This window comes from Schistocerca americana, chromosome 2 (genome assembly GCF_021461395.2).
Source record: "Schistocerca americana isolate TAMUIC-IGC-003095 chromosome 2, iqSchAmer2.1, whole genome shotgun sequence".
Lineage (NCBI taxonomy): Eukaryota > Metazoa > Arthropoda > Insecta > Orthoptera > Acrididae > Schistocerca > Schistocerca americana.
Window position 1 is genome coordinate 807,397,768 of NC_060120.1, and position 288,358 is coordinate 807,686,125.

At 42.9% G+C, this 288,358-nt stretch overlaps 1 protein-coding gene across 1 annotated transcript; it reads left to right on the plus strand.

Moving 5' to 3' along the window:
* The first annotated feature begins 7,053 nt into the window (after window positions 1-7,053).
* Window positions 7,054-133,871, plus strand: LOC124594451 (enhancer of split mgamma protein-like). Its single transcript, XM_047132827.1, has 4 exons — window positions 7,054-7,164; window positions 71,868-71,957; window positions 103,419-103,541; window positions 133,425-133,871. The coding sequence occupies exons 1-4, from the start codon at window positions 7,078-7,080 to the stop codon at window positions 133,869-133,871; spliced, it is 747 nt and encodes a 248-aa protein (XP_046988783.1). The 5' UTR covers window positions 7,054-7,077.
* The last annotated feature ends 154,487 nt before the right edge of the window (window positions 133,872-288,358 follow it).

Genomic DNA, 288,358 nt, shown 5'->3' on the forward strand with positions numbered 1-288,358 from the left:
GTTCTAGGCACGTCAGTCTGGAACCGCGCGACCGCTACGGTCGCATGTTCGAATCCCGCCTCGGGCATGGATGTGTGTGAAGTCCTTAGGTTAGTTAGGTTTAAGTAGTTCTAAGTTCTAGAGGACTGATGACCTCAGATGTGTAGTCCCATTGTGCTCAGAGCCATTTGAACCAAGTTCCCATTAGATATTACACATTTATGCGAGCACTTCTTCCAGTCCCCGGCACACTTCTGGAACTCGATCTCTGCGATAGCACTTAACTCTTTCAACGATGCGCTTTTAATCTCTTCTAAGCTTGTGAAACGCCGGTCCTTTAAGACTCTGTTTTTGTTTCTGTAACAGAAAAAAGTCATATCTGGCCATATCTGGAAAATATGGATGCCGGGGCTTCATTACAGCCTTGTTTTTCGCCGAAAATTCACGAACAAAGAGTGGAGTATGAACAGGTGCATTATCGTGATGCAAAAGCCATGAACTGTTTCACCACAAATCCGGTTTTTTTCGGATTACTTCCCTCAAAAAGAGATGAATTCCTGGGTAGTACACCATATTGATCGTTTGACCATTTGGCTAGAATTCATTAACTATGCCGTTAAAATCGAAGAAAGCAGTGAGCAGAATCTTCACATTCGACCGCACTTGCCGAGCTTTATTCGGTCTTGGCTGTACGGAATGCCTCCACTGGGACGATTGAGCCTTAGTTTCAACTTCATATCCAAACACCCACATCTCGTCACCTGGTATGACGCTCTTCAGCAGTTGTGAATCATTTTGACTTCATTTAGCGACTCCTGAGCAACTTCCATTACCCGTAGTTTCCGCTCGAAATTCAACACCTATGGCACAAATTTTTATGTCACATGTTTCATACCTAAAACATCCGAAAATACTTCGTGGCATGACCCAGTTGATATGCCAAAACCATCAGCAACTTCACTGATTGTGATTCGTTCAAAGCCATTCCTTTCATTTTTTCCATATTTTCATCGCCTGTTGATGTGCTCGAGAGTCCAGAACGTTCGCCATCTTCAACTTCTTACGGTCATCTTAGAAACGCTAATACAAGTCGTAAACACTTGTTCTACTCGTAGCAGACTCACCAAAAGCAATATTCAACATTTCTAAAACTTTGTTATATTTTATTCCTTATTTACAGGAAAATTTTACGCAAATTCCCTCATCCATTTTGAAAGCAAATAAAAAATGGCCACTCGTAAGCGAGCATACGAAACTTTCTTAGTAACTGACGACAGACTAAACTTCCAGTATGGCTACCTGTAAACAGATATATTTCAGACATGTTTACCGACGTAACAACGAAAAAGTGCGAATACAGCCTGCGAATACAGCCTGCGAAACTGAAAAATTCCCGATCCTTTGTGAACACACTTCGTATATTAATTCCAAAATTTTGCAGATAACTTTCGGAGAAAGAAAGATAACATGAAAGATAAGAGCCTCGGAAATAGTGAGACAGTTCAAAAAACTGAGAGCTCCTTTTAACACGAGATTTCAGTTGCTTTAACCCATGTGATTTGTTGTCCGTCTAGCTGCAGAAAACTTCCAACTACAAAAAGGTGGTCTTTCACAGATTTGTCATACCTGCTGCCAACAGCAAAACTGACGCAGTTTACGACCCAGGGTTTGTAACGGTAAATGTCGGAAGTTGGACGGGACAGAAGAGGGAAAACAATCCACAAAGAAAAAAGATATTCCATAAAGTGTAGGGGTTGCAGCCGGATGACGTCGATGTCTTACAACGATATTTCGGCTGACAATCATTCAGCCATCTTCAGGCGAGTGTTTCACACTTACCCGAACATAGCTGAATGGATGTCAGCCAATAAATCGTGACGAGATGTCGACGTCACCCAGATTCAGCCCCGACATGTCATGGAATACGAGCGCCGGCTAAACTTCAGAAATCACAACAAAAAACAGAATGACTGGCTTTCCCGAACGTAGACGGAAACGACTGAAAGACAAGGCATCGCAGTCATTTACATGGTCGCATAGCCATAGAGTGCAGACTTGTGGTCACATTCTTAGTGCTAAGTGAAATACTACTAACAGTGAATGCACAGTTTGAATTAATATCATACTGCGAAGGTTTTTTTCACTGTGTCATACGTAATTTTTAGATCAAATGACTGACACAGTTATTCCTCAATCTTTCGATAAATGCTATTATATTTCCATGAACTGCATTTTCTTGCATCTTACGCTGAAGCGATGTTCTAGGCATTGAGGTAAACAAATTAAAAGGGTACTTTTCGTTCAGAAACAGCTATCCATACTTCTGAGTCTTGGTCATATTTTAGAGCAAATGAAACTATACGCTTCCAGAGAGCCCACGTTTATTGGATATTTTTTCTCGTTTTTGTCCACACTACCACTACTGCAAGTTACCAACCCTACACTCCTTGCAACACCAGAACCGGTACGTGTATTCAACTGACAGAGGTATCAGAACAGTTTTCGTTTATAACTTTCGACTCGTTCGTTTCCGGTACAGGGATCCTCACTTAAAATTAATACATTTATCGTCCTCCATCATCCTAGAGAGTCTGTAACATCATCACGGATTCACCCCATGTATACGTACATTTACAGGGGCCCGCGCCTATAACTTTGACGCTCTGTAGTCTCGTTGCATAACGTTTCCGGACTTGAGTTCCTCTTCAAAATACGATATACTCACTCCCCTCTACAAGTCCTAGAAGTCTGTAACGGGAATTTCCGACCGCCCTGTATATTTGTCACACACTTCGTAAACAGAATCCTCTTCCTATCAGTGATTTCATAGGTGGGGTCGGAATTAGCGGAACACGAATGGATGCGAGACAACAAATGAATCGTATTCAGTGATACAGACGGTTATTAACAGCAAAGTTCCTCCGTCTCAAAGTAAGCGTTCTATCAAAAGACAGATCTTACCATTATGATAACTTACAAAGAAATTGGAGTTTTAACTAAGGAATCTTTACATTTAACATCAGCATGAGGTCACTGGATGACATGAGTACTTAAGAAAGCGTTATGAGCTCTACGGGAAGAAATTAAACAGTGTTCACATACCAACATGTACTGCTATTACAGGAGGGTTTCAAAGGGAAAAAAATCTAGGTACAATAAATTTGCTAAAAACATTATATACAGTGTACAGAGGAAGTGATATATACAGCAACAATTATCTGCTGATGTCCAAAATACTTTAAGGAATTCATCGTCGATTGGTTACGGCTGCTGCTCAGTAGGTTTTCACACATTCAGACAGTTTGTAGGAAATGTTTATAAATTATGTACAAACACTTCGTCGTACTAACAAGGGAACCTCCCCATCGCACCCCCCTCAGATTTAGTTATAAGTTGGCACAGTGGATAGATCTTGAAAAACTGAACACGGATCAATCGAGAAAACATGAAGAAGTTGTGTGGAACTATGAAAAAAATAAGCAAAATATACAAACTGAGTAGCCCATGTAAAAGATAAGCAACATCAAGGCTAATGTAAGGTTAGGAGCGCCGTGGTCCCGTGGTTAGCGTGAGCAACTGCGGAACGAGAGGTCCTTGGTTCAAACCTTCCCTCGCGTGAAAATTTTACTATTTTTTATTTTCGCAAAGTTATGATCTGTCCGTTCGTTCATTAACGTCTCTGTTCACTGTAATAAGTTTAGTGTCTGTGTTTTGCGACCGCACCGCAAAACCGTGCGATTAGTAGACGAAAGGACATGCCTCTCCAATGGTAACCGAATACATTTGATCGCAAGGTCATAGGTCAACCGATTCCTCCACAGGAAAACACATCTGATGTATTCTATTCGACACTGGTGACGGCATGTGCGCCACATGACATGAATATGTTGTCGACCCACCTACCTTGTACACTTGGCGAATGGGTAAAAAGATTCTTCTGCCTTGCCCGATTTAGGTTTTCTTGTGGATGTGATAACCACTCCCAAAAAAAATTGATCACATCGGACGGACAGATAATAATTGTCTGAAAATAAAAAATTAAGCTTTTCACTTGAGGGAAGACTTGACCCACGGGACCACGGCGCTCCTGTGCTGACATTAGCCTTGATGTTGCCTGTCGTGTGCATGGACTACTCAGGCTGTATATTTTGCTTTTTTTTTCATAGTTCCACACAACTTCTTCCTGTTTTCTCGATTGGTCTGTGTTTAGTTTTTCAAGGCATGTCCACTGTGCCAACTTATAACTAAATCTGAGGGGGGTGCGATGAAGATGTTCCCTTGTAAGTCATCAACCAGTCCATCTATTAATGAATACCAGATCAAAATGCCTACAACAGTTCCTGAGATTAGCCTGCACATGCAAACGGCCGCTAGGAGGCGACTTCAGTTTGCATATGGAGAGAAGGGATTAATAGACCACAGGTATGGAAAGGTAACCCAGAACGTTTTCGATTGAGAAGTAGCACTGGAATGCTGGTTGTTTGTGAGAGGTTCGTGTTATGTTCCACGTAAGAAGGAGTAACGTCTACGAGCACGTATCGGAATTTGACAGCGGCAAAGTCGTGTCCTATCACACATGTGTGGAGGCTGTCAGGAGAACGAACAGTGCCAGATGGCATTCGTCATCGTCATTCGTGGCCACCACCTAACGGGATAGTGTTGGATGTCACTGAATACTTAAGCGATCAATTCTGGTAATTTGGACAGCAAGTGTTTTGTTTCTGATGTTTTGAACCCGGTACCTGCTATCTATCTTTGATGTCTCCGTGCCTTTATCATTCAACAAGATAACGCAAGACTGCTTGTTGATAGTGATGTTCTTCCTGCCTCGGAGGGTTTCCGGCTGCGGTCTTGACTACCAATTCACCACATATCCATTGGTAACATCTGATCAAGTGTTCATCAGAGACAGAGAGCCACTACGATTAAGCATAAGACTGAAGTAGTGTGAGTTGAGGTGTCTGCATCCGAGTTTAGTTCGACTCGATTTCCAGTGGTGTTAGAGCCGCCGCTGCTGCCTGATGTGGCAGCTCTGTGTACTAAATTTCGCACTCTGTATACCCGTAAATAACCTATGAATTTAAACACGTATTCTTCCTACCATGCGTTATAGACAGAACAATTAAAATTTACAATGTACTTGCTGCAGTCATGGACTGTGTGGCTGGTCCCGGCGGAGGTTCGAGTCCTCCCTCGGGCATGGGTGTGTGTGTTTGTCCTCAGGATAGTTTAGGTTAAGTAGTGTGTAAGCTTAGAGACTGATGACCTTAGCAGTTAAGTCCCATAAGATTTCACACATATTTAAACTTTTTTTTTTCCTATCCTTCCTGGTGCTGCAGTTTCATTGACTACCATTGTAGATACAAAGTAGCGTGGACAGCTACATCATACTAAAGACCAGACGTAAGTTACTTTGAATAAAACGTGAAGAATAAACAGACGGAATTAAGTTAAACTGTCTTGATTTTACAGACCATTTTGCAATATTTTCCGTAAATTTGACAGGCACAGTTATTCAGATAAGTATTCTGGAGGAAATAGCAAATACAATGGTTCAAATGGCTCTGAGCACTATGGGACTTAACATCTAAGGTCATCAGTCCCCTAGAAATTAGAACTGCTTGAACCTAACTAACCTAAGGACATCACACACATCGATGCCCGAGGCAAGATTCGAACCTGCGACTGTAGCGGTCGCGCGGTTCCAGATTGAAGCGCCTAGAACCGCTCGGCCACGCCGGCCGGCTAGAAAATAGAACTCGTCTCAAAATTTCAAGTGAATAAACCAAATTCATGTAAATATAAAAGATACACAAAAATTCATAGAAACACAACAGAATGGAGTAGAGACATTTGCAGTAGATGGAAGAGTTGAGACAATGGAGAGATGATATGCTTTGAGAAAGAATATTTACAGCAAGAAACACATATCTAGAAAAACAAAATTAAAACACCATACCACAGTGGTACGACCAGAATCTTTATAAGCACGTGAATGCCTCACAATGAACTATAAGCTGGACAGAATAGAGGCACTTAAAATACAGATAGAAAAACAGTGGATTAAACGAAGATTAATCTTTTTTGTACACCTCTATTGAATGTATGAGAACAGGCCCGCGAAGCAAATATTCCGCTGAAATGAAACTTCCTTTCAGATGAAAACTGTGTGCCGGACCGAGACTCGAACTCGGGACCTTTGCCCTTCGCGGGCAAGTGCTCTACCAACTGAGCTACCCAAGCACGACTCACGCCCTGTCCTCATAGCTTCACTTCTGCCTGTACCTCGTCTCCTACCTTCCAAACTTTACAGAAGCTCTCCTGCGAAACTTGCAGAACTAGCATTCCTGAAAGAAAGGATATTGTGGAGACATGGCTTAACTCAGTTGGTAGAGCACTTGCCCGCGAAAGGCAAAGGTCCCAAGTTCCAGTCTCGGTCCGGCACACAGTTTTAATCTGCCAGGAAGTTTCATATTAGCGCACACTCCGCTGCAGAGTGAAAATCTCTTTCTGGAAATATTCCGCTATTTCCGGAAGTAGAAATCGACAGTAACATTGATTACAAAAATTAAGAAGCATCTAGAAAGAAACGTTCGGAAATACCGGACAGAAATCTTTTTAAGGATAAAATATTAAATTGAGAAGGCTTTCTACGCAGAAGAAATACGAAATTTGGAACCATACGGACAGAAGAAAGGTAAAGACAACACGGGGAAAAGATGAAGGAGTGCTGGAGAAACGGAAAACGGCAAGGAAGGAAGAGGAACTGCAATTCTTATGTGATCCTAAAAATAAGAAAATAAAGAAAAACGGTTCCAACGTAGTGAACGAGTGCGGAGAAGCTGCGTGCGAACCGTTGCCTTCAACGCAAAGCGGGACCAGTGACGCAGTCCGCCGAGTGCAGTAATTGATTACCTGTGGTGGCGCAGGCGGGCTAATTGCAGGTGGGGAGCGCGCGGCGCCCCTCCCTGCCCACGCGACTACCCCCACCCCCCACCCTCAGCCTCTCCCACACCCCCCTCCGGCAGCGGCGTGCGCGCGCAGCAGCCCCGTGCGCGAGCGGCGCCTCAGAAGGCCAGCGGCCGCGCAGGTAGCGTGATGCTGGCGCCGCGCCACCACCAGACGCACGTCGCTGCCGCCGCCGCTGCGGCCGCCGCCGTCTCCAGGACGACGCAGTACAAGAAGGTACCGCTCGCCCGCCCACACCTTCTGAGCTGTCGTCGCGTGCCTCACCTCTTATGCCACATACATCACTATCAACACTACGCCAGAGTCACACTTTGCTAACCTCATGTTGTCACTGATTATTATTATTTTTTTTTTTTTCTTTTTTTGAGTTGACAATATTTATTCACCACGATCACGATTCCTTGCTCCTATGTCATTCTCAGGTGATAGCTTCATATGAAGTGCGTCAATGCATATCATTCATACCGTTGTGTCAACCGTGTTTACATATTCCACGTCCGTAACAAGAAGGAGCCTTCGTCACGTATAGAAAAAAAGCACCACTTCTTGTTATAATAACTGTATCACGTATGGTGGACGCACAGTGTAAATAAGTACTCGTGAATTCGACGCTAATTATTATATGAACTGCTTCGCAATTTTGTGTAAGGCAGGAAGTCTTCTGCCCTATTCTGCACCCATGTAAATGTAAACATCGTGACACAAGGACAGTGTCCTCTTGAAAGGAACAATACGCTTTGATGCATTTGATAGTTAGCGGAAATACTATTAGCCGACCACAACACCGTCACACCTGGGAGTAAGGGTGCATCGGTAGCTTAAAATCATTGTTTATCGTGATATTCCACGACGACACGATAAATCACTTGATACTGTATGCACAACTGTCTTGAAATCATCCACAGTGCGATGCGTTTTCCTTAGTCGCCACCGAACTTGTTTACTGTGACGTCATCACGTGTTTCCGATGACGGCCGCAGCAGGCCAAGTGCAGTAATATCGTGCTTGAGTCGTACGTTGTTTTGTATACATGATGAGGACTCGTGTCTTTTTTTTTCACGTGGAATATACAAACGTGGTTGCTGATAAACATAGTTATTGATAAACATGGTTGTTGACACCAGGACACAGTGTCCTCTTTAAAGAAACAATATACATTGACGCACTTTACAGTGAGCTGTCACTTGACAATGGCGTAACACGCCGAAATCACGACCCTGGATACGCGTAATAATAGTTCATCCGGAATATGTTCTTGTCCTATCCAAACCGTTGCAGGACTATGATCACAAGTCAACAGAAAATACTTTCATTTATCGACGCCGCTAGGCGCGGAGTGTTTACCTCTCATCACAGCAAAAATTTGACGACGGTAACTTCATTAAAGCAAATTAATCATCGATGAGTGAGTGCAGTTAAATACGTTTAACATGAAACTTTAGGAGATAAAGTATTTTTTCATGTTAAACGTTACATGTGACAAAAAAAAAAACTTTATTTTTGATCTTGTCAAAGTTTATTTCAAAGACACAAATTTAATTTTCTCCTAAACTTTACTCTTTTAGGTACGTACTGAAGATTCAGAGTGTAGTACTGTACATTACCCTTTTTTGTGGAAAGAGATTGTACTTCTGCAGTGTCTTTTTTAACATAAAATCTTCAAGAAATAGTCCATAGTTTTCTACATTTCATCAGTCAAATGCGCATCTAAGCAGCTCGAATAGCTTTCAAGGCGTTCTGCCTTGCTGACGTAACACGGACAAGGACTACAATGTCGAAACTATTGTTAAATTCGACATCGTCGTCGTCATCGCCAACGTCGAACGATCTTTCGAGCTACAAAATGTGTCCGTCTATCACAATCGCCACTGTTTACACATCATCATCTCATCATCATCGCCTCAGCAAATTGATGCTCTGATATGTAGGACAATTCAATAACATTGAAGTTTTCACGATTTCCTTAGCATCGCACGTCAATAAATAAATAAATTTACGGTGTATGTATTTAAAAACAAAGTACATGAAACGGTTTTAATGTACCCGAAAATTGATTGAAGACTTTTGACAGTTGCAATACTGAAAGACAAGCTGTAAAATAGTAGTCAGCCTTTCCTTTTTCTGGTGTAACGAAACTTATGCTTTACCGTGACTGTTACTGATACGGAATGAAACAAGTTTACTGTTACCAGTCACTGTTTATTTATTTTTACAAACGAATGTTCAAATCTCCACAATCAGGTGAATTTTCTCGGATTAATGTAGCATGTTACTGATGTCTCACGACTTTTGGGCAACCGGTGTCACTGTCTCCAGTGGTTACAGGCTCATTTCTCTGTCGTGATACACGGCATTTAGCGTTTATTTAGTGTGATGATTTATACATTACATATATACCATCAACTTCGTGTTTACGAAGTGTGATGGTTTACATACGGTATATCACGACAGAGAAAGGAGCGTGTGACAACTGAAGACAGTGCCACAGACTACCACGAAGTCCTAACACAACACCTACACACCACAATACTAAAATTCACCTGATGATAGAGCTTTAATCTTTCGGAACAAATTATCAAAATAAACAGTGACAAATAACTCTAAACTTGTTGTTACATTCGAAAGATAAGCCAATAAATCTTGACGACATCGAGAGTCGTTACAACTGAGAACTAATAAATTTATTCGACCGATAGGTGAAGTCTTCTCGTGTTAATCAGTTGTTATTTCACGTAGAAGAAAAGCACGAAATTACATGGTGATCTGACGGGACTGCAGTATTACTTTGCGTAAACCTATTTTTCGTGTTAAGGGTTTTTAGTGTTAAACATTTTCCACTGTATGTTACTGTTTCGTTTATAACTGGCCAATTTTCGAGGGCTGTCACCGATTACTACAGCATACATATCAGCAACGTTTTGCGCCGGTCGCACATTATTTACATCAGCTACTTGATTCGACGATGATGCCACCACTGACAAGTGGACTTTCTTGTATTTTATATGTGGAACTACTATTGTAGCCAGCAGATGTGTTTTCGTAGCCAGCGATCTGACGAGGAAATGTACATGCTCCAAGTTTACGCCCACTACGACTTTCGGTGGCTATCATCAGCATGGGGATTTCGTTATTTTTGCATTCATGGATCATATATGAAATGTGTTATTGACAGCACCTTCACAACGCTTAGTGTCAAAAATGGTTTTCATTGTCTTCTCACAGTAAAATCAGTATCTGTTCAATTTTAGTCCACGAATGAGGTTCCACAAGTAAAAAGCGATGCCCACCTGAAGATGATAGCATGATCGTCGAAACATCTACTCAAAGAAAATGAATCGAGATGCAGAACAACGTGAAACTTGGGGACCCATGATAGTAAAAATCAAGAAACATGATCTGCAGAACCATTAAATTATTTCTACAAAGTGGCATAAATTTCTCATCTTATAATGAGCAAATCTGTTCGCATATAATATGTGGTGGTGTGCTGGTAGTTTTTTTAAAACTTTTGCTTAATCTTATTTTATATATTTATTTTAAGTGTTTATGTATTTTATGTAGGAGGAAATATTAATGAAGGTCCAGCTTTGCAAAACGAACTTATTTCTGTTTTCATACGACAAACATATTTCAATGCAGCTGAGTTGTTCTCAATACATGCTCTTTATTTAATAACCAGAAATTTTGTCCATAAATGTTTTGTAAGACTTAGCAAAAAGGTCTCTAGTTTGCAACTATTTTTTTAAAAAATTTGTATGTAAGTCGAAATATTTGCAGACGCTGGCCTCACAAAAGAATTATTATCCAAGAATCACGAAACTAGTATATTCCTATGATAGTCGCATATTTAAGATGGAAAACTTACTAATTTCTCATGGAATGATGAGCCTTCAGTCTTCCTGAATGAGTTCTGATAAGGAAACTAGTATCTGTACAAATTAAACATTCACTTTTAGCCAACTCTACCTCTATTTATCTTTCTTGCACTTGTTTAGCATACTTTTAAGATATCACTTTATTTAATAACTAAGTCTCATCCTCTCATCCGTACAATGATCCATGGAGACTCAAACAAGTACAGTACGATACTTATTGTATGTTACAAAACTAGAGTGTCGAGGGTGACTTTCGTTTCCTGCTACTTACATTTATATAAGTGCTCTGTCAAACTTCTGAAAATACTTTTTTGATATTCCTCGCAACTAACAGTACCTATCATCTTCTATAGTTTTGTTTGTAAAATGACTAAGAAATTCATATGAAAGGAACCTGTACATTTTATTAATACTTGTTGCACGAAATTAAATAATTTAAAGTTTCCTTTTTCTGACCAACGTGCAAGTTTCTGTCACTTTTAATTGTAAACTAAGGAGAGGAGAAAGTAATATCAGAAGTGTTGTACGGAGGTGGTGTTGTACAGCTGTAATTAATGTTAAGAACTGCATTATGCAATACACAGCTGTAACGGTATATTATATTACAGACCATCGATTTCGGTCTAGGATCAGACCATCACTACCAAAGAACAACAGAAACACACATATCACAGCGTGAAAGGTAAAAGTATACAGCTGTTACTTGACGCAACAGCAAATATATCACATCACTGTAATAAAATACTTACAAAAGCATTTCAGCTAAGCATTTTCGTAATTATAGTACCAGTTTTCAGATGTACACTGTTCCATCATTACTGTTAGCTATATGTGTAAAGCAATGTGTCCATTTCCCCTCATAGCCGTTAATTGTTATTGATTGTTATTAATAATCGACGTTTCAAGTCGGTGCACTTTCTTTTGCCTTAAATGTTTCTTTGACCTACTCCGGTCAGAGTTTACCGCACAGTTAACGCTATGCGGGCAAATGAACACAATGTTATACATATACAGTTAATAGTAATGATGGAACAGTGTACCTCTGATAATTAGTACTATAATTACGCAGATACATAGCTGAGAAGCTTTCGCAAGTACTTTGCTAGAGTCATATAAGTTTTAATGTAGTTATTGTTGTTTCAAGTAACAGCTGTGTACTTCTATTCACAAACTTTGTCATACGTGTTTCTGTTCTTATTTTTTAGAGTGGACCCGACAACTGTCTTATCCTAAACCGAAATCGATGGCCTGTAATAAAATATACCGTTATAGCCGCGTATTACGTAATGCAATTCTTAACATTAATTTCCAAAACTCAGTAGGAGTGCAAATTGTGAACTTTTGATGTTCGGCATAAGTTTCATCTGCAAGGTCAGTGTAAGAGGGTGTATTGATACGATAACTCAACTGGAATGGAAAATCGAGAAATTCTATTGTCTCACTGTATATGCTGTTATCTAGTCCCCATTACGAGAAGCAGACGTTGTTTCCACAGGAATTCTAAAAAGTAATCTAACTGAAGTAAATAGTCCTCTAGGAGGCACTACTGAACACAGTTGATTGGAAGGCGAGCGTAGCAAAGTTGGTCTAGGCGTCACACGGTGGGTTCATACTTCCGTCCATTCCTTTAACGATCAGCTTGCTTATTTCTGGCTCTTCTTGTTTCTGGCTCTTCAGTAGCCTTAACTTAAAGTTACGGTGTCACCAGTTTCAGCAAACGTACATTAAATGTTATTTAACATCTAACACCATAGTATTGGTTAAATGACGTACAGAAGAGATAATACTGCTTAACAGTATTTTAGTCAAGATTCCATGTATTGAATCTGAGTCAGATATTTTAATCACTTTTTGTTTTGCTACTCTTATGAACATTTACTTTTCTCTTTATACTAAATAAATTAACAAAGGATGGAGCTGATCCTCCTTGGTACACAAAACGAGTTAGAACACTGTTGCAGAAACAACGAAACAAACAGGCCAAATTTAAACAGACGCAAAATCCCTAAGACTGGCGATCTTTTGCACAAGCTCGAAATTTAGCATGGACTTCAAGGCGAAATGCTTGTAACAGTTTCCACAACGAAACTTTGTCTCGAAACCTGGCAGAAAATCCAAGGAGAGTTTTGTCGTATGTGGAGTATGTTAGCGGCAAGAAACAATGCCTTCTCTGTGCGATAGCAATGGGGATACTATCGAAGACAATGCTGCCAAAGCAGAGTTACTAAACACAGCCTTCCGAAATGCATTCACAAAAGAAGACGAAGTAAATATCCCAGAATTCGAATCGAGAACGGCTGCCAACATGAGTAACGTAGTAGTAAATATCCTAGGAGTAATGAAGCAACTTAAATCAATGAAAGCAAGTCTTCTGGTCCAGACTGTATACCAGTTAGGTTCCTTTCGGAGTACGCTGATGCATTAGCTCCATACTTAACAATCATATACAACCGTTCGTTCGACGAAAGATCCGTACCCAAAGACTGGAAAGTTGCACAGGTCACACCAATATTCAAGAAAGGTAGTACGAGTACTCCACTAAATTACAGGCCCATATCGTTAACGTCGATATGCAGCAGGATTTTGGAACATTATTGTGTTCGAACATTATGAATTACCTCGAAGAAAACTGTCTATTCACAAACGGTCCACATGGGTTTAGAAAACATCGTTCCTGCGAAACACAACTAGCTCTTCATTCACATGAAGTGTTGAGTGCTATTGACAAGGGATTTCAGATCGATTCCGTATTTCTGGATTTCCGGAAGGCTTTTGCACTGTACCACACAAGCGACTTGTATCGAAATTGCGTGCTTATGGAATATCGTCTCAGTTATGTGACTGGATTTGTGATTTCCTGTCAGAAAGGTCACAGTTCGTAGCAATTGACGGAAAGTCATCGAGTAAAACAGAAGTGATTTCTGGCGTTCCCCAAGGTAGTGTTATAGGCCCTTTGCTGTTCCCTTTTAGAAAAGATACCTCAATGGAGCGAAAATTGGCAGTCGGCCCTAAATAACGAAAAGTGTGAGGTAATCCACATGACTGCTAAAAATAACTCATTAAACTTCGGTTACACGATAAATCAGTCTAATCTAAAAGCCGTAAGTTCAACTAAATACCTAGGTATTACAATTACGAACAACTTAAATTGGAAGGAACACATAGAAAATGTTGTGGGGAAGTCTAATCAAAGACTGCGTTTATTGGCTGGGCACTTAGAAAATGTAACAGATCTACTAAGGAGACTGCCTACACTACGCTTGTCCGTCCTCTTTTAGAATACTGCTGCGCGGTGTGGGATCCTTGCCAGGTAGGACTGATGGAGTACATCGAAAAAGTTCAAAGAAGGGCACCAAGTTTTGTATTATCGCGAAATGTGGGAGAGAGGATTTGGTCTGGATATCATTATAAGAAAGGCGCTTTTCGTTGCGACGGAAACTTCTCACGACATTTCAGTCACCAACTTTCTCCTCCGAATGCGAAAATATTTTGTTGACACCGACCTACGTAGGGAGAAACGATCACCATGATAAAATAAGGGAAATCAGAGGTCGTACGGAAAGATATAAGTGTTCGTTCTTTCCGAGCGCTATACGAGATTATGAAGGTGATTCGATGAACCCTCTGACAGAAACTTAAATGTGATTTGCAGAGTATCCGTGTAGATGTAGATGTCCTTACGCACCTTAAGGATTTGACAAAATTCTTTGTCCGAGATTACAAGACACAACTTTCATCACAGTTGCAGCTGAAACATGAGTGTGAATTTTACGTCACGGGATCAAACGATGAATGCCTACTTTTTCAAAATGTCCTTATGAAATTTTGGATTTCTCGTTTTAAGTAAAGTCATTAGTGATACTGTTATAGACGTCTTTGAGCATTGAAAGTGCCCATTAAACAGCGGAACGTATACAGTCGTATGTTGTCTTGTTTTCCCTTAAGAGTCAGCATTGCTAGTTTCAAGTTTCACGATAAGGTTCAGATTTCTCACGTACCATTCACCGAGTCGCTGAACATTATGTGGTGTCACCGCCAGACACCACACTTGCTAGCCGGCCGGAGTGGCCGAGCGGTTCTAGGCGCTACAGTCTGGGACCGCGCGACCGCTACGGTCGCAGGTTCGAATCCTGCCTCGGGCATGGATGTGTGTGATGTCCTTGGATTGGTTAGGTTTAATTAGTTCTAAGTTCTAGGGGACTGATGACCACAGCAGTTAAGTCCCATAGTGCTCAGAGCCATTTTTTGAACCACACTTGCTAGGTGGTAGCATTTAAATCGGCCGCGGTCCGTTAGTATACGTCGGACCCTCGTGTCGCCACTATCAGTGATTGTGGACCGAGCGCCGCCACACGGCAGGTCTAGTCTAGAGAGAGACTCCCTAGCACTCGCCCCAGTTGTACAGCCGACTTTGCTAGCGATGGTTCACTGTCTACAAACGCTCTCAATTGCAGAGACGACAGTTTAGCATAGCCTTCAGCTACGTCATTTGCTACGACCTAGCAAGGCGCCATATTCAGTTACTATTGATATTGATATTGTGAATCAAGTGCCGTCAAGAGCGACGTTCATCATTAATAGATTAAAGTTAAGTATCAAACTAATTATGTCCGCTTTCTGAATTCTCATTCCTTGTCATGTTCCAGACCTCACGTCAGTATAGTTATTCCCCCTCACGCCAGCCTGCGTGAGCTAAAACGCGTGCATTACGGCCTCCAATAGTAACACGGTGTTGGCTCTTCTGCCAACACAACACATTATCCTTGCTCCACATATACGTCTCACTAAGTGCCTGAAGATCCGAAAGACGAAAACGTTTTTGTGCTCGTTGTCTTAACAAGGAAAAGGACCTATTCCGATTTCGTTAATCACAGAACCTCGGCGATGTTCCGATGTTCAGATATTCTAGACTGTCGGTTGCTTAACTCTTGTTTCAGCGAGTTTGCAAGTACGAGTAGGTGGCACTGTTGAAGATTCAGTCCCCTCCATAACCTCCTCTCTGGATCCACTGCCAATAATGATTGTGGAATATTAGTTTCAATCATGCACAGTTTCTAAACGTCACGAACATAACTAACGGTCAGCAAAAGATCGAGTAGAACCCCCCCCCCCCCCCAAAACAAAGGCACTTCATATGTTATATTTTTAATGTTTTATTATCAGTTTATTGGTTTGATGCGCCCTCTTACGAATTTCTCTCCTACAGCCTCATGGTCTCAGAGTTGCACTTGCACACAGTGTTCTCGGTTGTTTTTTGGATGTATTACAGTCTCTGTCTTCCCCTGCTGTTTTTATCCTCTACGTCTCCCTCTAGTACCAAGGAAGTTATTCCATGACATCTTAACACATGTCCTGTCATTCTATCCATTCCTCTTGCCAATGCTTTCCTCCCCTCACCTATTCTGAGCACAAACTTTTCAGTCCATCTAATTTTCAATATTCTCCTGTATTACCAAATCTTAAGCGCTTCGATTATTTTCTTTTCAGATTTTCCCACTGCCCAGTGATCCAACCGCACATTCTCAGAAATTTCTGCCTCAAGTCGAGGCCAATGTTTGATACTAGTAGACTTCTTCTGGCCATGAATGCCCTCTTGCCTGTGCTGGTCTGCTTTTTATGTCCTCCTTGTTTCATCGCGCCAATGGCCTTGCCGCAGTGGTAACACCGGTTCCCGTCAGATCACCGACGTTAAGCGCTGTCGGGATGGGCTAGCACTTGGATGCGTGACCATCCGGTCTGCCGAGCGCTGTTGGCAAGCGGGGTGCACTCAGCCGTTGTGAGGCAAACTGAGGAGCTACTTGATTGAGAAGTAGCGGTTCCGGTCTCGGAAACTGACATACGGCCGGAAGAGCGGTGTGCTGACCACATGCCGCACCCCCCCCCCCCCCATATGCGCGTCCAATGACGCCTGTGGTGAGGATGACACGGCGGCCGGTCGGTAATTTTGGACATTCATGACCTGTTCGGGAGGAGTTTTGTTTCATCGCTCTTTGCTCTCAATGTAGCAGAACTTCTTAACTTCGTCTCTTTTGTGGTCTACAGTTTTGATGTTAGGTCCCTAGCTATTCTCATTTCTGCTGTTTCTCATTACTTTCATCTTTTCTCGGTTGACTCTCAATCCATATTGTTTAGTTACTAGACTGTTCATTGCTTTCAGCCAATCTTGCAGTTCTTCGTCACTTTCACTGAGGATAGCAAAGTAATCAGAAAATCTTATCATTGGTATTCTTTTATCATGAATTTTAACCCCACATGTGCTTTTATTACGGCCATTGTTTCTTCGGTGTGTAGACTGATCAGCAGGAGCGAACATTCCCGTCTTACATTCCTTTGAATCACGGCTTTTCGCTCTTGTTCTTCCATTCTTATTTTGTGTGATTGGTTTCTGGGTGTGATTCTTCAATTTCTCCTGGCGTATTTTTTGACGAAATAAATCTCGGGTACATCAGCGCACCTGATGATGGCAGCGTGGTCGATTGCCGAAATATTGTGTCCTATGCGCACTCATACCAGGCTGTTCACCCGAGATATATTTCGTCTGGTTTCTAGGTGTTATACACATTGTGTATTGCACTTTTTACTTATATCTTACATTGTTTTCGAATCTCATTTTTTTGAGAATTTTTACATTTATGGCTTGTAAATTTGTGTCTCTAATGAATCCAGTTGTTGAAAAATGCAGAGTCCTTAGAGATTCATTTCCACTCACTCATTGGCAGTAGGACGATCTGCACCGAATAGGGTCGTCCACCACAGCCTCTGATTTTCATTAAGAGTCTTATAATTGGCTTATGGAATTCAGGACCATAAGCCAAAACTGTTATGAAAATTTGGAAAGTGACATGCGGGCAAAACACAAAGCAACCAATGAGAATAAAAAGAAAATTCTCTTGGAAACGAGTTGGATACCGTTCCAAGTTCCCGCATTCTGCACTGGTGTCTGATTCTCCAAGCCTGTAAGCAGTCATAAAACCATCACTTAAAAACTTCAAAAAGTGAGGAAAAACATATACTTTTTCGGTTAATGCTGTTTGTGACATAAAGAGTGGAAGGTGCTCTGATCCGAAACTCGGCTGTTTCATTCCCCACTGGAAAAAAAACCTGTATGACAGATTTGTTAGACATCACACCCAGTAATACTCTTCAGTCGACTGATATTCCTTATGGGAAAAAAAAACATGGTGTTTCATGAACAGGTTTCACTGTAGCTGCCGAGCTACCGTTCTGATATCACGCGTTAATCAAGCAATAGCCCGTTTCACGCCTGAACGTGTACAAAACGCATAGTCACTCATATAGCAGTTTGGTATAGCGGTCAGGTTTGCGAATCCATTATGTGGGCTTTACGGTTGGCGTTAATATCTCGTACCAAGTCGCTTCAGATTTTAAGCTGTGTGTGCGCGCGATCGCCCGCGAGCGCTTGTGTGTGTCCGTGTGTGTGTGTGTGTGTGTGTGTGTGTGTGTGTGTGTGAGAGAGAGAGAGAGAGAGAAAGAGAGAGAGAGAGAAAGGGAAAGAGAGGAAGATAGAGAGAAGGATGGATGTCACAGAGAAGAAGAGAGTGAGAGAGCGAGGGGAGGGGGGGGGGGGACGATTAGGGGCGGGCATCGAATCAGGCAGATGACTAAACGAGAGTTCCCTAATCTGCAGTAAATTTCTATCTGGAGTGAGAAACGCCCACAGCCTTCTCCCCAAAATATTTATTGCTTGTTCAGGGAAGAATATACAGTGTGCTCGAGAATACAGCGCCCGAACACCGGCGCGGCATCCTGTTGCCTAGGACGAGCAAAAAACTATCGCCGGAGAGGCACAGTTAACGAGTTGTGGGCCGCCGAAGTTCGGTGACGAAGAAAAGTTTTCTCCGTCATGTGCTCACGGATCTGCATGTGTGCTAGTAACTAGACATTTTAGACCACTGGTATTTTCAGAAGCCACAGTTCTCACGTGATTCTACATACAGTGTGACAATTATTGAACTATATGAAATAATATCATCATAACTTCTGAACGGTTTGTGTTAGGACGTTCAAACAGCACGATTGGCATGAAGGGAATTAGTATGCGCATGCGCTTGCGCCTTGATGTTGTCGGCCATTTGCACGTGAAAATGTCACGCTACAGCGTGCCTGAGCATGTAGAGTTGTAAAGGACTACCACGCGACCAAACAGCCCAACTCCGGCTCAAAGGAAGTTGTGACCGAGTTCAAGCCGAAGACAACCGGTTCAAGTGTGCTACCAATGAAGAATTTGATTCGCAAGTTTGGGAGAACGGGTAGTGTTCCCGATGACAGTGTTGGCAATGTCGGTCGTCCAAAGAGGGTGAAAACGCTCGAGAAGATACGAGCCGTGTTTCAAACCAGCTCCAGTGAATTGATCAGACGAACTGCACAACAGGTGGGAATCAATCAGGAGACACTGCGACAAATTATTGTTGCAGACCTGCATTTCTTCCCATACAACATTCAGACCCATCAGCCAGTAAGCCACAGGACCATTGAACCACGGTTGTGTTTCGCTGACACTATTGACCACAGAACTGACGAACAGGACTTTGATGCGAATATGAATTGGTTTAGCGGCGAAGCCCCACTTTCATTTGGATGGGTTCGTCAATAAGCAAAATTGGCGCATTTGGGGGACTGAGAATCTTCTTTTCGTGATCGAGAAGTCTCTTCACCCTTAACGGGTAACTCTGTGGTGTGCAATGTCCAATCACGGAATGATGGCACGGTGACTACCGAACGGTCGAACGGTACGTGAAGATTTTGGCAGATTATTTCATCCCCATTATCGAAAGTGACCCTGATTTCGACAAGATGTGGTTCATGGAAGACGGAGCTCGACCCCATCGAAGCAGGAGAGTGATGTCCTGGAGGAGCTCTTTGGGGACCTCATTCTGGATCTGGGGTACCAAGGGGCCACTGGCGTGGGCTTCGATTAGCCGCCATATACTCCGTATGTGAACACATGCGACTAATTTTTGTGGAGCTATATCAAAGACACCCCTAAAACCATTGCTGAGATGAAAATAGCCATTTAGGAGGTCATCGAAAGCATCCACGTTATAACACTTCAGCAGGTCATGCAGAATTTCGGTATTCGTCTGCGTCTCGTCATCGTCAATGATGGCGAGCATCTCGAACATGTCAGAACCTAAATCAGAATATCTGTAGTGACGTTTACATGTTGACTAAAGTGTGTGATTGGGACAGTAATTCTATTCCTAGGTGTAGCAACTGCATTTATAGGACATCTTTTACGTTGAGGTCAAATATGCACGCCGCAGTTTGTAACTAATTTACGTTTTTTTTTCATGTAATTCAGTAATTGTCACCCTGTATAAATGTGCTCCTCACATCATCGGATCCTACTTTGTGAACTGCACATACTCGGAACGAAATTAGCAGCTCCGCTGCAAGTTAAACTACCGTAAAAGTCAGTCATTCATACTGAACCTGCTGCACATTATTTGGCCATTTATGTATTTCAGGTAAAGTAAAAGTCGGACTGAACGAAGTGTAAGCACTGTAAAAAATGTCAATTAACATACCGGGTGATCAAAAAGTCAGTATAAATTTGAAAACTGAATAAATCAAGAAATAATGTAGATAGAGAGGTACAAATTGACACACATGCTTGGAATGATATGGGGTTTTATTAGAACCGAAAAAAATACAAAAGTTCAAAAAATGTCCGACAGATGGCAGTTCATCAGATCAGAATAGCAATAATTAGCATAACAAAGTAAGACAAAGCAAAGATGATGTTCTTTACAGGAAATGCTCAATATGTCCACCATCATTCCTCAACAATAGCTGTAGTCGAGGAATAATGTTGTGAACAGCACTGTAAAGCATGTCCGGAGTTATGGTGAGGCATTGGCATCGGATGGTGTCTTTCAGCATCCCTAGAGATGTCGGTGGATCACGATACACTTGCCACTTCAGGTAACCCCAAAGCCAATAATCGCATGGACTAAAGTCTGGGGATCTGGGAGGTCAAGCATGACGAAAGTGGCCGCTGAGCACACGATCATCACCAAACGACGCGCGCAAGAGATCTTTCACGCATCTAGCAATACTTTTTTGTTGTTGTTCTAATAAAACCCCATGTCATTCCAAGCATGTGTGTCAATTTTTACCTCTCTATCTACATTATTCTGTGGTTTATTCAGTTTTCAAATTTATACCTACTTTTTGATTACCCGGTATTTAGACCCCTAGGATTTTATTTCTTGGCGACGACAGTAAACCATCATTTAACTAGTAGTTTCGGTGTCTCAATTGTACAATCTTGAGCCATCTGTAAGTCATGTAAGCGTTTTTGCTGTTAGAGGAGCTGCTATATCCAACTAGTTTCCGTAGACATATCTGTTGGCGTGGACCCTTCGCACGTCTAACGACAGTTGTCCAATGAGGCATCGAAACTGGAAGCTAAATAAAATTAAGAAATAAAATTACGACTGTTGGTATCTACAACCAGCCACAGTCCCATTACATTTACACAAGATGGAATTACAGAAGCTTGTGTCCCTGTGGTTGACACTGTCTGGGTCACGAACATTGCCTTCCGTAAAACGTTCGTGGATATGTGACTGCAACTTCATTTCTGCGTGGTCCTCGATAGCTTAGTGGTCAGTGCGGTTGACTGTTATGCAGGAGACGCGGGTTCGATTTCCGGTACTGCGAGTCATGTTTCCTTGATGCAACGACTGGAACGGGGTGTACTCAGGTCTCGTGAGGAGCTGCTTGACGGAGCAGTAGGAGCTCGAGGTTTGCTAACGCGACATCGGCCGGGACACACACCTCTCGGTGTGTGGCATCAGGCGAGGATGACATGGCTGTAGATCGGGTCAGACTGTGCAATCTACGGCCAGAAGGTCGGTTTTGCTTGCCTCTGGGCAGCCCTAATGATGAAAATCCCATAGATCGTACACTGAGCATTTTCAGTTACCGTCGTCGAGGTATTTCTACAGAAAAGTTTGTTTGTATTACATCACTACACAAGCAAAAGAATCATCTCACTACATGCCACTGCAGAGAGGAAGCAGAATGTGGAAAAAAGCGTCTATCGAGAAGTTCACTATTACCAACCTCACATTCAACAGTTCTGGCTAGTGATGAGAAGTGATACAATGTGGATACTAGAAAGTGAACGAAGGAGGGAAGGTTAGACGTCGATCTTGTTGCAGACGGAGCTCTAATTCACTGAGCAAGGGAGGGGAAGGTATTCTCAGCGGCACCTGCGTGGGTGAGACCGTTAGAGGAGCGTCATGTATTTGGAACGGAGAAAGAGTTCTGCAGTATCCTATTTCAAAAGAAGCACCTGGGAACTTCAACATAGGAATCACACAGACAACCGGTTGAAAATAATTCTTTAGTAGATTGACCTAGGTCTCGACACCTATAAGGTTGTCTTCATCAGTATGAAATTTTAAGAATCCCTAAAGCTAAATTGCGAGAAGGCAATGGTCAAAGTTTACAAAAGATATGCTCACGTAAAAAATTAAAGTTAAATACATTCCAGCCTTTTGCATGTATGCCTGATCTCTGATTTTGCCCTGAATCGATTAGGGGACCATGGTAAATCTAAATCTGACCATTTGGACACATCATCTCAAGTGTACTTTGATTAAAAACTATATTACTACTCACACGGCAGATAAGTTGCTACTGCTGAAATGTAAATTTAAATGAATTTTGTTGTTGTTTGACATTAAGGAGATAAGGAATTTGTTATACTAAATACATGGCTTAAAAATCCTAGATCAAGAACGCAAAAGATGTTTTTACTTATAACTACTTTCAGCTTAGTGACGGGCCACCTTCATATCAATACGAAATAATTACTTCGTTCAGTGTGAACGGGTAGGTGATACACACTGAACCGAACGATAATTTCATACTAATCTGAAGATGTCTCATCACTCACCCGAAATTAGATATCAGTAAAGATGTTTTTGCGCTATTGACTTAACACATAGAAATATGCATGGGCAAGTTGAATAGTGTTCACGTTAGGTGCATGTTTAACAGATACATGTTCATCCCATCTGACAGGACAATAATTTTGAATATAACTTAGAACATAATTTTGAATATAACTTCGAACATAATTTTGAGCCGGCTGAAGTGGCCGAGCGGTTCTAGGCGCTACAGTCTGGAACCACGGGACCGCTACGATCGCAGGTTCGAATCCTGCCTCGGGCATGGATGTGTGTGATGTCCTTAGGTTGGTTAGGTTTAAGTAGTTCTAAGTTCTAGGGGACTTATGACCTCAGAAGTTGAGTCCCATAGTGCTCAGAGCCATTTTGAACCATAATTTTGGATCATCCTATACAAAAGACTGTCTTTACTACTGCCCTATTAGTTAAGTAAGAGAGCATACTCGTAGTGAGAAAAAACAATACAGCTAAGTAACTGCAGCCGCGTAACGTCCTCGGAAACCACGGACATTTTGCTCGGTGAACTGCCTGTTATTTTCGAGGGACAGATGAAACGAAATAGTGCTTTGCTTGGCAGTGCAAACTGCGATTCTCTGGGTGGCGCTAACCAAGAAACTAAAAGACATCCTATGCAGAAAGACAACATACTGTAAACAAATAGCGCCACCACACAGCCAAAGTCAGACGTGACAGTGAAATAGCCATTAAGGAGGAGGTAAAGAAAGTAACGTAACATTTTAACTACTCGGTGTAAATGAATGAAAATGCGGAAGCGTGTTGCCAGAGGTTGCTCTGTTGGGTACAGAGCGTTGGTCAAGTGGCGAGAAGCCAGCACGTACAGCGCCAGTTGGGAATGGCCCTGCAACATGAGGCAGTAGAAGAAACGGAAAAATACAAAAAAAATGTTGAAATGTGTGTGAATTCCTAAGGGACCAAACTGCTGAGGTCATCGGTTCCTAGACTTACACACTACTTAAACTAACTTATGCTAAGAACAACACACACACACACACACACCTGCCCGAGGGAGGACTCGAACCTCCGGCGGGAGGGGCCGTGCAATCTGTGACAGGCGTCTCCAGCATTGCGGCTACTCCGCAGAGCCGGAAAAATACAGTGTGTGTTAATCAGAGAGAAGTTACGACGCACTCCGGTGCTATTATTCATTACAACATTATTCTTCATCACAACGTGACCCGAAGACAACATTTGGACGTCATCACACGGGGAAGAATCGTCGAGACACTGGAAGATGGACAATGTGCGAGGAATGTAGCCCAGGTGTTTGGGAAACCTCGCAGCGTTGTTTCACGTGCATGGTGAGCATTTAGAAGCACCTAGAACTGCTGCCTAAATGACGTGGGTGACAATGGTCGACTACAGCGCACTTGACCACTACACTGCGCAACAGGCAAGAAGGGACGTACGTCTAACAGCGGGTGCAATTCCAGCCAGTTTTAACAGGACTGGAAGACACGTAATCTCACCCTCCACAGTTGCATTGTGACTACTTTTGGGTGATCTGTTTCCCCGACTAACAGTGCGTTGTGTTCCCTTGATACCCGCACATCGGCATCACCACTTTAAATGGTGCCAAGAGCACTGGGACTGGACCAACGGGAATGACGTGGCAAGCCCTTCACGGATTAGACCAGGTTCATTCTGAGTAGTGATTCTGGACGTAATGCACCCATGAACAATGTGGAACGTGATGATTTTGGTAGTCCAGGTTTTATGGTACGGGGAAGTACGATGTTGTATGGACGTAGAAATCTCCAAATCTCAAAGATCAACGTTATTGTACTCCTTCCCCATGTGTGTCTTTTCAGGGTTTCATTTGGTCCTGTCTTCTTCATCAGGAATGACAACGCTCGACCGCCTCTAACTGTCCAGTTGGAGGAGCTGGTGGAACGAGAAGATATTCGGCGAACGGATTGGTCTGACAACTTAAATACCATCGAACACGTGTGCGATCCCTTTGGGAGGCGTTTTGCTGCGCGTCCACACGCCCCAACGACCATCCAGCAGGTGTGAACCGCGCTGATCGAGGCATGGAACATCCTACCACAACAACTCCTTACCAATCTTGTGGCCAGCACGGGAGCACATTGCAGAGAGGGCATTGCTGTTTGTGGAGATCACACACCCTATTCCCTCCTTTTTTATAATCTCCAGAGGACCGGCATAAATCACGGTCGGTTCAGTGTAACTATTCTCTGAATAAAAGTGTCGTTTCCGTTCGCTCTCATTGCATATCTCTTTCAGTTGCCTTCTGTACTGGACTGTACTGTACTATACTGCAGAAGTACTTTCAATATATGGACCATATTTCGTCCAGCTATGTTACTCGACAGTGACACATCACGCAAAGCTACTTTTGTCCCTAAGTTCTGCTCACCAGTGTATTAACCAACAATGTTCGAGCAAGAACCTCTATCCCTTTCTTTTTTGGCCAACGAGAGAACAGAACTGAATCAGAATTTAAGCAGAGATGGCGTCCCTATTTATTAGACGACCTGCGTTTTTAATCTCATCAGCTTACTAAATAACACTATACCAGTAAATGGACGTGCACGTCAGAATATCTGTGCTATTATAGCCGTAATCGTGCGTTCTTTACATCGGACCTAGATGGTATTGACAGTATGACCTATGTATGACAGCCATAACTGTAGGGGATGTGGTAGACAACCACCTTACACAAAAAAAGATCAGCTTTTTACCTACAAAGGTAACGCTATCTTCTGGTATCGTTGATGCTGAAGCCCCGTAGCCCTGACCGCATAGGATTTACTTTACCATGCGCAACGATCCCTTATTTCAACAGTTCCTCGAAGCTGCGAGATGTTCATCTGTCAATGTCGACAGTTTCCGCCTCCTCTCACATTTCTTACAAAGTATCATTACTGTCGTTATCAACTAGCTTTGTTTCTGATTCGTCTCTTGAACTACACAGAAACTTACAGAATTATTTTAAGGCTAATATAATTTCAGGAGGCAGCGTAATAATTACATAAGTACGGAACTAAATTCAAGTTTAATCCACCATTATTATGAGCTCTAGGGCTTATTTTCCTATTTGCAATTGGTGGATTAACTTCAGGCTACAGTGACGCATCGAACTTGGTGTCTACCGGTGTTTAATCCGACGTCAGTTTACAAGATATTGTTTTTGACGAGAGTAACTGTTTCACACAAATGATCACTGTTGAACCCAAAGTTATTTCATTTTGGAAGAGAAATATTCTTGCTTTCTCAGCACTTTGCTTATCTCCATGTCGTACTCTTTTATAGTATTTTTAGGGTTCAAAATACTGAAAAACCTCAGCCATTACTTCGACACATTCGTGATGTTTAAGGAAAAAATTAATGTTCCTTCTTCACGGAGCGAGGCAATAGTCATTAAACTCCGTGCCACAAAAAAGACTTCGCACAGAAGTAGCGGCGTCACTGAAATCGAGGAAGAGTTAACTGTGACCAACCGGCAAGTAATTAACACGAGACTGGTTTCAAACTGAGTAAGCAAGGAGGACCTAATTGGCCTGCCAAGCTGCTTTATCTGCTTCCGAATAGCTACGAAACGGGTAATAGTTATGCAATTTAATGGACTCTGATGCTAGATTAGGAGTTAACAGAGTGGCTGTTGGACGAACGGCAACCAATCTGCTACAAGATTTACGGTGCATGATCAACAGTTAATACGAGATTTCTGAGGATGTTTATTAGAAACTTAAGCACAAATCAGGGCTATGATTATCTATCTCTTTTGTTTTATGTGCCACCAATTTCTCCTAAGCTTTCATCTCATGATCCAGTCTTGGATCGCTCAATTTTGGTGATATTCATTCTCAACACTATCACGTTATCCTTTCTGTTCACATAATCTTGTTGTAATCTGCGCTGTTTTCTTCGTCAGTTTTGAAATTTTTTTCTTATTTGTGAAAAAGTTGTTGAGATACTTGCAATCTCAGGTGCAGTCATTAATTTTATGTATTTCTGAGAAGACGATTATTCTGCTCTTAGTATAGTATTCAGTTTGTCAGAGTAGGCCTGTTGTTCCGTATTTTAATTAGACTTTGTAGTATTCATAACTTTCAAATTACAATTATATATAATACATCAAATGAAGGAGCACCTCAATAGATTTTCTTACAAGTGTTCAATGTGAGCACCATTCGTAACACATTGAATCACTAGGCGACTTCTATCCAAACCTGGATCAGTGTGTTTGAAGTAATTGTTGCCACAGCGTTGTTGGTAAAGTCGGATAGATCAGATGCTAGCAGAGGCACATACACATGATGGTTTATGAATCCCCAAAGTTAAAAGTTGTATGACGCCAGTATGACAACGCGGAGGTCATGCAAAACAAGCTTGTCATCCAGCCCCTTGCGGCCTACCCAGCGGTCGCGTACAACACCGTTTAATCAATCCCGTACTGAATAATGCCAGTGAGCAGCACACCATCATGCTGCCACATACAGACCTGTGGTCAACTTCCTCCAGTTGAGGAGAGAGCCGTAGTCCTAGCGCATCAACATTGTAAACATCAGTTATAGTTGTTTCGCCGAAGAAAGAAGAACTATAAACTTTCCGCCTGGATATGGCACAAAAATATTCAATTTAGGGGAGTCTTGTTGCAACTGAACAATTTCGGTGGGGGGGGGGGGGGGATATTTGCTGACCCCCCCCCCCCCTCAGATGCATATATTATATTACTCTCACATTTCCACTTGAGTGAAATGTCGATTTATTACTGAAGATGACACGAGCACTGAAAACGATAGGGTTGTAGCTGTAACCGTATCCTTAGAAGTCTCCTCACAGACATCATTGGAACTGCTAATTCACAGCATTTCTTGGAGCTACTCGTGCGACATGCTCTTCAGTCATTCTTGGTAGTACCGTACTTTTGCATTTGCACACAGCTATACAGGGTGTTACAAAAAGGTACGGCCAAACCTTCAGGAAACACGCCCCACACACAAAGAAAGAAAATACGTTATGTGGACATGTGTCCGGAAACGCTTACTTTCCATGTTAGACCTCATTTGATTACTTCTCTTCAAATCACATTAATCATGGAATGGAAACACACAGCAACAGAACATACTAGCATGACTTCAAACACTTTGTTACAGGAAATGTTCAAAATGCCCTCCGTTAGCCATGATACATGCATCCGCCCTCCGTCGCATGGAAACCCTGATGCGCTGATGGAGCCCTGGAGAATGGCGTATTGTATCACAGCCGTCCACAATACGAGCACGAAGAGTCTCTACATTTGGTACCGGGGTTGCGTAGACAAGAGCTTTCAAATGCCCCCATAAATGAAAGTCAAGAGGGTTGAGGTCAGGGGAGCGTGGAGGCCATGGAATTGGTCCGCCTCTACCAATCCATCGGTCACCGAATCTGTTGTTGAGAAGCGTACGAACACTTCGACTGAAATGTGCAGGAGCTCCATCGTGCATGAACCATATGTTGTGTCGTACTTGTAAAGGCACATATTCTAGCAGCACGGGTAGAGTATCCCGTATGAAATCATGATAACGTGCTCCATTGAGCGTAGGTGGAAGAACATACTGACGAAACTAAAATGAGCTCTAAGATGGAAATTAAGCGTTTCCGGACACATGTCCACATAACATCTTTTCTTTATTTGTGTGTGAGGAATGTGTCCTGAAAGTTTGGCCGTACCTTTTTGTAACACCCTGTATAAACATAATAATTTTAGTTGTTCTTTCATCTGATGTATCGTTTATGACTATAAGTTGAATGTAATAAATGTTACAAAGGCATAAAAACCCGTTTATTCATTTCGAAACATCCTGTGTATCTATTCTAACAACTGTAACTTATAATAAAATCAGTAAATAGAATTTTGAATTGCACTTATCCTTCACACCACAGCATACTTAATAACTTCAATTAAATTGGTTTGAAAAAGTTTTGCTAAACAATGAAGCGCCAAGGTACGTGACACAGGCATGCGTAGTCAAATACAGAAATAAACTGAAGTGCCAAAGGAACTGGTATAGGCATGCGTATTCAAATACAGAGATATCTAAACAGGCAGAATAGGGCGCTGCTGTCGGCAGCGCCTATATAAGACAACAAGTGTCTGGCGCAGTTGTTAGGTCGGTTACTGCTGCTACAATTGAAGATTATCAAGATTTCAGTGAGTCTGAAAGTGGTATTACAGTCGGCGCACGAGCGATGGGACATGACATGTCAGAGATAGCGGTGAAGTGGTTTTTTTTATCCGTACGACCATTTCACGAGTGTACCACAAATATCAGGAATCCGGTAAAAAATCAAATCTCCGACATCGCTGCGACCGGAAAAGGATCCTGCAAGAACGGGACCAACGGCGACTCAAGAGAATAGTTCAACGTGACAGAAGTGCAGCCCTTCCATAAACTGTTTGCTGCAGATTTCATTGCTGGGCCATCAACAAGTGTCAGCGTGCGAACCATTCAACGAAGCATCATCAATATGGGCTTCCGGATCCGAAGGCCCACTCGTGTACCATTGATGACTGCACGACACAAAGCTTTACACCTGGGCCTATCAACACCTACATTGGACTGTTGATGACTGAAAACATGTTGCCTGTTCTGACGAGTCTCGTTTGAAATTGTATCGAGCGGATGGACGTGCATGGCTATGGAGACAACCTCATGAATCCATTGGCCCCGCATGTCAGCAGCGGACTGTTCAAGATGGTAGAGGCTGTAATGGTGTGGGGCATGCGCCGTTGGAGTGATATGGGACCCCTGATAGTCTAGATAAGACTCTAACAGGTGACACGTAAGTAAGTATCGTGTCTGATCACACGCATCCATTCGTGTCCATTATGCATTCCGACGGACTTGGGCAGTTTCAGCAGGACAATGCGACACCCCACACGTCGAGAATTGCTACAGAGTGGCTCCAGGAACTCTCTTCTGAGCTTAAAAAGTTCCGCTGGCGACCAAACTCCCCAGACATGAACATTATTGAGCATGTCTTGGATGCCTTGTAACGTGCTGTTCAGACGAGATCTCCATCCCCTTTTACTCTTACGGATCTGTGGAGAGCCCTGCCGTATTCATTGTGTCAATTCCCTCCAGCACTACTTCAGAACATTAGCCGAGTCCATTCCACGTCGTGTTGCGACATTTCTGCGTACTCGCGGGGCCATACACGATATTAGGCAGGTGTACCAGTCTCTTTGCCTCTTCAGTGTATAACAGCACGAAACTCATAACACGTAGAAATGTAATGAATTGCAATTATTTTACAGCCTTTTTCAGACCATTTACAGCTGTATAAACATCACCTTGGTGTACATATGTTCACACTTAGATTTAAATTCTCCATTTGTGTCGTTAGTTGACTAAAATCGAATTTTGGGGTTTATTCAAAAGAGGTTTGAGGAACTTTTGAGATAGACTGACCTTATGAACATGTTCGTAAATTTCAGTACAGACACCTGTATACAGTGGTGAAGTTTCTCTACCTGAAGATTGTTAGAGAGACCAAAAGTAACTGAAAAATGGAAGCGGTTCATGTATCAGCTGTACTCTTAATTATTTCTGATTGCTTGCGGCCGTCACGTCTTTCTTTGCTTTCATTCTCGAATGTAACTGTAAGGTGCATGCGAAAGAAAACGAGCTGGAGACCATAAAATGAAAATCACCGAAAGCATCATAACGTCATTGCATGTGAGAGAAGGTTCCATCCCTGTGAAGTTCCAAACTCATCACCAGAGAGAGAGACGTGCACGTTCACATGAAGGCAAGCCAAGCACTCGCACGCGTCCGCCGTTGACTGCACTCGGTCACGCTAAATACGACGAATTGGGTTCTTCATAAGAAGAGCACAGGGCTGTTGTGCGTTCCTGACAGAGGGAGGAGTGCAGGAAAGGAAATTCGTCGAAGAACGGACAACTGTATGAAGAGTACTCAATCCGACTTATCCAGCCAATCTCCATCCTTCGGACTGAAAGTTTTTTGCCGGCCGCGGTGGTCTAGCGGTTCTAGGCGCTCAGTCCGGAACCGCGCGGCTGCTACGGTCGCAGGTTCGAATCCTGCCTCGGGCATGGATGTGTGTGATGTCCTTAGGTTAGTTAGGTTTAAGTAGTTCTAAGTTCTAGGGGACTGATGACCACAGATGTTAAGTCCCATAGTGCTCAGAGCCATTTGAACCATTTTTGAAAGTTTTTGGGACTACAGCCAGTTCCTTATGTAACAGAATGAAACAATTGCGCCTTCCATTCGATGTTATTTATTATATAGCAAACAGTTTCTCTGACTCAGTACACCATCTTCAGACCTTAACTGACGCTGCAACCACATCATAGCTGTTACAGTATTCTACGGAAACCAGTTCATAGATGTTGGCCACTGATACCGTTGGAGATCACCCAATCAGCATCAATTAAGGCGTGAAGAGGGTGTACTGTGTCACCTAAACTGGTTGCTATGTAATAAATAACGTCGAAAGCACGGGTGCAGGTGTTTCACTTCCTTACATTTCCAGCCAAAGGCTGCCACAATAAGTTACTAGTCTTCTACATCTGCATCTACGTGATTACCCTGCTATTCACAATTAAGTGCCCAGCAGAGTTTTCAATGAACCACCTTAAAGTTGTCTCTCTACCATTCCCCACTCGAACGGCGTGCGGGAAAAAGGAGCACTTAAAGTTTTCAGTGAGAGCTCTAATTTCTCTTATTTTATCGTGATGATCATTTCTCCCTACATAGGTCGGTGCCAGCAGAATGTTTTCGCAATCGAAGTTTTCGCAATCGGAGCAGAAAACGGGTTATTTAAATTTCATGAGAAGATCCCGTCGCAACGAAAATCGCCTTTGTTTTAATGATTGCCCACTCCAATTCAGGTATCATGTCTGTGGCACTATCTACCATATTTCACGATAATACAAAACGAGTTGCCCTTCTTTGAACTTTTTCGATGTCATCCGTCCTACCTGATGCGGATCCGACACAGCATAGCAATACTCCAGAACAGGGAGGACAAGCGTGGTGTAAGACCTGTTGCACCTTCTAAATGTTCTGCCAATAAATCGCAGTCTTTGGTTTGCTCTACCCACAACATTATCTATGAGATCGTTCCAGTTTAAGTTATTTGTAACTGTAATCGAAGTATTTAGTCCAATTTACGGCCTTCAGATTTGTATGACTTATTGCGTAATCGAAATTTAGCGAATTTCTGTTAGTACTCATGTAGAAACTTTCCTTTATTCCGGGTCAATTGCCACTTTTCGCACCAAATAAATTTGCAATTAGTTTTGGTTATCTGATGACTTGATAGACGGTAAATAGCAGCATCATGTGCAAACAATCTAGGACGACTACTCAGATTGTCTCCTGTGTTACCAATATAGATCAGGAACAATAGAGGGCCTATAACACTTCCTTAGGGAACGCTGGAGGTTACTTCTGTTGTACTCGACGGTGTCGAAAGCCTTATGGAAATCCAAAAATATGGAATCAATTTAACATTCCCTGTCGATGGCACTCATTACTTCGCCGCGTGGGGTAGCCGTGTGGTCTAGGGCGACTTGTCACAATTAGCGCGGCTGTCCCCGTCGAAGGTTCGAGTCCTCCCTCGGGCATTGGTGTGTGTGTTGTCCTTAGCGTAAGTTAATTTAAGTTGGAATAAGTAGTGCGTAAGCCTAGGGACCGATGACCTCATCGGTTTGGCCCCATAGTCCTTACAACAAATTTCCAAAAATATCATTACTTCATGAATATAAAGAGCTAGTTGTTTTTCACATGAACGATATTTTCTGAATCCGTCCTTGAGTAATGAGAGTACCCACCCGCTGAAAAATGTTATCGGTAACACGGTGTGGCGTTCCAGATCGTGCGTCATGGTCCGACGCCATCCGCCCTTCTTTGAATGAGCTGTGTCGCACTTTGAGCCTAGTAAAGGAAATGCAGTAATCGTCACACCTTCCACAGTCACGAAACGCGCTACTGAACCGTGATTTATTTCCAAAGAATATTCTTAAGAATTTATTTTATTTACTAGCGATTCATCAAGAACAGTAACACTTTTTTTTCACACTATGTAACCATGGAAGTAGTTGCCAGGGAGTAACTGATGAAATCATAACCAAATTCCTTTCAACAAATGGAAATTTTATTCATTTTATTAGTGCCTAAAAGCCTTTTTTAAAAGAAACAGATATAAAATTATAATCAGAAAGCACCCTCTAAGTATCAAAGTTACAATTTATTCAGAGGCAGAAAGAAACAAGTTTTGACTGTATGAGCCTGTGGGCGGAGAACCTTGCCGCTCCCTTTTGACACGGCCGTAGTTACGACCGCTCATAACAGCCTCTGAAAGACTACACTGGTGCAAATCTTCAACACACTAGATAACTTTAAACTAAGAGTTTTAATCATTTACACAAGCACACTAACTATGCACCCCCCGTAGGAGGGATGGAAATGGTACAAAACACTAACAATTAAAATATTAACCTTGCCTTTAACCTTGCCACCGAAGGTGCAACTTGATTTTAACTTCTAAGAAAAGTCTTACGGTGAAATGGTGGCAACTTTATATACTAAAATGATCATTTAAATAAAAGCCCATGAAATGCAATCTTAAATAAAATTCTAAAAGGTTGGCCAAACAATAGTTAAGATGCCCTACAGTACACAGATATCGCCTCTCAAGATCATTGGCAATAATATTAAAGTTTCCAAAGATCAAAACATATTTCAGGTATTAGGCCGTTACACTCCAAGCAATAAATTCGTTAACATGTCAAATCCGATAAACGTGACAGAGGCAGCTACTAACGTACGGTAGTTTGATAGGGAGATTACCGAACAACCTGAACCACAGGTTGCTCAACCGCCCCTACTCCACAAGGGAAAAACGGACCACCCAATTTATAAACAACCACCTTCCCGCGGGCGGGCAAACGGAGAGAATGGTGGGACGACCCCAAAGCAAAACGGCTGGTGACCTCACCAAGAAAACAAACAGACTTTAACAAGAGTAAATCAAACAACATATCACCAATTACTTCACTTCTAATAAACTGCGATTTCTCGAGAAGACCTGACGCAGCACCCCCAAATCGCTCTCCCGAACCGTCTGCTGCCAGCCACCTCAACGGACGCAGGAAGGCGCGCCGATCTCTCGTCTCACGGCGTCGCAGCTCGCACTGGCCAGACTGATGTCGTGGGTTGACTCCTGTTGCTCTCGTGCCGACCGCGAAGTGACTACGCCTCGCTATACGCCGCGGCCCACTGGACTCATGCGCCGACGCTCAAGACGGACAAGTCATCTTGTATCTCAGTGCGCGACCGACCAACCGATCGATCCAACCGCCAATGACCATTGCCTGAGCAAACTCGAGCGGATTAGCGGCCTAACACGCAGACTCATATGCAGGAACTAAGCCCCGACCGGGCGACCACTCGCTGAGTTCTCTTACTGGCGGAGTGGGAAGACTCTCATTTTGCCGGCTTTATAGATTGATCCGAACGACAGACAGACACTAACTGCCTAACAAATGCGGACGAGAGACAGACCCAGACTGCCCGACTGGAGAGCTCATAGCGCCCCTTGAATGCACGTGAACAGGCAACCTTTCCCCTTTCCCACCAGAGGGAGACACCAAAGCTGCGATTGCCACAGCGGCCGCCACCACCAGAAACGGAGGGCGACTGCTTCACACTACGCGCTGCGGCGCGCTCTTCAAAACAGTATTTCTTACCACGGTTCAGCTACATCCCTTTGCTCTTCTTTTGAAACCTCCGTTTCACAGTTCTCAGCACGACTGAGTGCAGTGGATGGTCGTCCCTTTCACATGCTCGCTCATGTTGTCATGCGGATGTGCGCCTGTGTCCCTCTAGCAGCGAGATTGGGACCTTTTATAGGGGTCGCACCTTCTCCCGCAGGCAATGACACTACGATACATTCAGCCGGTTTCATTTCACCGTCTCCAGTTCGTTACTTTTTGAATGCAATCTTATATTAACTCTTAACTCACATATAACAGCACTATCGAAATTTTCTGATAACTTAAACTGTATGCTGAACAGAAACTCGTGCACAGACTCTCGCCTCTGGTGGTCAATACTCCCACGAACTATGTGGACACGGTTCATTACACGCCTCCGCAGCTTCAGTTCTGCCGACACCTGTGTCCTACTTCGTAACTTTCGACGAAGCTGTTCTGCGCAACTAGGTGGAATGCACAACTACATGGAGAGTTAGTCCTCCTGGATGAAAAAAGTGTTGTGGAGAAGAGATTGAGCCATTGCCCAGGTGCTGTTTTCGGAACCGATCTTTCACTCTGCAGTGGCCCCATACCAGCAAATTTCGCACCATTTTTAATCTTCCCAGAGTTCCCAGAAGTTCCACTGTCGTCTTGGGAAAGCCGCGACAGATGGGTCAAACTCGTATCTTCTGAAATAGCATTACATCAGAACTGAGAACGTACTTGAACGCGTCCGTGGCCAACATAAGAAACAAGAAACATCCTAGATAGAAGTATCTGGCCAATTCTTCTGGAAACACAGCTGAGGCTCTCGAAAATTCTATCCATACTTCATTAGTTACGTCGCTCTTAACGTGCTCTTGTTTCCAAAGTCTCGCCAGCTACATGACACAACATGAAACATGTGACACCACTTTCTACCAAGTAAGGTGTCACAGTGCCAAATTCTGTCCACTGGAGTGTTAGGCCAACAAAATCTCAAGTTTGTTGGGGGCCATGACCATAAAGTTCCAAACGTTCTCAATTGGGGAGAGACCCAGCGACCTTGCTGGCCAAGGTATGATTTGGCAAGCACGAAAACAAGCGGTAGAAACTCTCGCCGTGTGCGGGCGATTATTATCTTGCTAAAAATATAGTCTCAGAATGGCATGCCATGAAGGGAAAATTTTTGTACAGTGACAGGAGGGGTTGCCATGAACGACATACCAGAAATCCTGGCTGGTGAGTGTTGAATCTGGGGTTGGAGGTGCGTTTGAGGGTCATTTTAGTACGATTGCCTTTAATAAGTCGAAAACTATGACATGCATCGAAAACGTATCCCAGCACCTACATTAAATTTTCTACTGAAATATCATGTTCATTTTTTATGTACGACTAAAAGCTTGCCTGTAGCTAGTAAGAGAATATGAAAATCACGCATATGCTTTTTGAAGGCGTTGTAGGTTGCTTAAAACCCATCGGTAGGAGCAGCTGAATCACACTGTGTGTCTTACCAGGCCTGGTAACAACGATAAACACGAACAACAGTAACGCTCTCTAGTATTCGTTGTTCCTACACTACTGGCCATTAAAATTGCTACACCACGAAGATGACGTGCTACAGACGCGTAATTTAACCGACAGGAAGAAGATGCTGTGATATCCAAATTATTAGCTTTTCAGAGAATTCACACAAGGTTGGCGCCGGTGGCGACACCTACAACGAGGAAAGTTTCCAACCGATTTCTCATACACAAACAGCAGTTGACAGGCGTTGGCTGGTGAAACGTTGTTGTGATGCCTCGTGTAAGGAGGAGAGATGCGTACCATCACGTTTTCGACTTTGATAAAGGGCGGATTGTAGCGTATCGCGATTGCAGCTTATCGTATGGCGACATTGCTGCTCGCTTTGGTCGACATCCTGTGACTGTTAGCAGAATACGGATTCGGTGGGTTCAGGAGGGCAGTACGGTACGCCGTGCTGGACCCCAACGGCCTCGTATCACTAGCAGTCGAGATGACAGGCATCTTATCCACATGGCTGTAACGGATCGTGCAGCCACGTCTCGATCCCTGAGTCAACAGATGGGGACGTTTGCAAGACAACAAACATCTGCACGAACAGTTCGACGACGTTTGTAGCAGCATGGACTATCAGCTCGGAGACCACGGCTGCGGTTACCCTTGACGCTACATCAGAGACAGGAGCGCCTGCGATGGTGTACTCAACGACGAACCTAGGTGCACGAATGGCAAAACGTCATTTTTTCGGATGAACCCAGGTTCTGTATACAGCATCATGATAGTCGCATCCGTGTTTGGCGACATCGCGGTGAACGCACATTGAAAGCGTGTGTTCGTCATCGCCATATTGGCGTATCACCCGGCGTGCTGGCATGGGGTGCCATTTGTTACACGTCTTGGTCACCTCTTGTTCGCATTGACGGCACTTTGAACAGTGGACGTTACATTTCAGATGTGTTACGACCCGTGGCTCTACCCTTCATTCGATCCCTGCGAAACACTACGTTTCAGCAGGATAATGCACGACCGCATGTTGCAGGCCCTGTACGGGTCTTTCTGGATACAGAAAATGTTCGAATGCTGCCCTGGTCAGCACATTCTCCAGATCTCTCACCAACTGAAAACGTCTGGTCAATGGTTGCCGAGCAACTGGCTCGTCACAATACGCCAGTCACTACTCTTGATGAACTGTGGTATCGTGTTGAAGCTGCATGGGCACCTGTACCTGTACACGCCATCCAAGCTCAATGCCCAGGCGTATCAAGGCCGTTATTACGGCCAGAGGTGGTTGATCTGGATACTGATTTCTCAGGATCTATGCACCCAAATTGCGTTAAAATGTAATCTAATGCAATTGTAGTATAATATATTTGTCCAATGAATTCCCGTTTTTCATCTGTATTTCTTCTTGGTGTAGCAATTTTAATGGCTAGTAAAGTATTTTACAGAATTGCAACTCCAATCCTTAACGTACCTACCGAAGCTACATTCTGTGTTTTCTGGTAGCTGATTATGAGGATTAGTCACTCTGGGACTGATACGCGCAACACTTTTAAAACCTGAAATCAGCCTCTTCAGGTCCCACGACTCCTACCGTCGAGTGCCTGTCGACTGACTCCAGATTTCTATGGGCCACCATACTGCTCAAAGAAATTGCTTTAATGTAGCTTTTTCGCCTGTCTGCCTCCACAGCAGAATATAAGCACTTTAATTGAATATTTCTTGCTGCCGCTCTTATTGCTTGCTGGGGATGTTGCTTCCAACCAAGCCTCGGAGAAGTTTCTGTTCCAAAAGATGTTACGAAACACCGGACATTCGATGCCTTTGAACACAGGCCACGCCACATTTCCCGGATTAAATAAAGATCGACCTATTATCTCCAGGCTGGAGAACGGTCTCCGTCTTGTAGAGAATCGATGTTGGTGTTCGCTGTAGAGACCAGTACTAGAAGACGGGCTCGGCCAGGAACCCATACGTTGCAATGGATGACACGAAGACGACGTCCACTAAAGAGATATAAAGTATGCCTTGTCGCTACTAGCTGCCGTGTACAGTGTTATCGTGGCATCAAGAAGGACGCACACGTACAGCATTTCCGAGTCTTCAAGAGCCGTACTAGACTGAAGCAACAGCCACATGTGGCTCGCAGCCGGCGTTGTTGCCATCGCTGAGATACTGGCAGAGAAGAGTCGGCCGTACGTACGTGACCCAACTACTCGATGCGCGCTGTTTCCTTCATAACCATTACCAATCTTGAGAAAATCCGGTTATTAAACTCTAAGGGACGTGTATGACCAGAGTTCTGAGCAGGAACGGAGTCGAGGTGCAACGACATTATAAATCGTAATAAGCGACTATGATGAGAACTTGTTTGCCAAGGACACAGTGCGCTCTCATTAAGAGAGAGGAAAAAGTCAAATACATGCGTGGTTCGCTGCAGGTGTAACACTGCGCTACATTCACAAGCCTCACTATTAAATTTAGTGCTGCCAGCATTTCAAAAATGCCAGGGTGATGTGGAGCGACACGATAGAGGTTATGTCGAGCTGGGCGGCTTTTTGAGACGAAGCTCAACCTGTCCTATGGAGGTTCCACTTTTTCAGTCGGTCGGCAGGTAACTCAGTAATAACAGGCCTGATCTTGCAGCTGGGTCTAATCGCGCATGCTAATGCAGCCAGCCGACTGTGAAAAATATTCTTCTTGCGAACGTGTGACAGTTGCATCACCCAGGCACATAGCTCTTTTTTCTTTATTTCTTACATGTTGCTTTGACTATAATAAGAAACATTTTAGACTTTTTGCGTCAAATGAAAGCACTCTTCGTAAGCAACATACCTGCATTTCACTACTGATGTAGCCGAGTTTAGCTGTAGCGAAACACAGTGCACCCGTAGCACGCAATCCTTCGACCTCTGAACCAAGCCCCTCAACTAGTTGTGGTGGGATCTGCTATTTAAGCCGGTATCCAGACGATGCCTCAAAGCTGTTTTTTCGGACGTAAGAATTGTCCATAAAATAAAATGTTTGACTCATAAACTGGTGCAAGCCCTTTGATTTAAAGCTACTTCGGAACGATGCATATCAGAGTCGTTAATTATGAATTCAAACATTCTGATCTCACTAGGCTGAGTGGACACCATGTCAAGCCTCAGAAAAATCTTCGGTGGTCATTAAGAGATCTAACATGAGGATGACGCGATTGTAAACTTTAGACAATGGAGACGTGTGAGACGAAAGACGCAGTACGTAGAATCAGTCAAGGTTTCAGCTCCGAAGATTTCAAACCCCCGGATCAACAGGTGTGTCGATTAGTGTCAGAGTTTCATACTGTAACAGAGGCGCAACATATTCACTGGAAATTTACATTTTTTGAACACGCATGAATATCTGAACATGTTAACCCCCACAGTACCAACGCATTTTCAATAACGCTTATTACGAAGGGAGAGCTACTTGATGCCGACTCTAAAAAAATTTTAAAAAACTAAATTCGTTAACTGTTATTGACATATTAACAAAATGCTTCATAAAGAGGGTCCGCCGCTACTGGTTTTGCTGTAGCGTTCTCGCATCCCGTGCACGGGGCCCCGGGTTCGATTCCCGGAGGGGTTAGGGATTTTTGCTGCCTCGAGATGACTGGATGTTGCTGTGTCGTCTTCATCATCATCATTCATCCCCATTATGGTCGGAGGAAGGCAATGGCAAACCACCTCCACTAGGACCTTGGCGTGCGGGTCTCCCGCATCGTCCACTCTGCTCCTCGCAGTATGGGACCTCATCATCATCTTAAAGAGGTACTGATCTGAAAGCAGGGGGCCAGAATCTGAATATATACTTTAGCACCCTCTTAGCAATACCAACGCATTTTCAATGACTTGTACCACCAAGAGAGCAGGTACTTTATAACCACCACAAAAAATTAAGAAATACAAATTTCGTTATTTGTTGTTGACTTTTACTCGCAACATACTTTTTAAAGAGATATGAGTATGTAAGAAGGGTCATGATATTCATTGTGAAAAGTTAAATCTACTTAAATCGTTGGGTTAAGTTTAACTGAAAAATATAAAACATTTATGGAATCTATTATAAAACTCCAAAAATAAATATTCCTATCAAAATTTTAAAATATGAAGTACCTGACTACATTACAATATTTTCAAAAGGAGAGAGTAAAATACACCGCCCCACTCCCCCCTCTCCGTATTGCGAAAGTTAAAACAGTGCTGTTCTGTAGCTAATTTGTTCACCAGTTTTACTGCTAACTTCTCTTATGTTGCGATTAGACATGAAAATATGAGCAGCAACCTAATATGATCGGCACTAGCTACTGTGTCCAAAACTGACTGAATTCTCCCGAAGACTTACTTTACTTTTTGTTTGATGCGACCCACCATGACTTCCTCTCCATTGCCAAACTCTTCATCTCAGAGTAGTCCCTGCGCACAACATCCTCAGTTGTTTGATACATATATTCCAGACTCCAGAATGAGATTTTCACCTTGCAGCGGAGTGTGCGCTGATATGAAACTTCCTGGCAGATTAAAACTGTGTGCTCGACCGAGACTCGAACTCGGGACCTTTGCCTTTCGCGGGCAAGTGCTCTTCCTTTCTTTCAGGATTGCTAGTTCTGCAAGGTTCGCAGGAGCGCTTCTGTAAAGTTTGGAAGGTAGGAGACGAGATACTGGCAGAAGTAAAGCTGTGAGTACCGGGCGTGAGTCTAGCTTCGGTAGCTCAGATGGTAGAGCACTTGCACGCGAAAGGCAAAGGTCCCGAGTTTGAGTCTCGGTCGGGCACACAGTTATAATCTGCCAGGAAGTTTCATATTCCAGACTGTTCCCCCTAAAGTTTTTTACCCTCCCCAGCTTGCTCAAGTGTCATGGACGCTATTACCTGATGCTTTCAATATGTCCCACTTCTTGTAAAAGTTTGCCACATGTTCCTCTCATCACTGATTCTGTGGAGAACCTCCATATTTCTCATCATTATACCAAATTTTCAGCGCAAACGCTTCGATTCTCTTCTTTTACGTTTTTCCCAAAGTCTATGATTTACTACCATGCAATTCTGTGCTACAAACGTACATCTACGGAAGTTGCTCCCCTATATTAAGTTGATTGTTGATACTAGTACGCTTCTTTGGGACACAAATGCTCTTTTAATTTGTATTAACCTGCTTTTCATTTCCACCTTGCTTCGCCCGTAATGCGTTATTTTGCTTCCAAGGTAATATAATTTCTAACTTAGCTTAGTTTGTGGTATCCAGTTAAAAGTTGATCACTATACTCACTTCTGCTACTCTTCATTACATTTGTCTTTCTCTGGTTTATTCTCAATTTATTGGGTGTGTTCATTAAACTGTTCATTAAATTCAACTTCGTCCTTCCTCACTGTCACTTAAGACAGCAATGTCATTAGAGAATCTTATATTTGCGATCATTTCACTCTGAATTTTAATCCCACTCTTCATCAGGGGCGATGGACTACAATCTGTCTTATAACGATAACTTCGTTCTTTACCTTCCATTGCTATTGTTCTTTTTAATATTCTATATTGTCCATCTTCGCCTATAGCTTACTCAGAATTTCCAACATCTTCCACACATATTTTCCTGACAGTTCCGCATGATTTTACATTATCTAAGGTTTTTTGTATGTATATGTATCCTATGAAGCTGTCTTAAATTTCTTACCTCCTTTACCAAACGGAAAGTCAGAGTTCCCCCTCTCACGCGTTTACTTTTCCTAACTGATCGTCATTTAACAGACCCTCAATTTTCTTTCCCATTCTTCCAAGGTATGCGTGCACATAATTCATTAATGGTGATTAATGGGATCTTACACAAATACGTGAGAAGTAGCTGGTTCAGTTATTTGAGATATACTGGAAGATTGTAAAATTGTATTTCGAATACTGAAAGCAAGTGACTTGTTCTCATGTTGTAAAACGTGTTACATTGTCAACTTACAACTTGACAATAGTGACCTATAATGAATTTTATGTTAATTGACGCTATATGTTTTACATCGCTGTGTAAACTGTTACAAGTGTTTTAAGATATGTGACGAAGGTGTGAGGAATGAAAGTGATTCTAACTAAGAAGTATTTGTAAGCAGCTACTCTTGGTAATCTATGATTTTTTTTAAAAAATGTTTGCGACGTGTGAGGTACCAGCTTCAAGAAACATGTTGATTAATAATGTTCAAATTAGGCAAATTATAAGGCTAGTGAAGATGTGTTACCTCATCCTAATACCCGTGAAATACAAATTTTCAGCAGTCTGAACGTTATCTTGTGATGTCCCAAACGTGAGTGTTGCTTGCAATTAGGAGGAATGACGAAAAGCTTTTTTATTTTATTTTATTTATTTACTTTTATATTTTTTGAGTCTTCAGACTTCTGACTAGATTGATGCGACCCGCCACGAATTCCTCTCCTTTACCAACCAACCTCTTCCTCTCAGAGTAACACATACAATCTACGTCCTCAATTATTTGCTGGATGTATCCTAAACTCTGTCTTCTTCTACAGTTTTCCCCCTCTACAGATCCCTCTAGTACCACGAAAGTCATTCCCTGATGTCCCAGATGGCGTATCATCCTGCCCCTTCTCCTTCTCAGTGTTTTCCACATATTCCATTTCTCTCTGATTCTGTGCAGATCCTCCTCATTCCTTACCTTACCAGCCCACTTAATCTTCAACATGCGTTTGCAGCACCACATCGCAAATGCTTCTATTCTCTACTGAATTTTTTCAGAGAGTACCCTCAACCTAAATAAGTTGTATCCACGAAAGACCAACCCTTTACACGGAGACGGCGACTAACCGGCGCCGCTCGGTCTATTAAAAGGAACTGTCAGTATTAACACCATCTGCATCCACGGCTGGATGCGCAGGAGACGTCAGCTACCCGGCTAGAGGTCCACCTAAATTCCGAACTACTGCAGGTGTCTCTGCTCAGACCTGATCAGCTAATAACTTCGGCTGTTTCTGTCAATACTGCTCTCTCTCCACTCCCACTTCCACTAGGACCTGCCTGTCCTGTCTACTCCTGTCTGCTCTAAATGCCGTGACACTCTTTTTGGGTATCTGCGTCCGAGTTTTAACCAATTTCCACTTCGCTCTCGCCAGTCCCTGCTGAAGGGCCTTCGCCAACTCATTGGTTGTAATTATGCAATCAGAAGCCGAGCTGAGGAAGGCGTCTGTTGTAAATTGTGGACCTGCTGTAAGCTCTTCATGACAAATGTCTGCCCCTTCCATAGACTCTCCCCCTTATCCCTCTCTTACTCCCGTTCTGAAATGATGTTTATGGCTTACAAGGTTATTTATGTATTTTAAGTGCGACTTCCGTCTCCATGGCGCCACCGGGTGAAAAGATTTCCTTCTACACTCATGCTCATAAAATAAGGATAACTGCCGAATGTGGTGCCACACAACGTGGCACTAGACAAAACTGGCGCTAATAGCATAGGCACATAGGGAACAAACACGACACAGAGCTGTAAGTCCACGGTATTGGTGATAAGTTAAGAAAACCGTCCCGAAACACTTGTGCTACAAACCGTCACTGCTTCCTGTGTATGTACCCCGACATCAATATGGGATATGATCACCATGCACACGTACACAGGCCGCAAAACGCGTTGGCATACTCTGGATAAGGTGGTCGAGCAGCTGCTGGAGTATTCGTGAACCAGTGCCTGTGAGAGCTCCTGAAGTATCGTAGGGGTTTGAAGTCGTGCAGCGATACGTCGACCAAGAGCATCCCAGACTTGCTCGACGGGGTTTAGGCCTGAAGAACAGGTAGGCCACTCCATTCGCCTGATATCTGTTTCAAAGTACTCCTCCACGATGGCAGCTCGGTGGGGCCGTGCGTTATCATCCATCAGGAGGAAGGTGGGACCCACTGTACTCCTGAAAAGGCGGACATACTGGTGCAAAATGACGTCCCGATACACCTGACCTGTTACAGTTCCTCTGTCAAAGACATGCAGAGGTGTACGTGCACCAATCATAATTCCACCCCACATCATCAAACCACGAGCTCCATATAGGTCCCTTTCAAGGACATTAAGAGGTTGGTATCTGGTTCCTGGTTCACGCCAGATGAAAACCCGGCGGAAAAAACTGTTCACACTATACCTGGACTCGTCCGTGAACATAACCTTGGGCTACTGTTTCAATGACCATGTACTGTGTTCATGACACCAGTCTTTACGGGCGCTCCTGTGACGAGGGGTCAGTGGAATGCACCTTGCAGGTCTCCGGGCGAATTAACCATGTCTGTTCTGACGTATGTAGGCTGTTCCAGTGGCTGCGGTAAAGTCCCGAGCAAGGCTACCTGCAGTAGTCCGTGGCCGTCTGCGGGCACTGATGGTGAGGTGTCGATCTTGTGGTGTTGTACACTGTGCACGTCCCGTACTGTAGCGCCTGGACACATTTCCTCTCTGCTGGAATCGTTGCCATAGTCTTTAGATCACACTTTGTTGCACACGGAGGACCAGTGCTATGATCTGGCTTACAAAACACTCGTTCGACCTTTACTTGAGTATTGCTCATCAGTGTGGGATCCGTACCACATCGGTTTGACGGAGGAGATCGAGAAGATCCAAAGAAGAGCGGCGCGTTTCGTCACAGGGTTATTTGGTAACCGTGATAGCGTTACGGAGATGTTTAATAAACTCAAGTGGCAGACTCTGCAAGAGAGGCGCTCTGCATCGCGGTGTAGATTGCTCGACAGGTTTCGAGAGGGTGCGTTTCTGGATAAGGTATCGAATATATTGCTTCCCTCTACTTATATCTCCCGAGGAGATCACGAATGTAAAATTAGAGAGATTAGAGCGCGCACGGAGGCTTTCAGACAGTCGTTCTTCCCGCGAACCATACGCGACTGGAACAGGAAAGGGAGGTAATGACAGTGGCACGTAAAGTGCCCTCCGCCACACACCGTTGGGTGGCTTGCGGAGTATAAATGTAGAATGTAGATGTAGATCTGCTGCGTTTGACCAGCCCCCAGTCGCCCTAGTATTCTACCCCTCATAACGTCATCAATATATGTTCTTTGAGCCATTTTCAACACACAGCCACCATTAGCACGTCTGAAAACATCTGCACACTTACTCGCTACACCGTACTCTGACATGCACCAACATATCTCTGCGTATGTGGACTGCAGCCAGCGCCACCGTGCGACGACCGCAGGTCAAATTCACCGAGGTGCTTTAAACCCGAAAACCGCCCACCAGAGCGTTGTTTCACCATGTATCAGCATTATCCTTATTTTATGAGCATGACTGTAGGTGACTTGAAGCTTCTGACAATTTCTGTAAGCCTGTTGTGATGTTCTGGTGCTCAGTGCCGCCTATGTGCCACGTACTTTTCTCTTGTTACACTCGTGGAGCTTTCTCCTTTTGTTAACTCTTCAGACTTGGCTGTCATTGCCTTGGATACAAGACAATCTTTTATCTTACAGGAAATTGTAGTCTCCTCCTGGGGTCTGCCCCAATGGATGATCACAGTTACGGACATAAGATTTCATAGATATTAACAGAGTGACTCTATCACCAATGATGTGAGTGCCGTAAACCATTACAAAACCTCCAGTACAGAAGGCGAAGACCGAGTGAAACGTCTCATCTCTTCTTCGTCTCTGAATCCAAGTAGTTACTACGCTATGGACATTGTATGACTGGTCTTGTCCGAGGACAATAAAAGAAACCATCGGTTGATAGTCTAAGTTTGTGTGGGTACCATTTCTCAATAGTTCGAAAGGTGAACCATCGAAAGTTCAGCTGCTTGAAGATCGTACATTGCTTCCAGCATTCTCAGCCATGGCAACAGTAGCTTCCCCAACAATCTGGGGCGCAACTGGCCGTTGACCTCTTCCAGGAGTAAACCGGATCATCGCCCGATCGTTCCAAACTATGTAACCAACAAGATCATCGGATTGAACCCTCTCATATGGAAAATTAATATGTGTTTCTTTCGATGATTTATTCTTTATGTCTCTTCCGAATGTCCTTACAAACCTATCCACAAAGATTCGTTGTCCTACAATCACTTATTCTTCATGGAGGTCCCTCTCAGGTGGCGAAAGTTTATAACCATCCTATATAACGAAGAAATAAATTTCCGAGACTCTAAATTGAGACAAAAAAGCTGGAAGTAACACTGACAAAGATCAAAATGATGGAAAAAGGAAACTGAAAGTACTACAGATAAACTGCAGATGGAAGTTTGAACTTAAATGTGCAGGTGAACTACGAAATGGAGAAGCTGTAGAATGAGCGAAGTGGAAATCCATCATTCGGAGGAGGCGTAAAATGGGTGAAGGTAAAAAAAGTAAAACGGCACCCAGTTCCAGTTTTAAGTTGCTTATCAAACGACTTCTTAGGGGAAAAAAGTTATTTTTCGTGCAATGATTGACCGCCTTTAAAAATTTAAAATTATGTCATAATCTACTGATTAAGCGGTATAATCTTACGTTACAGATTTAACATAATAAGCCTAATATTAAAGTTAGAAACCTGAGGCAACGTAATTTACGGCACACAAATTACTCACGCTACAGAATCCAGCATTTGAGAGTGAGAGCATTTGCGATTTACATACTTATTATCTCACTTGTGAAGAAATCAGACACTTGAAGTTGTTTTATAAGCCGGAATTCGATTCTTTAAAGAAGGGACTGGGGTTACTGGCTACTACAGCGTCAGCAGAGCCGATAATATGACTGACAGTGGAGGAAGACGTGGATTTTCAATACATGGGAAATTAGAATGTTTGACACGTCATTTTATGGGTGATGGGTATCCCAAGTCCACCGAGGTGATCACACTGCACAAAACAGAAAGAGAGAGAGAGACGACGAGTTCAAACGAGGTGATATGCTATGCCATTTAAGAACAAAAAAGTACGTAAATATAAGAGTGTCGAACACCTTAATCAATTTTTAGTTTCTTTATGCGTAGCTACCAGCGGCACGTTGACAGAGCTCGGAGCTTCTGAATCACCGCGTTCTTATTTATCCCTTCACTTCCCCTTCTTCTGGTACAGTTAATCTCCTTATTTGGATGTCACTATTTGCATGTATACAGGAATACGCATCATTTAGGAAAAATTATTTGGGAAAATTGTATGCGTCTGTCTTCTTTCTTTCTAGTCATCAGAATTCTGACGAGTTTGATGCGACACACCACGAATGTCTCTCCAGCTCCATACGTTTCATTTCAGGGCAGCAATTGCAACATACGTCCTCGATTATTTGCTGAATGTATTCCTAGCTCTACAGTTTTCATCCTCTATAGTAGTTATTGCCTGATGTATTAACAGATGTCCTACCATCGAGTCCCTTCTTCTTGCCACTGTTTCCACACACAGACACACAGACACACACATACACACACACACACACACACACACACACACGTCTATCAACACCAATCGTGTTCTGCTATTAAGAGAAAGGAAGGCTGGCTCTGAGCACTATGGCACTTAACATCTGACGTCACCAGTGCCCTAGAACTTAGAACTACTTAAACCTAACTAACCTAAGGACATCACACACATCCACGTCCGAGGCAGGATTCGAACCTGCGACCGTAGCAGTGTTGCTGTTCCAGACTGAAGCGCCTAGAACCGCTCGGCCACACCGGCCGGCAACGCCTTCTATTTATTTACTCCTATGTAAAAGAATATTGCACTAAAAATGTCATATATACATAAAAATACAGGGAAATCAAACAGTAACTATAACAAAACACAGTTTAGTCTGGAGTCAATATGTCATTATGATAAGTGTTAAATTATATCATACTGAACAGCCAACGTCCTCTGTTTTTGTTGCCCGTATGTAAAAGAATGGGTTAACATAAAATTTTATAATGGGTACTGTAGTCCCATACTATTTTTCCCAGATAGTAAAACATAAGAGTACTAAGTTCCAGTTACATTTCTTCAGAAATTCCACAGTTGCTTCTCTAACTACTATACGTAAGCGTGCTAGGACATTGCTAGGAATGTCCTATCTTAGCTTATTTCTGCAGATAATAATTTATTGTAATTGATACGTGTCCAATACAGAGATTGGTGGAAATAACTATAGGCGTTTGTATGTTCCCGGAACCTAACTCCTCGCGCTTTTAGATATTATGGTTGTCTCGTCATCACAGTATTTTTTCCTAATATTAATTTATAGGTCTATGTACAGTAAGTTCTACTGGAATTACTTGAGGTGTTCAAGACTAAGGTATAACAAACCACACAGCCTTGCACACACACACACACACACACACACACACACACACACACACACACACACACATATATATATACTTTCCCTTCGTATATTATTAGGAACTGCACGATTAGCTGTATTGTTCAAGACTGGAGCCTGTTTTCTACCATTTTACCTGGTGTTCTGGTTATTTATGACGTCATCCGTTTCATACGGAGTATCAGTTGTTCTCTTACTAAGATCGTCATCACACTACCCTATCCAACTACTATTTTTTGCAGTAACTGCCCTCCGATTAGCCCTGCGTTTCAAGCTTTCAATTACCTTCCTTAACTCTTACCATAACATAATAAGCTCCTTACGGGGAATTTAAATATTCGGCTGTCGGCATATTAAAGCAAAGCTTGTGCTTTATCTTCCTCGAAATCTGCTAGCGATTGGCTTCATTGCGGAAAAAAAAACTTTAGATTGATTGCGCTGCATTCAGAACGCTACTAATGACCACCTCTCTTATTACCTTTTGGCAATTGCCTCCCGTCTCTGTTGTGGGAATACTAATCTCGACAAACATGGTGATGCTGGTGGAGGCGGTAGAGAGTGAGCTATGTTTAAACCCAGACGAAAGTCATAATTCAGACACAATTAGATGGGCTTAGTGCTCCCTGAAGCGATAATTTGATTTTTGTAAGTCTCAATTACATATGAAGTCACATTTGTTCTTTTAGAGTTTTCTCACTGTAAGTGTAGCAGATAACCAATTATAGCAATTCCAAAGCTTCTCCTCAAAGGTGGTCATTTGCAGACGCAGATGTGCCTAACCCCCAATTATCCTGCACCAGTTGAAGAGCATTTATCATCGCTAGAAATCCAGCTCCTGGTTTCGGAATCATAAAACAAAGTGTGGTTGACTAAAGGGAACAGAGGCACGATTTTAGGTCAGATTTTGGAAGGAACCATACAGAGCGCTTCAGCTGCCCTCATCTATGTATGTGTTTTGTGCAACCGCAGTGTCTTCAAAACTACACTTGAGACTTCCATAGTCTCTCTTTCTCTCGCTATGTGTAAACTATTAGTCATAAAAGAAGAAATGACAGGGGACTTTTCGTAAGAAATTTAATATAGTTGAATTTTTTACTGGGATGTGCTTCCGCTGGAGGCCACAGTTTTCGAGTTATTCAAGAAAAACTTGTTTGAATGACACTTTTTTAAGTTTTCCTAGTATTATTCGAAAACTACAGCCTCTAGTGAAAAATATCCCAGTTCAGAATTTAACTACGTTATATGCCCTACAAAAAAGTCCCATTCATTTTTCTGAAGGTCTAATAGTGTGCTTGTAGTGATGGAGAGAATATGAATATGTTGCTCGTGGTATCTGAAGCCGTTGCTGCTTGCATAAAATCCAAGGTAGGTAGGGACAGCTGTATTACCATGTACCATCGAAATGTTCAAGGTGTTGTCACTAATCAACCCGTTATCGACAACACACTGTCTCTAAAACTGATCTCCGACTTTCATGTGGAATTCATGTGTATTTTCGTACTTCTTTTCATAGCAATTTATCAGCAACAGTCTCCACCCTGTAAGAACCACAAATGCTTAATACAAAGTGCAGTATAACAGCTCTTGAACTAACTTTTAAGCGGCTGTGCTATTACAGAAGGAGCTACTTGTAAAATTCTGATACGTCTGTGTGAATGAAATGGAAGAAATTTTAGGGTGTAACGTCTCGTCGAAGAGATAGTTATTAGAGGCAGCGCACAAACCTGGATGGAAAACAAGGAAAGAAGTAGGCCGTATCCTTTCCTAATACCAGCATTTTGCTGATCCAGTCTCTCGCAAATACCGGTTCTCTAAATTTTGCCAATAGTGCTTTGCGAAAAGAACGTCGTCTTCCATCCAGGAATTTCCGTTTGAGCTCACGTAGCGTTTTCGTAATACTCGCGTGTTGATCAAACGTGCAGGAAACAAATGAGGCAACATACTTCTAAATTGTTTTAAAGTCATCCTTTAATCCAACCTCATGAGGGTCCGAAACACCCTAACAGTATTCAAGTATGGGTCGCACAAGACTACTGCACGCAGTTTCCTTTGTTGATGAGCTACCTTTCCTATCATGCTCCCAATAAGCTGAACTCTATCATTCTTCTTCCCCACAGGCGATCTTCTCATTGCACACCACTAACATCTTATAGGACCGTTTTTCTTTCTTATTCGCATTAATTTTCATTTTTTCCTTATTTAGAGCAAGCTGCTAACCATAACACAACTGAGCCAAAAATAGGAACACTAGAGGTAGGACATCTCACGGTTGGTTCTTAAACATTTTTATGCTGCTTCAGAAACCTGACAGTTTGAGGTTTGAAGTTTATTCGGAACTGATATCTTTAGAGAGAAGAGTGTACAGAGAAAAAATTGTAGGACTGTAGAAAGTGGCCTAAGGGAACATCCGTAAATTTAAAACGCATAGACTGAACAAAGGATTTGAACCATGCTACTTCCCAGTAAGACAGCCGCAGTGATTACTGTGCTCTGTAGGGCTGCTAAGTGTAGCAGTTACAAGGCGTGAATGTTGGCATCCGGTGTCACGTGAGCAGTAGCGTCCGGCGCAGGTGTGGAGGGAGGCGTGTCGTATCGCGATGGGCAGGGCCGCCCCCGGGACACCTGTAGCTGCCACAGCACGGCCATCAGCCGGCGCACCGCAACACGCTCGGCCCATCTGCTGCCAATCGGCCGCGCGCACAAAACAAACGCTCGCCCTGGCCGCAGGCGTGCCGCATCGCTTAGCGGGCAGGCGTCCGGCCAACACCTGCTACTCCGACGGCTGCCTTTAGCATTCCGGGCTGCGCGCCGCTCTATGCAAATGCACGCGCTGGCCCGGAACCTCGCCACGTGCAGAGGTCGCCCCGGACGGAGGCCCCTCACCTAAACACCTGGCTATTCTGCCCACCCAGTCCTTCGTAAGGCGTTTAACACCTCTTTATAATGCGTTCTACGGTTTACAGCCCTGTCAGATTGATCAAGACGCAACGAACTTCCGGCAGAGATTTCTTCTGTCATAAGTGGCCGAAGCCACTGTCCCTACATTACCTGACCGCAGTCTGAGAGGGCTATCCATAAGCTTTTAATTATCACCTATAATAAGCCAAAGTTCCGTAATTAACTTTTGTTGCTTTGGAGGTATGTTGATTATATCCATCGTGGATGACGAATTGCATTTGTGATTTGACACGGCTGGTTATGTAAGTCGGGCAAAGTGGCCATTTCATATTTTTTGCTCTGAACAGCACTGCTGCCCACCGAGAAGTGGTCAAACTAGTTCTAATATACAGGGTGTTTCAAAAAGGGCTTAATAACTCTGGAAATTCATATAAATTTATTCTTAGAACCTACAGAGATGATTTTAGTGTCAATTTGTAGGGAAATACATAAAGTTTTGTCTCGCGTAGTTCCAAATTGCACCGTAAGGAGTGCTAGCGGCAGTTGCTTTAAAGATATCTGCCTTCATTGGACCTACGTGTGCTGAACTCGAGATAGTGTACCTGGATATGTTACAACAATTGTTGATACCACAGATCGATGACGATGACCAAATTCGAAATGTTTACTTCATGCAAAATGGTGCACTACCCCACTACCTGGCTGACGTCTGGGATTTTCTTAGGGACCGCTTTCCAGGTCAATGGATTGGTCGTGATGCCCCAGACCTGACACCACTCGATTTTTTTTATGGGTATTCCTGAAGGATGTCGAGTTTGTATCTCCTCTACTGGCTTCTCTACCTTAACTTAGGACAAGAATTCACGCCGCCACTCAGCAAGTTACACCTGCAATGCTACAGCGAGTCTGATGAGACATTGACTTCCGATGGGATGTGCAAAGGATAATCAACGGAAGCCACATACAACATCTTCAGTTTAAGGTAAAAATTTCGATGTGTTTCCCTACAAAATAACACTAAACTCAGGTCTATATCTTCTTTCAATAAATTTATATGAAATTTGAGATTGTAAAGTCCTTTTTGAAACACGCTGTACCCTGTCATTGTTGTCAGTGAGTCTGGCAGAGGAAGCTTGTTCCGTCGTCTGACGTAAAATTAGTCACTTACATTATTATTGTCACCTCACATATACACAGAGTAGTGCTTCCTATAATATCGGTGTTTAAACGAAGTCTTTTGGCTTTCAGAGTTAATGTAGTTTCTTTATTGTTTCTTTCTGTATGGTAGGTACATCTGTCACTCATTAATATTGACATGGCGCCCAATCGGGAAAAATTGCTACACTATTCGTCGCAGAAAGTGTCCAAGGGTGTACTTCCAAATATCGCGCGTAATACTACTGAACAGATTTTCACTTTTATATACAAGGCTATCATCTGTCATTCCGTCCCTTTGTGACGCTTCTGGATTAATTTATATTATTGAAACCGTCTCTTATTCTGTTACATTTCGCCTAATACAAAAATCCGATTACAATCTCTACGCTGCAGCCTCTTGGTATTGTTTCAGATTCCAAGGCAGAAGTATAGAAAATATATCCAAAGACCAAAAAAAGAACGAACAATGGATCCTGTTCTGATGGGACAGACAACATAGGTAGGGAAATGTGGCCACTACGTGAGCATCCAGCAAACTGGATGTAGTTCCTACACATTATTTTCTTTTTTATTTGAAAATACTTAGAGCGAAACCTTATAATATGTAGATTCAAAATGTGTTAGCGGCAAACTTCTATCAATAACCATGGCTTGATGAAAATTCAATTTCTGTTACCCCAACTTCCCCTAGCATTGCGGGCTGCCCGCCGATCTATGCAAATGCAGGTTGTGGCCCGCAACCTCTCCACCTACAGAGATCACCTAAACAACTGAATTTGATACGAGTTAGTGTAGCGTTTCCTACGAGTACCTTTAGAGATGCTGTAGGCTCGTCATCAGATGGAGGCGTTACAGAAACGTTATACTCTGGATCGTTCGCAACAAGATGGCAAGATCGCGTTGCTTGTGGGAACAACGGAAATTTATTTCACGAAATGTTTTCGATCTTCAGGATATTTATATTGCACTGCCTCTTGATATTCATGACAAATTCATTACGAAAATGTCACACACACACACACACACACACACACACACACACACACACACACACACACACACACTGATTTTATTTAACAAATTGTGAAAACTTTTATTATTAATCTTTTTTAACGTATGAAATGCGACAAACTCGAATTAATGCAGTTTTACTTATGACAATCCAAGGGAATCAGAAATAAACATTTAGTATTTTAAATTTGATTAATATTAATTTGACATTTCAAGTCATAACACTGAATAGAGCTTCACCTTACTAAGGCGATTATGTCTCAAAATAAATTCAATAAAATAGTCCTACAGTACAAGTTCAGGAACTACTGGAATAGACAGAAAAACAGTTCACTTTACAAATGTTTCAGAATAACACATCAAGCATCAACAAACAATGAGTTAAAATATCAGTTAATCCTTGTAAGAACAATAGATCACAAGAGGAACGAGAAACTACAAAAAAACCTGAAATATATCTTTTACGTAAATGAGAACATCATTTCGCGGCTCTCATGAATAGGTAGAAGTTTTCTCGTTAAATAGTCCGTTATTAGTAAAATACAGCCAAAGATGGCATTAGGTAGAAAGCAAATTTGAACCAAGAGAGAATATACCTAGGTACTTAACTTGATTTCAAGTTTTGATGTCTTAGGCTAGTTCTATAAAAGGAAGTACAAATAAAATTTAAATAACAACACACATGGATTAAACAAAAACAGCCGGTAGTGAATCCTGAGTACAAAACAAATTACGCCTAACAAAGACGTATATTATGTTGGTGAATAAGTTCGTAGCGTTTTTCTTTCGCATGTTGGTATTCCTGTTGTTAGGAGTTTATTTATCGATTGTCATTTTTCTATTTGTAGTTCACCGTTGCTATTTGAGTTTACGTATTATCATTTTGTCATTTGGAGTTAGTAAGTGGAGCTGTGGATGCTAGAAAATGCGGTGGGGAAAGCGAAACATTTCCGAAATAGCCTTATGTTTAAGTAAAATGGAGAGAGGCGGCGGCAGCTAGAAAATTGCACCGTGTATGATGATAACGGCATTGGGCAGAGCACGGACCGTTTTGACATTAATGACTTTACGCATTCAGGAAGACCTTCGGGGTTGATGAAGATCGTTTAAAGTCATTGATCGACGATGATCCACCCCAGTGTACTAGACAACTGACAAATGTGATGAACTCTGATCATCCCACCATAGCGCGACATTTGCATGCAATGGGGAAGATTCAAAAATCTGATGTATGAATACCGCATGCTTTGACCCAAAATCACAAAAATCAACGGGTGGCCATATGTGCAAGCGTCATCGATTGGTTCGTGAATAACACCTACCAGTCGTGTCCTGTATCGTTACTTGAGACGAGAAATCGTGTCTTTACAGTAACATAAGGAAAAGAAAGGAATGGTTGAACACAAACAGAGCAGCAGCTCCCCGTACAAAGACGAGCGCGCTTCCATAAAAGATAATGTATGACTCCAGTGGAACAGCGACGGTCTCGTGTATTACGAATTGCTTCCCCGAGATGAACCCATCACTGCTGACATTTACTGCCAACAACTGAGACTTCTTGCAGACGCAATCCAAGAACAACGACCTGGAAAACTGCGTGAAGTGACGCTACTCCACGATAACGCTCGATCGCCCTCTGCCTGACTGGCAAAAAACACTATACAGGAGTTGGATTGGGAAGTCGTTCCACACCCACCTCATTCATCTGATCTTGCGACCCCAGATTTTCACCTTTTCTGGATGTAAATGCGCTCCGAACGTGGCTCGACGTGTTCTTTACGCAAAACCACGTGGTTTCTACAGTCGCGGAATCGGCAGTTACCCCAGCGTTGACAGACTGTTGTGAATAGTGAAGGAGAGTGTATCATTTATGACTAGAGTCTCTATTATGTGTGTCTGTTGCATTTATCAAAGTTACAGAGAAACGCTACGAACTCTTACACCAACCTAATATGACATTCCTGCAGTGCTTCGAATACTGGTAAACGGCACAATAAATCGCATCTAATGAAAAAAAAAAAAAAAGACTGGTTGAGTTTTATATCTACGAGTATCGCCAACGGTCTTGCAGTCATTGAAATCCGTGCACCATAGTATCGTAGCTTTCGGGTATATTCCGAGATCCGACCACTGGACAGATTGTCTATAGCGTAAGTTCATACACTCCTTCCGGCTGCCTCTTAGCAATTTCTGCGGCCGGTAATTTCCACAAAAACAAATCAAGAATACAGTTTGAGACTAGGGAAAAAAAAGACACCAAATCGGCACATTCAAATTTGCACGGAAACGAATACAAGTTTTTGGTGTCAGTAGATAGTTCAACAAATCTATCTCACTCACTGAACACCACTATACAGCTAGCGACTTGGCTCCACAATCTAATTTGCGCTGTCTGCCTACTGAAGGTTCACACACTTGCTACACTCCTGGAAATGGAAAAAAGAACACATTGACACCGGTGTGTCAGACCCACCATACTTGCTCCGGACACTGCGAGAGGGCTGTACAACCAATGATCACACGCACGGCACAGCGGACACACCAGGAACCGCGGTGTTGGCCGTCGAATGGCGCTAGCTGCGCAGCATTTGTGCACCGCCGCCGTCAGTGTCAGCCAGTTTGCCGTGGCATACGGAGCTCCATCGCAGTCTTTAACACTGGTAGCATGCCGCGACAGCGTGGACGTGAACCGTATGTGCAGTTGACGGACTTTGAGCGAGGGCGTATAGTGGGCATGCGGGAGGCCGGGTGGACGTACCGCCGAATTGCTCAACACGTGGGGCGTGAGGTCTCCACAGTACATCGATGTTGTCGCCAGTGGTCGGCGGAAGGTGCACGTGCCCGTCGACCTGGGACCGGACCGCAGCGACGCACGGATGCACGCCAAGACCGTAGGATCCTACGCAGTGCCGTAGGGGACCGCACCGCCACTTCCCAGCAAATTAGGGACACTGTTGCTCCTGGGGTATCGGCGAGGACCACTCGCAACCGTCTCCATGAAGCTGGGCTACGGTCCCGCCCACCGTTAGGCCGTCTTCCGCTCACGCCCCAACATCGTGCAGCCCGCCTCCAGTGGTGTCGCGACAGGCGTGAATGGAGGGACGAATGGAGACGTGTCGTCTTCAGCGATGAGAGTCGCTTCTGCCTTGGTGCCAATGATGGTCGTATGCGTGTTTGGCGCCGTGCAGGTGAGCGCCACAATCAGGACTGCATACGACCGAGGCACACAGGGCCAACACCCGGCATCATGGTGTGGGGAGCGATCTCCTACACTGGCCGTACACCACTGGTGATCGTCGAGGGGACACTGAATAGTGCACGGTACATCCAAACCGTCATCGAACCCATCGTTCTACCATTCCTAGACCGGCAAGGGAACTTGCTGTTCCAACAGGACAATGCACGTCCGCATGTATCCCGTGCCACCCAACGTGCTCTAGAAGGTGTAAGTCAACTACCCTGGCCAGCAAGATCTCCGGATCTGTCCCCCATTGAGCATGTTTGGGACTGGATGAAGCGTCGTCTCACGCGGTCTGCACGTCCAGCACGAACGCTGGTCCAACTGAGGCGCCAGGTGGAAACGGCATGGCAAGCCGTTCCACAGGACTACATCCAGCATCTCTACGATCGTCTCCATGGGAGAACAGCAGCCTGCATTGCTGCGAAAGGTGGATATACACTGTACTAGTGCCGACATTGTGCATGCTCTGTTGCCTGTGTCTATGTGCCTGTGGTTCTGTCAGTGTGATCATGTGATGTATCTGACCCCAGAAATGTGTCAATAAAGTTTCCCCTTCCTGGGACAATGAATTCACGGTGTTCTTATTTCAATTTCCAGGAGTGTAAATGGCAACACTTGCAGAGAAATCTGAGATGAGACAACTCGAAATCCTCACCCGCGCACAAGAACGCACTTTCGGGTTATTTCAGTTTTGTGTGACCGAGCAAGGTGGCGCATTGGTTGGCACGCTGCCCTCGCATTCGGGAAGACGAGGGTTCAAACTCGCGTTCGGCCATTCAGATTTAAGTTTTCTATGATTTACCTAAATCGCTCCAGGTACAGGCCGGGATAGTTCCTTTGAAAGGGCATGGACGTTTCCTTCCCCATCCTTCACACGATCCGAGCTTGTGCTCCGTCTCTAATGACCTCGATGTCGACGGGACGTTAAGCCCAGTCTTCCTTCCTTCCTTAAATTTTCTGTAATTCAAGAAATTTTTTTGTGGCCGCAGAGGATAACCTTCTTCCACCTTCTGAAATATACCACGAAAACATCACCTCCGTTCCAGAGGGAACACGACTACTACTTCCCCCGAGGACATATTGCCAGATGGTTTGATTTCCGCGGAATGTCCCAGTTTTGAGGGGTGTCATGACGACGTAAGACTTACGCAGAATGCCAACTGTCCCTACTTTTGAGCACTGTTAACAATTCGAAATATAATGCGTATTTTTTGAAAATGGGCGAGTTCGTCAAAGTTTGATATGAGTTTCTGACCGAGACAGTGGCGGTAACGAAAAAAGTTAGAAGGTGGGAATATGTTGTGCACGATGTTGTGATCAGCGGGCGAACTATTTATTCATTTACAATTTTGAACATGGCTGCTGCTCAGCAACCGTGTACTAGTTTCAACAGAGGATTATACAGCCAACCGGTTGCACATAACTGGTAGGTACATTGACCTAGGTGAACCGTGAATTTAATTTCAAAGAATATTCTTAAAAATTTATTTTATTTATTAGAGATTCATCAAGAACATTAACACATTTAATCACACTATGTGAGCGTGGAAGTAGTTGCCAGTGGGTAACTGATGAAAACAAATTAAATTTCTTTCAACAAATGGAAATTTTATTCCTCAAAGCCCTTTTTTTCTAAAATTATAATCAGAAAGCGCCCTTTAAATATCAAGTTACAATTTATTCAGAGGCAGAAAGAACAAATATTGACAGTATGAGCTTTCGGGCTGAGAACCTTACCGCTCCCTTTTGACACGGTCGTAGACACGACCGCTCACAACAACCTCTGAAAGACTACACTGGTGCAAATCTGCAACACACCAGATTACTTTAGACTAAAAATTTTAACAACTCACGCAAGCACATAAACTATGCACCCCGTAGGAGGGATGGAAATGGTACAAAACACTAAAATTAAAAAATTTACTTGCCACCGAAGGTGCAAACTGACAAAAAAAAAAAAAAAAAAAAAAAAAAAAAAAAAAAAAAAAAAAAAGAAGTCTTGCGGTGGAAGAGTGCCAACTTTATATACTAAAACGACAATTTAAATAAAAAACCATGAAATGCAGTCTTACATAAAATATACAAACCTGCTTTACATTACACATATTCCGCCTACAAGATGATAAGCAAGATAAAAACATATTTCAGGAATTCGGACTTTACACTCCAACCAATAAATTCATTAACACCGAATCCGACAAACATGACAGAGGCAGCTATTAACGTATGGCAGATTGACAGAGAGATTACTGAATAACCCGAACCGCAGGTTGCTCTAACCCGCCCTTACTCCACAAGGAAAAAACGGACCACCCAATTCATAAATAACAGCCTTCCCGCGGGTGGGCAAACGGAGAAGAATGGTGGGACGACCCCAAAACAAAGCGGCTGGTGACCTCACCAAGAAAACAAGTAGAATTTAACAAGTAAGTGAAACAACATATCTCCAATCACTTAACTTCTAATATACTGCGATTTCTCGAGAAGACCTGGCGCAGTACCCCCAAATCGCTCTCCCGAACCGTCCGCTGCCAGCCGCTTCAACGGACGCGGGAAGGCGCGCCGATTTCCCGTCTCACGGCGTCGCAGCTCGCACCGGCCAGCCCGATGTCGTGAGGTGACTCCTGTTGCTCTCGTGTCGACCGCGAAGCCACTACCCCTCGCTATACGGCGCGGCCCACTGGACTCACGTGGCGACTTCACATGCGCCGACGCTCAAGGCGGAAGAGTGATGTGTCTCAGTGCGCGACCGACCAACCGATCGATCCAACCGCCAATGACCGTTGCCCGAGCAACTCGAGTAGACTGGCGACCTAACGCGCAGACTCAGATGCAGGAACTCAGCCACGACCGGGCGACCACTAGCTGAGCTCTGTTACTCGCGGAGTGGCAAGGCTCTCATTTGCCGGCTTCAAAGTTTGATCCAAACGGCAGACATACTAGCACCCCGACGACTGACAGACAGTAACTGCCGCACAAATGCGAACGAGAGACAGACCAGCAACTAGCGACGCGAGACTGACCCAGACTCACTCCGACTGACCAACCACTCGATGCAACCGCCAATGACCACTGCCTGCACAAACTCGAGCAGAGTGGCGGCCTAACACATACTAGCACTCCGGACGACAGACAGACACTGACTGCCCCACACTGACCCGGCTGACCAACTCACCAGACTCGCCGAGATTGACTACTGAACTATTGCCGAGCTCATAGCGCCCCTTAGATGCACGTGAACAGGCAACTTGTTCCCTTTCTCACCAGAGGGAGACACCAAAGCTGCGATTGCCACAGCGGCGCCACCGCCAGAAACGGAGGGCGACTGCTTCACACAACGCGCTGGGGCGCGCTCTTCAAAACAGCAATTTTTACCACGCCTCACTTGGCTTCGACACCTACGGGGGGTTTCTTCGTCAGAATGAAATACTGCTAAATCGTAAAATTACATTGCTAAAAAGCAATGGTCAGAATTTAGAGCAGCTATGCTCAAGTCAGAAGTGAAATAAAACGTTCTAGCCTTTGCCCCATTTGCCCAGCTGGGACCAACATCAGACTGAACTCTACCATTATTTATTCCATTATATCGTTTAGACCTAATCTCACTATTTATGTAGTAGATCGTTTTTTTAACGTTGTTGAGAGAGTAGAGAAAAGTGTGCGCGAGACCTCTATAGCCAGTTGCACTTTCGGTAGATCAGCGTTTTCTCAATTAGAAAGCACCACAGCCTAACCACGAAAAACACCCCCATACCTCCTCCGCATTTCACTGTTGACATTACTCATGATGGCAGACAACCCTTCAAAATGTTCAAATGTGTGTCAATTCCTAAGGGACCAAAGTTCTTAGGTCGTTGGTCCCTAGACTTTTTTTTTTGGTTATCAGTCTAGTGACTGGTTTGATGCGGCCCGCCACGAATTCCTTTCCTGTGCTAACCTCTTCATCTCAGAGTAGCACTTGCAACCTACGTCCTCAATTATTTGCTTGACGTATTCCAATCTCTGTCTTCCTCTACAGTTTTTGCCCTCTACAGCTCCCTCTAGCACCATGGAAGTCATTCCCTCATGTCTTAGCAGATGTCCTATCATCCTGTCCCTTCTCCTTATCAGTGTTTTCCACATATTCCTTTCCTCTCCGATTCTGCGTAGAACCTCCTCATTCCTTACCTTATCAGTCCACCTAATTTTCAACATTCCTTTATAGCACCACATCTCAAATGCTTCGATTCTCTTCTGTTCCATTTTTCACACAGTCCATGTTTCACTACCATACAATGCTGTACTCCAGATGTACATCCTCAGAAATTTCTTCCTCAAATTAAGGCCGGTATTTGATATTAGTAGACTTCTCTTGGACAGAAATGACTTTTTTGCCATAGCGAGTCTGCTTTTGATGTCCTCCTTGCTCCGTCCGTCATTGGTTATTTTACTGCCTATGTAGCAGAATTCCTTAACTTCATTGACTTCGTGACCATCAATCCTGATGTTAAGTTTCTCGCTGCTCTCATTTCTACTACTTCTCATTACCTTCGTCTTTCTCCGATTTACCCTCAAACCAAACTGTGTACTCATTAGACTGTTCATTCCGTTCAGCAGATCATTTAATTCTTCTTCAGTTTCACTCAGAATAGCAATGTCATCAGCGAATCGTATCATTGATATCCTTTCACCTTGAATTTTAATTCCATCCTAAACCTTTCTTTTATTTCCATCATTACTTCCTCGATGTACAGATTGAAGAGTAGGGGCGAAAGGCTACAGCCTTGTCTTACTTACACCCTTTTTAATACGAGCACTTCGTTCTTGATCGTCCACTCTTATTATTCCCTCTTGGTTGTTGTACATATTGTATATGACCCGTCTCTCCCTATAGCTTACCCCTACTTTTTCAGAACCTCGAACAGCTTGCACCATTTTATATTGTCGAACGCTTTTTCCAGGTCGACAAATCCTATGAAAGTATCTTGATTTTTCTTTACCCTTGCTTCCATTATTAGCCGTAACGTCAGAATTGCCTCTCTCGTCCCTTTACTTTTACTAAAGCCAAACTGATCGTCACCTAGCGCCTTCTCAATTTTCTTTTCCATTCTTCTGTATATTATTCCTATAAGCAGCTTCGATGCATGAGCTGTTAAGCTGATTGTGCGATAATTCTCGCACTTGTCAGCTCTTGCCGTCTTCGGAATTGTGTGGATGATGCTTTTCCGAAAGTCAGATGGTATATCGCCAGACTCATATATTCTACATACCAACGTGAAGAGTCGTTATGTTGCCACTTCCCCCAATGATTTTATAAATTCTGATGGAATGTTATCTATCACTTCTGCCTTATTTGACCGTAAGTCCTCCAATGCTCTTTTAAATTCCGATTCTAATACTGGATCCCCTATCTCTTCTAAATCGACTCCTGTTTCTTCTTCTATCACATCAGACAAATCTTCACCCTCATAGAGGCTTTCAATGTATTCTTTCCACCTACCTGCTCTCTCCTCTGCATTTAACAGTGGAATTCCCGTTGCACTCTTAATGTTACCACCGTTGCTTTTAATGTCACCAAAGGTTGTTTTGACTTTCCTGTATGCTGAGTCTGTCCTTCCGACAATCATATCTGGGTACGCCTTACAATCCAGTATCTGATTTCGGAATCTCTGTCTGACCATGATGTAATCTAATTGAAACCTTCCCGTATCTCCCGGCCTTTTCCAAGTATACCTCCTCCTCTTGTGATTCTTGAACAGGGTATTCGCTATTACTAGCTGAAACTTGTTACAGAACTCAATTAGTCTTTTTCCTCTTTTATTCCTTGTCCCAAGCCCATATTCTCCTGTAACCTTTTCTTCTACTCCTTCCCCTGCAACTGCATTCCAGTCGCCCATGACTATTAGATTTTCGTCCCCCTTTACATACTGCATTACCCTTTCAATATCCTCATACACTTTCTCTATCTGTTCATCTTCAGCTTGCGACGTCGGCATGTATACCTGAACTATCGTTGTCGGTGTTGGTCTGCTGACGATTCTGATTAGAACAACACGGTCACTGAACTGTTCTCAGTAACACACCCTCTGCCCTACCTTCCTATTCATAACGAATCCTACACCTGTTATACCATTTTCTGCTGCTGTTGATATTACCCAATACTCATCTGACCAGAAATCCTTGTCTTCCTTCCACTTCACTTCACTGACCCCTACTATATCTAGATTTAGCCTTTGCATATCCCTTTTCAGATTTTCTAGTTTTCCTACCACGTTCAAGCTTCTGACATTCCACGCCCCGACTCGTAGAACGTTATCCTTTCGCTGATTATTCAATCTTCTTCTCACGGTAACCTCCCCCTTGGCAGTTCCCTCCCGGAGATCCGAATGGGGGACTATTCCGGAATCTTTTGCCAATGGAGAGATCATCATGACACTTCTTCAAATACAGGCCACATGTCCTGTGGATGCACGTTACGTGTCTTTAATGCAGTGGTTTCAATTGCCTTCTGCATCCTCATGTCGTTGATCATTGCTGATTCTTCGGCCTTTAGGGGCAATTTCCCACCCCTAGGACAAGAGAGTGCCCTGAACCTCTATCCGCTCCTCCGCCCTCTTTGACAAGGCCGTTGGCAGAATGAGGGTGACTTCTTATGCCGGAAGTCTTCGGCCGCCAATGCTGATTATTTATCAAAATTTAGGCAGTGGTGGGGATCGAACCCGGGACCGAAGACGTTTTTGATTATGAATCAAAGACGCTACCCCTAGACTTACACACTACTTAAACTATCTTATGTTAAGAACAACACATACACCCATGCCCGAGGGAGGACTCGAACCTCCGGCGGGAGCGGCCGCGCAGACCGTCACATGACGCCTCAAACCGAACGGCCATTCCGCGGGGCTACAACCCTTCCTTCAGACAGAGTGATCGTTTGTCTCCAGTCATTTACTGTCCAATGGCTGACCTCGAGTGTCAGCATTGAGTACGTAAATGTGTGGTTCGTATGGAACTGTCTACCATTGTACATTATTCTTTGTAATTCCCTACGTACAGTCACTGTGCTAGCTGAACTCACGAGTGATACCTTACGCTAATTTCCTGCGGTTTTTTACACTCACTGTCCACAATGTTCGACAGTCCCTTTCCGTCAGCACATGTAGTCTGTCTAAACTTAGTTTAGCTGCTGTTGCTCCTTCGCGTTTCCACTTTACTGGGCAGTTTTAGAAGGGTTGAAGTGCCCCTGGTGGGTTTGTCACTCAGGTGACACTCAATGACTAGTCCACGTTCGAGGTCACTTAGCTCTCCTGACCCACCCATTCCGTTATTACTGTGTCTTTTCTCATAACACAACACTCCCCGCTTCCTTTATTGCCGGCGGGGCTCTCCTCCCGTGAACCTAGTGGTGAGTTCCGCATTACATAGGGCTGTCCCTATACTTTTGATCAAAGTTTATAGTCGACCCAGACCGCAACGAATTTATAAATGTTTCGGAAAGACTGGCTAGTCTTCTCCAGCCAGAACAAAAGCGCCTTTCCTCCAGATACCGGAAATTGGCACTAACGTACCCAATATCAAAAGAACGAACACCCAGAGGCGGCGACCAAAATGTTAAGACTAATACACGGACCAGTCAAATTAGTGTGATCACTGTCTACGTCAGCGTGCAATAACCACTCACAAACGGTCGTTGGAACCACTAGCAGTGGGAAGCACATAAAGTGTGTTGGGGGGATGCGGAAAACAGTTCAGTCGTCGTATTGTGGAAATGGAGCGGTTTATTTGATCCCCAATAGGGTCTAGTAATTGCCTTCTGGGCCAAGTTTCGAAGCATTTCCAATGGCTGAGTCTATTTATGTACCGCCAAGAATAAAGTATACCGTCCGTGGCAGAACGGCGCTATCCAAAACCAATCCCAAGGCAAATGTACGCCACTGGCTATAGATAACAGAGGTGAATGACAACTGCAGAGATGTGTACGAACAAATAGACGTGCTACTATTGAACAACTGACCTAATATGGGCCTCCGCAGCAGGTGCCTGGACCATGCAACCATGCTGTCTGTTGTTCATCGGCGACAAAGGTTGGATTTGTTTTTGTATGTCCATCCTTGTGATTGAAGGTCTGGAGGACTACAGACGTTTACTATTGTAAGAAAATGAAACACCTATAGCCGTCCTTATGATGCCGTTAATTGTATGGCTATCAGTTAGTTTCGGCGCTTCAGTGCACCGTCTTCACGCCTTAGCTGCTGCTGATGGGGTTGACACCATCCGTATACACGATCCATCAGTGGCCAACGTAACTGATCTAGCCGGCCGATGTGGCCGAGAGGTTCTAGGCGCTTCATTCTGGAACCGCGCGACCGCTACGGTCGCAGGTTCGAATCCTGCTTCGGGCATGGATGCGTGAGATGTCCTAGGTTAGTTAGGTTTAATTAGTTCTAAGTTCTAGGGGACTGATGACCTCAGACGTTAAGTCCCATAGTGCTCAGAGCCATTTGAACCTTTTAACTGGCGTACACAGATTACCTGTAACTGTGACGTTGTGTCTCTACCATGGCTGGAGTTATGTTAGCCATTAATGCATCCCCACATGCAGTTTGTTTTTCCTCGACGCTGTGGAATCAGCTAAAACCTGAAGATGCTGCACTGAAGCGCTTAAACTGGTGGCCATACAATTAGTGACATCATAAGAAAGGCAGTAGGTGTTCCATTTTCTTACAAATGGTTGGAATTTGCTCGCCAGTAACACAGCTGGATGTCTACAGAGTGGCGACAGGCAGCCTTTTCAAACGAATCACGTTTTGTGCTCCATCGGAGAGACGGCCATAGGCATGTACAGCCCTCCATCAGTCGTTGGAAGGGTCCAGGCCACAGGAAGGAGCGTAATTGTCTGGAAGGCAAAATGGATCAACAGAAGTATGTATCTGTCCTTGGAGACCATGTGCACCCCTACAGTGGCATACCTCCCCCAAGTCCTGAATCGGTAGAAGTCGGTAAACGTCGGGAGGCTTCGGTAGGCACGCAGTTTCGACTGCTGCCAACATTACGTAGCCGACTGTGTTGTACAGGGTAGCCATTGCCGTCTTCTTCGTTATTGTTTTGCGCTGTACTGTTCTGCGTGTTTTTATTGTGCAGTTGTGCTAAATATTATCAAAATGAGTGAAGAGGTAGTTGCTGGCCCATCTCGGGAGTCGCCAACAACCCCTCCCGGTAGGCCTACGGTTAGAAGGAAACCAGTATTACGTAGCGATGCTCGCAAAATTATATTGCGTGTGATTCAATGCTGCGAAAGGGAAAGGGAGCAGAAAAAATTGCTTCACCCCATTTACAAATCTTCAGTGAGAGCTGCTACATACACAGGACAAAGCATGCGTAGCATTGGAAGATTCAAACAGTTTTCCAAGAATCATCCTGGCGTATCACCACAAACGCCTGGCAAGAAAAGGTGAGTTTACATTTCAGATATTTTGCTCGCGATCACTTTGAAGGAGCCCCCTATTTCGTCCGAATTACCTTATATTTCATTTTTCCTTGTTACCGTATTGCTTTGTATGGAAACACCACTGGTTACTGTATTATTTCGAAACACATTCATATTACAGTACATTTCCAAATGGTTTGTGAGCGCATAGTAGACAAACATATATATATATATATATATATATATATATATATATATATATATATATATATACAGGGTGTTACAAAAAGGTACGGCCAAACTTTCAGGAAACATTCCTCACACACAAAGAAAGAAAATATGTTATGTGGACATGTGTCCGGAAACGCTTACTTTCCATGTTAGAGCTCATTTTATTACCTCTCTTCAAATCACATTAATCATGGAATGGAAACACACAGCAACAGAACGTACCAGCGTGACTTCAAACACTTTGTTACAGGAAATGTTCAAAATGTCCTCCGTTAGCGAGGATACATGCATCCACCCTCCGTCGCATGGAATCCCCGATACGCTGATGCAGCGCTGGAGAATGGCGTATTGTATCACAGCCGTCCACAACACGAGCACGAAGAGTCTCTACATTTGGTACCAGGGTTGCGTAGACAAAAGCTTTCAAATGCCCCCATAAATGAAAGTCAAGAGGGTTGAGGTCAGGGGAGCGTGGAGGCCATGGAATTGGTCCGCCTCTACCAATCCATCGGTCACCGAATCTGTTGTTGAGAAGCGTATGAACACTTCGACTGAAATGTGCAGGAGCTCCATCGTGCATGAACCACATGTTGTGTCGTACATGTAAAGGAACATGTTCTAGCAGCACAGGTAGAGTATTCCATATTAAATCATGATAACGTGCTCCATTAAGCGTAGGTGGAAGAATGAAACTAAAATGAGCTCTAACATGGAAATTAAGCGTTTCCGAACACATGTCCACATAACATCTTTTCTTTATTTGTGTGTGAGGTATATATATATATATATATATATATATATATATTTTTTTTTTTTAATGTACATGACGATTTCAGTTAGCGAGTTTTACTTCCAAGCCTTTCGTCTGCTCTCGTGTAAGCATGACGCGCAATTTGTAGTGCCAGCACTGCAACTGATAGGAGTGCCTTCCCTGCCCCCCCCCCCCCCCCGCCCAACGGCTCCTCTCCCCTCTCCAGCCAATGCTTGCTTCCTCCTCTCCCCACACTCCCCTCACAACTCTCCCGTCTTACAGTTAACACACTGTACATGCAGTTTGTTTTTCCTCGACGCTGTGGCATCTACCAGCAGGACAATGCAACGGGTCGCACAGCTTGCAGTGTACGTTTGTGGTGCAGACAGCACCAGGATGAGTTCGCCATACTGTGCTGGCCACCAAACACCCCGAATTATATCCAACTGAGAATCTGTGGGACCATCTCGATAGGGCTGTTTGCACCATGCATCCTCAACCGAGACACCCAACGCTTCCTTCTTATCCGGCACTCAGCTTTCACAGATCTTCATCAGCGGGCCATGAAATCGAGTACCGGCGGAAGTGATGGTATCTTACAGATAAGCAAGTCGCAAGCCGCGGGGGACGGACGGGGAGAACTCGAGCGTTCAGCTTGCACTCGGCACTCGCTCGCTCACGGAGCAAGCGGGTGAGTGCGATCTAATGCGGCCCGTAACTCAGCGGGTAATGAAAGGTGCGCCTCCCGACAGCTGTATTAATGGTTTCAATCGCAGCGGCGGTGCCGCTCGGCCATTACCGCGGGGCCTTCTAGCCGGTAGTCGGCCAGCGCGCCTGCTTTGTTGTTATTACCAGCGCCTTCCCGGCTGCGAGCACCTCCGTAATTTTCCGGTCACGCGATGAATAAATCTCTGCTTTCCGGCGCACCTAAGTGCGGCGCCGTCGCGCTTAAAAAGGAGTAACGAGCGCTGGCTAAATACGTGCGTGCTCTCTGGCGGCGGAGAGCGCAGTTGCACGAGTGCGATGTGATCGTGCTGTTCTTTATGTTGTCCCGTCCTTCACTAGTTCCGACAGGTTTTTTGGCACTTTTAGAGAAATTTACAAGCTACCAGTTCAGGCATACAGACCGTCGCATCTTAACGAATGCATCTAAATCAGTATCAGGTTCTCCAAGTCTTAATTCTACGTATACAACATTACTGTACATATGGCAAGAGCCTTATTACCACACACCTGCTCTATGGCCTCTCCCATTTCTCGTTGACGGTTACTATGTCTATATTTATACAGCGTATCTTCACAATGCAATATCCTTCAAACATGCATACATGTCTAAAGGAACAGATACTGTCACTGACGATTAAACCTGTGGTAAACATTACGAAATTGTGATTCCATTGACGTCAGCAGTTTGCGATACATGAAATTTGTGCTGGACCTGTTCCCTGATTTAGCGCTTATCACGATCGGTCGCCTTACCAACTTCGCTATCTGAGCACATTTCCAAGCCTCCGCATAAGGCTTTATTTATCGATTTATTCGTATGCGCCGGCCGGGGTGGCCGAGCGGTTCTAAGCGCTACATTCTGGAACCGCGCTGCTGCTACGGTCGCAGGTTCGAATCCTGCCTCGGGCATGGATGTGTGTGATGTCCTTAGGTTAGCTAGGTTTAAGTAGTTCTAAGTTCTAGGGAACTGATGACCTTAGAAATTTAGTCCTATAGTGCTCAGAGCCATTTGAACCATATTCGTATGACTCACATGCACTGTAAAAATACGTGTAGAACATTAGTATATGTATATAACATGAATACAGAAAGACAAAACAACATATAAAACTAACAAAATGTTAATATCTAAGATCCTAATCCATGTAAGAACTGTATCGTCAGCTTTCAGGAAGTCGCTTCGACTCCACTGATAGCAGCGCAAGGGCATTCTTCTCTAATGTGCAGATTCAGAGTATCACAGTCACAAGCTGTAGACTCTGTAGCACTCCATCTGTAAAGTGAGTCTGAGCATCGACCATGCTCAGTGGGAGCTCTGTTCAATTTGACCCGCAGTTTCCCGTGGAGTTCCGTGCCAGCAGCATCAAATTATATTTTAGAAACCACTCACGCTCTTCAGGATTTTTAATAAGTTGGCAGTTCTGATCCTACAGGTCTCTAACCTCGATATTACTGGAACGTAGCTGTTCTGCTAACCGTAACGGTGGGTTTCTTGAACGAGTTCTATTTTGTCGCAGACTAGGTATGTCTTTCTGTACGGGTAATTCCAGGCTCTACTACTGCTTGTGGTGTCCTCAAAGGAAGACCTCGCTGCTGTGGATTGAAAGTGGACAGAAGCCAATAAATGGGTGTCGGTAAGATTGTCCCAATTACTAAACGCATAGTGTGGTTTAACTGGACGTCGATAAGGTTGGTGTGGCAGCTTTTTAGCCATATAGCGGCACAATAATGGCCTGCTGAGGAGACCGGCGCAGTGGATGACGCGCGCAAGGTGTCTGCTGAAACTCCCCATGTCATTCCATACAATTTTTGAATAATATTGTTAAAAGTTTTTGTCTTGGAAGCGGTATTTTCAAGAAGTTTTTTATGTGAAAGGGTGCGGTCTGAGGTGACACCAAGGTACTTAGGATACTCGTTATGGCAAATAGTCTTTCCGTTAAGTTTTACTCTGGGCACCGTCTTAGCTTGTTTGTTTTTGTTTGATGGAATATACGTACTTCAGTTTCGCTTGAACTGGGTTTAAGTCTCCACTTCCTAAAGTAGGAGCTCATAACTGCTAGATTTTCTGCAAGAACTGGCTCCGCTTATCCCATTTTGTGGTACAAGCACAATTTAGTGGACCTGGTATTGGGGAAATCGAAGAGATATTGGTTGAATAATAGGGGGGCTATGGAGTCCTGTGGCAGACCATTACTTAATTTCCTCTCCTTGCTCACATTTTCTCCCAAATAGACACGGAAAATACCTGTTGTTTATCATGTTGTTCATGAGAATTACGGTTTTTCGGCGTAGAATTTTTTTAATAATTTGTGTATCTCCCTTCTGTGGTCGCAGCAACTTCTCTGTGGCCTGAAACCTGCTTGCTCAACTGGGATGTGTCCCAGAACGAAGCTGCTAATTATGTTATAAATGAGCCACTCCAAGAGTTTATAAGTACAGCTCAAAAGGGAAACTGGTCTAGAACTTCGAGGCTGTCTGCTGGTTTACCTGGTTTCAAAACCGAGTGTGATTACGTGACGTATGGAAGTTTGCGTTGGTGCTGGAGGCGTCCTCGGGTACTTGAAGTGTTTAAGGAGACCGGTCGTGACAAGAGGGAAATCCGGCTTCGATTCCTGGCCCAGGACAAAATTTTATGTGTCGCAAATAGCTGACGTCAATGTATAGCCACAATACGCGAATCTGTTTCGTAATGTTTTCCATTTAGTTCTGTCGAGTGCATTGTTTGTCTACTTGATGTTGATGTTCATCCAAGCTGCATCCTCCCGAAGTTAGCTCGCCACCTGATTCTGGGGTTTCCTCTCCCTCTTGTTCCACCTATTGTCCCTATTGTAATCTATTCCTTGTCATTCTTGCTACGTAGCCATTCCAGTTCAAACTTCTCTTCTTTGTTACGGTGTCTGTACAGCTTACGCAATTCTTCAGTTTTGCGGTTCCCTACCTCAACCGATAAAAACGGATCCTTATAGGATCACTTTTTTGTCCGTTGGCTAAGACCCTTTTTTTCTGAACTCGGGTAGAGGTATCAAGTTGAAATTTACGGAAAACTGCTCAAGTCTCACTTCGTGGAGAAAAAGTTTAAGCTTCGGAGTCAATGAATCAAAAAGTCGCTGCCATTTAATGCAACATATTTGACACTCGAAAACTCACTCATCAAATCTTTAGATAATCTACATACAGAATTAAATATCTTAGCGCCAGCTTCTTCGCTCGCGTAAACAGTATGGCCTCCACAGGATTTTTTTTTCCATGGAATTTTTGTGTTGTTCTTAAATTGCAAAACTAAAATTTTCTTGCTAATTAAGGCCGTAGAAAAATGTTTTCCGAATGTACTTCTGATTAGAAGCGATTATGGTAGCTGCTGGGGTCCTGGGTTTTTCTTAATCGTGCCTTTTGCATACTTGATAATATTTTTAGATAAACTTTCGTCCCATAAGACGTATTTTCTCATACCTAACAGGGAAGCGAACTACCAGTTTACATATATTGAGTTTAACTTTTCTTTTAAATAATGAAATATTTTCTTAAAAACTCTCATCTCCTATTTCAACTCCCTTAGGGGCTGAATTTCCAAAAAACAGTGAAACAAATATATTTCTTTATTTCTAACCGAGAAGTCAAATTCAAATTTTCTTAAGTTAATCTTTAAAAAGCCTTCTTAATGAGTTATTCCATAAAATTATTCATCCTCTATTTCACAACCATAGCGGTTGAATTTCGAAAAATATTGAAACACAGATGTTTTTATTTCTAACCGAGAAGCAAAATTCAAATTTTCTTAGATTTAACTCTACAAATGTTTTCATGATGAGATATTTTAATAAAAATTTTCATTCCCTGTTTGATCTTCCAAAAACACGGGACCACATTTTTTTTCCAACTGAGAAGACTTGTATGAACCTTTGACATTGCTTCAGTACTACTTATAACGATTTACTGTAAAAAAAACTTTCACACTGTTTTAACCCCTTAGTGATTTAATTTTCAAAAATGCTGAAACCCATATTTTTGACCGAGAAACCAAATACCAATTTTCGTAATTTTGATCATTTTACAAACAACATAAAATGTATAGTGATGCGACGTGATGTATGTATTTGGGAAAGTAATGCTGTGTGTCAGTTGCTGTTAACGATGGTAACGATCATTCTTGCAGGTGACGAAGCCATTGCTGGAACGTAAGAGAAGGGCTAGAATCAACAGGTGCCTGGACGAGTTGAAGGAGCTTATGATGGGTGCTTTGGAGGTAAGTGGCTTTCATGACACAGCACCTAGCTGTAGAATCTCCATTTATTGCAAGTATGTCACACGGTGTGCTGTGTTGATTTTTAAACTGATCCTTAGTTTTCCCACCTGCTACTCCGGTTGTGCCTCTTCCATTTCTTCTCTTTCACTCCTTATCTTCCCCCCGTCTCTCAATAAACGTAGCGCCTCCAGGAAGCTTTCGTCAGAGTTACCCATCTCCACAAGAAAACTGATTTGATATATTAAAATCTGTTCATTTGCTGTGTAATAAACCATATATAAATAATGAGGAGGAAGGCTCTGTAAAGATACCATCGTAACGACACTGGAGTAACAGTACCCGTAATTACTGTGAACGTAAAAACAAGTTAAGATTAGTAGCTAGTAATTAATTCCAAATATGCAATATTTGACTAAAATGTTGTAAGAAAATGATGTTTTTATTTTTATTTTCAGTACGAGCTAACCTCATTCAAAAGCTTTTCTCTTTTACTCGTCAAGAGCTAACTGTCCGCCGCTGTCATGAATGCTGATTGCTAGCTCTGTAACTAAATAAGCGTCTTCTTCTCCTGTGAGATTTTGTCGTAGGTGATTTACAGGCTGTTAAAAATTATAGAGTGCAAAGAATAGCAGAAAAGTAATACGAATATATAAAGAAGGCCATAGATGAATCAGCAAAAGAATCCCTCGAAGAATATGAAAAGAAGGAGAAACCTGTTTGGTGGGATGTTGCAATAACAGAGATAATTGAAAGGAAAAATGAAGTTTTATTTTAGTTCCTGGATGTCAACGAGAATCAAAATAGATAGAGATACGACCATAAATAAAGAAGTAAAAAGTGTTAAAAAGGGAAAACGAGGCATGGGAGAAAAGATGTGATTGCGTACAGAGGGTGATTGGTTGAGCCTGGATAGCTAAGGCATGGAGAACAATCAAATCAATGACACTGATCAGCTGATGACAAGTTAAATCATTATAATATTAGGCATAGTCAATAGGCAAAGTATTTTAAAGATTTATTCCAGGAAAATCGGCCTCAATTTTGACATAGATGTGAGACCAGGAGGCAACAGGAGAAGTTATGGCCGTTAGACATAAAACTTCTTTGAGAGGCTGTGAGGATCTGTAAGATGAAGAAGTCACAAGGATTTGGATTGATATATCCAAAAGGATGGACCACGGGAATTGTTGGATATGTTAAGAAATCTGTCTCAAAGAGTATTAAATGGATGTTTCATCGGAATGAACAACATAACACCTGTGAATAAGAAAGGGTTGGAAGACTGTGTACGAAAGTACTTAAAAATCTGGTGGAAAAAGAAACAACACACAAGCGTCATAAAGAGGAAGTAGGATTCTGAGCAGAAAGGTCAGTAATGGACAACATCTTCATAATGAAATTAATATGTGAAAAACCCACGAAAGTTGGACTGGAGACACATGCTGCATTGATTGACCGAGAAAATGCTTATGATAATTTACCCTCCAACAAAATGTGCGAAAATATGAGAGAGATAGAACTGGATAAAAGATATCCAAAGGCTGTTATGAAATCATATAAAAATGACACAGTGAGAGTCCGGACTGGGAAGAGTTGGACAAAGTAATTCGAGATGAATAAGGATTTGCCTCACCGATCCTCTTTCTGGTGTACCTAGGTGCAATTCTGAAGCCCTGGCACAGAACATGCCATATAAGAACGCTTAAAGAGAAATACTCTATCGTCGAAGGCTCGAATCCTGCCTCGAGCATGGATGTGTGTGATCTCCTTAGGTCAGTTAGGTTTAAGAACTTCTCAGTTCTAGGGGACTGATAACCTCAGATGTTAAGTCCCATAGTGCTCAGAGCCATTTCAACCAAAGAGAAATAAATAAGACTGGCCTGAAGACCTCACTCAATAGTTATTACTTCGTAAAAATATAGAGATTTCTCTGCAAAAGCTCAAGAGTAGGAAGTGCAAATAAATTATCAACTACATACGACCCTACGGTGTTGCTATGGAATTTATTAACGGGACAGCAATAGTCGACAGGAGTCAAGATGTCGCTCTCACATTTGCGAGTGAATTTCCCGCGTATATTTCGCAGTCTTTAAAACAGAGACCAGAAAGTGTTATACCACAGTACCCTTCTTTTCACAAACTAGCGAATGACATTCCAAAAGAATGATCGCCAGTTTGAAAAAAAATCTTCTTAGTCTCAACAACACGTTACATAAAAAACACACGCCTGTAAAACTTTGGTTTTTGCAAAAGTTTAATAACACTTCTTAGTGTCATTCGAAAGTTCTAAATGTACACGGTACTATGCTTGGCAGAGGATAATTCGTATTAATATCAGAGTATTTCTGCCCTATTCTTATCTTATCGCGTACTAAGGACGGACGGAACAATGACTTCATGTTTCTGTTTGTCGGTTAGTGAGTTACGTGTTCAATAGGCCATTTGAACGATTCTTTTATCGTACTGTGTGGAACGAATTAGTAATGAAAAGAATGCATTTTAGTCCTGTTCTTGCAACTACAGTTTTAAAACAGAGAAATGATCTGGGGTTGAAGTTGGATTTAAGACTTGCTTCGATATCTATCAGACAGTTTACAATATTGGGCAAATGTTCGAAAAATTTTTGTCGCTGCATACTGAATTCCTTCCTGAGTCCTGAGCCACTGACAGCGTCACTAGTGGGTAATAAAGATCATTTTTTCCTGTAGTGTGTTAGATATGAACAACATTATTCTTCTCAAATTATGATAGATTATTTATCATGAATTTCGCTGTATATGTTTCTTTAAGATGGCTAAGGGTGAGCACGACATGTTCTTGCTGCTCGCTTTCGTGCAATCAGTACTTTTAAAAGATAAGTTACCCAAAAAGAAATATTTTTTAAAGACACTACTGACTGGTAACATCCAAAATATGTCAGGAGGTTAATTCGTTTGTTTCCAAGATTAGCAATTTTACGAAGAGCATAAGTAGCTGTACTTAGCAATATTCTTGTTTCAGTTCAAGTTTCCATGTGTATGTAAACCCAAAAATTTGGTGAATTCTACCCTATTTAGGGACTCCTGTTCATGTGCTATGGCAGTTTTTTGTACGACTATTTGTTGTAACAAAATGAATAAAGTATGTTTTCCTAAACTTTATGGAGAGTCTGTTTTCAGAGAACCACACTATAATTATTTGTAAAACATCATTAATAATCTGTTGGGTTGTTTTCTCTCTGCCGGCCGCGGTGGTCTCGCGGTTCTAGGCGCGCAGTCCGGAACCGTGCGACTGCTACGGTCGCAGGTTCGAATCCTGCCTCGGGCATGGATGTGTGTGATGTCCTTAGGTTAGTTAGGTTTAAGTAGTTCTAAGTTCTAGGGGACTGATGACCACAGCAGTTGAGTCCCATAGCGCTCAGAGCCATTTGAACCATTTGTTTTCTCTCTAATGACATTTCTTATAACATTAGTATCGTCTGTGAAAAGTACCAATTATGCTTGTTGAATGTTAAATGGAATCTCATTCGCTACTGTAAGAAATAAGAGTGGACCCAAAATTGAATCCTGTGGGGCTCCCTTTGCGATTTCTGCTCAGTCACTAAAATTTTCTATTCTTCCAACATTGTTTGGATCTTTCTGAACAGCTCCTTGCATTCTGCCAAGTATGATACGAACCAATTATGTGCACAGCTCTAATCACAACTATGATCCCTACGACAGATGTTTGATACCGATAACAGAACAGTCGCACAGCCTTCTTGGAATACACGTTCTCTAAATTTACTCAACATTCATTATTCTAGCGGCATGCCTCTGAATTCGCTCATGTCTGTTGTCATGTCGATAAAGAGTCCAGGCACCGGAATAATACTCTGGAACTGGATGCACAAGCATCGCGTACGTGATCATCTTTACACATGTACTGCACTTTCCCAGAGCCTCTCCTATAAGTCTAAGTTTCCCAATCGCCTTCCCCAATAGTCATTTCACGTAATCCTCCCATCTCATGCAGCTTCTTAGTATTCCCTCCATGTACTTATTCAATGTTACATGCTCCATGTTTTCACCATTACTCTTGTAATTGGACAGTATCGTTTCTGTCTGTTGGTTATATGTACTATGTTGAATTTCAGAATTTAGATTGGTCTGTCAATCATCACACCAAGTGGAAACATTCTCTAAGTCTGCCTGCGTTTGCCCATGACCATCCAACAATGATACTTTCTTGTAGACAACAACATGCTATCTGACAAATCTTTTCTGTACATTGAGAACATTAGAGATCTTATTAAGTTTTCTTCACGAGGTCCATCGTTAGGAGTATTCGGTGCACTGTGTGTTCAGACACACTTGTAATCTGCCCAGCATCAAAGTATGATGTTACTGTCAGTTATGAAGAACATTCGTGCCCCAATATAACGTACTGTGCTCTATTAGCCATTCGTCTTCAGTTGAAGTAGTTCGCAACGTACTGTAAAACGAGTGTTCATGTTTCGATAGCTTAAGAGCTAGGAGAACTTGTTCGTCTTAAAATGGCTCTGAGCACTATCAGTCCCCTAGAACTTAGAACTACTTAAACCTAACTAACCTAAGGACATCACACACATCCATGCCCGAGGCAGGATTCGAACCTGCGACCGTAGCGGTCGCGCGGTTCCAGACTGAAGCGCCTAGAACCGCTCGGCCACCAGCGGCCGGCTGTTCGTCTTAGATACTGCGAAACGCATCTCTTCTAATGCAGTCTCCCTGCTTTCATACTTTTGGAAGAGAAAGAATGCACCAAAACAAGAAAAATGTCCAGTAAACATGAGCTATACAATGCGTACCTAAAGACATACGTGCGCTTTTCCACCTGCACTATTATGAAACACATCTCTTCTACTGAAGAAGTGTCCATAGCTTTTGAAGTATGCACTATAGAGCTCATGTTTACTGGACGCTTTTTTCTTGTTTTGGTCTTCATTATCAAACCTCAAAATATAGAAAGTAAAGACTTTTTAATAGAAGATATGTGTCTCACAACAGCGAAGATGAACAATTGCCCATAGCTCTTAAGTAGGCATTTTAGAGCTCATATTTAATGTTTTGTTCCATACCACCACCTCTGAAAGTCTGTCGGAGGAATTCTGGTTCACGCTCTATAAATTGTGAGTAGCAGTGGACCTGTAACAATCCCTTGGGCTACGCCCGAAGTTTTCTATCTGACGATTTCGTCCCATGAAGAGAAACGTGCTATGATCTGGCAGCAAGTGTTGGTTCAAATTGTAAATCTCGTCCGATGTATTGTAAGTTCGTATTCTGTTCCTTTGGTAACAATGGGGACCGTATCGCATGCCTTCAGAAGGCATGTACCTCAAGCCGTTACTTACTGTCTTATGCATCTCATGTCCTTGGTCACAGATCACCAGGTTAATCTCCAAGAGTAAAGTTGCACATCACAGAGACGGATTGTCACTGAGGAAGCCACTATCAGGAGTCAACGCTGAGTACTTTAGATTACACCACGTTCATCATGCGAAGCTTAGTGATCATGAACACTTCTCTACCCATTTAGACAAATAGTGGCAATCGAAATTTCTTCCAGCATCAGGATTTGAAGAGTCTGTCTCTGGGTTAAACAGTGCTATCACGATTGGTAACACGTTTTCTGGTCGTTGTAAACGGCTGGCCACCAAAATTACAACGCCAAGAAGGTGGCATGCAACAACGTCATATTAAGTCATATTAACCTGAAAGGTACTGTTGTGGCCCGCACAGTGCCGGGCATACCATACCCTGTTCTGTGGTGTCTGGTATAAGGTGCACGAAGAATGCATTGGCTTCAAGTAAGCAAAGAACAGAATTTATTGCTAATGATACAGTGAATATTTGCAGTGAGTTCCGAGACAGCTCTTGGCAAGTAACCACAATTCTTTAGTAGGCTGCAAGGAGAAGCAACACTTGGCAAGTAACTTTCCGCTAATCCGTAATCCCTGGCTGACGTCCGGGCTGACGTGGAGCGGCTACCGTAAGCTGAGCGTGTGCTCTTTTGGATGGGCGGTTGGCGCGGCCGGCGCAGAACCCGGAGCTTACGCTGAGCGAATGCTGAGCGAAGAGCGTGTGCTCTGACTGACGAGCCACTGAGAACAGCCGGCACTCGTAAAGCCTGGAGTGTAAGCAAATAGTGTCTGCTGGTCGTTGATGTTTGATGACGTTCGGTTTGTGGGGCACTCAACTGCACGGCCATCGGCGCCCGTACAAAGTCCCAGTTTCTACACAGTCCAATATTTCACATAGTCCAGTCTCAGCCACTGTCAGGAATGATGATGATGATGATAAAATGGTGAGGACAATTCAAAACCCAGCCCCGGGCAGAGAAAAATCCCCGATCCGGACGGCAATCGAAACCGGTACCCCTGACGCAGAAGCAGAAACGCTAGTCATTTTTTTTCTTTTTTTCCTCATTTTGTTCGGTATTTTTCGTTGCGTTTGGTCTGGGATCCGTTCAAGTTGATCGTTGATTCATTTACTCAGTTTTTTATTACAGAGGGCGAGCAGCCCTCTGATCGAACACGCTACCGTGCAGGCGCCGCTAGACCACGAGCTGCGGACCTGCTGGTCGTTGAGCGGCGTCTTAATTAGACAGTGTGAAAGATTTCCCTGCGAACCACGTCACCTGACTGCAGCGCCATATCGTATGAGGTGTGCGGATCTGGCGCCTCATGTGGCGGCTGCAAGAGATACTGGCAACAACACGCCAGCATCTTTTGGTCGCTCTCCGGAATATTTATACAAGTGGTGCCTCCACAGGCCGGTACTAACTTGCCGGCACGTAGGCTAGTTTGGACGAGCGACTGGAGCCTGACAACCCGCCTATTTGATTGTATGGTTGTTATCGACGCGGCGTCTACGAGGAGAGTTCAATAAGTAATGCAAGGTATTTTTTCTCCGCCAATTTCGGCTGAAAAAATACGAAATTTGTTGTGACAAATTTCCCCTTGAGCCCCTACAGTTCAGGTGGCTGCGGTACATGTAGCCTTCAAATTGGCTATTGTAATGGACGTGTGTTCCAAGGGAGAACTGACGGTGATCGTTTTGGCATAAAACGAGAGCTTAGCATAAATTCATCAGCACTTGCAGATTGTCAACGGAGACTTGGCAGTGAACAAAAGCACGGTGAGTCGTTGGGCGAGGCGTCTGTCATCATCGCAACAAAGTCGCGCAAACCTATCCGATCTCCCGCGTGCCGACCGACTGCACACGACCTAGTAGATAGTGTCGTAAGTTCCGTGCGGCTTTTCGCGGATGATGCTGTAGTATACAGAGAAGTTGTAGCATTAGAAAATCGTAGCGAAATGCAGGAAGATCTGGAGCGGATAGGCACTTGGTGCAGGGAGTGGCAACTGACCCTTAACATAGACAAATGTAATGTATTGCGAATACATAGAAAGAAGGATCCTTTATTGTATGATTATATGATAGCGGAACAAACACTGGTAGCAGTTACTTCTGTAAAATATTTGGGAGTATGCGTGCGGAACGATTTGAAGTGGAATGATCATTTAAAATTAATTGTTGGTAAGGCGGGTACCAGGTTGTGATTCATTGGGAGAGTGCTTAGAAAATGTAGTCCATCAACATGGAGGTGGCTTACAAAACACTCGTTCGACCTATACTTGAGTATTGCTGATCAGTGTGGGATCCGTACCAGATCGGTTTGACGGAGGAGATAGAGAAGATCCAAAGAAGAGCGGCGCGTTTCGTCACAGGGTTATTTGGTAACCGTGATACCGTTACGGAGATGTTTAATAAACTCAAGTGGCAGACTCCGCAAGAGAGGCGCTCTGCATCGCGGTGTAGCTTGCTCGCCAGGTTTCGAGAGGGTGCGTTTCTGGATGAAGTATCGAATATATTGCTTCCCCCTACTTATACCTCCCGAGGAGATCACGAATGTAAAATTAGAGAGATTAGAGCGCGCACGGAGGCTTTCAGACAGTCGTTCTTCCCGCGAACCATACGCGACTGGAACAGGAAAGGTAGGTAATGACAGTGGCACGTAAAGTGCCCTCCGCCACACACCGTTAGGTGGCTTGCGGAGTATAAATGTAGATGTAGAACTGTGACCCCTGTAATGTTGGAACGTGCGGACATTCTCTGATCGGCGGATCAGGCCGGTGTGGCCAAGCGGTTCTAGGCGCTCCAGCCTGGAACCGTGCGACCGCTATGGTCGCAAGTTCGAATCCTGCCTCGGCCATGGCTGTATGTGATGCCCTTAGGTTAGCTAGGTTTCAGTAGTTATAGGGGACTGACGACCTCAGATGTTAAGTCCCATAGTGCTCAGAGCCATTTCGAGCCTACAGACAGGATCTCGCACCTTCCATCTCCTTGACCCAAGGAAGGATGCACTCCGCAGGAGGCAGCTCGTGGATGACTGGGAAGTTACTGATGCAGCAAGACGGTGGGTCCGAGGTCGACAGGTCGAGTCGTACCATGCGGGCATACAGGTCATCCCAGTAAGGGTGCCTAAGGCCATCGTGTTGAACAGAGGTTATGTTGAAGAATAGGGTTTCGTGGCCAAAATAGTGGGCAATAATATTGTAATCCTCAATAAAACCAACCAACTTTCAGAAAAGTAATGTACTACATTCTCGGACATGCCAATGGTTAGCATTAGTGTGCAGCTGCACACAGTATGTGAGGAAGATTACGTAGAGGAGTTACATATTCAGAAATGGCTTCTAAACATGATTGTTTATGAGATGATCGTGTAAGAAGGAGAAAATTCTACCTGGAATCCGACGGTGGTAGGATCGAGCTCCATTGTGACAGTGGTTAATCTTTCCGTGACACTTCCGTTCGCGTTATTCTAGATTCAACGACTGTAATGTGAAAATATAGATGGGTTCAGAAGTGACATTTTCAACGATATCCGACGCCACTAACACCCTAGAGACCAGACATATTGTTGGCTCGGCCATGGAGAATCGTAAAGCCATGCCGTATATCGTGATGCAGGAACGGTTTTTTTTTTTTTTTTTTTTTTTTTTTTTTTTTTTTTTTTTTTTTTTTTTTTTTTTTGCGGTGTAACAAGAATCCATGTCTGCAGCGTGCGTGGAGCATCGTGGACTGTCAGCACAGCGACCGTTATTGCGACTTCCCTTCACGCTAAATCAGAGAGAGGCAGAGAGGCGCGCCGACACTGGTGCACATAACGACAATCCTGGACGCCACTTCGTCTTTTCAGACAAATCTCGGTCTTCGTGCAGCTGAAAGATGGACATGTCCCAGAATGCATGTTCCGAGGAGAACGATTGACACTCAATTGCATTCCTCGTTGTCATACAGGCCCAGAATCTGTTCGTGATGATATGGGGTACTCTACACGATCACAGACGGTAATTTGGACAGTAAATGTTACATTTCTTACGCAGACCAGTGACCGGGCAGTATCTTCAAGGTCTCCGTGGCGTTATCTTTCAACAAGACAACACAAGATCACAAATTTCCTTTGCTGTCCTGACCCACCTCGGTACAGATGATGTTAAGACTGTTGTCTAGGCCAGCACGTCCTCCAGGTCTCTTGAAACCTTTCTTTCCATGCCCTGGCACTTCCATAGTACACCGCAAAAGTTACACTCGCGACAGCGGCCATAATCAACATATTCTTCGCCATGTGCAGTAGGCGAGACAAATTACGTGGCATAGTTCACCGCAGATTTGACCGTAAACTTTTTTAGGTGATCCATATTAATGCTTTGTACTGTTACACGATCAAGTAAGTCTAAATAAAAGTCACTGGCTTTGGCCTACGACACGGGGTAACGGCGTTGAGCATTTCACTTCTGAACCCATCCACTCCATTTTCAAATTGCAGTCGTTGAGTCCAGAATAACGGGAAAGGAATACCACGAAAAGGTTAACCACGGTCTCAGTGGAGCACGATCCTACCACTTTCGGGTTCCCACTCTTCCAGACAGACGTTTCTCCTCCTGACACGATCTTGTCATACACAATCACCATTCAAATGCCTTTACGTACCTTCTTTACCTACTATGTGTGGTTGTACACTAATGCTAACCAGTCGTATATTCAAGAGTTTAGTAAGAAGGGCTTTCAATAGCTACAATTCTTTTTCTCAAAGTGGGTTGGATTCATTGTGGAATCGAATACAGCATATTATCCCCCACAGGTTTGTCTACGAAAGCCCATTCTTCAACATAATCTCTGATCATAGCGTCGGCGTAGGGCTTACGCCACCATACTGTTTGGCCTACTCGAAATTTAATATCTAAAACCCCTGCACCTACTTGAGTATCTTCACGTAAGATTCCTGGATTGGAATATGATCACCACTGAAAGTGGAGTGCACCGCCTCCAACTGGTTTCTAGCAACCCCCGCCCATAATCACAACGAGAAAGCAGGAATACAGAGGCAATAGAGAAAGAAGCACATAAAAAATCACACTGAAACTTGCAGAGAAACAACAGGAATGTATTGCCACGAATTAACCCTAGTCAAGTCCGTCACGCTTTATTCTGATGCCTTTTTTTAATTTAATTTTATTTTATTTTACGGAACAAGTCCCCGCTCCCTCTGTCGCACAGTAAGTTACTTGGTTGATCACGAAGGATCACTTATTACCGACCAGAAAATCAGGACGAAAACACCACCTCCGTCCTAGACTGTACACGACTTCTCCATCCCACGTGTGCTTCGGCCAAGTCCTCGATTCCGCCATCTCCAAAATCGCTCCACGAAACAGTTTAAAACGTACGCTTTTGAACCATTCAGAATCAGGACCACAATGTAGGTATTGTGATTGGCTATTTCCTGTTCCTACAGCGCTTCTGTTAGGTGCTGCTTCCTGGCAACAGTTTAAGGTCTTTCTCTGCATTGGATCGGAAAACACCGACCGTCATAGGTGTATCACTCCCTCATAAGATCAATATACTCGGCTTCAACCAGCATAATTTATCAGGCTTAGGGAAATCCCTCTTAAAATTAGCCTTATCAGCTTCGACTACCACCATTTGTCAAGATTACGGAAAGCCCAGTCCATGATTTTCAGCCCAATAGAAACGCCTTTCGTTCTGTAAGGGGAACTGGCGGAGGCAAGCACAAAACGAAACAGGGCTAGCAAACATGGGAGACCAGGAAATGATATTTTGGTGACATCTGGTCGTGAGTTACCTAGAATCTGGAACGTCGCCACTCACCAGACACTGCCATAGAGTTGAAGCAGAACTGAATGACGTACCAGTATCCACTATCCACGCTGAGTAGGATTGTAAGCCATAGGTAGTAGGTCTGCGTACCAAATTTTGCACCCTGTATACAGCCAAATTCAACTACAAATTTAATCACATATTCGTTCTACTGCACTATACCACGCACTGTAAAATTTCGTATTTTGCTATCCTTCCTGTTATTTTTGTTTTGATAGCCAGAGGTGTACCGGGTGATCAAAAAGTCAGTATAAATTTGAAAACTGAATAAGTCACGGAATAATGTAGATAGAGAGGTGAAAATTGACACACATGCTTGGAATGACATGGGGTTATATTAGAACCAAAAAAAAAAAAAAATACAAAAGTTCAAAAATTGTCCGACAGATGGCGCTTCATCTGATCATAATAGCAACAATTAGCATAACAAAGTAAGACAAAGCAAAGATGTTGTTCCTTACAGGATATGCTCAATATGTCCACCATCACTCCTCAACAATAACTGTAGTCGAGGAATAATGTGAACAGCACTGTAAAGCATGTCCGGAGTTATGGTGAGGCATTGGCGTCGGATGTTGTCTTTCAGCATCCCTAGAGATGTTGGTCGATCACGATACACTTGCGACTTCAGGTAACCCCAAAGCCAATAATCGCACGGACTGAGGTCTGGGGGCCTGTGAGGCCAAGCATGACGAAAGTGGCGGCTGAGCACACGATCATCACCAAGCGACGCACGCAAGAGATCTTTCACGCGTCTAGCAATATGGGGTGGAGCGCCATCCTGCATAAACATCGTACGTTCCAGTAGGTGTTTATAAGCCAGACTGGGGATGATGCGATTCTGTAACGTATCGGCGTACCTCTCACCCGTCACGACAGCAGTTACAAAATCAAAATCACGCATTTCCTCGAAGAAAAAAGGCCCGATAACGGTAGATGTGGTAAATCCAACCCATACCGTGACTTTCTCGTTGTGCAATGGAGTTACCACGACAGTTCTAGGATTTTCGGTAGCCCAAATTCTGCAGTTGTGGGCGTTGACAGACCCTCGGAGCGTGAAATGAGGTTCGTCGGTCCACAACACGTTACTCAACCAATCGTCATCTTCCGCCATCTTTTTAAATGCCCACACCGCAAATGCCCTCCGCTTCACTAAATCACCAGGTAACAGTTCATGGTGCCGATGGCTTTTGCGCGGATAGCATAGGAGGGTACGCCTCAGTGCCAACCAAACAGTAGTGTATGGAATGCCGGAGTGACGTGCGACTGCACGAGCGCTGACTTCCCCGTGCATAGACGAACCCGCTACAGTCTCCATTTCTTCCTGAACTGTCTCAGCAGCATTACACCTTGTGCTCGGTCGGCCACTAAGGGGTCTATCGTCTAAACAACTCTTGGCTTCGAGCTTCGAAATCATTCTTGCCACAGCTGCATTTGTCAATGGACCTTTACCTGTTCGAATCCCCTTCCTATGGCGATAGGATCGTAACGCTGAACTAGCACATTCCCCATTCTGATAACACAACTTCACTAGAAGCGCCTTTTCAGGTAACGTCATGCTGCGACTGCTGGCGCATCTGATTCTCTCTCTCATTACAGCTCCTTTTATACACGATTGTCAAGTGCAGTCACTGACGTTTTGCTGTCCAGCGCCAACTGTCGGACATTTTGTGAACTTTTTTTTGTTCTAATAAAACCCCATGTCATTCCAAGCATGTGAGTCAATTTTTACCTCTTTATCTACATTATTCCGTGGTTTATTAAGTTTTCAAATTTATACTGCCCTTTTGATCGCCCGGTACTGTCCAAATGAATTTTTCTGTTTCGTCACACTTCCGTCACTGTGGTCGCCAACCGCGCAGAATTCTTTCGCACGATGCGTTTGTGCCGGGGTGCCAACAGTCCGCGGAGAGCCTTACCGCTAGACTGGCGGGCGTTTCGCGTCGAGTCGGCGGGCCGCCGTTAAGTGCGCCGCATTCCCTGCGCGGCCGAGCGTAGACGTGGGAGCCGAGTGCAGCGGCTGAAGTGGGGAGCGCGCTGCGGCCCAATGTCAACAGGCGGCATCCCGGAGGCCGAGTGGAGAAGCCACGGGGAGGCAAGAAACGGCGAGTGCTGCGGGTAGCCGGGATTCCGGCGCGGCGGACGTTCCCACAGCGAGACGGAGCCGCGCCACTCCGTACTGTGTATACCAGGACGAGTCGAGCAGAGCGGCGAGTGTGCGACGCGGCCGAGCGGAACTGACCGCAGGCGCGTGCAAGCCAGAGGGCAGGTACCTGCAGGAGCTGCTTTGACGCTGAGTGCGTCTGTTCTGCTGGACAACAAGAAGAGCATCACCGTCGGCCTAGCACATCACTTCCGGATGCTCAACTATTCTGTCTTTCGTGTGCTACCAGCTCTTGAAATCCATATAGCGATGGCGTGTGGGATGGGAAAATTGTCATTACTGTAATAATCGATACCAACGTTTATAAAAGCTTACATCCGAGTTATGCGATACTTGCGATCAGATTTTACTACTTATTTCATTCGTCATATATTCTAATAACAGCATTTCTTTTGAGCTACACTGAAGTACAACGCGTATGTTCAACTTATAGGATGTAACTAAATTCAAGTTTAGCACAGGAACTCTTGTCCGGAAACGTACCAATTTCCTGCTGCACGCAAAATATCACAAAGTAGTTGCTCTCTGACCTCTGCCCTTTTCGCATGGGTCCACTTGCAAGCAGGGCTCAATGTGACGACGTCAACACAGATACGGTACCTCCGTGCCATATTGCGGTAAACACAATCACTTACCCGGTTCCTCCAGCATCCGCCAGAGCCATAACCCGCCGCAGTATATCTTCCTCGGATGCCACAGGGGTCCCGTACATCAAGGATTTCATGTGATCCACGGGTAGCAGTCTAGCTGGTTCAGATCAGAAGAACGTGCAGGTCGAGCAATCGGGCACCAACTGTTACCCTTATCGTTGGTCCGGATAATGTCACACTGCACGAAGGGGTGTACCACCTGACGAAACTACATGTTTTGACACACATGAAGTGGCCACCTGTAGTACAGTATGAACAAAGATCACAAGCACAACAGCAGGTACAAACCTCTCTGGGCAGACCAGATACTCAACTGATTGTGTAAACGAATCTTACAATGTGTGTGGGACATCAGACGATCACTGAATGACGTACGTAATTCCGTACCCAGTGACGCTAAAAATGCGGGAGATCTGAACACGTGTTGGGGTATTTTGGATGTAGCAGGGGAAACGGTATGCTACTGGACTTGAGTTTCTTTGCTAAACCCAGTCATCCTTGATGCCACTACAAGTATTCAACGGCTGTAAAGGGAATATTCATTGATAAACCAAAACATTACAACCACTGCCCAACACGACGATGGATGCTGCCTGGTGTGCGGGCACGTGAAGCGGTAATGGAAATACTTGAGGTAGACACGGATAGGGGATCATTCAAGCTAAGATATGGGCTGCAAACGAGGGACTCCCTTGAGATAAGCGAATTATTATTACGCAGAGACTGCGAACAAGTATCTCTAAAACGGCGAATATGGTCCAATGTTCACGTGCTATTGTCGTGAGCATCTACGGAAAGAGGTAGAAGGACAGTAAAACTACCACTAGAAGCTAAATAGACGTCCACGACTCTTCACAGAACGTGAGGTTCTGACGTTTGTGTGTTCTGTAGAGTAGGACAGATGGTGACCTGTGGCATCTCTGGCGAAATAACACAATGCTAGCGCCCACACAAGTGTTTCAGAGCACACCGTTCATCGTACAGTGCTGAACATGGAGCTCCGCAGCAGACCATCTCTGCATCTTCACACGTTGACATGTCATAGTAATAAAAATCACGCTGTCAGCAATTTAATTGTCCGTGTCTCGTGGCCAGAACCGAGCCGCAGTGGTTTGAGGAGCATTATAGTGAACTCACGTTGATGTCTCGGCGACCAGATTCGCCTGCTGTAAATCCTATTGAACGCGTCTGGGTCGTTACCGGGAGTCATCACAGCGTACGCAAATCAGCGAGCCTTTATTTACGCCATTTACGGTACCCCCTACCAACAAAGAGTCGGATCCCTGATACGCAGAATCAATGTTCAAATGTTCAGATGTGTGTGAAATCTTATGGGACTTAACTGGTTGGTTTGTGGGGTTAAAGGGACCAGACTGCGATGGTCATCGGTCCCTGGGACTTAACTGCTAAGGTCATCAGTCCATAAGCTTACACATTACTTAACCTAAATTAGCCTAAGGGCAAACACACACACCCATGCCCGAGGGAAGACTCGAACCTCCGCCGGGACCAGCCGCACAGTCCATGACTGCAGCGCCTGAGACCGCTCGGCTAATCCCGCGCGGCGCAGAATCAGTGATAAATTTCGTTCCAAAGACGGACAAATAAGATATTAAGCAGGTGGTCGCAATGTTTTCGCTCATCAGTCTAGTTACATCCTGTATAGTAATAAAGATTCGTCGTCACATCTATCTTAAAGGACGTAACTAAAAATAAAATGAGGAACTAATAATTCAGGCAGCATGTGCTACTATTTCTTATATATTGTCTATTATATAGGTAGTATATAATCAGTGTGTTCCAGAAATTTTTGAAACTTTATTAAAGGAGTTTCACATTAGATTTTATTATTTAGTTCTTATCAGTCTTCTGATGGTAACAGTATAGTTAGTGTTATTAGAAACGTTTTATTTCAAAAAATATGAAGGAATTGAGGAACGTTCTAAGTATGCATTGCCTAAAATTTGTACGAAGTTGAAAGATATTTTTATCATGCTGGACGTATCTCAATTGGAACCTCCTTCTCGCCACTTTTTAAAGAAAATTTTTCTTGTGACAAAACTAATTTGTTTGGAATGTTGTTGGTGGTAAAATTTTTCTTATTGTAAAATATTCTTTTCTAAAATTGAATAAGACTTGGGTAACCAGTAGTGTGATCCTGTGCCCCTACGTCTCAGGTTTATTTTCTAAAAACTAATATGTTAATTAAAATTTTCTGAAGAGATTCCGTTTTTTTTAAAGAGGTTCTGTTTCGAGAAGATTCTCATGCGAAATTCGAGATTGTAAATGTGGGCGTTGCAAGCCAATTCTAGGAGCCTATGTTTATGTTTTGACTTGTGAAGGTGCTACGTCAGTCAGCCTAGAAAACTTACAACTTAAAATGCACTTTGACACTCATCTGAAAATGTCTGTCGTTTATCTACTTGTCCGTAGTACTTGTGTTGCGAGCAGCTGATTTGATGTTATTAACGACAAAAAAGGCGGAGAAATGTATCTCAGTCGTCACATAGCAAGCCAGGCGTTGCGAGCGGGAAGCAAGAGAGAAAGATATGTAAAACATATTTTCCTTGCAGATATTTCCTCCCAATGATATTCAGTTCAAGAAAGGTGCGTGCAGACACCTAAAATTCACTTAACTGATGTTCAGCATTGTTGTTTATCGAGTGGCGTTGAATATTACACAATCGACGAAGGAACTGCGAGTAAATGCTACTTAACTGGAAAGCTACCTTATTATCCGAGCCAGCAGACTAAATAAGTATTTCAGATTTCCTTTTTCTCTACTACTCGCTTCGTGCAACAGACGTCTGCTCGCCAACAACGGCCTTCAAAAACAGTCTACAAAATGGAACGTGTAACTATAACAACACAGTCGCGGCAACTGTGCAAATACAAAGGCCGGATGCAATGAAAATGCTCATTGATAGGTGGAAGATTATTGATGTGCCGTGTGGGTGGTTAGCGCTTTCTTGTGACCTGTTGCCCAAATAGGTCGTACTCCATCCCCAAAAAAAAAAAAATCAGTGTTTACCGCAGGTACGCTGGACAACGTGGAAGTTTTCAAGTGCCTCAAGCTGCTTGTAATGAACAATATTTTGTTCATATGTGGCTTGTTAAGAGTAGTATCAACTCTCAATGCCCCACCAGTAGGTAGAAACAACAATGCCTATTAATGTTGCAGGTGGCTAGGCTGCAGCAGTATGAACTTCGATAAAATTTCTCTCGGTTACACCACAGTAAACTCATCCTCTTCTTTCACAAAAAGGAGACAGAGAGGGGAAACAGGGAAGGGGAGAATGAGTTTGGATCTGTTTGCAACTCAACCGAATCTCAATACACCCGACAATGCAATTCAGAGGCACAGACAGTAAGGACTATGATGTAAACCTACTGCCCCCAGAATACCGTGGGTTAAGGATTGATTATGCGGTAGGCCTTGATGATTCCTACGCCCATCATAAGCATGTGTTACCATCACAGAAGCCTCCCGATTTCCCTCCACGGGTTATAGAATCCTCAGCTAGTTCGTGAGACTCAAGATTATTTAAATCAAATACCGTTATGTGTGAATCTTATGACGAGACTAAGCAAACTGAGACATACCTTTTATTATCAATTGTGTGGCAATTACACATCACTTTAGAAATACAGTTACAATGTGTACATAATTTACAAAATTATCACATCTACTGTGGTGTCCAAGAAGTCCGACAGGTTCCCCGGCTGCTAATTTTGAGGGCATCCTTCTACAAAGTGTCTGGCGAACTCTTGAAAAGCCACCGATGCGCTCCACAATGGCAGTAATATTATTACTATTCTAGAATCAGAAAATGCAGTAATTAAAAAAAATTGTGAGAGTGTAACCTCAAAATATAAGCTACCAGCTACTGTGTGTTCCATGTATACTGAAAGCATAAGATGGTTTACTAACGTAATAAGCTACTGTCTGGACACCAACAAACGTCAATAAGAAAACGACATAAACGAAGTTGTTTGCTTCTAATGTCAGGGACTAATAGAGAATGATTATTTTCTGGACTTTAAATTTGACCTTACAGTGTGACAAGTACCGCCGTATCAACTCTGGACACACACGTCCTACCACCCTGTTCCTTCTTCCTGCCAATGTTTTCTAAATGTTCCTCTCCTCACCGACTGCGTGGAGTATTTCCTCATTTCCTGTCTTATTACTCCACCCGATTTTAAACATAATACAGTAGCACCACTTCTCAAACGTTTCGATTATCTTCTTTACTAGTTATCCCGCCGTCGACGATTCGCCTCTGTACAGTGATGTGTTCCAAACTCACATTCTCCGAAATCTTCCTCAAATTATGGCCGACGTCTACTACTGGTAGATTTATTTTGAACAGGAATGTCCTCTTTGTGTGTGCTAGTCTGCTGTTTATGTCCTTATTTCGTCCGCTACGTGTTAGTTTGTTTCCAAGCTGACAGAATTTCTTCACTTTATCTACAATGTTCTCTCCAATTTTGATATTATCGCTTATCCCATTTCTGTTGCTTTTACCACTTTCTTTTTTATCTGGTTTACTGTCAGTCAATTATTTATTAATTTCGCGTATTGCCAGCATCACATCACACAAGCAAATATTTTTTTCTTTACATACATACACAGATCTCTAACACATAGAAAAGAAAGTCACGATTATAAGTTGATGAAATTTACAATATTTACAAACCACAGAAAGTCAGAAGCTTATGTCCAACTGCTGAACACACATTCAGTCTTTATTCCATTTTCTTTAGACTGTTCGTTCCATTCAACAGATCCTTTATTTTTCCTCACACTTATTGTGGACATGAATTTCAGTGCAAATCGCAGCACTGATATCCTTTCACTCTGAATTCAACCTCAATCCAATCGTATCATCGATATCTATATCATTAGTGGCATGTAGGAGTACTATAACTTTACGAACAATTTTTACGTGGAACACAGTATCAAGTTTCGTTATCTTTTTTTAAGAAATGAGTATTTATATTTTATATGTGATGGACAGATTTGTGTACCAAAAGCCTCTGAGTATTTTTTGCCTGTGTATGTGAACCTTCCGACATTTTGTCCTCACTTATTGGTAACGCATAACACTAGGGCACATATTGGTGCAACTTTGTTATTACTACGTCACAGATCCATCAGATCCAAAATAGATAAACTACTATAGAATCAGCGATTACTTTTTTTATAGATTCGTATGTTTATTTTCAAATCCTTTCGTTTATTGTTACATAGTCCACTTGCTTGAGAAGCTATAATACTTTTAATGCAAGACTATAGTCCTCTAATGTTTTACTACTGTCTGTCATAGCAGAGAATACAGTGGAGCGGATGCTTTTCGCTGTGATATACCCACCAACAGCTCATACAGCTTGCTCCAATGGTTCGTCTGTAGTTACGTAAGACGACCTCTTAAAGTGCGCTTAAGTACGTAGATCATACTCTGAGTTTAAATCGTAATCATATCGTGCATACTTGATTGCTCGTCTAATTCTGGACCACACAATTATTGTCTACAGTGAATACTTCGGAGACTAAGGACATTGAAGCGCCTGCGTTGCGCGCTACCTGCCTTACAGAGATGTTGTTTCGGCAGCCTTTACTGTCAGGCGCCTCTCTGCTTCTTGTGTGCGACTCAGCTGCAACATAATAAGCGAAGTTATTGAATGGCACAAGATAATTAAGCAGAGAGCCATGAAATAGAAAATATGGACTCTGTGCCTTCCACAGTTTCATATATTGTATGATCACACTTAAGTGGCTATACTGTTTACTGCTTTAAAACAGTCAACTGCGGATGATTGTTCCAGATGTGCAGCTCAAAGCTTTCTAGAGGTCATATGCGATTAAATACGAGGAGTAGTCGCCCGTGCCATTTTCTTGTTCACATTAGTATATTTTTCCTTACAGATATTTCGTAAGTTAGGGAAGTTTATATGCTGTAAATATCAGTGACTTAAAAATTTTAACGTGTCATTTTTCTGTATGCTTGGATCTATCCTCGGATGCACGTCTGCTTCCTGAAGCGAAATGGTAAATTCTGTTTTCTCAAGTAATAGTGACAGTTATCCGAAGCCATGCGATTTTTGAGGTTAGAAAAGTCATGGGAATTTTATCACTCCTACATAAACCTGCATGGTAAAGAACATACGAAGAATATGATAGCATTCTCGGCGTATATAATAAAGAATCAGAATGATATCAAATGACAAAACTAAATATACTTTCCGGAACAACGTGTTATGCTGGTTTCAAAACTGTTGCTATTTTTCTTGTCATGTATAGCTTTTTCATAACAGAATAAATTTTGTTTCTGTTTATGGGAATTTTATTAGAAAAGCATGCTGGTTTTACGAAAATGCCTGTGGGATAACCAGGAAAAGGAAAAGCACCTCAGAACGATCAAATCGGTTTTAGAGCCTGGGACTAAAACCATCTTACGTAAACCGCTTGTAGACCACAAACCAGTACTGATTACACCACTACATATCAAATTGAGGTTGATGAATTTGTAAGGACTCTTCCGCAAGATGAATTCTCCTTTATGTATTGAGCCTACAATAACTGAAAGCTGAAACTATTGTTAGTCCTCGAATTCACAGACTATTGAGGGATCACGAATTTGAGAAAGCAATGAATGTTAGAGACGAAGAGAGACGAAGATGCGTGGACTTTCCGGAATCAGAGTTACCCATTGAGTCTAGAACACCTATTTATAAGAAATTACCAAACAAAAATTTTAAGAAATGCTATCTTGTGAAACCTTCGTAAATGTCTTGTGCTTTTCCGAGAAGACACTCATTACTTTTTGTGTCTGTCTCCTGTATCACAAAGCAGAACAATTACAGCCTTGTTGCAGTTTGGTCCACGCATTTTAAGCGTTCTTTTTAATATTACTTGTTCTCCAGCTTCAGTAATATCTGTTACGTTACCAACAACATCAGTGGCCTTTATTACTTCCGTTAAAATGCGCTGATATCTCGTGGCGTCCTCTTCATCTCTGCGATTGCCAGCAAGGTGACGTATATATGTTGTTTTCACAATCTTGAGGATCCTCTTAACACTTCCATTCTGCGAGACATTTCTTTTGAACGTGACTGTGATTAGGAACTCAGCTATTCATCTATGTCTGTCACAATTGTTGCCATGAAGATTACAACTTTTTTTTTTATTGCAACATATCCTCGCCATGACGTGGGGTTGACTGTCTGGACGCTAGGGACTCCAGTGTCGGGATCTGGCATCCCCAAGAAAGTGACTTTTAACTTTTGCTAATGTGCAGTTGATGCGCTGGTCCATTCCCGTCCATCGAAAAGAGGTTGTTACATATTTTTTCCAGCACTGGTTTCAAATAAACTCGAAAGAATTCATGGCACGAAGCAGAACTTTGCAGAGGGCTACTAATAACTGGATCAGGGAGTCATAAATGGCAATGCTTGCGTTCTACTCCAGAGGTTGACTGACCGAGAAGCCAGCACGTTATGAGTTCGTCTGGAGATGGCAACTTCGAGGAGTCTGCTAGCAGCCATCCTGGCACAGATGGCATCTCTTGTATCCTTTGGAAATGGAATGGTGTTTTGATGTCTTTAATATGGCTCGGGGTAGTAGTTAGTGATCCTAAAGTATCAAAGTTATTTTTACGTTACGAAAAGCCCACAGGAAGTACGTGGGTGAGAAACTCTGATTTGGTATCTCTTAGTTTTCTAGCTGAGCACCTACCAGACCGATGAGCTTACACATTCAACTCACTTCGTGTTGACAATTTTGCCGAACGCAGTCTTAAGCCATTTACGTGTTCCCATGAGAGAAGTGAATATTTACACCTAAAGCTACATACATAATCCGCAACCCACCGTATGGTACGTGGGGGGGAGTTACCCTGTACCACCAAACGTCATTTACCTTCCTATTCCACTCGCAAATGGAGCGAGGTTAAATCGACTGTCTATATGCTTCCGTACGAGCCCCAAGCTCTCTAAATTTTATTTTCTTGGTTCTTAAGCGAAATGTTCTTTGGCAGCAGTAGAATCGTTCTGTGCTGATCTTCAAATGCTGGTTCTCTAATTTTCTCAATAATGCTCCTACAAGAAAACGTCGGCTTCTCTCCAGTGATTCCAGTTTGAATTTCCGGAGGATCTCCATAATACCTGAGTGTTATTAGAACCTACCGATAATTAACCTAGCAGTCTGCCTCTGAACTGCTTCGATGTCTTCCTTTAATCCGACCGGTTGCGGATCACAAACACTCGAGCGGTACTCAACAACTGTTGTTCTTCACTAGTAAAATTCTTAAATGGTTGAAATGGCTCTAAGCACTATTGGACTTAACATCTGAGGTCATCAGTCCCCTAGACTTAGAACTACTTAAACCTAACTAACCTAAGGACATCACACACATCCATGCTTGAGGCAGGGTTGGAACCTGTGACCGTAGCAGCAGCGCGGTTCCGGACTGAAGCGCATAGAACCGCTCGGCCACAGCGGCCGGCTAATTCTTAAATACTCATTCCATTTTGTTGCAACGTTACGTCAAGATATTTAATCGGCGTGGCTGTGTCAAGCAGCACTCTACTAATCCTGTTTTCGAACATTACGGGTTTGTTTTTCCTGCTCATCTGCATTAACTTACATTTCTCTAGATTTAGAGCTAGCTGCGATTCATCACATCAACAAGACATTTTGTCGAAGTCATCTTGTTTCTTCCTACAGTCACTCAACGACTACACCTTCCCGTACACCACAGCCCCATCAGCAATGAGTCGCAGACTGATTCTTACCCTGTCCACCACATCATTTATGTATGCAGAAAATAACAACGGTCCGATGACACTTGCCTGGGATACATCGCAGGGCATCATGTGAGAAAAAAGGAAGCCGAGTTTCGCACGTGAAGCAGCAGCAGCAGCACTTCTTTTTCGGAACCATCTGACCGCCGTGTCATCCTCACTGAGGATGCGGATAGGAGTGGCGTGTGGTCAGCACACCGCTCTCCCCATCGTTATGATGGTTTTCTGTGATCGGAGCACCTACTATTCGGTCGAGTAGGTTAAGTATCACGAGGCTGAGTGCACCCCGAATAATGGCAACAGCGTATGACGGCTGGGATGGTCACCCATCCAAGTGCCGCCCACGCCGACAGCGCTTAACCTTGATGATCTGACGGGAACCGGTGTATCCACTACGGCAAGGCCGTTGCCTTCGCACGTGAGATTCTTTTTAAAATCGTTCTGATTTGTGGACAGAAGCTTTTTCGTCTCAAAGAAACTTGCTATATTCGAACTGAGAATATGTTTAAGGGTTCTGAGGGTATTCGCTTCTGACGAAGAAAATATGAAACACCAAGAAGAGTGAAAGGAAATGAAGTGAAACTTCACAGGTTGTGCGGGTACACGATGTTATTGCATGGCTACAAAATCGAGTCAAATTTATAAATAACTTTGCAGTAGGAGTCCAGTGGGATGTTGCATTTCCACTGGCGTGCGTACGTGCACAGTTTCGGTTGGGGGAGGTGTCATAAAACGGTTCTATCCTCCCCTGTGACAAGTTGGTCCACAACTGTTAATACTGCTCCTTGATATTCTAGATAATGGAACTGGGATAGGTTTGACCTGCCATCTCATCCCACACATGTAATATCGGGGACGAATCTGGAAATCTTGCTTGCCACGGGCGTACCTAAATACCACGTAGACAGTTCACAGGACATGTGCCTTGTGTGACATTGTCCTGTTGGAAAATGGTACCACGATACTGTCGCGTGGCAAGTAATACGGGAGGATACAGTATGTCCCTGACGTACCATTATGCAATCAAGTTCCCTCAGCCATTATCAGCCGTGATCTGAAATACCCGATGGCTTCTCACCATGACCACAAGAGTAACGTCGCTGTGTCTCTCGTAGACATTCGAAGAGCGGTTCCATTCTCTAACGTGGTCGCCGTCATACTCGGCGATGATTGTCATCCGGGGTAGCGCGTCAGCAGTCCACGCTTTCCGGTCATGGTCCACTCCAGACGCAGCCGTTTGTGTTGTGGTATTAACTGCAGCCTCCTCACAGGACGATTGCTGTTAGTCTCCGACCAATGCCTATTAATTGCTCTCGGATGGCAGGAGCAAAGTGAAGGGGTTACCATATGCTTGGTGTACAACACGGTGATCCTCCCTTGTGGTGGTCAGACGTGGAGTACAGAACGCCAACTCTGCCTTCCCCCATGTTACCATGCTGTTCAGTATCGAAACACTGCCGACGTCCGAATGATCTGGATATTGCACGATTCGACCAGTCGATGAGATTGAGTCCTACAATAAGGTCCCTTTCACTGGTGCTGATAAAGCTGTCTCAAACAGCTGGCAGTGTTCTGATGGATCCTGACAGTCGTAGCGGGGTGATATTTCACTGAAATTGTAGTCACAGCTATCAGAAGTGTCCTCTGAAGAAACAAACATAATTACTTTTCTTTTTGCGCTGTCGGCTAGGAAACACGATAAACTTTGCTTACCACTACTTGCTCTTCACAACAATAATAACAATAATAATATTTACAAATTACTTAACCTTTCCTACGTAACAACTTCGAACGTTTGCATTTTGTGAGTATGTCTCATCTGTCATCTTTGTGTCTTTCACAGTTATCATTCAACAGTACTGATCACGCTCCTCATATGACCTACAAAGCCCGATAATGAGAATAAACACGAACAATGTTAAAGCCCTCTAGTGGCCATTCTACATGTAGCAGGGTGTTGCAACTCTAATCATTTAAATGTCCGCCGGTGATGTGTGCGTGAACGTAGTTACACTGACACCCGACCATGTCTTTTGGGTGCTTCCATTTTTTTTCTTTTTTACCAAGCACTGTAATAATAAATCCAAACAACAAGCGACCTGTACATAAATTCCCAAAAGTCGCCCATGCGCCCTGCTGGTGATGACGGGTGATAACAGCGTTTACTTTTTTCAGCAGGACGTGGAACAAATATGGTTATAGTATGTTCAAAATTATAGCGCTGCGAAGGAACAAGTGGTGTGATGTTCATGCAAGACGCACGGCATGCATTCAGCCACTCCCAAGAAAACTGAGCGCACATCAACGGTACCAAACGTCACCTCCACCGCAACAAACGTTTCTATCTGCTTGCTCTGTTCTTCAGCTTCATGTTGCTTGCTATCCTGTAAGTTCGTTCCCAGTGCGCTGTGAGATTTTATTTTCATTTCTTATTGTTGCGGGAGTTACTGCCTCATTTGTAGTGCGTTGTGTAATGCTGAAAAAATCTCAGAAGTACGTTTGTTAACCTTTTGAGTACTAGAGGTTACTACCTTAAACTTTCTTTGTAAGTTCTAAGTTCCAGTGCCTTTCGCATGAAACAATCGATGCTATTGCAAGACACAGACACCTAGTGGTACACTGAGGTACTTCTAAGAATGAAATGCATTGTAGCAGTCAACAGCATTCAAAGTAACAGTCGGCGTGGAGCTTGTGTGTGCTACATGATTGTAGGTGATCGTGATGTGTTGTTTTATGGTGATCATATTGAGGAGATAATTACCAGCAAAAGTAAGTATATCTAAAGTTATTTCAACGTGAATTTGAGTTTGTACTACTGCTTTTATAAGTGTTTTCGAAATAAAATCACTGGAGCAGTATTTATCTTTGAGATAAATTTATTAAATTTTAGGCTTGTTATTTAGGACTGTAATTTTGATTTAGGTATTATGAGTGTATAGAAGTTTCATGATGTGGGATTTTGTCTAGGAAAAATGCGAAATTGCTTTCAAATCTATCTCATGAAATGATGGTTGGCTGAAAACTGTATGTCGCAGTGGCTGAAAAATGAAACCACAATGTTAAAACAATTGATTCTTTACTTTTTGGAGTTTCTTCTGGTATTCGTTGCTTACTATGATGATAAAGGTCACTTTTGTGAAAGACTTTAAAATAATTTGTTTTATATTATTGGGACTCAAAAGGTTAAATGATATGAGCAGACATGTCCGACGTTGCTTTCTTGATCAGGGGATTACGTACGAGGTCGGTAGATAGAATGCGTTTGCGTATCACATTTCTACTTCGAGAAAGAAAAAATAACGAATGAAATTTTAGTGAAATCCAGAGCTTTACCTGCTTACAGGCGTTGATAAAGACAAACGGGGCAGTTGAAAATGTGTGCCCCTACCGGGACTGGAACCCGGGATCAGCTGCTTACAGAATTGTTTATAACTTATAACTACATTGTCCCAAAATGTAAAGTGAATAGTAAAATATGTGCATATTCCAGGCCACTGAAGATGCCTTGCAGAGAATAAAGGCGAAACGCGTGTGGCTTGAAAATTGTGTTTCATTCAGTTGTAGGTAGACGGTCCAAAATTAAAAACTATCGATATATCATAATGTTACACGAAACTGAGGAGGGCAGGACTTCAAAAGTTGAATAATCGAAGCATTTGAGATGTGGTGCTACAGACGAATGTTGAAAATTAAGTGGACTGAAAGGAACGGGATGAGGAGGTTCTGCGCAGAATCGGAGAGGAAAGTAATATGTGGAAAACATTGACAGGGTGAAGAGATAAGATGGTAGGACATTTGTTAAGACATCAGGGAATGACTTCCACGGTACTAGAAGTAGCTGTAGTGGGTAAAAACTGTAGAGGAAGACAGAGATTGGAATACATACAGCAAATAATTAATGACATAGGTTACAAGGGCTACTCTTACATGAAGATGTTGGCTCAGGTGAAGAAGTCGTGGCGGGCCACATCAAACCAGTCAGAAGACTGATGTCTCAAAAAAAAGTACTCCTGATGAAATCTTCTCGAGCTTCCGTGCGCGCGGCTGCGTCGGAATCCGCCGACGTTTAGATGAATGTCATTCTCATCATCTTATGACGAGAATTCGAGATAACGCTGGCATCCAACATACATCTGTGAGTGGCGGCCATCCCTCATCACTTTTTCCCTCGGTTCGCTGGACGCCCGCCTGGGTGAAGAGGTGGGAAGAGATGGCCGTGTCTGAAGTACATTTATAGGACACTTCGCCCAAAGATGATGAGACTGACACTTACCGAAACATCGCGCAGATTCGAAGCAGTCACCTGGATACGAAACCGACAAGCATACTTGCATTTGATATTGTTCATGTAACTAGTGATCTACAGGGTGTACATTTTAAGTTGACAAACCAGAATAACTCGAAAAATAAGCTTCACACGAAAAAATGCGTAGAATCCAAAGTTGATTATTTTCGAGAGGAACATCTGCTGGTGTTAAAATTAGCCCGCCACCCAGCCCTCTGGGGGTGGGGCGGGAGGCAACTTTAAAATTTCAAATGGGAACCCCCATTTTTTATTGCAGAATCAGATTCTAATTAAAAAACAACGTACATTTTGTCTTAAACATTTGTTTTGATTCTTGATAGACAGTTAGTTAGCGCTGTAATTCTAGAAAATCCATGTTCTCATTTTTGCGTGGAAAATGGTTGCGAATAAATAAAAAAATACTTGTTTACTTCGTAAATTTTGATTCGCTAAAACTAAAACTCTCCCTCTCTCCTCATAGGGTGGGGTCTGAGAGAGAAGAAGTAGAGTTTTACAAATGTTGACCCGAATCTGCAGAAAAAAATTAATACAGTATTTGCTCTACATTTGTAAAACTCTAATTCCTCTCTCTCAAAAGGGAGAGTTTTAGTTTTAGCGAATCAAAATTTACGAAGTAAATAAGTATTTTTTATTGATCCTTAACCATTTTCCACGCAAAACTGAGAAAATCGATTTCCTTGAATTACAGCGCTAACTATCAAGAATCAAAACAAATGTTTAAAACAAAATGTACGTGGTTTTTTAAGTAGAATCTGATTCTGCAATAAAGAAATGGGGGTTCACATTTGAAATTTTAAAGTTGCCTCCCGCCCCACCCCCAGGGGGCTAGGGTGGCGGGCTAATTTTAGCACTAGCATATTTCCCCCTATAAAGTAATCAACTTTGGATTCTACACATTTTTTCCTTGTGAAGCTTATTTTTCGAGTTATTCTTGTTTGTCAACTTAAAATTTACATCCTGTATACTGACGAAAAAAAACAATACCAAGCAGTCATTAACGTAGTGTAATGATATTACAGGAATACTTCTGTCTAGGCAATAAAGTCAAGCGTTTAAGTCACACAGCAGACAACAGCCGTTGCAAATGTAAAATGTTGGTACGTTAATAACAGGTATAGCCGGCAGCATGTCGAATGCAAGCATGCAAACAAGCACGCATTTTGTTGTATAGGTGCCGGATGTCGGTTTGTGAGATGGAGTTCCATATACACTTGAACGGTCAACACGGGGATGGTTAACGCTGTCTGTGGATGACGCTGAAGTTGTCGTCCAATGATGTGGCATCTGTGCTCGACTGGAGTCAGATCTGGCAATCGAGCAGGCCAAAGCAACGTGTAGACGCTATGTAGTTGCAACAGCGACATGTGGGCAAGCGTCATTTTGTCCCGCTGGCATACGAAATCACACCTCGGTCCATAGCCCCAGATGAAGGTCCAATGTGTCCGAGTCGTAGACAGGTTGGTTACAGGCCCTCACCTGGCCTCCTTCTAAGCAACAGACGGCCTTCACTGGCAGAACCGGCTCTCATCAGAAAACGCGACAGACTTCCACTCTGCCTTGCAATGATCTATCGGGTGACACCACTCAAGTGATCAGTAGGGTCAGTGGAATGCACGTTACAGGGCGTCGGGCAAGGATTCTCCTGGAAGTAACCCACTGGTAACAGTTCGTTGTGTCACTGTGGAGCCAACTGCTGCTCGAGTTGTTGCTGCAGATGCAGTACAATCCGCCGAACACGATGGTATTGCCTCATCAGTGGTCTTCCGGAAACCAATCTTCTTGCAATTGTACCTTCCCGTGACTACCGCAGCCACCAAATCATGGCAGTGGCTACATTACCGCCGAGTCTTTCTGCAATACCGTAGGTGGAAAATCCAGCATCTCGTAGCCCTGTTACACGACCTCGTTGAAACTTAAATTGGGCCGGCCGCTGTGGCAGAGCGGTTTTAGGCGCTACAGTCTGGAACCGCGCGACCGCTACGGCCGCAGGTTAGAATCCTGCCTCGGGTATGGATGTGCGTGACGTCCTTAGGTTAGTTAGGTTTAAGTAGTTCTAAGATCTAGGGGACTGATGACTTCAGATGTTAAGTCCCATAGTGCTCAGAGCCATTTGAACCATTTTTGAACTTAAATTGGAAAGAACACATAGAAAACGTTTTGGGGTAGGCTAACCAAAGTCTGCGTTTTATTGGCAGGACACTTAGAAAATGTACTGAAGTAACTGCCTACACTACGCTTGTCCGTCCTCTTTTAGAATACTGCTGCGCGGTGTGGGATTCTTACCAGATAGGACTCAAGGAGTACATCGAAAAAGTTCAAATGAGGGCAGCGCGTTTTGTATTATCACGGAATACGGGAGAAATTGTCACGGAAATGATACACGATTTGGTCTGGACATCATTATAAGAAAGGCGTTTTTCGTTGCGATGGAAACTTCTCACGAAATTTCAATCACCAGCTTCTCAAAAATGGTTCAAATGGCTCTGAGCACTATGGGTCTCAACATCTGAGGTCATCAGTCCCCTAGAACTGAGAACTACTTAAACCTAACTAACCTAAGGACATCACACACATCCATGCCCGAGGCAGGATTCGAACCTGCGACCGTAGCGGTCACGCGGTTCCAAACTGAACCAGCTTGTCCTCCGAATGCAAAAATGTTTTGTTGACTCCGACCTACATAGGGGGAACGATCACCGTGGTAAAATAAGGGAAATCAGAGCTCGCACGGAATGATATAGACGTTCGTTCTTTCCGCATGCTTTACGAGATTGGAATAATAGAGAATTATGAAGCTGGTTCGATGAAACCTCTGCCAGGCAGAGTATCCATGTAGATGTAGATGTAGATGTAGATGAGCTGTTGATAATGGCGTCGTCCTCTTCTTAAATGCATTCTTGACTAACATCAACTCACTACGTCCATTCTTAAATGTAACAAACACACAAGATCGTTGCAGTGCCTATTTAAAGCAAAGTTGATTTGCGTTATAATAGTGCCCTACTAGCGCCACTCTTATGCGATTGGTGCGAAATCTGAACAGAGGTCTTCTTACAAATGTTGAAACCCACTTAACAATTTCTTCTTCAGGTTGTGTTTTTTTCCATCTGTATATTAAGATTTATTTATTTTTTTAATTTATAAAATTACACATCCAATTAATATGTGATTAAACATCTGTCTATGGAATAGTGAAACGTCCCAATAGAAAAATTAGTGAATGATTGTGCTGATAAACCCGTTACGTTATTTGATTTTCAAACAGCTGAGCAGAACTGAACGCACTCAGACATTTCGCTCTTTACTTATTCTGATCAACACTAAACTGACACACAATATTTTTAGCGCACGCAATCTGACTTTCAATAATCCCTACAAAAAAATGGCCCTGACTAACAACAACCTATACCTTTCATGAATCACTGACCTTACAAAAATCTTCGTTACTCGAACTACTGCAATACAGCGAGCGCCAATACTGCCAGCTAAATAAAAGATTCTAACTACTGAAGGCACTAACTACTGATAGGCATACTTATCAAATGAAAGATTTTGATAGACAACAAACAATGTATTTACCTTAATAATGTTCAAAAGTCATTATATATATCAGTTCATGACATCCAGTCTTACAAATTTACTGTCTCTGATGGACACACGTCCAGATCATCCGCTCTCAAAACTTCCGCCATCTCCCCCCCCCCCCCCCCCCCCCCCCACATCCACCACTGCTGGCGGCTTACCTCCAACTGCACAACGCTACGCGCTGTCCACACCCAACTGTCCAACACTACAGGATTTTGGATGGACATCATTGAAACAAAGGCGTTTTTCGTTGCGGAGGAACCTTCTCACAAAATTCCAATCACCAACTTCTCATCCGACTGCGAAAATGTTTTGTTGACGCCGGCCTTCGTAGGGGGAATCGATCACAGTGGTAAAATAAGAGAAGCCAGACTCGCACGGAAAGATATACACTTATGTAGAATTATCCTTTTCCTGCTTTCTTTGCGTGTGTGCTTCAGTTTTATTAGGTCTGCCCACGTTCGTTCCCTTTAATGTGTGTCAGGGCGCTGATGATCTCGACGTTGAGCGCCCATAAGCCCCAACAGACACACACACACACACACACACACACACACACACCACTACAATAGCGAATATTCCAACAATGCCAACCACACACAGACGGCACACAGCACAGCCAGTGATTTTCATACAGAGCGCTACGTGGCGTTACCAACATAAAAACCTAAACAGCCTACTTACAATAGGAGTATGCAATTTTGATCGAATTTATCACTCATAAATCTCGGTGTTTTGAAGTCGGATGTGTGCCTCTTTCTCCAGGCGGAGGGCGAGAACGTGAGCAAGCTGGAGAAGGCGGACATCCTGGAGCTGACGGTGCGCCACCTGCAGCGGCTGTCGCAGGCGGAGGGCGGTGGCTCCTGCTGGCAGTCCCCTCGCTTCCAGGTGGGTCCGCCCGCTCTCTGCTCGCTACTCACATCATGGCAAAAGGCAAGCCGTGATGTGGCCACAAAGACGGCCGACCACTTCCAATAGCGTTTCGACTCTCCTTAACAGCGTCGAGGCTCCACAGTCGGAAATTTCCCCCTATACTGGGTGTAACGGGTATAAGTGGAAATATTTCTATTGGTGACTGGGGACAGTGTACTGGACAACATTACATCATCAAAGTTTATGTTAGTTGCAGACTAATAATTCTAACTACTACAAGTCGCATGATTTAGGTTGGTTAGTTACCTCCAGCTACATGTGGCAAAAGCAAACCAATAATGTAAGTCTGTAGGATTTATGTAAGTCTGCAGGCTTTCGTGGCCGTTGTCATTAAAGTTAAAATCTTCTGGGGTGTTTGGCCGCGTCATATTTCCTGTAAAATGATCGACGATCACTCTGTTCGAATCTTCTTCAAGATTGTCCGGTGTCCACTACTGCTAGCAACTGATTGCTAGATCCTGAAGAAGATCCCAGCAGAGGAGTCGAAACGTCGATTATTTTGGAGGAAATATGACTCGGCCTAACACACCAGAAGATTTTGACTTTAGAAAACCATTAATGTTCGTTTTCCCTGAGCAGCAAGTCAAGTGTTGAGCTGTGGACATGTGGACGCTAAACAGTTACTCTATACTGACAGGCGCAGCCCACTTAGTAGTGCTTTACGGCCATGCAGAAAACGTCAGGTCGTAAATTTTGTAACGAGGTGGGCAGACCGTTCGACATAGAGAGAAAACAACCAATACAGTGATGTGAAAATATCTGCACTTACACCGTCTCTTTATTACCGTTATTCTCCAACAGAGTGGTTAATCATTTACAGACGTCATCAAAAAAAATGCTTCAAGTGGCTCTGAGCACTATGGGACTTAACATCTGAGGTCATCAGTCCCCTAGAACTTAGAACTAATTAAATGTAACTAATCTAAGGACACCACACATATCTATGCCCGAGGCAGGATTCGAACCTGCGACCGTAGCGGTCACGCGGTTCCAGAATGAAGCGTGTGTGGTGTCCTTAGGTTAGTTACGTTTAATTAGTGCTAAGTTCTAGGGGACTGATGACCTCAGATGTGAAGTCCCTTAGTGTTCAGAGCCATTTGAACCATTTTTGAAGCGCCTAGAACCGCTAGGCCACAGAGGCCGGCAGACGTCATCAGAGACACAGCGGGAAAATCCGACTGCTTCCAGGTCCCGTACTGAAACAGTCAACATTGCCTACTAGTCTACAACGTACAACATCTGATCAAAAGCAATCTGAATCTTCAGCTTTTCCCGGCTTACGACACGTCGAAGTAGTTCACGGGTTAACTGCCGGGTGTCAGTGTCCAACGGGCACAATATTTCGGCAGACGACCACACTGCCATCATCTCGTGTGCTGATGAACATTTGGACACTGACATCAGAGAGTTCACCCGTGAACTATTTTAATCAAAATTATCTGCTCACATCCGTGTAATGTGAAATTGACCGCTAGATGTCACGAGAGACGCACATGACAGTATACGAAAATGGGGTGGGTGGTACTGCCGGAGCAGCAACAGCGGAAACGACCGTTCAGGAGAGCCCAAGTGACTTCGAACGTGGCTGACATCTACAAGGGAAACTCCTCATGGCACCCCCCCCCCCCCCTTCAGTTTACCTGGTAAGATCAGTCAGTGAACAGCCCGTCAAAAACAGAACACAGATCAAGCAAGAAAACAGGAAGAAGTTGTAATGAACTGTGAAAGAAGATGCAAAACAGAAGTAGTGAACGGTCCAAGCTCAAGATGAGCAACATCAGGTGTGCTTGAAAAGCTATGTTGTTGTTTTTATGTGATCACAGTTTTGGACTGCCGGGCGGAAGATCCATTGTCGATTCTGCCTCCTGACCGATTTCTTTTTCCTTACAAAATTATGAACTGTCCGTCCGATCACTAATGTGTCTATTCACTGTATTCAGATTTGTGTCTGTGTCGTGGTGTAACGTCCGTTTGCAACAGCGAGGTCTAACGAAGGTGTGGGGCGGCGGGTTGAATAATAATTATTGGTGGAAATTGGAATTGTTGTAAATATTGTTCGCCGCTTTTTACGAGAGCCTGGCAACTATTTCTGTGGTCAGCCAGAAAGCGATGGAGAACATACTGACCATAGTTCCCAGTTTGCAAGTCCACATTCTTGTCCAGCCCACTGGAAGAAATGTTTCTATTCTCTATTTGCTCAGCGAAATCAGGACTATGATTATAAATGAAGATTATTGAGTTCTAATTGATACGTATATTTGGTAAAGTTTCACACGCACAACATTGTAATATTCACTATGTTGACAGGAAATCTTTCTGTCCTACATAACACTATGAGCAGTTCAGAGGCGACCTCTACGATCAGTTCCTACTAAATTGTCTTTCGCCCTGACTACTGATAATCAAAATAAATGCTCGCCACAAAAATGGAAAATAACTGTCACCTCTTGCCACACGGATTTTTTAAAATTACGGGTGGCACACTAACAGTTATTTTTGCGAAATCTAAGCGATCCAGGACGGTGTACAGTCCCCGCGAGTTCACTTTCCATTATTACTGAAAATACGCATTTTGTAACAGCCTGGCCGGTCGAAGTGGCCGAGCGGTTCTAGGCGCTACAGTCTGGAACCGCGCGACCGCTACGGTCGTAGATTCGAATCCAGCCTCGGGTATGGATGTGTGTGATGTCCTTAGGTTAGTTAGGTTTAAGTAGTTCTAAGTTCTAGGGAACTGATGACCTCAGCAGTTAAGTCCCATAGCACTCAGAGCCATTTTTTTTGTAACAGCCTGTCTTTGACGTCATCCGAGGCAGCGCGCATTCCGGCGTTAGCGTTTGACTGATGCGAATCTTAACGTTGGCTGGATGCGAAGCAAAGCCTAGTCTTGTCTCTTGGCTGTATTTATATACGTGGCGCAGCGGACGGCCAAGGGAGCGCCTGCTGTCATCCGTCCGGTAGCAGTTTCCAGACAGCCGCTTTCTCGAACACATAATATATTAACAGTGTCGTAATTTCCGTATGAATGTAGTCAAGTAGGTTAAAATCACAAAAAAAGTTTTAGCTCACCTTCATTAAGACTTCGCGTTCTAAAATTTTTAGAACGAATCTTGTATTTGTTATTATTTACAGCCAGGCCATGAAACTTATTATAGCTTTGTTATTTAATAGGTTTTATCACGTACTGTAACCAAAACTTTCTAGCCTTAATATAAAAGATACTTAATATACTACAAATAAGGGCGTTTTTGCTACAAATTTAGTTTTCATTAAATTACTCGAAAACTATTAGAGGTAGCTTAATGGGGTCACGTAGTTATTATTGTTAAGTTGAACTGAAGCGTCATACAAATTTTTACGCTTCTAATTCTAATATTTAGCATCTTCAATTTTTCTTAAAAACGTGGATTCTGACCAAAATATTGATTTAATCGCGTTGAGACATGTACCAGTTAATTTTAACATAAATCAGCACATTATCACCAATTTATGGCTTCCTAGCTTTTATTTAGCGCCACTTTTTTTTCTTAAAACGATGTATTTAGGTAAATTATTGATCTAATCAGTCTGATACTTGACAGTTTAAACATTATTACGCTAAAGCATATGTTGACAAAGTTTGAAAAAGCTACTTCAACTTTTAATTTCATTCTTAATTCGCACAGACGCCTTATGGTGACGTGGCGCTGCTAGCGGCGCATCTGTGAGGCAATGGTTTGTGGACAGTAACGGAAATTATCTGGTATGCACAGCGTCCCGACGTGAGCTCAATAGAACACCTTTGAGAAGAGTTTTGACTACACACCGGACCCCCATGCCCGGCATAACTACCTTCTCTGGTTTCGGCTCTTGAAGAATGGATTGCGATTACTCCACAGACAATAAAACACCTCAATGAAACTGTGCCCATCAGAGTTAAAGCTGTCTTCAAGGTCCACTAATAGCAGTGTCAAGATACTTCTCATCAGATAGTGTAGGTAACCTCTAACTAACGACTAATGAGTTAGCAACAGTAACAAGTAACCTGTAGTGTAATATTACAATGCAACACCTATATAGCACAGGTGATTTGCAGAGACTTGAATAAACTAAATGCTCATTAGAGCTCCTCGCCTACTCTGAAACTTTCGTACATGTACCTAATTAGGCAATTCTTTTAAAGGACATATAAATTTTATTAGCGTCAAAAAGGCATTCCTTTCGCAACAGTTCCGTTTCTCTCTAATTTGAAAGACGTCGACGTCGTCTTTGTCGCTTATGGCGAAGGGAAACCGGTTACGGAGAGGAAACGATAAAAATGGTCCGCACCTACTTGCCGCAGTTACCGTGTTATGGGCGGGAGAGCAATCCCTCCGGGCCCGCTGGTAATTAACAGAAGATTGCTCCCAATCTGATCGGCCGTCGCCACTAATGCGCCTGTCAAGACTACTTTCCAGCTCCCAGAATTACGAATACATCCGGTGACCAGGTCCTGATCTTAATTGTACCACTCACTAAGACGGTGGGGACAGAACTCGTCTTTCTATTGGAAGAACGGAGAGGAAACGGTGAACACCTTAACAAGCCAGTCTAAGAAAGTAAAGATTTGGATTCCGTTGACGTTTCAGTTTTCACGTCTGGCCTCTGGGGACATAGCGAATGTTCTCAGACGCCTGGTGAGGTTTTAATTTTCGGGGACAGAACTCGCACTGAACGCGGGTAAGGTATTTTATCAATAAGTCCGAGACCTGAGGGTTGTTACTATTTCTGTCAGCAGCGTTAGAACTTCCTTTCCTCACAAAGGATGCTAATCTCACGCAGGGACTCCCAACGTGGAGAACCAGGGTTTTGTTCTTGGGGGTATCCTTCCCCTAGCCCTCCACTACTGCTCTCAGAGGCCTGCCTTTCCTGAAAGCAGACAGTGAAGGAGGAAAATGAAAGACATCTCGGGCCTCGAAATCTAATATCGTTAGGGGTAAAAAAAATAAAAATAAAGAAAGAGCTGGTCAAGGGAGGACGATAGGAAAGAAAACAGAAGAAGACTGACAAAGTAAGTGGAAGTAATGTCAGACTTAACTAAGGGCCCATGTGGTTGCTATCCACATACCGCTAATAAAGTGGCCCTTTATAGGACTACTCTTCCTCTGAAATCTCACCAACCGTCTGACACGGCGGCCCTATGAGGAGCATATCTCCCACCAGCATAGCTCAGTGGATCACTGACGCACACAAACCTCCCCACCAGCTTCACAGTGGTAAACCAAAACACATGAACAATTTACAGATGATGATGATGATGATGAGCGTTTGGCGTCATTGGCCGGGAGGCCCCTCGCGGGGCAGGTCCGGCCGCCATATCGCAGGTCTTATTACATTCGGCGCCACATTGGGCGACCTGCACGCCGGATGGGGATGAAATGATGATGAACACAACACCCAGTCCCTGAGCGGAGAAAATCTCCGACCCAGCCGGGAATCGAACCCGGGCCCAGAGGACGGCAATCCGTCACGCTGACCACTCAGCTACTGGGGCGGACAATTTACAGATGAAACTATGCTAGATAAAGGAATTAGACAAGGAGGTTCATTAAATCCACTTCTTCTCAACTAGTAATGCACCATGTCACTAATCATGTAAGAAAGGAACTGGGCTATAAAATGAGAAGTATAGTAGTAAAGCAGATAATGAGGATAATCTACAAAGGTTAGTTCATCAATTTAATAAAACAGCTCAGCAATATAACATGGAAATCTCATATAAAAATAACTAAGAGTATGGTAATATCAGAAGCACCTGTTTGATGTAAATTAGAAGTAGGTGGTCTGTCAACGGAACGAGTGATGAGTTTATTTATCTGAGGAATGTTATCACCAGTTATAAGGACTTAACCATGGAACTGAAAAGTCAAGTGACAAAGCCAGGCAGGATACCCGGATGCCTGCAAAATACTGTATGAAGAAACCAATTTAGGGGAAAGTAATCATATATAAAACAATGGTGCGTCCTGTTTTGACATACTCAGCAGAAACTTGAGCAGAAACGAATAAGGTAAAACAAAAGTTAACGGCAGTGGTAATGAAAGTACTAATATATATACAAGGAGTGACCATATGGAACGAAAGAACAGATGTGTCGACAAGAGAGCGGTACGGAATGCAAAAAATGGATAAATGGATGAAGATTAGGAAAATAAATTAGAATGAACATGTGGAAAAGATGGACTCTTCAAGACTTGCTAAAATCTGTAAACACGAACAATTGCATGGGAAAATTACCCAGACGACTACCGTGGAGATGAGAAAGGAATAGCTATACAAACGTCTCATTAAAATCTGTAACTGTTTCTCTCATATAATTTTGTACTCCAAGTAGAAAATTGGTCGCGATGTCCTTAATCAGCACGTCTGTATCATACTTAGTAGGCCTTACACCATTACTACACGCGCATTACAAGACTGTAGTATTCACACAAGGGAGATGGGGTGTTGAAGTAGGCTCGACAAGGGAGCGCCCATAGAGAAGTCCAAAAATTGACAAAAGGATAAAAAAAAGAAACCTCCCACCTACGAAAGTTATACATGTTCAACAATGGTTTTAACGCTGCTACTTGACTGCAGAATAGTCGTGAAAGCCTGAGAGCGATTACTGAAGCAAACATCCTATTTCATTGTAGCTTCCGATATCCGCCGACTGAAGACGCAGCGATGAATAAAGCAATTAAAAAAGGGAGGGGATATGTAATTTACTTCACCATCCAGCCAGTATTTTTGCTTCACCCAAGTTTCTGCTGATACTACATGCTTCCAATTAAACAAAAAAAAAAAAAAAATCAAGAATCGTGCTGCAGTGTGTGTAGAATAATATAATATTATGAGAGTAATAAAATATGTTACTTGTTATACTATGTGATCCAAAGTCGTTAACATTTGAAAATTAAATACTTCACGTAGTAATGTAGGTAGAGAGGTAAAAATCCAAAACAGGTAGTAAACTGAGCAACAGATGGCGCTTCATATGATACAAAAGCTAAGTTGTCTGCGGACCTGGGAGGCCAAGTGTGACGGACGTGGTGGCTCAACGCGCGAGAGATCTTTCTGAGATGGAACGCCATCCTGCATAAAAATCACAGCTACAGACAGCCAGATTACGGATGATCTGACTACCCCTCCTATGCGTAATTGACATCTTTCTGTCGAGCGACTCCATTAACCAATGTAGCACTCGTTTGTAGTTTCAATAAAACATCATGTTATTTCAGGCACGTGTGTCGATTTTTACATCTCTTCTTAAATTATTCCTTGAATTAGTGCTTTTTCAAATGTTAATAGTCTTTTGAGTCACCCTGTACATCGTATTAAAACCATTGTACAACTGCTTTCATAAATAATAACACACAGGTTTTGTTTTAATTTCATTTTTTTTTAGAAAGCTTGTACAATTTTCGGTTTACTTACAACAGTGATCCAATCATGTTGTGTTTCATGGAAAGAAAAATAATTTAGTATGGTCTAATAGACCCTGCAAAGTTATAACTTCCATAAACGCTTCAGTTTTATTACACCTATTTATAAAATTTCAAAATTTTGAAAATATGAATAGAAAATAATGCGGAAACATAGTTCCAAGAGGGAAGGGAAGCGGGAACAGCTTTGGCAGTTATGTGAGAGGTGCTGGATGGTCTCAGTACGATTCTTCCAAGCCATGAAGACGGAGAACAGCCACTTAGACACAGAGAGAGAGAGAGAGAGAGAGAGAGACAGTCAGACAGACAGACAGAAAGACAAGGTAAACCAGTATCCTCGAATGTCCGCTAACATCGGAGAGGCCGTGGAGTGGAACGAAGCCTGGGTTGCAGCAGTGGCCAGAATACACGCTCCCTTCCGCATGAGACAAGTTACGCGATATATTGCTCCAAAGATTAATTAGCAACCGTTTATTGACCTACCTAGTTGCTCCTCAGCAATGCTACACTTCACAAAACTGTTCGACAAGGATCCCCAGAAACGCTTGGACCCTCAGGACAGGGTTAAAATTTCTACTTCGGAAACACCAAAATCAAAGTGTCAAATGGTTCAAATGGCTCTGAGCACTATGGGACTTAACTGCTGTGGTCATGAGTCCCCTAGAACTTACAACTACTTAAACCTAACCAACCTAAGGACATCACACACATCCATGCCCGAGGCAGGATTCGAACCTGCGACCGTAGCGGTGGCGCGGTTCCAGACTGTAGAGCCTAGAACCGCTTGGCCACTCCGGCCGGCCCTGTGAGGTATTTTAATTTATTCAGAGAGATTACGAGATTCGACCGCTGTACTAGAAAACGTACACTGCTAACAGACTACGGTGCTTCTAGGTGGTCGATAATAACTTCCTCCCGATAATCTCCAGAAAGACAAACTAGGGTAATTGGTCGAAGGCCTACGTGAAATGTCACAATAAAACAACAAACTTCCAAGGTAATAAAAAATATTTAGTCTCTCTATTTTCCATAAAATACCACTAACGACTTCACGAACTGATACACGCATCTCCTACTTGACAAATGCGTGCATCTGTCACACACTTGAATGCAAAAATCGGAAAGGCAGTTCATCAGTCCACATCCTTGCATCTGCAAATTCTTGAAGTTTTCTTCACTGGAAATAACACTTTTTGGATCAAGATAGGTCACTAACTTTCGAGCTTAGAAATCAGTAATGTTACCAAAACAGAACCTCTGCTCTAGAGAGCTTTCGACTGCCACTCTTAGGACTGCTGAACGACTCAATTTCGCGAGCTCCTGACATCTGCCGAAAAATCGTTTAAGGATCTCCGCGATCAGACTCAAGACCAGGATGCAAACATGGGTCTCTTACTTCTCTCACCAGTAACATTCTTGAGGATGTATTGAATAAGCGTCTGTTGTTGGATCTGACGATGGATGCAGAGGCAAAACCGGCCCTGAATTTTCACAACTATGACACGGAGATTGATTTGTATAGTTTAACCCCTACAAAAATCATGAGTAATGGTATTTGATCCAGTTTTCTATTTGTAGTACAAAACTACACGATGGAAAGAAAACTCAACACCGACAAGAAGTTGTACCACATAAAGTTGGTAGCCGTATTTGTACATCTGAAACGTGATGTCTGTTTCAGTTTCGAGCCAGTTGCATAAGAGTGGTGCTAGCAGCACCATTATGAGGATGCAAATCAGCTTTGTTTTAAATACACGCAGCAACGGTCGTGAGCGTTAGTTACCTTTAAAATTGGACGTGGTGAGTTGATGTTAGTCAAGAATACCTTCAAGGTGACAACACCATTATCAACACCTCAGTGAGTTTGAACGACGTCGTGTAATAGGGCTACGAGAATCGGGATGTTCCTTCTGCGATACTGCTGAAAAACTTGGCAGGATTGTAGCCACTGTACATGACTGCTGACGTCTGTGTTCACCAGAATGTACGGTCCGAAGAGGGCCGGGCCACGTACGGCCACGCGGCAGTACCAGGAGGGAAGACCATCGTGTTTGGCGTATGGCACTGGCGCATTTGACTAAATCTGTAGCAGCAATATGAGCAGCTGTGGGCACCACAGTGACACAACCAACTGTTCCAAATCGATTACTTCAAAGACAGCTTCGAGCTAGACGCTCTGTTGCGTGAATTCCACTGCCCTCGTTTACTTCAGTGGTGTCAGTCGAGAGCTCATTCGAGAGCAGGGTGGAGGCCTGTTGTGTTTTCTGATCAAAGCTGGTTCTGCAACGGTGCCAGTGACGGCCGTGTGTTGGCTAGAAAGAGGCCAATCGAAGACCCACAAACAGCCTTTCTGCATGCTATACACATTGGACCTACACCTCGAGTTATGGTCTTGGGTGCAATTTTGTATGACAGCAGAAGCACTCTAGTGGTTTTCCCATGCACCCTGACTGTAAATCCGTACGTCAGTCTGGTGATTCGACCTGTTGTGCTGCCATTCGTGTACGAATGTTTTCCAACAGGATAACGCTCACTCACATATCGGTGTTGTGACCCAACATGCTCTACAGTCAGCCAGTCACCCTACATGTTCCCTTGGCCTGCTCGAGCATCATATGTGTCTCCAGTCGGGCACATGTTGGACATCATATGACGATAATTCCAGCATCATCCACAAACAGCATTAACCGTCTCTGCATTAAAACAGGCGAGGAACTCCATACCACGAACTAACATCCGGCCTGTACAGCATAATGTATGCACGTTTGTACCCTTGCATCCAACATTCTGGCGGTTACGCCGTTTATTAACCTATCAGCATTTCACATTTGCAAAGACTTATCTCGTGCTCGCTCACTTTACTCCATGATCTGGCAGTGTTATTCGAATGTGTTACCTAGACAAATGTAATCCCTCATTTTCATTACATTAATAATTTTTTGGTGTTGAGATCTTCTCCGTCATTGTACGTAACAGGAACGATTATTAACTGCAAGAAACAATTTGGAAATTTACGGTAAGTTCCTGTGGAACCAATCTGCTGAGGTCATCGGTCCGCAGGCTTACACACCACTTAACCTAACTTAAACTAACTTACACTGCTACGGTCGCAGGTTCGAATCCTGCCTCGGGCATGGATGTGTGTGATGTTCTTAGGTTGGTTAGGTTTAAGTAGTTCTAAGTTCTAGGGGACTGATGACCACAGCAGTTAAGTCCCATAGTGCTCAGAGCCATTTGAACCATTTTAACTTACACTAAGGACAACACACACATTCACGTCCGAGAGAGGACTCGAAACTCCGACACGGGGAGCCGCGCGAACCGTGGCAAGGTGCCCAAGACAGGACGGCTACCCCGCGCGGCTAACTGGAAAAAACTGCAATCTAATTCTTCGTTTCCAGAATACAAAATGACTGAGGTGGGCAGTATAAAGGTAACTGGTCTTCTCGGCTGGTCCAGGCTAACTTATTTCGCCTCTGCTTCTGTCAGCATTCATCACAAGTTCATTTCCACGTCCTTAAGAAAGCTCCAACATGCTCACAAAGCATGCCAGACGGGTATGGGAGTAGAATGATACGATAAGTATTAAGACGCCAGGAAGAAACTTTCGTGACGTTAGAGAGAACCGTGACTGGCAAAAAAGTGTAGAGGAAGAAAGAGCTTGGAACCAACCCAACAAGTAATTGAGGACGTTGGGTTAAGTGTTACTCAGAGAAGAAGACGCTGTCACAGAATAGGAAATCTTGGTGAGCCGCATCAAACCTACTACACGTATGACCACTTGTCAGACTTACGACCTCTTCCTCCCCTCTTCCCCCCTTCCTCCAACCCCCCCCCCAAAAAAAAAAAGACGAGAAAATAACAATCAACGATACTTGAATGATATTTCCGCATTAGGCCATTATCAAGTGCAAGCGATAGTAATATAAAATACAGAACTTTTACAGTCGAATGGTGGAAGTGTCATTCAAATATTAATACATAATTGTGGCCCAAAAATACGAAAATATTTCCAACCAATGTGTTTGACGAAGACCAGCATCAAAGAATGAGTCCACGGCGTTGCCGAGAATGATATGTTTAAATCCAAGGAAACTTTTAGAGTTATGTAGCAGTCTTAATACGCTATTTACAGTGTAAGTTAGTAATCTACCACATAGCGCTGGAAGCTCTGTTGTGCTGTTTGTGGACTACCCTATTGTCCATAGGAGGGTTAGGACGCCAGAAGATTCTAGCAGGAAGATTTCCGGACCATCAACGGTTGATCGAGTGACTGGCAGTTTAGCCGGAACGTAAAGAAACGTGAAGTATTCCATAGAAACTGGCGAAGATATTAACTACTATATAGATCCGCGGTTTTTTTTATTGAAGGTAAATAAAATCTAGATTGTCAGGCCACGTCATGTTATTCTTTAGATTCAACTTACACAACCGACGTTTTTATTCAAACTGTTCACCTAATCGGGAACACCAGAAGTTCCTGAAAGGATCGCAGCAGAGGGGTTGGAAACGTCGAGGCCTTAAGAAGAAACAAAAGGGGAACGTGGCAAGTCAAACTATGTAGAAGATTCTACGTTCATACCTGCTTCTGTTCGATTACAACATTGTCGACAAATCAGTGGAAGTAGTAAGTATTGCAAAATTTCTACTGTAACTATCTTCAATAACTTAAAGTGAAATGACCACATAAACCAAACTGTAAAAAAGCGGGTGGCAGACTGAGATTCGTTGGAAGAATCTTAATTAATGTTATTCACGAAAGAAGTGGATTGCAAACACTTGTTCAAAGGATTTTTTAATATTGCTTATCAGTCTGGACGGCTTACCATGTTTGATTAATAGAAGAGGTAAGGGAGACACAATAAAGAGTAGTGCGTTTCAACCCGGGATCGCTTTATCGACACGAAAGCATTCCGGAGATACTCAACGAACTACAGTTGCAAACACTATGAGACAGGAGTTGAGATAATCAGCAACTGTATTAATATTTAATGCAATCCCATTTATTTTTCAGTCTCTATTCCACATTTTTAATTAGATAACATGTTTCGACCACACAGGATATCTTCAGACCTCAAACAACGTAAAATTAAATATGTAGCAGCTAATATTTTACAATCAGCAGAAAACATGTTGTACGTAAATGTAGACTTTACCTAAATATTTGTATCAGGAACCTGTCTTTTCTACTCAGAACCGCATCAGAGAGCCGTATTTCGCGGCTGCAATCAGTGTTCCAAAAGACAGTACTCTGATGCTTGGCTCTGAGTAGACAGGACTGATCGCAGACGCAACTGCCGAGGAAAATTCTACGTTTAAGTACAGTTTCTTTTTCTCTACTTACTGTAAAATATTAGATGGTACGTACTTAATTTTACTACATTTTAGATCCGAAGATGATCCTGAGTGATCGATATTGATACAGTTGCTGATTATCACGACACGAATATGTCGACTACAGTGAGAACCTCACTGTTGAAATTTCGACACCGTACAGCATCCTCCCATATGCGTCACACGAAATGTCCACGACTAGAAAATTGAAAACGTTAGAGCTAATACGGAGGCTTACTGTCAATCATAGTGCAGAATTGCCCTCCACCACACGCCATAAGATGTAGATGTAGACGCAGCCTTCGAAGCAGTTTGCCTAGACAGATACATTGAGACATCTTAGGGTAAGTTTCCCAAGAGAGATACACTTTAATTTACTTTTTACCTTGAACATATTCTCAGTTCGAAATAATAAACTTTCTTGAGACTGAGAAGCTTACGTCCACGAATCAGCTTGGTTTTAGAGGGCATCGCTCGTGCGAAACTCAGCTTGCCCTTTTCTCAAGTGATATACTGCGAATTATGGGTGAAAGGCAAGAGGCAGATTCCATATTTCTAGATTTCCGGAAAGCATTTGAAGCGGTGCCTCGTCGTAGGCTGTTAATGAAGATAAGAGCATATGGAATATGCTCACAGATATGTGAGTGGCTTGAAAACTTCTTAAGTAACAGAACCCAATATGTTGCCTCGACGGCGAGTGTTCATCGGAGACAAGAGTATCATCAGGAGTGCCCCAGGGAAGTGTAACAGGACAGCTGTTGTTCTCTGTATACACAAATAATTTGGCGGAAGGGGTGGACAGCAATATGCGGTTCTTTGCTGATGACGCGATGGTGTACGGTAGGGTGTCATAGTTGAGTGACTGCAGGAAGGTACAAGACGACTCAGAAAAAACTTCCAGTTGGTGTGATAAATGGCAGCTAACCTTAAATGAGGTAACATTTAAATTAATGCGAATGAGTAGGAAGAACAAACCTGTAATGTTTGGCTACAGTATTACTAGTGTCCTGGTCGACACAGTCAAGTCGTTTAAATGTCTGGACTTAACTTTACAAAGCAATATGAGATGGAAGGAGCTTGCAAGAACTGTGGTAGGGAAGGCGAATGGTCGATTTCCGTTTCTTGGGAGAATTTTATGAAAGACTTGTTCATCTGTAAAGGAGAATGCATATAGGACGCTAGTGCGATCTATTCCTGATTACTGCGCGAGTTTAATTTTTTTTTTTTTTTCATAGTGCGGGGCCACAGTCATAATATATTTCTTTAAAGTCAGTAGCGCCGTTAGACTCGTTTATTTACAGTGTTACATTTACACTTACACAATCATGATTTCGGCTTCAAAGTGCCATTATCAAGTGCTTTCTGAAAGCAGAGTAGACAATAACAGTGAAAGACATAAGTGATATAACCATATAAGAATTCATATTTGTAATGCTTACTTACAAGTGTTAACACATTGCCTAAGATGGCATACTGTCGTATTAAGGCCGTGCGGTTATAGGAGCTACAGTCTGGAGCCGAGCGACCGCTCCGGTCGCAGGTTCGAATCCTGCCTCGGGCATGGATGTGTGTGATGTCCTTAGGTTAGTTAGGTTTAATAATGTTCTAAGTTCTAGGCGACTGATGACCTCAGATGTTAAGTCGCATAGTGCTCAGAGGCATTTGAACCATTTTTGTCGTATTAAAATACACTATTAGACACATTGTCTAAGAGTCGATATTTCTGGGAGAGCCTACTGCTTTGTTTCATCACTGAGTACACGATCTTGAATGAATGACAGTTGGCTAAGAGTCAGAAATATCAAATGTTCAAATGTGTGTGAAATTTTATGGGACTTAACTGCTAAGGTCATCAGTCCCTAAGCTTACACAGTACTTAACCTAAAGTATCCTAAGGACAAACACACACACCCATGCCCCAGGGAGGACTCGAGCCTCCGCCGGGACCAGCCGCAGAAATATCGACTCTTAGACAATGTGTCTAATAGTGTATTTTAATACGACAGTATGCCATCTTAGGCAATGTATAACACTTGTAAGTGTTGTTGTTGTTGTTGTCTTCAGTCCTGAGACTGGTTTGATGCAGCTCTCCATGCTACTCTATCCTGTGCAAGCTTCTTCATCTCCCAGTATTTACTGCAACCTACATCCTTCTGAATCTGCTTAGTGTATTCATCTCTTGGTCTCCCTCTACGATTTTTACCCTCCACGCTGCCCTCCAATGCTAATTTGGTGATTCCTTGATGCCTCAGAACATGTCCTACCAACCGGTCCCTTCTTCTTGTCAAGTTGTGCCACAAACTCCTCTTCTCCCCAATTCTGTTCAATACCTCCTCATTAGTTATGTGATCTACCCATCTAATCTTCAGCATTCTTCTGTAGCACCACATTTCGAAAGCTTCTATTCTTTTCTTGTCCAAACTATTTATCGTCCATGTTTCACTTCCATACAGGGCTACACTCCATACAAATACTTTCATAAACGACTTCCTGACACTTAAATCTATACTCGATGTTAACAAATTTCTCTTCTTCAGAAACGCTTTCCTTGCCATTGCCAGTCTACATTTTATATCCTCTCTACTTCGACCATCATAAGTTATTTTGCTCCCCAAATAGCAAAACTCCTTTACTACTTTAAGTGTCTCATTTCCTAATCTAATTCCCTCAGCATCACCCGACTTAATTCGACTACATTCCATTATCCTCGTTTTGCTTTTGTTGATGTTCATCTTATATCCTCCTTTCAAGACACTGTCCATTCCGTTCAACTGCTCTTCCAAGTCCTTTGCTGTCTCTGACAGAATTAAAATGTCATCGGCGAACCTCAACGTTTTTATTTCTTCTCCATGGACTTTAATACCTACTCCGAATTTTTCTTTTGTTTCCTTTACTGCTTGCTCAATATACAGATTGAATAACATCGGGGACAGGGTACAAACCTGTCTCACTCCCTTCCCAACCACTGCTTCCCTTTCGTGCCCCTCGACTCTTATAACTGCCATCTGGTTTCTGTACAAATTGTAAATAGCCTTTCGCTCCCTGTATTTTACCCCTGCCACCTTTAGAATTTGAGAGAGAGTATTCCAGTCAACATTGTCAAAAGCTCTCTCTAAGTCTACAAATGCTAGAAATGTAGGTTTGCCTTTCCTTAATCTATTTTCTAAGATAAGTCGTAGGGTCAGTATTGCCTCACGTGTTCCAACATTTCTGCGGAATCCAAACTGACCTTCGCCGATTAGGATTTTGCAGCTGTGACTTATTAAACTGATAGTTCGGTAATTTTCACATCTGTCGACACCTGTTTTCTTTGGGATTGGAATTATTATATTCTTCTTGAAGTCTGAGGGTATTTCGCCTGTCTCATAAAACTTGCTCACCAGATGGTAGAGTTTTGTCAGGACTGGCTCCCCCAAGGCCGGCAGTAGTTCCAATTGAACGGTGTCTACTCCGGGGGCCTTGTTTCGACTCAGGTCTTTCAGTGCTCTGTCAAACTCTTCACGCAGTATCGTATCTCCCATTTCATCACTTGTAAGTAAGCATTATAAATATGGATTCTTATATGGTTATATCACTTGTTATGTATTTCATTGTTTTGTCTAATCTGCTTTCAGAAAACACTTGATAATGGCACTTTGAAGCTGAAATCATGATTGCGTAAGTGTAAATGTAACGCTGTAAATAAACAACAGTCTAATGGCGGTACTGACTTTAAAGAAATACTGCTCGAGTGTTTGGGATCCGTTCCAGGTCGGACTGTAGGAAGACATCGAAGCAATTTCAGACTCGGGCTGCTAGAATTTGTTGCCGTTAGGTTTGAACAACGTATAAGTGTTAAGGAATGGTTCGGGAACTCTAATGGTAATCCCTGGAAGGAAGGCGACGCTCTTTTCTGAAAACACTCTGGAGAAAATTTACATAACCGGCATTTCAAGCTGACTGCCGAACGATACTACTGCCGCTAACATACTTTGCGTAAGGACCATGAAGATAGGATACGAGAAATTAGGGCTTATACGGAGGCATATAGGCCGTCGTTTCTCCCTTGCTCTATTTGCGAGTGGAACGGGGAGGGAAGTGACTTGTGGTGGTGCAGTGTATCCTCCGCCACGCACCTTACTGTGGCTTGCGTGGTATCTATGTAGATGTAGATGTAGATGTCGATTTAGATGACCTCGATCAACACTGAGATGGATGACGCAGACCTCCCCCTATCTGCTGAATTACCTTCTGCGTGACATGCAGACTTCAGACCGTTCACTTGCAGGAAACGAGTCCAGTCGTTTGATATGTTGGGCACAGATAGCGAGGTATCTCTGACATCACTGGCGCGCTGGTGCCGATAGAATGCCGGGCACGCGTCGCGAGCAGTGTGGGAACGGAAGCTGGTCCCGTTCCGTCGAGAGGCAAGGACGCCGCTTTTTGCCGAATCTCGAGTCTGGACAGGGCGCGCTCAGAATCGGCGGTCAGTGCAGGAAGAGCCGGTCTGCGTCTACTCGCCATGCGCTGCACGTCCCGACGGCGGCACGACCTACAGTCAGGGAGCACACGCACAGTGAATTGCTCTGGGGTGAGACACGCCGCCATAAACGGCCGTGGCCAGTGATGCATGCTGCTGCTTACTCACGAAAATGCCATACCGCTGAATCACGGACAGCATATGGAATGGCATCTTTAGCTCTGCTAATCTCCACGGGACATTATTCCCATATAAGCTGAAAGTAAGAATTCATTCTTACCTTTTCCACACGCTCTCAGATTTAGCTGTAATATACTCTAAGACAAAAAAAAAAGAAAGAAAAACCACACGAGGACGGAATTATCCCAACGGTAGATGTGATGTACATATAGGGACTAACAAAGCATTACAATTTCAGAAAAATTGGAAGATTTATTCAAGCGAAAGAGCTTCACAAATTGAGCAAGTCGACCCGTGGTTCATATGCAAGCTTGGCGTTGGCTGACACAGTTGTTGGATTTCCTCTTGAGAGATACAATGCCAAATTCTGTCCAATTGGCGCTTTAGAGCCTCAAAATCCCGAGGTGATTGGAGGTCATTGCCTGAAATGCTCAAACGTTCTCAACTGGGAACATGTCCGACGGCCTTGTTGGCCAAGGTAGGGTTTGGCAAGTTCGCAGACAAACAGTAGAAACTCTCGCCGTGTTGTGCGGGCTTTATCGTGCTGAAAGTTAACCCCAGGATGGCTTGCCATGAAGGGCAAAAAACGGGGTGCAGAATAACGTCGACCCTATGCTGCCGCAGATGACAACCAAATGGTACTGCTATGAGAAGAAATGGCACCCCAGAGCACCACTCCTGGTTGTCAGGCAGTATGGCGGACGACAGACTGACATCCCACCACTGTTCAGGTCATATCCAGATAAATCTTCGATATGTAATCTCATTACTGGCATAGAACGTTTTTCAGTGGTAAGTCCCGCTTCGAACTGAGCCCCGATGACGGACTGAGCCCTGATTACCAGCGAACACTTGTCTGGAGAGGCATCTGCCAGCGGTGGGATACCAACCTGACTGTCTTCCTCCATATGGTCCACCAACCAGCTCGGTATTTTGAGGATCTAACGTTCCAATTGGACGTTGGATACCAATCTGACTGTCACCGAACTGTCACCGAGCACACGGGCCTTCAGTCAGCTCGGGATTTCGAGGACCCAACAGGCCGACAGAGTCTGGCGTGAACCGAATAACTGCTTGAGTAAGAGCCGGAGTTGGTCCAACGCGTTATTGACTTGCTCAGTTTTAGAAGCTCTTTCACTTTAATAAATCATCCAATCTTTTCTGATATTGTAATGATTTGTTTGTTTGTAGATCTACATCTACCGATTTCCAACCCATTCGGATAATTCGTTGCGGTGCGTTATTCCCCCCCCCCCCCCCCCCCCCCCCCGCCCTTAGAGTGTATATCTTTTCTGAGACTGCAGAGACAATCATACACTTCATAAAGACAACAGACCCGCATTTTGAGAAGTGATTTTACGTATATGTGAACTGGCGCGCAAAAATTAAGGACGGAAGTAAGTTCCACATGATGGGTCAGTGCCAAGTAACAAAACTCGATGTACCCAGCACCATACATAGAAAGAACTGCAACGTTATAGTACAGAAGATGAGTGAAACTAATACACATTGAGATGAATAGAAATGACACTTTTACTCAAAGACAATAATTACGCTAAGTCACTGCAATTGATGAAGATCGCTGGACATTACAAGAGGCGGAACGTGAGGTGTGTGGTCACAAAGGACGGTAATGCTCAGATATTCAGCGAGTGGTGGAACGTACATCGGAAAGACAGATTAGAGACTATGGGAGGAGGAGTGTTCCTTGCAGTTGACGAAAATATTGTCTTTATTGAGGTCGAAGTTGAGTGTGACCATGAAGTCATCTGGTAGCGTATAACAGGTGTAGGTGAAACCAAGTTAATCTTTGGATGTCTTACCGCAGACCCGATTCCGCTATGGCGATTGTAGAGCCATTCAAAAAAAGTGTACGGTCAGTAGCTCCTAAAAACCCAGATCACGCAATAATAGCTGGAGGCGACTTTGATCCGCCGAGTACAGACGGGGATGTCTGTGGGCTCATTGTGCGGGAGTACAGACAGACAGTCATGTGAAATAGTTTTAAAAACGTTTTCTGAAAATTTTCTTGAGCAGCTAGCTCGGCAGCCCACACTCAATGGAAATATCTTAGACCTTGTAGCTACAAATATTCCGGACCTTATCGACAATGTCAGCACAGAAATGGGGATTAGTGCTCGCGATGTCATTATAGCAACTACGATTTCGGAACTTAATAAATCAGTCAAGAAGGCTAGTAGAGTGTTTCTGTTAGACAGAGCAGATAAACAATTACTAAATTCTCAGGCAGCGAATTGACATCACCTAATTCCAATAAGATGGATGTTGAAGAATTATGGGCAAAGTTGAAGCAGATTGTAAATCGTGATCTGGAGAGTTACGTGCCTAGTGGATAAAGGATGGGACGCACCATGGTTTAATAATGAAATTCGGCGGACGCTGAGGAAACAGAGGTTATTGCACTCTAGGTACAAAAGGAAACGCACAAATGACGACAAGCGAAGGTTAGTAGAGACTCATGCATCTGTGAAAAGATCTATGCGCGAAGCATACATAGAACAGTTACCACCGTCACACCTTAGCAAAAAATCTGGCAGGAAATCCGAGGAAATTCTGGTCGTATTGTAAAATCTTTAATCTGGTCTAAGATTTCCATTCAGTCGCATGTTGACCAGTCTGGTGTGGCAGTTGGAGATAGCAAAACGAAAGCAGAAGTTTTAAACTTCACGTTCAAAAAATCGTTGACACAAGAGGAAAGTCCACTGGACCTGACGGGATACCAATTCGATTCTACACAGAGTACGCGAAAGAACTTGCCCCCCTTCTAACAGCCGTGTACCGCGAGTCTCTAGAGGAACGGAGGGTTCCAAATGATTGGAAAAGAGCGCAGGTAGTCCCAGTCTTCAAGAAGGGTCGTCGAGCAGATGCGCAAAACTATAGACCTATATCTCTGACGTCGATCTGTTGTAGAATTTTAGAACATGTTTTTTGCTCGAGTATCATGTCGTTTTTGGAAACCCAGAATCTACTATGTAGGAATCAACATGGATTCCGGAAACAGCGATCGTGTGAGACCCAACTCGCCTTATTTGTTCATGAGACCCAGAAAATATTAGATACAGGCTCCCAGGTAGATGCTATTTTTCTTGACTTCCGGAAGGCGTTCGATACAGTTCCGCACTGTCGCCTGATAAACAAAGTAAGAGCCTACGGAATATCAGACCAGCTGTGTGGCTGGATTGAAGAGTTTTTAGCAAACAGAACACAGCATGTTGTTATCAATGGAGAGACGTCTACAGACGTTAAAGTAACCTCTGGCGTGCCACAGGGGAGTGTTATGGGACCATTGCTTTTCACAATATATATAAATGACCTAGTAGATAGTGTCGGAAGTTCCATGCGGCTTTTCGCGGATGGTGCTGTAGTATACAGAGAAGTTGCAGCATTAGAAAATTGTAGCGAAATGCAGGAAGATCTGCAGCGGATAGGCACTTGGTGCAGGGAGTGGCAACCGTCCCTTAACATAGACAAATGTAATGTATTGCGAATTCATAGAAAGAAGGATCCTTTATTGTATGATTATATGATAGCGGAACAAACACTGGTAGCAGTTAATTCTGTAAAATATCTGGGAGTATGCGTGCGGAACGATTTGAAGTGGAATGATCATACAAAATTAATTGTTGGTAAGGCGGGTACCAGGTTGAGATTCATTGGGAGAGTGCTTAGAAAATGTAGTCCATCAACAAAGGAGGTGGCTTACAAAACACTCGTTCGACCTATACTTGAGTATTGGTCATCAGTGTGGGATCCGTACCAGATCGGTTTGACGGAGGAGATAGAGAAGATCCAAAGAAGAGCGGCGCATTTCGTCGCAGGTTAATTGGTAACCGTGGTAGCGTTACGGAGATGTTTAATAAACTCAAGTGGCAGACTCTGCAAGAGAGGCGTTCTGCATCGCGGTGTAGATTGCTCGCCAGGTTTCGAGAGGGTGCGTTTCTGGATGAGGTATCGAATATATTGCTTCCCCCTACTTATACCTCCCGAGGAGATCACGAATGTAAAATTAGAGAGATTAGAGCTCGCACGGAGGCTTTCAGGCAGTCGTTCTTCCCGCGAACCATACGCGACTGGAACAGGAAAGGGAGGTAATGACAGTGGCACGTAAAGTGCCCTCCGCCACACACCGTTGGGTGGCTTGCGGAGTATAAATGTAGATGTAGATGTAGAAGAGAACCGTACAAACATATCGTCATTTGACCATCGAACAGACTCCCGTATGGACGACATAGAAATAAGCATACCTGGCGTAGAGAAGCACTGGACTCGCATTCGGGAGGAAGACGGTTCAATTCCGCGTCCGGCCGTCCTGATTTAGGTTTCCTGTGATTTCCCTAAATCGCTCCAGGCAAATGCCGGGATGGTTCCTTTCAAAGCGAACGCTGGTCCAACTGAGGCGCCAGGTGGAAATGGCATGGCAAGCCGTTCCACAGGACTAGATCCAGCATCTCTACGATCGTCTCCATGGGAGAATAGCAGCCTGCATTGCTGCGAAAGGTGGATATACACTGTACTAGTGCCGACATTGTGCATGCTCTGTTGCCTGTGTCTATGTGCCTGTGGTTCTGTCAGTGTGATCATGTGATGTATCTGACCCCAGGAATGTGTCAATAAAGTTTCCCCTTCCTGGGACAATGAATTCACGGTGTTCTTATTTCAATTTCCAGGAGTGTAGTTCCCAGGATAAGATGTTTCACTCTGCTGCGGAGTGTGCACTGATATGAAACTTCCTAGCAGGCGTGCCGGACCGAGACTCGAACTCGGGAGCTTTGCCTTTCGCGGGCAAGTGCTCTACCATCTGAGCTACCCAAGGAGGGTCATGAGTCGTGCCTGGGTAGCTCAGATGGTAGACCACTTGCCCGCAACAGGCAAAGGCACCGAGTGATTACCATCTTTTTCCCAACTTGAAGGACTTTCTGGCTAGTAAGCACCATGCAAATAACAACGAACTGAAAGCAGACGTTAGTGACAGTTTTAGCCACTTGAGGTAACTGAAAGTGCAAGAGTAGGCACAGAAAAGCTTGTTTACTGCGAAAAATGTTTAAATCTGTATGGCGACTTCATGAGGGGGTGCAGGGAATTAATGAAAACACATTATAAAATAAGATGACTTTCATTATCGTACTCATAGTAATTAATTGATGCATTAGGAACAGGCGTCTTTTAAGTTCGTAGTTTTTTATGCCTTAACAACACACTTTATATCGCGGGCAACCACAGCTGTAAGAATGGATTCTTGTTAAACAAAACGGCAGCAGCAGTTGAACAATCATCTATTAGTAAAACCGGTTTCGCTAGGTAAAGTACCTGATGGTGCAATGTTAGGTTGTGCAACAGTTAGTAGTAATAAAGAATTATTCAACTACTTATTCAGAAGATTTCTTGCGGACAACAGCGGTCTTTCAAAAAGTACATTAACAATTAATACAAACAGACTCGACTGCAAAAACATTTATTTTGCTGATAGCCGATTGCGGTCAGTTTTTGACCATCCTCAGACCCTGTTCTAAAGAATGATGTAATCATTGAGACAAGTATTTTATTATAATGTTTAGTAATAAATACTGGGTTACTTTATGTTCACATCTGCATTGATATGTCACTAACAAACAAAATTATGATGTATCATTAGTTGAGACATAATTTCTCCATTATACATATTATGTTGTTTGTGTTCCATGCATATTAATACAGGGTGTCCCAAAAAGAATGACCAGATTTTAAATACAATTATTTATTAGGAAGAAAGGCTTAACACCAACAAATTGCATACTACATTATGCAGAAAAAACAGAAGTTTATAAAAATCCATCATAAATGTTCAATATGTCCTCCATTGGCTGCACAGGCGATATCTAGCCGATAGCCAAATTCATCCCAAACTGAGCATAAGGCGTCTTCTGTCACTGAAGCAGCTGATATTCTGGTTTTTAGTTCATCAGTGTCACGAGGTAAGGGAGGAACGTAAACACATTGTTTAACATATCCCCACAGGAAGACATCACATGGTGTTAGGTCAGGGGACCTCGGAGGCCAAGAGTGTAGAGCCTGGTCTCGCAGTCCTGTATGCCCTATCCAACATTGAGGTACATTGGCATTGAGGAAACTGCGCATATTGTTCTGCCAGTGCGGTGGTGCTCCATCTTGTTGATAGATGAAATTGTCAGAGTCAAGTTGTGGAAATAACCAGTTCTGTAGCATTGCAAGGTATGATTTGTTCCACTGTTTATTCAGGAACGCATGGCCGGGCAGGACTTTTGCCTTTACACAGGCACCCTGTGTCTTCAAACTGTTTATACCACTGTCGAATGTTCTTTGGTGATGGCGCTTTAGCACGAAATCGAATATGAAACGCCCACTGAACTGCGATCTCTCACTGAGTACGACTAAATTCAGTAACAAAATACGCCTTCTGTTGCGCTGACGCTATATTGTGTGGGACTGGGTGCACGCTCCAGGTCAGCGCTCGTAGCGACATCTAGCGGGTTTTTTCTCACACTAGACCATGCCGATTTCATCTAGCTCAGTTTCAGTAACCTAGTGACATTTGTCTCAATAATATTACAAGTTAAAGTCGGGTCATTCTTTTTGAGACACCCTGTATAAATGACCTAACATTGTCGCAGCAACTTTATTTTGCTATTGCTTTTATTTTTTGTAGTATTACGTTAGTAGTGATAGTAGACGGTGGCGCTGAATGGAGTGGGTGTTGTAACTGCACTAATGTCAACCCGCTCCAATCACCACCACCGATAAAAACTGACCGAAACTGGTTACCGTCAAAATAAATGTTTTTGTGGTCGAGACTGTGTGCATCTTTAAAGATTTTTCAGCTGCTGCTGTGGTTTTGTTTGACAAGAATTTTTATGCTTTGTCTGTCTCCTTTTGTCAAGCAAAATACGAGTAATTACAGCACTGTTCCAGATTTATCTTACAATCTAATTTACTGTTGCGATTATCGAGTGTTAACCTTCCCGCCTGTCATCCCAAAAGCCTCAGAACTCTGTCTGCCTTCACCTTATTCGCAACCCTTCTACGTATGCGCCGCCATTGTGCAGAATTTAGCGAAAGGCAGTGCTCGGTGAAGCAAATATCCGCACGAAGCTACAGAGCTCACGGCAACGCGGTGACACTTTGTGATGGGAAGGGTGTACGGAAAGCAAGGTACAGAAAAGTAACTGCAAGATTTTCTCACCTAATTCTCCCACGTAGATTAGCATCTTTCGTACAAGCGTCGGTGAAATAGAGTACAAAGGCGAGGCTGGTATGTGCCGTTTATGTTATCTGTCAGATGGTGGAGAACTACCTGCTCAAGTCTAGACGTCTTGGTTCCAATTCCCCTTCTGTACACGGCTAGTAAGCATCTAGACATCTAAACAGAGCAACGGATTCTTCCTGGTTACATATATATGCTCTTTGGCATGCTGAAACAGTTTCCTGTGCAGCCCACTAGACTGTGCAGTACGCCGAGTTATCCGAGGCTCTGTCGATGGTAGCCTCTAACGAGCCATGCACTAAAAACTGCGGACGGCGGCTAAACGTAGTTAATGACCAGCGGTGGATCACGTACGCGGTCACGCTGTTCGCTCACGGTGGTTGGCCGAGCTTATTAAGACATTCGTGAAACGGCCACTGGGCACATCCTTTCGGCCGGAACATTGACCAGTCACCTGTAACATTACAAACAGGCATGCTGTCTATTGGGAACAAGCCACGAGCAAATCAGAGCAAAGAAAAGAAGTTGTCTATCACCATAAGGGCAACATAGCGCAGTAGTGCGATTGGTAGAGATTTTTTTATTGTTTTGCTGAAAATAGACTACTAGATTGCAATTACGTGAATAGAGTACAAATAAATAGTACATGAAATTCCCGCCCGGTGGGCCGTGCGGTCTAACGCGCGGCTTTCCGTATTGGGAAGAAGCGCCTGGGCCCCACCACGAATCCGCCCGGCGGACTTGTGTCGAAGTCCGGTGAGGCGGCCAGTCTGTGGATGGTTTTTAGGCGGTTTTCCATCTGCCTCGGCGAATGCGGTCTGGTTCCCCTTATTCCGCCTCAGCTACACTATGTCGGCGATTGCTGCGCAAACAAGTTCTCCACGTACACGTACACCACCATTACTCTCCCACGCAAAATTAGGGGCTACACTCGTCTGATGTGAGACGTTCCCTGGGGGCGGGGGGGGGGGGGGGGGGGGGGTCTACCGGGAGCCGAACAGCACAATAACCCTGAAAGAATGGTTCGGTGTGGGGCGGAGGAGGGGTGAAGTGGACTGCGGTAGTCGTCGTGGGGTTGTGGACCACTGCGGCTGCGGCGGGGACGGAGCCTATCCGTCGTTTCTAGGCCCCCGGTTAACATACAATACAATAAAATACAATACATGAAATACACAGTGTTTTAAATACACTATCCGATCGATAACATCCGGACACATCTGCGTAATGCGGAGTCACGTGAGACCACCCGTCAGTATAAAAGGAGACGGAGAGTATTGAAGTTGACAGCAGAGAAGAAGTTGACAGCAGACTGTCTGGGTCAGGAAAGGTCAGTGACTTCGACTGTGGACTAGTCACTCGATGTCAGCTGAGTAAAAAACTGATCAGAGCTATTTCAACCCTTCTAAAGCTCCTGAAGTCGACCGTTGTTGACCAGGCAGACTTCATCTACTGACCGAAAGTGTTACTCAGGGTGATTGCAAAACAGCTCGTGAAGTCAGTGCAAGGAATCTTTCTTGAGTTCCAAAGTGCTGGTAGCTGTCTTAGCTAGCTCAATGACAGTGTGTAGAGAGTTAAAAATTATAGTGTACAATGGTCGAGCAACTCCCCATATCATATTTCTGTAAGCAGTGCTAAAAGTCGCTTGGGGGTGGTGTAAGGAGAGACGACACAAGACTGTGGACGGCGGGAACCAAGCGATTTCAAGCGATGAATCATGCTATAACCAGTGGCAGTTCGATGGAAGGGTTTGGATCTTTATCAAGGAAAATCGCCAAACAGCCGTATGTTTTGAGAAGTTATTCATTTAGACAATCAGTTTCGGCAGATCATTAATGCCATCCTCGGGCCCCTATGCACTACGTGTGACAGTCAGATAGATCGGTACTTGCATAAAGGAGCCATCAGCATAAGGATTCTGTGAATTGGTTTTTGCAGTTTTTACTTCAAAGACATGAGAACAACTCTTGAAATGGTCCTGCCTGCCGCACCTGAACCCAATACAACACATTTTGTGTGGGATTAAATTGGAAGCGATACGGTGGCTCGGATGTCGTCAAGGTAGGAAAGTATGAGTGCAACCATATCAACAAGTCTGATGTTATCTAGAGAGTGTCTACACCATTCTCACATGAGGGTTTAGAAGAGTGGCCAATACTTGGTTGCCACGGTTCGCGCGGCTGCCCCCGTCGGAGGTTCGAGTCCTCCCTCCGGCATGGGTGTGTGTGTAGTCCTTAGCTTAAGTTAAAGATAGATTAAGTAACGTGTAAGGCTAGCAGTTTGGTACCGTAGGAAACTACCACAAATTTCCAAATTTCCATCACTTGGTCACCGATAATACTGGACCAAACATCTTGATTGATATTCACACTGTTTTCGCTCACCTTTTAGCAGAAATATTTACTTAGCACCGATGTCACAAAAACTCCAATAGTACTATAAATATTATAACAGCGTCCACGTACTCTGTCCGGCTCAACAATGGCGTCCTGTTCGCTGTGTCGTCGTCGGGCATGCTAGAGACCTGTTTAAGAAACTCACCGTCAGAGTTCAGCACCTACTATGGACACAATCGTGGTGTCTCACATTAGGGAACTATAGCATTATAGGCCCCTTTCCTCTATACCAACTGAATTCCTTTCGGAGTACTGTGATGAAATATTTTCGCTTTTAGCAGTCATGTGCAGCTGCTTGCTAAGGACTGAAAAGTTTCGCAGGTCGGATGACCCAGACTGTATTCATCGAGTATCTGAGAACGAGAGCGCTTAGCGACTTTCAACAAACTTTACACATAGTTTCAAATCTTCCTGACACTTCTCGCTGACACCCCCCACAAAATTATCAAAATAAAAACGTTTATCGCTTACTACTTTTTAGCTGTTCATGCAGTAAGACTACGGCATCAGGCATGGTCTTTTAGTTTATTACTTCTTTACTGTTAACTCTATTCACAACACATTTTGCAGATAGTATTCCACCGAAAGTAACTGTAAAAAGTTGTACGGCATATAATTCGGGAGATATAATGTTTTTAAAGAATCTGCGTTTGAGGTTTGCTGGTATCTAATGTAATGTAATCAGAAGATCTCTGTACACAGTTTTAGCGGCTGCAAGGCTGCTCAACGCACAATGGACAAGAATCCAGAAAACGTAGCGAAAATTGCAAAAATTTGCTCCAGTATGGCAAAATGGGTCTGACGCTTCTTATAACGATTTTATATCGAAATTGAGAAATTCTAAATGTTGGGTTCAATATCGCGAAAGCAATGTGGAAAAAAAATTATGAAATGCACAAAAATTGTTCTATAATTCCAGTGGTAATCTTTATTACAAAATTATCTCTATTACTGTCTTTATTACGAAAAACATATACTAGTAACAAAAATTGAAAGTTTTAAAGGTCTTCATAATCTTCTTTGTCTTGTGTTTGTTGTTCTTCATCTTCATGCTTTTCGTCACCACCTTTCTCACCGACATTTATATCCTCTTCATCCTCTTCAGCATCCTAATCTTCTTTCTGTTATGTTTCTTGCTGTTCATCTTCATGTCCCTCATCATCCTCCTTCTCACCGTCATTTGTATCCTCTTCATCAACCTCAGCATCTGATTACTCATAATTCTCAGTAGGTGTGAAGAGGGCAATAGCTTCCGATGACGAAGTGTCCACATTCGTTGGAGACTGTTACCGCAAAGAAGATATATATAATATAAAATATAATTTCACAGCTCGTAGATTTGTGAAGGAAGAGCTTATGAGTATGAGACATTACAATTATTTTACAAAGTGTACTTCTCACATTTTTAATGCGTTTAAAATATACGTTCTTATATCGAATATTTATATTTTTATTTTATAATAGCTTATTAGCGATGCTGTACAAATAATAAGTGTATGATTATGTATCCACATATGTTCAAAAATGGTTCAAATGGCTCTGAGCACTATGGGACTCAGCTCCTGAGGTCATCAGTCCCCTAGAACTTGAACTACTTAAACCTAACTAACCTAAGGACATCACACACATCCATGGCCGAGGCAGGATTCGAACCTGCGACCGTAGCAATCGCGCGGTTCCAGACTGTAGCGCCTAGAACCGCTCGTCCACCCCGGCCGGCGCATATATGTTTTATTTGAATTTTATTGAAATTTTCAATTATATTTTCTCATTGTAAAGAATGGCACGTTGCAACTGTGGCGGTCGCTCAAAGAATGGCTCAAAGCCGTTGCAGCTAGTAGCTGGATTTGACAGCTGATTGGAAATTGGAAATTTGTGGTAAGGTCTTATGGGACCAAACTGCTAAGGTCATCGGTCCCTAAGCTTACGCACTAAGCTAATTTAAACTAACTTACGGTAAGGACAATACACCGACAATACACCGAAGGGGGAAGCCGCGCGGACCGTGACAGATGGCTGATCCGCGAAGATAATAGTACATACTTTATGACGGAATATAAAACTTATTTCTGTCGCTCGCGTTTTCAAGTCTTCTAGCTTGCATTCCCGTAGGAAAATAATTAACTAGTACTAATGGTTAGTAAATGATTAAAATATGAAGTAAGTGTCAGCATTCAAGTACATACCTTATATAATAGCATCCTTTCAACAAAAATTTCGCTTGATTTCGCTCAATAAAAAATATCATCCTAAGAAATTCAACCTTCAGAAGAAACGGATGGCCGCTTCTAAGACCAGGATTCAATAATTCCAGCTTTACTCTAGCCAAAACAATCTCCAGAGGGTAGACAGCGAAACCCACAGTGACAGCGAAAATAGTGACAATGAGGACGAACAGGAGGAGGAAGCTGAGATGTGACAGTAAATTAGCGCGCGCGCGTGTGTGTGTGTGTGTGTGTGTGTGTGTATGTGTGTGTGTGTGTGTGTGTGTGTGTGTGACTGGCGGTCAACGGCTCGAAGAAACCATCCCGAGGTATTCATCGTCAGTCATATTCGGTGATGGTACTAACAAATCTCTCCTCTAACCTATCATCTTTTATATTGTTCTTAAAAAAACAACAAAATTTTATTTAAATTCAGGTAAGAGGTCTATAATTTGGCAATAAATAAATAAATTACTCTAGCCGACCTATTAAGCGGAAACTCTGAACTATTTCTGTATTTATGATCACTTTTTTGGGACTCTGGCCCTATGTGTGACGCCCGTGACTTGACAGCTGTCGCGTTTGCCGGCAGGCGGGGTTCAGCCAGTGCGCGACGGAGGCGTGCCAGTTCCTGGTGTCGCTGCCCGGGCTGGACGCGCGGCTGTCGGCGCGGCTGGTGTCGCACCTGTCGCGTTGCGCGCCGCCCACCGCCGCCCCCGCCGCCCCCACCGCCCCCCTGAGCGTGCAGGTGCCTGCGCCGCCACGTTCCGGTGCCTTCTCGCCGCCTGTGTCTCCCTGCGCGCTCACAGCGCCCTCCTACGCCGTCGCCGCCCCCACCGCCGACCACCGACCCTCCGACCGCTACGCGGCCGCCCCCGAGACTGCGTCGCCTCCGCCGCCTACCGCGGCTGCAGCCTCCCCCGCGTCGCTGTCCTCCACCCCCAGCGCCAGCGACTTGGCCAAGCCGGTGGCCGGACTGCTGATGACGGTGCCCGAAGCGACGCACCAGCCGCCGGGAAGCATGTGGAGGCCCTGGTGAGCGACGCTGGCACTCGTGGACCTTCTCTGCCTCTCACCAGGGATGTGCCTTTGAGGCTTTGTCGTCATTATTCCGAGTCACCTGGATGTGCAAGCTAGGGTGAATTCCAACTGTTAAAGACGTCCGCAGCGAATTTGCCGAGACATAAATTCATGTACAATAAAGATCAGAATTTACTAACTTATCCTCTTGAAATCTTGTATACACACCTTGTCTTCCCCAGTAACAGTGAACCTATATTCTACTGCCCCGTCCATGGAACGAGGGTGTACCTAGTCTCATCAACTGCCTTATTACCGAATGTGACATTACACAAAGTATCGGCCGTTCTGACAATGACGCAAACGTTTTAAATTTCTTGTTATGCAACTGACATCTTATACAGGGTGAATCAAAAGTCCGTTAACATTTGGAAAATGAATATTTCACGGAATAATTTTGTCAGAGAGATAAAATCTACATCCACATCTACATCTATACTCCGCTAGCCACCAAGCTGTGTCTGGCGGAGAGTACAATTGGCGCCAAAGTCATATTCCGCACCCCCCACCCCCCCTCCCCGCACCCCCTGTTCCACTCACGGATCGCGCGAGGGAAAAACGACTGCCTGAACACCTCGAGCTCTAATTTCCCTTATCTTTGAATGGTGATAATTGCGCGATTTGAAAGTTGGAGATAATAATATATGCTCTACATCCTCGGCGAAGATGGGATTTCGGAATTTAGTGAACAGCCCCTTCCGTTTAGCGCGTCGTCTATCGGCAAGTGTGTCCTACTTCAAACTTTCTGTGAGATATGTAACACTCTCGCGATGGCTAAATGTACCAGTCACGAATATTGCCGTTCTTCTTTGGACCTTCTCAATTTCTTGAATCAGATCCAACTGGTAAGGGTCCCATACAGACGAACAATACTCTGGACGAACTAACGTACTGTAAGCAATTTCGTTTGTTGGTAGACTGCATCGCTTCAGGATTCTACCAATAAACCGCAATCTAGAGTTCGCCTTGCCCGTGACTACTTGCTTGAAATGACACGGGGTTTTATTGAAACCTGAGAAGTACATGACGTGACCAACAGATGGCGCTTCAAATGATACAAATGCAAAAATTAACACAACGATTTTTAGAAAAGACGATGTTCCTTATAACGAGTGGTCAATTTGTCGGCCACGCTTATCAGCAATACTCGTAGTCGAGGGTCAATGTCGTCATAGCGCCGTACAGCATGGAAATAAGTACCGGGGGATGTAGTCTTTCGGCATCGCTAACGAGGTCGGACGATTGCGGTAGACTTGTGAGTTCAGGCAATCAATAATTACACAGATTGACGTCTGGCGACTTGGGTGGCCAAACATGAAGGAACTGGTGGGAAGCACGCCATCCTCACCAAACGATGTGCGCGAGAGATCTCTCACAATATGGGGCGTAGCGCCATGTCACATAAAAGTCGTACCTTTCAGCAGGTGTTTATCTGCCAGGCCTGCTAGGCTAGGAGTGATGCGATTATATATCGGTGTATCTAGCACCTACCGCGCGTCACTGACATTTGCTGTCCAGTGCCATCTGTTAGCCGTTTTTGCACTTGTTTTTGGTTTCAATGAAACCCCATGTCATTTCAGGTATATGTTTCAAGTTTTACCTCTCTACCAACATTATTCCGTGAATTAGTGTATTTTCAAATGTTAACAGACTTTTGGGTCACATTGTAATTTAACAAAGGTCAGTAACCTGTAAAAAAAACTATTATGGTACAGAAAAACTCCGTGTTACTAGATAAACATACCGAAAACAATGCCTGAAGCATGACACATCACATATATAGGGTGTTCTCCTTGTTACGACCACCATTTAACTACCAATGCAGTTGAGACACATCTTACCAGCAACTGCGAATACCCACCGTCGGAGGTGGTATGAGCATCATGAAGATAGAGATTTATAAATGTTCCCATCTTGAAACTTATTTTGTATCCATCGGGTAAATTTCCAAACATGGGTTCCTTATCAACATTTTATTTACTACTTCCCCTCTACAACCTCTAGGCATAACGTAACACCCTCCACAGCCCCTCTATTTGACCTTTACGCCAAGTGAGGTGGCAAAGTGAATTAGTACTATTCATCCATGAACAAAAAGTAGTGTTCATTCATGGCAGCATGTGCATAACGATCATAAAGTTTTTTAATTATTTTCGTGGTAGTGAATGTTATTTAGATAGATGCAGTAGAAATACAGAAGTCTCTACAAGACTATATACGTGCTTTTGTGGAGTACACATTATTATTTTTCTAGAGATCATCGATGGTGGTAATCACACTGACCATACTAAATACCACAAGAAAGATTTAATTTTCATTGATGTGAGAGAATTCCTTACAAACTTCGTGTGACTGAATATCTTGGAATAATGTAGAGTGAGTTCATAAATCCTTAGGTTTTGGTAAAATCTTGCTCCATGTTTTTTGTTACAGTTTACTCGATGCATCAGCTTCCTTATTAGTAGTATAGGACGTGAGATAACAGCTCTAACTTCTGCAGAAAGTAAAATGCAGGCATGCACACTTGTATATCTCACTGAAACAAAACTTTCACTTTATCTAATTTAGATGTTATTACGACATCAACGAACTAAAGCCATATTTTGTGATCCTTATTATTGGATTGTGTCCCTAATTAATGTTTGTTACTATGTGGCAAATAAGATTCCGAAACTGCAGAAATATTCAAATGAAAAGTTGTATAATTAAGGTGTTAAAGTTATCTTATTTTAAAGTTAATATTTTCTACAGTTGTATATATCTATATAATAACAAAGCATTGTGTAAGAAATAACATTAACTGGTAAAGATATATTTTTATAAAATTTAATTGTAAATCTGATATCTATGTTTTAGCTTAAAGTTTATTAAATACTCAGCATTTATGTGATCTCATATAAACTATTGAAAAACCTGAGGATGTTTCTGAATTTTAATAGTGACAGCTGTTACAACTGTTACTTTTTATTTATTTGCATATGTTGAAAATCTCTATCTCTCAAAACAATTATTACATAGTTTGTATTAACTGGTTGTTGTTAGAAAAAGATAAAGAGGGTAAATTATAGTTAAGTAATGTTTTAATGTTGTTGTTATACAGAATTTGACTGATTGTAGGTTAAGTGTATTAAAATTTTCTATCAATAATAATTTTCTGATTGCAATTGCCATAGTCTTTCATATAAATAAAGAAACAATATTAATGTATCTTAAATTTTAAGTTTGTTACTTGTATTTCATAATAAAAATTTATGTTAGTAATTATTAAAAACTTTTGATTCTTCTGTAGGTGACTTGAAAGTCACATCTGGAGAAGAATGTTGATTAATGTATGCAATGAGAAAAAAGCAAAGAAATGAAAAACCAAGAGGAAATAACCTGAAATTCTGGCCCACTGTGACACATTAACATTCATCACTCACACTGTACACAAAATGGTCAAAGCACATGTGCAGAATATCATTTTCAGGAGTCATCTGCAGCTCACACACATAAGTCAATCGTACATCTGTAGTCAATTCTCCATAATACAAGAGGCAGCACACGTATGGAGGAGATGTACATGTGCCACAGAGACTAAAACTACGATTGGGACAGGGTTGTGGCAAGAGGATGCATACGACAAACACTAGTTAGGACATAATGAGCACAACAACTACAGATATTGAAAAAAATAGGTGCATAAATATTTTGTGTCTGGGGCTATGAATCCCCTTAGGCCCAAATCAAGCACATCTTTCCCCCGGATGATGGACACTACTAGTTTATTATTTCAGAGGCCTGGCGTATTGTGACAATGGCAAAGTGTATATGAAGATCAATTCCAGTATTTCTTTAAACTAATTTATCAGTTGGGTCTCAATGGAGTTACACTGTATTTATTAATAACATGTACGTAACATAATCCACTCAGCTGTCTTTATTCATGATGCTCATATTTACATTGTTATAAATTTCAGAGTTATATAATTTAACCCTCAGATGTCCATGGCCAGTCCCAGTCGCCCATACATATTATAAAAGTGGATTCATGTATGTATGTAAGTATGTATGTATGTATCTATTATGTTCGTTCCATCTCTCCTCCTAAACCACTGTATCGATCTCAACCAAAGTTAATACACATACCATGCACTGTCAGGAAAGAACCACTATGTGTGTAAGAACTACGTATGTTTCAAAGGGTTGGGAGTTGGCTGAAAAGAGAAGCGTGCCTCATGACACGCAGTTAGCCAGACGATTTTCATCCAGTATTTGGAAACGAGAGCACTTAGCGACTTGCACCAAACTTAACGACACTCCCCACTAAATGATGAAAGGAAAAAAGTTTATCGCGTACTACGTTTTCGCTTTTAGTGCATAAAACTGCTACATCACGCATCTCCGTTTAATTTATTACTTCTTTACTTGGAGCACATTTTGCAGACATTATTGACATATACCAATGAACGTACTCGCAAAAGCATATCATTCTATGACATGAATTTCATGTGATATGACGTCATAAACATTGAGATGAGTGAAAACAATACTGGAGAGGTAGAAATACTGATGAAGTGTGTGTGCAAATATGTACCAAATATGTTAAATAAATGAGAAATATATGTGACTTGTTTATACATGGGTGAATCCATGGATAAAGAGCATCGACTTGCCCTGGAAGACATGGAACACTCTGAACGGATCGAGGACCTGCATGATGGATGGCAAGGAACACTTAAAGCGGGGGAAGACACGTAACTGGAGAGCCGCCCTACGAATGTGGCAATAATGGATTTGATTAAGTTTAAGGTTATTAATTTATAAATTAAAGTGTGATTTCACTTGAGTTCAGTATTTATAGATAAAGGGACCTCGAACAGCAACTGCAGGACTGTTACTCGATTATGATGCAACTATTTATTTTGACAAACAAGTTGGATCATGACTATTACGCTTAGTTACTCTTTACAAATCACTGTTACAAAACAATGAATGTACACGACCGCAAGGCACGATAGAGGCTTAGCCATTTCCTGCCAGAAACTATACGAAGGTTAGAGCCAGAGGCCGAGAAAGACGCCACAGCACACCAGGCAAGCCTCTGTCACCTTTCCGGACCGGGACTGACCGGAAGTGCATCCAGGGACGTTTGTTGAACTAGAGCAATAAAAGAAATTTGATGATATAAAGGTTACTTTTGAAGATAAAAGGACACATCAACACATCGATGTTTGTACCAGAGAAAATGCCTGCAAAGGAAAAAATTTCTGGGTGCTTATTCGCGGTCTTCTTACCGTGGGAAATGAGGACAGTATGCAACAGTTATGAAATAATTATGTTACCGAGACTAAGAACCCCTGAACTCGCTAGCAGATACATGGATACGCCCATAGAAATCATTCAAGAACTTTCGATAAAACAGCCTCAGGTCTCGCACAATTTCTTTCACTGTTGACGGATTCGCTCGTCAGTAGCCAGCAGCTGCAGGTGATCTGGCGGCAACATGTTAGTGAGTCAAAAGCGCCGCTCGGTATCACACTCACATACATCGTACATGTTCACATAACTTACGAGAACGCAGCCGGTATATCGACAGGCCACCAACCTGTCATTTTCAAACGAAAACGGAAAGAAGAAAGCTCTGCGCAAAGGAATTTGAAACTTCGGTTTGCAGAGCAATTCTGGAAACACACACACAAACACACGCACACACACACACACACACACACACACACACACACACACACACACACAAACACAAACTGTAAACATTAACGGCACCACTCAACCAAAAATGACCGATGCTGGAAGTTATCGATAGTGAAATTTACTAAAGAACGGGTAATGTACCTGTGGTGTCACCGCCAGACACCACACTTGCTAGGTGGTTGCCTTTAAATCGGCCGTGGTCCGTTAGTAGGCCTATACGTCGGACCCGCGTGTCGCCACTATCAGTGATTGCAGACCGAGCGCCGCCACACGGCAGGTCTAGTCTAGAGAGACTCCCTAGCACTCGCCCCAGTTGTACAGCCGACTTTGCTAGAGATGGTTTACTGTCTACATACGCTCTCATTTGCTGAGACGACAGTTTAACATAGCTTTCAGCTACGTCATTTGCTACGATCTAGCAAGGCGCCATATTCAGTTACTATATGTACTATCTTCAAGAATCTATTCCGAACAGATAATATTGTGAATCAAATGGTTCAAATGGTTCTGAGCACTATGGGACTTAACATCTGTGGTCATCAGTCCCCTAGAACTTAGAACTACTTATACCTAACTAACCTAAGGACATCACAAACATCCATGCCCGAGGCAGTATTCGAACGTGCGACCGTAGCAGTCGCGCGGTTCCGGACTGAGCGCCTAGAATATTTTGAATCATGTACCGTCAAGAGCGACGTTCATCATTAATGGATTAAAGTTAAGTATCATTCCTTGTATTGTCCCAGACTTCACAAGTCAGTATAGTTCTTCCCTCCTCACGCCAGCCTGCGTGAGCTAAAACGAGTGCATTTCGGCCTCCACTCGTAACACGGTGTTGGCTCTTCTGCTAACACAAAAGTACCATTAACTCTACCCCTCTGTTTTTTAACACATGAGAGAGCAGGATTCCGCGAAGAATTTAAGGAAAGACCTCTCCATCTGTATGTACAATGTTACTTACTAATTTAATTTCAGCTGCATCCTTAACAACACTATGCCAATAGTTGGAAGTGATTGTCACAATCTCCGTGTTATATTCCATAGGATAACCGGGGCCAAGACAACATTCTACGGTAGTCGACTTACTCGGCTGTTGTAAGCTTATATGACGCTTATGCTGAGTATACCGCTCCTCCACGGTCCTGGTCGTCTGATCAGTATGTGACACGACACAATGCAAAGAATATGACAGATACCCGTCTTATGCAAACCAACATCATCCTTAACGGAACCTAAAAGAACAAAAGGATCCTAATTTTAGACGGACGGGACGCCGGAAAAAACGTTTCACATAATGTTTCCGCAAAATGTTACCAAGCTTGTTGGAAATGCTCCCTGTGTAAGGCAGAAAGGTCGTAGACTCCGGAGCCAAGTCGGTATTATCAACACTCAACTGGTGCACGGTTGATCAATAGCGCAAAAAAATGGTTCAAATGGCTCTGAGCACTATGGGACTTAACTTCTGAGGTCATCAGTCTCCTAGAACTGAGAACTACTTATACCTAACTAACCTAAGGACATCACACACATCCATGCCCGAGGCAGGATTCGAACCTGCGACCGTAGCGGTCGCGCGGCTCCAGATTGTAGCTCCTAGAACCATTCGGCCACCCCGGCCGGCGATCAATAGCGCAACGCACGTTTGATCAGTCTTTCATTGTAGTCGTTCTGACGAAAGGCAACATCATGATTGGTTAATCAGCTGACAAACTCTCAAAGTCTGAAATGACGTAGTCCCTGCGAACCAAGGTAAGAAGTACCCCTTCACGCTGAGCCGGATCGTAACAACTATCAGCCTTTAGCTACAAGTCAGAGTGGGTGGGCTTCCAGTAAACAGCATGTCCCAACGTACTGTCAGACTTCTTCGTGACCAACACTTCAAGGAAGGGAAGGCAGCCATCCTTTTCGACCTCCACCTCTGGTCGATTGAATTCAGGTGTTCTGAAATGTCGTTCAAATTCTCATTGTCATGAGGCCAAACAACAAAAGTGTCGTGTACTTATCCGAAAAAAACACTCTGGTTTCAAAGCCACCGACTCTAAGGCACGTTCCTCGAAGTATTCATTAACAAATTTGCAATAATAGGTGACAACGGGCTCCTACTGCAATTCTCTCTGTCTACTCACACTACTGTCCAATGAATGAAAAGTAAATCGAAGCCAACACATTTCGAAATAGTTTCGTTAGTACAACCCCAAACGTAACCTCAGTTAACCGTAATGAATCAGCCGCCCGGAAAGACAGAAAAAAGTCCCCTTGAAACACTGCAGATGTAATAGAACTCCTACCAAGCAGGCACGTGACACAACACCACTGACTTGTAGTAGTGGGGAAGGGGGGGCGTCTACCAGTCTATTGTATGATATCAGCAGAGTAAGATGGATCGACGTGGCGATAGGAGAAATGGCAGAAAGGTACCATCGTGTTTGGTCATCCCCATGACCGTAAATGATCTTGTCCGATTTGTTCGTGTATCAATGCGGACTGTTGAGCGAGTCTACAAGGTATGCTGCACCACTCTGAGCGATGTCAAACTGCGTGAGAGCCATGCACGTGCAAAGATCCTAATCGATAGAGTCCGGAGAAGAGGACCATGCCTTGTCAATGGCAGTCGTTTTCAAATTCAACAGTAATTGCCGTTGTCAGGGATCACACCGGCCGTAATGCTGCGCGTCCTTAAGTCGTCAAACAACACTGAAAGTGGAAAGCAGGCCACTAGGGTGTGTAGCCTCTTTTTAAACCATGGTATTTATTTAAGCAGTCTTGGTGCTCAAATCTTGCCCTTTCTGACCTTTGTGACCAGTACACTGTGGACTCTCCCTTCTTCCAAGACTTACAGAGTTGCACATATACGATCCTGGTTTGACACACAGTCTATGGCACATCGGCTGGCCAGCTAAATCACCCCGTATCAATCCCATAGAAAACGTCTGGGACAATTCGTAGCGGTGGGTGAAACGTAGCAATGAACATGCCCGCAGACTGGTTGTTCTACCCCATCTAATCATCAACGAGTGGCTTCAGCAGAGTATCCGAAGAATTAGTGGACTCGCTGAATTGAGTTGATTACTAGAGCTAGCGGCAGTGTTATACGGTATTAGCACCACTACTTCTGGCAGCGATTAATTATTTATCGTATGTGCTTAGCAACAGTAGTATTTCTCGAAAACTGGTACCTACACTGAGGTGACAAAGGTCATATGCATGTATATGGATGGCGGTAGTATAGCGTATACAAGCAATACAAATCCAGTGCATTGGCGGGGTTGTTATTAGTACTCGGGTGGATCCACGAGAAAAGATATCGGGCCAGATTATGGCCACACGACGGGAGTAAACTGTCTTTGAATGCAGAATGGTAGTTGAAGATACATACTTGTGACGTTCCATTTCGGAAATCGTTAGGGAATCCGATATTACGAGACGTACAGTGTTCAGAGTGTGTCGAGAATGACAGATTTGAGGCATTATCTCTCACCATGGACTCCGCAGTGGCCGACAGCCTTCACTTAACGAGCGACGTTAGAGCACAGTTGTCAGTGCTAGCAGACAAGCAACAGTGCACGAAAATTAATAACCACAGAAATCAATGTGGGTCATTCGATGAACGTATCCGTAGGACAGTGCGGCGACATTTGGCGTTATGGGCTATGGCGGCAGATGACCTATGAGAGTGCCTTTGGTAACAACAGGAGTTCGCCAGCAGCGCGTCTCCTGGGCTAGTGAACATGTCGGTTGGATTCTAGACAACTGGAAAGCCGTAGCCTGGTCAAATGAGTCTCCATTTCAGTTGGTAACAGCTGACGGTAGTGCTCAAGTGTGGCGCAGACGCTATGAAGTCATGGTCCCAAGCTGTCAACAAGTCACTCTTCAAGCTGGTGGTGTCTCTGTAATAGTGTGGGCCGTGTTTGCATGGAGTGGACTAGGTCCTTTATTCCAACTGAATCGATCATTGACTGGAAATTGTTACGTTCGACTACTTGCAGACCATATTCAGCCATTCATGAACTTTCCAAACAACGATGAAATTTCTATGGATGAAAATGCGGTAAAAATTGTTCGTGATTGGTTTGAAGAACATTCTGGACAATTCGAGTGAATGATTTGGCCACCCAGATAGCCGATATAAATACCTACGAACGACACATAATGGAGGGGCCAGTTCGTGCACAAAATCCTGCACTGGCAACACTTTCGCAGTTATGGACGGCTATAGAGTGAGCACGGCTCAGTATTTCTGCAGGGGACTTCCAGCGACTTGTTGAGTCCATGCCTCTAGTTGCTGCACTACGCGGAAAAAATGATGTTAGGAGATATCTTATGACTTTTCTCACCTCAGTGCGTAATAACATTAGTGAAACTGAGCCGTGTTGCGGCTCGCGTTGGTACAGTTTGTAGGTTTCCGCCCTCTGTTGGAGGCCAGGCGGTATCGTTTAGTTGGCATCGTTGCGGTTGTTTGTCTTCTTCTCGTGTTGACTGGCGCCACTCGGTTTCGCAAGCGTTGCCTGTCCGCTCGTGGCAGTAGCGGCGGTTATCGATATGTAGTAACTGTTGCCCTATCTTTGGGGCGACGTCGTTGTTTTTCTGGTCGTGTGGGTGGGCCAGTTCGGTGGGGACTCAGGAGGAGCCAGGTCCGTCCAGTGCCAGAACACGCCGGGACCGCTGCTGGCACGCATGGACTGCCGGATGGAAGGGTTGTGGTCACGAGGGTGCACGACCTAGTCGTAAACCGGATCCAGCAAGTTTTAAGATGAATGCATTTCAATCCAAGTAGAGAAACCTCCACCACTGTGATATCTCTCGATTCTCCAGGGACTTGCGTTCGTGTTGCTGCTCGTAGTGTTGCCGAGGCGAAGAGCAGCGAGTGGAGTACTTTGGGAAGGCGGGTCTGATTAGCTTTCCTCGACTTCTTTTTACTATTTACTGCGTTCAACTTGTTACAATTTGTTAAGTTCAACCAGCGGTAATTTTTGTTGCCTGGTGGCCGCTAACGCCACAGTTACCTGCCCTGGGGATTAGTCTACGTAACGGCAGTGTACGTTTCCTCCCTTGCCGCTGCTGTCCGGTAAGGAGTGTAGTTTTGACAGCTTTCTTGACTGTAGACCGGTGGGTGATTCTTCTAGTCTGGTGGTAGTGGTTCCTTTCTCGTTCCGGTCCCTCTAAACACAGCATTCTGGGGACGTTGTGCAGACCACCGGTTCCGGCTTCGGTGTATTGTTCCACTGTTGCAATTGGTTTATCGTACGTCGGGTAGCTTCAGCAAGGTTATGATTAGTCATTCGTTAGACTGCCACTAGTATGAGCTACCATCTTGTGAGGTGAATGCTACTTTTGGCTGCCTATCTCATCGCTCGCGAAAGTGCTTGTTGCCGGATCTTCTCAGAGGTCGATTCCTGGAGCACCGTCTGTGGCCCCTTGGTTCTTGTAAGACATGTGTGTTCTAAAAGGAGGTCTGACGGCCAGTAGTTCAGTGTAACGCTTCTTCAGACCACGTCTTCCGCGGGTATAGTCTGCCTCAGTACCCTTTAAGGAACTTACGTACTGGTCCTTGTCTTTTATTATGTATTATTTATTACAATACTTTGTAACGCCTACATTAAAGGTTATATATGTCTAGTTAATAGATCTGGTCGCCTTCTGGAATAAATCTAGCAGTGTAGTGTTCAGTGGATGTTAAGGATTGTGTTACAAAGTTTACCATCATCTTATTTCACCCGTTTGGTAATCAGTTGCTTGATTTTAATTAACCTTTGCTAATGCATTTGCAGTTTTACAGCAGGTTTCTAAATTTTTTATGTTATTGCCTTTCCTGGCGTGTAAGGCCTCAGCTGTGCTTGTGGTCATTTACCTTAAAATTCTAATTTGGTATTTGTATTTACGCAGTAAGCCTTTAAAGCCTTATTTACTGCCATTCCTGGCGTATGATGTGCTTCTGCTGTGTTTGTGGCGACTTGCCATTAATATTTCAGTACCTGTAATTTGTAAGTTGCAGCGAGTTTTAAACAATTCTTAATTTGTTGCCATTCCTGGCGTGTAAGGCCCAGATCACAGCGGCTTGCTTTTAAAACGTTATCTGCTTTATCTGTATTTAATAGTGATTTGCTAAATTGTAACTCACTGATAGCACTATTATTTACATAGTTGTTTATTCCTTCATTAATAACGCGTAGTACTTTTATTTATTGTTGAGTCTGGAACTGTAACTGTAAAAGGCAACCAGTAGTAACTGATTACGGTCCGTCCACAATCGTAACCGAATCCTGCCTTCCCTTCACTATCAGGTTTCAGAAACGGCAGGGTGCTATTTGGGGAGGGGTAAGATACTGGAACCACAAAATAAAATATACTTGAACAGCAGTTTATTATCAGAAACAAAGTGAGAAAAAGCAAAGTTAAATAGCGGAAGAACTGATGACTAGTAAATAAGATAGATAAAGCCGAGGTAGTGGTCATCATCAAACATAGTCCTTAAAATGCATGGCAAAAAACGGAGGCTGGCAGAAAACCGGTGAAGAGGTAGAAAAAAAGCATGGGGAATACACGAGCAAATAAAGCCTGGAAGGTATTAAAAACAGTGAGAACACAGAATAAAAATAATGCAGATATAAACCTCATTAGCATGCAGGAATGCGCACAACACTACCAAGGACCACTAACTGAGAACATAGCGGCTTTCACTGAGAACTCACCACACATTGAGATCAGTAATGATAGTATACCACCAATAACACCGAAGGAAGTCCAAAATTCAATTAATACCATGAAAAACAGAAAGTCGTCGGGTCTAGGATTAATTTAGATTAGTTTATATAGAACTCGTTAAAGCAGCACCGTCCAAACTCTTTGAGATATTGGCAGTGATTTTTGACAAATACCTTAGAGGTGACGAAGTCCCAAAGGAGTGCAAAAAGGCAACAATTACATCAATATTTAAGAAGGGCAACAGGAGAAATTGTGCAAACTATCGTGGTATTAGTGTGATGCCATTCATGGCGAAAGTCAATGGCCGTAACCTAAAAAAGAGGATAGAAGAAGAAATAACTGAATCTGAAGAACAAAATGGATTCAAATCTGATCGCTCCTGTACTGATGGAGTATTTACCATCAAAAACCTAGTGGAGAAAAGGACAGCAAGGGGCCTTAGGACCCACCTCGTCTTTGTAGACCTCCAGAAAGCCTATGAAACAGTTCCATATAACAAATTATGGACGTACACTCCTGGAAATTGAAATAAGAACACCGTGAATTCATTGTCCCAGGAAAGGGAAACTTTATTGACACATTCCTGGGGTCAGATACATCACATGATCACACTGACAGAACCACAGGCACATAGACACAGGCAACAGAGCATGCACAATGTCGGCACTAGTACAGTGTATATCCACCTTTTGCAGCAATGCAGGCTGCTATTCTCCCATAGAGACGATCGTAGAGATGCTGGATGTAGTCCTGTGGAACGGCTTGCCTGGCGCCTCAGTTGGACCAGCGTTCGTGCTGGATGTGCAGACCGCGTGAGACGACGCTTCATCCAGTCCCAAACATGCTCAATGGGGGACAGATCCGGAGATCTTGGTGGCCAGGGTAGTTGACTTACACCTTCTAGAGCACGTTGGGTGGCACGGGATACATGCGGACGTGCATTGTCCTGTTGGAACAGCAAGTTCCCTTGCCGGTCTAGGAATGGTAGAACGATGGGTTCGATGACGGTTTGGATGTACCGTGCACTATTCAGTGTCCCCTCGACGATCACCAGTGGTGTACGGCCAGTGTAGGAGATCGCTCCCCACACCATGATGCCGGGTGTTGGCCCTGTGTGCCTCGGTCGTATGCAGTCCTGATTGTGGCGCTCACCTGCACGGCGCCAAACACGCATACGACCATCCTTGGCACCAAGGCAGAAGCGACTCTCATCGCTGAAGACGACACGTCTCCATTCGTCCCTCCATTCACGCCTGTCGCGACACCACTGGAGGCGGGCTGCACGATGTTGGGGCGTGAGCGGAAGACGGCCTAACGGTGTGCGGGACCGTAGCCCAGCTTCATGGAGACGGTTGCGAATGGTCCTCGCCGATACCCCAGGAGCAACAGTGTCCCTAATTTGCTGGGAAGTGGCGGTGCGGTCCCCTACGGCACTGCGTACGATCCTACGGTCTTGGCGTGCATCCGTGCGTCGCTGCGGTCCGGTCCCAGATCGACGGGCACGTGCACCTTCCGCCGACCACTGGCGACAACATCGATGTACTGTGGAGACCTCACGCCCCACGTGTTGAGCAATTCGGCGGTACGTCCACCCGGCCTCCCGCATGCCCACTATACGCCCTCGCTCAAAGTCCGTCAACTGCACATACGGTTCACGTCCACGCTGTCGCGGCATGCTACCAGTGTTAAAGACTGCGATGGAGCTCCGTATGCCACGGCAAACTGGCTGACACTGACGGCGGCGGTGCACAAATGCTGCGCAGCTAGCGCCATTCGACGGCCAACACCGCGGTTCCTGGTGTGTCCGCTGTGCCGTGCGTGTGATCATTGCTTGTACAGCCCTCTCGCAGTGTCCGGAGCAAGTATGGTGGGTCTGACACACCGGTGTCAATGTGTTCTTTTTTCCATTTCCAGGAGTGTATATAATTGATAATGGCATGTCATCGAGTTATGTGAAGTTAGTCACGGTGAGTTGTATAAAGTTGATTGTGAATGCAATATCTGTCAGAGCATAGTTGAAAGCTTTCATGTTCAGCTGATTCGAGTTTTGGTAAAACTGCTGCAGTATTCCAGTCTCTCATCACATTTTAAATTTTTGTCTCATTTATCTGTCTGAAAAATCTCTTTTATCGTAGATTGTTTGAATCTGTTCATCACCTGTGGTGTAGGTAGGCATGCAAACTTGTGTCACTGTGGTATGTTAGCGTTATGTCTGTCTTGGTAATGATAATGTTAATGGCAGTTTAGAGATGGAGTTGAAAGTTGTGATACTACTTGATTGGTAGTTTCAATACCTAACACTCACCGAGTGGTTGAAATACATGATCTTAACATAGCAAATATTGAGGATCAACTGTCAGACGTTTTCAATTACAAACAAATGTAGCCGGTAATGTACTATCATTACAGCAAACAGTGTTTAGGTCGAAATAAATCTCGGATGATTTGTCGTAATTCCCGCATGATGCAAACAGTTTTGATGGTTTGAGCTGTGACCCAGCTCCAAGGTTTGGAAATGCTTCTGATCGCATCCATCAGTGTAATAGAATAATCCTGCTTTTTATCAATGCACTGTATCATTTTCAGCAATACTGCTATCGATAGTGACATTTCAGACTCGTAATTGCTTCTTGATCCATGGGCTGCAATAAGCTTGTCTCATTTGCATGAAGATAAACAAGCTTAATATTTATAAGCGTAGGCTTCCGCGGCCGTTGTCTTCTTCAATAAAATTCTTCAGGGTATCAGACCGCATCGTCATAATTTTAAAATGCGCCAACGTTTCGGCCAGCGTTGCAGCTAGCCTTCATCAGGGCCTTACGTTAACGTAAGGCCCTGATGAAGGCTAGCTGCAACGCTGGCCGAAACGTTGGCGCATTTTAAAATTATGACGATGCGGTCTGATACCCTGAAGAATTTTATTGAAGAAGCTTAATATTATCCAGATCAGTTAGGGAAGGATGTGCAGGACAGCTATCAACGAGAACCAGTATCTTCCTTTTAAGACTTCCAGTCGCCCGATCCCAGTGCTTTATTTCAGATTCAAAGAATTTGGAGGCCATCCAGGACTTTTTATTAGCATTGTAGTGCACTGGCGGGTATTTCTACATGTTTAAAACACCTAGGATATTTTTATTTCCCTATTGTGAACAATTTTTTTCTTTTCTGTTCCGTCTGTGGTAGCACAAACGAGAACTATTAATCGTTCTTTAGATAATTTGCCACGAACACGGTTTTCACCCTCGAGTTTCAGAGTTTTCGCAGGCGTCAATTTAAATAAAATGCCAATCTCGTCTTCATTAAAAGTGTCACAGCCTACATATGCGCTCGAATTGTAAGCCACACAGTAGCGAGCCATTGTTAGATGGTTTCAGTATTCACGCTGTTGGCTTCACTGCTCACTTGACCGAAAGTAATACCGTGTCATTGCTTGAAACTGTCAATCCAGCCGCTGCTGCACACAAATTTCTAATCTCTTAATTTCTTGGCACATTCTTCTGCTTTTGCATTGAGGAGAGGTCCACTGATGCTTTTCTGTTGCTAAACCACTTCAGCAGCGCTTCCTCTCTGTCGCTCAGTTTAGCTTTTCCTAACCGCTTAATTCCAGATCAATTTCGTTCAAACGCAGTAACAATTTGGTCCTTGTTCTTCCAAATCGTTTGGACTGCGCAATTTTCGAGGTCATACTGACGGCACGTCAGTCTTATTAGCTCCATTCTCGATTGCGTGAATCACTTTCACTTTTTCTTCCACCGTTAAAAAACTTTTTTTTTTCTGGCCATGCAGTTCTAAAACTCGTCCACTTCGTAGCAAATTGTTACGGAAACTGACACCACGTGTACTGTTGACGAGTTCTGTTTTCGTCACCACTACTGTAGTACAAATGTTCTAAGGTAACAATGAGGTGAGGAGTCTATACTGCACCTGCTATTGACGGAAGGGCAGGGAGAAGAGTATGCCAGGTTGCCATATTAGAACAGATTTCCTTCCACAGTACATTGATTCTTGGAAACTCTTGTTGCTAATGAGGCTGAAAATGATGTTTTATACGAGGAACACGCATATACATATGTCGTCTTAAGCAAAGATGAGAAGTACGCTCACCATGAGGAATATGGCCATACTGCAGAAATCACGACGTTATAGCCGAGTTGTTGTAACCGATGTCGTTATAAGAAAGTTTAACTGCATTATCAAAAACCAGTTACAAGTTAAAAGCATTCTGAAATCGAATTTGTTGGTAACTAACATAAACTTCTATTTTCAAGACGGGAAAAATTTTTAGGACAATAAATAAGCTCAGTCATCTGAAATATCACGTGTTCTATAGCAGAATACCTTCTCTTTCAAGTTCCAAAGTCGTGGATGACTGACAAAGTACGGCTTAACCGTATCTACTGTAGTTTTCAAAATATACCTATGTTTATAAATTATTGACGTTTGTACTAGTATCTGAATATTTTTACGATCTGCTGGGAGATATGGCTGAAATTGCTAATAACCAATTGTGCAACATACACGATGAGGCCGGACTTTGCAAATAAAATACGTTATACTCACAATAAAGCTGTAACTAAAGCATTAACAATATCCTCCAAATAGCTTTAATACACTATACAGCACTTAAACATGTAGAACTCAGAATATGTACAATCTCTGTACAAAACACAACCTCAAGTCTCACTACAACAAAAACAGTAGAAAATGTCGAGAACTGTATATGTCGGTCTTAGTGCGCATTACTTCATTTGATTCTAAATTCGGTCAGTAGATTGAAACACCGACCAGTAAAATCATGTGTTCCTAGGTACACTGTCATCCAGGTGAAACACACTCCCACAGAATACTTCTGTCTTGTTATAACTTCCTTCCTGGATTAGTTGCTTACTTACTACATACAGCTGCTCTGTTCGTCACTGAATTTTATCTACATTAGAGGCAAACAGTACATGACCATAAACAACACCAACATGCATGTGTTCTGCTTTTTCTTGGTTCAAAGATGTCAAAATTTGCTCTAGGACTGCTGAGAATAATTGTCTAAGTATGAAGTATCATCGCCTGACTCTTCTTTCAATTTCAGTTTTCCATTACACTGATGAATTCCAATGGAATCTGTAGAATAACACATACATTATTCTGTATACTTCGTTAAGTTGAATCAGTGCCTTGTTTCTCGACTGATATTTGTTCAGATATTTTCGTAACTGTATCACAACGTTCCTCAAAGTATTAGTGCCAGACAAAGTGGTAATTCATACTAATTATTCCTTCCTATAATTGGATTCAGCTCTTGAAATACCCATTTGTAGGGCACAGCTCACTTCTTTACTTTATTTAAAATCCATTGTTAAGTCTTTACAGGTGGTAATGAAGTTGATTAAAATCTTGAACATTTCTGAAGAAGAAGCTGAAATATCTACAACTTTTATGTCTTGTTTTCCTAGTTTCTTGTAAAGTTCGAAAATAATATCATTGTTTCAATTTTGGAAAATTGTCTTCTTTCATATAGTTACTCTAAATAATTTCGCGAATAGTTTTGCATTACGTTCCCTTCAGCCACAACCATTTCCACTAAAACATTGTTTTCTTCATCACTCGAATGGCTTTATATCCCTGATTTGGAGTTACATCTGGAATCTCATTTTGTCACTGTTAACTGTCTTTATTCACGATTAATCTCTTGAACTGTATAAGCATTTAAAGAAACTTTTGAATAGTGGTGCAATTTTCTCCCTGTTATTAGCTAGTCGGCCGGGGTGGCCGAGCGGTTCTAGGCGCTTCAGTCCGGAACCGCGCGACTGCTACGATCGCAGGTTCGAATCCTGCCTCGGGCATGGATGTGTGTGATGTCCTTAGGTTGGTTAGGTTTAAGTAGTTCTAAGTTCTAGGGGACTGATGACCCCAGAAGTTAAGTCCCATAGTGATAAGAGCCATTTTTTTGTTCTTCGCTACCCGCTATTTTGCCATAACTAATAAAATGTGATGTCTGTTCAACTTTAGTTCTGTTTTCTTTTCTTCATACCACTACTGATTTCGATTGTTCTGCTAGCAAGTTTTCGTTGAAACTTTTATCATGTCCTTAAGGGTATTTCCGAATTGTTTTTTCAATTCAGCAAAAAGTGTAATGTTGTTCTTCTAGAAACTTTCAACTTCTCTGTAGTATTTACCTCGTTCTATTTGATATGTCTACATACGTGAAATATCGTCTGCTATTCGACTTTCATAAATACTATCCATTTACACTGTGTCTACATAATCTTCATTTTCTAAGAACGTAGAAAGAAAATCCGTCGAAAAATGAGGCAAAATTCATATCTGAGTAAAGTTAATGCGGATAGCATGTATCTGCGTATAGAAGAACTGTAAGCTTTCTCGATTGTGGGACCAAGGATATTGGCCAACAACCTGCAGTAAAATATTCACTCATCATCTACTGCAGATTGCGAAATTTTTGAAAAATTTTGTCCAAACATTTTGGTCAACGTGTTTCACATTGCTTTGATTAGATTGTGTACTTCCTTCACCCCTGCAGCTCTGCTGATTCTTCGTCATGGCCTACTTCATTTTGTTCCAATGTCTCGTTAGATAATGGTATCTGATAAACATGTGTATAGATAGGTTCATGCAGCATAGTTTTTATTTTATGTTCATAATAATTGTCGATACCTGGTTTGTCTGAAAACAATTCTGTAGTCTCAACCAAAATATTGTGGAGATCCTCCAATTGCTCTCACGAAATATTCCAAATTTGGTGCGCAATTTCTTCAATTTTGTTCTCAGAAAAGCAAATTTTGTTCAGGTTTCGTGTTTCAAAACTCTGTCTAATTACTCAATGATATCTGAACTCAGTTCAAGCACATCTAAAAAATTCGTGTTCTCAGGTGAAACATTTAACTGAGTAACACAAGAAACCTTCTTTCTTACTAGGTCTTCTATATGTTCCTGCAGCAGTGATTAATTTTATTCCCACAGAAGGAAATCTGACAACATCATATTCTGTTCTTACATGCTCACAAAATGACTGGCTAGAACACTTCTTTGACTCCCACTGACTACCAAAATTTGAGTTTCTATTTCTACATAGTTCGATAGTAACAATGACTTACTCATACTGACCTGATTCGTTACCATTATTTTCCCACCATAAATCTTGGTCTACTTCTAAGTCATTTCACAACGTGAGATTGATCCGGGTCTTGATCTGGGGAGTTTTTCAGCTTTGCCCTACCTCCGTCTGTCTTGCAGGATGTGCTTCACGAAATAAACAGCTCCTGCTGTTCGTGATGCCGGCGTGTTAATTTAAGTCAAAAAATGTTCAAATGTGTGTGAAATCTTATGGGACTTAACTGCTAAGGTCATCAGTCCGTAAGCTTACACACTACTTAACCTAAATTATCTTAAGGACAAGCACACACACCCATGCCCGAGGGAGGACTCGAACCTCCGCCGGGACCAGCCGCACAGTCCATGACTGCAGCGCCTTAGTCCGCTCGGCTAATCCTGCGCGGCTGTTAATTTAAGTAAAGGCTCCAATACGATGTTAACATCATTTGACACTTGAATTTGTTGTAGGATACGAAATTTAGAAACATTTTCCTTCACCAGTGCAGCTTGCAAGCAATTACCAGATTGGTGACACTGCCCAAAATGGTCAGCAGAAGGTAATACCGGTATTCTGATTATCTTGTAAATGGGTCTGAGGAGACATCCAACGAGGACCCTCAGTCTCGAAAACCAGTCCCTTTAGGTGGAAAGAGTCATTGATCTGTTGTTAACAGAGTGGTCTGCTTTTTGGAGCTTTATCACATCTATTAGTATGGGCCTGTTAACGCAGCAGAAGCATACTGATGAGTAAAAATGCAGTCATGAATTGCAAAAGCGGCGACAGCTGCACTTTCGGTACGGCAGCAGGCAAAGAGCGGACGGCGTGCTTAACATCTGCTGCACTTTGTAAAGATTCAGCATTCGTTTCCCCGCCAGGACAAAGAAAAGACCACCTCTCTAATTACAGAGATCGACAATTAACGACACCTGCGCGGCTTCGCGAGTGAGCACGTTGAGCTCAACTGGCGCGCAGATGCTGCCTTATTACTTTCCAGAAATGCAATCGAAAAAGTGCGTGCCATTATTTATGACGACACCGGACCGATGCATCTGCCCCCCGCCCCCCTCCCTCCGGCTTCGTCAGGAGCGTTAATTATAAAGGAATGTATCATCATTTACGAAGCCGTTGAAGTGACAGGTAATGGCCATTAATTTCGCAAAACCTGTTGTTTAGGTGTTGCTGGTTCGTGTCTGACCTTCTCAGACTAAAGCGTCGTCAAATGTGAAACATTCAGAAACAGGATTCGGCTTCATGAATGAAATCCACAGAGCGTCTAGGTCAAACCGAATATCATTTCTTTGTTTATCGATTTATTTCAAGAGCCTTTATCAGCCCGCCTTCTTCTGTGCAGGCTATTTCGATTTCTTATAGCTGGTGTTGATCGTCTGAATTGTTCTTATCCATATACTGGAACATGTATCTCTTTTGATATTACATCTATAGTACAGAAAATGTAAGAGAATTATCAATTGTATTTAATTCTTCGGTACGTGATGTCATTCTACGTCTACATACAAACGCCGCAAGCCACCGTACAGTGCATAGCGGAACGTACCAGGTACCACTAGAAGTCATTTCTTTCACTCTTCCAGTCGCAAATAGGGAGGGGAAAAACGACTGTCTATTAAGTCTCTACACGAGCCCTAGTTTCTCTCATCTTATCCTCATGGGCCTTATGCGAAATGTACGTTAGCGGAACTACACTACTGGCCATTAAAATTGCTACACCACGAAGATTACGTGCTACAGACGCGAAATTTAACCGACAGGAAGAAGATGCTCTGATATGCAAATGATTAGCTTTTCAGAGCATTCACACAAGTTTGGCGCCGTTGGCGACACCTACAACGTGCTGACATGAGGAAAGTTTCCAACAGATTTCTCATACACAAACAGCAGTTGACCAGCGTTGCCTGGTGAAACGTTGTTGTGATGCCTCGTGTAAGGAGGAGAAATGCGTACCATCACGTTTCCGACTTTGATAAACGTCGGATTGTAGCCTACCGCGATTGCGGTTTATTGTATCGCGACATTGCTGCTCGCGTTGGTCGAGATTCAATGACTGTTAGCAGAATATGGAATCGGTGGGTTCAGGAGGGTAATGCGGAACGCCGTGCTGGATCCCAACGGCCTCGTATCACTAGCAGTCGAGATGACAGGCATCTTATCCGCATAGCTGCAACGGATCGTGAAGCCACGTCCCGATCCCTGAGTCAGCAGATGGGGACTGCACGAACAGTTCGACGACGTTTGCAACAGCATGGACTATCAGCTCGGGGACCATGGCTGCGGTTACCCTTGACGCTGCATCACAGACAGGAGCGCCTGCGATGGTGTACTCAACGACGAACCTGGGTGCACGAATGGCAAAACGTCATTTTTTAGGATGAATCCAGTTTCTGTTTACAGCATCATGATGGTCGCATCCGCGTTTGGCGACATCGCAGTGAACGGACATTGGAAGCGTCTATTCGTCATCGCCATACTGGCGCATCACCCTGCGTGATTGTATGGGGTGCCATTGGTTACACGTCTCGGTCACCTCTTGTTCGCATTGACGGCACTTTGAACAGTGGACGTTACATTTCAGATGTGTTACGACCCGTGGCTCTACCCTTCATTCGATCCCTGCGAAACCCTACATTTCAGCAGGATAATGCACGACCGCGTGTTGCAGGTCCTGTACGGGCCTTTCTGGATACAGAAAATGTTCGACTGCTGCCCTGGCCAGCTCATTCTCCAGATCTCTTACCAATTGAAAACGTCTGGTCGATGGTGGCCGAGCAACTGGCTCGTCACAATACGCCAGTCACTACTCTTGATGAACTGTGGTATCGTGTTGAAGCTGCGCGGGCAGGTTTACCTGTACACGCCATCCAAGCTGTGATAGAACGCCCAGGCGTATCAAAGCCGTTATTCTGGGTACTGATTTCTCAGGATCTGTGCACCCAAATTGCGTGAAAATGTAATCACATGTCAGTTCTAGTATAATATCTTTGTCCAATGAATATCCGTTTATCATCTGCATTTCTTCTTGGTGTAGCAATTTTAATGGGTAGTAGTGTAGAATCGATCTACAGTCGGCCTCAAACGCCGATTCTCTAAATATTCGGAATAGTGCCTTGCGGTAAGTGCCTCATCTTACCTCCAGGCATGTCTATTTTAGTTCACAAAGCGCTTACATAATACTTGCGTGCTGATCGAATCTACCGGTTACAAATCTACTTGCACTTTTCTGAAATCCGTCGATGTCTTTCTTTAATCAGACCTGGTAGGTCGAGTAGTACTCAAGAATGTCTCGCACTAGCGTTCTACACGCCGTATGCTTTACAGATGAGTTACGCTTTCCCAAAATTCTCCCAATAAAACTAAGTCGAGCTTTCGCCTTCGCGACTACCGTCCTTACGTGCTGATTCCGGCCGGCGGGGTCAGGGATTTTCTCTGCCTCGTGATGGCTGGGTATTGTGTGCTGTCCTTAGGTTAGTTAGGTTTAAGTAGTTCTAGGGGACTGATGACCATAGCTGTTAAGTCCCATAGTGCTCAGAGCCATTTGCTGATTCCGTTTCATATCGCTTAACAACGTTACGCCTAGATATTTAATCAAAGTGAGTGTGTCAAGCAGCAGATTACTAATACTGAATTCGAACATTACGGGACTATTTTTCCTACTCATCCATATTAACTTTCATTATTCTAAATTTAGACCAAACTGCTGTTCATCACAACAACTAGAAATTCTGTGTAAATCATTCACTTTGTTTGTCTCCTTCTCTCTGCACGTCTTAATTTATTTTCCTTTTCCTTCGTCTTATCTACTTGGACAGTTATTGTAAGCAGCCTTATTAATGAGTGTTTAACTTCGTCTTTTGACAGAATTGGAACCTTACTTACACATGTTGTTGTTGTTGTGGTCTTCAGTCTTGAGATAGGTTTGATGCAGCTCTCCATGCTGCTCTATCCTGTGCAAGCTTCTTCATCTCCCAGTACCTACTGCAACCTACATCCTTCTGACTCTGCTTAGTGTATTCATCTCTTGGTCTCCCTCTACGATTTTTACCCTCCAACACTAAATCGATGATCCCTTGATGCCTCAGAACATGCCCTACCAACCGATCCCTTCTTCTGGTCAAGTTGTGCCACAAACTTCTCTTCTCCCCAATCCTATTCAATACTTCCTCATTAGTTATGTGATCTACCCATCTAATGTTCAGCATTCTTCTGTAGCACCACATTTCGAAAGCTTCTATTCTCTTCTTACACATGGGTACATAGAAATAGCCACGGGATTTTAATTATTCAATTTAGTCTCATTTTATATATTACTTTCTGAATTTCTGTTCAGCGTGTCATTAATGCAACTGCGAGTTCGAGCAGTGTTAAGACAATGGACATCCATTCGTGCGGATAGAGGTTCAAATCCCAACATTTAGGTTGGCATCGCTTAAGTTAAATGTCGGGCAGTTCGTTTGAAAAGATTTCCTTTCCTTCTAACGTTGCTATTCATTTATTGGAACTTTCTCGCTGAAAAAACGTCCGAAAAATGCGTTAACCTAAAAGGAGATAGATGTCGAAAATTAAGCATCTAAAGGTCTCTCGCTGCAGGCAGAAAAATGTCCTCTTTGTCAACGTACTGGAAGGGGTGGTGTTGTGGAAGGACACTGCACTCGTATTCGGGAGGTCGACGGTTCAAATGTTCGCCGTGCCATTGGTATTTAGGTTTTCGTGATTTGCCTAAATCACTTCAGAAAATTCCGCGCTGGTTGCGCAGAAAGAACACTGCTGACTTGCTTCGCACATTCTCGCTTATACTCCAACGAGCTCGTCATGGGCGATAGGTTAAACCTGATATCGAGGTTTTTTTTCTTTTTTTCTTTGTCCACCTACCCAACAGGCTGGTTAACAGAGGACGTCGCTTTGTTGATCTGATGACTAGAAGCTGATCAGCCATAGAAATATTGTACATAACGATTGCGTTGTAAGCCGGGTTGAATACCGAGTAATATATAGCAGAGGAAACTTCAGAATTCGCGTATGAGGGGTAGTGATGACTATCACATCGTGTAAAAAATTACGTAATTAATATCATCTTTGTTCTATGTACATGACTATAGAACTTCTACACACTGAAATCTTTGCGATACAGTACCGTAGCACGCCGCTAGGGGGACCAAAACTAAATGGCGAAGCCCGTTCTTAGGGTATAGTGGAAATGTGGAAATGTCACAGGTGTGCGAGCCGATCTAGATGACTTCTTTAGCCGTCTCGAATGGCCCGACGTTTCTACTGTCGACACTAATTACTGCACGATAATGAGAAATGTGTCAACGGGATACACCATTTTGTTTTGTCTGCTCTAACGGCGTGCAACGGTGCTGTAACGCAGAGATTTCAATGCGTACCAGTGCTATCGTCATGTATATAAAAACAAAGAAAGTATCAATTACGTGACTTTATTTTTCGAGATGATAATTAAAATTTTAACCTCGTATTATCGAGTATTTTAGAACCACTTCTTATATCACTGCTGTAATAGATAACTCAAAATATTCGAATCACTTATTGTTATAAACCATATATTTAAAGCATTTCGGACGCAGTCTATCATCAGCACATTACAAATTGCTTAAAGAGAACTTGTAAGTGAACATAAGGGCGAATTCTGAAAATTTTTTCCGGTTTCGAAAGAGTGTACCTAAAAAAATAAGAGTTAATCCCATGTTTCGAGAGCAATGCGATGTATGAACCACCTTTTGGTCTTACACGGTCTTCTGTATTGTATTTTATGTTGCCACCGAAACGAAGCATATTAATTGTTTATGTACAGCATAGGCACACATATCTCGAAACAAAACAAAGTAGAAGCTTGTTTTTTTTCTGGAAGGTCTTTACACTATTATGTTTCAAGCAGGAAGTTAAAAATAGTTGCTATCATAAATCATTATTCAAAAAAATTTTCTAATAATGTTTACCAAAAATTTCAATAATTAACTTACAATTTTTGAAAAAAAATATCTTTACTATTCCACTCTATATCACACGAATAGTCTAATTTTTAATTAAGCATGTTTAAGACAATATATAAAATTTCACCCTTTGTTTTTAACCAATATACCAGAATATCAAGAAAGTGAACTTCTGGGAAATTCAAGTTAAAGTTAAAACTTGTTTCTTTGCTTACCCTGCATAACACTAATACATTCAAGGTCCATATTCATCTCGTTTCTGGTGTTGTTCTTCCTTGCTTTTCTTTTTCCATTCTTGGCCCTTTGGTGGCTTCCAACACTGATTTCTCCGCTTCTACGTGCCTCCTTGCGGTCAATGGTAATCAAAGCTCTTTGTATATTTAGAGTACCAGGCGGTCCTATCAGTTTCATAACCTTAAACTTTGACACTGTGCCATCACTGAAACATAGAAGAGCATCGAGCACACCTATTTTTCAAAGTATTTAGTCCTACTCGAACACTTTTTGAAATCCGTTTCCATACACAGCTGTTAAAACTTTCAGTTGCGTTTTGAGTGCTACCATGTAACTACCTTCCTAATAATTTTGTATGAGTAAGACATTAGAGACTAAAAATCACAAAAAAACGAAACAGTGAGAACAAAATCATGTTTCTAACAGAGCAGTGTGCTTGACATAGGCACATCGTCATGTCTGTAGACAGTTGAATTCCTCCAATTTTTGGGCTCTCTTTTGTACCATTTGCTGGAAGTAAATATTTACTTGATCAGAAAAACAACAGAAAAATTTGTTAAGACAAAAATTTAAAAAATCAGTTTTTTGACATTTATTCGCGCGCTAGTCCCTTTAATAAGAAGTAAAACGTCACGTAACTATATTTTCAACATCGGTGTTTGAAATGTAATGTGACACTAATCTATGTGTTAACGCAATTTCCGATATTATTATGCTGAGCGACGTCCGAAACGCGACAAATTTAATTTCTAACAGCAAGTGATCTGTTGACTTTAAGCGACGTGTTACAGCTGTTATGTAAGGAGTGCTCCGAGTTTACATTAAGGTCGAAGGCCTCCTGCGCGACTTAAGCCAATCATTTACTTTACCATGAAAATCTTAGAGAAAGCTTTTGACAATGTTAACTGGAACACTCTCTTTCAAATTCTGAAGATGGCAGGGGTAAAATACAGGGAGCGAAAGGCTATTTACAATTTGTACAGAAACCAGATGGCAGTTATAAGAGTCGAGGGGCATGAAAGGGAAGCAGTGGTTGGGAAGTGAGTGAGACAGGGTTGTACCTTATCCCCGATGTTATTCAATCTGTATAATGAGCAAGCAGTGAAGAAAGCAAAAGAAAAATTCGGAGTAGGTATTAAAATCCATGGAGAAGAAATAAAAAATTTGAGGTTCGCCGATGACATTGTAATTCTGTTAGAGACAGCAAAGGACCTGGAAGAGAGTTGAACAGAATGAATAGTGTCTTGAAAGGAGGATATAAGATGAACATCAACAAAAGCAAAACGAGGATAATGGAATGTAGTCGAACTAAGTCGGGTGATGCTGAGGGAATTAGATTAGGAAATGAGACACTTAAAGTAGTAAAGGAGTTTTGCTATTTGGGGAGCAAAATAACTGATGATGGTCGAAGTAGAGAGGATATAAAATGTAGACTGGCAACGGCTTGAAAACGTTTCTAAAGAAGAGAAATTTGTTAACATCAGGTATAGATTTAAGTGTCAGGAAGTCGTTTCTGAAAGTACTTGTATGGAGCGTAGCCATGTATGGAAGTGAAACATGGACGATAAATAGTTTGGACAAGAAGAGAATAGAAGCTTTAGAAATGTGGTGCTACAGAAGAATGCTGAAGATTAGATGGGTAGATCACATAACTAATGAGGAGGTATTGAATAGAATTGGGGAGAAGAGGAGTTTGTGGCACAACTTGACTAGGAGAAGGGATTGGTTGGTAGGACATGTTCTGAGGCATCAAGGGATCACCAATTTAGTATTGGAGGGCAGCTTGGAGGGTAAAAATCGTAGAGGGAGACCAAGAGATGAATACACTAAGCAGATTCAGAGGGATGTAGGTTGCAGTAGGTACTGGGAGATGAAGAAGCTTGCACAGGATAGAGTAGCATGGAGAGCTGCATCAAACCAGTCTCAGGACTGAAGACCACAACAACAAAAAAACATGCAAATCTATGCTGCTGCAGTATGACTATCCAGAAAGCAAAAATTCTTTGCGGGCGGACGACGGTGTTACTGGACACGGTAAACACACACAGTAATCGAGTAGGCGAAATCCAGCCAGGGTGGCAAGGCCCTCCTAAGGTTTGCGTTGGCGCTCAGTGTCCAGCTAAAGCGGCCGACGGCTTAAGGGTCCCGTGCAGAATGGCCAGAGGACGCAGCTGCGCGGATTCTGCAACCGGAAGTCGCGGCGTGGACTAAAAAGAGCGACTTAGTGGCCCCTTGGTGCGATGGGCGGGCGGGGGGAGGAGGGCGTTGGTACATTGGACGTTCCTGCCGGCGCTGGTCGCAAAAAGGCAGACACGGCCTGCTGTGTGAGCGCCGTAAAGGGAACCGCTCGGCCGAATTTATGCCGCTCCGGCCGCGTCTAGAATATCAAAGACGGAGCCTTCGCCCAGAAAAAAAGAAAGCTTAGGAACTCTAGCTTCGCTCCTCGCAACTGCAACCCATCTGCATGATCAGCGAAGACCTCTTCATTCTGCGTCACTCGCTGGTGTACTGGGCGCTGCTGGTACGGGTCACCGAAGTACATAAAGTATCACCAACGCGAGTTTAACATATAGACAGGTTACTTTAACCTACAATAGTTACGTTTTATTTTGTTTGGGCTGGACACTGAGATACAATGTACCATTTTTACCGCTTTTTATGTCGTAATAGGGTGTAACATTCTCATTTCCAAACACTTGTTGTAGCTGAAGTCATTTTTGACACTTTAGGGTCGTAAAACCTATTTATTCAGACCTTTTCGCAGGGCCAGTTTCGAGCATAGCTCCTGTCATCTGCGAGTAGAGTGCAGGGTGTTTCAAAATGAACATACGGGTTTTAAGGCTTTGTAGTGTTGATTACATTCATCTTACAATTAGTATAAATAACACATCAAATGAAACAGCAACTCAAACAGGTTCGTTTGTATACGAGTAAGCAATTGCAGAGTATAGAACGACCAAGAGTGACTGAAGAATATATTAAACGAGAGAGAGAATCTTACACGTACATCCCCAATATAGTTCGGAAGGCTAAATTGTCAGTTACGTATTATGGTGACGACTGTGCGGAGATTTTTAAGGAGACGCTTAGAACTAAGTCCTTATCGTTTGCAACTGTTACAAGCTCTTAAACTTACAGACTATGGTTTACAAGCCTTCTTTGCAAACAGTGTTGCTGCGTGATGAAAATTTTTTGGAAGTGTCGCCTTCAGTGATGAATCGACGTTTCACCCAAGTGGAACTGTGAACACAATACACACATCAAAATAAGTTTTACGTCACCTTGGTTCCGAGAGTTCCGGTATCTATACAGAATATTGGAGTAGAGATCAACATAAAAACATTTTCTGCCCTTTTTATTGCTCATAAAAATGACACATTGTATGTTGTACCACCACACAGCGAGAGCTTCAGAGCTGGTGATCCATATTGCTGCACACACCGGTACCTCTAACACCCAGTAACAAGTCCTCTAGCACTGACGCGTGCCTATATTCGGCATGGAATACTATCTACAACTTCATCACGGCACTGATGGTCCACATTGTCCCACTCCTCAACAGCGATGCAGAGTAGTTGGTGGGTCACGTCGTCCATAAACAGCCCTTTTCAATCTATCCCACGCACGTTCGATAGGGTTCATGTCTGAACATGCTGGTCACTCTAGTCGAGCGATGCCGTTACCCTGAAGGAAGTCATTCACAAGATATGCACGACAGGGCCGCGAATTGTCGTCCATGAAAACGAATGCCTCGCCAATATACTGCCGATATGGTTGTAATATCAGTCGGAGGATGGCGTTCACGTGTCGTACAACCGTTGCGGCGCCTTCTGTGATCACCAGCGGCGTGCGTCAGCCCCACGCAATGCGACCCCAAAACAGCAGGGAACCTCCACCTTGCTGCACTCGCTGGACAGTGTGTCTAAGTAAGGCGTTCAGCCTGACCGTGTTGCCTCCATACACGTTTCCGATGATTGATGGCATATGTGACACTCATCGATGAAGAGAACGTGATGCCAATCCTGAGCGGTCCATTCGGCGTGTTGTTGGGCCTGTCTGTACCGCGCTGCATAGTGTCGTGGTTGCAAAGATGGACCTCCCCATGGACGTTGGAAGTGAAGTTGCGCATGATGGAGCCTATTGCGCACAGTTTTAATTGTAACACGACGTCCCGTGGCTGCACGAAAAGCATTATTCAACAAGGTGGCGTTGCTGTCAGGGTTCCTTCGAGGCATATTCCGTAGGTAGCGGTCATCCACTGCAGCAAACATGTCATCGATAGTTCCTGTCTCTATGTATCTACTCCATGTCCGAACAACATCGCTTTGATTTATTCCGAGACACCTGGACACCTTCCGTTGTTGAGAGCCCTTCCTGGCACAAAGTATCAATGCGGACGCGATCGAACCGCAGTATTGACCGTCTAGGCGTGGTTGAATTACAGACAACATGATTCGTGCTCCCACTTTCTGGTAGAATGACTGGAACCGTTCGGTTGTCGGACCCCCTCCGTCTAACAGGCGCTGTTCATGCATAGTAATTTACATCTTTGGGTGGGTTTAGTGACATCTATGAGCAGTCAAAGGGACTGTGTCTGTGATACAATACCCACACTCAACGTCTATCCGCAGGAGTTCTGGGAACTGGGATGATGAAAAGTTTTTTTGATGTGTGTACACTGTATGCATTGGGGGCGGGGGTTAGAAAATCCCCACGAGATGCTAAGGCTGCAACGAGACTCTCCTAACTTAAATGTATTTTGTGCCATATCCTGGCCGAAAGCTAATGGGATTTACTTTTTCGGCGAAGGAACTGCATCAGATTTTTTCTATCTTGATACGCTAGAGCTGTGGCTCTTTCCTCAAATGGAAGAAGTTGAACCACAGAACTTTATTAAGCAGCAAGATAGTGCGCCACCTCACTAGCATTTCTCTGTATGCGACTGGTTAAAAGACGTTGTGCCCGACCGTTGGATTCGCCTCGTGGGGCCGGATGACCGAGCTTGTTTTGCATGACCGCCACTTTCATACTCGATCTGACGCTATGCGATATTTACCATTGGGGTTCATATTGAATCACGTCAATGTCCCTCCGCTACACACTGACCCACCCGACTTCAGTAGCAGCATTGTTGCAACAGTACTCCCGTCATATTGATCAAAGTCTGGGAATAACTCGCCCACTGATTCGAAGGGTGACGAATGGTGTTCTCATGGAATACTTGTAAGAACGACGTCTGAGCTGCTCTTTCATTTGATAAGCTGAATGTAATAAATGCCACAAAGCCTTATAATTCGTACATTCATTTTGAAAAATCCTCTACATACAAGGTGCGCCTGAAAAGTTCGGTGAATGGTCTCACAAAATAAAGGAAACAAGAGTTTCGAGCAAAATACTTTTACTGGCCTTCAAAGTAATCACCATCAATCACAGAACGCTTCTTACATCGGTTGTAAAGCTGCTGGAAACTGTCTGCAAACTCTTGTTGTGGAATTGATCGAAGAATCGTGGTCCCTCATTGTTGGATATTCGCGCCATCGTAGGAGTTGAAACCTGTTGCTATCAATACGATCCGGAGACCAAACGCCAATCAATGGCATGGTGTTCACGGTGTTCCACGCCTTCCAAGAAAAGTCGACCGACAAAATCCGAGATTAAATGCAGGAAACCTATAATTATGGCGTATAAAGTGGAGCCTACCAATGTTAAATTCATGTTCTAGTGGATCAACTACATCAGCTTCTTGTAGACAATTACTACATGATAAAAGTTGACATAATGCAAGACTCGGCTGGGGTTTTAATAAAATTGAGATGTTCCCCCTGTTACCAAGTACACTGATCAGTCAGAGCGTTGTGACCACTGACCTACTATCGATATGAACCCGCTTAGGCGATAGTAGCGTCACGTGTCGTGGAATGACTGCTTGCCAGACACACGTACTGTGCATGTAATATCAGTGAACGTGCAGTCTGTGTATACGAGGTGCATTCAAGTTCTAAGGCCTCCGATTTTTTTTTTTTCTAATTAACTACTCACCCGAAATCGATGAAACTGGCGTTACTTCTCGATGTAATCGCCCTGCAGACGTACACATTTTTCACAACGTTGGCAGAAGCGAAGGCTTCTTTAGGAGTCTGTTTTGACCACTGGAAAATCGCTGAGGCTATAGCAGCATGGCTGGTGAATGTGCGGCCACGGAGAGTGTCTTTCATTGTTGGAAAAAGCCAAAAGTCACTAGGAGCCAGGTCAGGTGTGTAGGGAGCATGAGGAATCACTTCAAAGTTGTTATCACGAAGAAACTGTTGCGTAACGTTAGCTCGATGTGCTGGTGTGTTGTCTTGGTGCAACAGCACACGCGCAGCCCTTCCCGGACGTTTTTGTTGCAGTGCAGGAAGGAATTTGTTCTTCAAAACATTTTCGTAGGATGCACCTGTTACCGTAGCGCCCTTTGGAACGCAATGGGTAAGTATTACGCCCTCGCTGTCCCAGAACATGGACACCATCATTTTTTCAGCACTGGCGGTTACCCGAAATTTTTTTTGTGACGGTGAATCTGTGTGCTTCCATTGAGCTGACTTGCGCTTTGTTTCTGGATTGAAAAATGGCATCCACGTCTCATCCGTTGTCACAACCGACGAAAAGAAAGTCCCACTCATGCTGTCGTTGTGCGTCAACAGTGCTTGGCAACATGCCACACGGGCAGCCATGTGGTCGTCCTTCAGCATTCGTGGCACCCACCTGGATGACACTTTTCGCATTTTCAGGTCGTCATGCAGGATTGTGTGCGCAGAACCCACAGAAATGCCAACTCTGGAGGCGATCTGTTCAACAGTCATTCGGCGATCCCCCAAAACAATTCTCTCCACTTTCTCAATCATGTCGTCAGACCGGCTTGTGCGAGCCCGAGGTTGTTTCGGTTTGTTGTCACATGATGTTCTGCCTTCATTAAACTGTCGCACCCACGAACGCACTTTCGACACATCTATAACTCAATCACCACATGTCTCCTTCAACTGTCAGGGAATTTCAATTGGTTTCACACCACGAAAATTCAGAAAACGAATGATTGCACGCTGTTCAAGTAAGGAAAACGTCGCCATTTTAAGTATTTAAAACAGTTCTCATTCTCGCCGCTGGCGGTAAAATTCCATCTGCTGTACGGTGCTGCCATCTCTGGGACGTATTGACAATGAACGCAGCCTCATTTCAAAACAATGCGCATGTTTCTATCTCTTTCCAGTCCGGAGAAAAAAAATCGGAGGCCTTAGAACTTGAATGCACCTCGTAATATCAGTGAATGTGCTGTCTGTGTATAGAAGTGGGAAGGCATGCGATCTATCTTAGTTTGACTGAGTGCGGATTGTGATGGCCCGGAGGCTCGGCACGAGCATTTTGGAAGGTGCACGACCTGTTGGGTGTTCGAGGAGTGCTCTGGTGAGTGTCTTCAACATGTGACGAAACGATGCTGAAACCAAGTTCATTCATAGTGGGGCTGGGCGGCCAGCACTCGTTTCAGTTGCCGGACGTCGTAGAGTGGGCATATTGGCAAAACAGTACAGACGGCGATCTGTATCGGAACACACATCAGGCATTAAAGCCGGGCGGAGTAAAAGTGTGTCTGAAAACACAGCGCACCGAACACTGCTAACGATAGGCCTCCGCAGCCGACGACGCGTGCGTAAGCTAATGTTAACCCACGACATCGGCAACTACGACTGAAATGGACATGTGGCCATCAGCACTGGACGTTGGCGCAGTGACAGAGCCTTGCATAGTCTGACGAATCCAGATAACTTCTTCATCATGCCGCTGGGAGAGTGCGAATCCGCCTTCTGCCAGGGGAACGTCTCCTTGACACCCGTATTTCGGGACGGAGACAAGCTGGCAGCGACTCCACTATGCTCTGGGGAACATTCACGTTGGCATCCATGTGTCCAGCGGGGCTCGTGCAAGGCACCGTGACGGCCAGGGAGACACTGCTTGCAGACCACGTGCACGCCTCCATGACGATCATGTTTCCCGACGGCAGTGGAATTTTTCAGCTAGTTAATGCGCCAGGTCACAAAGCCAAGAGTGTGATGGAGTGCTTCGAAGAACACAATGGCGAATTCCAGTTGATGTGCTGGCCCCGCAATTCGCCACATCTGAACCCGATCGATTTGGACTGTAATTATTTAGCGTATGGCAGTGGCCATCAATTTACGCTTCTTACAGATGTCTAAACAAAGATATACATAAAAAAACGCAATAAAACATACAGATAATGGGCAATACAATTAAATAGAGACATCAAGATTATATATGGTCAATACAATCAAATACCGACATCAATATTCTATATAAAGTCTTTTGCAGCGTCTGTCGCCATCAGAAAATCACTGAACTTGCCATTGTATGCTCTTCTGTTGCACTCTTGGACGATGTGGCGGCTGGTCTGTCTTTTGGCTCCGCAGTCACAGTTGGGAGTTGGTGTTTTTCCCCATTTGTAAAGAATATCTGCACATCATCCGTGATTTGTCCGTATTCTGTTAAGGGATGACCATATTTTACGTGGTAGTTCATATCCGGGCGGCCTCTAAGTGATACAGGGGAGGGCTTGACAATGCTCAGGGCACACCTCTCGCCGGTTCCCTCCAGGTCTTTACTGCATCAAAGTTTATACTTTGCAATTCCTTGGCTGTTACCATTGTTGGTTGTCTAGACCGAAGTCTGTTTCTGTCCAGGTGTAACGTCTCTTAGCAAAAGACATATTATATGTGGTAAAAAAGAAGGAGAAAAGAATAATTGAACTGGATGATTGTAATTGCGTGGACAACGATTGTGTGAACTTTATGTAATAAAGTGAAAGCATTATGTGTCATGTTTTGTTCTTGTATAGAATTATGTACTGATTGTTTTTTTTAATAATATCTGTGTCGGCGAGTACTGAAACCGCCACAGACGATACTTATTAAATATCAAACAAAGATGAGAATATGTGACTAGTATAAATAGTAATAACCGAACATTAATTTCTCTGTCGTCTTCTTGTAGTTACGTGAGTAGTAAGAGCCTGTGACGTTATATTGTACGCTTGCGTAGTATTCTTTTGTCAAGATTGAGAGAGGGATGCCATTAGACATTGATTTGTAAAGGTGTGTAATAACTTAATCTGTTTAAATGTTTTGAATAGAGTTACTTAGTGAAAACTTGCATTATGATTTGTAATAAGCTTGCCTGGCATTTTATCCCATCCCTTTAAGACATTTTCAGTTATTTAAATATCATTCGTGGTGCAGAGCTGCGCTACAAACGAACGAGCCGCTGCCGCGGCGCATTCAAACTGCTTAAATGAAACCAATCATACCGCAAAGAAGCGGACAGGTAATAGTGAACTAAAATTATTTCTTTCAGCTTCCGGAATTGCAGAGCAGAGCAGCAGATTTTATGATGTGTTTTACAGCTTGACACGGGCTGCTGATGATATATTACTAACAGTGCAAAAAGATAATTTACCTTCATAACATAAAAGAAATTTTACTGTGCGTAGTTCTGGTCTGGCAAACCTTGTAGTAAAAACATCTTTTTCTATGATAATAGTCTCATGTTCTCGTGTTAGTCGTGGTACTTATTGGTGTTTTACTGTTAACAAAAATCCACTGCAAAATTTTGATGCTGAACAATCACTGCATACTGTAACATCAGTATTGATAACGAAGTAATTTTCATTAAACTTTTCAATAACTGTAAAGTAAGGAAGATATGTTGAACTTTATGGCGAGTTACAGTAACGAAAAAATGTTCCTTTAATAGAAAGCCAGATCCAGAATAATAAGAACATAATATATTTTGTTTTGTTGAAAATTAATGATCCAAAGAAAGTCACAGCACAGCACTACTAAAAGGTATTTCGGGGCTCTTTTCGTAGCAACATATTTTATCTCATATATTAGTTGTTACGCGAGTAATAGTAAAACAAAGCAAATAGAGAGCCAGCGAAACAGGTCAGGCATGTCGCAGTGTATAGGGAGCCGGGCGTTGTCGAGTATCTTCCTATATTCCCGGAGAAGAGTATTTTTCCGACGTAGATCCGCAGGTGGTATGTGGCTTAGAATTGGCAGGCAATGTGTTGGTGTTGACCTCATGGTTCCGCTGACAATTCGCATCGTGCTGTTCAGCTATTGGACTGTGACTGAAAGTGGCACTGGAGGTCATCGACCCCCTCTCCGGAATTTGTGGGAATTAGGTGGCTTGTGTGTGCAGATATGGTGCCTACTCACCCCTGCGACCTACTAAGGCCTTACTGCTTCCTGCCACGACGCGTCGCATGTGTTATCCGTATCAGAGGTATGCATGCAGGCTATTAGGAAGCTGGTCATAATGTTCTGGCTGATCAGTGTGTCGGCTGAGGCAGTCGGTCCTTTGCCAACTATCTGCAGAGTTATACGCGGCCACGGAGACAATTACATGTGGGACTCCACATTGTATTTTTAGTTTATTTTGAATAAACTATCCCGATCCCATCGCCAGCTGCGGTGGTAGCAGTGCAATAACATGAAATTGCTTCGTTCTAATTTCTTATGATGTGTTGTCTGTAGAAACGTTCCCACTCCAATATCCCGCCGTACTTTACCAGTTTACTTTAATATTATAGTGTCAGACTCCAATAAGACAGACTGATACTGACATCATCATTTTTAACCCACTAATAATGCTGGATAAGTTCCTTGCAGGGAAATATACTTGGTACGTACCAAGAGCGTATTTGTTGCGGTGTGCTAAATTGTTTAACATGTGACGGCGGTGTATTTCTTAAAATATCGCCCTGTGCCAAATAGTTAACGCGGGGTGTCTGTGCACTTGCTAAAATATTGCATTGTGCAAGCATTTTAACTGGGATAGAGTTGTAATTGTCATAATATCACACTGTGGTAATTGCTAAAATTCTTAAGTCTAGTGTGCAGTGGGAGAAGAAAATCGGTCAAAAGGTGAAACGTATAACCCCAAAATAGTAGAAAAGAATGGTAGTTGGTTATTAATTGGAATGCTTACAAATAATGCCCAACACCCTGATGATAATTGTTGTAACTAATATAAGATACTTGATGTGACCATTTTTGATAATTAATTATGTTAATTAATATTATCATAATTAATACAGTATTTGTCATCAGCTTCAAGTAGGATAACATGCGTAGAGGAGTGGATAGAGGTGGCGGCTGATCTCTGCTGCTGGCGCTTCATGATGATCCATTAACTACGGTACACAGAGCACGAATGACAAGACTATCAAACTGTTATAGGGAGAGAGAGAGAGAGAGAGGGAGGGAGAGGGGGAGAGAGAGAGAGAGAGAGAGAGAGAGAGAGAGAGAGAGAGAGAGACGGAGAGAAGGAGAAAGGGGAAGAGGGAGCGGGGCACCTGATTTTCTCGCCACTCTTAAGTCACACCTTTGGCCTAGATCAATTAATATCCTTGTACCGCACAGGGGATGGCGCACCTTCATTTTTCCATCATCTTTATTCCTACAATTGGCATAATGTCGTGGGTGGAAGAAAGGGCGGGAGCTTGTCTTGAAACGTGACAGGTTTCGGGCTACACCGTGGCCTTGAATGTACCACACTCAATAGCCTAGGGGCGTGGGTGTGTTATGACATTGCACTGTACCTTGTCTTTGAACTGGTCCTGCTCCACTAGTTAAGGCATTGAATGCAGTTTATTATTTTGACTAAGAAGAACTGCACTGAACAAGAAACGAGCATATCGTTAAGATTCATGTCCACGCCAAATTCAGAATTCCCATTACAAAAATAATATACCGTAACTATAAGTAAACGGTAGTAGTATAATTAATGTGAGAAAAATTTTTCACTCATCTGTAATTTTTAAAAAATTTCTCGTTAAAACGCTCACAGTGGTCGCGTGACCTTGCTACGACGTCAACAGTTAGTAAGCTATATAGAGCTACATACTTTGCGAAAAAACGTCAAGGAGTTACAGATCGCGTCATGGGGAAGAACATACGTTAGGGGAAAAAAGTTTACCGAGCGAGGTGGCACAGTAGTTAGCAGAGTGGACTCGTATTCGGGAGGACGACGGTTCAAACCAGCGTCCGGCCGTCCGGATTTAGCTTTTCCGTGATTTCCCTAAATCGTTTCACGCAAATGCCGGGATGGTACCTTTGAAAGGGCACGGCCAACTTCCTTCCTCGTCCCCTCCCTAACCCAATGGGGCTGCTGACCTCGCTGTTTGGTCCCCTCCCCCCAAATCAACCAACCAACCAAAATGTTTAGTGATTACATATCCCTGAGAGGCTGCAGAGCCAAAGCACTCCTCAACGTTCGTATGTCGTGAGTGATGGGGTGATGTCTATAAACCAGTCGTTTGCTCTGCGTATAATTTGGTAGGCCGAGTTTCTAAAATATCTTTCTCCACTTAGAGACGTTCGTTCTTAATGTTTTCTTGTTGAAAATTCAGATGCAACACACCCGGTTAGTAGACCCTACTAGCTGGGCCAAATCTCGTTGTCCCATGGCCGCCGAATCCAATAAAACGGCACCCATCGTCGCCGGGATGCGTGAGCTAGCATTTTGTCCCTAACAAAAATTGTTTCCCATGGCGTGCTCTCCCATCCCTCGATGTTTCTAGCAAAGACTTAGAAACAAGCTGTACAAAAAGCTACTGGTGTTAAGACATCTTGTACATTTCGAGCTGTCTGAAAATGTTCTTCCCGCGATTCAAGAACTAGTGAATCCTCGTCTGGTGACACTAATTTGTAGTTTTATCAGTCCTTATTGGAATGAAAAGGAAGAAATGCATTTTCTGCAGATTCAAAAAAATTCATCTTACCTAAATTCCAGCATCCATTATTTTAAAAGTTTTAGCGATTGTGCTAAATGAAGTGTCACTCATATCACCTGACACCATTGATAGTTCGACGCGAAATAGTGAGAGGTTTGAGGGTGACGTTCTGGCACAATTCGTGTCAGCTGTGTACTGAAACATCAGCCGATAAAGCCCATACAAAATAATTACGTCATCGTCGTTTACGTGTATAAGAGGGTTCGTACCACTTTACTGCAACAAATATATATATATATATATATATATATATATATATATATATATATATATATATATATACGCCTTACGTACTCTCCATATCAACCGCTAGTGCTGCGACCTGCTGTCTGTGAGTGGTCGTTGCATCTTGACGTCGAACATTGTCGGTTTTCACAGTAATGTGACTAACTTGACTGTGTAAATGCGGCTCTGAGGCTCGAAAGCTAACCGCTTACCAATAGGGCATCATTCATGAAAGTGGCTGAGGTATTCTCGTGTAAGATGATGTTATCTCACGGAGAATGTTGCGAGTGCCTATTGACTGATCTTTTGCCTCCGGTAGGAAACTTGTTCTTTCAGAAAGACAGCCTACCGCTCCATCGTTCCCATTCTGTCAGAATGATGTGACTATAACTCTACCGCCTCAACAATGACACCAGGTAATCTGACTCATTAACTACATCTGGGATGCCATCGGGCAACATGGGCGCACTTTCACTCCAACTCCGTCGTATCTTCTTGCGCTGTGGGTGAGCGATCATGGTTAAATGGTTCCCCTAAGAATGTGGTCTGTCGTGGAATCCACACCAGGATGCTTTCGGGGAAAAATAGATGTTACACGCTACTGCGTTAGTGACCCGAATTCACTTGTCCCACAGTACTTGTTCGACTTCATTTCCCTTCCTTTGCATTAAAGAGCTTTGAATTCAGTATGTTTAGGCATGTGTAGAAGACGAAGATAGTGAAACGTGATACTGGAGTGAAGTATCAGTAAATGTTGGCCCCATGTTATTTGTTCATCCATGCCTTGTTCAGTACCCTTAATTTTTTTTTTGTATCAAACTAGAAACTCGAGATATCTGAGTGATAAGATTTGTTTTGGACCTTCTAATCTTAGTCTTTACTATCCAATGCGGTTCATTCTCCGGTAGCTTTTCTCTGTTCTTGCCGCCTGCTGCAGCGTGATGATAGGGCTTTACTGGGAGACTGGTAGTACCTTTGATTCCATCCAAGGAATATATCAGTCGCAGAAACTATGTCATCGTGGGAAATAGCGTACATGGACTATAACTGGAGTGCTCGCAACACTGCTTCAGAATTTGTACCTGACATTATTCAGAAACAAGCTAATTTCACCTGTTGTGTTGATATGAGAGGCTAAATCTGGAGCCTGAACTTGTCGGGATCAGTGTAGTTAGAACCGATTAACGATGATTAATCCGATACCAAAGGATTACGCTTAATAGGAAACTCTTTATTGGATGACAGCAAGACGCTAACTGAATTGTGACGCAGAGTGACCGTGCAGAACATAAAACATCAAAAAACATGGAACACAAAAACACAGTAATAAACGATGAACGTCGTGCATGGAGAAGACACAAGCACACACGAAAAAATATAATAAACAGCGCTCCGGCGGTCGGGCGCAGAACTCTTGACAGCTGCGATTCATTTATTTCACGCGAAACACAGTGCCTCTGGCGGCCGGCGTGGAACTATCATAACAGCCGCGATTTAGCTGTTGTACACAAACCATGAGAACGCTTCACTTCTCGGCACAAGCGTCTGCGTCGTGTCGGACGCTACAAACTTGACTTAATACTCTTCTTGTAACGACAGTTTTCTGCTTCAAGCTAAAGAAGGTAAGCGTTTAACCAGCCGTCTGAGATGAGGTCATTAGCGACAGTGCTTTAAACTAGACACGAGGAAGGAAGGAATTCATCTCTTGGAACAAAGACTCTTAATTTGTCGTCGTATTTATTATACAGCGGAATTTTACCCCTGAGATACAAACAAACGACGAAAGTAGAGATCCGTTTCAAGTCTCAGTGAAAAAAGAAAAAAAAAACAAAAACAAAAAAAAGAAACACACGCACACACAAGTATGCTATTACGACTTCGTATATTTCGAAGCAAGAAACTCGCTCAACGTCTGTGCTCCAGAATTATAAATGACGTACCATTTAATCTTCCGTTTCTCACAAATTGAGATGGAAGTTGCAAGCATGACGCGTACGGAATTTAGTTTTCTGAGAAGACGGCAATCTCAGAACAAAAACTGCGAAAGAGCGAAAAACGTGTAATCAGCACCAGGTGGACGACAAGTCTGTCTTCCGTCGGCAACATTGTAGCAATTTGTACGAAATGAAATAACAGCCTCGGACTGCAGCTTTACCGGTGCGAAACATCTTTAGTTATAGCAGCATTAAAAAGTTCATATTACTTCTCTACGTCTCCTCCGTCAGAAATGAGAAACGAAAAGAAATAACTGAAGTTGTGTCGTTGACATGACCTCATTGTGAAACCAATGGCCTAGTGAGGTGACGCAGTGGGAAGACCCCGGTCATCCGCATTACGTTCCCTGTGTTTCCCCAACCTCATTTAAATTTCCCTAAATCGGTTAAGACTGTTGTGAGGATGGTTCCTTTGAAAAGAACGCGGCTGATTTCCTTTCCCATATCTCTCGAATTTGTGTTTGCGCTCCGTCCCTAAAGACGAGAAGTTGAACTGTAATCATTCTCTCTCCTTCTTCTTTCGAGGAAATGATTTACGACGATGAAACGAGGGCAAAGGCAAAATCTTGTATCATTTAGTAAAATCAGAATTGCATCAGAAGTAGCCGATATAAATGGTTAAAGGTTGTGTTGAGAATGTTGAGAATTATTACTGCCAAATATCGCTAGTTAAAATAACACCACAGTTACATTTGATGATACGTAGTGTACTATTAGCGTCATCACATTCATAAAATCACACAGATTTACTGAGTTAGGCCTTGTGAGATACTGATATATTGTCGTGGTTTTTAGACCCAAGATCCAGTTCTCCTCGGTAGTCTAGTCTGTGCAAGTGTCTTCATCTCTGCTTAACTACTGTAGCCTACATCCATTTCAACCTGCTTATGTATTCGAGCCATAGCTTCCTTCTGAAACTTCACTCTGTAAACAAATAGACGACTGCATGGTGCCTTACGTGATTTATCAAGCGATCCCTTCTTTTTGTTTCGTTGTGCTATAAATTTCGTTTCTCCCCAAATTCGGTTCAGTATCTGCTTGTTACTTATTACACTTACCCGTTTAATATTCAGCGTTCTTCTGTAGCACAACTGTTAATAAGCTTCTATTCTCTCCTTGTTTCACTTCAGCACAAGAACTGTACTCCAGACAAAACCTCCATAAAAGAGCTTCCTGACATTAAATTTATATTCTATATTAACAATTTCCTTTCTCTTGCTTTTACCAGGCCGCATTTTATATCCGCTCTACTTCGGCCATTATCAGTTATATTGTTGTCCACATAAAAAATATCAGCTATTATTTTTTGTGTCTCATTTCCAGCATCGCCTAGTTTAATTCAACTACATTTAACTACCCTTGTTTTACATTTGCTGATTTTCATGTTACACCATCCATCTATCCATTTCGTTCAACTGCTCTTCCAAGCCATTGGCCGCCTCTGGCAGAATTGCAGTGTCATCAGCAAACCTTAATGTTTTTATTTATTCAAACAACTTAGGGGAATGAAGCAGGGTGACGTCTTCGACAACGGCTGGTACTTCGTTAGTTGCACAACCCCTCATTTCAAGGCAAAAATGCAGAAAAACTACACACAATGTAACTAGCTGGCGCCACCACGCAGCAAAAGACGACCAATGTCAGAAGTTATGACTCTGATATTTTTGTAATTTTTAGCTACCTGACTGTCGGCGTAGTGATACCGATCTGTTATTTCAATTAATGGTGATGCTTTTTGTAAAATCTTTATTAGTCAAGACAGCATATAGGAAAAGGTGATCTTGGCTAATAACGATCTTCCAAACATTGGCGGAATTAAAACCTGGTTGCTTTTTTAGAAACTTAGACAATATTTTTATTGTTTGACCTAGTGAAAATGACAATTTAAACAACTATTCACAACACCTGAATTCATTTCAGCCGAATATTCGCTTCACTACGGAGGTGGAAAATAATGGTTGTCTTCCCTTATCTGAAAGAAGAAAGGTTGATGATACGTTGGGACATGTCCTTTACAGAAAACTGACTCACACTGATTAGTATTCTCAGATTGATAGTAGTCATCATCCACCTCAGCGTGAAGAGTAGCTCCTACCTTGGTTCATAGGGTCGTGTCACCTCACACCGTTATAGTTAGTCGAGTTAGCCCACCTCGTAGTAGCCTGTCGCCATAATAGTTATAGCAAAAGACAAATCAGACGCTGGTTGCGCTTGAGTGTGTGAATAAAATAAAGAGGTGGCATCTGAGATTGTGGCCTTTATTCCTTTCTGAGAATTGGTCATTCTCTACAGAAACAAAGTGTGAAGTGTGTTTTTGACCACCAATTAAGATCAGAATGATCTTGGTTTGCTTTAGGAGGGTGTCTACTGTATATCTTGCAGTGATGGCATGTTGTACAGTGGAGAGACCATCAGGACAGCGGATCACCAGTGTGCTGAGCATTAAGTGTCATACACGATTACAACAGTGGACCAAATCTACCATTTCATAACTGGTGACTGGTCACCCTATGGAATACAACAGCAAACAGATTCTGACGAGCACTTTCAGCAGTTAGCATATTATTATCAAGGAAGCAGTGAGATTAAGTTAGTAAGTGACCTTATAAACAGAGATGCATGTTTTAACTTACGTTCTTCATGAAATCCTGCTGTCTCCCTGGTCCGGTCTCCCTGGTCAAACAACAGAAATAATTGTTATTCACTATCGACTACATCCGGTGGACATACACTACTGGCCATTAAAATTGCTACACCCATAAGAAATGCAGGTGATAAGCGGGTATTCATTGGACAAATATATTATACTAGAACTGACATGTGATTACATTTTCACGCCATTTGGGTGCATAGATCCTGAGAAATCAGTACCCAGAACAACCACCTCTGGACGTAATAACGCCCTTGATACGCGTGGGCATTGAGTCAAACAGAGCTTGGATGGCGTGTAAAGGTACAGCTGCCCGTGCAGCTTCAACACGATACCACAGTTCATCAAGACTAGTGATTGGCGTATTGTGACGAGCCAGTTGCTCGGCCACCATTGACCAGACGTTTGCAACTGATGAGAGATCTGGAGAATGTGCTGGCCAGGGCAGCAGTCGAACATTTTCTGTATCCAGAAAGGCCCGTACAGGACCTGCAACATGCGGTCGTGCATTATTTTGCTGAAATGTAGGGTTTCGCAGGGATCGAATGAAGGGTAGAGCCACGGGTCGTAACACATCTGAAATGTAACGTCAACTGTTTAAAGTGCCGTCAACGCGAACAAGAGGGATCGAGACGTGTAACCAATGGCACCCCATACCATCACGCCGGGCGATACGCCACTATGGCGATGACGTATACACGCTTCCAATGTGCGTTCACCTCGATGTCGCCAAACACGGATGCGACCATCATGATGCTGTACACAGAACCTGGATTCAGCCGAATAAATGGTTTTGCCATCCGTGCACCCAGGTTCGTCGTTGAGTACACCATCGCAGGCGCTCCTGTCTGTGATGCAGCGTCAAGGGTAACCGCAGCCATGGTCTCCGAGCTGATAGTCCATGCTGCTGCAAACGTCGTCGAACTGATCGTGCAGATGGTTGTTGTCTTGCAAATGTCCCTATCTGTCGACTCAGGGATCGAGACGTGGCTGCATGATCCGTTACAGCCATGCGGATAAGATGCCTGTCATCTCGACTGCTAGTGATACGAGGCCGTTGGGATCCAGCACGGCGTTCCGTATTACCCTCCTGAACCCACCGATTCCATATTCTGCTAACAGTCATTGGATCTCGACCAACGCGAGCAGCAATGTCGCGATACGATTAACCGCAATCGCGATAGGCTACAATCAGACCTTTATCAAAGTCGGAAACGTGATGGTATGCATTTCTCCTCCTTACACTAAGGCATCACAACAATGTTTCACCAGGTAATGCCAGTCAACTTCTGTTTGTGTTTGAGAAATCTGTTGGAAACATTCCTCATGTCAGCACGTTGTAGGTGTCACCACCAGCGCCAACCTTGTGTGAATGCTCTGAAAAGCTAATCGTTTGCATATCACAGCATCTTCTTCCTGTCGGTTAAATTTCGCGTCTGTAGCACGTCATCTTCGTGGTGTAGCAATTTTAATGGCCAGTAGTGTATTTAGTTGTGCGGTGTGCTAGTAATTTACTGTGTGTGTGTTTTGCCTTTCTGCATAAGACGTAATATGATTCTTGTTTGGGGTAGCACTACATACAGAGGTTTTAAATTTCATTGCACAACTTTTCTCGTTGAATTTGTGCTTTGAAAATAAATAGCTATTTACCAAACGAAACGTCGGCTAATGTCCAAGACGTCACCAGGATGCATTTCCGTAAGCTGTTTCATCATTCTATACGCTATGAGTAACTCAAGTTTTCATTTCTTCTCGCTGAACTTTAGTTCTTTAAATTGTCATTTCAAAAGTTCTACTTGGTTCCCTGGACAGCTTGGCCAGTGCACAGATTGAATAACATCATGGATAAGCTAAAAACCTATGTCACTACCTTCTCAACTGCTACTTCGACTCTTAGAGTTGAATAAGTCGTGTCGAAATGGCCAAAGTAAAATTTTCCGGAGAAAGGTAATACCGTTTGGATTACAAAACCGAAGATTAAAATGTTTTCGTTTATATAGTGTAGGTCATTTAACATAATGTGACTATAAAATTGTGTGCCAGAAAAATACATGACCTATGTTATGATCGAGCAACCGATGTGGAGATATGGGCTTTTCCAGTGGACTTGTTTTTATAAATAACATTCTACAAATCGTTGATACCATGCAGCTGTATCAAGTATATAAATGACAATAAATGTAGATAATAAAGAATGTAGCATGACTCATATGTTGCCGTGCTTTTTATTGCACAATCTTTTAAGTTTAGAACAGTACAAAACAGAAAAACTGTTTATAATCAGAAGTCTTCTTCGTGCTCATACAGGGCATTTGTAGGTCATTCACAAAGTTCATTGTAGAAGTCTAATTCATCGTATGGTATGTACTGATTCAATTTCCTAATGTCTGAAATTTTTTCACAACGACTGGAAATTTTCCTTTGTATGCAGCAGTGTTTGGTAGTTCAGTCGTGAACCCCACAGGCTTCCCTAACAAAAAATGTTCTCGCTGCACGCCATCGATCCTCTGATGTGGTTTCAACAAGCCTGATTGACTTCACAGTATTCATACATCATATACTGCGACAGTTCTAGGGTCACTTCCTGTTCACGTGGAATTTCGGCCAGTGGTTTCCTTTATAGGACAGATTTTTTTATAAATGATTAGGCTGTCAAGCTTTAAAATCAATGATGTCATTAGTTTGCACTGGATGAACTCGGAAATTGGAACTTGCACTTCCTATTAGTGTGTTGATTTCGTTTGGTGTGTAAATTCGTTCAGTCTTGCGAATAAATCTCTTTGTCTTGGCGAAAGCCGTATCACAAGGCAGGAATGAATGTCCGCTGATTAGAAAGTAATGACTGATCTTTTCAAATCGCCCAGGCGATGATGTCGCTAACAAAAATCTGCACAAGGTGTTATTTTTTTTCTGACCAGGGCCTCCATCTGAGACGATATGTAGCTCTGTCACCTCTTGGGGAATATTTTCCTGAAAACACTTGTTTAGCAAGGCGCAGGCTGTATTGGGTCCTTTACTAGCCTGTCCCTCATGGTATGAGATAAATGTTGGCATATGATCCTGTAAATTGACAATGCAAAATTCCAAAACCCACAATCGCCTGTAATAGAACATCCTGCGCTGGAATATCCGGCGGTGGGATGTTCTGACGTTTAGCCAATAGTAATGCCACCTAGATTCTTTATTGCGTCAAGATTCTTTATTGTGTAAATTTTCTCGTAAAATTTCGTGGCTCGGTTTTTATGCACTATGAGTTTTGGTGTAGCCACTCTTTTCGCAGTGTCATTCGAATTCGGACTTCTAATTTTTTGATTCAGCTCCTCACGTGTCGATTACGTGTCAATATCTGCGGATTTTCCAAATTTGTAGTAAAAATTGTCCTTGACGAATTTCAGATAAAATTTGTAGTTCACTTTAGCATCAGGATATTGTTGTTTAAATAACTCGTGCAGCCGCCCATAGTAGCCGAGCGGTTCTAGGCGCTACAGTCTGGAACCTCGCGACCGCTACGGTCGCAGGTTCGAATCCTGTCTCGGGCATGGATGTAGTTTTAAGTTCTAGGTGACTGATGGCCACAGCAGTTAAGTCCCATAGTCCTCAGAGCCATTTGAACCATTTAACTCCTGCATTTTACTGTCATCCAACTGTGCTGGTAAAAATTTTCTTCGTATATTGTTCGAATAATGGACTTCATGATTCAGTACGGCCCTTAGTCAGGGATCATCCTTCTCCGGGGATTGAGTTATATCTTGAACCCCCCCGATTTGTCACGCATGTCAACCGGTGAGCGGTCTAGCAGTAGCAGATGATTTAAACATGTTTCTCACTTATTCCATGGAGTGACAAGAACGCATTTTTACAAACTCAGGTTCGTCTTCCATCACTGCTCACTTGATAATGAAAATTAGCCATTAGCACTGTGACATTTGTGGTCTTTGACTTCCTTTCTCTTTTTACGAGATGCACATCTATTAGACCTGAGTATTTTTCTCAGCAAAACTATTCATGTGTATCAGCGTTTGCATTTGCGAATCCTCAGCCACCGTCTCAAAACACTTTCTGGGATATCTGAAAACACCAACAAAATCAATCAATTTTTGATCAAACATCTCATTTTTCAAGGTACGTCTGCACGCTAAATGAGTTAGGATTTCTAAGAGTATGGCCCAATACGGCTGTAAGTTGTCACCTAAGGTTCTTTGCCCAACATCAGTACCTAACTGCAGTGAGGTCCCGTTTTGCGTGCTGGTACGACGTTTCCATCGTAGTTCACATGTTCACATGCTGTTTTCCTTGGACTTATGGTTTCTTTACTCCATAATATTTACCCAAACTACCCTTTCTCTTTATACCCTCGCAATCACTGACACTATCACTTCCGCTCACTGTAGGCAAATGTATAAAATAAGCCTACGAGGAAGCACTGGCAACACTCTACGCAAATATATGGTCGGCGTGCAGCCTTGCAGTGGTCAACACATGATCCAACAGCTGGCCATATCGCAGGAGATATGGCTCTTTCCCGCAGAAGGTGAAATACGACTCTTAATATCACTCACATAGGAGTGAGCAGGATATGGCCTTTTCACAAGTAATGCGCGTTTCTTCGAGTACTTACAGATTTTGAACTAAAATGGAAACGTGGTGGAGCTGGACATATGGCCTTTTCAAAACGATTGATTCGACGTGGTCTGGTTTTTGTGCCAACTGTGAGTATTTCGCCCCCTGCACTGTATCTCTGCTGCCTTCAGAAGTGCAACGCCTGTATTTTTTTCAACACTGTCGAACGCTTCATCTAAATCTACCAAGGCTATAAAAGTAGATTTGCCTGTCTTCAGTGTACCTTCTACCGCACTTCGTAGCCTCAGTGCTATCTCGAGTGTTCCTACATTCCTCTGGAAACCAAACAAATCTTCCTGAGGTCGGACTTTCGAGCGTGCACGGAGGCTTTCCGGCAGTCGTTCTTCCTGCGAACCATACGCGATTGGAACAGGAAAGGGAGGTAATGACAGTGGCACGTAAAGTGCCCTCCGCCACACACCGTTGGGTGGCTTACGGTGTACAAATGTAGATGTAGATGTTAATGAAACGAAACACCTCATCCCTTTAAAAGTTGATTCCCACACATTTTTCTGTGGGAAACGTCTGTCGGCAGTGCGACGTTCTTGACAACCTTTCACACAGCTGACATGCTGACTCCGCCGGACGCTTCAACCAATCATGGGACCTCATCCCCATCGAACGTGATCACACACCTTTGGAGTGCAACGCGACCGCAGTTTCTGCTCTCGTGTACGTGTTCGAACCACTAGGGGCAGTTCACAGACATTCGACGAAATTTGAACGTGATCCGTCATTGCGTGGGCTCACCCATAGTGAGATTTTAAAAGTGTGCGTTTACAGAGACAACCAGCGAAGTACTTCCAGGCCAGCAAGCGCCTAAGACTACTTCGCAGGTTTTCTTTGATTTCCCTGAACCGCTTCAGGCAAATGCTGGGATGGTTCCTCTGAAAGAAACCCGATTTTCTTCGCATCCTTCCCTAATCCGAGCTTGTGCTCCCTGTCACATAACCCCGTTGTCGACACGACGTTACACGCTAATCTAATATCGTGTGCAACCGTCAACATCAACCTCAGACATAGAAGCGACAAAAATCATGGGATACAGTTTATCGGACGTCCTTTTGCCTGGCGTAGAGCAACAACTCCACGTGGCATGGATTCAACAAAAAATAGTGAGCCATGATGTCTCTCTAGCCACCCACGATCGCGAAAGAATTGCGGAGCAAGATTTTGTGCACGAACTGACTCTCGAATATGTCCCATAAATGTTCGGTGGAATTCATGTCGGGTGGTCTGCGTGGCCAAATCATTCGCACGTATCATCCAGAATGTTCTTTAAAACAGTCGTGAATAAATGTGGCCAGTTGACAAGAAGCAATTCCATCGTACCTTGAGAACATGGAATTAGGTCCGTGGCTTCCTGGGGTCTGCGCCACACTTGAACCCTATCATCAGCTCTTAACAAGTGAAATAGGGACTACTCTGACCAAGCCGTGGTTTTACAGTCGTCTAGGCTCCAACCGGTATAGTCACGAGCCTAGGGGAGGCGCTGCAGGCGATGTCGTGCTGTTACCAAGGCACTGGCGTCGATCGTCTGCTCCCATAGCCCATTAATGCCAAATTTCGCCACGCCTTCCTAACGGAAACGTTCGTCGTACGTCCCAAATTGATTTCTGTTGATATTTCACTCAGTGTTGCTTGTCTCCTAGCAGTGAAAACTCTTTGCAGACGTTGCTTTCGGTCGTTCAGAGAAGGCTGTTGCCCATAGTGGTGAAAGTTAATACCTGAAATTTGGTGTTTCCGGCACACTGTTGACATTGTGGATCTCAAGAGCATTGAATTCCCTAACGATTTTCAAAATGGTCCAAGATGCTACTCCAGGCGGGTGTAAAAATCAATGTGCGCAACGGAAAAAATAATAAACGCTAATATGATGATTTGGCTCTGTCTGCCTACCCCCTGAAGCAGATCCTAGGAGCCCTTAATGCTCTTTTTTTACATATAAATGGCAATCTAAACATAAATGAACGATGAAGTGAACTAATACTACTAAATGATAAACGTTGTTGTTCAATATATATTTATTGAAGATTAAAATCAATCCTTTAAGTACAATTGTCTACATTTCCTAACTAAAATTATTAATCAGTTGTCCAACTCTGCCCCTTATTATGACTGTGTGGTCTAACATCACTAATGCGAAATGACTGACATCATCTACGTCCCAAACGCTAGAAGACACTGCTTTCAACGATGATCTGCGGTGATGTGGAACCTCAGTGGAAGTAAACTAACGTGATCACAGCTGTTTAGCTTCATAGCCCAAATAAGGCGAAGCAATTTGCGATATCACCGTATGTACTGCGATCGGTGCGTCGAAGTGATGGTTCTCGCACTTGTCTGTGACGATGGAAGAACTCTGGCCACAAATAAACGCTTTCAAACACTAGGACAGCAGAAGGCGGTCCTCTGACTAATATACTCAATACTGTCTTCTGCTCTGTGTTCTACAGATGAGAAACGCGAACTCCCAGCCACAAGGACGGAGTTCAGATAACATCTCAAAGTAAGCATGGGCACAAGAAGTTCTATCAGTTACTGAACGCTGCGTACCCAACGACGACTTCCAACCCGGAGGTGAAGTCCAGAATCGTTTAGGTTCGCAACAGTGGTTCAAATGGCTCGGAGCACTATGGGACTTAACTTCTGAGGTCATCAGTCCCCTAGAACTTAAAACTACTTAAACCTAACTAACCTAAGGACAGCACACACATCCATGCCTGAGGCAGAATTCGAACCTGCGACCGTAGCAGTCGCCCGGTTCCAGATTGCACCGCCTAGAACCGCTCGGCCACCCCGGCCGGCGTTCACATCAGTACAGTGCCTAGCTGTTGTAACTATAAACTCTCCTGAGAGCAAACACAGCAAGTCCGTTTGTACCAACAAAGCTAAAATCGAGCGACCGTCACACACGTCTCTCCACCGCTGGCTTCCCAGCAAGGCTCGGCTCCCCACCTTCGTAATTCCGAAAACGAATCATATTCCCGGAACCACGGAATATTCTCCCTCTATATAGAGTCTTCCGAACGCCGACCAACCATATTTTAGTCTTTTGTCGTCCAGCGCGGAAAGTTTGCGAGGAAAAACCTATACTCGTACAATGGTACTCTACTGACAAGGGAACCTCCCCATCGCACCCCCCTCAGATTTAGTTGTAAGTTGGCCCAGTGGATAGGCCTTGAAAAACTGAACACACATCAATCGAGAAAACAGGAAGAAGTTGCGTGGAACTATGAAAAAAAAATAAGCAAAATATACAAACTGAATAGTCCATGCGCAAGATAGGTAACATCAAGGAGAACGTGAACTGTGGAGCACCGTGGTCCCGTGGTTAGCGTGAGGAGCTGCGGAACGAGAGGTCCTTGGTTCAAGTCTTCTCTCGAGTGAAAAATTTACTTTCTTTATTTTCGCAAAGTTATGATCTTTCCGTTCGTTCATTGGCGTTTTTGTTCACTGTAATAAGTTTAGTATCTGTGTTTTGGACCGCACCGCAAAACCGTGCGATTAATAGACGAAAGGACGTGCCTCTCCAATGGGAACCGAAAATATTTGATCGCAAGGTCATAGGTCAACCGATTCCTCCACAGGAAAACACGTCTGATATATTCTATACGACACTGGTAACGGCATGTGCGTCACATGACAGGAATATGTTGTCGACCCAACTAACTTGTACACTTGGCGAATGGGTAAAAAAATTCTTCTACCTTGCCCGATTTAGGTTTTCTTGTGGATGTGATAATCACTCCCAAAAAAGTGATGAAAACATAAGAGTTTGTCACATAAACTGCAACAAATGAATACAAGAGTTTCACAGTCGCACAATTTTCCCTGTGCTCTGTCAAAGCATATGTTTTTAACGTTTTCATACAACGTCCCCATACTACGGCGCAGTTACCTCTCATCGGACGGACAGATAATAATTGTCTGAAAATAAAAAATTAAACTTTTCACTCGAGGGGGGACTTGAACCAAGGAACTCTCACTCTGCAGCGCCTCACGCTTACCATGGGACCACGACGCTCCTTTCATCACATTCTCCTTGATGTTACCTATCTTGCACATGGACTACTCAGTTTGTATATTTTGCTTATTTTTTTCATAGTTCCACGCAACTTCTTCCTGTTTTCTCGATTGATCTGTGTTCAGTGTTTCAAGGCCTATCCACTGTGCCAACTTATTACTAAATCTGAGGGGGGTGTGATGGGGAGGTTCCCTTGTGAGTAAAAATCCTTGGAAATAACCCAGCCTGCGTGGTTTCCGAGATGCCGCCTCTTCGTTCCTCTCACTTGCGTCCAAGATTTGCAGAGTTCCCTGCTATTCCTCCGGTCCTGCTACAATAGCGGCCTGCCGTCACCGTACTGTGCTCCAGAGCTCAGGTGCCACGGCGCCCATCTAGCTACTTCCTGTTTTTAAGCAGGACAACACACGTGCGGGCCTTCAACCTAGAGCTTGAGTTCTGCCTGCCGTTTCATCTCCACTGGCGATCCAACCTCTACTAGTATAGGTAATCATTCATTACGCCATTCTGATAATAAAGACACCCCCCGTCACCTTTCATGCAATAATCGTTAACAATTATTTACAAGGCATACGTGACAATGTCAGTCTCCTTAAAATATTCATATATGCGATGTACAACCTATCAAATGATACCTAATTGTGGTTGTAGTTCACAGCAAAGTATGTGGATGAGTGCTTGTAAGGTGCAAAATTATAGCCACCTTACAACGGAATTTCCCATACGTCTAGCTCCAATTACCATTTCGCGTTCAAAGTCTGCTAATTCCCGGCATGAGGCCATTGTCACGTTGGTAACTTTTTCAGATGAATCATCTGAGTGCAGATCACAGCTCCGCCATTGCACAGTCCTTTTATACGTGGTGTAAGCGATACCATCGGCAATGTATTTGCGCAGATCGCTACCCCACGACTTCTGTCGCCTCAGTCCTATTGGTCAGTACTCAGTATATTGAACGTGTGGAGGGTTCTTAATAAGTGATATAACACCACCCCGGCTTCCCGGGAATTTCGAAATTACTAGTTGACAATCACCGTGAATTATGAATTTTGACCCGCGTCGGGATAAGGCATCCGAATCCGAAGTAAATAATGATTATTCCGCGGGAAACAGGAGACGTTATAACTTGATCGTTATTCAATCAGTAATTTCATTCATTAACTATCGGTAAATGAAATAATGGAAATAATTTGGAAATAAATTTTGCCAGTGAAAATTTTGCTGAAAGAAATGATTAAGTTGTAAAAGCAATTAAAAAATCGGTCGCCAGCTCAACTGATGAGCGACAGTACTGTTAAGTACATGAATAATTTTGTCAAAAATAAAGTTTACCTGTTCGTAGCGCAGCAGGTGGAACGGGAACTTTTACGTAAGTGCTGTGTCAGGCTCAGTAGTCATATAAAACAATGTCATAACAATGTAACTACACTTAAAAATTAATGGTTAACTTTCAATAAGTATTTTTATAGTTATTTTGTTCATAATTTGTGAGCTAAGTGCAATGCTGACAACACAGATAATTATCTATCGAGATTTTGAATAATGGACTGTCATTCTGTCTTTAAAATTAGGTACTTTGCACAGTTTAATCTAGTGATAATGAAATATATTGCCAATAATTGATAAACTATGTCTTGAATGATAATAAATCATTAATAGGGATTGTCAGGTGGAATAAGCTTTATAGTTTCATGAAATATCTTTGAATTAACCTCAGCTGAATATGCATTGAAATAAATCTTAATAATCGAATTTACTACTTCAGTGTATTATTATGTTACTACCGTTGGCGTAAGTTTATTAAGTGCATCAAATAACTACGATAACCAGTCTGAATTTTACTCTTCACCGTCTATGCAAATAATTTGATAATTAACATATTTTCTCTTGATAATGGCGTGACACACTCTATTCAATAAGGTAAGGATTGGAAGGAACCTACTTGGTGTTATTGTCCGGTGGAATGTAACTACAACACTTCGATTATAAAGTGCTTGTTATTAATTGTTCAACATCAGAGAAAAGCACAGTCACTGGCAAGCCTTCTACAATTTTATCCTACGAAAATTACGTAGATCTTACTTCCCTCGTTGTTGGTGGATCGACGGAAGTCCACGGCAGCGACACAATGTGGCATCGGGCTTTTACTGTTGCGACTCTGGCCCACAGTGCGCTTCACATTTAAGTCCTCGTTTCTTCAGCACTATGCCCATTAATCCATAATAACTTGCCCGGCCACGCTTCCAGATATGCCGACCATTACTTTCCCGTCGTACTTGGATCCACACACTAGCCGTTAGACGTAACACAGCTAGGAATAGCAGCACTCGACTGTACGTCTTACTCCGAGCACGGCGTCACTGCTGCCACTACCCCCTGGCGCGCTCCTGCGCCCAGCGGCACGTCAAAACAATCTCTCTGACTTCAACTTAACTAAATATGCCCTGACTTGCCAGTATTAAATATTACACAATTTAAACATAGTATTTACAATACATATTTACACTAGAGCCAGGGGCGGGCAAACGTTGCACGCGGCTCATGAGCGCACAGCGCCGCACGTGTGCTGTTCGCGTGCAATCGTCGAACGGGACAGTGCCGACAGCCCGCAGGTTGCGGTAGTGTAGTACCAGGCTAAGCTGCGGACGTTGAAGCGAAGCGACCACTACGTGGTGAACGTTGTATTTTAATAACCGGAAAATGCAGAGTGAATCAAGGAAACGGAGAACTGGAGGTTTGCTATCTTTTAAAAAGGAATGGGAGAATCATTTGCTCTCTGTGGAAAAACGTGAAAATTGGAAATGTATAATATGTGACAGTATTCTCGCTGGTGAGCGGAAGTTTAATATTGAACGCCATTATAATAAATTTCAGTATGTTGCCGTTCTTAGTGCAATAAAAGAGGAATTTCTCAAGCGACTTGGGGATATATCTTACTTATCCCAAGGTTTTGAATAGTTCTCGAGAGAATCTGGTTTCTGTAGATGATATTCATCTCAGTTTGCAAATGGAATTAATAGATCTACAGTGTAATTCTCGTCTGAGAGACAAGTTACTTTTGGCAAGACGTGTAATATTTTATCACGACTTTCCACAGCAAGAGTTTCCTCGTCTCCATCGTGAAGCCATGAAGATAGTCAGTCAATGTTGAGCTCGACATACTTTTGTGAGAGATTTTTTTCTGTTATAAAAATTAGTAAGTCTCCGTTGAGAGCAAACAAAAATGATTCAAATGGCTCTGAGCACTATGGGACTCAACATCTTAGGTCATCAGTCCACTAGAACTTAGAACTACTTAAACCTAACTAACCTAAGGACATCACACACATCCATGCCCGAGACAGGATTCGAACCTGCGACCGTAGCGGCCGCGCGGTTCCAAACTGTAGCGCCTAGAACCGCATGACCACACCGGCCGGCAAGGGCAAACATCAATAATGAAAATTTACGTAACTGTTTGCGTTTGTCTGCATGTAGAAATTTTGTTCCAGACATTAAACGTATTGCAAACTCCACCTGTGATAATTAAATAAAACGTATCGTAGGTAATAGGTACTCTTTCAAACCATGGTTACTTTCAAGCACTCCTCATTTAATAAAGTAGGCCAGGAAACAAAACGCATTACAGGGGAAGAAGCGGAGAGACGGTATGGTGGGGAGGGGTGAGAAGCGGGTGGCCAGCTTGCCCCTGTGTGCACGCAGAACACAGCTGCACACGTGCATGTGCACAGCACACGTGCAGAATTCCTGCCCGCCCCTGCACTAGACAATACATCGTATACAAACAGTTTCACGTGTTAAGTACGCGAAAAAATTCATAGCAAGGACCGCGTTGTAGCGTCACAGTGACTTGGACAGCGACCCTTGATCATTGCTGCGCAGCTGAGTCGCGTCTTGGAGCACAATGAATTAGAGGCTGTGGGCCAGCATCTGGGACGCAGGTGTGCCGCGGAGGTGCGCTGTCCGGCACGTGTGCTGGGAGAGGCGCGTCGCGGCCAATTAGCGAGCAGGTGAAGGTCACCCAGTGACCCGCTGCCGCTGCGGCACGTGGCGGTGGCCAATGGGCGCGCCGGCCAGGGCGGCGCGTGCCCACACAGCGCACACCTCGCCACGGTGCGCCCTTGGCGGAGCCGCGTACGGCTAGCGCTGCCGAGTATACAGCGAGGAGGCTGTCTGCTGCTAGCGAACTCTGGTGGCTTGCATGCTAGTCCGCGTTTACACGGGCCGAAAAAATTGTATGTTGTTGACAGTTACGGCAAGAAAAAAGGAATGAAAGTGAGACAGCGTTAATACTTTTATCCTTCTTTACCTCCTCTGCATTACCAGATGACGTGTAACTGAGCACATTTGTACTGTGCATGCAGTACACGTGAGGTGCCTAGTTGTTTCCACTGCCTGTGTAGAATGCATAAGTTCTTGTACACTTCAGTAACCTGCCGTCTTCATGATGATGATGTCCCCAGCGCAGAAAACAGCACTCAGGTCGTGGATTCTTTCTCTTGAGGCTGAAATTAACTTCGCAAGGAACTGCTGCTACGAATAAACTATAACTCATTTGGGATGCCACTCGCGTTTTTATTGATACAGACACGAGAAACTATTCTTGATCACAACGTATTGAACATATCTTTCCACAGTCATTGTATCTGGCTAAAATAACATGAAATACATCCTGTCACAGATAACATGTCTGTCTACTGGAACCGTCAGAACTGGAGAATAAAATTACATGAATCAAATACTACTATTACAGACAACATGTCTGTACCTAGAGACGGTCGGAACTGTAGTAAATAAAACTGCATGAAACAAATACTGCCATAACAGACAACATGTCTGTCTACTGGAACGGTCAGAACTGGAGAGCCGGACTGCCCGAGACACTTCGCGCGCCAAGCCAGCAAGGCGTGACCCGAACGCCACCGAAGTGCATCGGCAGTAATATCGTCAGTCTTTTGTTTTAGTAATACTTTGATTTCAATAATTTTGAAATGACTGATTGATAGCTGGATGTTGAGAGATGTTTATTTTAAAAAATGAAGAAATTTGTATGACAGGTTTAATTAATAAGAGCAACTAAAGTTTGACGTTTTGGAGCCCTACCGCCGAGCACAGAAGCCAATCACAGAGCAGCAGCATCATGCAGGCGGTCTTTCTCACGGAAATGGTACCGAATCTAACATTTGTCACCGGTACCTCATCCCACATTGCGTCATCTCTATGCTTCTTGCATCTCCACTGCCCTGGGAATAGGTTCCTGGAGCCTAATATGATGGCTGAATAAGCCAGAAATATTACACAGTATATCCCGGAAATGTCCGGCAACATTGCGACCAAGCGAATTGCAGAAATGTTGGGGAAAGAAACATAAATGAATGTGTAAAAGAGAAAATGGGCACGACGACTTCTCTTTGTTTCTTTGATTGTTTGATTGTTTGATTTACAGTAAATCCGCACATCAAGCAGATCATTCAGTGTTAGTTCATTGCGTACGTTAAATACCCTTACAGAGTCCGCCCCTGTAGCGTAGCGATAGCGTTATCACCTACCACGCAGGGGGCCCGGGTTCGATTCCTGGCAGGGGACTGGTTGTTGTGTGTCCTTCATCATCATTCTCACTGACGCGCAACTCGCCGATGTGGCGTCACCTAAAAAGGACTTGCAATTCGGCGGCCGAACTCCCCCGAATGGGGCCTCCCGGCCAACAATGCCAGACGATCATTTCATTTCATCCTTACACAGCGTAAATTATATATATATATATATATATATATATATATATATATATATATATATATGTGTGTGTGTGTGTGTGTGTGTGTGTGTGTGTGCGTGTGCGTGTGCGTGTGTGTGTGTGTGTGTGTGTGTTTGTGTTTCATAAAAGCTGAATTTATGGCCATAAAACACGTCAAAACTGAAAATTTGATCACAGAATACAGAATACAATAAACAGAGTCAACCACTTTAAATACTTGGGTGAAATCATCGAACCCACAGGAACAGAAAGATTAGCCCAAAAAGCACGTGAAGTCAAAATGCGAAAAGCATACGGAAAAATTGCGAACATCTACAGCAAAAGGTGCATGAATATCAAAACAAAAATTCGACACTATGGGAGTTTCATCAAACTCGAAATACTGTACGCAGGTGAGACCCTAAACCTCAATTACAAAGGGGATCTCACAACAGTGAGAAAGGAAAATCATTCGCAAAATCCTGGGTCCAAAGGTCACAGACGAAGGATATCGACTACATTCCAACACGACAAGAGAAAAATACTCCAACATTGAAACAGACTTCCGCAAACGACGACTGAAGTTCTATGGACGCATCATGAGACTGGATGACAACAGATTAACAAAGAAAATTCTAATGTACTCACAGAAACTAAAAACGACAACAGTCTGGATCAAACAAGTTCAAATTGATCTCAAAAATGCCAACATCACATCCGCAGACATCGCAGGTCGAAAAATATTTAGACAGTAGATCCACTGCTGGGAAATTGCACCAGAAGGAAAACCCAAAAGATCTACGGGAAAATGGACAGAAGAATGTCGAGCTAAACATCGCGAGAGGATGAAACTATTCTGGAAGGACAAGAAAAATAGCAACCTCAGATCTTAGTTCGCTTTGTGTGATCCTCTATGGGTCTAAAAAATTTAAATAAATAAATATTGTTGCTATTTTGTACTCAAAAGAACGTTCTTCATCACGACCAAAGGCAAGAGTCTCCTGTTATTATTGATAAATACGAAAGTTGTTTACGAATGATAAAAATATGTTTTATGTAAGTTCGACAAAGTATACAAGTGATGTTTCATACGTACATCTTCGTTTTGTGCTTCTTTTTCGTTCATCATTTTGTTGAGGAAATTGCGCTTTCTAGTGCTTTAGGATAAATCTGTATTGACTGTGAGAGAGATGTACCAAATAGCTGCGTATAATCAACTAATCTTTGTTCACGACACAATGTTTCGGCATTTACCGCCATTGTCTAGTGCATCTAGATTGATTTAACGTTCATATTACTGTCTTATAATTCACTAACGACGTAATGTGGATATCACATCAGTCCAGACACCCTTGACAATGGCGATAAATGTCGAAACAAGTCCGTCCTGAAAAAAGATTAGTTGCTTATACACAACTAATTGTTGCATCTTTCTAATCATCTCATTATCAGACTATATTATGCTGCTCGCGCTAAATAAGAATAAAAATCTGTATTGTTTTCTTTATTTTTACCAAAGCCTCTGTTTCATACTACAAACAAACAATTTTCGACCAAAACAGGATATTGACAATTTCACTTATACTGTAAATACCGTTTATTCTTAAGTAACAGACAAGATGATAACTACGTACAACAAAAATCTTCTGTTGTCTACCCAGCCCTTTATATATCCTCACTTAGTTTAGAGGCATTGTACTGCTTCCGGATTTTAGAGGACTCTGGTAAGACACTAATCGCATATGTTAGGAAAGCGATCGTTACGAGGTAACTCCCAATACGTATGCAACACACCCAACATACACGTAACGCAGGTACGACGTTCAAAATGGTTCAAGTGGCTCTGAGCACTATGGGACTTCATTTCTGAGGTCATCAGTCCCCTAGAACTTAGAACTACTTAAACCTAACTAACCTAAGGACATCACACACATCCATGCCCGAGGCAAGATTCGAACCTGCGACCGTAGCGGTCGCGCGTTTCCAGACTGTAGCGCCTAGAACCGCTCGACCACTAGGTCGGCGCAGGTACGGCGTTAACTGACCAAAGCCAATAGGCAAATTACCGTACTCTACGCTTACTTACGCTAGTCTACAGTAGCCTACAGTAGTTTTACAACTCTAACGTTATCAGTCCAGCAATGTTTGCAGCAGTACATTTCTTGGCCAGAAGTGATTACACTGGGCCACAGTAGTGCCACATAACGTAAAAAACGCAAACTTCATCACAGGAGGAATGTAATTACATATTTATGTACATATGTATTCTCGTGTGCACGTACACAATTACGTACGTTCAATATCTGCTCCTAAATCACTTGACCAATCTCAATCAATCTTGGTACACGTAGCACTTACTGTCTGCAAAAAATCGCTATGGGAGTAAGAAACACCTTCATAGCAAAGGAGTGGGGTGAGGGCGAAAGACAAGTGTAGCCCACGATTCTTGAATACCAAACTTTATTCATCTAGTATTCGAAAATGACAGCACCTATCGGCTTGCAACGAACTACATACGAGTAATATCAAACATTTACGAAACTTTTTCTCATTGTCAACCCCCACAAAATGAAGAAAGCAAAAATGCTCATTTCTTACTATATTTTCGATTCTCATAAATGACGTTTTAGTTAATTACTTCTTTATTATTAATACGAAAAGCAACACATTTTGCAAACAGTTGCGACATATACCGCTGGATGTACCTGCAAAATTGTATTATTGTACGGTGCATAATCAGGTCATATGACGCTGTAGACATTGAGCTGAGTGGAAATGAAATTTCTGGGAGAAATTCGCTAGAGATATATGAGCAATACGTGTACAAATACGTGTGAAATATGTTAAATATATGTGACGTGTGAGAGACGGGCAAAGCCGCGAGCAAAAAGCACCTCCTAAAGACCTGAATCGTTTTCAGTCAAATTTGGTACACACATTACTTTTTTTGGGGGGGGGGGGGGGGGGGAAAGCGGGGGGTCGTCAGTCTTCTGACTGGTTTGACGCGGCCCGCCACGAATTCCTCTCTTGTGCCGACCTCTTCATCTCAGAGAAGCGCTTGCAACCTACCTCCTCAATTATTTGTTGGATGTATTCCAATCTCAGTCTTCCTCTACAGTTTTTGCCCTCTACAGTTCCCTCTAGTGCGATGGAAGTCATTCCCTCATGTCTTAACAGATGTCGTATCAACCTGTCCCTTCTCCTTGTCTGTGCTTTCCACATATTCCTTTCCTCTCCGATTCTGCGCAGAACCTTTTCACTCCTTACCTTATCAGCCACCCAATTTTCAACATTCGTCTGTAGCACCACATCTCAAATGCTTCGGTTCTCATCTGTCCCGGTTTTCCCACAGTCCATGTTTCACTACCATAGAATGCTGCACTCCAGACGTACACTCTCAGAAATTTCTTCCTCAAATTAAGGCCGATATTTGATATTAGCAGAGTATGGATGATATTTTTCCGAAATATTACTTACTATCTGGAAAGAAGTACTACGGAGTTAAGAACCAGCAACCTCCTACTGGAGTGCGGGCGATAACGTGGAGAGAGAAGGGGGGAGGGAGCGACGGACAGACAGAGAAGGAGAAAGAGGAGATGGACACAGATAGGAGGAGAAAATGAACAGAGAGAGGGGACGGGGAAATGGACAGAGAACTGTAAGTTGAAAGGCAAACGTTTATCTGATGCGGCCGTTGGGAAAAAGAAGATAATCGGCGGGCAAAAACAAAGAAACTATTGAAAAAACTGATGAAGTGACTCCATGGGTAGTGCTTTATAACAACTCGGAAGACTCTATGGAACCAGACACCGGTAATAATGCTTTGCGTAAAGGAAAGTCTTCCAAAGCCGGTTTGAAAACAATATTAACCCATCGTGTGGTCAATGATGTTGATTCAGTAAGAGAGACAAACGTAAGATATATGCTCATTCACTCGAAGGACAATCGATACAAAGTCGATTCATCAGGTGCTATTTGTAGACACCTTGAGGGAATGGCCGGAAATTTTGGCAACATGCGCTCGATGGCATCGGGAAAAACTGTTTCTGAAGCAAAGCCAAACTGCCGAAGGAATATAACAAACGCAATAGTTGCAATAGACATAACTTCCGCACGAGCTGCAAACAATTTAACAGAATCGTCGCTGTTTATAACAAACAGTAGCCTACATTACGGCTCATGGCGCGGTGTAATTGTAATGTTGATCTGAATATTACCGATGAAGAATTAATTCAAGCCATAAAATCACCAATAAAAGTTCACTGCTTCAGAAGGATAACTAACCGTGTTTTAAATGGTAATTTTTTCTCATCTTTCTCATACAAAACCTGTATTTTGATCTTAGGTTCCTAAAACTTGCCGTAAAACGTAAGCGTAGATGGGATGAGGTCAAGTCCGACCACATGTAGCAACAGTCAGTGTTTCAGTTGCCCAAGATTCAACCATATTAGTATTCAACGTCGTTCAAACAAACATTCTAAAAGCTGTGGTGACTATCATCCACCTACTTCTACGTCTACATGGATACTCTGCAAATCACAGTTGTCTGGCAGAGGGTTCCTCAACCACCTTCACATAATTCTCTATTATTCTACTCTCGAACAGCGGGCGGAAAAAACAACCTATATCTTTCCATGCGAGCTTTGATTTCCCTTATTTTAGTACGGCGATCGTTTCTCCCTATGTAGGTCGGCGTCAAAAAAATATTTCCGCCGCAACGAGAAATGCCTTAGCTTTAATGATGTCCACCCCAAATCCTGTGTCATGTCCGTGACATTCTTTCTGCCCTATTTCTCGATAGCAAAACTTACTGCTCTCCTTTGAACTTCCTGGATGTAGTCCGTTAATCCTATCTGCTAAGGATCCCACAACGCACAGTAGTACTCCAAAAGAGGACGGACAAACTTACAGTACGCAGTCTCTTTAGTAGATCTGTTGCATCTCCTAAGTGTTCTGCCAATGAGACGCAGCCTTTTGTTTGCCTTCCCCCCCCCCCCCCCCTCCCCCCAACACTTTCTACGTGTTCTTTCCAATTCAAGTTGTTATTAGTTGTAATTCCTAGGTATTTATAGCATTTAGATTTATTTACCGTGTCACCAAAGTTTAACAGATTCTTTTTAGCACTCATGCCGATAACGTAACAGTTTTCGCTCTTTGGGATCAATTGCCAATTTTCGCACCATAAAGATATCTTCTATAAATTGTCTTACAATTGGTTTTGATCTTTGATGACTTTACTTGACGACAAACGACAGCATTATCTGCAAACAATCTAAAATGGCACAACAGATTGACGCCTAAATCAGCAAAGTGGGGAACGCCAGAAATCATGTCTGTTTTACTCGATGACTTCCCATCTGTTACTACGAAACGAACTGAGACAGTATTCCATAAGCACACAATTTCATTAGAAGTTGCATGAGGGACGGTGTCAAAGCCTTCTGGAAACCTAGAAACATGGAACCAATTTAAAATCCATTGTCGACAGCACTCGACACTTTGTGTGAGTAAGGCACTAGCTGTGTTTCACAAGAACGATGTTTTCTAAATTCGTGTTGACTGTGTGTCAACAGACCGTTCTCTTCGGGGTAATTCATAATGTTCTAACACAATATATGTTCCAAAATCCTGCTGCATATCAACATTAATGATATGGGCCTGTAATTTAGTGGGTTACTCCTACTGCCTTTCTTGAATATTGGTGTGACCTGTGCAGCTTTCCAGTCTTTGTGTACGGACCCTTCGCAGAGTGAGCTGTAGTATTTGATTGTTAAGAATGGAGCTATTGCATCAGCATAATCTGAAAGCAGAAGAGAGCTCAAATCCAAATCCCATATCTGTTCTTTAAAGGGAATCATAAGTAATTGGTTAAGAGGTTCACAGAGTCTGAGAAGCAAAAACAGATAAATAACACGTCTGCTCAGCTGAACATTCCGGTTCAGTGGACGAGAAGAGACGAACAAGCTTACTCCAGTCTACCTAACACAACTTACAAGCAGCCTCGGTAGGAAACAAAATCTCCAGTAACTTCAACTTTATCAGAATTCCCAGTCGTTCATCGTCAAAGTATACTACCGTTAGTACCCATTGCAGCAAACTCAGATTGTCCACATCATCATAAATTTCCTAGTCACAAGAAAACCAACACAGGCAGCACTTCTTCTTCAGATGTGCCAAGCAAGAAACAAATTGTTGAAAAACTTGTGAGCCATCTTGCTGGACCTGCAAGACAAGCCCAATAAAGTAAAGAAACTACATTTATTGAAAATTTTACTGTGGAATACCCGCTCAGCAATCTCGAACAAGGAAACTTTAGAGCATGTCGATATTGTTTCGCTTTGTGAAACATGGTTCAAACTGGGATCAAATATTAGGTTTGAAGGTTATGATCTTCTCCATCATGACAAAAACGTCGGAAAAATAGGCATAACTCTGCTAATAAGACCTTTTGTGGCTGCTGTTGTCAGCGTATAGTTTTAACCGATGTACATAATTAACAAGCGGTTGCAGCTGAAGTGTATATTCACCTAATGAAGTTCAGCCCTGCACTAATTTAAAAGATGTGCTTAACGAGAATGTATAGGCCTGTGAATGTCGTAATTGGTGTTACTGCATAGCTTACTTTTTGCTTTGATAATGAGCTTCGTAGTCATCAAGTAATAAAGAAAATTAATTGCATAATTTGGTACAGACAATTTTGTTTGTCTGCTGAAAAGATAGTTGAAAGCAATTAATAATGAAGCCTCAATAAGTTAACAGTATTGTTCAGTAGTATTCAGATGCAATGTCATTCTTGCCAAAAGAGTGAAGACAAAGCGAAGTAACTTAAAATTAAGAGTTTCCGGCAATTTCAAATCAAGAAAAGAATAAAGTAAGTTCACATATTTCACACCTGTTCCTGTTGTAATAATGTTATTGTATACTGACTTGTTTCGTATTTCTGCGTTATCAGTCTGTTGAAAACCAACAGTTGCTTATTTGATCAAGTAAATTTTCGTAGTAATTACAATCTATTCAAAGTATGTAGCTTGCCACGTCCAGGAATATAGTGCACGTAAGTAACCGTAAATATGAGGTTATTATTATTGTTATTGTTGTTGTTGTTGTGGTCTTCAGTCAAGAGACTGGTTTGGTGCAGCTCTCCATACTACTCTACCCTGTGCAAGCCTCTTCATCTCCGAGTAACTACAGCTACCCACGTCCTTCTCAATCTCCTTAGTGTATTCATCTCTTGATCTCCCTCTACGATTTTTACCGTCGACACTTCCCTCCAACGCTAAATGCTGATCCCTTGATGCTTCAGAACGTGTCCTACCAACCGATCCCATCTTCTAGTCAATTCTATTCAGCACCTCCTCATAAGTTACGTGATCAACCCACATTTCGAAAGCTTCTATTCTCTTCTTGTCTAAACTATTTATCGTCCATGTTTCACTTCCATACTAGGCAACACTCCATATAAATACTTTCAGAAGAGATTTCCTGACGCTCAGAAGTATACTTGATGTTAGCAAATTTCTCTTCTTCAGAAACGTCTTCCTTGCTATAGCCAGTCTACATTTTATATCCTCTCCACTTCGACCATCATCAGTTATTTTGCTTCCCAAATAGTAAAACCCATCGACTACTTTAAGTGTCTCATTTTCTGATCTAATTCCCTCAGCATCACCCGACTTCATTCGACTACAATCCATTATCCTTGTTTTGCTTTTGTTGATTTTCACCTTATATCCTCCTTTCAAGTCATTGTCCATTCCGTTCAACTGTTCTTCCAAGTCCCTTGCTGCCTCTGACAGCAAACCTCAAAGTTTATTTTCTTATCCATGAATCCATAAGCTGAGTTTCGCAAATTATTAAACTTCTCTTGCCATATGTATAGCCAGACGCTTACGTGTTCATTGCTGTACGCACTATTGATCAGATATCGGACAGACAGTGCCCAATTGGGTCGGCAACTATTAAGTGCTGTATGATCCCAATTAGGTTTTTTTTCTGGTCTCTTTGATCCATGTAGTACCTGTGTTCGTTTTATGTGAGCAGTGGCACTGCTTTAAGTATTCGAGCGAACCCAAGTAAGTAGAAAGTGCAACGGAAGAATACGTTGTTTGTTAGAACAACTTTTTGTACACTCCTCTCTACCAACTGGTCAAAACTTCTTCGCAGGTGATAGCCTTATCCAAAATCATATTTATTTGGCATACGGATTTATTAGGCATACGCGTTCACGGTCATATTATCGTTTCAACAAATTAGTAAGGGGGAGGCCACGAGCTTAGAAGAAAGTAATAATTTAGCTGGAAAGCTAATAACCAGATTTTTACTTATATGGATTGACAGATCCTAAACTCATGAGGGACCTGACTGCGCGTCTTACTGCCCTAGGCTGCAGAAAACTAAGAAGTTTTTGTTCCACTACTGAGTAGTATTTATACAGCAGAAGTAACTACCGTTAAAGAAGTGATTAAGTTTGGAACTGCATGGAAAGTGAGAGCTCATAACAATTGTATCTACGATATAGTGGAATTAATAACAAAAGCCAACAACTAAAATAATTCTGTACATCTAATGTGGGCAAAGGGGTACTAAGGTATACGGCATAACGATGTAGTAGACGGTCTTGCAAATGAAAGCACTAAAGAAAGGATCCTGTTGTTTACACAGTTCCCATATACTTTCTCCAGATTTCAAAAAATGGGCCATACGATCAAAGGGAGCAGCAGCGACAATCACCACAGAAAAGGCCTTCTCGTTCGCTTCGATCCAGTGCAACACATCAAAACACCCGTGGTTCTGTCAAAAAGTATCATAAGGTGGTATGTAACATCAGTTATTAGAATAAGGTTAGGACACGCGTGTTTCCCTGCACATCTCTACAGTATTGGAGTGACAGACTATTCTACACGCAATGAACATCCAGAAGACAACATTAATGAGTGAGAAGTACCTCAAAATCAATAGTTTAATTGTACGTTACTTATAAAATACTGAATTTGTTGCTGAAAATTGATAATTTTGTATGAGTGTAAAGTAGATCCGTACTTAAAATTTAACTGAAGTCAGTAACCTAAGCAGCTGTAATGGCTGTATTGTTAGCTTAGAAAAAGCCAACAAAATTAATTAGAAAAACGCTTTCCCGAAACGTGACAGCCACAGCTGCCTAGAGACAACAAAAATTCGTTTTTCAGTGTTTCGCTTAACTACCGACTGAATTGAAAAAATTGAAATGCTGTCGATATCTAGTCATTAAGGTATATAATCTAATGTAGATTAATCTGCCACGAGTAATGAGTATGATGGGCAAACATCTACACTCCTGGAAGTGGAAAAAAGAACACATTGACACCGGTGTGTCAGACCCACCATACTTGCTCCGGACACTGCGAGAGGGCTGTACAAGCAATGATCACACGCACGGCACAGCGGACACACCAGGAACCGCGGTGTTGGCCGTCGAATGGCGCTAGCTGCGCAGCATTTGTGCACCGCCGCCGTCAGTGTCAGCCAGTTTGCCGTGGCATACGGAGCTCCATCGCAGTCTTTAACACTGGTAGCATGCCGCGACAGCGTGGACGTGAACCGTATGTGCAGTTGACGGACTTTGAGCGAGGGCGTATAGTGGGCATGCGGGAGGCCGGGTGGACGTACCGCCGAATTGCTCAACACGTGGGGCGTGAGGTCTCCACAGTACATCGATGTTGTCGCCAGTGGTCGGCGGAAGGTGCACGTGCCCGTCGACCTGGGACCGGACCGCAGCGACGCACGGATGCACGCCAAGACCGTAGGATCCTACGCAGTGCCGTAGGGGACCGCACCGCCACTTCCCAGCAAATTAGGGACACTGTTGCTCCTGGGGTATCGGCGAGGACCATTCGCAACCGTCTCCATGAAGCTGGGCTACGGTCCCGCACACCGTTAGGCCGTCTTCCGCTCACGCCCCAACATCGTGCAGCCCGCCTCCAGTGGTGTCGCGACAGGCGTGAATGGAGGGACAAATGGAGACGTGTCGTCTTCAGCGATGAGAGTCGCTTCTGCCTTGGTGCCAATGGTGGTCGTATGCGTGTTTGGCGCCGTGCAGGTGAGCGCCACAATCAGGACTGCATACGACCGAGGCACACAGGGCCAACACCCGGCATCATGGTGTGGGGAGCGATCTCCTACACTGGCCGTACACCACTGGTGATCGTCGAGGGGACACTGAATAGTGCACGGTACATCCAAACCGTCATCGAGCCCATCGTTCTACCATTCCTAGACCGGCAAGGGAACTTGCTGTTCCAACAGGACAATTCACGTCCGCATGTATCCCGTGCCACCCAACGTGCTCTAGAAGGTGTAAGTCAACTACCCTGGCCAGCAAGATCTCCGGATCTGTCCCCCATTGAGCATGTTTGGGACTGGATGAAGCGTCGTCTCACGCGGTCTGCACGTCCAGCACGAACGCTGGTCCAACTGAGGCGCCAGGTGGAAATGGCATGGCAAGCCGTTCCACAGGACTACATCCAGCATCTCTACGATCGTCTCCATGGGAGAATAGCAGCCTGCATTGCTGCGAAAGGTGGATATACACTGTACTAGTGCCGACATTGTGCATGCTCTGTTGCCTGTGTCTATGTGCCTGTGGTTCTGTCAGTGTGATCATGTGATGTATCTGACCCCAGGAATGTGTCAATAAAGTTTCCCCTTCCTGGGACAATGAATTCACGGTGTTCTTATTTCAATTTCCAGGAGTGTATTAGGCGCACTACGAATGTATTGGTGTGGACATGTTGGGAATGTGGATCTCACGGGGAGCGTGCAAGGGATAAGTCCCTGCAGACGCACTATCCTCTGTGCCCGCGGTGCGCCAGATGGATAGAGCGTCTGCCATGTAAGCAGGATATCCCGGGTTCGAGTCCCGGTCGGGGCACACATTTTCAACGTGTCCACAATGAAGTACATCAACGCCTGTTTGCAGCTAGGGTGTCCATTTAAATATCATTTCACTAATGTTAAAAGTTTAACACAATAAGGTATTATGATTAGAAACTCTGTATTTTCTTGTGGCAGCGCAACTGTTGGCTCCACGTAGCAACACTTTTACAGCGACCCTACTGCAGTCAAATATTACCGTAAAGTATGGCCAGTGAAAACGCACCCTTATAGCCCACTGTCAACAAAAAAATGGTTCAAATGGCTCTGAGCACTATGGGACTCAACTGCTGTGGTCATAAGTCCCATAGAACTTAGAACTACTTAAACCTAACTAACCTAAGGACAGCACACAACACCCAGCCATCACGAGGCAGAGAAAATCTCTGACCCCGCCGGGAATCGAACCCGGGACCCCGGGCGTGGGAAGCGAGAACGCTACCGCACGACCACGAGATGCGGGCCACTGTCAACAAACTGACTTCTAAGCGGACACCTTAACAAGGCAAATTATGGTTGGGTGAGATACCGGTAGAAGGATGTCCTGAATACTACGTTTACGACTTTGCCAAAATCAGCAGACACTTGCGTCATAGCGGTTACAGTGTCTTTTTGTACGCCGTTCTGTTCTTTTCTTTTCTAATGTGAGTGAAGACATTAATCCTGGTCAATTGTGGGGTTCGAGTACGGCTCTCCCAACACCAGAAGGTTTCGACGTTTCTTACGGCCGTGTGTCAGTTCAGCTTCCGCAGTGGCACACAACACGGTAGAAGGTGCCACCCTTACGACAGGGAGGCCAGGCCTGCTCCCTCCGCACACTTACCACAGGCGCTATAAGTTCTCTTTTGTTTAAGCTCGCGGACGACTGCCAATTTACAGAGTCCGCACTATACCTAAATTTTTCCAAAATAAATGTTAATCACCTCTCCACATTTTGTAAGCACTGTATTACCAAAATTACACCTAAGTAACTGACCGTCTGAAGTCCAAGAGACTTAACCCTTAACTTCACTCGCTATTCACACTGACGTTAGTAACTTCGTAGGGATAGTTTTCTACCCCAAAAGCAAAAACCATCTGAAACTGTTGTTAAGGAATCAATAATAGGGTAAAGATTGATTTTTCATAGGAAGAAAACATGATCGTACCAACAATTAAGGCAGGTGTTACATTAACTCCTGCCTCTTAAACATTTTTGGAATTAACTTAAAAAACAAGGAAAATCTACCTCAACAGTGTTCAGAAACACGTATTGGGATCAAATAGCGTCCAGGTAAGTAAATTAAACAGAAAAATAAACAATGACTCACAGTTTAAAAAAAAAGAACGATAGTAGGTACATGAACGGATCAACCAAGCATTTATTTTCGTTCATAAAAGTCAAGCCATACGTCTTGCCAATGGAACGCATTTTGCAAACGTATTTTTCACATTTAAAACATATTTTGGGTGCTTCTTTCTCTTTAAGGTGTGGATATATGTGGCAAAGCGATACTTCTGAGTTCTTTGGCTGACTCGGTGACACTTGGACTTGCACTGCAAATTCGTCAACTCTGTTATCATTTTCAAAATTTTTGAGGAGAACTTTGTCCGTTGCACTCTGCAACTTCCTAGAAAAATTTCTGGAATTCATTTTCCTCTGTTTGATACTGGCTTTGATCAATGTGATGCCGAATTGTTTATTAAGATCTCTGTGCACCATCTTCCTGTTCTTATTCGTAAACATTTTTTACATAAAAGAAAACAGCTTACCTTTCTATTTCTTGGTTTTCGCGAACATTCTCGTCCTCTGACTATTAACCGACCTCTGTTTTGTTGTCAGTTTCATGATCACTAAACTCGGCTGCATCCAATGGCTCAGCAGTTTTCACTCGCTAACAATAGCTACAAAATTTGATCATCGTTCAAACATCTCTCCTTTCTTTGTAAAACAATTGAAAACAATATGAAAAGTAACTTTTATAATTTCGTGGGGTAGATATCGATCCCAACTGATACCTGCTTACGGAAATTAATAATCACTGGTTAGTACGCATCTGCATAATGTCAAAGCACAGCCGGTACTAAGATTATGAGAAGCGCATTGGCAGTGTTGCAATAGGAACACAATTGTAAACAAAAGACTGACAGGTGGGGTGATAAATTACCCCACCAATGTAATTAAGAGTTAAAGATACTAAACCCATTTTAACCTCAGTTAGGCTGTCAGATGTTTTTATACGCATGTGCACATTATTATCTCACGTGTTACTGACTACGTTCCGTCTTTCGGCCTATGGCCATTTTCAAAGGTGGATGTGTCGGACATACATGTGTTGCTACATTATTTAAAACCTGTTTAGCCTTACGTGGATACAAAATAGTTTTCAGATGTAATGACATACATTTCAACAACCCAATTGTACCTAAAAATGTACACAGGTCGAAACCGGCTAGTTATGTAGAACACGACGTACTACAGTTCATCTGTACAGAAAAAAATCTGACAGCCTACCATAGACATAAATTTTTTTTTTCAGCATTCCGAATTTATGTCGAGGTTTCAGACAAGCACATGAAGAAACTAAATGCGAGTGAATACTTAAAGACTCCCAATCAACCCAGACGTAACATCTTACATCAGTCTTGCACACAGATAGTAAACGTATCGGACAAATAATTTGTCACCCCCAGGAGACAGCACGCTAATAATACGTGACAATGTACCTAGCCTTATAATGTCATAGATTCACCGAAGAAAGGAGTCGACAAGTTTCTTCTTATTTACCATTTGTAGAGCTACCAAATAAGGGGAATGTTGACTGCTTTGTTTCACCTGCACTTCCCCATACTGTTAGACATTTCCTATGGGATGGAGATCCTTTTTAAGTACTTCGTTCTTGGTTCCAGTCTTACTGCACACTCTTGATTCCTGTCCATATTGTATATTACCCGTCTTTTCCTGTAGCTCACTCGTTTTTTCTCGGAATTTCGAACATATTGCACCATCTGACATGTCGAACGCTTTTTCCAGGTTTTTTGTTAGTCTTACTTCCTTAATCTACCGCCATATCAGAATTGCCTCCCTGGCACCTTCACCTTTCCTAAAGCCAAACTGACCGTGATCTTAAAGATCCACAGTTTTCTTTGCCATTCGACTGTGTATTAATCTTTCCAGCAACTTCTGTGCATGAGCTATTAGAATTCTATGGTTGTGCCCGCACATATCTGCCCTTGCTGTCTTCGGGGGGTACGTGCATGGTACCCCTTGTGTCTCACAGATTTACACATTAGCTTTCATAGTCGTTTGGTTGACGCTTCCTTAACGACTTTAGAAATCCCGTGGGAGTTTTATCAATCCCTTCTTTGATCTCAGCTTTTCCACTGTTTCGTTAATCTCTGACACTGATACTTTATGTCTTCTTCTCGATTCCCATTTCTTCTATTTTGTCATTGGACAAGTCCTCCACTTCATAGACGTCTTCAGTGTATCCGTTCTACCTATTCGCTCTCTCTTCTTCGTTTAACATTGTAATAACCATTACACTCTTAATGTTGTCGTACTTCCTTTTAATTTCACCGTGTGTTGTTTTCGCTTTTCTGTATGCTGAATCAGATTTTTTAATGACCATACTTTTTCGGTTTCTTCATTTCTTTTCCTACAACTATTACACCTTAGCTTCTCTGCACTTCCTACTTATTTAATTCCTAAGTGATACATCCCTGTATTCCTGTCTATCCCTTAACTTTCTGTACTTATTAAGGTGATCAGTTGAAGTATTTCTTGCGTTACCCAAGGTTTCTTCACATTTCCATTTTTCTCGTACCTGTTTTTACCCGCGTCTGCTTTTACGCATCTCTGCAATTATTCCGTATGTACATATTTTCCACTTCTTTGTTTTTTCCATATATATGTTCTTCCCTGTTGTTGTCTTGTGCATATCTTCATTTTTCAATTTGTGTTTTTCTCTTCACCTGCATAATTTTTCGCACTGTCTTCATTTATCCCACGTCTTCGTTTTTTCCATGCCTTAATTTTTCTAATATTTGCATTTTGCATTAGCTGTGTTTTTCTCACATCTGCATTTTTCCAAAATTTGTTTTTCCATTTAGATTTTCTTATCAGAGGGTTTTCCAGTATCTGTGTTGTTCCTTATTTCTGTTTTCCCACATTCTGTTTTTCCCAACTGCATTTTTCCATATTTGCGGTTTATACATATGTGGTTTATTCACAACTGTGATTTATGACAACTACGGCTTACTCTTATCCGTAGTTTACCCAAATCTGCGGTTTACCCACATCTGTGGTTTACCGACATCTACGGTTTTCCAACATCTGAGGTTCTCCCGTACCTGCTTTTCCCTACGTCTCTATGTTTTCCGTATCTGCATGGTTTGTGTGACTACATATATATCTCCCATATCTGCATCTTCTCTATATCTGCTTTTTCTCCCTGTCTGCGTTCATCGTGTCTCATGTTTGTGTTTTTCTCATACCTTTATTTCTCCAAATCTGCCTTTTTTTTACGTAGCACTTCTTAAGACACTAGTGTTTGCTCCATGTCTGTAGTTATCAACGTCCGCGTGTTCCCCAGGTCAAAGATTTTCCCTTCCACACGTATTTTCCATACACTGCATTTTCCCTCTATAGTATTTACCTCACCTCTGCATTATTCCCATGTTTTCTCTTTTATTACGTCTACATTTTTCCCATAGAGAACATATAAAATAAAGGGAAGTAAAGCATTTTAAAAAAAAGAAAGTATGTGTTAGAAGACTTTCCTAAAGATTGGTCACGACTGTAGCTTTGTAGGGAAGTTCAGACCAGAAGCGAAAACCACTGAAACGTAATGTTACAGAGAGATACTGTTGAGTAGATCGCTACATTGAATAGCACAGAAAGCAGTTTGAAAGGGATTTAGGTTGCTGTGGTTGCGCATAGGTGAAGTAGTGTTGAGAATTGTATCAAAACAAAGTAAGATCACAACTGCAACAACATAACGAGAGCTGCATAGAGTGCACAACTATTCATCACAGTGTGCCGAATGCTTGATTATCTCTGGCTGGTTATATTCTCGATTAGTATCTCTTCGCTCAAAGTCGGTATCCATTTTATTTCATTTAACTCATTTTCCTTTCTGTTAAAATCATCATGCATTTCTAAATTCTTTTGCAGGTCTACACAAGCGAGTATGATAATGCTGAAACGTTAGTCTCATTACAGTTTGTTCCGTAGACTCCGTTCTGAAAAACATGCGCCACATTTAAGTTTGTCCAAAAAGACAGCTTCCCTTATCTTCGGCGAAGCGCGTTCAAAATGGTTCAAATGGCTCTGAGCACTATGGGACTCAACTGCTGTGGTCATAAGTCCCCTAGAACTTAGAACTACTTACACCTAACTAACCTAAAGACATCACACACATCCACGCCCGAGGCAGGATTCGAACCTGCGACCGTAGCGGTCGTGCGGTTCCAGACTGCAGCGCCTTTAACCGCTCGGCCACTTCGGCCGGCGGCGAAGCGCGTATTAATACTTTATTTATTGATTCCCTCAATTATTTCGTCACAAGTACATGGAATTTCATGCACGACAGTCGTCGCTATTTGATGACGTACACCTTTGCAGATCTCAAGCATTTCTTTATTTTCCCAGTGAGCTCAAAAACCGTTTGGGACCCATACTTGGCCAAATTTTTCCGGAAACCTTGTTAATACGAGTGTAAGGGAAATAAATTTCACTTTTGATAACCGTCGTTCCTCATCACACCACGAATTGTCTCTTCTTGGCTGTAGTGCTCGTTACACGTTCTTATTGGAATTTATCTCTGAAGATGTCCCTCTGAGGAAACTTCGATGAACAGTTTCATACATTTACCATGCCTCAGACCGGGAGTTTTAACATAAGTAAACACTGGCAGCAAGATATTCATTGACTTACACTCTAATACAAAAAAAAGGCAACACACTACGAAGGAGTTACACAAATTGGTTGCAAATTGATATTTGTACAAGTATCGACAGAAAATGGAAAATTGTAAACTTTGGCGGCCGATGGAGGAATGTGTGACGCTGCAGAGCAATTTCACCGCGCGTATGGCAACGATAGTCAACACGCGGCATGTCGATACCACGGCATAAGGTCTTTGTGAGTTTCATTCCGTGTTCTCAGTAGGGCGGTAACAATGCCTCGCAGACAGGCGTATGAACAATATACGAAGATGTCAACATTTGAGAGATGACGCAATTATGAGCTCAAAGAAGCCAGTTGGAGTAATCGACGAATCGCTCGACATCTGAAAAGGAGTGAGGCCACTGGACCACAAGGACCATCAATAGGCGGCTAACAGACAGGGGCTGAACTTACGCACCTCTTGTGCAGACCATCATTCACCTTTCTGCACCAACAAACCTGTCTGCAGTGGTGTTGGGCACATTCCGCCTGGAATCTCATAGCCTGGAGTAAAACTGCCTACGTGGATGAGTCCCGCTTCGTACTGAGCACCGATGACCAACGAAGACGTGTTTGCAGACGGCCCGGACAGGTGGGAGACCAACCTGATTGTCGCCCACCATACTGCCAAAAAGCCGGGAGTGATGGTCCGGGGTGTCATTTCTTTTCACAGCAGGATCTCTTTAGTTGTCGTCTGTGGCAACCTTGTAGAACAGCGATACGTCGACGATATTCTACGCCCCGTTTTCTTGCCCTTCATGGCAAACCGTCCTGGGCTTACATTTCAGAATGTTAATGCCCACCCGCAAACGGCGAGAGTTTCTGCTGCTTGACTTCGTGCTTGCCAAACACTACCTCGACCAGAAAGGTCTCCGGATCTCTCCCCAACTGAGAACATATGGACAGGACACTCCAACCAGCTCGGGCAATGTAGAGCTCCAGTTGGGCAGAATTTGTCACGATACCCCCAGGAGAACATCCAACAACTCTACCAATCAATTCCAAACTGAATAACTGTTTGTATAAGTGCCAGAGATGGACCAACGCGTTGACTTGCTCAATTTATGAAGCTCTTTCTCTTGAACAAATCGTCCGGTTTTTCTGAAATTGTTATCATTTGTTTGTCTGTACCTGTGCATCACATCTACCGACCTCTTTTTTTCTTTTCTTGTGCTTTGTTTCGACTTAGGTCTTTCAGTCGTCTGTCAAATTCTTCTCACGCTATCGCACAATCTTCGGCAGTTTCATTCATTTCCTCTTCCGTTTCCATACTGTTATCTTCAGTTCGTCTATGCATCTCATCGATACACTCCTTCCGTTCTTTGCTTACTGCAAACCTTGACTTTCATGCATTTGCTTCCATATTATCCACAATTTCTTTACGTTTTTCCGTATGCTATGGAGCATCTCTCAGTACTCGTGCTTGCTTGTACAGTACTGCATTCGACTCTAGCCATTCCGTCTTTGCCAATTTCACCATATATCAGTCTCGTCTTTTAGACATTTTCCCTTTCCCAGCTGCACTTCTTGCATTTTTATATTTTCTCCTTTCCACAGTTCTACTTAATGCCTCAGGTATTATTCAATGGTTACTACCGGGTTTGGCAATTTTACCTGGTTATTTTTCAACTCCCTTGAATATTTGTATCTCATCTGTACCCACTTATTTTCTGTACTGTTACTATTCTCTTTATCTATCAGTCTCTCACGTTCCCTTGTTTCAACTTGTCCAGATTCCAGACGAAGTTACACTGCTTAAATGCAGTGTTTTCAATGTTAAGCGAGCTGAACCACCAAAAGTGAATAAATCTACAAACAAACTGAATGCCCTTAGCATGTCGGAGTAGAGAGACACTCAGAACGTTCGCAGCCGACACCGTAACACAGTCCGAAATAACGAAATTAGGAAAGATTTGAAAACTGTTAATACCCTCAAGAAAACAACGCTTGAATATCTAGCGCCATGTAATGAGGCAGGCTGATAGTACTACGTACAGATTCCTACAGTTAACAATTTAAATGGTGCGGGTGGTAAAATAAAATAAAATCAAATAACAATTATTGTGGGACGCGCACACGCACGATATTTTCTCGTCTGTTCGTGATCAAAATCATTTTCTCCTGCTTTCTTTATTTCACAAAATCTTCTGTGCCTTTATTACGTAACAGTCGTGTCAAGGTACAAACTGAAAATTAAATATTACGGGAAAATCTTTGCGCTCGTCGGTACTATGCAGGATAATATTTAACTACAGAGCTCTAGTCGTTGGGGCCTCAGCAGTGCCATCTGCGAACATTTCGTTGAACTACGTAGACAAGGAGCATTGCAAGCTCAATATGGTGCTGCTATCTAGTGGCGCGTTTTCAAAGCGCAAAGCTGTTGCCTCACCAGTAGATCCAGCAGGAACTTCCCATTGCTGGAAAACCAGTACACATAGTAGGGATGGGTAAGACTGACTTCCCGATATTAGTGATTTCTTTGAATGTTGCTTTTCTACTACTGTTGTTTTTAGTTGCGATTTGTCACAGTATAAGCACATTTTGCGAATTAACTACCGGTTGAAGGCCAAGCGACCGAAGCGGCAATCTGAGGCGCCCAAGTGAAAAAACTTTAAATGTCTCACCAAGAAATAATATTACCGAAAGACATCCTTCCTATGGAATTTCTAAAACCATTGGAGGAAATAGCAACATAAGAGCTATTTAGCTTGGTTTGTAGAATTTGTGAGCCTGGAGACATACCAGCAGAAAGACAAGGCTCCCAGAATTCCAAAATCAGCAACGATAAATAAGTGGGAGGACTATTGCACAATCAATTTATGAGTCCATGCATCCAAGTTAATAACAAGGATCAAAAAGAAAAAAACCGTTCGATAATGTTACATTTTGTTAAGTGCACGAAATGCTCAGAAAAACGGGGTATGATGTAGGAAAAGATGGATAATGTGCAGTAAGTACAATAACCAAGAGGGAGAAATGAGAATGAAAACTAAAATCGAGGTTCCCGGATTTGAAATGGTATCGAGTAGAGATGCAGTTCACCTCTACTATTCAATCTGTACAGCAAGAAGCTATGGGGGGGAAATAAAGGAAAGGATGGTGAGTGGGATTACAAACTAGGGTGAATGGTATCTGTGATAGGATATGCTTACGAAACTGCTATCGTCAGTTAAAATGAGGAATATACCAGGACTTGTTAAAAGAAATGCACTATCTAATGAGTAAACAATGAGGTGTAAGCACTATCTAATGAGTAAACAGACTAATGAGGTGTAACAAAAATGACGATAGCGATAAACATAACACCAAAATTGGTGACCACAAAATAGACGAAGACGAAGGAGTTCTGGTACCTTGGAAGCCAAAGAACATGTGGCGGAAAGCAAGGAGAACATGAAAAGCTGACTAGCATACGTTATGAAGAAATTCTTGTGGTGCCGTGGAAGGATGTTGAAAATCATGTGGTTCAAATGGTTCTAAGCACCATGGGACTTAACATCTGAGGTCATCAGTCCCCTAGAACTTAGAACCACTTAAACCTAACTAACCTAAGGACATCACGTACATCCATGCCCGAGGCAGGATTCGAACCTGCGACCGTAGCGGTAGCGCGGTTCCGGACTGAAGCGCCTAGAACCACTCGGCCACAACTGCCGGGGATAATTATGTCGAATGATAAGATAATAAGTAAAGAAGTTTTCTGCACAGTTGGCAAGAAGAGAACTGAGTAGTACACATTACAAATAAGAATGGAGATGGTGATGGGATTTGTGTTAGCGCGCCAAGAAATCATAATTACATTGGTATTTGAGGGAGTTCTAAAAAAAAAAAAAAAAACCTGAAGTGAATGAGAGTTTGGAACATGCACTAAAGCCGGAGTGGCCGAGCGGTTCTAGGCGCTTCAGTCAGGAACCGCGCCACTGCTACGGTCGCAGGTTCGAATTCTGCCTCATGCATGGATCTGTGTGATGTCCTTAGGTTAGTTATGTGTAAGTAGTTATAAGTTCTAGGGGACTGATGACCTCAGAAGTTAAGTCCCATAGTACTCAGAGCCATGAGCAACAAATATTTAAGGCCGCTGGCGCAAGCGCTAATCTGAGAACAAAAGAATTCTTGGCAAGTCGAAAAAGTTCGAAAACTAACTAATGTATGATCTGAAGGGAAAAATGTCCTCGAACCGGCCCTGGTTAGAAACTTCCTTCTGTTATTTATCACCACAGTTTTTACACTGCGATGAGTTATAAGTAACAAATACACGCACCGGCAATTACGGTATGTCTAATAACTGGTATTCTTGCCTGGTGAATTGTGCGCAACGGAAGTGTTACGTTCTTGCCAGTAAAGGTAATTACTTGTCAAGACCTAATGTTAATGTTTTGGATAATCCAACTGACAAAAAGGTACGTGAGATGATACTGCTAATATTTCCAACTATTCTCCGTAAGGGTTGTATGGTAAACAATACTTACATGAGAAAACGGGGAAAGGAGAAAATTTCATGCCAGCAAAGTGAAGTACACTACTGGCCATTAAAGTTGCTAAACCACTAAGATGACGTGCTACAGACGCGAAATTTAACCGACAGGAAGAAGATGCTGTGATATGCAAATGATTAGCTTTTCAGAGCATTCACACAAGTTTGGCGTCGGTGGCGACACCTACAACGTGCTGACATGACGAAAGTTTCCAACCGATTTCTCATACACAAACAGCAGTTGACCGCCGTTGCCTAGTGAAACGTTGCTGTGATGCCTCGTGTAAGAAGGAGAGATGCGTATCGTCACGTTTCCGACTTTGATAAAGGTCGGATTGTAGCCTATCGTGATTGCGGTTTATCGTATCGCGACATTGCTGCTCGCGTTGGTCGAGATCCAATGGCTGTTAGCAGAATATGGAATCGGTGGGTTCAAGGGGGTAATACGGAACGCCGTGCTGGATCCCAACGGCCTCGTATCACTAGCAGTCGAGATGACAGGCATCTTCTCCGCATGGCTGTAACGGAATTTACAGCCACGTCTCGATCCCTGAATCAACAGATGGAGACGTTTGCAAGACAACAACCATCTGCACGAACAGTTCAATGACGTTTGCAGCAGTATGGACTATCAGCTCGGAGACCATGGCTGCGGTTACCCTTGACGCTACATCACAGACAGGAGCGCCTGCGATGGTGTACTCAACAAAGAACCTGGTTGCACGAAAGGCAAAAAGTAATTTTTTCGGATGAATCCAGGTTCTGTTTACAGCATCATGATGGTCGCATCCGTGTTTGGCGATATCCCAGTGAACGCAGATTGGAAGCGTGTATTTGTCATAGCCATATTGGCGTATCACCCGGCGTGATGGCATGGGGTGCCATTGGTTACACGTCTCGGTCACCTCTTGTTCGCATTGACGGCGATTTGAACAGTGAACGTGACATTTCAGATGTGTTACGACCCGTGGCTCTACCCTTCATTCGATCCCTGCGAAACCCTGCATTTCAGTGGAATAATGCACGACCTCATGTTGCAATTCTGGATACAGAAAATGTTCGACTGCTGCCCTGGCCAGCACATTCTCCAGATATCTCACCAATTGAGAAAGTGTGGTCAATGGTGGCCGAGCAATTGGCTCGTCACAATACGCCAGTCACTAATCTTGATGAACTGTGGTATCGTGTTGAAGCTGCATGGGCAGCTGTACCTGTACACGCCATCCAAGCTCTGTTTGACTCAATGCCCAGGCATATCAAGGCCGTTATTACGGCCAGAGGTGGTTGTTCTGGGCACTAATTTGTCAGAGTCTATGCTCCCAAACTGCGTGAAAATGTAATCACATGTCAGTACTAGTATAATATATTTGTCCAATGAATACCCGTTTATCACCTACATTTCATCTTGGTGTAGCAATTTTAATAGCCAGTAGTGTATGATTTACATCTGCTCTTCCTGATCCGTGCTCCGGCTCGCGTTTGTGCCGTAGACAGGCTGACATCGTGTATTCGGATTGTGACCTCTCGTTTTCTTAGTACGTTCACTGGCGACACTACGTTTGCTCGCTTTGTCTGTCCGTGAGTGGGAGCAGCGGCGTTTATCGATAGCGAGTACTGTGGTAGTATCTTTGGAGTGACCTCTAGCGTTTCCGGGTCGTCGTGTGTTGGAGTTCAGTTGAATTGGGACGGAGCAGCAGTGAGGTCAACAGAGCGCCAGTACTCGCCGGGACACCTGGCGATGCATGCACTGCCCGATGGAAGGATGTGGTCGTGAGAGTGCACGATCACCTCGAGGTCCGGATTCAGCGAGTTTAAGTTGAATGGATCGTTATATCCGAATAGTGCAACCTTCACTGGTGTGTGTGTGTCCGTCCGTCGAAGTGACCTCACGGGATAAGCTGTCAGTCGACGATACATACTGGGACGTTTGCCTTGCCTGACTTGATCGAGAGTGACCGTTGGTTGTTCGTTATGTTGGTCGTCTCAACGGACGACGTGTATTTGGTGTTCCGACCGCTTCTGGACTCTCTGTGTTTGTGTCGACTTGTAATTGATCCTTGTTGCTCCACAGTGACTGGTTTTAGTATTGTTTGAGTTGTTCGTGGTATTGTTCTTGCGGATCCGTGTGTATCTAGTGTGGTTTTGAATGAGCAGTCATTTTAACGCTGTCTGCGTACTGGATTCGTGGAGGCAACTTGTTGTGATTACCTCGGATTACTCTTGCGTCTGAACACGTTCTCTTGTGTAATATTTGTTGTTTTATGATCTCAAGAGTGTAATTCGCCCGTGTGCCTGGCTTGGATTATTCCATCATTGTATTGGGCAACGGCTATTAGGCAGGTTTTGCGAGAATGTTGGTCTTGAGTTTAAACTGTGACTGGTTTGAGTTGCCATCCTGTTAAGTGAGTATAACACTGGGCTGCCTGTCTGACCTTACTTACGTTTGAGGGACTTTCCTAGTTCGACCCTTGGAGTACTGTCTGAGGACCACTCCCCCCTGAGTTGATCTGATCATGATGGTTGTTAAAATTTTTTTAAATTGTTATTATGGATTCTAAAAAAACTTGCGATCCAGACCTTCGGCCGTCAATTTGTTTGAGTTATTACAGCTATTGTGGCCTTCAGCCGACAAATATTTGAATTTCTTGTTAATAAAGCCTTCAGCTGTGAATGAAATTTTGGCTTAGGAATTTTTAATTAGATATTGTCTTAACAGTCAAATTTCATAATTGTTCCTTGTTGTCAACCAATATGCAATTGATTCCAAATAAAGTGTAAATAAAAAGAAACTGAGCAACCAACAGTAACTGAGTAAGGCTCCGTCTAAACCTTTTTCTGACTTCCCCACGTTCCACGTTTCACTTCCTTTGGCTTTAAATTTTGTATTGTAACAAGTGTGAAAATACTGAGAATCGTAAGTTGGAACACAGTACAATAAGAATTAGCGTTTACAATGCGTATTCTGACCGCTTTGTTATGGTTCAAATGGCTCTAAGCACTATGGGACTTAACATATGAGGTTATCAGTCCCCTAGACTTAGAACTACTTCAACCTAACTAACCTAAGGACATCACACACATCCATGCCCGAGGCAGGATTCGAACCTGCGACCGCAACAGCAGCGCGGTTCCAGACTGAGGCGCCTAGAACCGCTCGGCCACAGAGTCTGGCGCTTTGTTATGTTCACGGGTGTCTGAACTACATTTTACTCATTCTATGTAAACACATAAATTAAAATATCATTGACAACAGAACTGGAGAAGTTGTCACTGTTCCTTTGAATCGTCTTCGTCTGAATAAACGTTAGTTTCTCGTTCTGAACGAGCTTAAGTGAGATTGTTCATTGCAAGTGTATAGATTTGCCCAACTCAAGTGCTCTCATTACCGGAAATATTACATCGCTGGTAATTAGTACTAGTAGGAAAGTTAATAATCTTCATGGTTTCCCACTCTGGATACTGGCTGCCTTACGTATATACACCCACATCTAGGAGAGAGAATCGTGGACATTCAAGACAACCTTTGCAAAACTCGCAGCTTAAAGAGCCATAACTGATAACATAAGTGTAGAAACAGGGCATTGGGCAAAAGTGTCATTGAAGTTACTATGCCTCCTCAAACGAATGAGTGGATAATGGAAATTTCCTTCTCCTGTATTAAAGCCAACCGATACCATAAAATTTCATGCCATATAGTTGTTGATGAGGAGTACTGAGAGTATATTGAAAAGCCATTGAAATCTAGGTTGAGTTGACAGATTAATATGTAGCTTAGACCGAGGTCTAGATTGGATTAGAAGGCAATAATTTGGATGCGTTAGGCCACCTCAAAGGGATGAGTGAATAATGAAAATTCGTTTCTCCTTTATTAAACCGTGTCCCATACCCTAAAATTTTAAGCCATGTAGTTACTGACAAAGACTCCCTGAAGTATGATATTGGTCCACCATTGAAATCTAGATTGTGGTGTATTTTAGACAGAGGTCTAGTTTAGGTTAGAAGGTAATAATATGGTTGTGAGTTGGCAAAGCAAACGGATGTGAATGACAAATAAAGGCTGTGGTAACACACTTACTTGTACCGTAAACTAATGTTTACGTTCGTAAGGTATTCTTTGGCATATGCAATGCAACATTCGTCAGAAGAATTAAAACTACAAAATAAATCCCGATTTCTTATTTTACGTTATGGAAAAGTCTCTGATGAGTATTTTGATGCATATTATTTGCATATATTGTACATAAACTACGAATAAACTATGGACAACAAATGCCATAGATAATGCTACTTTCGGTTGCTACCAATGACTAATACCATTACCGTGTGCAGCTGAAATATCATTATAACAGTCTATACACGATAACGTGATAAACTGTTCTTAGACCCAAGTATGACTTCGAATGTTATAAATTATTTCGCAACTTGTAACTTCAAGTTCAGACTGATTTGATTGCGCCACACAAGGTTTTTAGAAAGAGATAGTTCCTAATATTGGCTTTCACTTTTTTGAGTCATCAATCTTCTCACTGGTTTGATGTGGCGCACCACGAATTCGTCTCCTGTGCCAGCCTCTTCATTTCAGAGTATCACTTGCAACCTACATCCTCAGTATTTGTTGGATATATCACACCCTCTGTCTTCCTTTACAGTTTTTACCCTCTTCAGCTCCTTCTAGTTCCATGGAAGTTATTCCCTGGTGCCTTATCAAACGTCCCATCATCCTGTCCCTCCTTGTCCTTTCCATATATTCGTTTCCATATATTCCTTCCCATGTATTCCTTTCAATATATTCCTTTCTTTGCCGATTCTCTAGAAAACCTCCTTATTTCTTACCGTATCAGACCTCCTAATCTTTAACATTCGTCCGTAGCACCACATCTCAAGTGCTTCGATTCCTTTCTGTTCCGGTTTTCCCAGAGTTCCTGTTTATTACCATACACTACTATACTGCAAACGTACATTCTCAGAAATTTCTTCCTCAAATTAAGGGCTATGTTTGATACTAGTAGACTTCTCCCGACTAGGAATCCGCTTTCTGATAGTGATAGTCTGTTTTTGATATCCTCCTTGCTCCTTCCGTTATTGGTTACTTTGCTTTAACTTCATCTACTTCGTGGACGGCAGTCTGAATGTTAAGTTTTTCACTGTTCTCATTTCTGCTACTCCTCATTACTTTCGTCTTCTTTCGATTTACTCTCAATCCATATTATGTACTCATTAGCCTATTCATTCCATTCAGAAGATCCTGTAATTCTTCTTCAGCTTCACTGAGGGTAGCAGAGTCATCAGCGAATCTTATCATTGATATCCTTTCACCCCGAAACTTAATTCCACTCCTGAATCTTCGTTTTATTTCCAGCATTGCTCTTTTGATGTATAGATTGAACAGTAGCAGCGAAAGACTACATCCTGGTCTCACACCCTTTTCAATCCGAGCACTTTGTTCTTGGTCTTCCACTCTTATTGTTCCCTCTTCGCTCTTTTACGAGGTTGTATATTGCCCGTCTCTCCCCATAGCTTACCCCTATTTTCATCAGAAATTCGAAAATATTACACCATTTTACAATGAAGAACTCTTCTTCCAAGTTGACATATGCTATGTACCTGTCTTTATTTTTCTTTAGTCTTGCTTTCATTACTGTCCTCAACGTCAGAATTGCTTCTCTGGTGCCTTTAAATTCCAATGCTAAACTGGCAGTCATCTAATTCACCCTCAATTTGAATTTCTACTCTTCTGTATATAATTTTTGTTAGAGACTTAGATGCATGAACTGTTAAGCTGATTATACGATAATTCTCGCTCTACCCATTTCTTGCAGTCTTCGGAATTGTGTGGATGGAATTTTTCTGAAAGCCGGATAGTATACCGCCAGACTCATAAATTCTACACACCCTGGTGAATAGTCGATTTGTTGCCATTTGTCCCAATGATTTTAGATATTCTGACGGAATGTTATCTATTCCTCCTGCCTTATTTGATCTTAAGTCTTCCAATGCTCTTTTACATTCTGATTATATTACTCCATCACCTAACATATAGACTCCTGTTTCTTCCATTATCACATCAGACAAGTCTTTCCCCTTACAGAGGCCTTCAATGTACTCTTTCCACTTATTCGCTCTGTCTTTTACATACAACAATGGTGTTCCCATTGCAGTTTTTCTACACTACTGGCCATTAAAATTGCTACACCACGAAGATGACGTGCTACAGACACGAAATTTAACCAACAGGAAGAAGATGCTGTGGTATGCAAATTATTAGTTTTTCAGAGCAGTCACACAAGGTTGGTGCCGGTAGCGACACCTACAACGTGCTGACATGAGGAAAGTTTCCAACCGATTTCTCATACACAAACAGCAGTTGACCGGCGTTGCCTGGTGAAACGTTGTTGTGATGCCACGTGTAAGGAGGAGAAATGCGTACCATCACGTTTCCGACTTTGATAAAGGTCGGATTGTAGCCTATCGTGATTGCGGTTTATCGTATCGCGACATTGCTGCTCGCGTTGGTCGAGATCCAATGACTGTTAGCAGAATATGGAATCGGTGGGTTCAGGAGGGTAATACGGAACGCCGTGCTCTATCCCAACAGCCTCGTATCACTAGCAGTCGAGATGACAGGGATCTTATCCGCATGGCTGTAACGGATCGTGCAGCCACGTCTCGATCCCTGAGTCAACAGATGGGAACGTTTGCAAGACAACAACCATCTGCACGAACAGTTCGACGACGTTTGCAGCAGCATGGACTATCAGCTCGGAGACCATGGCTGCGGTTACCCTTGACGCTGCATCACAGACAGGAGCGCCTGCAATGGCGTATTCAACGACGAACCTGGGTGCACGAATGGCAAAATGTCATTTTTTCGGATGAATCCAGGTTCTGTTTCCAGCATCATGATGGTCGCATCCGTGTTTGGCAACATCGCGCTGAACGCACATTGGAAGAATGTATTCGTCACCGCCATACTGGCGTATTACCCGGCGTGATGGTATGGGATGCCATTGGTTACACGTCTCGGTCACCTCTTGTTCGTACTGACGGCACTTTGAACAGTGGACGTTACATTTCAGATGTGTTACGACCCATGGCTCTACCATTTGTACTTCCCTCTTTGTCCCTATGTTTTTCTTACCAAGCTCTGTGAGTGATCGTTTTAGAGATGTCCATTCCCCTTAAACTTAACTGTCTACTGAGCTATTCCGTGTTTCAATATCCGTAGGCGTGTGTAACTTCAAGTGTACCTCTTAATTCCTTATGGTCACAGTTCGTAGCAATAGACGGAAAGTCATCGAGTAAAACAGAAATATTATCCGGCGTTCCCCAAGGACATGTTGTAGGCCCTCTATTGTTCCTGATCTATGTTAACGACATAGGAGACCATCTCCATAGCAGTCTTAGATTATTTGCAGATGATGCTGTCATTTACCGTCTTTTGAAGTTATCAGATGACCAAAATGAATTGCCAAATGATTTGGATTATGGTGTGAAAAGTGGAAATTTACCCTGAATAAAGAAAAGTGTGAAGTTATTCACATGAGTACTAAAAGAAATCAGCTAAATTTCGATTACGCGATAAGTCACGCAAATCTGAAGGCTGTAAATTCTGCTAAATACTTAGGGATTGCAATTACAAATACCTTAAATTGGAACGATCATATAAGTAACGTTGTGGGTAGAGTCAACCAAAGATTGCGATTCATTGGCAGAACACTTGGAAGGTGCAACAGGTCTACTAAAGAGACTGCTTACACCACACTTGTCCGCCCTATTCTGGAGTATTGCTGTGTGTTGTGGGATCCGCATTAGATGGGACTGACGGATGACATCAAAAATGTGCAAAGCAGTGCAGCTCGTTTTGTATTATCGCGAAGTAGATGAGATAGTGCCACAGACATGATACATGAATTGGAGTTGCAATCATTAAAACAAAGGCTTTATCGTTGCGACGGGATCTTCTCAAGAAATTTCAATCACCAATTTTCTCCTCCGATTGGGATAACATTCTGTTGGCACCCACCTACATAGGGAGAAAAGATCATCACGATAAAATAAGAGAAATCAGGGCGCTCACAGAAAAATTTAAGTGCTCGTTTTTCCCCGCCCCGTTCGAGAGTGGAACGGTAGAGAGACACTTGAAGGTTGTTCGTTGAACCCCTGCCAGGCACTTTATTGTGAATAGCAGAGTAATCACGCAGATGTAGATAGATGTAGTATTTCCTTATCCCACTTTTCAATTTTCTCGCTTCCCTACCACGTTGAAACATCTGACATTCCACCGCCCGACTCGTAGAACTTTACCCTTGCGTTAGTTATTGAATGTTTTTCTCATTATCACCTCCCCCCCTCCCCCCTTGGCAATCCCCTCCCAGGAGGACTATTCCGAATCTTTTGCCAATGGAGCGATCACCATGACACATTTATCAGTTACAGAATACATGTCCTGTGGACTGTGTGGTTTCCTTTTTCTTCTGCATCCTCATGCTGATATTGGTGGGGTTGAAACCTCGGATTGAGGACGTTGTGGATACTAATCAAAGACGCTATCCCTGTGAAAATATTTCTTTGTTTGTGAAATAACAGTCTTTGTCGAACACAGTTCATCTGTTGATGTAGATTAGTTCAGAATGAGAGAAACTAATGGGAAGCACACCTACTAATCATCCAAAGGAAAACTCACAATCGACTAAAGCTCTGCGCAGCAAACACGGGGATCGGGCTCTCCGCTGTACTCCACACCCAGAAAACATTGACTCACCCTACCGTCTTCTATGACGATATTGCCTAGATATCTGATTCACCCAAGATCTATTACACTCTGCAAATCCTTGAGCACCATGTATTCCATCATCTAATTGTCACCACTTGGAACACCTCCGCATATCCTGTACTAACTGCGAACTACATTCCAACAACCCCATTGTTTCCCCTCTGACCACGAATCCTGATATACTGCCGCGCTATTACGAGCACGTACCACCGTCTCTACCCTTATCCACAGTTCATACCTATGCCAATGTAATTTGAGCCGACCCCCCCTCCCAGACAATGAAATCCGCTATATCAACTAAAATTCCTCACCAGCTATATCACACACTATATCATCACTCTCCCTTCCCCTTTCCTGTGTTTCTCCATCACATTGCCACCTTATACACAATGTGATCAAAAGTATATGGACACCCCCTTAACATTCGTTTTGCATATTAGGTGCATTGTGGTGCCACCTACTGCCAGGTACTCCATCCATATCAACTACCTCAGTAGTCATTAGACATCGTGAGAGAGCAGAATATGGCGCTTCGCGGAACATACGGACTTCGAAGGTGGTTGGGTGATTGGGTGTCACTTGTGTCGTACATCTCTACACGAGATTTCAAAACTCCTAATCATCCCTATGTCCACCGTTTCCGATGTGATTGTGAAGTGGAAACGTGAAGGGATACGTACAGCACAAAAGCGTACAGACCGACCTCGTCTGTTGACTGACAGAGACCGCCGACTGTTGAAGAGGGTCGTAATGTGTAATAGGCAGACATCTATCCAGACCATCACACAGGAATTCCAAACTGCATCAGGATCCACCGCACGTACTATGACAGTTAGGCAGGAGGTGAGAGAACTTGGATTTCATGGTCGAGCGGCTGCTCACAAGCCACACATGACTCCGGTAAATGCCAAACGACACCTCGCTTGATGTAAGGAGCGTAAACATTGAACGATTGAACAGTGGAAAAACAGTGTGGATTGACGAACCACGGTACACAATGTGGTGATCCGATGGTAGGGTGTGCATATGGCGAATACACGGTGAACGTCATCTGCTAGCGTGTGTAGTGCCAACAGTAAAATTCGGAGGCTGTGGTGTTGTGGTGTGGTCGTGTTTTTCAAGGAAGGAGCTTGTATCCCTTGTTTTGCGTGGCACTATCACAGCACAGGCCTACATTGATGTTTTAAGCACCTCCTTGATTCCCCCTGTTGAAGAGCAATTCGGGGACGGCGATTGCATCTTTCAACACGATCGAGCACCTATTCATAATGCACGTCCTATGGCGGAGTGGTTACACGATAATAACATCCCTGTAATGGACAGACCTGGACAGAGTCCCGACCTTAATCCTATGGAACACCTTTGGGATGTTTTGGAACGCCGACTTCGATACCTCTCCTCAGTGCAGCAGTCCGTGAAGAATGGGCTGCCATTCCCCAAGACACCTTCCAGCACCTGAATGAACGTTTGCCTGTGAGAGTGGAAGCTGTCATCAAGGCTAAGGGTGGGCCAACACCATATTGAATTCCGGCATTACCGATAGAGGGCGCTACGAACTTGTAAGTCATTTTCAGCCAGGTGTCCGGATACTTTTGATCAGATAGTGTACTAGTCCCTGTCCACACACCAAACTCCTGTTTCATCTTCCTACTATCCATCCCAACATCTACTATCATTTCCATAGTTTCCACTCAATGGTTCTACACTCCTGGAAATGGAAAAAAGAACACATTGACACCGGTGTGTCAGACCCACCATACTTGCTCCGGACACTGCGAGAGGGCTGTACAAGCAATGATCACAAACACGGCACAGCGGACACACCAGGAACCGCGGTGTTGGCCGTCGAATGGCGCTAGCTGCGCAGCATTTGTGCACCGCCGCCGTCAGTGTCAGCCAGTTTGCCGTGGCATACGGAGCTCCATCGCAGTCTTCAACACTGGTAGGATGCCGCGACAGCGTGGACGTGAACCGTATGTGCAGTTGACGGACTTTGAGCGAGGGCGTATAGTGGGCATGCGGGAGGCCGGGTGGACGTACTGCCGAATTGCTCAACACGTGGGGCGTGAGGTCTCCACAGTACATCGATGTTGTCGCCAGTGGACGGCGGAAGGTGCACGTGCCCGTCGACCTGGGACCGGACCGCAGCGACGCACGGATGCACGCCAAGACCGTAGGATCCTACGCAGTGCCGTAGGGGACCGCACCGCCACTTCCCAGCAAATTAGGGACACTGTCGCTCCTGGGGTATCGGCGAGGACCATTCGCAACCGTCTCCATGAAGCTGGGCTACTGTCCCGCACACCGTTAGGCCGTCTTCCGCTCACGCCCCAACATCGTGCAGCCCGCCTCCAGTGGTGTCGCGACAGGCGTGAATGGAGGGACGAATGGAGACGTGTCGTCTTCAGCGATGAGAGTCGCTTCTGCCTTGGTGCCAATGATGGTCGTATGCGTGTTTGGCGGAGTGCAGGTGAGCGCCACAATCAGGACTGCATATGACCGAGGCACACAGGGCCAACACCCGGCATCATGGTGTGGGGAGCGATCTCCTACACTGGCCGTACACCACTGGTGATCGTCGAGGAGACACTGAATAGTCCGCATGTATCCCGTGCCACCCAACGTGCTCTAGAAGGTGTAAGTCAACTACCCTGGCCAGCAAGATCTCCGAATCTGTCCCCCATTGAGCATGTTTGGGACTAGATGAAGCGTCGTCTCACGCGGTCTGCACGTCCAGCACGAACGCTGGTCCAACTGAGGCGCCAGGTGGAAATGGCATGGCAAGCCGTTCCACAGGACTACATCCAGCATCTCTACGATCGTCTCCATGGGAGAATAGCAGCCTGCATTGCTGCGAAAGGTGGATATACACTGTACTAGTGCCGACATTGTGCATGCTCTGTTGCCTGTGGTTCTGTCAGTGTGATCATGTGATGTATCTGACCCCAGGAATGTGTCAATAAAGTTTCCCCTTCCTGGGACAATGAATTCACGGTTTTCTTATTTCAATTTCCAGGAGTGTATATTGATACCCAGAGCCTTCAATCCTACAGAACACCCAATGGTTCCTCTTCTCTACAACCAATTTTCCTTAGTGCAGCTCCTTCAGCTTCGTAGTGGAAGTACAGTAGGCCTTTTTAATGAACGTCACTGTCATCTTCAACTTGTTTTAAAAATCTATTTTTTCTTTTTGTCTTTCCATTCTAAACTTCTTGATTTTAATACAAAGAAACAAAGAAAATCTACAGTGCAGTTTTATTCTAAGTACATCAAACATACATCTTATCATATATATTTTTTAAAAGTTTGTAAATTTACATCCTTCAATCGTGTTTGTAAAGTCTTAACGTGTATTTGAAAGCTTTTGGCGTAGGTTGGCAGACCAGCCCACGTTCATAACGGTAGAAAGAAAGAGGTAAGAGAATGCGTTGCTGATTTTCCCTGTAACCACGAGGAAAAACTCTTATTCATTTTACTATCCATCACAGCTATCATGCATGTTTCCCTTCACGTAACACGGACCCTGCCGCATTTTGGTGGCCTGAGTGCCTCAACAATACAGACTGCTTCTTCTTTTGACTTATGTCTGCAGTCCTGCAGTGTTTTAGAAATGATATTTTCCGTAGCGAATGTTATTAAATGTATTTATTTGTGCTAGAAATTTTGGCCTTATGTTCCATTTTCAGGTGACAGTATATGTTTGACACAGGGAAAGTGTACTCCTTGAAAAGAAAGGTTGCACATTGACGCACTTCACAGTAAACCGTCGCTTGAGAATGGTGTAATGGGCAGAAATATAGTGCATTTAATAACAGTTCAAGCAGCAAATGTTGTCATTTCTGAGATACAGACTGCGATATAGTAGATGCAAGAGATTCAGATAGCTATCCAAAATTAGCGTAAGGGTACGATTCTGAACGGAGCGTCAGCGAGCAACAGCTACAGAAGGCAGAAACATTTTTTTGTGTATAGAAAAAGACGAGCAAGCAATGTCTTTCTACAAAAGTAGAACAGCAGAAGAAAGTTACACAGCATTGATTAACGCATTTGTTAAGTGGTGAAAAGATATTCAGGAGCTACTGTTGTTTAAATAAAAGACATTTTAATTTGGTGCTCAATTTCATTAAAGACTAGTTTACTATTAAATGGCACCCTCAATACCAAAACTTAACCTGCTTTATTTTAACTCATTTTGTTCGTATTTTAACTTTTGTGATAAACGTATAAGGAATACAACAGCACATATCTATATGTCCGTGATATGATGCGAACAGTACAGCCGAGTCTGACTCAGTACCACGTATAATCACGTACCTTTTATATATCTTACTAGCTGTATGCGTAGCTCCGCCCGCATATCAGTAGTTTTGTTACGATGAGTGATCGTAAGTAAGCGTTTACAAATTATATTTAAAAAAAATTGCCTCCATTCATTACATTCGTACAGACTTCTAAAATGGGACGGGTTTGTGACTGTTCTAATGTCTCCATAGATCTTAACGGCGCCTGACGTTCAGCATCCAAGTTCCGGCGGACATAAGACTGCTCCGGGATTCGATAAACTTTCGCAGCTCGACATCTCCTAGCACATTTGCGAGACCTACGGTAATAATTTGAAATATGGTTCTCGGGCTTACCGTCGGATTTTATCGCTGCATTCGCAAAAGCTCTCCAGCTACGCCAGGTCGAGTAGACTCAATATTATACACCGCGCACACAGTAACACTGGATTAGCACTGTCATGGAACAGTCTATAAACACTAAGAATAGCCGACAATGGCACCAGTGTCATCTGCTTCCCATTGACGTACACTGTATTTAAAAATGTTAATAATATTCATAAAGATACAACATACTAAGGTAGCCTATGATCTTACTCACAGTTCAAGCTACCTCCATACCAAATTTCAACAGCAAGTTACTTTCGTATTTCTAATATTAGTGTGGAAGTTTTGACTGGTATTGATTAAACACGTTGAGGATTGCATAAGCGTTGTGTTTCAGCTGTTACCAGCGGCTGCGCTGGAGCATCAGTAAAATGAAATGAAACTTGCGTTTGACTTTATTGGCCGTGAGATTCCGGTCGGGATGTTCTGGTGCAAGTCTTTTTATTTGACATGATTTTGTCGATTTGCAATTCGATGACGATAAAATGACGATGAGTACAACACACACATCCAGTCAAAACCCGACCGCGAATCGACTCTGGGAACGCATGATCGTGTCTTAGTAAGGCTAACCACATGACCACGAACTGATCACACAAATAGAAATAGTTCTTAGAAGTTATAAGAGACTTGGTTCTCAGCGGTTGCAACGCGACGAACTTGTGAGTGATATTATAGGAAGTATGGTTTTAACACATACGGGGCTATTTAAGCATCGTACTCATTACGATGAATCGTGTTATGTTGTTGTTGTTGTTGTGGTCTTCAGTCCTGAGACTGGTTTGGTGCAGCTCTCCATGCTACTCTATCCTGTGCAAGCTTCTTCATCTCCCAGTACCTACTGCAACCTACATCCTTCTGAATCTGCTTAGTGTATTGATCTCTTGGTCTCCCTCTACGATTTTTACCCTCCACGCTGCCCTCCGATGCTAAATTTGAGATCCCTTGATGCCTCAAAACATGTCCTACCAACCGATCCCTTCTTCTAGTCAAGTTGTGCCACAAACTTCTCTTCTCCCCAATCCTATTCAATACCTCCTTATTAGTTACGTGATCTACCCACCTTATCTTCAGCATTATTCTGTAGCACCACATTTCGGAAGCTTCTATTCTCTTCTTGTCCAAACTGGTTATCGTCCATGTTTCACTTCCATACATGGCTACACTCCATACAAATACTTTCAGAAACGACTTCCTGACACTTAAATCTATACTCGATGTTAACAAATTTCTCTTCTTCAGAAACGATTTCCTTGCCATTGCCAGTCTACATTTTATATCCTCTCTACTTCGACCATCATCAGTTAATTTACTCCCTAAGTAGCAAAACTCCTTTACTACTTTAAGTGTCTCATTTCCTAATCTAATCCCCTCAGCATCACCCGATTTAATTTGACTACATTCCATTATCCTCGTTTTGCTTTTGTTGATGTTCATCTTATATCCTCCTCTCAAGACACTGTCCATTCCGTTCAACTGCTCTTCCAAGTCCTTTGCTGTCTCTGACAGAATTACAATGTCATCGGCGAACCTCAAAATTTTTACTTCTTCTCCATGAATTTTAATACCTACTCCGAATTTTTTTTTGTTTCCTTTAATGCTTGCTCAATATACAGATTGAATAACATCGGGGAGAGGCTACAACACTGTCTCACTCCTTTCCCAACCACTGCTTCCCTTTCATGCCCCTCGACTCTTATAACTGCCATCTGGTTTCTGTACAAATTGTAAATAGCCTTTCGCTCCCTGTATTTCACCCCTGCCACTTTCAGAATTTGAAAGAGAGTATTCCAGTTAACGTTGTCAAAAGCTTTCTCTAAGTCTACAAATGCTAGAAACGTAGGTTTGCCTTTTCTTAATCTTTCTTCTAAGATAAGTCGTAAGGTTAGTATTGCCTCGCGTGTTCCAACATTTCTGCGGAATCCAAACTGACCTTCGCCGATTAGGATTTTGCAGCTGTGACTTATTAAACTGATAGTTCGGTAATTTTCACATCTGTCAACACCTGCTTTCTTTGGGATTGGAATTATTATATTCTTCTTGAAGTCTGTGGGTATTTCGTCTGTCTCATACATCTTGCTCACCTGATGGTAGAGTTTTGTCATGACTGGCTCTCCCAAGGCCATCAGTAGTTCTAATGGAATGTTGTCTACTCCCGGGGCCTTGTTTCGACTCAGGTCTTTCAGTGCTCTGTCAAACTCTTCACGCAGTATCTTATCTCCCATTTCTTCTTCATCTACATCCTCTTCCATTTCCATAATATTGTCCTCAAGTACATCGCCCTTGTATAAACCCTCTATATACTCCTTCCACCTTTCTGCCTTCCCTTCCTTGCTTAGAACTGGTTTGCCATCTGAGCTCTTGATATTCATACAAGTGGTTCTCTTCTCTCCAAAGGTCTCTTTAATTTTCCTGTAGGCAGTATCTATCTTACCCCTAGTGAGATAACCCTCTACATCCTTACGTTTGTCCTCTAGCCATCCCTGCTTAGCCATTTTGCACTTCCTGTCGATCTCATTTTTGAGACGTTTGTATTCCTTTTTGCCTGCTTCATTTACTGCATTTTTATATTTTATCCTTTCGTCAATTAAATTCAATATTTTTTCTGTTACCCAAGGATTTCTATTAGCCGTCGTCTTTTTACCTACTTGATCCTCTGCTGCCTTCACTACTTCATCCCTCAAAGCTACCCATTCTTATTCTACTGTATTTCTTATGCTCTCCCTGAAACTCTATACAACCTCTGGTTCTTTCAGTTTATCCAGGTCCCATCTCCTTAAATTCCCGCCTTTTTGCAGTTTCTTCAGTTTCAATCTGCAGTTCATAACCAATAGATTGTGGTCAGACTCCACGTCTGCCCCTGGAAATGTCTTACAATTTAAAACCTGGTTCCTAAATCTCTGTCTTACCATTATGTAATCTATCTGATACCTTTTAGTATCTCCAGGATTCTTCCAGGTATACAACCTTCTTTCATGATTCTTGAACCAGGTGTTAGCTATGATTAAGTTATGCTCTGTGCAAAATTCTACAAAGCGGCTTCCTCTTTCATTTCTTCCCCCCAATCCATATTCACCTACTATGTTTCCTTCTCTCCCTTTTCCTACACTCGAATTCCAGTCACCCATGACTATTAAATTTTCGTCTCCCTTCACTACCTGAATAATTTCTTTTATCTCGTCATACATTTCATCAATTTCTTCATCATCTGCAGAGCTAGTTGGCATATAAACTTGTACTACTGTAGTAGGCATGGGCTTTGTGTCTATCTTGGCCACAATAATGCGTTCACTATGCTGTTTGTAGTACCTAACCCGCACTCCTATTTTTTTATTCATTATTAAACCTACTCCTGCATTACCCCTATTTGATTTTGTATTTATAACCCTGTAATCAACTGACCAAAAGTCTTGTTCCTCCTGCCACCGAACTTCACTAATTCCCACTATATCTAACTTTAACCTATCCATTTCCCTTTTTAAATTTTCTAACCTATCTGCCTGATTAAGGGATCTGACATTCCACGCTCCGATCCGTAGAATGCCAATTTTCTTTCTCCTGATAACGACGTCCTCTTGAGTAGTCCCCGCCCGGAGATCCGAATGGGGGACTATTTTACCTCCGGAATATTTTACCCAATTATCGTGTTCTGTAGAACATATCAAACAATAAAAGCATTTCACAGACAGGAAGAGTGTAAACAGCTTTTCCAAAGAATAAATATAGGTTCATATTTCGCGCTATATTCTTTAAATACACAGAAGAGCCAATCAAACTGGTACACCTGCCTAATATTGTGTAGGGCCCCCGTGAGCACGCAGAAGTGCCGCAACACGACGTGGCATGGACTAGAATAATGTCTGAGGTAATGACGGAGGGAACTGACACCATGAATCTTGCAGGGCTGTCCATAAATCCGTAAGAGTACGTGGGGGTGTATATCTCTTCTGAACAGCACGTTGCAAGCCATCCCAGATATGCTCAATAATGTTCATATCTGGGGGGTTTGGTGGCCAGCGGAAGTCTTTAAATTCAGAAGAGTGTTCCTGGAGCCACTCTGAAGCTATTGTGGACGTGTGGGTTGTCGCATTGTCCTGCTGGAATTGTCCAAGTCCGTCGTAATGCGCAATGGACATGAGGCGATGCAGGTGATCAGGCAGGATTCTTACGTACGTGTCACCTGTCAGACAGGTCGCCATGCGCTGTTGCCATTTTTCGGGGTGCACTCAGCCTTGTGATGCCAATTGAGGAGCTACTCGACCGAATAGTAGCGGCTTCGGTCAAGAATACCATCATAACGATCGGGAGAGCGGTGTGCTGACCCCACGCCCCTCCTATCCGCATCCTCCTCTGAGGATGACACGGCGGTCGGATGGTCCCGGTAGGCCACTCGTGGCCTGAAGACGGAGTGCTTTTTGTTATTGATTATAAAAATTAATTGTTTGTATTTTCTGTTTACATGATGCACGACAGGGAGCAAGTAAAGCAAAAAGGCAAAAATTGAGGAGAAAATTTTGAAAAGGAATGAAAATTGGACCCAGGTCACGTAAAATTTTTCATAGTAAGCTATTTTATTTGACGCAGAAGGAAGGACAGCTAAGCAAGTTGCTTGCTTGGTTACGCTTGGTACTGCCTCTTTTGATGTAGATAGAAACCTTTACCTCATCATTTCCTTCCTTGAATTTTATGGTGGAAAATTTACAGGAATTTTTTATTGTGATATGCGTGCTCAGGAAAACATAAAGTATTCAGACCAATAGTTTTCGTATCGTAATAGACGTAAAACAGGCTTTGACATCACGTAAATTACAATTACCAAGTGTAATAATTAGCATATGAAATTTTAAAGTTTTTTGTAAAATTTTTATTTTTGCTTATTCATATAACATGGCCGAAAAATGTATGTCCATTGTTGATAGCAATAATGAAAACGCTATCAGCCAAGAATTGCGCGATCGTACAATTGAAGTTCATGCGTACTGCAGAAAGTTTAAGTAGATCAGAGATGAGAGTCGCAGGTGTGACGAATGATAACGATGCTCCACAGCAGAACAACCTTGACGACACAATGTTTACAATTGACGAGACGACGTCACGCATCTCCGCATCTCCCAGTGCAACATACCGCTCATGAATGAAACACTGGAGAGCGATTCCAATATGAATCTTGACAACACGTTACAAACATCACTTGGTCACAACGCCAACATGAACTTGGAAAGTGCAGCTGACAACAACAACAGTAGCATAACTGACGCACTGCTATAGCAGTTGTTATCTAACATAAACACGAAATTAGATAATATGAACACCAATTTCAGTGATGTGAAACAAGATATGAATACCAAAAATGATAATTTGATACAGAATCTGAACACCGTCGCACAAGACGTGAACATGGTAAAACAGCAACAAAACACTGGTACACAAGATCTAAATACAATGAAGAAAGAACAAAAACAAGTATTCAAGGATTTGTAAGACAAGATCTCACAGAAATTCAATGGCTTAACCAAACATTTTCGCATTGAAATCGACGAGTAATTGAATGATATGAAAAAAGAAGTAAAGCATCAAGTACTTTATGAAGTTAACAGTAACATTACGGAGTTAAAACAGAAGGTGGATTCTTTTAACGACCATCATGATCTAGTAAAGCAGCATATAAAGAAAATCACAGACGCAAATATTGAAGCCACACTAAACCAGCTGTGTTCGACAGTAAAAAGGTAACCACTGTCGTTAACAAACTAAATAAAGGCTATGAAGGTATACCTCCTAGCTGCAGAAGAGCTTACTTTAAGGGTAGCGACATAGAAGTTAGCATATGCTAAGATGATGATGATGAGGTCCCATACTCCGAGGAGCGTAGCGGACGATGCGGGAGACCCGCACCGCCGTAACAGTCAATGTCCTAGCGGAGGTGGTTTGCCATTGCCTTCCTCCGACCCGTAATTGGATGAATGATGATCAGGAAGACGACACAACAACAGCCAGTCATGTCGAGACAGGGAAAATCCCTGACCCCGCCGGGAATCGAACGGGGGACCCCGTGCGCGGGAAGCGAGAACGCTACCACAAGACCACGAGCTGCGGGCCTGTGCTAAGAAGCAGAGAGAGAGAGAGAGAGAGAGAGAGAGAGAGAGAGGGGAGGGATCGATGGATATCTAAGTGACATCATTAGTCAGAGACCTGCTGAAAGCGCTGTCCACCGCTTCCACGAATCGCAACCTCGCCTCTGCTGGCGGACACACTGCACGTTGCAGAGCCACCACCAACGTTGCTGCAAACCAGAGACACCTATCGGTAGGGTGCAGTAAGGAAATGGGTGTCCCGCACAGCACAAACGGACATATCTAAAAGGGAGATTAACGGGAGATACAGATACAGGTACTATATGAATGAAATAACCGACAAACCCTTGAGAAAGACATGAAAACCACAACTGATGGACGAAAGAAGGAAGTTTGTAAATGCCATGGACAAGACAGGTAAAGAGATAAGTAAGCCACTTAGGAATGAACTAAATAAGGAAGTTAATGCAAAATGGCTGCAGGAAAAATGCGAGGAAATCGAAAAAGTAATGGTTGTTCGAAGAACGGCAAACAGAAAAGTAGAAGCAGCCATTGTGAAATTAAAAGCAAAATTTTTAGTATTAAGACTGCAAGAGGAATTGCACTGTTAAAGCTGAAGAAGAAACTAAAATACGAAAAGAGTACTGTAAATCCTACTATGAGGGGGAGGAACTGTCTGATGACATGACAGAAGAAGGGAAAATACAGCGGTTTCACCATATGAGGTAGTGTAACAGAGCTTTGGAAGGCTTGAGATCAGATAAGACGGAAGGCATTGATAAATTCCTTCTGATTTCATGAAATCGTTTGGGGAAGTGACACCGAAACGACTATTCAAGTTGGATTATAGAATATATGAAACTGGATGTGTACCATCAGACTTTCCGAAAAATATCATCTACGCAGTCCCGAAGGGCACGTAAACGCGAAGCCTATCTTTCGGTCAGCTTAACTGCTTATGCATCAAAGCTGATGACAAGAATAGTACACTCTAAGGCAAAGAAAGCGACGCATCCGAAGGACTTATCCGAATGGGGGCATAAATCGGTTGATGTGATGTACATGTAGTTTCAAACAACTGGTTATAGTTTCATAAAAATTGGATGATTTATTTAAGAGAAAGAGCTTCAGAAAGTGAATAAGTCAATAACGTGTTATACCACCTCTGGCCCTTACGCAAGCAGTTACCTGGCTTAGCACTGATCAATAGAGTTGTTGGATGTCCTCCTGAAGTATATGCCAAATACTGTCCAACTTGCTCGTTAGATCGTCAAACTCTCGAGATGATTAGGGGGCCCTGCCCATAACAAATGGTTCAAATGGCTCTAAGCACTATGGGATTTAACATCTGAAGTCGTCAGTCCCCTAGGCTTAGAACTACTTAAACCTAACTAACCTAAGGACATGACACACATCCATGCCCGAGGCAGGATTCGAACCTGCGACCGTAGCAGCTGCGCAGTTCCGGACTGAAGCGCCTAGAACCGCTTGGTCACAGCGGCCGGCTACCCATAACACTCCAAACGTTCTCAATTAGGTAGAGATACGGCAAGCACGAAGACAAGCACTACAAACTCTCGCTGTGTGCGGGAGAGGCAGTATCTTGTTGAAATGTAAGCCCATGATGACTTACCTGAAGGGCGACAAAACTGATCGTAGAATATCGTCGATATACCGCTATGCTGTAAGGGTTTTGCTATAAAAACAAATGGCACCCCAGACCATCACTGCTGGTTGTCGGCATGGAGAACAACAGTTAGGTTGGCATCCCACTACTTTCCAGACACGTCTCAGCTGGTCATGTGGTCATCAGGGCTCAGTTCTAAGCGGGACTCATTACTGAAGACAATTTTACTCCAGTCAGTGCGATTCCATGCCGTTACTATCGGTCCTTATCTAAACCTCTATTCCTGGAGGACAGGGCAGTTCGGTGATGGGACACAGTTTAATAAGTTCTCCTCCGCTCTGGCGGTCTTCTTTCAAGATGTAAATAGCGAAATACGATAAATGATGACCAAATGACTGAAAATAAATGCAAAGGCTGCAGTCAGTCGCCTTTAAAGAAAAAGTCGTCTACAATTACGTAACAGAAAGTTCTCGTACTAAGATCCACTTGAAAAAATCTGGCAGAGTAATTAAAGATGTAACCTGTTCATTAATTTTTATATTGTAACCTCCCCACCGTAATTTAAAGGAAAATGAAAGACAATACTTAATACAAATGGGAGCCGAGTGTAATCTCCCCACAAAAATTTGAAAGAAAGAAACACGACAATATTTAATTGTGAATGCTAATGGTCATTGCGCTAAGCGTAACCTGCCCACAATGAAATGTACTGACAATGGCAACAAAAATGTGAAATACGCAATCTGACTCAAATATAAATTCTTCATAAAATTTAAAGTCCGTTCAGTGACAAGAAAACACAATTAAACCGAAATATCGGTCTTTGGCCCTGTGTAAAACAATCGGAGTTAAAGTCTTACCTCAGAATAAATGGATGTCACATTTCTGCTCTTGTTGTTGCGCACCGCTTGGAGGAACTGCATTGCAAATAATAATATTCTCTTTTTTTGTGATTCTAGTGAAATTTTTCTTCAAAAGAAGTGGAATGAAATGGGAAGTGCAACGAGATCTTTAGTTCAATAAAAAATTAAATTTTTGAAAAAATGCTTTTGAAATAAAAATTATTATTGGGGGACTTGTTGGAGAATAATTACAATAAATAAAATTTTTCATTATCTAATGATTACATTAATTAACAGTATACCTTATTCAGCATCTTGACCAGTCTTGCCGACCGCCTACATCACCCGCACTGGACTGCTATCACTAACCGACCGCTCTGCATGACGACTATTAGCGTACGGCACGACGACTACTGACAGAGTACTGCTCTCAACTAAACAGAGCTACAGACTCGCAACGACTGACTGACAGACTGAGAACCGCTCGCAACACTCGCGCGGTCAAGCGCATACTCTCTGGTCACAGATGCTACAATGCCGCGCCATCGCTGCTGCGTTACATACGTGTTTCAATATTTAATTTAATTATACACAAGAAATTGTAAATTGCCAAATATAAAAGAGAAGGAACTTGTAGACCTCGTTAGGATTGTCAAAGACGGTTCATCATTGAGTAACTAAACTACTACTACTACTACGTGATCAGCCCAGTGGACCGCACGCAACTACAAGTTTCCTCCTCCACTGTATTCTGTCCATTGCTGCTATCCGCCACCCGTTCACATATATTGACACTTGGTTAAATCTTCATGGAGTCCATCCCTCCAAAGCTTCTTGGGTTTCCCTGGCGGTCTTTTTTCCTGTAGGTGTGAAATCCAGGAGCTTCCGAAGCCATCTGTGATCCCCCATCCGGGCCACATGGCCGGCCCAGTGCATTCGTTTGGCTTTGACAGTTCCTGCTATGTTGCGCTGCTGGTATAGTTCCTCAAGCTCTTGGTTGTATCTGATCCTCCATTCCCCTGTATCTGCATCCAGAACCGGACCGAAGATCTTCCGAAGCACTTTTCTCTCAGAAACAATTATTTACCTTCCAGGCGAAACAAGAATAAGCAGATATATAAGACTGAAAGTAAAAAGTCATGTGACGTAGTTTATGTTTGTTCAAAAACAGAAGAGATATGAAGCAATAGAAAAAGGAGAGCGTCAATGTAAGTAATAATAGCTGACAGCAGAAGAAAAAGAGTGCAAAACAGGGAAACAACAGGGAGATGAAAGTGTGAGAATGAAGTCTGTGCGATAGAAGAGTTTCTTAGAATTATCCCTAATCAGCACGATAAGATCTATGTTGTTGTGGTCTTCAGTCCTGAGACTGGTTTGATGCAGCTCTCCATGCTACTCTATCCTGTGCAAGCTTCTTCATCTCCCAGTACCTACTGCAACCTATGTCCTTCTGACTCTGTTTAGTGTATTCATCTCTTGGTCTCCATCTACGATTTTTACCCTCCACGCTGCCCTCCAATACTAAATTGGTGATCCCTTGATGCCTCAGAATATGCCCTACCAACCGATTCCTTCTTCTAGTCAAGCTACGGCACAAATTTCTCTTCTCTCCAATTCTGTTCAGTACCTCCTCATTAGGTATGTGATCTACCCTTCTAATCTTCAGTGTTCTTCTGTAGCACCACATTTCGAAAGCTTCTATTCTCTTCTTGTCCAAACTGTTTGTCGTCCATGTTTCACTTCCATACATGGCTACACTCCAAACAAATACTTTCAGAAACGACTTCCTGACACTTAAATCTATACTCGATGTTAACGAATTTCTCTTCTTCAGAAACGCTTTCCTTGCCTTTGCCATTGTACATTTTATATCCTCTCTATTTCGACCATCATCAGTTATTTTGCTCCCCAAATAGCAAAACTCATTTACTACTTTAAGCCTCTCATTTCCTAATCTAATTCCCGCAGAATCACCCGATTTAATTCGACTACAGTCCATTATCCTCGTTTTCATTTGTTGATGTTCATCTTATATCCTCCGTTCAAGACAATGTCCATTCCTTTCAGCTGCTCTTCCAGGTCTTTTGCTGTCTCTGATAGAATTACAATGTCATCGGCGAACCTCAAAGTTTTTATTTTTTCTCCATGGACTTTAATACCTACTCCGAATTTATCTTTTGTTTCCTTTACTGCTTGCTCAATATAGAGATTGAATAACATGGAGGATAGGCTACAACCCTGTCACACTCCCTGTCAACCACTACTTCCCTTTCATGTCCCTCAACTCTTATAACTGCCATCTGGTTTCTGTACAACTTGTAAATAGCCTTTCGCTCCCTGTATTTTACCCGTGCCACGTTCAGAATTTGAAAGAGAGTATTGCAGTCAACATTGTCAAAAGCTTCCTCTAAGTCTACAAATGCTAGAAACGTAGGTTTGCCTTTCCTTAATCTATTTCATAAGATAAGTCGTGGTATTGCTTCACGTGTTCCAACATTTCTACGGAATCCAAACTGATCGTCCCCGAGATCTGCTTCTACCAGTTGTTCCATTCATCTGTAAAGAATTCATGTTAGATTTTGCAGCCGTGACTTATTTAACTGATAGTTCGGTAATTTTCACATCTGTTAACAGCTGCTTTCTTTGGGATTGGAATTATTATATTATTCTTGAAGTCTGAGGGTATTTCGCTTGTCTCATAGATGTTGCTCATCAGATGGTAGAGTTTTGTTAGGCCTGGCTCTCCCAAGGCCATCAGTAGTTCTAATGGAATGTTGTCTACACCCACGGACTTGTTTCGACTTAGGTCTTTCAGTGCTCTGTCAAACTCTTCACGCAGTATCATATCTCCTATTTCTTCTTCATCTACATTCTCTTCCATTTCTATAATGCTGTCCTCCCTTGTATAGATCCTCTATATACTCCTTCCACCTTTCTGCTTTCCCTTCTTTGCTTAGAACTGGGTTTCCTTTGAGCTCTTGATATTAATTCAAGTGGTTCTCTTTTCTCCAAAGGTCTCTTTAATGTTCCTGTAGGCAGTATCTATCTTACCCCTGGTGATATGCGCCTCTACATGCTTACATTTGTCCTCTAGCTCTCCCTGCTTAGCCATTTTGCTTGTTGATCTCAATTTTGAGACGTTTGTATTCCATTTTGTCTGCTTCATTTACTGCACTTTTATATTTTCTCCTTTCATCAGTTAAATTCAATATGTCTTGTGTTACCCAAGGATTTCTACTAACCCTCCTCTTTTTACCTACTCGATCCTCTGCTACCTTCACTATTTCATCTCTCAAAGCTACTCATTCTTCTTCTACTGTATTTCTTGTCCCCATTCTTGTCAATAGTTCCCTAATGCTCTCCCTGAACCTCTGGTTCTTTCAGTTTATCCGGGTCCCATCTCCTCAAATTCCCACCTTTTTGCTGTTTCTTTAATATTAATCTACAGTTCATAACAATTAGATTGTGGTCAGTCTCTACATCTGCCCTTGGAAATGTCTTACAATTTAAAACCTGGTTCCCAAATCTCTGTCTTACCATGATATAATCTATCTGAAACCTGTCAGTATCTCCAGGCTTCTTCCATGTATACAACCTTCTTTTATGATTCTTTAACCAAGTGTTAGCTATGATTAAGTTATGCTCTGTGCAAAATTCTACCAGACGGCTTCCTCTTTCATTTCCTTCCCCCAATCCATATTCTCCTACTAAGTTTCCTTCTCTCCCTTTTCCTACACTCGAATTACAGTCACCCATGACTATTAAATTTTCGTCTCCCTTCACTACCTGAATAATTTCTTTTATCTCATCATACATTTCATCAATTTCTTCGTCATCTGCAGAGCTAGTCGGCTTATAAACTTGTACTACTGTGGTAGGCGTGGGCTTCGTAGGGATGGGCTTGGCCACAACAATGCGTTCACTATGCTGTTTGTAGTAGCTTACCCGCACTCCTATTTTTTATTCATTATTAAACCTAGTCCTGCATTAACTCTATTTGATTTTCTATTTATAACCCTGTATTCACCTCACCAAAAGTCTTGTTCCTCCTGCCACCGAACTTCACTAATTCCCACTATATCTAACTTTAACCTATCCATTTCCCTTTTTAAATTTTCCAACCTACCTTTCCGATTAAAGGATCTGACAATCCACGCTCCGACGCGTAGAACACCAGTTTTCTTTCACCTGATAACAACGTCCTCCTGAGTAATCCCCGCCCGGAGATCCGAATGGGGGAATATTTTACCTCCTGAATATTTTACCCGAGAGGACGCCATCATCATTTAACCATACAGTAAGCCTGCATGTCCTCGGGAAAAAATACGGGTGCAGTTTCGCCTTGCTTTCAGCCGTTCGCAGTACCAGCACATCAAGGCCGTTTTGGTTAGTGTTACAAGGCCAGATCAGTCAACCATCCAGACTGTTGCCCCTGCAACTACTGAAAAGGCTGCTGCCCCTCTTCAGGAACCACACGTTTGTCTGGCCTCTCAATAGATACCCCTCCGTTGTGGTTGCGCCTACGGTACTACTATCTGTATCGCAGAGGCACGAAAGCTTTCCCACCAACGCCAAGGTCCATGGTTCATGGGGGGACGGGGGGGGGGGGGGGAAGCTTTATATGGACCATTAAAATATATGAGGAAATGCTGCTGAACTGTTGCGGCACAGGCCATCGGTACAATGAAGTACGCACAATGTTAAACTGGCTCTGTCGTGACACCGCAGTGTAGTATTGTAGATTATTGCGCACAGAAACACAGCATGACAAGATATCAGCAAGGTTTAAAGCCAGTAGTGGAAAAAAAATATTCGTACCAGTCCAGATGGCGTTTACCTCGTGTGGTTTGGCCCTAGTTTATTAATTAATGACTATCAGAATGACTCCCCGCCTAAATGTATCAACGTTAGGTTATTTCTGTTCTTCTTCAAGGCGAGTAATAGGAAATACGCGTACGTGAAACGTGAGTGAGACAAATTGTTGCTGTCCTCATTCACATATGTCATTGCATGCAGTGCACTTCAAAATTTGTTCTTAGGCAAAAATTCGAGAGGCGATGCAGGAAAGAGATCGATTTGCTCATGCCGGAGCCAAGAGATGTCGCAATGCAGGAAACAATTGCGAGCTGGAAAAACGATCGTTGGTAAGCTTCCCTGTGACCACTAATCTTAAAAACTTTATTTGCACAGTCTTTTCGCCAGATTAGCGTATGAGGAAGCAATACATTGGCTGACTCTTCTAGGAGCATACGCTTTGGGACTTTCAACACTATATTGCACTGAAACGCACACCGCCTGTCTTGCGTCTGCCATAGGAATTGGACCCTCTTACAAGGGTATGTGTGCACACGTAGCTGACCGTACGTACAGTAATCGTGAAGTCTTCTGTACAGATTATTCAATGAAGTCAGCCTCTAAGTAGCTGCATCAACAACAGTTGTGACTGGAACAGTGCATAACAAGAAATACCCGTCACGTTCATCTGTGTAGATACTCGTCGAACCTTCCAGAGCGTTATTTGCACAGGTATGTCTGATATACACTACCGGCCATTACAATTGCTACACCAAGAAAGAATGCGGATGATTGACGGGTACTGATTGGACATATATATTATACTAGAACTGACATGTGATTACATTTTCACGCTATTTGGGTGTCATAGATCCTGAGAAATCAGTACCCAGAACAACCACATCTGGCCGTAATAACAGCCTTGATACGCCTGTGCATTAAGTCAAACAGAGTTTGGATGGCGTGTACAGGTACAGCTGCCGATGCAGCTTCAACACGATAGCACAGGTTATCAAGAGTAGTGACTGGTGTATTGTGACGAGCCAGTTACTTGGCTACCATTGAACAGACGTTTTCAGTTGGTGAGAGATCTGAAGAATGTGCTGGCCAGCGCCGCAGTCGAACATTTTCTGTATCCAGAAAGGCCCGTACCGCACCTGCAACATGCGTTCGTGCATTATCCTGGTGAAATGTAGGGTTTCGCAGGGATCGAATGAAGTGTGGAGCCGTGGGTGGTAACACATCTGAAATGTAACGTCCACTGTTCAAAGTGCCGTCAATGCGAATAAGAGGTGACCGAAACGTGTAACCAATGGCACCCCAAACCATTCGCGCGACCGCTACGGTCGCAGGTTCGAATCCGGCCTCGGGCATGCTTGTGTGTGATGTCCTTAGGTTAGTTAGGTTTAAGTAGTTCTACGTTCTAGGGGACTGATGACCTCAGAAGTTAAGTCCCATAGTGGTCAGAGCAATTTGAACCATTTTGAACCCAAACCATCACGCCGGGTGATACGCCAGTATGGCGATGACGAATACACGCTTCCAATGTGCGATCACCAGGATGTCGCCAAACACGGATGCGACCATCATGATGCTGTAAACAGAACCTGGATTCATCCGAAAAAAATGTTTTGCCATTCGTGCATCCAGGTTCGTCGCCGAGTACACCATAGCAGGCGGTCCTGTCTGTGATGCAGCGTCAAGGGTAACCGCAGCCATGGTCTCCGAGCTGATAGTCCATGCTGCTGCAAACGTCGTCGAACTGTTTGTGCAGATTGTTGTGGTCTTGCAAACGTCCCCTTATGTTGACTCAGGGATCGAGACGTGGCTGCACGATCCGTTACAGCCATGCGGATAAGATGGCTGTCATCTCGACTGCTGTCCGCCCCCGGTAGCTGAGTGGTCAGCGCGACGGACTGTTAATCCTACGAGCCCGCGTTCGATTGCCGGCTGGGTTGGTGATTTTCTCCGCTCAAGGACTGGATGTTGTGTTGTCCTAATCATCATCATTTCATCCCCACCTACGCGCAAGTCGCCGGAGTGGCGTCAAATCGAAAGACTTGCACCAGGCGAGCTGTCTACCCGACGGGAGGTCCTCGTCACACGCCATTATTATTATTATTATCTCGACTGCTAGTGATACGAGGCCCTTGGTATCCAGCACGTCGTTCCGTATTACCCTCGTGAACCCACCGATTCCATATTCTGCTAACAGTCATTGGATTTCGACCAACGCGAGTAGCAATGTCGCGATACGGTAAACCGCAATCGTGATAGGCTACAATCCGACCTTTACCAAAGTCGGAAACGTGATGGTACTCATTTCTACTCCTTACACGAGGCATGAGAACTACATTTCACCAGGCAACGCCGGTCAACTGCTGTTTGTGTATGAGAAATCGGTTGGAAATTTTCCTCATGTCAGCACGTTGTAAGTGCCGCCACCGGCGCCAACCTTGTGTGAATGCTCTGAAAAGCTAATCATTTGCACATCAAAGCATCTCCTTCCTGTCGGTTAAATTTCGCGTCTATAGCCCATCATCTTCGTGGTGTAGGAAGTTTAATGGCCAGTAGTGTATGTCTCATCCCGTTCGTGAGTGCAGCAACGGAAAAATGATTGTCTATATGAATGTTTGGTTCTAGGAATGTAACCAGCCTCAAACGAGATATTCGTTGGAAGAAGTGTTGCACAACCTCGAATTTCGCAAGACTATATGATCTCCATGTGAGAACTTGGCGTAATTTTAATTTCAATTCCAGAAATTTCATTGGCACCAGTTTTAAGTTGTCCGTTCATATGGTAGCCAGTAGATCTCTCCGCGTCTTCTGTTTCAACAGTTGTAGTTAAAGCTGCACTTGTGCGATGGTATTTTCATCGAGCGTACTGCACTGCACCTCCAGGACTGCAAGGCGCGTACAGATATTGTGTCGCGCCATTGGTTTCTAAGGTCGTCTGATCTCATAGTACGTATTTTTTGTTGCGGGGGTTTGTGAAAGGCTCCGCCCATGTGCCTCCCCTTCAAAAAACTCTGAGTGAACTGTAACTTTGCGCAGCGTCGGTAGTCAATGCAGTAACTGTAAACATTCTTGGAAAAGTTTCGCTGTCGTCTGAATTACTGTCCCATGTCCAGTGTAGGACACATTGAACATTTGTGACAGGTAGGAGTCTAAATGAAAACTTTGATTCTAAGTGTAAACACAGTCGTTACTGCACAGGATATAAGGAAAGACTGTATCACTTGTTAAAAGAGCGATCAAAAAGTTTCCTTTTGAGGGTGTTGTTTCAGCGTATATGCAACGTCTCCGATGAGGGTGTTTAAGCACCGACATGTAGCCAAGGGATTATTGTGGCATTTCTGTCTTTCCGATGAGCGTGCAGTAAATCCATAAATGTAAACTATGGTGACTTACTACCAAAAGCTCACAAATAGGACCAAGGTGCTCTTATTCTTTTCTTTATTGTTGAATGACTACTAGCGGTAGACATCCACTAGGGAATGAAGAAAACAGACGGGGCAGCGTGTCTGACGAAAGCCACCATTATAGAACGGTGCGCCTAGTTCCCTGTTGGACACAAGAAGCTGGTCCGTCAGAGATGCCTGCCTCTTCCATTACGCCAGCTCAAATGGGCGACATTTGATCAATCCGCCCACCCTCCCCACCCCACCCCCAATAGTCCTGATCTCTCCCCCTGGATTTATGACGCCTTTGGTCCCTTAAAAAAAGCCTTGAAGGGTCGAAGATTCCTGTAGGACAAGGATGTGCGGCAGACAGTTACGGATTTCTTCACACAGCAGAATACCGTGTTTTACCAAAGCAGTGCCTCTCAGCCAGGTGCATCGGTGGATGATCGCATCAATTCTCTTGGTGATTTTGCCTGGTTGGCGTACAGATTCTGGTCTGTGCAGCCTTCTAACGGAAATTTGTTCATCGCCCCTTACATTTCACAATTTCAGTTAACTACGGGCCGTAAACTGCAGAAAATACGAACAGAATAACTCTGGGTGTCCGGCGTCAAGCAAATCCATCAATCTGTAGCACAGCAATCCAAAAGACAGGCAGTTGCACCTAGTAAAGACAGCCAGGACGCTAATGTACAAGGGCGTGTTCGAAAGTAATGGCTTCGAATTTTTTATATGAGCACTTTTAAAGGTTTTTAAATAAAACAAATGTTATTAACATTCTAAATCTTCATTCTTCATGTTTACATACTTATTTCTCAACATAGTCACCTTGGCGATGAACACGTTTCTCCCAACAAGACACATGTTTTTTGATGCTCTCACTACAGAAAGTCTGTCGATGGTGCCACAACCTCACCTCTGGTTGCACCGTTTCATCACTATCAAAGTGTAGTCCTTGATGGTGTGCTTTAATTTTTAGAAACGGATGAAAATCCGATGATGTCAACCCGAGAATCTATGAAGAATGTTTGATGACAGTGAATCCAATGCATCGGATTGTTGCATATGTATCAGCGCTCGTGTGTGGTCTGGCTTTGTCATGCTGAAGAAGAGGGTGGTCCATGTGTAAATGAACTCTTCTAGTTCAAAACTCGATCACAGCAACCTGTTTGTCACGCATCGACGTGGTCTGGTTACCCAACCTCATGCTATGCGCTACAATTCGGAGTCGTTTTGTGGCAGAAGGTGACAAGTATGTTGACACGGAAAATAAAAGCATAGAATGTTAATAATGTTTGTTTTACTTAAAAAGCTTTAAGAATAGTAATATAAAAAGTTGTGAGGCATTACCTGTCAGCACATCCTCGTACAATGTAAGTGAGCCGTGGCTGGTTGGAGTAATGCTTGTCTTGGGTTAAACCTTGGTTGCAGTCCTGTGGTTTTATTTCTCCTGCAGTGACTGATAATGTTACTGTACTCTTCGTGAGTGGCAGCAGCAGCGTGTATCGATACTAGTACTGCTGTACAATCTTTGCTGTGACGGATATAGTTTCCGCTTGGGCGGTGTGTGGCCAGTCTGCCGGTTGGCCTGGAGCAGTAAGGTAGTCTCCGTTGCGTGTTCTATGGCCGGGGCCGCTGGCGGTCTGCACGCGCGGTTGGAGTGTGAGGTGCTGCTTGCGAGTGCTACGAAGTTCGTCGCCCACCGTTCTTGGGCATTAAAGTTGAGTCCTCACTTAACCTACTATCGAGCCGCAACTGTTCACATTTCTTCGTTTGAGCCTGGTTGTCGCTTTTGGAACATTCCGACGAGCAACAACGTGTGTGTATCAAGTCGGCTAAGATTCCAGTCGTCTTCCTGTTCGGTTTAACTTAATTTATTCCCTGTTATTGAGGTTGACCAGCGGTATCTTCTGCCTTGTGGCCGTTGACGTTGCGGTTACCTGCCCTTGTCGTTGACGTAATTTTCGACAGTGTATATTCCCCGTCGTGTTGTTGCTGTCCAGGGCGGCGTGTAGTTCGACAGCTTAGGTGTTGTTGGTCGTTGTGGGCGCCAATATTCTGTGTGTCGGTGTATTGATATCTTGTGGTCGTTTTGCTGGTTGCGTAGAGCGGAACTGATCTTGTTGACTGGTCCGTTGGCCGTCTGTCGGTTGAGTTGCCTTCAGACTAAGGAGTTGTTGGACAGGCTGCCTGTCTCACCTAAACAGGCGTTAGTATTACAACCGCAGGCCAATCCTTGGAAACTCCTGAGCGAGGTTCCTTTTGTGTTACATAATAATTTCCCTGTTTTGGTTTTAGTTATTTGGTTGATGTGTGGTCTTCAGCCGAGTATCAATATCTCTTAAATTATTGTTCTTGTCTTGCCCATAAGGCATGAGATTGTTATTCTTTTACATTGGGCCTTCAGCCGAATTTTATATCAAATGTTTTAAGATAAGGCCTTCTGCCTTTTGATTGAAACTCTTCTTATTGCTTAAGATGAGGCCTCCAGCCAAGTTCCCTTAAAATTAAATTGATAAGGCCTTCAGCCTATTTATATTGAATATTTAGAAAATATTCTTGGGTGAGCCTCCAGAAGAACCTTGTATTTCAATTTCTTGCCTAGGCCTCGTGTCTTGGATTTTGAGTGTGGCCTTCAGCCGATCTAAAGTCAATCAAACGAGGTCGGTTAAAGTTTTGAGTCCTTTGCATGTTTGTTGTAATATTGTGTGTTGATGAATAGAGTTTGTATGTTGAGTGCAACTGACAGCAACTTACTTTGGCGCCTTTACACAACCTAATCCGCTCTGTCCTGCTAGCCCAGGCATTTCAGTAAGCGAGGTAGAAAATTTAGCACAGCATAATCGGAAGTGGCTGCCACCATGGAGGCGGGTCTTCTATCCTGCTTGACATCAGCGGCCAGGCCCCTGGGACGGCACTTCAATCGCCTCTTACCGCAGGGCTGTCGGATGATGGAGATGTAGCACTAAACATAATTGTAAATATCACCCCACAGTTGTACACATATGCGTTTATAAGATACATTCATGTAAAATTAATTATACTGATGAATACAAAACCTGTTTAGTCCTATGTATAAGTTAAAATTTACCCCACATCCGTATCTTTAGTAGGATATTTGTGAAATCGGAGGAATGCCTTTGAAATTTGCTTTGCAGCAAATGAGAGTTAATTCATCAAGAGGTTTCTCAGGTGATCATGCTTCGATCACTTCCAGTCCAGAAAAAGAAATTTATTTGTTAGCTACGTCACATTAACGAAGAAACTTCATATGATCAGTGGCCAGCTAAGGTCTCACCCTGACGGGCTCATATGCAAAATCTAGACGTCAGCTGTTTCAACCCAAACAGTCTCGTTTGGTTCCTGCCATGCATTTTGTACAGGCCGTTCATGGCACGTAAGACGTGAAATATTGAATCTAAATATGTACAGACAGCGTGCTAACCTATTACGTAAACGTATATCTTCATGTAATCGCACAGTCAGCTGCGAAATGGTAGTTTTCCTTCTGACGTGGTATACATTTTAAACTTAGTATCAGCGACTGCGTTCAGATATAAAGGGGCCGTAATACACTTCTGGTCATTAAAGCGCAACAGCATGAGGGGGGAATGCAACAGCCAAGAAACTGAAGTAAAGAATACCACAAGCATGGATATGAAAATTAGGCATTGCGCAAGCTATACTGCGTATATAAGAAAAAGTAGCTCAGCCGGTTTCATATTCAGAAATCGCATTTCAGTGTTGGTGTCTTGTGCAAAGATCGTGTTATGCAAGAAAGAGGGACATCTGCCAGCACTTGGTAGCAATCGACAGCGGTAGCCCATCAAGATTGAAGTTTGTTGTTTACTGCTTACGTTGTTCGAGTTACCACGACTTTCAAGCGAATTTGTAATCGAGGGGTTCATGAGCAGCACACCAAACGCCATGCAAGATCCCAGCGGCCCCGCACAAATAGAACACGAGAGGACAGAATGTAGGCACGGTCATTAAGTTCTGCACAGCCATGTCACGTACCTTTAGCCAGGAAATTTCGTTTGCAGAAATAAAACTGGCGTTCACAATTTCATAATTTCGGGATGCTTAAGACACATGAGTTTCACTACTGTAAGGTCTCATGTTCGAAGGAACAGTGAACTGAAACATTGATAACTAGAACGTTACTTAGATTTCCTTACCACCACCACATATGCAATCCTCTGCTCAATGAACGTTGGTGGGAATGTCAGAATGTATATAGCTGACCACGTAATGGTCTTAACGAGTTTGTTTCCCAACGAACTATTTATTCTTGCATTTGTTGTGGCAGGGTATTGAATTAAGACAACGAAAGGAAAGAACGTATCAAAACGCCTGAGATGGAAAACGTATGTTAAGGGGTCCAAGTCTTGCAGTCAGCGTCACCGCAGTTTAGCGAACTCGCTGTCGGAGCCTACTAATTTTAATGAAAGATTCTCTCAGGTTCATGTGCCGAAGACTCATTGAAAATCGTATCATCCCTTCGACGCTAATGCGTTAGCAGTTTACGTCATCTGTACATGTGTCACAGACTGGCTCAAATCTGACATCTCAACACAGTTCCCAAATTCCACAGATGCTTTCCTGATGTGCTGGACCAGCACCTCCACAGAAGACGACGTTGTAAGTAGCCTACTTGAGTACTTAGGGGAATGTGTGCGAAATTTGGAAGTTAGGCGGAACGCTGTCCTCACAACGCGGACAAAGAAATCTGATTATCTTCGTTGATCCGTCGTGGATAAGGGACGTCAGCCGGTCAGATATTTACCAATCGCCAAATCGCCAAACAGCCATATGTTCTCAAAAGTTATTTTATTTGGAATATCAGTTTCGGCAGCTCTTTAATGCCATCTTCAAGCCCCTGCATGTTAAAAACGAATAATCATGTGATGTATAAAAGATATACCACAGCTGACATTACAGAGAATGAAGCGTAATGATAAAAGTCCTTAAAACCTACAAAATGCAATTCGCAGCATTAAGACAAGTACCTCTGCGCATAAAAAACAACAAAGTAGAATATGTGCACATACTGGTTAGCATCGAAACTATTTTGATATGACATAGTTATAATAAAAAATGCCAAACATAACAAAAAACCTAAAAACTGACAATATACAAAATCACAAGCACCAGTTACTTATGTACCTGAATGTCTATATATGGAGTGCATAGGTGAGTAAATTCTTGTCTTGTGGTAGTTGTGGAAATAAGCAACTGTGTAGAGTGGTTATTTTACTAACAAGAAAACTGTATTTCCCCCACTGGCCTATTGTAACTAAGTCGGGGTTCCCTACTTATCTTTCGGTCGTACACTTCTTGGAAAAGGAACGATTTTATTTTAAAGTGTTACATGAAAACGGTCTTATTGTAGAGGGATTACTGTATTTTTATCGATGTAGTTTTCCCGTTGGTTTTATTGTAACGATCGTACACTTCTCATAGAGATGATTTCGCTTGGAAGTGTCACGAGATCATAACGGCTGTGTAGTTTCTGTTATAATGGTTTATGTGACGGCTAAGGAATTAAAGTTAGGTCCTCTTGGATCTCTTGTATATCTTTCGTAGAAACCCTATTTTTGCTGTAGTTTGATGAATATTTGCTTTTGAGTATTTGATTTCAATAATGGTTGGGCACTACGGCCTTCATTCTACTGTATACTTGGACCAATATAGTATGATGTGTTTAGAAATACAGAACATCCTATTTGCAAGAGTACCTGACCTGAGATTATACTGAGTCTTTACATTTATTGGTAAACATATGACCAAACCTTGTTAGATTAAAGAGTGCTTTCGCCATTCCCACGGTAAGTCTGTCTGGTGGGTGCTCCTGTCAGTAGTCTAATGGTACTCTGTTTCACAGAAGTGCTTGTCATGTACTAGCTTCCCGTGGCTGACTTGACTTTTGATACGAAGTGGCCGTTTTTACTGTTTTTCTGAAACACATGGGCTTGCTATCACTGGTTCGATTTCCATGTGAAACTTCCGAATGCGAAAATATTTTGTTGACACCGACCTGCATAGGGAGACACGATCACCATGATAAAATAGGAGAAATCAGCGCTCGTACGGAAAGATGCTGTGTTCGTTCTTTTAGCGCGCTATACGAGATTGAAATAATAGAGAATTGTGAAGAGGGTTCGATGAATCCTCTTCCAGGCACTTAAATGTGATTTACAGAGTATCCATATAGATGTAGATGTAGATGCATTATAACTTTTCTTGACGACTCATATTTGCTGGTACTATGCTACATAGCAGATTCACTCTGGCATAGCCGTTTCTGTGTAGCTCATTACCTACGTAATATATTATGTAATTCCCCTGGGGCGACTTGTAGCCTGGACATTGTATTACCGATTTCATTTGGCTAAATAACACGTGATTAAGGGATTAGGTTTAATTTTTTACACTCATTTGGGGAATCTTTAGTGTCTGGACACTGTGTATCGTTTACGGGTTTTATTTTAGTATTTTTTTGTTTTATTGTATTTCTTTAGCTCATATGTGTCATTTTGGTTTACCTATATTTGTGTACTTTCTTATTAACATAAGTTCTTTTGCCGTTGAAACTGTGTTACCGATATTCTACACTTTTATCTATGTGTTGTCTTTTTATCTTCGATACTTAGTATGCATGTTCTGTGTTACTATTACGGTAATTCACTGGTTTGTCTGGCTGTGACATGAGTTAGGTCCCCTTGTTATGAGTACTGGTATATCTCATAGATCTTTGATGTTTCTGCAACTCTCCGAATCTCGCTTTGCAACGCTCCATACTATTGGTATGTAGCAAATTCTTATTATTAACCATGTTTTGGTCTTTTGTCGGCTTATACGAATCTAAGATGGGATTTTCCTTATGATCGTTATATCTCCATGATAATTAGAATGGTTAGGTTTCTTTTTTTGTAATCAACTCGTTCAAATTCCATTTTAGCCGGTTCATTTTTAGACCCAAAATGACATATTCCCTGGGCCACACATGGGGTATTTGGTGTTTTTCGACTGTATCTCATGAGTAACGTTTTGGTTGATTTAGTATAGCTGTAGCTTGTGATCTTTATTTCAGCATACACCTCATGGTGAATTTTATAATTTTGGATGGCTGTCGACCTGATGATAGCTGTGAGTTTTGAGTATGTTTTGTGCTGTTGTTGTGGGTGACAAATTTTACTGTGTGGCTCTAAACTCCTGGCGTATGTTGTCTTTTGGTACCACATTTGTACAATAGACTTCTCATTATTTAAAAGGTTTTGATTTAGTATTGTTACATTCCATGATTGCTTAAAAGTGTGACGTCCTTCAGCAACTCCCTCAATCACAATGTTGCCCATTTTAGCACCAGTATGTTCTTTAATTTAATTGGGCTTGTAGTGTGATGTCTTTTGGGTTTCGTACATTCGCCTTACTTTCAGTCTAGGTATTCCGTCCCAACGCTACCTACTACGATACAACTTTCTATGTATCACTTCATATTTGGATGGATTTCGCCATTTTATAAATACGTCGATTGTATTATACACTCCTGGAAATTGAAATAAGAACACCGTGAATTCATTGTCCCAGGAAGGGGAAACTTTATTGACACATTCCTCGGGGCAGATACATCACATGATCACACTGACAGAACCACAGGCACATAGACACAGGCAACAGAGCATGCACAATGTCGGCACTAGTACAAAGTATATCCACCTCTCGCAGCAATGCAGGCTGCTATTCTCCTATGGAGACGATCGTAGAGATGCTGGATGTAGTCCTGTGGAACGGCTTGCCATGCCATTTCCACCTGGCGCCTCAGTTGGACCAGCGTTCGTGCTGGACGTGCACACAGCGTGAGACGACGCTTCATCCAGTCCCAAACATGCTCAATGGGGGACAGATCCGGAGATCTTGCTGGCCAGGGTAGTTGACTCACACCTTCTAGAGCACGTTGGGTGGCACGGGATACATGCGGACGTGCATTGTCCTGTTGGAACAGCAAGTTCCCTTGCCGGTCTAGGAATGGTAGAACGATGGGTTCGATGACGGTTTGGATGTACCGTGCACTATTCAGTGTCCCTTCGACGATCACCAGTGGTGTACGGCCAGTGTAGGAGATCGCTCCCCACACCATGATGCCGGGTGTTGGCCCTGTGTGCCTCGGTCGTATGCAGTCCTGATTGTGGCGCTCACCTGCACGGCGCCAAACACGCATACGACCATCATTGGCACCAAGGCAAAAGCGACTCTCATCGCTGAAGACGACACGTCTCCATTCGTCCCTCCATTCAAGCCTGTCGCGACACCACTGGAGGCGGGCTGCACGATGTTGGGGCGTGAGCGGAAGACGGCCTAACGGTGTGCGGGACCGTAGCCCAGCTTCATGGAGACGGTTGCGAATGGTCCTCGCCGATACCCCAGGAGCAACAGTGTCCCTAATTTGCTGGGAAGTGGCGGTGCGGTCCCCTACGGCACTGCGTAGGATCCTACGGTCTTGGCGTGCATCCGTGCGTCGCTGCGGTCCGGTCCCAGTTCGACGGGCACGTGCACCTTCCGCCGACCACTGGCGACAACATCGATGTACTGTGGAGACCTCACGCCCCACGTGTTGAGCAATTCGGCGGAACGTCCACCCGGCCCCCCGCATGCCCACTATACGCCCTCGCTCAAAGTCCGTCAACTGCACATACGGTTCACGTCCACGCTGTCGCGGCATGCTACCAGTGTTAAAGACTGCGATGGAGTTCCGTATGCCACGGCAAACTGGCTGACACTGACGGCGGCGGTGCACAAATGCTGAGCAGCTAGCGCCATTCGACGGCCAACACCGCGGTTCCTGGTGTGTCCGCTGTGCCGTGCGTGTGATCATTGCTTGTACAGCCCTCTCGCAGTGTCCGGAACAAGTATGGTGGGTCTGACACACCGGTGTCAATGTGTTCTTTTTTCCATTTCCAGGAGTGTATCTTATGCTCCGAAGGCAACAATAATTACTATCAGTTCAAATTTCCGGAGGACCCTTCCCCCCACAACTGCTTGGTTAATATGGTATCTGGGGTCCTTTTTTGTTCCACGCTAGCATTTTCCCGTCGATTAATTGATATTTAAGGGATACCGTGTTTTTTTATTTTATTGTTTTATTTAGTATATACCGATGTGCACTTTAGATATTTTATGAGTGTTCCTTGCAAGTTCTTTCCTTACCGTTATCCTCTTAATAATTTCTTACTAGTTTTGCCTCTGGTTGTGTTTTTTGATGCGACAACTAATTCTGATACATCACTAGCGGTGAAGTTTGTTGTTGTTGTGGTCTTCAGTCCTGAGACTGCTTTGATGCAGCTCTCCATGCTACTCTATCCTGTGCAAGCTTCTTCATCTCCCAATAGTTACTGCAACCTACATCCTTCTGAATCTGCTTAGTGTATTCATCTCTTGGTCTCCCTCTACGATTTACCCACCACGCTGCCACCCAATGCTAAACTGGTGATCCCTTGATGCCTCAGAACATGTCCTACCAACCGCTACCTTCTTCTTGTGAAGTTGTGCCACAAACTCCTCTTCTCCCCAATTCTATTCAATACCTCCTCATTAGTTATGTGACCTACCCATCTAATCTTCAGCATTCTTCTGAAGCACCACATTTCGAAGGCTTCTATTCTATTCTTGTCCTAACTATTTATCGTCCAAGTTTCACTTCCATACATGGCTACACTCCATACAAATACTTTCAGAAACGACTTCCAGATACTTAAATCTGTACTCGATGTTAACAAATTTCTCTTCTTCAGAAAGGCTTTCCTTGCAATTGCCAGTCTACATTTTATATCCTCTCTAGTTCGACCATCATCAGTTATTTTGCTCCCCAAATAGCAGAACTCCTTTAGTACTTTAAGTGTCTCATTTCCTAATCTAATATCCTCTGCATCTCCCGACTTAATTCGACTACATTCCATTATCCTCGTTTTCCTTTTATTCATTTTATATCCTCCTTTCAAGACACTGTCCATTCCGTTCAACTGCTCTTCCAAGTCTTTTGCTGTCTCTGACAGAATTACAATGTCATGGCTGAACCTCAAAGTTTTTATTTCTTCACCACGGATTTTAATACCTACTCCGACTTTTTCTTTTGTTTCCTTTATTGCTTGCTCAGTATACAGATTGAACAACATCGGGGATAGGCTACAACCCTGTCTCACTCCCTTCCTAACCACTGCTTCCCTTTCATGCCCCTCAACTCTTATAACTATCATCTGGTTTCTGTACAAATTGTAAATAGCCTTTCACTCCCTGTATTTTACCCCTGCCACATTCAGAATTTGAAAGAGAGTATTCCAGTCAACATTGTCAAGAGCTTTCTCTAAGTCTACAAATGCTAGAAACGTAGGTTCGCCTTTCCTTAATCTTTCTTCTAAGATAAGTCGTAAGGTCAGTATTGTCTCACGTGTTCCAATATTTCTACGGAATCCAAACTGATCTTCCTCTAGGTCGGCTTCTACAAGTTTTTCCATTCGCGTTAGTATTTTGCAGCCGTGACTTATTAAACTGATGGTTCGGTAATTTTCACATCTGTCAACACCTGCTTTCTTTGGGATTGGAGTTATTATATTATTCTTGAAGTCTGAGGGTATTTCGCTTATCTCATACATCTTGCTCACCAGATGGTAGACTTTTGTCAGGACTGGGTCTCCCAAGGCCGTCAGTAGTTCTAATGGAATGTTGTCTGCTCCCGGGGCCTTGTTTCGACTCAGGTCTTTTAGTGCTCTGTCAAACTCCACACGCAGTTTCGTATCTTCCATTTCATCTTCATCTACATCCTCTTCCATTTCCATAATATTGTCCTCAAGTACATCGCCCCTGTATAGACCCTCTATATACTCCTTCCACCTTTCTGCTTTCCCTTCTTTGCTTAGAACTGGGTTTCCATTTCAGCTCTTGATATTCATACAAGTGGCTCTCTTTTCTCCAAAGGTCTCTTTAATTTTCCTTGTGGCGGTTTTTGTGTATCATCAACATCGACAAGTACAGTGAATATGGATGATACGATACACTATGGTATTCTGCGGTTTGAATTCACTCTGTTTTCTTTTTTGTTTTGTTTTAAACAGTTGCATTGATTTGATTTTGTAAATGATACTGACAATATTATACACATGTATAATGCATTATTCAAAGTACAACTTCTCCCAGTTAATTATTTTGTTCAAATTGCACAAGAATTCCACCTGACGTAGTGTAATAATGTTGACTGTAAGCTGTGTTCATATCACCAAAATTACAGATCGTACATCAGAGCTTTTATAATTTTCTTGTCTTCGATGGATTTAATTATTCTTAGCAAATTGATCATGAAAAGGATAAACAGAATACCACCCGCACAGAACACTGACGTATGCTACCAAAAAATATTTTCCTCCGTGATTCGTCCGTAGTTTAATTTTGGCCTCATACATCAGTAATGAAATCTTGTTCAACTATAAATACCATCAGCACTCTTCTTAGAAAATGCACTCTGATTCGATTTTTTTTTTTGTTAAGTAAATAGAATTCAGTACCACCAGCGCACATTTATTTCTTACACATCGTAATATTGTTTGCAGTTTCAAGTAATTTAAATTTGCCGAATAATAAAAGTTAAGATGGCGGCCAACAAAAGATAGATTTCTTTTTTATTTAAGATTTTCCTTTTCCCAATAAATAGTTAATCATTTAAATTGACGCCACCAATAAAAAAAATTATTAAAGTATTTGCAAATTAGTTTAACACAAACCCATGCTATTTTCAACTAGAAGTACAGACAAAGTTGCTATATAAACGCAACTAACAATGGCTGCTCTTCTTGCGGCTATGATAAAACAATTAATACAAAATTATAATTAAAAGAGGAAGTGAATTTTCAATAATTAATCGTAAATAGTTTTAATGCATTTGGCTATATTTGTTTTTACCAGCAAATGAACATAAAAGTACAATAATTTTACATTAAATGTTTTTCATTTAACAAACCTCAAATCGATTCGCGTCTTGCGTAGGCGATGTACATCAGAAGAAGACGACCAAAGGGTACAAAACAAAAGAAAAAATGACAAATTAACAAAGAATGTGAGACAAATATCGTCTCTGTTTTACATAATTATCACCTTTTTAAGAAATAATTACATAATTGAATGGATATTATCCACACTTTCATATTCCACTTGTAATAAAATAATATATATATCGTGGATGTTATATCCTGTAGGCAGTATCTATCTTACTTCTAGTGAGATAAGTCTCTACATCCTTACATTTGTCTTCTAGCCATCCGTGCTTAGCTATTTTGCACTTCCTGTCGATCTCATTTTTGAGACGTTTGTATCCCTTTTTGCCTGCAGTGGTAAAGATACTTAAAGACATTAGATATGCACACTATTACCTACACCATAGATTATATCGCGTCATTTAAATTTGAATGATGCTAGGTTTTCCTAAGAACTAAAATGTTTCTCACCTGTAAGAATTATCAAGGCTTTTATGTAAAAAATTAGAATAAAAAATAAATAAAAATAATAAAAATGAAAAATAATTATAAAATAAAAGGACAAAAAAAGGAAATAAACTACACGAGGTTTGTTCGTTTATGTTTCTGATTTTGTAGACTGTCAATTTTGTGTGTTTTTTTGCATAATGTTTGGCATGTTACATGATAGCTGTGTGGTTTCGATTCTAACCAATATGTGTACATACTCTGCTTTGTTGTGCTTTATGTACACACATACTTTTCTTAACGCTGCAGTTTGCATTTTATAGGTTTTAAGAACTTTTATTACTATGCTTTATTTTCTTTAATGTCAACTGTGCCATACCTAGATATACACCACATGTATACTCGCAGGAACCTGAAGGTGGTATTAATGAGGTACCGAATCTGGTCGTCTAAATAAAATAACGTCTCAAAGCATTTTTCTTTGGTCAAGAAATCGGATGTGAAAGTTGCTTAAGGCATTCAACAAGGGAGTGTTACTGTTCACGAATTACTATGACTTAGTGGATAACGTCGAGTGCAGGAGGCCACTCACGGATGGAACTGACGCATACAAGGAAGTAGGAAAGCCAGAAAGTTACAGCGAAATGCAGAAAGATCTGCAGAGGATCAACTTTTCGTGCAGGGGCTGACAGTTGACTCTCAACATAAATAGGCGATCACTCTAACGGACCACAACCGTTAAAAATCTATGTAGAATGTGGCTGCTGCTCGGCAGATTGGGTCGCTAAGCAGACACGATGCAAAGGAGAGGGGAAGTATCCACATTAGTTCATTTACTAGGACTAGTCACGAAGTTTTAATTATTATCTAAAAAAATTCGAACCGTGACTAGACCTTCCACATATATTGACCATTCAAGCTAAAACAATTTTCCCTAGAGGGGACGATTTCGGGGAAATCTAGGTTGAAGGTCTCTGCATTTTATGAATGAAAACGCCCACAACACTGACGTATGATTCTACAATACTTATTATTTGCTTCACAGATCGGGTTTTGAGCTATTTACGCCATCATCAGGTACAAAGGTAAGTATGTGGTGGAGTGAAATTTTGTTGGGTCAAGGATCTTAAAGCAGTGCATTTACAGAGTATCTCCATTTCCAGCGACGAAACATATTAATGTGAGATTTACAGTTAAAACCAGAGGGATTATTTCAGTGTAAATGCGACGTAGAGTTATTTAACTAAGATAAAACATGTGACACATTAAGCAAAGAGCTACATACAAATTAAACAGTTGTTCATAGAAGAAAATAAATTTAACAATAAACTTTGGTAATATTATCCAAAGATATAACTGAACAAAATAATTTTGTCTTTAATAGGTCCTGGTTACAGGGAGATAAGATATACTAGTGAGATTAAGCAGGTAAATGAAGTAGATGTGACTATAACAAGTATTTCTTTACCCAACAAGACAAATTGTAGTAACTGAAACAAAAGAAAATGGGGCATGCGAGTAAGAGGGGTAATTTACAACATGGCCTTTTAAGCGTATTGTCATATCGTTGGCTTAGTTGTGGAGTATCTTTGCTGGCAGTCGCGTCCGTAGAGTCGAGCGCGGGACATGGAACTGTTATGTTGTGTAGTGTGTAGTTCTGCTTGTGAGAGGCATTGTTAGCATGGAAGTTGAAGTGTTGCTACAAGTGCTATTACAGTAAAGTGATAAAATAAGTAAATAATTCAGAGGAAAGCGCGTCAGTAAGTAATGTAAAAATGAGCAGTGCTGCTGATAATGTTTTAGTGTATCCTCTCGTTGCGTGTCGTACCGTGTTCGGTCTCCCAGAATGAACTGATGTGAATCAGTAGAAATTAGTTACCATAAAAGAGCGCAATCAAGTGCCAGTGATTTGTAGCGAGCGTGAGAACGTGCGTTCGGTCATCGCGTTTCCGCATTATCAACAATCAGCCGCGCCGGGGCGCTTACGCGAACGCTCGTACAAGTGAGAACTGAGAACCGAAAAACTAACTTTACGAACAGTGTGAAAATGTCATTACTAGTATCAAGGAGGACTGGTACCAAATATCTATGTACGCGTGACGAGCGTAAGAACTTTCGTGCGATCATTCGGCTTCTGCATCATCAACAATCACCCGCGTTGTGTCGCTTACGCGTACGCTCGTCCGAATGATATTGTGGAGTGTTAATCATCCATTAATAGGGATGACACTTCTGAATTAGAATGTAAACAGTGCAACCTGCGATTTTCATTTAATCGTCTCAGGATATGGTTTTTCATACCAGACGTCAAACAGTGTTGTGTTTTAACGTTGAGTGGCTCCCCTAAACCCGCTTGCATAATTCGATAGATAATTTCAGGCAAGCCAGCAGCAGTGTGGACTAGAACAATACGACCGCCGCGGGATTATCAGGTACGTGGTGTGGACAGAGCGACCAATTTAAGGGTCCCCCACCCGCATTCGTACTCCCGGGCGTGTTACAGCCTGGATAGGATTATGAGTAGTAATTGCAGATAGATGTGGCGATTAAGGGAACTGTGTCTGGTCATTCAGTACCAGGTTTGGTCTGATGAACACGTGTTTCTTAATTTCCATTATTAAAAGATAGTTCGTATTCTTTCTTTTATAGATGTGATGTAATACATCATGGATCACCTTTTAACTATGGCCTTTTTTAAGTAGGTGGTGTGCAAATGTGGAGTCTCCTTTACTAAGTTTCCACCTTCTGTGGTGTTCCTTCTGCCCTGCCAGACTGACCTATGTAGAATTTGACACAGTGACAAGTAATTTTACATATTCTACTCTTTTAAAAAGCTGGAGTATTGTCTTTACCTAAAGCTTTCTGGCTACAACTAGTTACACTTTTTCTAAACATGGTATTGTTCGTAATTTATTGTGTTTCTGAGGTGATGGGTCGAAAACAGGGCAAAGAAAAGAGTACAGCTTTTTTTCTTACTGTTTGTGCATAATGGAGCCAACCAAGGTAGGAGAATAGCCATTGTTTTATTTGTTTAATAGGATTTAATTCGGTTAGGAAGTGGTTTGCACTCATGGGTTTTGGTTATTGTTCAGGAAGCATTCCATCTCAAAACAATCCTATCGTCGTGTTCTTACTGCTTGATTTGCTAATTTGTCTGTGGATCGTAGTGGCACACACAACACTCTCCTTGGTGGTTAGGTGGCTAAAGAAGTAATCTGACTTGACCTGACGCAGCTGAAACGCTTCCTCTGATACCTGGATTTGGCGAGATTTTTATATAGGCTGAGTCCGTGATATTGTTAAAGGCTTTCAGAGATGATGTAGAAGGGTAAATGTGTCAATTTGAGGTAAGGGGCTCTGGTCCAGAAACGCTCTACTCGAAAGTTGTAAGCGAAAACCTTTCTGATACTTCTTGCAGTGGAATACATGTACCAGTACTGTTGTGGCATAGATTCTAAGATAAGCAAATTTCTGCGGTGACAGTATGGAGTAAAACGAAAACAAGTATCTACTGAATATTGGCTCTAACACGCACAGCTTAAGAGCCGTGAGCACTCCCATCTTCGATACTGTGAAACACGTCTCTTCTACCGCAGGCTCTTTAGTTTCCATATATCAGGTGGAATAGTATGGACCAAAACAAGAAAAAATCCAGTAAATGTGGGGTCTAGTACATATACGTTAAGAGCTACGAGCATTTGTTCAATACAAGTACAGTGTTTCAAAGTAGCGATGATGAACAAATGCTCCTAGCTCTTAAGGTATACGTTTGTGAGCCTGTGTTTGGTAAACAGTTTTTTCCTTGTTTTGGCCCATACTACCACCTCTAAAAGCCGCCTGTCTTGAACCGGAACGTGTATTCCACTGATTTTATCCATTATAAATGGTTTTTGAAAGTCTGCGACTGTGAAAACAATAGGTTTGTTTATAAATAAATCTTCTAATACCAGTCACGATTTTTCTTTATTTTACTTCACGCACGACGCGTTTCGGGAAATGATTCCCATTTTCAAGTGCGTTTTTTGTGTGTATTAAGCGATTTCTATTGACGTTGTCAGTGTGTGACAGTCTGCTTCATTTCATTGACTCATTAGTTTTCTAATGGTCCATTTGTGCAGAGTCTTACACACACTAAACATCACACACAACCTGTAGACTTACAACAAGTGGTGTGTGATGTTTAGTGAGTGTGAGACTCTGCACAAATGGACCATTAGAAAACTAATGAGTCAACGAAATGAAGCAAACACTCACACACTGACAACATCAATAGAAATCGATTAATACACACATAAAACTCGCTTGAAAATGGGAATCATTTCCCGAAAATTGTGTTGCGAAAAGTAAAATAAAGAAAAATCGTGACGGTAGCAGCCGATTTATTTATAAACAAACCTAATGTATTCCACTGTCAGAGGTATAAGAACGATTTTCACTAAGAATTTTCGCTTGGTCGTTTCCGGACCAGGCTTCCTTACCTCAGGTTCATACATTTAATATTTTCCATCGTCCCGTGATCATTTTACAATGATCACGGTAACAGCACATATAGGTGTGAGCAATTACATTTACATCTACATCTAAATGGTTATTCTGCAATTCACACTTAAGTGCCTGGCAGAGGGTTCATCGAACCATTTTCATATTACTTCTCTACCATTCCACTCTCGAATGGCGCGTGGGAAAAAGGAACACCTAAATCCGTTTGACCTCTGATTTCTTTTATTTTATTATGATGATCATTTCTCTCTACGTAGCTGGGTGTCGACAAAATATTTACGCATTCGGAAGAGTAAGTTGGTGATTGAAATTTCGTAAATAGGTCTCGCCGCAAAGAAAACCGCCTATGTTTCCGTGACTGCCACCACAACTCGCGCATCATACCAGTGACACTCTCACCCCTATTGCTCTCTAACACGAAACGAGCTGCCCTTCTTTGCACTTCTTCGATGTCTTCCGTCAATCCTACCTGGTAAGGATCCCACACTGCGCAGCAATATTCCAGCAAAAGACGGACAAGTGTAATGTAGGCTGTCTCTTTAGTGGGTTTGTCGCATCTTCTAAGTGTGCTGCCAACAAGCGCAGTTTTTGTTTCACCTTCCCCACAATATTATCTATGTGGTATTTCCAATTTAAGTTGCTCGTAATTGTAATTCCTGGGTATTTAGGGCACAGAACCCAGCAGGCTGAAAATGTCGTCAAGATATTTTTTTTCCGTTATCGTCTTGACTGTGATGCACCTTCTCTTACGATTCCCGTTTCTTCACAGAGAAATGATCTACCACTTCTTTCTTATCATTCAGACTTGGCTGACAAAGCTGAAAGCGTTTGCGCCATCTAACCATTGTCTCATATGATGTTGCATACGTTACTACACTTCCGCCCACTCACCATGAATCTGATTGGGTACCAGTACTAGCGGCATGTACATTTCCTCGTTTCGTTCGACTATGAGATGGTATTCCAATAGAGTTGGAGAGCCTCTGCAGTACTGTTCGAGTTTAGGTAGAATAAAAGTGGGCTGAGGCGTGAATGGGAATTTTAACTGACGTGAGAAGCGTGCTAGGGCAGTCCGTGCAGTTCTGCAAAGCCACTGTGCCAGGGTGGCGCAATGGACAGCACATTTGCCTAGTGAACAGAAGACCTGGGTTCGAATCCTGGCCTTGACATAAATTTTCATTCGTCATTTCAGTCGGCATATATACGCCATAGATGTTTGAGACACTGAAACATCTCTGGAAGTCTATAGTTTCATTTGTAACATAAAATATATGCACCATAGGTGTTTGAGACATTGAAGCATCTCTGGAAGTATATAGTTTCATTTGTAACATAAAATTAATTACATACCTACAGTTTTCCGAGATTATTATTAAAACTTCGTGGCTACACCTGTAGGAAGCGCGAGACCGTCAGGGACACGCTCACCGAACTTCACTGGCAGATGCTACAATGTACATTAACATGTTTCAGAAAGAGCAGAATGTTGGTGGTTGGCCAAGTGCGCTTCGCCACAAACCGTGAAATGACGTATGGTGTACAGACATAGCCACTAGTAACAGGCTGGAGCCCTGAGGCGATCGGTGATATATGCTCAGATAGTGCAACTGATGGTGAAGGAATCAGGTTTGAATACCCGGGCGCCATATGTGTATTACAAATTACCCTAGCGTTTACATACTGTGACATAAGAGATAACGAATCATTCATTACATTTTATGTATGGAGAATTTCATCTAAAATTAAGATCGGCAACAGTTTCACCGCCACCAATCTCGCCTTCGTTGATAAAAGTAAGCACACGTACAACTATATCACTAGCGAAACACACTGTACACATCAGGATAGCTCACTCTCTCTTTCCTCGTTTCTTTCCCCCGGTTCTTCCCACCTTTTCCCTGGAGATTTCACGTTCTATTGACTGCAAGGTCGCTAGACGCGGAACGTAAGTCCAGTTGCACAAGAGTGTGGGAAGAAGTAGTCCGTGGCCCCGTTGAAGACACCATTCAGGTTGTCGGATGTAGTGATCTAGCGACATATCTCCTGAAAGGTATGAGTCCGTCCCTCAAACAACGCCCTACTTCCATCGAAGTGCGTCATGTTTTAAATAAGACGCTGTTATTTAGGCCACTGCCGAGCGAAAGAGAAGCTAATTACATAGATCTTCAGACATGAATTTGCTCTTAGTGGATTCTTCCAAGACTTCGTCGTGTCAGAAAGTATTCTGTTTATACATAGCACGTGTCAATTTCTTTGGGAAGACTTGAACATAAGGGAAATGTCAAAATACAGATAGGGAAGTTTCTTTAATTTCTATGCTTTGAAAAATGTTTTGCAGAGAATCTTTATCATATGTTTACACAGCTGTACTTTTTCTGTACTGTCTCGGTGAGGTTAGGACTACCTTAAGGTCATATAAGAAGTAATTAGAAACATTGCATGTTTTTTTTTATAAATACGAAACCTAATAGAATTACATATACGTTGCATCACAATATATACGTTATCTGCTGGTTTTTTTTTATTTACGGATATCACGAATTGGGTAACATTTTGTAAAACAAGTTCATGTATGACGCTAAGCTACTTACTTCTTCCATAACCTTCAGATTAGTTAAGATTAGTTATGGTACGAATAATTTGTCCAAGGATCATTGTAGAATCATGTAGAATCTGTCAGCTTAATAGTAACACATTTGTTGAGATATGGACCTCAAAATTGGGAAGATGATGACTCATGCTTTGTTCAGTCATACTGATTTACCTGATTACCTGATGTCATTTATACAGATGTGGATATGTCCTTGTTGATGGCACTACCCCAGCAGTTGCCTGAAGTGATTCAAGAAAAACTAAATCGAATAAATTAGGATGTCTGAACAGAACATGAGCGTCCATCTTCTCGAACTTGAGGTCCATATCTCTAAAAATGTGCTAGTTCTACCGGTTATACCTAACACACAGCATTAAAATTACATAAATTTATTTTTCTGTAAATAAAAATTACATTGTGCAAAAATACCTTAAGGCTGTCAATAACCACCTACACAGCCATTCGCCGTTTTCTGCTCATTAATGTTCCTCAAATCTTGATAAATTTGCATCACGATTCTTGGAAGTTGTTGCCTGGCCCCAACTTCAAGGACTCTTAATGTACGCAGTAGAAACTGTCGTCAGAGAACTTCCTCGATCCCCTCATCGACCTGAGGTAGCCCAGCAGTTAAGACGCCGTAGTCAGTTTTGTGAGGCTCAGGGTTCAAATTTCCGTGCGGGCTCTAGGAGTTAAGTTCCACTGAGTCCATAAAAAGCATGAGGCAAAAACATTCTGCGAAAAACAGAGTACTGATTTTTGTTCAGTACTGACTTATGCTCCGTCTTAAATAACGTCACAGTTGACTGGAACTGAAACCTCAATCTTCCTTAGCGCGATGCCCTTGGATATAACAGTCTGATCCTGTGGGTTCAAAGGTTCTGACATTTGCTTTACTGACTAGAAAAGTTCTTGAAGAAAAGAATTACGAGGCGCGGTGCTGAACCACAGGCCAACCACGTAAAAAAAGCGATTCGTTCGCACATGCTTTGTAGCGTTACCTAATCTACTCGGGATGGAATTTTCATATTGCTGACTTTTCAGTGTTGTGTGTCATTTCTTGTCGAAATTAGTGCACTAATAACAAATCTCACCAGTTAAGAAATTCTAAAAGTCATCAGTTTTCAACATGCAAGAGTTCGCAATGTTACTGGAATTGACGACCAGTTGTGAGGAAGATATAAGACTACCACAACGAGAGAGGGAAGAGAAAGCAATGACACCTCAGATTTGACGGAGGTGACCTTAACGTCAGAGAAATAACAGTCTTTGTGTCCGAACTGATGTTCTCCATACAGATGTGAGAGAAAATCGAGAAATTCGAATGAGAAATATTTCCTGAATATTCTTGAAGAATGTTGTCGAAAATCGAACACTGTGCGTGGTGGGGGCCATCAATTCTCCCAGATGTACAAGCAATAAATATATAACATAGTAAATTAGCTTTGGAAATTTTTCTATATAATTTACTTCGTTACAGTCCTGACCTTGCCCCACGTTACTACCATCTCCTAGAAATCTCGGCGCAAACTATCTAAAACATCAGGCAAAAGAATTTTATACAGTAGGTTTAGAAACGCTTATTTCACCATCTAAAAATTGTTTTGAAGCCTGTAATTTTAGAAAATGAATTTTGTTTTCTGGTAGAATGTTCGTGTGTAACGAATCCGCAAGAAGTGTGTATAAGGTACGAGAAAATTTTGTTTCAACTGCGTTTGTGTGGAACCGAGAGTATCAATAGCTTCCATGAGACTGGAAGGATACGTAAGAAGTTTTGAGACCTGTCCTTCTTGTCACTTCCTGACAGCTAGACGATGACAGCTACATGCTGGACGAGAAATTTAACCAGTAACTTTCCCCTTCAAGCGCCGTACTATCGAAGAACTCAGAAATGTATCACTCTTACTGACTGAACTATACAGCCTTGACTCACGATCTACTTCGAAGCTTGAATTTGACACTACCCTATCTCCATATTTTTCAATATTTTGATAGCAGCAGTCGGAAAACTGATCGTTGGTCAATTTTGATTTACTCGTAACACGTTTTCGACATCTGGAGATTTACATATTTTGCTCTCTACGAAAGTTGTATTAATGGATTTGAAAAGGGCTCTATAGTAAAGGTACTGTTAGCTCATTACCACGGCAAGGCATTACATCTGAAATAAAGGAGGAAAACTATCATCAATTAGAACCACCAATCATCAAAAGTCAAACTCTTCTCGCCAAAAGAAGATTAACTTATGCAATATCCGTGTTATATACCTCGGAACTGTTTTGATATGACCCGGGTTTGAATAATGCTTTCCAGACAATTTTAATGGAGTAATGATTAGCCGAGCTCCGAATGTGATTGTGGAATATGTAGCAGTATAGTCTTCAGTGTAAGCTAGAATCGTTGCACATTATGCCCACAGCCATAACAGAACCACATTTAAAATCTTGATACAGTGAATAGTGTCGGTTGTATGCTATAAGGTTCAGTGGAGTGAAAGAAACAAAAGCATGCAGCAAGTGAAGTATGTAATCGTAAAAATTCACCGCCGGATGCTGAAGACCACTGAATGTGAGGACGAGATAGATGCTCAAGCCATGAATATTGTGCAAGACTTTTATAAAAGCCAGACAGGGATGGCATAAGTGAAGCATTTGCCTCCAGCAGGTACTGTTGCCCGACGATAAATCTGACGGACAGCCTATTCACGAGCACCTCCCCCGAACACTTGAGCGAAGCAAGGACATTGTTGTTGTAAGTTTTTTTTTGGATGACTGAATTATTGACAAGTCAGGAATGCAGACAAACTCTTGAAGCAATGCCTAGCAATGTGTATTTCGCTGAGGAGATTGCAGCCACTGTTCGGAACTGCCACAATGTGTAATAGCGTGAGAACTAGATGGAAATTCCCGGCTTACATGCCAGCTGCCTCAAGAACATAAATTATCAACCTTTATACAATGTCAATCGTCCACTGAGCAAGATTTCAAATTGGGCTTATCAATGACAGAGATGCTATGATGGAAAATTCATCACGCTGGAGAACTGCGTGTGGGAGACTATGGACAAAATTGTCGAGCAGAGAGAGGGTAGATAGTCAGTTGGACAGTAATCGCTCAGCCAGCAAGTAATATGAACAGAGGGTGATAGAGCAGGCAGTCATTAGACAGTGGGCAGACAGATACCAGACAGTTGACAGTATAGGAGGAGACGGTGACCGGATAGTAATGAGATGGTGAGCAGGCAGTGAGGGCATTCGGAGGAGACAGTGAGTTTTTCATTTGGTGGCATGCCAACCTAATGTAGACTTGGTCTTTGGACTCAGTCAGATCTCTACATTATTTCCTATTTTTATCGTGACTTCGTGAGACACTCATATTCGCTCCATGAAGGATGGGCAAATACTTGCCATCTGATACACGAATCTTTAAGCATCCGCTTACTCTTCCTTGTCTGACCTCAGCCTGCAAATATTATGCCAACATCCATTTGTGTGAAACAGTTACCACATACCAATACACGAACACCGCTTCAGCTACCGAGCATGCTTGAGGGATTTAGATGGCCAATGGATAAGAAGGAACAAGACAAGTTGCCCAGGGTGTTGCCGAAATGCCACAGAAAATTTAAGATGAAAGCTGCCTGCTCTTAATCCACAGAAACAGTGAAGGGTGAATGACGCGTCAAACCGATCTTGCATGCATCCATGCCTTCGTATAAAACTGAGTTCGTCGAGTGCTGAGATGATATAGTTAATTCTCTCCCTTTCTACTTTTACAAATACTGAGTTGTGTCTGTGGCCAGTCAAATAGACCCAGAGACTTATATTTGTATCGATAATACAAAAATAAAGATACACCCAAGTTTAGAAAAAACTGGAGCACCTTGAACTGCTGTAGATTCAACTTGCATATTCACAGGATATGTACATTAGTACGTTCTGCAGAAAGATTTGCATTTAAACCGTGTCAACCAGCGGGTTCAAGGTCAACATCGACATTGCGGTGCAACACCACCCACCGGTAAAATGTGCCTGCGACTCTCGTTTTCGCTATAAACCGAAGGTAATGGATCACTGTGACTTGGGCAGACGTGCTGGATGCATCGCAGACGTATGCGTGATCTGTAACGTCAAAGTGAGTTTGGAAGAGGGCGCGTTATTGGCACGAGAGAAAGTGCTGCATCCATTCCAGAAATTTTTGCTCGTGTGGGACGAAGTCCATTATAAAAATACCAGCACACAGTATCGCAAAAAGTAGATGTGAAATTGTTATTTATATGCTTAAACGAGCTTTATAGGTCATCAGATTTGTCTCAGCATCGCATATACTTCAGCCTATTCAGAAAACAATTTTTTTTTTATCACTGCGCATTCTTCGCCGTATCCCCCCGCCGTCTTCCTCTTTCGTCATTCGTGACAGTCGTGTGCTGTCAGGGACTTCCAAAACTTTATTTTAGTTTTTTCCTTAGCGTCAGCAATTATTCACGTTTGTACTGTCAGTACATGACTAAGAGCTCTGACCCATTCCAACTGAAGTATAGGCCAGCGTTAGGAAGTTTGTTATTTTGTCAGCATATATCGTAAAAGTTCTCAGAAAGCTTTTGGAAGCGTCTCTACGGGAACAAATAAAGAGCTGAAATAAAGTTGTGTTTCTCTTTGTATGGACTGGGTAAACTTAATTCCCGAACAAACTACAGCTTCACAATTCTACTTGGGCTCCGACTCGTTCTACAGCGACTCAATTAATTACAGAGAAACAGTAACTGCTATATCTTGAAGAAACCTTCCGTGTACTCTTCTACTGCGTCATAATCGCTACTTTTACGAGTAGCAGTTAACGACTGGACACAGGAACTCCACTGCAGGTCTCAATGGACTTAATTATTGCTCGTCCAAAGAAAAATATTTTTCTGAGAAAAAAGAGTCAGAAGCTATGGGTATAAAACTGTAAGACTTTTTAATGGCATAAGCTTTTCCCTTTCTGTCCTCCATTACAACATTCAGCTATGGATTTATGTCTTCCGGGACCCTCCTGTTTACACATTCTCACGACAATGCGCACCTCAGGAATCCGTTTTCTGAGATCTTAAAATGGTTCAAATGGCTCTGAGCACTGTGAGACTTAACTTCTGAGGTCATCAGTCCCCTAGAACTTAGAACCATTTAAACCTAACTAACCTAAGGACATCACACACATCCATGCCCAAGGCAGGATTCGAACCTGCGACCGTAGCGGTCGCGCGGCTCCAGACTGTAGCGCCTAGAACCGCTCGGCCACTCCGGTCGGCTTCTGAGATCTGTCACACTGAAATAATATAAGAGCTAACATTTCATTTGGGAAAATCTTAAGAACAGTGTACTCATCATTCCAGTACTGTGCCCAACTAAGATAAGAACGCGTTTTGGTGATCAGCAGTAAAGCTCAATGTATTCCGTAGTCCCACAAGAACCGTGGACTTTACCGTGGGGGAGAGGCTTACGCGCGTCTGTGATACAGAGACCCGGCGGGTAAAGGTCTTTCAACACAAAATCAAAGAAATTAGAGCGGGAGTTAGTGTAAGAATGAGAAAATGGGTAAGCTTCTATAACCAACATAATGAACGCAATTTCTTAGCCAGGACAGACATAATTTCAACACCCATCACAGAAGTACAAGTTAAAATGGCAGCTAACTTTGCAGATCATGAATTTAGGGTATTGTAATGCCTGTGTTGATAAGGAGAACGATGCTTGCATGCATGTCAGAAGAAACATTCCATCGTTCTTCTTAACAACACAGGCACTATAATATCGCATTTGTCCGCCGATACTGAGTAACGTCTTTCAATTAAAACGTTGTCTCCCGTACAGGAATTACATGTGTGTACGAGTACAGATTGTGACGCCGGAGCGATAACATACGGAAAAGTCTGCGTCTGTCCTTGTGCCGTGTCCAGATAGCGAAAGCAGATAAGGCATTAAACGGGAAATCCGTGTTCGCATCCCGCTCCGGAACTGATATTCATTATTGTCATTCCCTTATAAATCTGACGGTTGTTCGTACACGCAACTGCGACTACATTTCACGCTGACGAATTAGTTGAAATAATGTGTGATGATGAGATAAAATAAATTATTCAGGTAGTTAAAGAAGCAGAAAATTTAATTACTATGAGGAACTGGAATTTGATAGCAGCAAATGTATGCGAAGGAAAAAGAATGGGAGAACAGGATTTGCGGGAAAAGAATGCGAGACGAATCCGTACGATAGAATGAAGCTCAGAGAAAAATTTGATCACTGCTGGCACTTGTTTTAAGAGCCATGAAGGAAGACTGTGTACATGGGAGGGACTTGGAGGTACCGGCGAGCTTTAGAAACCAGATTTCGAGCTGCAAAACGTTTCCAGGCAAGATGCTGACTGTGCTCACAATTTATTGGCTGCGACTTGCAGATTAAAACTGAAGAAACAGCCGATTGGTAAGAAATTAGGGAGTTGGCACCCGAAAAATTGGAAGCAAGCAGTTTTTGAGAATTTCGAAGGGAATATCAGGCAACGATTGATCTGGGGAACAGACAAACATGAAGAGGTGAGAGATGAAATAGTTATTGCAGCAGAGGATCAAATAAGCAAAAAGACAAAAGCTAGAAGAAATCCTTGGATAACACGTGAGATACTGAGTCTGATGAAGGGGCAAAATATATGAAATAAAAGCAAAAGGAAAAACATACATCTAAAAAAAAAGAATCAACACGTAGTGAAAAAGGCAAAGCGTGCTAGGCTGCGGGAGAAATGCAGAGCCGCAGGAGCATGCTTTTTTGAGGCAAAAATAAATGCAGCTCCTGTGTGGTTTACAGGAATATCTTACAGTATTCTCCCTGCAAAATCGCGGAAAGTCCAAATAACGATGATGAAGGTGGATAGCGATCACGCACTCTTCTTTCCAAAGTAGACAACATAGGCTCAGTAACATTGAGATCGGTGACTGTGGAGCCCAGGAGAGATGCGACAGTTCATCCTCGTGCTCACAAAGCTAGTTCCGGACGATACGAAATGCGTGAACAGTACCATCGCCATTGTGGAACAAACACTGTGCCATGGGATGGACCTGAGAATCCAGAATGGTCACATAATACTTGGCAGTAATGCGACCTGCACTTTTCCTGTTTATGAGTTCCGTTTGTGGTGTTTTAGTGAAGGAGCGTTCGAGAGTGCCATATTCAGTTCTGCAGCGACTTTTGCAGCCGCAGTCCTCTTATTTATCGTCACAATTTTCTTCGGTTACCGTCAGTCACCATCACTCAACACACACATCCAAAAGCATTGTGACTTATAGCGGATGATGGTTTTACTCATTTATTATGTGCGGTATAAATCTTCGACAAGGTGCATCTTGAAACACCAAACTCTTTCGCTACCTTGTTCACGGAAGCACCCACCATAGGAGCACCAACACTTTGCCCAAGTTCGAATTCACTTAGCTCCGCCGTAATACTCACACAACTACACAGAACACTGTTCTGACCACGACTCACACTTGTAACGTATTGAGGACCTTGCGCAGGCGCCGCTTATGGTCAAATACAACAGCACAATGCAGGCTTGACTTGCTTCTGCATTTGTGTTCAAGCGTGCGTTTCTCGCCGTGTTTCCATATTTAGGTCCAACCCCTGCAGATGATCTATATAAGAGAACTGAACTTAAGGGCAATGTTACAAGAACGGAATAGGAAGCAGATGAAGAGCAGACTGGAGATATGATGCAGCAAGAAAGATTTTACGGCGCGCTAGATGGCCTAAATCGTAACAAGAAACCTGGAGAAGATTACAGTCTCTTAGAACTGTTGCGATCATGCGTAAAACAAGCCTCATCGCAACTGATATGCAAGTTGTAGGAGACTGGAGAAATACCGTCAGAACAATGTAAACAGTCCAATTCGAAAGAAGACAAATGCTGACAGATTTGAAAATTATTGAACAATCAGTTTAGTCAGAATAAGATTTTTCACTCTGCAGCGGAAACCGGCCGAAGTGGCCGAGCGGTTCTAGGCGCTTCAGTCTGGAACCCCGCGACCGCTACGGTCGCAGGTTCGAATCCTGTCTCGGGCATGGATGTGTGTGATGTCAAAAATGGTTCAAATGACTCTGAGCACTATGGGACTTAACTGCTGTGGTCATCAGTGCCCTAGAACTTAGAACTACTTAAACCTAACTAACCTAAGGACATCACACACATCCATGCCCGAGGCAGGATTCGAACCTGCGACCGTAGCGGTCGTGCGATTCCAGACTGTAGCGCCTAGAACCGCTCGGCCACTCCGGCCGGCTGTGTGATGTCCTTAGGTTAGTTACGTTTAGTTAGTTCTAAGTTCTAGGGGACTGATGACCTCAGATGTTAAGTCCCATAGTGCCCAGAGCAATTTTTTTTCTACAGCAGGGTGTGCGCTGATATGAAACTTCCTGGCAGATTAAAACTGTGTGCCAGACTGAGACTCGAACTCAGGACCTTTGCCTTTCGCAGGCAATGCTCGCAGGAGACCTTCTGTAAAGTTTGGAAGGTAGGAGACGAGGTACTGGCAGAAGTAGAGCTGTAAGGACGGGGCGTGAATCATGCTTGGGTACCTCAGTTGGTAGAGCACTTGCTCGCGAAAGACAAAGGTCCCGAGTTCGAGTCTCGGTCCGGCACACAGTTTTAATCTGCCAGGAAGTTTCAATCAGTTTAGTCATGTTTGCAAAATACTGACACGTATTATTTACCGATGGACGGAAAAACTGGCGGAAACCGACCTCGAGGGAAGTTAGTTTGGGCTTCGGAGAACGGGAACATACAGGGCAACAATGACCCTGTAGCTTATCTAAGAAGATACGCTGAAGAAAGACAAACCCATGTTTATAACATTTGTAGATTATGAGAAACCTTTTGGAAATGTCGACTGGAAACACTCTTTAAAATCCAGGAGATAGTAAGGATAAAATATAGCGCACGAAAGGCTGTCTACAAGTTGTACAGAAACCAGACTAAAGTTATGAGATTCGAAGGACACAGAAGAGAAGCAAAAATTGAAGAAGTGAGACAGGGTTATTCTATCCTCTGTGATATTCAATCTGTATACTCAGGAGACAGCAAAGCAAAGCAAGGAGAAATTTAGAATGTGAAATAAAGTTTAGAGAGAAGAATCTTAGAAGTTACCCAGGAACATTGCAATTCCACTAGAGAATTCGAACTTTCGAAGCATATCTTCGTAGCTTCGAGCTGTTGCTGCGACTCGACGCGATCTGAACACCGAGAAGATTTTATACAAGGATGCCGCCACGAAAAACTTCCATTTATTATAAATCATTGTTTTTATCGAGAAATTTCCAGTATAATTATATTCGGGGGTAAATTATCTGTCTGAAAGAAAGTTGTGTTTACACTAAAGTCTGCTGAGATATTAAGAAGCGAGACCATTGGTGTTTATGTTACAGGTGACTGTTTAACGAGTTAAGTATTTTAATTACAGCCATATATTTGCTCATATAAAATTTGTTGTAAATGTGCATATTATTCTATTTTTGAACGAATAGCGTCTATAATTACGTCTTGTGAGTGACTTTCGATTAGAAAAGCCCAAGTTATTTTTCTACCAAAATCTTGTGTGATCGCATTCCGGATGCTTAACAAAGAAATTTTGTTTTTTAGCAGTTGTTCACGTAGCGCAAAAGAGCTACACACATCTGTTATTCTTATGTATGTCTCATCTGCAAACTCAGAGAGACTGAAATATAAATTTCTAGTAAAATAACTTTATCACTTTGCTGCACTATGTAATACAAAAGACGTGGAACTAACTGGTCTGAGAAATTGAGAAGTTGTGGACCGTGGTAATGTTACCGTCGCCGATTTCGGAGATCTGAGTTAATCAATAAGTCCGCTCAGGCGTGGTTTCAATTTCAATTTCGTCTCTCATATTGAGTAACGCGATTCCGTTGGTGTAGCCATTTACTGCATAAAATACATAAATATTCGTTTCATGATTTCAGTCTTTCTGCTGCAGGACAATATTTATTATCCAGTCGCATTTCGTCTTCCATGTTAAAATCATCTATAGCAGCTATTTTCAATAATACAATTTTGTTTCCAGACATGATTCTTATAGAATCTCACTTCTGTTTACGTAACTAAATAAAACGTTACCTACTGTTAGTTCTCTGTCTTGCCAAAATCTGCCTTTCCACTCATGTGTTCATAGGTACGAGGACTCATTTCCATTTGTATTATGAAAATGCACCACATATTCACGTCGAAATTTTTTTGTTTTCTTGTTTCATACATGGGTTTTCGTAAACTAGACTATGTGAAACTGTTCATTGCTTATCTAACATAACTTCAGACTTCGTAGTACTAGAACTGCGACTATTTTTGTCATTGGAAATGTTTAATTATTTGCCTTGTATGTGTGTGTGTGTGTGTGTGTGTGTGTGTGTGTGTGAGAGAGAGAGAGAGAGAGAGAGAGAGAGAGAGAGAGAGAGAGAGAGAGAAAGAGGCGTTGGAGGAAGTGAAGATTGACGGTGTGTTTATTACTGGGACACTTACGTTATAGCTGGGAGAGTGGAGTTGTGGACATGTCCTTAATCATTTCAGACAAATTCCGTGATAGTTTCTTCATCAAACAGTTATATATTATGAGTGTAAGTATATTTTGATCCATTTATTTTACTTTTATTATGATAACAAATCATGCATCATTATGAGATGTTTCCTCGGTGCATAAACAAATAAATAATCCGTAGATGTGACGTAGCAGATGTGGCCTTAAAATGTTTTCCGAAAAACCTAAGTACTTTCGTATGCAAGAAATCACTGATACTTTCAACTAAGGACAACTATCTAAGAGATGCCTCCAACCTGATGATGATGATGCAGCCTTCGAAAAGTGTAGTGGATGAATAATAAATACTTTGTGACTGAAGCAGAATTGTATACAGTCTAGTCATTTCAGTAGATATGGTTCCACATTGTTGTTTGCTGAGCAAAGTACGAACTTTTAGAATATTGCACCACCATTGTGACTGGATCCGTGATTTGCTAGCATACAGAAGTCAACACATAATTCTTGACATGGAATAACTACACGCAATTACTAATAGGAAAAACAGAAGACAATCTAGAATACCAGGGAAACTAATACATCAGCAAAAGAAGTGGCTTGTACAACATTTGTTTGGCAGATGCTTGTGTGTTGTTCTTCTGATAGTTGATTTTAACACTCAAAATTCACGAATAGAACAGGAATTTAATGGGAATTAACGCAGGGCCGTTTTTATGAATCATTTACTTTAATTTGTTTATCTAGCCTCCTTTTCCCACCCCCGTTCATGAACTGGTTATTTTAATTGTGCATTTTTTGCTTAATTGATATCTCTGGCCCCAACTGTATTTAATTTTTTTAATATTTTATCGCCGCCAGACATGGTCATCAACCATCTTATATTAAAGGACATTAGAATAGTTAGGAATCTCGCTTCACAGTTATGAACACCCCATATCAATATTTTACAATCCTGTATCTATTATGTCATAAAGTCATACATAAAAGTAAAAAAAAAGTTAATAACGAAAATCTAAGGTTTTTATTTTTTTCCCTAACGTATAGTTACGCCTGAACCGGTAGACTAATTTCAACACAAATTCCATAGGTTCAACACAAATTCCTAAAACACTTGCAGAGCATCCTTGCACAACTGTGGTAGGAAGATAGAGCAGAACCAGTCTCATACATGTCAGATTGCGAACATGAATGTCAGCAGGAATTTATCAAAGAGTGCCGACATTCGGTGCCTCAAGTAGTAGTTTTAAGAGAGAAGCCTCAAAATATGTTGTATCTGTGACAGTTGCAAGGTATTCACTCAGTGTTTGCACGTTTCATTTCTTTGATAGCTAAGTATGAGGGGCAATAAAAATGTTTCCGTTCGAAGGCCGTACAATTGAGAATCAGTATGCTAATCAGGAAAAATCGCTCGTGAGCACTGAGGCAATCATGTCACTAGCATACCAATTTCACCATACATTTCGCCTTAATTGTACATCATAATTTCTCGAGCGTTCCTTGAAATCAATAAGCAATGGGCCCTAGCAATCAAAGAAGAGGGTGAGCATCACCTTTCCAGCAGATGCCTGGCTACTAAAGATCTTGGGACGAGGGGACGATGGACGAAACCACTGCATCGTCGACGCTTTCGGCCCCTCTTCTTAATTGTGGCACCAGCTTCGGTCGCAACAATGTGCTCAAGGGACGTTTACCTTCAAAACTTCATTAGTTGATTCTGGCAATCAGCTATTCGGTTAGTTTTTTATTCGGCATTCAACGCCCGAGTTATGTCTGTTTGAAGACCTTATAAGAGCCTAACTCCTGCTGAATAATGTGCTGTACCCTACCGAAACTGATATCGAGATCCTATGTTAGTGCACAAATGGCTATGAACCGATATGCCCTACTCGCATCATCAACCGCCCCTCCCCCGTTATCCGTGACGATGAGGCTGACCCAGATCGACTGGCATCTTGTATCGAACGCAACCATCACGGACTTGGCGCACCATTCCAGAATGATGGTTTCTGGCACACATACTGCTCCATACAGATTTTTCATTCTCCAATAGACGTCTACTGGTGTTTGTCCTTCCGCAGCCAAGAAGTGAATAACAGAATATTGGTCCTGTTTGGACACATTTGGTAATAACATCGCCATAGTTTATGTTTCCGCATTTACCTCAGGCATGTAGGAAAGACACGAATGCCACGCTAACTCATTGCGCACGTGCCGGTGCTCATATACCAGCATCAGAGTCAGGCTGAGTTGCATATACATTGCAACAATGCACTCAAACCATAGTGTATTGATCGGTCCTTGTAGTAAACATATTTCATTAGTATACAAGAAGCACATTTTTATATTTTTAATGTGAATATAAAAGGCACCTTCTGGAGTCAAAGACTGGAAGTACATCATTCTTATGAATTAATGCAGGATATGTAGGATGATTCGAAAAATTGCCCCCAACCGAAGCTGTTGACAAAGGAATCGAAATAGAACAATTCTGGGATGGAAACTTGTGGTCTTGGAAGTAATTCTAGGTCACTGAAAAGTTCTTACTATCAGGAAAAACAAGGACAATAAATGCCCACACATCTTAAGTTAAAAAAAGATAACGGACATGTCTGCACATGCACATGTTCTACATGCTCTGTCCCGGATTATTTCGCTGTGTCATTCCGTTTGAGAGTATGATAAGAGCAGACAGTGTCCGTGACTAGTCGAATGCCACACGATAAAACAGCGCGTGTTCATTGTTAAATGTAACGCGAAGAACAAATTCGTTCAAACTTGTGTGAAACTGTTAGTGCAAGAATTTAAGACTGGAAATGTTTTGGCAAAACATGCAGCAAAGTCTGCAGTGCTAAACGCAGTGACAAAATGGCGCGAAAATGGCTCTGTTACCAATAAAAGTGGTAACTATTTGAAAAGAGTTCGAACACTAGAAAACACAGCCTGAATAAACGAAAGCATGAAAGAAAGTCCGATGTCATCTCAACGCCGTTTACCTGTGCAAGTGGGAATTTAGAGATCGTCATGTAAAATGACTTGCATCTTTATTGTTACAAATTTAGTGTTGTGCATGAGTTAGAGCGGCCAAACGAACTTTCGTTTGTTAAGTTCTGTCGGTGGTATCTGACTGAACCCACGGAAGATGAACGACTCTATGAATGTTTTCAGCAAGATTGAGCAATTGCACACACCCCTTCGACAATCTCGTCCAGTGTGTATGTGCTGCTACTCATTTACCACTGTTGGATAAACCAAGCAGAGCGCTGCATCGACGTTGACGGCGGCCATTTCCAGCATTTTCCGTGATTTTGAAACTTCCCCTTTGAATGTAAAGAATGACAGTGCTGGAAAAACTCTTATGTTATTATATTTTCAAACAGCTGAGCAGAACTGAACGTACTCAGACATTTCCCTCTTTACTTATTCTGATCAACAGTAAACTGACACATAATATTCTTTTTTAGCGCAACGCAAACTGACTTTCAATAATCCCTACAAAAGAATGGCCCTGACTAACAATAACTTATACCTTTCATGAATCACTTACCTCACAAAAATCTTCGTTACTCAAACTGATGCAGTACAGCGTGCGCCAGTACTGCCAGCTAAATAAAAGATTTTAACTACTGAAGGCACTAACTACTGATAGGCATAGTTAGCAAATGAAAGATTTTGATAGAGAACAAACAATGTATTTATCTTAATAATGTTCAAAAGTCATCATATATATACCTATCAGTTGATGATATCCGGTCTTACAAATTTCGTTTTTCTGACAGACACACGTCCATATCGTTCGCTCTCAAAACTCTGCCATCTCTCTCCCCACATCCACCACTGCTGGCGGCTCACCTCCAACTGCGCAACGCTACGCGCTGTTCACATCCAGCTGCCCAACACAACAATAGCGAATATTCCATCAATGACAACCAGCCACAGATTGCACACAGCACAGTCAATGATTTTCATACGGAGCGCTATGTGGCGTTACCAACATAAAAACCTAAACAGCCTACTTACAATGTTCTTCAACAAGGGTCAATCAAGATTTAGTTTCGTAAACATTTTGCGGGTCAGTTTCATTTTGCCCACCCCGTTGCCACTCATTAGTATTTAATGCAGGCATAGGAAACCTTTGATGACCCGCGAGCTTCATTCACATAGTTAAGCTCGCGGACTATCTCGTTAAGTGACGCAACTGCAGTGCTCTTAGCGCATGGCGTCAAACACATATTTCCCATGATGTTAATCTTTATGGAGTAACGCACCGTATGTGTAGCACCCCTTACCTGACACGCCACGCTAACAAATTAAAACACATTTTGAGAGTACCTCTTTTTATGTTCATCCCATATTCAGAGGTTTATATTTATTTACGCGCCTGGAACATTGTTAATTTACCACGTTTTACGTACAATTGCTGTCTTAAAAACTCTCTCCGACGAATTTCGTCTCCGGACCCGACAGAAACCAATCGTGGGCCGGATTCGCCCCACAAGTCACTGGTTACGCATCCGTGATTTAAAGGAATTCTGCACAGCAGCTCACATATTCATTCGTTCATTAGCGTCCATTACAGTTACAGTTTACATGAGACACACCTGCTGCTGAGGGTAGCACAGTCTACAGGGTGAAGAAAACTTCGCGCACTCGACTTCGCAGCGCAATTCCTCACATACTAATAATACAAGAACGTCTCTCACAAAATTTCGTCCTGCATACATTTCCGGCAGTAGATGGGCGTTAAAATCTGGCAACGTTGTAATCGCATTTACCGTAATTACCTCTGTCAGGATGAGTTGGTGTTGCGCATTTAGTGTTGCGCAGTTGGTGCAGTAGACAGCCTTTTTAGCTACCATGCAAGAGGCGAGGTTTTGATTCTGGGTCGAGGCGTATTTGTTTGCATTTGTCAATTTCTTTCTGACTTATAATACTGCAGTATACACCGTTTATTAAACCGCAAGTATACAGCATTTTATAACAGTGAAGACAAAACAAACATGGTCAGACGAGTGATAAATAGACAGCTGAAACAAATGACCTGTCATAGAACAGAATAGCTATTTAAAAAATCAAAAAGGACTGCACTGTTAAATAACTTAACTTCTACTAGTCAGTTGTACTACGTGCAGCACATTCTTTCAGATGTAACACATTAGCAATCAGTGACAATAATAATTTCTGTATTTATGACCGCATGAGATTTATAAAAGAACATTTTGTTCCCAGAGCAGGTGATCAAAGCAACCCCCCATTCACGTCCAAACATTGCGTGACCCATAGGATCATACATCTCGGAGTCTTCGCAACATGGCTGCATCCACAGATATAAGAGCAGCATGAACACGCGATATCTGTTCTTCCACATGTGTCGGCGGAGTAGAACACACGTGCTCCTTCAAGTGTCCCCATACAACTGGACCTCCCTGTACGAGCCATTAGCCTGGATATATTCTGTCTAAATACCGCCGCACATTAATTCCAAAGTTGGGAGGTGCACCGTCATACTCGAAACATAACCTCTGCTGAACCTGAAGTGGAACATCTTCCTGTGCATTTGGCAAATAGTTTGAGAGGAATGCATAATTCCTTCGTGCAATCAACCAGTCAGGCAACAGGTAGGGATCCGAACTCCTGTCTCCCAATTTTCTGGCCCAGACATTGATATCAAAGCGCACTTGATACCCATGGTCGCGGGTGATGTGCGGGTTAACGTAACACCAATGGTGGGCATTGTGCATGTTGAAGCCACCTTCACGAGAGAACGCTCCTTCATCCGACCATATTACAGTGTTTATGAAGTTATTGTTGACTTCTTGTTGTTGTTGGAACCACTCACAGAACAACATCGGCAGATGGCGGTCTGTAGAATGCAGGTGTTACGTTAAAGAATAATGATACGGGGTGCAGGCCATCCTGGTGCAGCACATCAAAGACCATGCGTTGCGAAACACGCAACGCTACATGTACTTCACTGGGGTTCTTGCTGTATGACCTCCAGAACAGCTTCCTCAGTAGCTGGAGTACGGCGAGTCCGTGGACAATCTCTGTGACGTGGTGGAAGAAGACGAGAACCTGTGTCCCGAAGGCGAAGTTCCAGGCAACAAAACAAACTTTTATCGGGATGTCGTCGACCAGGACGTCTAAGCAGCATAGTCACGAGCGGCAACACCAGCCCGGTTATCAAATGTACCGACGATAAGATGCGTATCCAGAGATTCATAGGTCGTGTATGCCGTACGTCTGTCACACTGTTTTAGAATATCGCAAGAAGAAAATACGATATATATGCAGTCTGTCATTGGCCCGTTACTCCGCTAGTAACTAGTCCCTACCTGGTAAATAGAGCATACAGTATAAACACGTCGTTAGTCACAATTGGCTGTTTCACCTAAAGCACATCACCTCTCTTACAGCTTTTCTTCTGCATGTTTCATCCCTGCACTACTAATTGTGAAACGTTCGTTCTCGATCTACACTGTTTCCATAATGCATGAGATGTTTCGAAATTACCATCGATAATAATGATAACAGCGCATGGAGATACTTATTAAACAGTATCCGCTTGTCAGGCTCAAAAATAAAATGGTTCAAATGGCTCTGAGCACTATGGGACTTAACTTCTGAGGTCATCAGTCCCATAGAACTTAGAACTATTTAAACCTAACTAACCTAAGGACATCACACACATCCATGCCCGAGGCTGGATTCGAACCTGCGACCGTAGCGGTCGTGCGGTTCCAGACTGTAGCGCCTAGAACAGCTCGGCCATCCCGGCCGGCTCAGACTCAATGTTGAAAGGCATAATTAGTGATTACGTGGTGATAATTACATGCAAATGGTAACAGGGTTTGGAAAATATTTGCAAAGCGCGTTGCTAGCACTACTGGTGACGTATGCCCTAAAGAAATGAAATGGACCTGGGCATGGTAAGAATAATAGTTGGTACTTATCGATGGGACCACTGGCGGAGGGTACACAGGAAGCAGGTTTGGAATCTAGTAGATGCTACGCTGCGAAACAATTCCAGTCCACGACGTGCAAAAGGCTTCTTTAAAACCTGACCAATGAAAACGATGGCACTGCCATTTCTGTGTTCGTATTACGTAAGTGCAAATGTTTTGTAGAAGACCCACTATTATCGCTGTATGACGATTAAGACGTCAGATACTGTACCACGCAGACTACATGTAGCAATTGAAAGCAAATACACCTCGACCCAGAACCGAACCCTTGACTTCCGGGATGCTAGTCCAAAACACTAGCCACTGCACCAGATGAACAGCAGTGCAGTTAATTCCACACATTTTATTACAATGTTGGCAGATTGCCAATCTTTAACGTCCGCCTAATGGGGTAGCCGCGTGGTCATAGGCGCCTTGTCCCCGTCGGAGGTTGGAGTCCTCCCTCGGGCATGGATGTGTGTGTTGTCCATAGCGTAAGTTAGTTTAAGTTAGATTAAGTAGTGTGCAGGCCTAGGGACCGATGACCTCAGCAGTTTGGTCCCATAGGAACTTACCACAAATTTTAATTTAACGTCCATTTACTGCCGGAAATAAACGCAGGACGAAATTTTGTGACTGACATTTTCGTATTGCTAGTATGTGAAGAATCGCGCTGCGAAGTCTGAGTGCAAGAATTTTTCTTCACCCTGAATAGTTTTCTGTAAGACACTAACAGACGGCGAAAGAGTCTCTTATTCTCCAACACAGCCTGTACTTTCCACACCGCCCCACATACCCTCGATGTCGTCAAGTGACATTCAGTCTCGCAACTGGGCAGTGATCATAATGTCTTGGTGGTCAGCAACCGTGTCATTTGCGGTAGTATCATGTTAGAAGCTCGTACGGCATAGCAAATTTTTCGTGTGAACTGTAGGGGTGACTTCCAACCACAATATGCGCTCCATTCCTGTGAGGCGACGGTTGTAATGAATTGCATGATCCAGAAAGCGAGCGAGGCCGCGCAGCGTTTAGCGCACTGGAGTCGCATTCTGGAGGGCTGTGATTCAAATCCCCATCAAGACATCCGCATTCAGATTTCCTACGTTTTGCCTCGATCACTTAAGGAAAACCTGAATATTTCATTTTAAAGGACACCCCACATGGGGATAAATCAGAACTATAGGACGGGTGTTCGACTGTCTCCGTTATGGACGATGCTGTCCTCCCACATAGATCGGCGTCTTGTGTCGAACTGTGACCAGCACAGAATTTGATGGTCTACAACGGTGGTTTCCGAAAGGCATGCTGCCTCATAGAGAGTCTTCATTCTGTGTTGGATATCTATCGATGTTTGACCTTCGATCAAGAAGAGAATAAGAGCACGTTGTCCTCTTTGGACACGTTGGTAATAGCATCACCATAATTCATATTTCCGCATTTGACGCACGCTCGTCGGAAAATGCCACACTAAACCCTTCGCTACTTATCGGTACTTACATACCCGCATCCGAGTCACTTTACGTTGCAAATAGCTGCAGGACCACTTTTGAACGGAAACGTTTTGAAACTTCCTGGCAGATTAAAATTGTGTACCGGACTGAGACTCGAACTCGGGACCTTTGCCTTTTCGCGGGCAAGTGCTCTACCAACTAAGCTACCCAAGCACGACTCACGCCCCGTCCCCACAGCTTTACTTCTGCCAGTACGTCGTATCCTACCTTCCAAACTTTACAGAAGCTCTCCTGAGAACCTTGCAGGAGTGCTAGTTCTGCAAGCTTCTGCAAACTTCTGTAAAGTTCGGAAGGTAGGAGACGAGTACTGGAAGACGTAAAGCTGTGGGGACGGGGCCTGAGTCCTGCTTGGGTAGCTCAGTTGCCGGCACGGTAGCTCAGTGTGTTCGGTCAGAGAGCCGGTTGGCCTCTGTAATAAAAAACTGAGTGGAAGGATCAACCACAGAACTTGAACAGGATGCCTTGCGACGTCCGCAACGACCAAACACAACGATCAGTAACGAAAAAAAAAAAAAAAGTTGGTAGAGCACTTGCCCGCGAAAGGCAAAGGTCCCGAATTCGATTCTCGGTTCGGCACACAATTTTAATCTGCCAGGAAGTTTCATATCAGCGCACACTCCGCTTTAGAGTGAAAATTTCATTCGGGAAAAGTTTTGATGCCTCTGATAGTCATCCCATACTGACAGGCATTATGCGTCATGTATATCCAGGTGAAAGCATTAAACAGTATTCGCATTCGTATGCCGTGCATGAGACACACTCCAAAAGAAATGCACAATTTTTTAACAAAAATCCAATTTCTGCTCTATTTCTTTGCAATTCACGGAAGTCATGGAAACAGTCTTCTCGCTTATTTTCAAATTTAATTCGACCTGTTTCCGCGAGACTCACTGTCGTAGCACTCGAGGTGGTTGCTGCACTTAATGTTCGTCTGAAGCAATGTGCTATTATAGGACTCCTGTGTTGTGAGAATGGGACAGTGACCAACATTCAATGGGCTTGAAGAGGGTGTATGGAGATGACACTGTTGGTCGCTGTGTAGTTAATCGTTATGCAAGCAGATTATCGGTGTAAGTGGACACGCGAATACTCCGCAACTTTCATGCAGTGGCAGACCGGGCACTACAGACTCCTGACTGTGTGCAATGTACCCAGACTCGACTGACAAACGCAAACACTGAACGAACTGTCTGTCCGAGTAGGTGTAGGAGAAACGATCGTGCGCAGAACACTGAGGCAGTTGAAGCTGAAGAAGTACTGGGCCAGGTGATTTTACAGACTGCTGACAGATCCCCACAAGGAAACAGAGACGACAGTGTGCAGTGAACTTTTGGAATAATTAGAAAATTGTGGAGATTACTTCCTAGCAAAAATTGTGATGGGAGATGACACCTGACCCCATCACGATGAACCGAAGACGTAGAGGTGATCGATGGAACGGCATCGTTCAAACACGCCAGAGAAGAGAAATTCAAAACTGAGCTTTCAACAGCAAAAGAAAACGCTACAGTATTTCTTAATTCAGAAGGACCGTTGTTTATGGAGATCAAGACACACGGAACCGCTATCAGTCTTGATGCATATATGGTCAACTTTAAAATTGTTAATGTTCTACTGTGATGCATTATACAATATCGGCGAAATGTGATGTTGTATGATAACACCCAGCCACATGCCAATGAGAAAATCACCACCGAGGTCACAAACCTTGGATGATCCATACTGAAACCCCCACCCTGCTGCCCTCATCTGGCACCGTGTGATTACCGACTCTTTGATAAAACTGAAAGCCGGCCGCGGTGGTCTAGCGGTTCTAGGCGCGCAGTCCGGAACCGCGCGACTGCTACGGTCGCAGGTTCGAATCCTGCCTCGGGCATGGATGTGTGTGCTGTCCTTAGGTTAGTTAGGTTTAAGTACTTCTAAGTTCTAGGGAACTTATGACCACAGATGTTAAGTCCCATAGTGCTCAGAGCCATTTGAACCATAAAACTGAAAGAATCAATTCGAAGAACGAAATTTGATGATGATGATGAATTCCTTGTGAAGGCTGCTGAACAGTGGATCAAACGTGCTTCATGTGACTTCTGTCCTGCAAGTATACTTGCCTGAGTTCCATGATCGCTTAAGACACCTGAAAGGGACGGAGATTATGTGAAAAAATGACATTTTTTGTCTCAAAAATGCATAAACACATTGTAAAAATATCAGAGGAATGAAAATAAATTGGATGTATTAAAAAAACCATTGTGCATTTCTTTTGAAGCAGTGATAATTTCATGTCTCCTTTTGGCGGCGAGCAAGTCTTTCAGTTGAACGCTTGTAGCAATAACACGAGCTTATTAAAGTCTAATGCGAGGTATAATGACAGATATTTTGTGTCAGTGATATACGAATACAGTGGCATTCCAACTTCTGAATCAGTGCACGATGTTTTCCTCGGAAGAAATTCAACTGCAAATGGACTGTAGCTGACCGGGAACCACAAGGGAGTTCCCTCGTATCTGATCCAGCGAACTGTTGGCTTTAAAAGTATGTAAGGTAAGGGTTATTCCCGTTCATAACGAAGCAACCAGAGATGGAGCAAGGCACGTGACTGAGCAAAGAAGAACGCTGAAAACGTGGAGACGGAAGTCTGCGATATTTGGAATGTTGCTTATTGGTCTAGGTGGCGCACAGACTTATAATTATTCTTATACTAACATCAGTACTATTATAATAACATCAGCGCATATAGGAATTCCAACAGACTTTCCAATATGGTGTGCACAGCACACAGGTAGGGACACCATACATCGTATACGGGGTTAGCCAGAACGCTCCACAATAAAATTTCTGAGGCTGTATTTTGGTATAAGAAATCTTTTATTTTTGGGAAAATACCATCATAACAATGAAAAAGCCTGTAATATACAATCAGAGATGTGCGAAACACGGAGCACTGGATAACGTAATAAACCAGGGAAGCAAACCTTCCAATATACGGTTGCCATCGCTGTGGGTAAAACACACCATAAGTGTTGTTGTGCCTCTTCCCCATTACATTCAGTGAACTCATGCGCGAGGTGCATGTCCATCAATTGTCCATCAGTAAAACTATCCATGCTCCTTTGTAGCATTGTTGTCGAGTCAGAGAAACAGACACAGTACTGAACCGAGTAGTATTGAATACAAGCTTCAGGATGAAAAGTCAGCATTAATATTGGCAACTTCGACTACTTTAGATGAATGAAACGCGCGTGTTTCACCGAGCGAGGTGGCGCAGTGGTTAGCACGCTGGACTCGCTTTCGGGAAGACGACGGTTCACTCCCGCGTCCGACCATCCTGATATAGGTTTTCCGTGATTTCCCTAAATCGCTCCAGACAAATGCCGGGATGGTTCCATTGAAAGGGCACGGTCGACTTCCTTCCCTAATCATATGAGGCCGATGACCTCGCAGTTTGGTCTCTTCCTCCGAACAATCCCCAACCCATGCTTGTTTCCAAATAAGACATACAGCGCATATTAAGTTCAGCTACTTTTGCTCTTTGTGTAATTGTTAATCTCGGAAACAAACGTATCTGCCTTCCGACATATTTTGCATATTTACATTCAAAAATGTTGTACGCAACCATTTTCTGGGGTAAATCATCTCTTAGAAAGAATGTAATAATTGCGCAATATGCAGGGTATTCAAGAAAAAGTGTTGAATATTTTGAGAAGTGGTAGTACTCATCCAAACAAGACAAATAAGTCCATAAAACAAGGGTTTGGAAACGCATACTTCCCGAGATACACACGTATTTATTGGAAGGGCTGCGCGACGTTTGGTTGCGGATATTAGCACAGTCGCTGCTCTGACAATCCGTCGAATGTGTCAGCAGGCTATTATGATGTCTTACTAACAGTACTCTTCTTACGACTAGGTGGTGTACAGTTAGTTGTGTGGTTCGAGTCGTGATGTAGGCTGAGTTAGTTTTCGTCGTGTTTGTGTGCCTTCTTCTACAGTAATGTGAACCCTGGGTACGTGTCACGGTGTTTTACCCTCTTCCAAACAGGAATTCGCTTTTGTGTTTACTGTTATTCTGCTGTCTGTACGTACAAATGGCGCAGTACATCTACATTTTCTCTCTTGCACCTTTTGTTAGCAATGGAAGCCTATTACTCGACAAGTGAAATGGTGGATATGATATTCTGCTATGGTTTAGCAAATGGACGCAGCCTGCGAGCTCATGCATTCTACACTGAAAAAGATCCACAGCGCAGAGTGCCCTCTGATACGCTATTCGACAGACATTTTCAGTGTCTGAGCGACACAGATAGGCTTGCACCTCGGAAAACTGACAGTGGACGGCCTCGCACAGTCTGTACACCTGACATGGAGGAGCTTGTGCTGCGTTCGGTGGAAGAAACCCTGGGACCAGTGTGGGGCGATTAGCAACAGCAGAACGCATGTCTCAGTCTCTTATCTCGGCGTCGTAGGTTCTTCATGAACAGATGGTGTACCCATAACTGCGCGTTCAGTCCCTAAGCCCACAGGATAATCATGGCAGGCAGAGGCTCTATCAATGGCTGTTGCAGAAGTTTGCCATACAAGGTGTTATATACCGATGAGGCAGGGTTCACAAGAGATGGTGTTGCGAATTTCCATAACCAGCATCTATGGGCAGACAAAAATCTCAAAGCAGTTCCGAAAAGAGGACATCAACACCGATTCTCAATCAACGTATGGGTAGATTAATAGGGCCATATGTGCTACCATAAAGGTTAACTGGGGGGTAATGTCTGGACTTTCCCATTATTGTATTGCCTATCTTGCTCGAGGCTGTGCCATTGCAGCAACGAATACAAATGGGGTTCTTGCATAATGGCGCACATACGCACTTTCGTCGCAGTGTGCATGACCATCTGACACAGATATTTCATGACTGCTGAATTGGTTGGGGACTCACCTTGGCCTGCTCATTCCCCAGACCTCAATACCCTAGACTTTTCGTTATGGGGATACCTGAAGGAATTGGTCTACGCTACGCCAATCAACGACGTGTGGACACTACAAGGTTATGTCTTGAGTGCGTGCCAGCAGCTACAACAACAACCGGCTATACTTCAAAGGATTGTCATGAATGGACGCCACATTGAACGCCTCCTGTAAACACGCGTTTATTGCAGAAAGTATGCATTTCTCGTCCCTCGTTTATTGAACTTCCTTTTCTTGTTTCGATGAGTACCGCCACCTCTCAAAGTATTCTTTTCGACACTCTGTATATCAACTTGCTCCCAAAAACTACAATTTCGCCACTTGGTCTTTGATACACTCCATCTTTTTTTTTGTATATCTTGTGGTAAAAATGTTAAGCAATTAGTTATTAACTGTGATTTCATACCATTACCTATCCACACCCATTTCCGATATAAAAGTATTTAAAATTCCATTCACTAATAATAAGTTATCAAAATTCTTATAAGGATTCAACTGGTTCAGGTGGTACATTTGGTATAGATTGCTGTGCTGCTGGTACTGAATAACAGCTCAAGCAGTCGTTCGACTGCGTCGTTACTTTTTTAACACACAACTGCATCAATATCATCTTGAGATAACTCTAAATTTGAACCATTATAGGAAGGATATATTATTGCTTCATTAACATCTGAATGTTGCAAATATAATACACGAACAATTTCATGAACTAAAACCTCAGATTGATTTGTTTGGCATTTTGGTGTATTCCCATCAATCTCCCAGTACCATATCTCATCTTTATCCATATGTATCGCTACTGAATCATTATTCATATTTGAAAAAAAAAAACATTACCTGATGTATTACTTTTTCCATCTAGATCCTTTGAGCACTCGTGAGCAGATATTTCATATGTATATATTCGTCTTTTACTTCGTCTGCATCTACGTGATTACTCTCCTATTCACAATAAAGTGCCTGGCAGGATTTCAATAAACCACCTTCTCTCTACCGTTCCATTCCCTGATTTCTCTTTTATCGTGATGATCATTTCTCCCTACGTAGGTGGGTGCCAACAGAATGTTTTTGCAATCGGAGAACAAAACTGGTAATGATTGCCACTCCAATTCACGTATCATATCTGTGGCACTATCTCCCTATTTCGCGATAATACAAAACGAGCTGCCCTTCTTTGAACTTTTTAGATGTCATCCGTCAGTCCCACCTAATGAGGATCCCACACCACACAGCAATACTCCAGAACAGGGCGGATAAGCGTGGTGTAAGCAGGCTCTTTAGTAGACCCGTTGCACCTTCTAAGTGTTCTGCCAATGAATCACAGTCTTTGGTTTGCTCTACCCACAACATTATCTATGTAATCGTTCCAATTTAGGTTATTGGTAATCGTATTTGGTTGAATTTACGGCCTTCAGATTTCTGTGCTTCATCGCGTAATCGAAATTTAGCGGATCTCTGTTAGTACTCCCGTGAATAACTTCACACTTTTCTTTATTCAGGGTCAATTTCCACTTTCCGTAGCATACAGATATCTTATCTAAATTATTTTGCAATTCGTTTTGGTCACCTGATGACTTAATAAGACTGTAAATGACAGCATCATCTACAAACAGTTTAAGGCGGCTAGTCAGAT

Coding starts and splice junctions, on each gene's coding strand:
- LOC124594451 (XM_047132827.1), top strand. CDS start 7,078: ATGCTGGCGCCGCGCCACCACCAGACGCACGTCGCTGCCGCCGCCGCT. Junction 71,958..103,418: donor TTATGATGGGTGCTTTGGAG/GTAAGTGGCTTT, acceptor CTCTTTCTCCAG/GCGGAGGGCGAGAACGTGAG. Junction 103,542..133,424: donor GGCAGTCCCCTCGCTTCCAG/GTGGGTCCGCCC, acceptor GTTTGCCGGCAG/GCGGGGTTCAGCCAGTGCGC.